This window comes from Ambystoma mexicanum, chromosome 14, assembly GCF_040938575.1.
Source record: "Ambystoma mexicanum isolate Mex_15411 chromosome 14, UKY_AmexF1_1, whole genome shotgun sequence".
NCBI classification, from domain to species: Eukaryota; Metazoa; Chordata; class Amphibia; order Caudata; family Ambystomatidae; genus Ambystoma; species Ambystoma mexicanum.
The window spans coordinates 605,253,424-605,541,781 of record NC_090940.1 but is presented as its reverse complement, the minus strand read 5'-3'; positions in this window follow the sequence as shown (position 1 = coordinate 605,541,781).

Sequence of the window (288,358 nt, the reverse complement as noted above, 5' to 3'; positions counted from 1 at the left end):
GGCCTTAAAATGCATCTTAGACGAGCAAAAATGTTGAAAACTTTGGAGGCCCAAAAAAGGGGTTTACAGGTATTGTAGACCCCCTAAAGTCCAGAAAATGTTGGTGGCCCAAAAACTGTGTCAGAGAGCTCTCAATGTCCCAAAAACATTTGCAGCCTGATACAGGCATTAACCCGCATTCTAGACTACTGAAATTCCCAAAAATATTTTGGGCATGAAAAAATACATCCTACACCCCTGAAAGTTCAGAATATGTTAGCAGCCCAAAAAAGGCCGTAAAATGCATCTTAGACCAGCAAAAATGTTGAAAACGTTGGAGGCCAAAAAAAGGGGTTTACAGGCATCGTAGACACCCTAAAGTCCAGAAAATGTTGGTGGCCCAAAAACTGTGTCAAAGAGCTCTGAATGTCCCAAAAACATTTGCAACCTGAAAAGGGCATTAACTCGCATCCTAGACCACTGAAATTCCCAAAAATATTTGGGCACGAAAAATGCATCCTACACCCCATAAGTTCAGAATATTTTAGCAGCCCAAAAAAGGCCTTAAAATGCATCTTAGGCCTGCAAAAATGTTGAAAACTTTGGAGGCCCACAAAAAGGGGTTTACAGGCATCCTAGACCCACTAAAGTCCAACAAATGATGGAGGCCAAAAACTGTGTCAGAGAGCTCTGAATGTCCCAAAAACATGTGTAGCCTGATAGGGGCATTAACCCCCATCCTAGTTCACTGAAATTCCCAAAAATATTTTGGCCACTAAAAATGCATCCTACACCCCATAAGTTCAGAATGTGTTAGCAGCCCAAAAAAGGCCTTAAAATGCATCTTAGACCAGCAAAAATGTTGAAAACTTTGGAGGCCCAAAAAAGGGGTCTACAGGCATCATAGACCCCCTAAAGTCCAGAAAATGTTGGTGGCCCAAAAACTGTGTCAGAGAGCTCTTAATGTCCCAAAAACATTTGCAGCCTGATACAGGCATTAACCCGCATTCTAGACCACTGAAATTCCCAAAAATATTTTGGGCATGAAAAAATGCATCCTACACCCCTGAAAGTTCAGAATATGTTAGCAGCCCTAAAAAGGCCTTAAAATGCATCTTACACCAGCAAAAATGTTGAAAACTTTGGAGGCCCAAAAAAGGGGTTTACAGGCATCGTAGACCCCCTAAAGTCCAGAAAATGTTGGTGGCCCAAAAACTGTGCCAGAGAGCTCTGAATGTCTCAAAAACATTTGCAGCCCGAAAGGGGCATTAACCCGCATCCTAGACCACTGAAATTCCCAAAAATATTTTGGGCACGAAAAATTCATCCTACATCCCTGACAGTTTAGAATATGTTATCAGCCCAAAAAAGGCCTTAGAATGCATCTTAGGCCTGCAAAAATGTTGAAAAATTTGGAGGCCAAAAAAAGGGGTTTACAGGCATCGTAGACCCCCTAAAGTCCAGAAAATGTCGGTGGCGCAAAAACTGTGTCAGAGGGCTCTGAATATCCCAAAATCATTTGCAACCTGAAAAGGGCATTAACGCGCATCCTAGACCACTGAAATTCCCAAAAATATTTTGGGCATGAAAAAATGCATCCTACACCCCTGAAAGTTCAGAATATGTTAGCAGCCCTAAAAAGGCCTTAAAATGCATCTTACACCAGCAAAAATGTTGAAAACTTTGGAGGCCCAAAAAAGGGGTTTACAGGCATCGTAGACCCCCTAAAGTTCAGAAAATGTTGGTGGCCCAAAAACTGTGCCAGAGAGCTCTGAATGTCTCAAAAACATTTGCAGCCCGAAAGGGGCATTAACCCGCATCCTAGACCACTGAAATTCCCAAAAATATTTTGGGCACGAAAAATTCATCCTACATCCCTGACAGTTTAGAATATGTTATCAGCCCAAAAAGGCCTTAGAATGCATCTTAGGCCTGCAAAAATGTTGAAAACTTTGGAGGCCCAAAAAAGGGCTTACACGCATCGTAGACCCCCTAAAGTCCAGAAAATGTTGGTGGCCCAAAAACTGTGCCAGAGGGCTCTGAATGTCCCAAAAACATTTGGAGCTTGAAGGGGCATTAACCCGCATCCTGGACCACTGAAATTCCCAAAAATATTTTGGGCATGAAAAAATGCATCCTACACCCCTGAAAGTTCAGAATATGTTAGCAGCCCAAAAAAGGCCTTAAAATGCATCTTAGACCAGCAAAAATGTTGAAAACTTTGGAGGCCAAAAAAAGGGGTTTACAGGCATCGTAGACCCCCTAAAGTCCAGAAAATGTTGGTGGCGCAAAAACTGTGCCAGAGGGCTCTGAATGTCCCAAAAACATTTGCAGCCCGAAAGGGGCATTAACCCGCATCCTAGACCACTGAAATTCCCAAAAATATTTTGGGCACGAAAAATGCATCCTACACCCCTGAAAGTTCAGAATATGTAGGCATCCCAAAAAAGGCCTTAAAATGCATCTTAGACCAGCGAAAATGTTGAAAACTTTGGAGGCCCAAAAAAGGGGTTTACAGGCATTGTAGACCCCCTAAAGTCCAGAAAATGTTGGTGCCCCAAAAACGGTGCCAGAGAGCTCTGAATGTCCCAAAAACATTTGCTGCCTGAAAGGGGCATTAACCCGCATCCCAGACCACTGAAATTCCCAAAAATATTTTGGGCATGAAAAAATGCATCCTAGACCCCTGAAAGTTCAGAATATGTTAGCAGCCCAAAAAAGGCCTTGAAATGCATCTTAGACCAGCAAAAATGTTGAAAACTTTGGAGGCCCAAAAAAGGGGTTTACAGGCATCGTAGACCCCCTAAAGTCCAGAAAATGTTGGTGGCCCAAAAACTGTGCCAGAGAGCTCTGAATTTCCCAAAAACATTTGCAGCCTGATACGGGCATTAAACCCGCATTCTAGACCACTGAAATTCCCAAAAATATTTTGGGCACGAAAAATGCATCCTACAGCCCTGAAAGTTCAGAATATGTTGGCATCCCAAAAAAGGCCTTAAAATGCATCTTAGCTCTGCAAAAATGTTGAAAACTTTGGAAGCCCAAAAAAGGTGTTTACAGGAATCCTAGACCCCCTAAAGTCCAGAAAATGTTGGTGGCCCAAAAACTGTGCCAGAGAGCTCTGAATATCCCAAAATCATTTGCAACCTGAAAAGGGCATTAACCCGCATCCTACACCACTGAAATTCCTAAAAATATTTTGGGCACGAAAAATGCATCTTACACCCCTGAAAGTTCAGAATATGTTAGCAGCCCAAAAAAGGCCTTAAAATGCATCTTAGACCAGCAAAAATGTTGAAAACTTAGGATGCCCAAAAAAGAGGTTTACAGGCATCGTAGACCCCCTAAAGTCCAGAAAATGTTGGTGGCCCAAAAACTGTGCCAGAGAGCTCTGAATGTCCCAAAAATATTTGCTGCCTGAAAGGGGCATTAACCCGCATCCCAGACCACTGAAATTCCCAAAAATATTTTGGGCATGAAAAAATGCATCCTAGACCCCTGAAAGTTCAGAATAGGTTAGCAGCCCAAAAAAGGCTTTGAAATGCATCTTAGACCAGCAAAAATGTTGAAAACTTTGGAGGCCCAAAAAAGGGGTTTACAGGCATCGTAGACCCCCTAAAGTCCAGAAAATGTTGGTGGCCCAAAAACTGTGCCAGAGAGCTCTGAATGTCCCAAAAACATTTGCAGCCTGATACGGGCATTAAACCCGCATTCTAGACCACTGAAATTCCCAAAAATATTTTGGGCATGAAAAAATGCATCCTACACCCCTGAAAGTTCAGAATATGTTAGCAGCCCAAAAAAGGCCTTAAAATGCATCTTAGACCAGCAAAAATGTTGAAAACTTTGGAAGCCCAAAAAAGGTTTTTACAGGCATCCTAGACCCCCTAAAGTCCAGAAAATGTTGGTGGCCCAAAAACTGTGCCAGAGGGCTCTGAATGTCCCAAAAACATGTGCAGCCCGAAAGGGGCATTAACCCGCATCCTAGACCACTGAAATTCCCAAAAATATTTTGGGCACGAAAAATGCATCCTACAGCCCTGAAAGTTCAGAATATGTTGGCATCCCAAAAAAGGCCTTAAAATGCATCTTAGCCCTGCAAAAATGTTGAAAACTTTGGAAGCCCAAAAAAGGTGTTTACAGGCATCCTAGACCCCCTAAAGTCCAGAAAATGTTGGTGGCCCAAAAACTGTGTCAGAGAGCTCTGAATGTCCCAAAAACATTTGCAACCTGAAAAGGGCATTAACCCGCATCCTAGACCACTGAAATTCCCAAAAATATTTTGGGCACGAAAAATGCATCCTACACCCCTGAAAGTTCAGAATATGTTGGCATCCCAAAAAAGGCCTTAAAATGCATCTTAGACCAGCAAAAATGTTGAAAACTTTCGAGGCCCAAAAAAGGGGTTTACAGGCATCGTAGACCCCCTAAAGTCCAGAAAATGTTGGTGGCCCAAAAACTGTGCCAGAGGGCTCTGAATGTCCCACAAACATTTACAGCCCGAAAAGGGCCTTAACCGGCATCCTAGACCACTGAAATTCCCAAAAATATTTTGGGCACGAAAAATGCATCCTACACCCCTGAAAGTTCAGAATATGTTGGCATCCCAAAAAAGGCCTTAAAATGCATCTTAGCCCTGCAAAAATGTTGAAAACTTTGGAAGCCCAAAAAAGGTGTTTACAGGCATCCTAGACCCCCTAAAGTCCAGAAAATGCTGGTGGCCCAAAAACTGTGTCAGAGAGCTCTGAATGTCCCAAAAACATTTGCAACCTGAAAAGGGCATTAACCCGCATCCTAGACCACTGAAATTCCCAAAAATATTTTGGGCACGAAAAATGCATCTTACACCCCTGAAAGTTTGGAATATGTTAGCAGCCCACAAAAGGCCTTAAAATGCATCTTAAGCCTGCAAAAATGTTGAAAACTTTGGAGGCCCAAAAAAGGGGTTTACAGGCATCCTAGACCCTCCTAAAGTCCAGAAAATGTTGGTGGCCCAAAACTGTGCCAGAGAGCTCTGAATGTCCCAAAAACATTTGCAGCCCGAAAGATGCATTAACCCGCATCCTAGACCACTGAAATTCCCAAAAATATTTTGGGCACGAGAAATGCATCCTACAGCCATGAAAGTTCAGAATATGTTGGCATCCCAAAAAAGGCCTTAAATGCATCTTAGCCCTGCAAAAATGTTGAAAACTTTGGAAGCCCAAAAAAGGTGTTTACAGGCATCCTAGACCCCCTAAAGTCCAGAAAATGTTGGTGGCCCAAAAACTGTGTCAGAGAGCTCTGAATATCCCAAAAACATTTGCAACCTGAAAAGGGCATTAACCCGCATCCTAGACCACTGAAATTCCCAAAAGTATTTTGGGCACGAAAAATGCATCCTACACCCCTGAAAGTTCAGAATATGTTGGCATCCCAAAAAAGGCCTCAAAATGCATCTTAGCCCTCCAAAAATGTTGAAAACTTTGGATGCCCAAAAAAGGAGTTTACAGGCATCCTAGACCCCCTTAAGTCCAGAAAATGTTGGTGGCCCAAAAACTGTGTCAGAGAGCTCTGAATGTCCCAAAAATATTTGTAACCTGAAAAGGGCATTAACCCGCATCCTAGACCACTGAAATTCCCAAAAATATTTTGGGCACTAAAAATGCATCCTACACCCCTGAAAGTTCAGAATGTGTTAGCAGCCCAAAAAAGGCCTTAAAATGCATCTTAGACGAGCAAAAATGTTGAAAACTTTGGAGGCCCAAAAAAGGGGTTTACAGGTATTGTAGACCCCCTAAAGTCCAGAAAATGTTGGTGGCCCAAAAACTGTGTCAGAGAGCTCTCAATGTCCCAAAAACATTTGCAGCCTGATACAGGCATTAACCCGCATTCTAGACTACTGAAATTCCCAAAAATATTTTGGGCATGAAAAAATGCATCCTACACCCCTGAAAGTTCAGAATATGTTAGCAGCCCAAAAAAGGCTGTAAAATGCATCTTAGACCAGCAAAAATGTTGAAAACGTTGGAGGCCAAAAAAAGGGGTTTACAGGCATCGTAGACACCCTAAAGTCCAGAAAATGTTGGTGGCCCAAAAACTGTGTCAAAGAGCTCTGAATGTCCCAAAAACATTTGCAACCTGAAAAGGGCATTAACTCGCATCCTAGACCACTGAAATTCCCAAAAATATTTGGGCACGAAAACTGCATCCTACACCCCATAAGTTCAGAATATGTTAGCAGCCCAAAAAAGGCCTTAAAATGCATCTTACACCAGCAAAAATGTTGAAAACTTTGGAGGCCCAAAAAAGGGGTTTACAGGCATCGTAGACCCCCTAAAGTCCAGAAAATGTTGGTGGCCCAAAAACTGTGCCAGAGAGCTCTGAATGTCTCAAAAACATTTGCAGCCCGAAAGGGGCATTAACCCGCATCCTAGACCACTGAAATTCCCAAAAATATTTTGGGCACGAAAAATTCATCCTACATCCCTGACAGTTTAGAATATGTTATCATCCCAAAAAAGGCCTTAGAATGCATCTTAGGCCTGCAAAAATGTTGAAAACTTTGGAGGCCCAAAAAAGGGCTTACACGCATCGTAGACCCCCTAAAGTCCAGAAAATGTTGGTGGCGCAAAAACTGTGCCAGAGGGATCTGAATGTCCCAAAAACATTTGCAGCCCGAAAGGGGCATTAACCCGCATCCTAGACCACTGAAATTCCCAAAAATATTTTGGGCACGAAAAATGCATCCTACACCCCTGAAAGTTCAGAATATGTAGGCATCCCAAAAAAGGCCTTAAAATGCATCTTAGACCAGCGAAAATGTTGAAAACTTTGGAGGCCCAAAAAAGGGGTTTACAGGCATTGTAGACCCCCTAAAGTCCAGAAAATGTTGGTGCCCCAAAAACGGTGCCAGAGAGCTCTGAATGTCCCAAAAACATTTGCTGCCTGAAAGGGGTCATTAACCCGCATCCCAGACCACTGAAATTCCCAAAAATATTTTGGGCATGAAAAAATGCATCCTAGACCCCTGAAAGTTCAGAATATGTTAGCAGCCCAAAAAAGGCCTTGAAATGCATCTTAGACCAGCAAAAATGTTGAAAACTTAGGAGGCCCAAAAAAGGGGTTTACAGGCATCGTAGACCCCCTAAAGTCCAGAAAATGTTGGTGGCCCAAAAACTGTGCCAGAGAGCTCTGAATTTCCCAAAAACATTTGCAGCCTGATACGGGCATTAAACCCGCATTCTAGACCACTGAAATTCCCAAAAATATTTTGGGCACGAAAAATGCATCCTACAGCCCTGAAAGTTCAGAATATGTTGGCATCCCAAAAAAGGCCTTAAAATGCATCTTAGCCCTGCAAAAATGTTGAAAACTTTGGAAGCCCAAAAAAGGTGTTTACAGGCATCCTAGACCCCCTAAAGTCCAGAAAATGTTGGTGGCCCAAAAACTGTGTCAGAGAGCTCTGAATATCCCAAAATCATTTGCAACCTGAAAAGGGCATTAACCCGCATCCTAGACCACTGAAATTCCCAAAAATATTTTGGGCATGAAAAAATGCATCCTACACCCCTGAAAGTTCAGAATATGTTAGCAGCCCTAAAAAGGCCTTAAAATGCATCTTACACCAGCAAAAATGTTGAAAACTTTGGAGGCCCAAAAAAGGGGTTTACAGGCATCGTGGACCCCCTAAAGTCCAGAAAATGTTGGTGGCCCAAAAACTGTGCCAGAGAGCTCTGAATGTCTCAAAAACATTTGCAGCCCGAAAGGGGCATTAACCCGCATCCTAGACCACTGAAATTCCCAAAAATATTTTGGGCACGAAAAATTCATCCTACATCCCTGACAGTTTAGAATATGTTATCAGCCCAAAAAAGGCCTTAGAATGCATCTTAGGCCTGCAAAAATGTTGAAAACTTTGGAGGCCCAAAAAAGGGCTTACACGCATCGTAGACCCCCTAAAGTCCAGAAAATGTTGGTGGCCCAAAAACTGTGCCAGAGGGCTCTGAATGTCCCAAAAACATTTGGAGCTTGAAGGGGCATTAACCCGCATCCTGGACCACTGAAATTCCCAAAAATATTTTGGGCATGAAAAAATGCATCCTACACCCCTGAAAGTTCAGAATATGTTAGCAGCCCAAAAAAGGCCTTAAAATGCATCTTAGACCAGCAAAAATGTTGAAAACTTTGGAGGCCAAAAAAAGGGGTTTACAGGCATCGTAGACCCCCTAAAGTCCAGAAAATGTTGGTGGCGCAAAAACTGTGCCAGAGGGCTCTGAATGTCCCAAAAACATTTGCAGCCCGAAAGGGGCATTAACCCGCATCCTAGACCACTGAAATTCCCAAAAATATTTTGGGCACGAAAAATGCATCCTACACCCCTGAAAGTTCAGAATATGTAGGCATCCCAAAAAAGGCCTTAAAATGCATCTTAGACCAGCGAAAATGTTGAAAACTTTGGAGGCCCAAAAAAGGGGTTTACAGGCATTGTAGACCCCCTAAAGTCCAGAAAATGTTGGTGCCCCAAAAACGGTGCCAGAGAGCTCTGAATGTCCCAAAAACATTTGCTGCCTGAAAGGGGCATTAACCCGCATCCCAGACCACTGAAATTCCCAAAAATATTTTGGGCATGAAAAAATGCATCCTAGACCCCTGAAAGTTCGGAATATGTTAGCAGCCCAAAAAAGGCCTTGAAATGCATCTTAGACCAGCGAAAATGTTGAAAACTTTGGAGGCCCAAAAAAGGGGTTTACAGGCATTGTAGACCCCCTAAAGTCCAGAAAATGTTGGTGCCCCAAAAACGGTGCCAGAGAGCTCTGAATGTCCCAAAAACATTTGCTGCCTGAAAGGGGCATTAACCCGCATCCCAGACCACTGAAATTCCCAAAAATATTTTGGGCATGAAAAAATGCATCCTAGACCCCTGAAAGTTCGGAATATGTTAGCAGCCCAAAAAAGGCCTTGAAATGCATCTTAGACCAGCAAAAATGTTGAAAACTTTGGAGGCCCAAAAAAGGGGTTTACAGGCATCGTAGACCCCCTAAAGTCCAGAAAATGTTGGTGGCCCAAAAACTGTGCCAGAGAGCTCTGAATTTCCCAAAAACATTTGCAGCCTGATACGGGCATTAAACCTGCATTCTAGACCACTGAAATTCCCAAAAATATTTTGGGCACGAAAAATGCATCCTACAGCCCTGAAAGTTCAGAATATGTTGGCATCCCAAAAAAGGCCTTAAAATGCATCTTAGCCCTGCAAAAATGTTGAAAACTTTGGAAGCCCAAAAAAGGTGTTTAGAGGCATCCTAGACCCCCTAAAGTCCAGAAAATGTTGGTGGCCCAAAAACTGTGTCAGAGAGCTCTGAATATCCCAAAATCATTTGCAACCTGAAAAGGGCATTAACCCGCATCCTAGACCACTGAAATTCCTAAAAATATTTTGGGCACGAAAAATGCATCTTACACCCCTGAAAGTTCAGAATATGTTAGCAGCCCAAAAAAGGCCTTAAAATGCATCTTAGACCAGCAAACATGTTGAAAACTTAGGATGCCCAAAAAAGAGGTTTACAGGCATCGTAGACCCCCTAAAGTCCAGAAAATGTTGGTGGCCCAAAAACTGTGCCAGAGAGCTCTGAATGTCCCAAAAATATTTGCTGCCTGAAAGGGGCATTAACCCGCATCCCAGACCACTGAAATTCCCAAAAATATTTTGGGCATGAAAAAATGCATCCTAGACCCCTGAAAGTTCAGAATATGTTAGCAGCCCAAAAAAGGCCTTAAAATGCATCTTAGACCAGCAAAAATGTTGAAAACTTTGGAGGCCCAAAAAAGGTGTTTACAGGCATCCTAGACCCCCTAAAGTCCAGAAAATGTTGGTGGCCCAAAAACTGTGTCAGAGAGCTCTGAATATCCCAAAATCATTTGCAACCTGAAAAGGGCATTAACCCGCATCCTAGACCACTGAAATTCCTAAAAATATTTTGGGCACGAAAAATGCATCTTACACCCCTGAAAGTTCAGAATAGGTTAGCAGCCCAAAAAAGGCTTTGAAATGCATCTTAGACCAGCAAAAATGTTGAAAACTTTGGAGGCCCAAAAAAGGGGTTTACAGGCATCGTAGACCCCCTAAAGTCCAGAAAATGTTGGTGGCCCAAAAACTGTGCCAGAGAGCTCTGAATGTCCCAAAAATATTTGCTGCCTGAAAGGGGCATTAACCCGCATCCCAGACCACTGAAATTCCCAAAAATATTTTGGGCATGAAAAAATGCATCCTAGACCCCTGAAAGTTCAGAATAGGTTAGCAGCCCAAAAAAGGCTTTGAAATGCATCTTAGACCAGCAAAAATGTTGAAAACTTTGGAGGCCCAAAAAAGGGGTTTACAGGCATCGTAGACCCCCTAAAGTCCAGAAAATGTTGGTGGCCCAAAAACTGTGCCAGAGAGCTCTGAATGTCCCAAAAACATTTGCAGCCTGATACGGGCATTAAACCCGCATTCTAGACCACTGAAATTCCCAAAAATATTTTGGGCATGAAAAAATGCATCCTACACCCCTGAAAGTTCAGAATATGTTAGCAGCCCAAAAAAGGCCTTAAAATGCATCTTAGACCAGCAAAAATGTTGAAAACTTTGGAAGCCCAAAAAAGGTTTTTACAGGCATCCTAGACCCCCTAAAGTCCAGAAAATGTTGGTGGCCCAAAAACTGTGCCAGAGGGCTCTGAATGTCCCAAAAACATGTGCAGCCCGAAAGGGGCATTAACCCGCATCCTAGACCACTGAAATTCCCAAAAATATTTTGGGCACGAAAAATGCATCCTACAGCCCTGAAAGTTCAGAATATGTTGGCATCCCAAAAAAGGCCTTAAAATGCATCTTAGCCCTGCAAAAATGTTGAAAACTTTGGAAGCCCAAAAAAGGTGTTTACAGGCATCCTAGACCCCCTAAAGTCCAACAAATGTTGGTGGCCCAAAAACTGTGTCAGAGAGCTCTGAATATCCCAAAAACATTTGCAAACTGAAAAGGGCATTAACCCGCATCCTAGACCACTGAAATTCCCAAAAATATTTTGGGCATGAAAAAATGCATCCTACACCCCTGAAAGTTCAGAATATGTTAGCAGCCCAAAAAAGGCCTTAAAATGCATCTTAAGCCTGCAAAAATGTTGAAAACTTTGGAGGCCCAAAAAAGGTGTTTACAGGCATCCTAGACCCCCTAAAGTCCAGAAAATGTTGGTGGCCCAAAAACTGTGTCAGAGAGCTCTGAATGTCCCACAAACATTTGCAGCCTGATAGGGGCATTAACCCGCATCCTAGACCACTGAAATTCCCAAAAATATTTTGGGCACTAAAAATGCATCCTACACCCCTGAAAGTTCAGAATGTGTTAGCAGCCCAAAAAAGGCCTTAAAATGCATCTTAGACCAGCAAAAATGTTGAACACTTTGGAGGCCAAAAAAAGGGGTTTACAGGTATTGTAGACCCCCTAAAGTCCAGAAAATGTTGGTGGCCCAAAAACTGTGTCAGAGAACTCTCAATGTCCCAAAAACATTTGCAGCCGGATACAGGCATTAACCCGCATTCTAGACTACTGAAATTCCCAAAAATATTTTGGGCACTAAAAATGCATCCTACACCCCTGAAAGTTCAGAATGTGTTAGCAGCCCAAAAAAGGCCTTAAAATGCATCTTAGACCAGCAAAAATGTTGAAAACTTTGGAGGCCAAAAAAAGGGGTTTACAGGCATTGTAGACCCCCTAAAGTCTAGAAAATGATGGTGGCCAAAAACTGTGTCAGAGAGCTCCGAATGTCCCAAAAACATTTGCAGCCTGATAGGGCATTAACCCGCATTCTAGACCACTGAAATTCCCAAAAATATTTTGGCCACGAAAAATGCATCCTACACCCCTGAAAGTTCAGAATATGTTGGCATCCCAAAAAAGGCCTTACAATGCATCTTAACCCTGCAAAAATGTTGAAAACTTTGTATGCCCAAAAAAGGGGTTTACTGGCATCCTAGAAACCCTAAAGTCCAGAAAATGTTGGTGGCCCAAAAACTGTGTCAAAGAGCTCTGAATGTCCCAAAAACATTTGCAACCTGAAAAGGGCATTAACTCGCATCCTAGACCACTGAAATTCCCAAAAATATTTGGGCACGAAAAATGCATCCTACACCCCATAAGTTCAGAATATTTTAGCAGCCCAAAAAAGGCCTTAAAATGCATCTTAGGCCTGCAAAAATGTTGAAAACTTTGGAGGCCCAAAAAAGGGGTTTACAGGCATCCTAGACCCCCTAAAGTCCAACAAATGATGGAGGCCAAAAACTGTGTCAGAGAACTCTGAATGTCCCAAAAACATTTGTAGCCTGATAGGGGCATTAACCCCCATCCTAGTCCACTGAAATTCCCAAAAATATTTTGGCCACAAAAAATGCATTCTACACCCCATAAGTTCAGAATATGTTGGCATCCCAAAAAAGGCCTTAAAATGCATCTTAGCCCAGCAAAAATGTTGAAAACTTTGGAGGCCCAAAAAAGGTGTTTACAGGCATCCTAGACCCCCTAAAGTCCAGAAAATGTTGGTGGCCCAAAAACTGTGCCAGAGGGCTCTGAATGTCCCAAAAACATTTGCAGCCCGAAAGGTGCATTAACCCGCATCCTAGACCATTGAAATTCCCAAAAATATTTTGGGCACGAAAAATGCATCCTACACCCCTGAAAGCTCAGAATATGTTGGCATCCCAAAAAAGGCCTTAAAATGTATCTTAGCTCTGCAAAAATGTTGAAAACTTTGGAGGCACAAAAAAGGGGTTTACAGGCATCCTAGACCCCCTAAAGTCCAACAAATGATGGAGGCCAAAAACTGTGTCAGAGAGCTCTGAATGTCCCAAAAACATTTGCAGCCTGATACGGGCATTAACCCGCATCCCAGACCACTGAAATTCCCAAAAATATTTTGGGCACTAAAAATGCATCCTACACCCCTGAAAGTTCAGAATGTGTTAGCAGCCAAAAAAGGCCTTAAAATGCATCTTAGACCAGCAAAAATGTTGAAAACTTTGGAGGCCCAAAAAAGGTGTTTACAGGCATTGTAGACCCCCTAAAGTCCAGAAAATGTTGGTGGCCCAAAAACTGTGCCAGAGGGCTCTGAATGTCCCAAAAACATTTGGAGCCCGAAAGGGGCATTAACCCGCATCCTAGACCACTGTAATTCCCAAAAATATTTTGGGCATGAAAAAATGCATCCTACACCCCTGAAAGTTCAGAATATGTTAGCAGCCCAAAAAAGGCCTTAAAATGCATCTTAGACCAGCAAAAAATGTTGAAAACTTTGGAAGCCCAAAAAAGGTGTTTACAGGCATCCTAGACCCCCTAAAGTCCAGAAAATGTTGGTGGCCCAAAAACTGTGCCAGAGGGCTCTGAATGTCCCAAAAACATTTGCAGCCCGAAAGGGGCATTAACCCGCATCCTAGACCACTGAAATTCCCAAAAATATTTTGGGCACGAAAAATGCATCCTACAGCCCTGAAAGTTCAGAATATGTTGGCATCCCAAAAAAGGCCTTAAAATGCATCTTAGCCCTGCAAAAATGTTGAAAACTTTGGAAGTCCAAAAAAGGTGTTTACAGGCATCCTAGACCCGCTAAAGTCCAGAAAATGTTGGTGGCCCAAAAACTGTGTCAGAGAGCTCTGAATATCCCAAAAACATTTGCAACCTGAAAGGGGCATTAACCCGCATCCTAGACCACTGAAATTCCTAAAAATATTTTGGGCACGAAAAATGCATCTTACACCCTTGAAAGTTTGGAATATGTTAGCAGCCCACAAAAGGCCTTAAAATGCATCTTAAGCCTGCAAAAATGTTGAAAACTTTGGAGGCCCAAAAAAGGTGTTTACAGGCATCCTAGACCCCCTAAAGTCCAGAAAATGTTGGTGGCCCAAAAACTGTGTCAGAGAGCTCTGAATGTCCCAAAAACATTTCCAGCCTGATAGGGGCATTAACCCGCATCCTAGACCACTGAAATTCCCAAAAATATTTTGGGCACTAAAAATGCATCCTACACCCCTGAAAGTTCAGAATGTGTTAGCAGCCCAATAAAGGCCTTAAAATGCATCTTAGACCAGCAAAAATGTTGAACACTTTGGAGGCCAAAAAAAGGGGTTTACAGGCATCCTAGACCCCCTAAAGTCCAGAAAATGCTGGTGGCCCAAAAACTGTGTCAGAGAGCTCTGAATGTCCCAAAAACATTTGCAACCTGAAAAGGGCATTAACCCGCATCCTAGACCACTGAAATTCCCAAAAATATTTTGGGCACGAAAAATGCATCTTACACCCCTGAAAGTTTGGAATATGTTAGCAGCCCAAAGAAGGCCTTAAAATGCATCTTAGACCAGCAAAAATGTTGAAAACTTTGGAGGCCAAAAAAAGGGGTTTACAGGCATCGTAGACACCCTAAAGTCTAGAAAATGATGGTGGCCAAAAACTGTGTCAGAGAACTCCGAATGTCCCAAAAACATTTGCAGCCTGATAGGGCATTAACCCGCATTCTAGACCACTGAAATTCCCAAAAATATTTTGGCCACGAAAAATGCATCCTACACCCCTGAAAGTTCAGAATATGTTGGCATCCCAAAAAAGGCCTTACAAAGCATTTTAGCCCTGCAAAAATGTTGCAAACCTTGGATGCCCAAAAAAGGGGTTTACAGGCATCCTAGACACCCTAAAGTCCAGAAAATGTTGGTGGCCCAAAAACTGTGTCAAAGAGCTCTGAATGTCCCAAAAACATTTGCAACCTGAAAAGGGCATTAACTCGCATCCTAGACCACTGAAATTCCCAAAAATATTTGGGCACGAAAAATGCATCCTACACCCCATAAGCTCAGAATATTTTAGCAGCCCAAAAAAGGCCTTAAAATGCATCTTAGGCCTGCAAAAATGTTGAAAACTTTGGAGGCCCAAAAAAGGGGTTTACAGGCATCCTAGACCCCCTAAAGTCCAACAAATGATGGAGGCCAAAAACTGTGTCAGAGAGCTCTGAATGTCCCAAAAACATGTGTAGCCTGATAGGGGCATTAACCCCCATCCTAGTCCACTGAAATTCCCAAAAATATTTTGGCCACTAAAAATGCATTCTACACCCCATAAGTTCAGAATGTGTTATCAGCCCAAAAAAGGCCTTAGAATGCATCTTAGGCCTGCAAAAATGTTGAAAACTTTGGAGGCCCAAAAAAGGGGCTTACACGCATCGTAGACCCCCTAAAGTCCAGAAAATGTTGGTGGCCCAAAAACTGTGCCAGAGGGCTCTGAATGTCCCAAAAACATTTGGAGCCCGAAAGGGGCATTAACCCGCATCCTAGACCACTGAAATTCCCAAAAATATTTTGGGCATGAAAAAATGCATCCTACACCCCTGAAAGTTCAAAATATGTTAGCAGCCCAAAAAAGGCCTTAAAATGCATCTTAGACCCGCAAAAATGTTGAAAACTTTGGAGGCCCAAAAAAGGGGTTTACAGGCATCGTAGACCCCCTAAAGTCCAGAAAATGTTGGCGACCCAAAAACTGTGCCAGAGAGCACTGAATGTCCCAAAAACATTTGCAGCCTGATACGGGCATTAAACCCGCATTCTAGACCACTGAAATTCCCAAAAATATTTTGGGCATGAAAAAATGCATCCTACACCCCTGAAAGTTCAGAATATGTTAGCAGCCCAAAAAAGGCCTTAAAATGCATCTTAGACCAGCAAAAATGTTGAAAACTTTGGAGGCCCAAAAAAGGGGTTTACAGGCATCGTAGACCCCCTAAAGTCCAGAAAATGTTGGTGGCCCAAAAACTGTGCCAGAGGGCTCTGAATGTCCCAAAACCATTTGCAGCCCGAAAGGGGCATTAACCCGCATCCTAGACCACTGAAATTCCCAAAAATATTTTGGGCACGAAAAATGCATCCTACACCCCTGAAAGTTCAGAATATGTAGGCATCCCAAAAAAGGCCTTAAAATGCATCTTAGCCCTGCAAAAATGTTGAAAACTTTGGAAGCCCAAAAAAGGTGTTTACAGGCATCCTAGACCCCCTAAAGTCCAGAAAATGTTGGTGGCCCAAAAACTGTGTCAGAGAGCTCTGAATATCCCAAAAAATGTGCAACCTGAAAATGGCATTAAACCGCATCCTAGACCACTGAAATTCCCAAAAATATTTTGGGCACGAAAAATGCATCCTACACCCCTGAAGGTTCAGAATATGTTGGCATCCCAAAAAAGGCCTTACAATGCATCTTAGCCCTGCAAAAATGTTGAAAACTTTGTATGCCCAAAAAAGGGGTTTACAGGCATCCTAGACACCCTAAAGTCCAGAAAATGTTGGTGGCCCTAAAACTGTGTCAGAGAGCTCTGAATATCCCAAAAAATGTGCAACCTGAAAAGGGCATTAAACCGCATCCTAGACCACTGAAATTCCCAAAAATATTTTGGGCACGAAAAATGCATCCTACACCCCTGAAAGTTCAGAATATGTTGGCATCCCAAAAAAGGCCTTAAAATGCATCTTAGCCCAGCAAAAATGTTGAAAACTTTGGAGGCCCAAAAAAGGTGTTTACAGGCATCCTAGACCCCTTAAAGTCCAACAAATGTTGGTGGCCCAAAAACTGTGTCAGAGAGCTCTGAATATCCCAAAAACATTTGCAAACTGAAAAGGTCATTAACCCGCATCCTAGACCACTGAAATTCCTTAAAATATTTTGGGCACGAAAAATGCATCTTACACCCCTGAAAGTTCAGAATATGTTAGCAGCCCAAAAAAGGCCTTAAAATGCATCTTAGACCAGCAAAAATGTTGAAAACTTTGGAGGCCCAAAAAAGGGGTTTACATGCATCGTAGACCCCCTAAAGTCCAGAAAATGTTGGTGGCCCAAAAACTGTGCCAGAGAGCTCTGAATGTCCCAAAAACATTTGCAGCCTGATACGGGCATTAAACCCGCATTCTAGACCACTGAAATTCCCAAAAATATTTTGGGCATGAAAAAATGCATCCTACACCCCTGAAAGTTCAGAATATGTTAGCAGCCCAAAAAGGCCTTAAAATGCATCTTAGACCAGCAAAAATGTTGAAAACTTTGGAAGCCCAAAAAAGGTATTTACAGGCATCCTAGACCCACTAAAGTCCAGAAAATGTTGGTGGACCAAAAACTGTGCCAGAGAGCTCTGAATGTCCCAAAAACATTTGCAGCCTGATAGGGGCATTAACCCGCATCCTAGACCACTGAAATTCCCAAAAATATTTTGGGCACTAAAAATGCATCCTACACCCCTGAAAGTTCAGAATGTGTTAGCAGCCCAAAAAAGGCCTTAAAATGCATCTTAGACCAGCAAAAATGTTGAACACTTTGGAGGCCAAAAAAAGGGGTTTACAGGTATTGTAGACCCCCTAAAGTCCAGAAAATGTTGGTGGCCCAAAAACTGTGTCAGAGAACTCTCAATGTCCCAAAAACATTTGCAGCCGGATACAGGCATTAACCCGCATTCTAGACTACTGAAATTCCCAAAAATATTTTGGGCACTAAAAATGCATCCTACACCCCTGAAAGTTCAGAATGTGTTAGCAGCCCAAAAAAGGCCTTAAAATGCATCTTAGACCAGCAAAAATGTTGAAAACTTTGGAGGCCAAAAAAAGGGGTTTACAGGCATTGTAGACCCCCTAAAGTCTAGAAAATGATGGTGGCCAAAAACTGTGTCAGAGAGCTCCGAATGTCCCAAAAACATTTGCAGCCTGATAGGGCATTAACCCGCATTCTAGACCACTGAAATTCCCAAAAATATTTTGGCCACGAAAAATGCATCCTACACCCCTGAAAGTTCAGAATATGTTGGCATCCCAAAAAAGGCCTTACAATGCATCTTAACCCTGCAAAAATGTTGAAAACTTTGTATGCCCAAAAAAGGGGTTTACTGGCATCCTAGACACCCTAAAGTCCAGAAAATGTTGGTGGCCCAAAAACTGTGTCAAAGAGCTCTGAATGTCCCAAAAACATTTGCAACCTGAAAAGGGCATTAACTCGCATCCTAGACCACTGAAATTCCCAAAAATATTTGGGCACGAAAAATGCATCCTACACCCCATAAGTTCAGAATATTTTAGCAGCCCAAAAAAGGCCTTAAAATGCATCTTAGGCCTGCAAAAATGTTGAAAACTTTGGAGGCCCAAAAAAGGGGTTTACAGGCATCCTAGACCCCCTAAAGTCCAACAAATGATGGAGGCCAAAAACTGTGTCAGAGAACTCTGAATGTCCCAAAAACATTTGCAGCCCGAAAGGGGCATTAACCCGCATCCTAGACCACTGAAATTCCCAAAAATATTTTGGCCACAAAAAATGCATTCTACACCCCATAAGTTCAGAATATGTTGGCATCCCAAAAAAGGCCTTAAAATGCATCTTAGCCCAGCAAAAATGTTGAAAACTTTGGAGGCCCAAAAAAGGTGTTTACAGGCATCCTAGACCCCTTAAAGTCCAACAAATGTTGGTGGCCCAAAAACTGTGTCAGAGAGCTCTGAATATCCCAAAAACATTTGCAAACTGAAAAGGGCATTAACCCGCATCCTAGACCACTGAAATTCCTAAAAATATTTTGGGCACGAAAAATGCATCTTACACCCCTGAAAGTTCAGAATATGTTAGCAGCCCAAAAAAGGCCTTAAAATGCATCTTAGACCAGCAAAAATGTTGAAAAGTTTGGAGGCCCAAAAAAGGGGTTTACAGGCATCGTAGACCCCCTAAAGTCCAGAAAATGTTGGTGGCCCAAAAACTGTGCCAGAGAGCTCTGAATGTCCCAAAAACATTTGCAGCCTGATACGGGCATTAAACCCGCATTCTAGACCACTGAAATTCCCAAAAATATTTTGGGCATGTAAAAATACATCCTACACCCCTGAAAGTTCAGAATATGTTAGCAGCCCAAAAAAGGCCTTAAAATGCATCTTAGACCAGCAAAAAATGTTGAAAACCTTGGAAGCCCAAAAAAGGTGTTTACAGGCATCCTAGACCCCCTAAAGTCCAGAAAATGTTGGTGGCCCAAAAACTGTGCCAGAGGGCTCTGAATGTCCCAAAAACATTTGCAGCCCGAAAGGGGCATTAACCCGCATCCTAGACCACTGAAATTCCCAAAAATATTTTGGGCACGAAAAATGCATCCTACAGCCCTGAAAGTTCAGAATATGTTGGCATCCCAAAAAAGGCCTTAAAATGCATCTTAGCCCTGCAAAAATGTTGAAAACTTTGGAAGTCCAAAAAAGGTGTTTACAGGCATCCTAGACCCGCTAAAGTCCAGAAAATGTTGGTGGCCCAAAAACTGTGTCAGAGAGCTCTGAATATCCCAAAAACATTTGCAACCTGAAAAGGGCATTAACCCGCATCCTAGACCACTGAAATTCCTAAAAATATTTTGGGCACGAAAAATGCATCTTACACCCTTGAAAGTTTGGAATATGTTAGCAGCCCACAAAAGGCCTTAAAATGCATCTTAGACCAGCAAAAATGTTGAAAAGTTTGGAGGCCCAAAAAGGGGTTTACAGGCATCGTAGACCCCCTAAAGTCCAGAAAATGTTGGTGGCCCAAAAACTGTGCCAGAGAGCTCTGAATGTCCCAAAATCATTTGCTGCCTGATACGGGCATTAAACCCGCATTCTAGACCACTGAAATTCCCAAAAATATTTTGGGCATGAAAAAATACATCCTACACCCCTGAAAGTTCAGAATATGTTAGCAGCCCAAAAAAGGCCTTAAAATGCATCTTAGACCAGCAAAAAATGTTGAAAACTTTGGAAGCCCAAAAAAGGTGTTTACAGGCATCCTAGACCCCCTAAAGTCCAGAAAATGTTGGTGGCCCAAAAACTGTGTAAGAGAGCTCTGAATGTCCCAAAAACATTTCCAGCCTGATAGGGGCATTAACCCGCATCCTAGACCACTGAAATTCCCAAAAATATTTTGGGCACTAAAAATGCATCCTACACCCCTGAAAGTTCAGAATGTGTTAGCAGCCCAATAAAGGCCTTAAAATGCATCTTAGACCAGCAAAAATGTTGAACACTTTGGAGGCCAAAAAAAGGGGTTTACAGGCATTGTAGACCCCCTAAAGTCCAGAAAATGTTGGTGGCCCAAAAACTGTGTCAGAGAACTCTCAATGTCCCAAAAACATTTGCAGCCGGATACAGGCATTAACCCGCATTCTAGACTACTGAAATTCCCAAAAATATTTTGGGCATGAAAAAATGCATCCTACACCTCTGAAATTTCAGAATATGTTAGCAGCCCAAAGAAGGCCTTAAAATGCATCTTAGACCAGCAAAAATGTTGAAAACTTTGGAGGCCAAAAAAAGGGGTTTACAGGCATCGTAGACCCCCTAAAGTCTAGAAAATGATGGTGGCCAAAAACTGTGTCAGAGAGCTCCGAATGTCCCAAAAACATTTGCAGCCTGATAGGGCATTAACCCGCATTCTAGACCACTGAAATTCCCAAAAATATTTTGGCCACGAAAAATGCATCCTACACCCCTGAAAGTTCAGAATATGTTGGCATCCCAAAAAAGGCCTTACAATGCATTTTAGCCCTGCAAAAATGTTGCAAACCTTGGATGCCCAAAAAAGGGGTTTACAGGCATCCTAGACACCCTAAAGTCCAGAAAATGTTGGTGGCCCAAAAACTGTGTCAAAGAGCTCTGAATGTCCCAAAAACATTTGCAACCTGAAAAGGGCATTAACTCGCATCCTAGACCACTGAAATTCCCAAAAATATTTGGGCACGAAAAATGCATCCTACACCCCATAAGTTCAGAATATTTTAGCAGCCCAAAAAAGGCCTTAAAATGCATCTTAGGCCTGCAAAAATGTTGAAAACTTTGGAGGCCCAAAAAAGGGGTTTACAGGCATCCTAGACCCCCTAAAGTCCAACAAATGATGGAGGCCAAAAACTGTGTCAGAGAGCTCTGAATGTCCCAAAAACATGTGTAGCCTGATAGGGGCATTAACCCCCATCCTAGTCCACTGAAATTCCCAAAAATATTTTGGCCACTAAAAATGCATTCTACACCCCATAAGTTCAGAATGTGTTATCAGCCCAAAAAAGGCCTTAGAATGCATCTTAGGCCTGCAAAAATGTTGAAAACTTTGGAGGCCCAAAAAAGGGGCTTACACGCATCGTAGACCCCCTAAAGTCCAGAAAATGTTGGTGGCCCAAAAACTGTGCCAGAGAGCTCTGAATGTCCCAAAAATATTTGCTGCCTGAAAGGGGCATTAACCCGCATCCCAGACCACTGAAATTCCCAAAAATATTTTGGGCATGAAAAAATGCATCCTAGACCCCTGAAAGTTCAGAATAGGTTAGCAGCCCAAAAAAGGCTTTGAAATGCATCTTAGACCAGCAAAAATGTTGAAAACTTTGGAGGCCCAAAAAAGGGGTTTACAGGCATCGTAGACCCCCTAAAGTCCAGAAAATTTTGGTGGCCCAAAAACTGTGCCAGAGAGCTCTGAATGTCCCAAAAACATTTGCAGCCTGATACGGGCATTAAACCCGCATTCTAGACCACTGAAATTCCCAAAAATATTTTGGGCATGAAAAAATGCATCCTACACCCCTGAAAGTTCAGAATATGTTAGCAGCCCAAAAAAGGCCTTAAAATGCATCTTAGACCAGCAAAAATGTTGAAAACTTTGGAAGCCCAAAAAAGGTTTTTACAGGCATCCTAGACCCCCTAAAGTCCAGAAAATGTTGGTGGCCCAAAAACTGTGCCAGAGGGCTCTGAATGTCCCAAAAACATGTGCAGCCCGAAAGGGGCATTAACCCGCATCCTAGACCACTGAAATTCCCAAAAATATTTTGGGCACGAAAAATGCATCCTACAGCCCTGAAAGTTCAGAATATGTTGGCATCCCAAAAAAGGCCTTAAAATGCATCTTAGCCCTGCAAAAATGTTGAAAACTTTGGAAGCCCAAAAAAGGTGTTTACAGGCATCCTAGACCCCCTAAAGTCCAACAAATGTTGGTGGCCCAAAAACTGTGTCAGAGAGCTCTGAATATCCCAAAAACATTTGCAAACTGAAAAGGGCATTAACCCGCATCCTAGACCACTGAAATTCCCAAAAATATTTTGGGCATGAAAAAATGCATCCTACACCCCTGAAAGTTCAGAATATGTTAGCAGCCCAAAAAAGGCCTTAAAATGCATCTTAAGCCTGCAAAAATGTTGAAAACTTTGGAGGCCCAAAAAAGGTGTTTACAGGCATCCTAGACCCCCTAAAGTCCAGAAAATGTTGGTGGCCCAAAAACTGTGTCAGAGAGCTCTGAATGTCCCACAAACATTTGCAGCCTGATAGGGGCATTAACCCGCATCCTAGACCACTGAAATTCCCAAAAATATTTTGGGCACTAAAAATGCATCCTACACCCCTGAAAGTTCAGAATGTGTTAGCAGCCCAAAAAAGGCCTTAAAATGCATCTTAGACCAGCAAAAATGTTGAACACTTTGGAGGCCAAAAAAAGGGGTTTACAGGTATTGTAGACCCCCTAAAGTCCAGAAAATGTTGGTGGCCCAAAAACTGTGTCAGAGAACTCTCAATGTCCCAAAAACATTTGCAGCCGGATACAGGCATTAACCCGCATTCTAGACTACTGAAATTCCCAAAAATATTTTGGGCACTAAAAATGCATCCTACACCCCTGAAAGTTCAGAATGTGTTAGCAGCCCAAAAAAGCCCTTAAAATGCATCTTAGACCAGCAAAAATGTTGAAAACTTTGGAGGCCAAAAAAAGGGGTTTACAGGCATTGTAGACCCCCTAAAGTCTAGAAAATGATGGTGGCCAAAAACTGTGTCAGAGAGCTCCGAATGTCCCAAAAACATTTGCAGCCTGATAGGGCATTAACCCGCATTCTAGACCACTGAAATTCCCAAAAATATTTTGGCCACGAAAAATGCATCCTACACCCCTGAAAGTTCAGAATATGTTGGCATCCCAAAAAAGGCCTTACAATGCATCTTAACCCTGCAAAAATGTTGAAAACTTTGTATGCCCAAAAAAGGGGTTTACTGGCATCCTAGACACCCTAAAGTCCAGAAAATGTTGGTGGCCCAAAAACTGTGTCAAAGAGCTCTGAATGTCCCAAAAACATTTGCAACCTGAAAAGGGCATTAACTCGCATCCTAGACCACTGAAATTCCCAAAAATATTTGGGCACGAAAAATGCATCCTACACCCCATAAGTTCAGAATATTTTAGCAGCCCAAAAAAGGCCTTAAAATGCATCTTAGGCCTGCAAAAATGTTGAAAACTTTGGAGGCCCAAAAAAGGGGTTTACAGGCATCCTAGACCCCCTAAAGTCCAACAAATGATGGAGGCCAAAAACTGTGTCAGAGAACTCTGAATGTCCCAAAAACATTTGTAGCCTGATAGGGGCATTAACCCCCATCCTAGTCCACTGAAATTCCCAAAAATATTTTGGCCACAAAAAATGCATTCTACACCCCATAAGTTCAGAATATGTTGGCATCCCAAAAAAGGCCTTAAAATGCATCTTAGCCCAGCAAAAATGTTGAAAACTTTGGAGGCCCAAAAAAGGTGTTTACAGGCATCCTAGACCCCTTAAAGTCCAACAAATGTTGGTGGCCCAAAAACTGTGACAGAGAGCTCTGAATATCCCAAAAACATTTGCAAACTGAAAAGGGCATTAACCCGCATCCTAGACCACTGAAATTCCTAAAAATATTTTGGGCACGAAAAATGCATCTTACACCCCTGAAAGTTCAGAATATGTTAGCAGCCCAAAAAAGGCCTTAAAATGCATCTTAGACCAGCAAAAATGTTGAAAAGTTTGGAGGCCCAAAAAAGGGGTTTACAGGCATCGTAGACCCCCTAAAGTCCAGAAAATGTTGGTGGCCCAAAAACTGTGCCAGAGAGCTCTGAATGTCCCAAAAACATTTGCAGCCTGATACGGGCATTAAACCCGCATTCTAGACCACTGAAATTCCCAAAAATATTTTGGGCATGAAAAAATACATCCTACACCCCTGAAAGTTCAGAATATGTTAGCAGCCCAAAAAAGGCCTTAAAATGCATCTTAGACCAGCAAAAATGTTGAAAAGTTTGGAGGCCCAAAAAAGGGGTTTACAGGCATCGTAGACCCCCTAAAGTCCAGAAAATGTTGGTGGCCCAAAAACTGTGCCAGAGAGCTCTGAATGTCCCAAAAACATTTGCAGCCTCATACGGGCATTAAACCCGCATTCTAGACCACTGAAATTCCCAAAAATATTTTGGGCATGAAAAAATACATCCTACACCCCTGAAAGTTCAGAATATGTTAGCAGCCCAAAAAAGGCCTTAAAATGCATCTTAGACCAGCAAAAAATGTTGAAAACTTTGGAAGCCCAAAAAAGGTGTTTACAGGCATCCTAGACCCCCTAAAGTCCAGAAAATGTTGGTGGCCCAAAAACTGTGCCAGAGGGCTCTGAATGTCCCAAAAACATTTGCAGCCCGAAAGGGGCATTAACCCGCATCCTAGACCACTGAAATTCCCAAAAATATTTTGGGCACGAAAAATGCATCCTACAGCCCTGAAAGTTCAGAATATGTTGGCATCCCAAAAAAGGCCTTAAAATGCATCTTAGCCCTGCAAAAATGTTGAAAACTTTGGAAGTCCAAAAAAGGTGTTTACAGGCATCCTAGACCCGCTAAAGTCCAGAAAATGTTGGTGGCCCAAAAACTGTGTCAGAGAGCTCTGAATATCCCAAAAACATTTGCAACCTGAAAAGGGCATTAACCCGCATCCTAGACCACTGAAATTCCTAAAAATATTTTGGGCACGAAAAATGCATCTTACACCCTTGAAAGTTTGGAATATGTTAGCAGCCCACAAAAGGCCTTAAAATGCATCTTAGACCAGCAAAAATGTTGAAAAGTTTGGAGGCCCAAAAAAGGGGTTTACAGGCATCGTAGACCCCCTAAAGTCCAGAAAATGTTGGTGGCCCAAAAACTGTGCCAGAGAGCTCTGAATGTCCCAAAAACATTTGCAGCCTGATACGGGCATTAAACCCGCATTCTAGACCACTGAAATTCCCAAAAATATTTTGGGCATGAAAAAATACATCCTACACCCCTGAAAGTTCAGAATATGTTAGCAGCCCAAAAAAGGCCTTAAAATGCATCTTAGACCAGCAAAAAATGTTGAAAACTTTGGAAGCCCAAAAAAGGTGTTTACAGGCATCCTAGACCCCCTAAAGTCCAGAAAATGTTGGTGGCCCAAAAACTGTGCCAGAGGTCTCTGAATGTCCCAAAAACATTTGCAGCCCGAAAGGGGCATTAACCCGCATCCTAGACCACTGAAATTCCCAAAAATATTTTGGGCACGAAAAATGCATCCTACAGCCCTGAAAGTTCAGAATATGTTGGCATCCCAAAAAAGGCCTTAAAATGCATCTTAGCCCTGCAAAAATGTTGAAAACTTTGGAAGTCCAAAAAAGGTGTTTACAGGCATCCTAGACCCGCTAAAGTCCAGAAAATGTTGGTGGCCCAAAAACTGTGTCAGAGAGCTCTGAATATCCCAAAAACATTTGCAACCTGAAAGGGGCATTAACCCGCATCCTAGACCACTGAAATTCCTAAAAATATTTTGGGCACGAAAAATGCATCTTACACCCTTGAAAGTTTGGAATATGTTAGCAGCCCACAAAAGGCCTTAAAATGCATCTTAAGCCTGCAAAAATGTTGAAAACTTTGGAGGCCCAAAAAAGGTGTTTACAGGCATCCTAGACCCCCTAAAGTCCAGAAAATGTTGGTGGCCCAAAAACTGTGTCAGAGAGCTCTGAATGTCCCAAAAACATTTCCAGCCTGATAGGGGCATTAACCCGCATCCTAGACCACTGAAATTCCCAAAAATATTTTGGGCACTAAAAATGCATCCTACACCCCTGAAAGTTCAGAATGTGTTAGCAGCCCAATAAAGGCCTTAAAATGCATCTTAGACCAGCAAAAATGTTGAACACTTTGGAGGCCAAAAAAAGGGGTTTACAGGCATTGTAGACCCCCTAAAGTCCAGAAAATGTTGGTGGCCCAAAAACTGTGTCAGAGAACTCTCAATGTCCCAAAAACATTTGCAGCCGGATACAGGCATTAACCCGCATTCTAGACTACTGAAATTCCCAAAAATATTTTGGGCATGAAAAAATGCATCCTACACCCCTGAAATTTCAGAATATGTTAGCAGCCCAAAGAAGGCCTTAAAATGCATCTTAGACCAGCAAAAATGTTGAAAACTTTGGAGGCCAAAAAAAGGGGTTTACAGGCATCGTAGACACCCTAAAGTCTAGAAAATGATGGTGGCCAAAAACTGTGTCAGAGAACTCCGAATGTCCCAAAAACATTTGCAGCCTGATAGGGCATTAACCCGCATTCTAGACCACTGAAATTCCCAAAAATATTTTGGCCACGAAAAATGCATCCTACACCCCTGAAAGTTCAGAATATGTTGGCATCCCAAAAAAGGCCTTACAAAGCATTTTAGCCCTGCAAAAATGTTGCAAACCTTGGATGCCCAAAAAAGGGGTTTACAGGCATCCTAGACACCCTAAAGTCCAGAAAATGTTGGTGGCCCAAAAACTGTGTCAAAGAGCTCTGAATGTCCCAAAAACATTTGCAACCTGAAAAGGGCATTAACTCGCATCCTAGACCACTGAAATTCCCAAAAATATTTGGGCACGAAAAATGCATCCTACACCCCATAAGTTCAGAATATTTTAGCAGCCCAAAAAAGGCCTTAAAATGCATCTTAGGCCTGCAAAAATGTTGAAAACTTTGGAGGCCCAAAAAAGGGGTTTACAGGCATCCTAGACCCCCTAAAGTCCAACAAATGATGGAGGCCAAAAACTGTGTCAGAGAACTCTGAATGTCCCAAAAACATTTGCAGCCCGAAAGGGGCATTAACCCGCATCCTAGACCACTGAAATTCCCAAAAATATTTTGGCCACAAAAAATGCATTCTACACCCCATAAGTTCAGAATATGTTGGCATCCCAAAAAAGGCCTTAAAATGCATCTTAGCCCAGCAAAAATGTTGAAAACTTTGGAGGCCCAAAAAAGGTGTTTACAGGCATCCTAGACCCCTTAAAGTCCAACAAATGTTGGTGGCCCAAAAACTGTGTCAGAGAGCTCTGAATATCCCAAAAACATTTGCAAACTGAAAAGGGCATTAACCCGCATCCTAGACCACTGAAATTCCTAAAAATATTTTGGGCACGAAAAATGCATCTTACACCCCTGAAAGTTCAGAATATGTTAGCAGCCCAAAAAAGGCCTTAAAATGCATCTTAGACCAGCAAAAATGTTGAAAAGTTTGGAGGCCCAAAAAAGGGGTTTACAGGCATCGTAGACCCCCTAAAGTCCAGAAAATGTTGGTGGCTCAAAAACTGTGCCAGAGAGCTCTGAATGTCCCAAAAACATTTGCAGCCTGATACGGGCATTAAACCCGCATTCTAGACCACTGAAATTCCCAAAAATATTTTGGGCATGAAAAAATACATCCTACACCCCTGAAAGTTCAGAATATGTTAGCAGCCCAAAAAAGGCCTTAAAATGCATCTTAGACCAGCAAAAAATGTTGAAAACCTTGGAAGCCCAAAAAAGGTGTTTACAGGCATCCTAGACCCCCTAAAGTCCAGAAAATGTTGGTGGCCCAAAAACTGTGCCAGAGGGCTCTGAATGTCCCAAAAACATTTGCAGCCCGAAAGGGGCATTAACCCGCATCCTAGACCACTGAAATTCCCAAAAATATTTTGGGCACGAAAAATGCATCCTACAGCCCTGAAAGTTCAGAATATGTTGGCATCCCAAAAAAGGCCTTAAAATGCATCTTAGCCCTGCAAAAATGTTGAAAACTTTGGAAGTCCAAAAAAGGTGTTTACAGGCATCCTAGACCCGCTAAAGTCCAGAAAATGTTGGTGGCCCAAAAACTGTGTCAGAGAGCTCTGAATATCCCAAAAACATTTGCAACCTGAAAAGGGCATTAACCCGCATCCTAGACCACTGAAATTCCTAAAAATATTTTGGGCACGAAAAATGCATCTTACACCCTTGAAAGTTTGGAATATGTTAGCAGCCCACAAAAGGCCTTAAAATGCATCTTAGACCAGCAAAAATGTTGAAAAGTTTGGAGGCCCAAAAAAGGGGTTTACAGGCATCCTAGACCCCCTAAAGTCCAGAAAATGTTGGTGGCCCAAAAACTGTGTAAGAGAGCTCTGAATGTCCCAAAAACATTTCCAGCCTGATAGGGGCATTAACCCGCATCCTAGACCACTGAAATTCCCAAAAATATTTTGGGCACTAAAAATGCATCCTACACCCCTGAAAGTTCAGAATGTGTTAGCAGCCCAATAAAGGCCTTAAAATGCATCTTAGACCAGCAAAAATGTTGAACACTTTGGAGGCCAAAAAAAGGGGTTTACAGGCATTGTAGACCCCCTAAAGTCCAGAAAATGTTGGTGGCCCAAAAACTGTGTCAGAGAACTCTCAATGTCCCAAAAACATTTGCAGCCGGATACAGGCATTAACCCGCATTCTAGACTACTGAAATTCCCAAAAATATTTTGGGCATGAAAAAATGCATCCTACACCTCTGAAATTTCAGAATATGTTAGCAGCCCAAAGAAGGCCTTAAAATGCATCTTAGACCAGCAAAAATGTTGAAAACTTTGGAGGCCAAAAAAAGGGGTTTACAGGCATCGTAGACCCCCTAAAGTCTAGAAAATGATGGTGGCCAAAAACTGTGTCAGAGAGCTCCGAATGTCCCAAAAACATTTGCAGCCTGATAGGGCATTAACCCGCATTCTAGACCACTGAAATTCCCAAAAATATTTTGGCCACGAAAAATGCATCCTACACCCCTGAAAGTTCAGAATATGTTGGCATCCCAAAAAAGGCCTTACAATGCATTTTAGCCCTGCAAAAATGTTGCAAACCTTGGATGCCCAAAAAAGGGGTTTACAGGCATCCTAGACACCCTAAAGTCCAGAAAATGTTGGTGGCCCAAAAACTGTGTCAAAGAGCTCTGAATGTCCCAAAAACATTTGCAACCTGAAAAGGGCATTAACTCGCATCCTAGACCACTGAAATTCCCAAAAATATTTGGGCACGAAAAATGCATCCTACACCCCATAAGTTCAGAATATTTTAGCAGCCCAAAAAAGGCCTTAAAATGCATCTTAGGCCTGCAAAAATGTTGAAAACTTTGGAGGCCCAAAAAAGGGGTTTACAGGCATCCTAGACCCCCTAAAGTCCAACAAATGATGGAGGCCAAAAACTGTGTCAGAGAGCTCTGAATGTCCCAAAAACATGTGTAGCCTGATAGGGGCATTAACCCCCATCCTAGTCCACTGAAATTCCCAAAAATATTTTGGCCACTAAAAATGCATTCTACACCCCATAAATTCAGAATGTGTTATCAGCCCAAAAAAGGCCTTAGAATGCATCTTAGGCCTGCAAAAATGTTGAAAACTTTGGAGGCCCAAAAAAGGGGCTTACACGCATCGTAGACCCCCTAAAGTCCAGAAAATGTTGGTGGCCCAAAAACTGTGCCAGAGGGCTCTGAATGTCCCAAAAACATTTGGAGCCCGAAAGGGGCATTAACCCGCATCCTAGACCACTGAAATTCCCAAAAATATTTTGGGCATGAAAAAATGCATCCTACACCCCTGAAAGTTCAGAATATGTTAGCAGCCCAAAAAAGGCCTTAAAATGCATCTTAGACCCGCAAAAATGTTGAAAACTTTGGAGGCCCAAAAAAGGGGTTTACAGGCATCGTAGACCCCCTAAAGTCCAGAAAATGTTGGTGACCCAAAAACTGTGCCAGAGAGCACTGAATGTCCCAAAAACATTTGCAGCCTGATACGGGCATTAAACCCGCATTCTAGACCACTGAAATTCCCAAAAATATTTTGGGCATGAAAAAATGCATCCTACACCCCTGAAAGTTCAGAATATGTTAGCAGCCCAAAAAAGGCCTTAAAATGCATCTTAGACCAGCAAAAATGTTGAAAACTTTGGAGGCCCAAAAAAGGGGTTTACAGGCATCGTAGACCCCCTAAAGTCCAGAAAATGTTGGTGGCCCAAAAACTGTGCCAGAGGGCTCTGAATGTCCCAAAACCATTTGCAGCCCGAAAGGGGCATTAACCCGCATCCTAGACCACTGAAATTCCCAAAAATATTTTGGGCACGAAAAATGCATCCTACACCCCTGAAAGTTCAGAATATGTAGGCATCCCAAAAAAGGCCTTAAAATGCATCTTAGCCCTGCAAAAATGTTGAAAACTTTGGAAGCCCAAAAAAGGTGTTTACAGGCATCCTAGACCCCCTAAAGTCCAGAAAATGTTGGTGGCCCAAAAACTGTGTCAGAGAGCTCTGAATATCCCAAAAAATGTGCAACCTGAAAATGGCATTAAACCGCATCCTAGACCACTGAAATTCCCAAAAATATTTTGGGCACGAAAAATGCATCCTACACCCCTGAAAGTTCAGAATATGTTGGCATCCCAAAAAAGGCCTTACAATGCATCTTAGCCCTGCAAAAATGTTGAAAACTTTGTATGCCCAAAAAAGGGGTTTACAGGCATCCTAGACACCCTAAAGTCCAGAAAATGTTGGTGGCCCTAAAACTGTGTCAGAGAGCTCTGAATATCCCAAAAAATGTGCAACCTGAAAAGGGCATTAAACCGCATCCTAGACCACTGAAATTCCCAAAAATATTTTGGGCACGAAAAATGCATCCTACACCCCTGAAAGTTCAGAATATGTTGGCATCCCAAAAAAGGCCTTAAAATGCATCTTAGCCCAGCAAAAATGTTGAAAACTTTGGAGGCCCAAAAAAGGTGTTTACAGGCATCCTAGACCCCTTAAAGTCCAACAAATGTTGGTGGCCCAAAAACTGTGTCAGAGAGCTCTGAATATCCCAAAAACATTTGCAAACTGAAAAGGTCATTAACCCGCATCCTAGACCACTGAAATTCCTTAAAATATTTTGGGCACGAAAAATGCATCTTACACCCCTGAAAGTTCAGAATATGTTAGCAGCCCAAAAAAGGCCTTAAAATGCATCTTAGACCAGCAAAAATGTTGAAAACTTTGGAGGCCCAAAAAAGGGGTTTACATGCATCGTAGACCCCCTAAAGTCCAGAAAATGTTGGTGGCCCAAAAACTGTGCCAGAGAGCTCTGAATGTCCCAAAAACATTTGCAGCCTGATACGGGCATTAAACCCGCATTCTAGACCACTGAAATTCCCAAAAATATTTTGGGCATGAAAAAATGCATCCTACACCCCTGAAAGTTCAGAATATGTTAGCAGCCCAAAAAGGCCTTAAAATGCATCTTAGAACAGCAAAAATGTTGAAAACTTTGGAGGCCCAAAAAAGGGGTTTACAGGCATCGTAGACCCCCTAAAGTCCAGAAAATGTTGTTGGCCCAAAAACTGTGCCAGAGGGCTCTGAATGCCCAAAAACATTTGCAACCTGAAAGGGGCATTAACCCGCATCCTAGACCAATGAAATTCCCAAAAATATTTTGTGCACGAAAAATGCATCCTACACCCCTGACAGTTTAGAATATGTTATCAGCTCAAAAAAGGCCTTAGAATGCATCTTAGGCCTGTAAAAAAACGTTGAAAACTTTGGAGGCCCAAAAAAGGGGTTTACAGGCATCATAGACCCCCTAAAGTCCAGAAAATGTTGGTGCCCAAAAACTGTGCCAGAGGGCTCTGAATGTCTCAAAAACATTTGCAGCCCGAAAGGGGCATTAACCCGCATCCTAGACCACTGAAATTCCCAAAAATATTTTGGGCACGAAAAATGCATCCTACATCCCTGACAGTTTAGAATATGTTATCAGCCCAAAAAAGGCCTTAGAATGCATCTTAGGCCTGCAAAAATGTTGAAAACTTTGGAGGCCCAAAAAAGGGGCTTGCACGCATCGTAGACCCCCTAAAGTCCAGAAAATGTTGGTGGCCCAAAAACTGTGCCAGAGGGCTCTGAATGTCCCAAAAACATTTGCAGCCTGATACGGGCATTAAACCCGCATTCTAGACCCCTGAAATTCCCAAAAATATTTTGGGCATGAAAAAATGCATCCTACACCCCTGAAAGTTCAGAATATGTTAGCAGCCCAAAAAAGGCCTTAAAATGCATCTTAGACCAGCAAAAATGTTGAAAACTTTGGAGGCCCAAAAAAGGGGTTTACAGGCATCGTAGACCCCCTAAAGTCCAGAAAATGTTGGTGGCCCAAAAACTGTGCCAGAGGGCTCTGAATGTCCCAAAAACATTTGCAGCCCAAAAGGGGCATTAACCCGCATGCTAGACCACTGAAATTCCCAAAAATATTTTGGGCACGAAAAATGCATCCTACACCCCTGAAAGTTCAGAATATGTTGGCATCCCAAAAAAGGCCTTAAAATGCATCTTAGACCAGCAAAAATGTTGAAAACTTTGGAGGCCCAAAAAAGGGGTTTACAGGCATCGTAGACCCCCTAAAGTCCAGAAAATGTTGGTGGCCCAAAAACTGTGCCAGAAGGCTCTGAATGTCCCACAAACATTTGCAGCCCGAAAGGGGCATTAACCCGCATCCTAGACCACTGAAATTCCCAAAAATATTTTGGGCACGAAAAATGCATCCTACACCCCTGAAAGTTCAGAATATGTTGGCATCCCAAAAAAGGCCTTAAAAAGCATCTTAGCCCTGCAAAAATGTTGAAAACTTTTTAAGCCCAAAAAAGGTGTTTACAGGCATCCTAGACCCCCTAAAGTCCAGAAAATGTTGGTGGCCCAAAAACTGTGTCAGAGAGCTCTGAATGTCCCAAAAAAATTTGCAACCTGAAAAGGGCATTAACCCGCATCCTAGACCACTGAAATTCCCAAAAATATTTTGGGCACGAAAAATGCATCTTACACCCCTGAAAGTTTGGAATATGTTAGCAGCCCACAAAAGGCCTTAAAATGCATCTTAAGCCTGCAAAATAGTTGAAAACTTTGGAGGCCCAAAAAAGGGGTTTACAGGCATCCTAGACCCTCCTAAAGTCCAGAAAATGTTGGTGGCCCAAAACTGTGCCAGAGAGCTCTGAATGTCCCAAAAACATTTGCAGCCCGAAAGATGCATTAACCCGCATCCTAGACCACTGAAATTCCCAAAAATATTCTGGGCATGAAAAAATGCATCCTACACCCCTGAAAGTTCAGAATATGTTAGCAGCCCAAAAAAGGCCTTAAAATGCATCTTAGACCAGCAAAAATGTTGAAAATTTTGGAGGCCCAAAAAAGGGGTTTACAGGCATCGGAGACCCCCTAAAGTCCAGAAAATGTTGGTGCCCAAAAACTGTGAGAGAGGGCTTTGAATGTCTCAAAAACATTTGCAGCCCGAAAGGGGCATTAACCCGCATCCTAGACCACTGAAATTCCCAAAAATATTTTGGGCACGAAAAATGCATCCTACATCCCTGACAGTTTAGAATATGTTATCAGCCCAAAAAAGGCCTTAGAATGCATCTTAGGCCTGCAAAAATGTTGAAAACTTTGGAGGCCCAAAAAAGGGGCTTGCACGCATCGTAGACCCCCTAAAGTCCAGAAAATGTTGGTGGCCCAAAAAATTTGCCAGAGGGCTCTGAATGTCCCAAAAACATTTGGAGCCCGAAAGGGGCATTAACCCGCATCCTAGACCACTGTAATTCCCAAAAATATTTTGGGCATGAAAAAATGCATCCGACACCCCTGAAAGTTCAGAATATGTTAGCAGCCCAAAAAAGGCCTTAAAATGCATCTTAGACCAGCAAAAATGTTGAAAATTTTGGAGGCCCAAAAAAGGTGTTTACAGGCATCCTAGACCCCCTAAAGTCCAGAAAATGTTGGTGGCCCAAAAACTGTGTCAGAGAGCTCTGAATATCCCAAAAACATTTGCAACCTGAAAAGGGCATTAACCCGCATCCTAGACCACTGAAATTCCTAAAAATATTTTGGGCACGAAAAATGCATCTTACACCCTTGAAAGTTTGGAATATGTTAGCAGCCCACAAAAGGCCTTAAAATGCATCTTAAGCCTGCAAAAATGTTGAAAACTTTGGAGGCCCAAAAAAGGTGTTTACAGGCATCCTAGACCCCCTAAAGTCCAGAAAATGTTGGTGGCCCAAAAACTGTGTCAGAGAGCTCTGAATGTCCCAAAAACATTTGCAGCCTGATAGGGGCATTAACCCGCATCCTAGACCACTGAAATTCCCAAAAATATTTTGGGCACTAAAAATGCATCCTACACCCCTGAAAGTTCAGAATGTGTTAGCAGCCCAAAAAAGGCCTTAAAATGCATCTTAGACCAGCAAAAATGTTGAACACTTTGGAGGCCAAAAAAAGGGGTTTACAGGCATTGTAGACCCCCTAAAGTCCAGAAAATGTTGGTGGCCCAAAAACTGTGTCAGAGAACTCTCAATGTCCCAAAAACATTTGCAGCCGGATACAGGCATTAACCCGCATTCTAGACTACTGAAATTCCCAAAAATATTTTGGGCATGAAAAAATGCATCCTACGCCCCTGAAAGTTCAGAATATGTTAGCAGCCCAAAAAAGGCCTTAAAATGCATCTTAGACCAGCAAAAATGTTGAAAACTTTGGAGGCCAAAAAAAGGGATTTACAGGCATCCTAGACCCCCTAAAGTCCAGAAAATGTTGGTGGCCCAAAAACTGTGTCAGAGAGCTCTGAATGTCCCAAAAACATTTGCAGCCTGATAGGGGCATTAACCCGCATCCTAGACCACTGAAATTCCCAAAAATATTTTGGGCACTAAAAATGCATCCTACACCCCTGAAAGTTCAGAATGTGTTAGCAGCCCAAAAAAGGCCTTAAAATGCATCTTAGACCAGCAAAAATGTTGAACACTTTGGAGGCCAAAAAAAGGGGTTTACAGGCATTGTAGACCCACTAAAGTCCAGAAAATGTTGGTGGCCCAAAAACTGTGTCAGAGAACTCTCAATGTCCCAAAAACATTTGCAGCCGGATACAGGCATTAACCCGCATTCTAGACTACTGAAATTCCCAAAAATATTTTGGGCATGAAAAAATGCATCCTACACCCCTGAAAGTTCAGAATATGTTGGCATCCCAAAAAAGGCCTTACAATGCATCTTAGCCCTGCACAAATGTTGAAAACTTTGGATGCCCAAAAAAGGGGTTTACAGGCATCCTAGACACCCTAAAGTCCAGAAAATGTTGGTGGCCCAAAAACTGTGTCAAAGAGCTCTGAATGTCCCAAAAACATTTGCAACCTGAAAAGGGCATTAACTCGCATCCTAGACCACTGAAATTCCCAAAAATATTTGGGCACGAAAAATGCATCCTACACCCCATAAGTTCAGAATATTTTAGCAGCCCAAAAAAGGCCTTAAAATGCATCTTAGGCCTTGAAAAATGTTGAAAACTTTGGAGGCCCAAAAAAGGGGTTTACAGGCATCCTAGACCCCCTAAAGTCCAGAAAATGTTGGTGGCCCAAAAACTGTGTCAGAGAGCTCTCAATGTCCCAAAAACATGTGCAGCCTGATACGGGCATTAACCCGCATTCTAGACCACTGAAATTCCCAAAAATATTTTGGGCATGAAAAAATGCATCCTACACCCCTGAACGTTCAGAATATGTTAGCAGCCCTAAAAAGGCCTTAAAATGCATCTTACACCAGCAAAAATGTTGAAAACTTTGGAGGCCCAAAAAAGGGCTTTACAGGCATCGCAGACCCCCTAAAGTCCAGAAAATGTTGGTGGCCCAAAAACTGTGCCAGAGAGCTCTGAATGTCCCAAAAACATTTGCAGCCTGATACGGGCATTAAACCCGCATCCTAGACCACTGAAATTCCCAAAAATATTTTGGGCACGAAAAATGCATCCTACACCCCTGAAAGTTCAGAATATGTAGGCATCCCAAAAAAGGCCTTAAAATGCATCTTAGCCCTGCAAAAATGTTGAAAACTTTGGAAGCCCAAAAAAGGTGTTTACAGGCATCCTAGACCCCCTAAAGTCCAGAAAATGTTGGTGGCCCAAAAACTGTGTCAGAGAGCTCTGAATATCCCAAAAAATGTGCAACCTGAAAAGGGCATTAAACCGCATCCTAGACCACTGAAATTCCCAAAAATATTTTGGGCACGAAAAATGCATCCTACACCCCTGAAAGTTCAGAATATGTTGGCATCCCAAAAAAGGCCTCAAAATGCATCTTAGCCCTGCAAAAATGTTGAAAACTTTGGATGCCCAAAAAAGGGGTTTACAGGCATCCTAGACCCCCTAAAGTCCAGAAAATGTTGGTGGCCCAAAAACTGTGTCAGAGAGCTCTGAATGTCCCAAAAACATTTGTAACCTGAAAAGGGCATTAACCCGCATCCTAGAACACTGAAATTCCCAAAAATATTTTGGGCACGAAAAATGCATCCTACAACCCATAAGTTCAGAATATGTTAGCAGCCCAAAAAAGGCCTTAAAATGCATCTTAGGCCTGCAAAAATGTTGAAAACTTTGGAGGCCCAAAAAAGGGGTTCACAGGCATCCTAGACCCCATAAAGTCCAACAAATGATGGAGGCCAAAAACTGTGTCAGAGAGCTCTGAATGTCCCAAAAACATTTGCAGCGTGATAGGGGCATTAACCCGCATCCTAGACCACTGAAATTCCCAAAAATATTTTGGGCATGAAAAAATGCATCCTACACCCCTGAAAGTTCAGAATATGTTAGCAGCCCAAAAAAGGCCTTAAAATGCATCTTAGACCAGCAAAAATGTTGAAAACTTTGGAGGCCCAAAAAAGGGGTTTACAGGCATCGTAGACCCCCTAAAGTCCAGAAAATGATGGTGGCCAAAAACTGTGTCAGAGAGCTCCGAATGTCCCAAAAACATTTGCAGCCTGATAGGGCATTAACCCGCATTCTAGACCACTGAAATTCCAAAATATTTTGGGCACGAAAAATGCATCCTACACCCCTGAAAGTTCAGAATATGTTGGCATCCCATAAAAGGCCTTAAAATGCATCTTAGCCCTGCAAAAATGTTGAAAACTTTGGATGCCCAAAAAAGGGGTTTACAGGCATCCTAGACACCCTAAAGTCCAGAAAATGTTGGTGGCCCAAAAACTGTGTCAAAGAGCTCTGAATGTCCCAAAAACATTTGCAACCTGAAAAGGGCATTAACTCGCATCCTAGACCACTGAAATTCCCAAAAATATTTGGGCACGAAAAATGCATCTTACACCCCATAAATTCAGAATATTTTAGCAGCCCAAAAAAGGCCTTAAAATGCATCTTAGGCCTGCAAAAATGTTGAAAACTTTGGAGGCCCAAAAAAGGGGTTTACAGGCATCCTAGACCCCCTAAAGTCCAGAAAATGTTGGTGGCCCAAAAACTGTGTCAGAGAGCTCTCAATGTCCCAAAAACATTTGCAGCCCGATACGGGCATTAACCCGCATTCTAGACCACTGAAATTCCCAAAAATATTTTGGGCATGAAAAAATGCATCCTACACGCCTGAAAGTTCAGAATATGTTAGCAGCCCAAAAAAGGCCTTAAAATGCATCTTAGACCAGCAAAAATGTTGAAAACTTTGGAGGCCCAAAAAAGGGGTTTACAGGCATCGTAGACCCCCTAAAGTCCAGAAAATGTTGGTGGCCCAAAAACTGTGCCAGAGGGCTCTGAATGTCCCAAAAACATTTGCAACCTGAAAGGGGCATTAACCCGCATCCTAGACCAATGAAATTCCCAAAAATATTTTGTGCACGAAAAATGCATCCTACACCCCTGACAGTTTAGAATATGTTATCAGCTCAAAAAAGGCCTTAGAATGCATCTTAGGCCTGCAAAAAACGTTGAAAACTTTGGAGGCCCAAAAAAGGGGTTTACGGGCATCATAGACCCCCTAAAGTCCAGAAAATGTTGGTGCCCAAAAACTGTGCCAGAGGGCTCTGAATGTCTCAAAAACATTTGCAGCCCGAAAGGGGCATTAACCCGCATCCTAGACCACTGAAATTCCCAAAAATATTTTGGGCACGAAAAATGCATCCTACATCCCTGACAGTTTAGAATATGTTATCAGCCCAAAAAAGGCCTTAAAATGCATCTTAGGCCTGCAAAAATGTTGAAAACTTTGGAGGCCCAAAAAAGGGGCTTGCACGCATCGTAGACCCCCTAAAGTCCAGAAAATGTTGGTGGCCCAAAAACTGTGCCAGAGGGCTCTGAATGTCCCAAAAACATTTGGAGCCCGAAAGGGGCATTAACCCGCATCCTAGACCACTGTAATTCCCAAAAATATTTTGGGCATGAAAAAATGCATCCTACACCCCTGAAAGTTCAGAATATGTTAGCAGCCCAAAAAAGGCCTTAAAATGCATCTTAGACCAGCAAAAATGTTGAAAACTTTGGAGGCCCAAAAAAGGGGTTTACAGGCATCGTAGACCCCCTAAAGTCCAGAAAATGTTGGTGGCCCAAAAACTGTGCCAGAGAGCTCTGAATGTCCCAAAAACATTTGCAGCCTGATATGGGCATTAAACCCGCATTCTAGACCCCTGAAATTCCCAAAAATATTTGGGCACGAAAAATGCATCCTACACCCCATAAGTTCAGAATATTTTAGCAGCCCAAAAAAGGCCTTAAAATGCATCTTAGACCAGCAAAAATGTTGAAAACTTTGGAGGCCCAAAAAAGGGGTCTACATGCATCGTAGACCCCCTAAAGTCCAGAAAATGTTGGTGGCCCAAAAACTGTGCCAGAGAGCTCTGAATGTCCCAAAAACATTTGCAGCCTGATACGGGCATTAAACCCGCATTCTAGACCACTGAAATTCCCAAAAATATTTTGGGCATGAAAAAATGCATCCTACACCCCTGAAAGTTCAGAATATGTTAGCAGCCCAAAAAGGCCTTAAAATGCATCTTAGACCAGCAAAAATGTTGAAAACTTTGGAGGCCCAAAAAAGGGGTTTACAGGCATCGTAGACCCCCTAAAGTCCAGAAAATGTTGTTGGCCCAAAAACTGTGCCAGAGGGCTCTGAATGCCCAAAAACATTTGCAACCTGAAAGGGGCATTAACCCGCATCCTAGACCAATGAAATTCCCAAAAATATTTTGTGCACGAAAAATGCATCCTACACCCCTGACAGTTTAGAATATGTTATCAGCTCAAAAAAGGCCTTAGAATGCATCTTAGGCCTGTAAAAAAACGTTGAAAACTTTGGAGGCCCAAAAAAGGGGTTTACAGGCATCATAGACCCCCTAAAGTCCAGAAAATGTTGGTGCCCAAAAACTGTGCCAGAGGGCTCTGAATGTCTCAAAAACATTTGCAGCCCGAAAGGGGCATTAACCCGCATCCTAGACCACTGAAATTCCCAAAAATATTTTGGGCACGAAAAATGCATCCTACATCCCTGACAGTTTAGAATATGTTATCAGCCCAAAAAAGGCCTTAGAATGCATCTTAGGCCTGCAAAAATGTTGAAAACTTTGGAGGCCCAAAAAAGGGGCTTGCACGCATCGTAGACCCCCTAAAGTCCAGAAAATGTTGGTGGCCCAAAAACTGTGCCAGAGGGCTCTGAATGTCCCAAAAACATTTGCAGCCTGATACGGGCATTAAACCCGCATTCTAGACCCCTGAAATTCCCAAAAATATTTTGGGCATGAAAAAATGCATCCTACACCCCTGAAAGTTCAGAATATGTTAGCAGCCCAAAAAAGGCCTTAAAATGCATCTTAGACCAGCAAAAATGTTGAAAACTTTGGAGGCCCAAAAAAGGGGTTTACAGGCATCGTAGACCCCCTAAAGTCCAGAAAATGTTGGTGGCCCAAAAACTGTGCCAGAGGGCTCTGAATGTCCCAAAAACATTTGCAGCCCAAAAGGGGCATTAACCCGCATGCTAGACCACTGAAATTCCCAAAAATATTTTGGGCACGAAAAATGCATCCTACACCCCTGAAAGTTCAGAATATGTTGGCATCCCAAAAAAGGCCTTAAAATGCATCTTAGACCAGCAAAAATGTTGAAAACTTTGGAGGCCCAAAAAAGGGGTTTACAGGCATCGTAGACCCCCTAAAGTCCAGAAAATGTTGGTGGCCCAAAAACTGTGCCAGAAGGCTCTGAATGTCCCACAAACATTTGCAGCCCGAAAGGGGCATTAACCCGCATCCTAGACCACTGAAATTCCCAAAAATATTTTGGGCACGAAAAATGCATCCTACACCCCTGAAAGTTCAGAATATGTTGGCATCCCAAAAAAGGCCTTAAAAAGCATCTTAGCCCTGCAAAAATGTTGAAAACTTTTTAAGCCCAAAAAAGGTGTTTACAGGCATCCTAGACCCCCTAAAGTCCAGAAAATGTTGGTGGCCCAAAAACTGTGTCAGAGAGCTCTGAATGTCCCAAAAAAATTTGCAACCTGAAAAGGGCATTAACCCGCATCCTAGACCACTGAAATTCCCAAAAATATTTTGGGCACGAAAAATGCATCTTACACCCCTGAAAGTTTGGAATATGTTAGCAGCCCACAAAAGGCCTTAAAATGCATCTTAAGCCTGCAAAATAGTTGAAAACTTTGGAGGCCCAAAAAAGGGGTTTACAGGCATCCTAGACCCTCCTAAAGTCCAGAAAATGTTGGTGGCCCAAAACTGTGCCAGAGAGCTCTGAATGTCCCAAAAACATTTGCAGCCCGAAAGATGCATTAACCCGCATCCTAGACCACTGAAATTCCCAAAAATATTCTGGGCATGAAAAAATGCATCCTACACCCCTGAAAGTTCAGAATATGTTAGCAGCCCAAAAAAGGCCTTAAAATGCATCTTAGACCAGCAAAAATGTTGAAAATTTTGGAGGCCCAAAAAAGGGGTTTACAGGCATCGGAGACCCCCTAAAGTCCAGAAAATGTTGGTGCCCAAAAACTGTGCCAGAGGGCTTTGAATGTCTCAAAAACATTTGCAGCCCGAAAGGGGCATTAACCCGCATCCTAGACCACTGAAATTCCCAAAAATATTTTGGGCACGAAAAATGCATCCTACATCCCTGACAGTTTAGAATATGTTATCAGCCCAAAAAAGGCCTTAGAATGCATCTTAGGCCTGCAAAAATGTTGAAAACTTTGGAGGCCCAAAAAAGGGGCTTGCACGCATCGTAGACCCCCTAAAGTCCAGAAAATGTTGGTGGCCCAAAAAATTTGCCAGAGGGCTCTGAATGTCCCAAAAACATTTGGAGCCCGAAAGGGGCATTAACCCGCATCCTAGACCACTGTAATTCCCAAAAATATTTTGGGCATGAAAAAATGCATCCGACACCCCTGAAAGTTCAGAATATGTTAGCAGCCCAAAAAAGGCCTTAAAATGCATCTTAGACCAGCAAAAATGTTGAAAATTTTGGAGGCCCAAAAAAGGTGTTTACAGGCATCCTAGACCCCCTAAAGTCCAGAAAATGTTGGTGGCCCAAAAACTGTGTCAGAGAGCTCTGAATATCCCAAAAACATTTGCAACCTGAAAAGGGCATTAACCCGCATCCTAGACCACTGAAATTCCTAAAAATATTTTGGGCACGAAAAATGCATCTTACACCCTTGAAAGTTTGGAATATGTTAGCAGCCCACAAAAGGCCTTAAAATGCATCTTAAGCCTGCAAAAATGTTGAAAACTTTGGAGGCCCAAAAAAGGTGTTTACAGGCATCCTAGACCCCCTAAAGTCCAGAAAATGTTGGTGGCCCAAAAACTGTGTCAGAGAGCTCTGAATGTCCCAAAAACATTTGCAGCCTGATAGGGGCATTAACCCGCATCCTAGACCACTGAAATTCCCAAAAATATTTTGGGCACTAAAAATGCATCCTACACCCCTGAAAGTTCAGAATGTGTTAGCAGCCCAAAAAAGGCCTTAAAATGCATCTTAGACCAGCAAAAATGTTGAACACTTTGGAGGCCAAAAAAAGGGGTTTACAGGCATTGTAGACCCCCTAAAGTCCAGAAAATGTTGGTGGCCCAAAAACTGTGTCAGAGAACTCTCAATGTCCCAAAAACATTTGCAGCCGGATACAGGCATTAACCCGCATTCTAGACTACTGAAATTCCCAAAAATATTTTGGGCATGAAAAAATGCATCCTACGCCCCTGAAAGTTCAGAATATGTTAGCAGCCCAAAAAAGGCCTTAAAATGCATCTTAGACCAGCAAAAATGTTGAAAACTTTGGAGGCCAAAAAAAGGGATTTACAGGCATCCTAGACCCCCTAAAGTCCAGAAAATGTTGGTGGCCCAAAAACTGTGTCAGAGAGCTCTGAATGTCCCAAAAACATTTGCAGCCTGATAGGGGCATTAACCCGCATCCTAGACCACTGAAATTCCCAAAAATATTTTGGGCACTAAAAATGCATCCTACACCCCTGAAAGTTCAGAATGTGTTAGCAGCCCAAAAAAGGCCTTAAAATGCATCTTAGACCAGCAAAAATGTTGAACACTTTGGAGGCCAAAAAAAGGGGTTTACAGGCATTGTAGACCCACTAAAGTCCAGAAAATGTTGGTGGCCCAAAAACTGTGTCAGAGAACTCTCAATGTCCCAAAAACATTTGCAGCCGGATACAGGCATTAACCCGCATTCTAGACTACTGAAATTCCCAAAAATATTTTGGGCATGAAAAAATGCATCCTACACCCCTGAAAGTTCAGAATATGTTGGCATCCCAAAAAAGGCCTTACAATGCATCTTAGCCCTGCACAAATGTTGAAAACTTTGGATGCCCAAAAAAGGGGTTTACAGGCATCCTAGACACCCTAAAGTCCAGAAAATGTTGGTGGCCCAAAAACTGTGTCAAAGAGCTCTGAATGTCCCAAAAACATTTGCAACCTGAAAAGGGCATTAACTCGCATCCTAGACCACTGAAATTCCCAAAAATATTTGGGCACGAAAAATGCATCCTACACCCCATAAGTTCAGAATATTTTAGCAGCCCAAAAAAGGCCTTAAAATGCATCTTAGGCCTTGAAAAATGTTGAAAACTTTGGAGGCCCAAAAAAGGGGTTTACAGGCATCCTAGACCCCCTAAAGTCCAGAAAATGTTGGTGGCCCAAAAACTGTGTCAGAGAGCTCTCAATGTCCCAAAAACATGTGCAGCCTGATACGGGCATTAACCCGCATTCTAGACCACTGAAATTCCCAAAAATATTTTGGGCATGAAAAAATGCATCCTACACCCCTGAACGTTCAGAATATGTTAGCAGCCCTAAAAAGGCCTTAAAATGCATCTTACACCAGCAAAAATGTTGAAAACTTTGGAGGCCCAAAAAAGGGCTTTACAGGCATCGCAGACCCCCTAAAGTCCAGAAAATGTTGGTGGCCCAAAAACTGTGCCAGAGAGCTCTGAATGTCCCAAAAACATTTGCAGCCTGATACGGGCATTAAACCCGCATCCTAGACCACTGAAATTCCCAAAAATATTTTGGGCACGAAAAATGCATCCTACACCCCTGAAAGTTCAGAATATGTAGGCATCCCAAAAAAGGCCTTAAAATGCATCTTAGCCCTGCAAAAATGTTGAAAACTTTGGAAGCCCAAAAAAGGTGTTTACAGGCATCCTAGACCCCCTAAAGTCCAGAAAATGTTGGTGGCCCAAAAACTGTGTCAGAGAGCTCTGAATATCCCAAAAAATGTGCAACCTGAAAAGGGCATTAAACCGCATCCTAGACCACTGAAATTCCCAAAAATATTTTGGGCACGAAAAATGCATCCTACACCCCTGAAAGTTCAGAATATGTTGGCATCCCAAAAAAGGCCTCAAAATGCATCTTAGCCCTGCAAAAATGTTGAAAACTTTGGATGCCCAAAAAAGGGGTTTACAGGCATCCTAGACCCCCTAAAGTCCAGAAAATGTTGGTGGCCCAAAAACTGTGTCAGAGAGCTCTGAATGTCCCAAAAACATTTGTAACCTGAAAAGGGCATTAACCCGCATCCTAGAACACTGAAATTCCCAAAAATATTTTGGGCACGAAAAATGCATCCTACAACCCATAAGTTCAGAATATGTTAGCAGCCCAAAAAAGGCCTTAAAATGCATCTTAGGCCTGCAAAAATGTTGAAAACTTTGGAGGCCCAAAAAAGGGGTTCACAGGCATCCTAGACCCCATAAAGTCCAACAAATGATGGAGGCCAAAAACTGTGTCAGAGAGCTCTGAATGTCCCAAAAACATTTGCAGCGTGATAGGGGCATTAACCCGCATCCTAGACCACTGAAATTCCCAAAAATATTTTGGGCATGAAAAAATGCATCCTACACCCCTGAAAGTTCAGAATATGTTAGCAGCCCAAAAAAGGCCTTAAAATGCATCTTAGACCAGCAAAAATGTTGAAAACTTTGGAGGCCCAAAAAAGGGGTTTACAGGCATCGTAGACCCCCTAAAGTCCAGAAAATGATGGTGGCCAAAAACTGTGTCAGAGAGCTCCGAATGTCCCAAAAACATTTGCAGCCTGATAGGGCATTAACCCGCATTCTAGACCACTGAAATTCCAAAATATTTTGGGCACGAAAAATGCATCCTACACCCCTGAAAGTTCAGAATATGTTGGCATCCCAAAAAAGGCCTTAAAATGCATCTTAGCCCTGCAAAAATGTTGAAAACTTTGGATGCCCAAAAAAGGGGTTTACAGGCATCCTAGACACCCTAAAGTCCAGAAAATGTTGGTGGCCCAAAAACTGTGTCAAAGAGCTCTGAATGTCCCAAAAACATTTGCAACCTGAAAAGGGCATTAACTCGCATCCTAGACCACTGAAATTCCCAAAAATATTTGGGCACGAAAAATGCATCTTACACCCCATAAATTCAGAATATTTTAGCAGCCCAAAAAAGGCCTTAAAATGCATCTTAGGCCTGCAAAAATGTTGAAAACTTTGGAGGCCCAAAAAAGGGGTTTACAGGCATCCTAGACCCCCTAAAGTCCAGAAAATGTTGGTGGCCCAAAAACTGTGTCAGAGAGCTCTCAATGTCCCAAAAACATTTGCAGCCCGATACGGGCATTAACCCGCATTCTAGACCACTGAAATTCCCAAAAATATTTTGGGCATGAAAAAATGCATCCTACACGCCTGAAAGTTCAGAATATGTTAGCAGCCCAAAAAAGGCCTTAAAATGCATCTTAGACCAGCAAAAATGTTGAAAACTTTGGAGGCCCAAAAAAGGGGTTTACAGGCATCGTAGACCCCCTAAAGTCCAGAAAATGTTGGTGGCCCAAAAACTGTGCCAGAGGGCTCTGAATGTCCCAAAAACATTTGCAACCTGAAAGGGGCATTAACCCGCATCCTAGACCAATGAAATTCCCAAAAATATTTTGTGCACGAAAAATGCATCCTACACCCCTGACAGTTTAGAATATGTTATCAGCTCAAAAAAGGCCTTAGAATGCATCTTAGGCCTGCAAAAAACGTTGAAAACTTTGGAGGCCCAAAAAAGGGGTTTACGGGCATCATAGACCCCCTAAAGTCCAGAAAATGTTGGTGCCCAAAAACTGTGCCAGAGGGCTCTGAATGTCTCAAAAACATTTGCAGCCCGAAAGGGGCATTAACCCGCATCCTAGACCACTGAAATTCCCAAAAATATTTTGGGCACGAAAAATGCATCCTACATCCCTGACAGTTTAGAATATGTTATCAGCCCAAAAAAGGCCTTAAAATGCATCTTAGGCCTGCAAAAATGTTGAAAACTTTGGAGGCCCAAAAAAGGGGCTTGCACGCATCGTAGACCCCCTAAAGTCCAGAAAATGTTGGTGGCCCAAAAACTGTGCCAGAGGGCTCTGAATGTCCCAAAAACATTTGGAGCCCGAAAGGGGCATTAACCCGCATCCTAGACCACTGTAATTCCCAAAAATATTTTGGGCATGAAAAAATGCATCCTACACCCCTGAAAGTTCAGAATATGTTAGCAGCCCAAAAAAGGCCTTAAAATGCATCTTAGACCAGCAAAAATGTTGAAAACTTTGGAGGCCCAAAAAAGGGGTTTACAGGCATCGTAGACCCCCTAAAGTCCAGAAAATGTTGGTGGCCCAAAAACTGTGCCAGAGAGCTCTGAATGTCCCAAAAACATTTGCAGCCTGATATGGGCATTAAACCCGCATTCTAGACCCCTGAAATTCCCAAAAATATTTGGGCACGAAAAATGCATCCTACACCCCATAAGTTCAGAATATTTTAGCAGCCCAAAAAAGGCCTTAAAATGCATCTTAGACCAGCAAAAATGTTGAAAACTTTGGAGGCCAAAAAAAGGGGTCTACAGGCATCATAGACCCCCTAAAGTCCAGAAAATGTTGGTGGCCCAAAAACTGTGTCAGAGAGCTCTCAATGTCCCAAAAACATTTGCAGCCTGATACGGGCATTAACCCGCATTCTAGACCACTGAAATTCCCAAAAATATTTTGGGCATGAAAAAATGCATCCTACACCCCTGAAAGTTCAGAATATGTTAGCAGCCCAAAAAAGGCCTTAAAATGCATCTTAGACCAGCAAAAATGTTGAAAACTTTGGAGGCCCAAAAAAGGGGTTTACAGGCATCGTAGACCCCCTAAAGTCCAGAAAATGTTGGTGGCCCAAAAACTGTGCCAGAGGGCTCTGAATGTCCCAAAAACATTTGCAACCTGAAAGGGGCATTAACCCGCATCCTAGACCAATGAAATTCCCAAAAATATTTTGTGCACGAAAAATGCATCCTACACCCCTGACAGTTTAGAATATGTTATCAGCTCAAAAAAGGCCTTAGAATGCATCTTAGGCCTGCAAAAAACGTTGAAAACTTTGGAGGCCCAAAAAAGGGGTTTACGGGCATCATAGACCCCCTAAAGTCCAGAAAATGTTGGTGCCCAAAAACTGTGCCAGAGGGCTCTGAATGTCTCAAAAACATTTGCAGCCCGAAAGGGGCATTAACCCGCATCCTAGACCACTGAAATTCCCAAAAATATTTTGGGCACGAAAAATGCATCCTACATCCCTGACAGTTTAGAATATGTTATCAGCCCAAAAAAGGCCTTAAAATGCATCTTAGGCCTGCAAAAATGTTGAAAACTTTGGAGGCCCAAAAAAGGGGCTTGCACGCATCGTAGACCCCCTAAAGTCCAGAAAATGTTGGTGGCCCAAAAACTGTGCCAGAGGGCTCTGAATGTCCCAAAAACATTTGGAGCCCGAAAGGGGCATTAACCCGCATCCTAGACCACTGTAATTCCCAAAAATATTTTGGGCATGAAAAAATGCATCCTACACCCCTGAAAGTTCAGAATATGTTAGCAGCCCAAAAAAGGCCTTAAAATGCATCTTAGACCAGCAAAAATGTTGAAAACTTTGGAGGCCCAAAAAAGGGGTTTACAGGCATCGTAGACCCCCTAAAGTCCAGAAAATGTTGGTGGCCCAAAAACTGTGCCAGAGAGCTCTGAATGTCCCAAAAACATTTGCAGCCTGATATGGGCATTAAACCCGCATTCTAGACCCCTGAAATTCCCAAAAATATTTGGGCACGAAAAATGCATCCTACACCCCATAAGTTCAGAATATTTTAGCAGCCCAAAAAAGGCCTTAAAATGCATCTTAGACCAGCAAAAATGTTGAAAACTTTGGAGGCCAAAAAAAGGGGTCTACAGGCATCATAGACCCCCTAAAGTCCAGAAAATGTTGGTGGCCCAAAAACTGTGTCAGAGAGCTCTCAATGTCCCAAAAACATTTGCAGCCTGATACGGGCATTAGCCCGCATTCTAGACCACTGAAATTCCCAAAAATATTTTGGGCATGAAAAAATGCATCCTACACCCCTGAAAGTTCAGAATATGTTAGCAGCCCAAAAAAGGCCTTAAAATGCATCTTAGACCAGCAAAAATGTTGAAAACTTTGGAGGCCCAAAAAAGGGGTTTACAGGCATCGTAGACCCCCTAAAGTCCAGAAAATGTTGGTGGCCCAAAAACTGTGCCAGAGGGCTCTGAATGTCCCAAAAACATTTGCAACCTGAAAGGGGCATTAACCCGCATCCTAGACCAATGAAATTCCCAAAAATATTTTGTGCACGAAAAATGCATCCTACACCCCTGACAGTTTAGAATATGTTATCAGCTCAAAAAAGGCCTTGGAATGCATCTTAGGCCTGCAAAAAACGTTGAAAACTTTGGAGGCCCAAAAAAGGGGTTTACAGGCATCATAGACCCCCTAAAGTCCAGAAAATGTTGGTGCCCAAAAACTGTGCCAGAGGGCTCTGAATGTCTCAAAAACATTTGCAGCCCGAAAGGGGCATTAACCCGCATCCTAGACCACTGAAATTCCCAAAAATATTTTGGGCACAAAAAATGCATCCTACACCCCTGAAAGTTCAGAATATGTAGGCATCCCAAAAAGGCCTTAAAATGCATCTTAGCCCTGCAAAAATGTTGAAAACTTTGGAAGCCCAAAAAAGGTGTTTACAGGCATCCTAGACCCCCTAAAGTCCAGAAAATGTTGGTGGCCCAAAAACTGTGTCAGAGAGCTCTGAATATCCCAAAAAATGTGCAACCTGAAAAGGGCATTAAACCGCATCCTAGACCACTGAAATTCCCAAAAATATTTTGGGCACGAAAAATGCATCCTACACCCCTGAAAGTTCAGAATATGTTGGCATCCCAAAAAAGGCCTCAAAATGCATCTTAGACCAGCAAAAATGTTGAAAACTTTGGAGGCCCAAAAAAGGGGTTTACAGGCATCGTAGACCCCCTAAAGTCCAGAAAATGATGGTGGCCAAAAACTGTGTCAGAGAGCTCCGAATGTCCCAAAAACATTTGCAGCCTGATAGGGCATTAACCCGCATTCTAGACCACTGAAATTCCAAAATATTTTGGGCATGAAAAATGCATCCTACACCCCTGAAAGTTCAGAATATGTTGGCATCCCAAAAAAGGCCTTAAAATGCATCTTAGCCCTGCAAAAATGTTGAAAACTTTGGATGCCCAAAAAAGGGGTTTACAGGCATCCTAGACACCCTAAAGTCCAGAAAATGTTGGTGGCCCAAAAACTGTGTCAAAGAGCTCTGAATGTCCCAAAAACATTTGCAGCCTGATACAGGCATTAACCCGCATTCTAGACTACTGAAATTCCCAAAAATATTTTGGGCATGAAAAAATGCATCCTACACCCCTGAAAGTTCAGAATATGTTAGCAGCCCAAAAAAGGCCTTAAAATGCATCTTAGACCAGCAAAAATGTTGAAAACTTTGGAGGCCCAAAAAAGGGGTTTACAGGCATCGTAGACCCCCTAAAGTCCAGAAAATGATGGTGGCCAAAAACTGTGTCAGAGAGCTCCGAATGTCCCAAAAACATTTGCAGCCTGATAGGGCATTAACCCGCATTCTAGACCACTGAAATTCCAAAATATTTTGGGCATGAAAAATGCATCCTACACCCCTGAAAGTTCAGAATATGTTGGCATCCCAAAAAAGGCCTTAAAATGCATCTTAGCCCTGCAAAAATGTTGAAAACTTTGGATGCCCAAAAAAGGGGTTTACAGGCATCCTAGACACCCTAAAGTCCAGAAAATGTTGGTGGCCCAAAAACTGTGTCAAAGAGCTCTGAATGTCCCAAAAACATTTGCAACCTGAAAAGGGCATTAACTCGCATCCTAGACCACTGAAATTCCCAAAAATATTTGGGCACGAAAAATGCATCCTACACCCCATAAGTTCAGAATATGTTAGCAGCCCAAAAAAGGCCTTAAAATGCATCTTAGGCCTGCAAAAATGTTGAAAACTTTGGAGGCCCAAAAAAGGGGTTTACAGGCATCCTAGACCCCATAAAGTCCAACAAATGATGGAGGCCAAAAACTGTGTCAGAGAGCTCTGAATGTCCCAAAAACATTTGCAGCGTGATAGGGGCATTAACCCGCATCCTAGACCACTGAAATTCCCAAAAATATTTTGGGCACTAAAAATGCATCCTAAACCCCTGAAAGTTCAGAATGTGTTAGCAGCCCAGAAAAGGCCTTAAAATGCATCTTAGACCAGCAAAAATGTTGAAAACTTTGGAGGCCCAAAAAAGGGGTTTACAGGCATCGTAGACCCCCTAAAGTCCAGAAAATGTTGGTGGCCCAAAAACTGTGTCAGAGAGCTCTCAATGTCCCAAAAACATTTGCAGCCTGATACAGGCATTAACCCGCATTCTAGACTACTGAAATTCCCAAAAATATTTTGGGCATGAAAAAATGCATCCTACACCCCTGAAAGTTCAGAATATGTTAGCAGCCCAAAAAAGGCCTTAAAATGCATCTTAGACCAGCAAAAATGTCTAAAACTTTGGAGGCCCAAAAAAGGGGTTTACAGGCATCGTAGACCCCCTAAAGTCCAGAAAATGATGGTGGCCAAAAACTGTGTCAGAGAGCTCCGAATGTCCCAAAAACATTTGCAGCCTGATAGGGCATTAACCCGCATTCTAGACCACTGAAATTCCAAAATATTTTGGGCACGAAAAATGCATCCTACACCCCATAAGTTCAGAATATTTTAGTAGCCCAAAAAAGGCCTTAAAATGCATCTTAGGCCTGCAAAAATGTTGAAAACTTTGGAGGCCCAAAAAAGGGGTTTACAGGCATCCTAGACCCCCTAAAGTCCAACAAATGATGGAGGCCAAAAACTGTGTCAGAGAGCTCTGAATGTCCCAAAAACATTTGCAGCCTGAAAGGGGCATTAACCAGCATCCTAGACCACTGAAATTCCCAAAAATATTGTGGGCACTAAAAATGCATCCTACACCCCATAAGTTCAGAATGTGTTATCAGCCCAAAAAAGGCCTTAGAATGCATCTTAGGCCTGCAAAAATGTTGAAAACTTTGGAGGCCCAAAAAAGGGGTTTACAGGCATCCTAGACCCCCTAAAGTCCAACAAATGATGGAGGCCAAAAACTGTGTCAGAGAGCTCTGAATGTCCCAAAAACATGTGTAGCCTGATAGGGGCATTAACCCCCATCCTAGTCCACTGAAATTCCCAAAAATATTTTGGCCACTAAAAATGCATTCTACACCCCATAAGTTCAGAATGTGTTATCAGCCCAAAAAAGGCCTTAGAATGCATCTTAGGCCTGCAAAAATGTTGAAAACTTTGGAGGCCCAAAAAAGGGGCTTACACGCATCGTAGACCCCCTAAAGTCCAGAAAATGTTGGTGGCCCAAAAACTGTGCCAGAGGGCTCTGAATGTCCCAAAAACATTTGGAGCCCGAAAGGGGCATTAACCCGCATCCTAGACCACTGAAATTCCCAAAAATATTTTGGGCATGAAAAAATGCATCCTACACCCCTGAAAGTTCAGAATATGTTAGCAGCCCAAAAAAGGCCTTAAAATGCATCTTAGACCCGCAAAAATGTTGAAAACTTTGGAGGCCCAAAAAAGGGGTTTACAGGCATCGTAGACCCCCTAAAGTCCAGAAAATGTTGGTGACCCAAAAACTGTGCCAGAGAGCACTGAATGTCCCAAAAACATTTGCAGCCTGATACGGGCATTAAACCCGCATTCTAGACCACTGAAATTCCCAAAAATATTTTGGGCATGAAAAAATGCATCCTACACCCCTGAAAGTTCAGAATATGTTAGCAGCCCAAAAAAGGCCTTAAAATGCATCTTAGACCAGCAAAAATGTTGAAAACTTTGGAGGCCCAAAAAAGGGGTTTACAGGCATCGTAGACCCCCTAAAGTCCAGAAAATGTTGGTGGCCCAAAAACTGTGCCAGAGGGCTCTGAATGTCCCAAAACCATTTGCAGCCCGAAAGGGGCATTAACCCGCATCCTAGACCACTGAAATTCCCAAAAATATTTTGGGCACGAAAAATGCATCCTACACCCCTGAAAGTTCAGAATATGTAGGCATCCCAAAAAAGGCCTTAAAATGCATCTTAGCCCTGCAAAAATGTTGAAAACTTTGGAAGCCCAAAAAAGGTGTTTACAGGCATCCTAGACCCCCTAAAGTCCAGAAAATGTTGGTGGCCCAAAAACTGTGTCAGAGAGCTCTGAATATCCCAAAAAATGTGCAACCTGAAAATGGCATTAAACCGCATCCTAGACCACTGAAATTCCCAAAAATATTTTGGGCACGAAAAATGCATCCTACACCCCTGAAAGTTCAGAATATGTTGGCATCCCAAAAAAGGCCTTACAATGCATCTTAGCCCTGCAAAAATGTTGAAAACTTTGTATGCCCAAAAAAGGGGTTTACAGGCATCCTAGACACCCTAAAGTCCAGAAAATGTTGGTGGCCCTAAAACTGTGTCAGAGAGCTCTGAATATCCCAAAAAATGTGCAACCTGAAAAGGGCATTAAACCGCATCCTAGACCACTGAAATTCCCAAAAATATTTTGGGCACGAAAAATGCATCCTACACCCCTGAAAGTTCAGAATATGTTGGCATCCCAAAAAAGGCCTTAAAATGCATCTTAGCCCAGCAAAAATGTTGAAAACTTTGGAGGCCCAAAAAAGGTGTTTACAGGCATCCTAGACCCCTTAAAGTCCAACAAATGTTGGTGGCCCAAAAACTGTGTCAGAGAGCTCTGAATATCCCAAAAACATTTGCAAACTGAAAAGGTCATTAACCCGCATCCTAGACCACTGAAATTCCTTAAAATATTTTGGGCACGAAAAATGCATCTTACACCCCTGAAAGTTCAGAATATGTTAGCAGCCCAAAAAAGGCCTTAAAATGCATCTTAGACCAGCAAAAATGTTGAAAACTTTGGAGGCCCAAAAAAGGGGTTTACATGCATCGTAGACCCCCTAAAGTCCAGAAAATGTTGGTGGCCCAAAAACTGTGCCAGAGAGCTCTGAATGTCCCAAAAACATTTGCAGCCTGATACGGGCATTAAACCCGCATTCTAGACCACTGAAATTCCCAAAAATATTTTGGGCATGAAAAAATGCATCCTACACCCCTGAAAGTTCAGAATATGTTAGCAGCCCAAAAAGGCCTTAAAATGCATCTTAGACCAGCAAAAATGTTGAAAACTTTGGAAGCCCAAAAAAGGTATTTACAGGCATCCTAGACCCACTAAAGTCCAGAAAATGTTGGTGGACCAAAAACTGTGCCAGAGGGCTCTGAATGTCCGAAAAACATTTGCAGCCCGAAAGGGGCATTAACCCGCATCCTAGACCACTGAAATTCCCAAAAATATTTTGGGAACGAAAAATGCATCCTACAGCCCTGAAAGTTCAGAATATGTTGGCATCCCAAAAAAGGCCTTAAAATGCATCGTAGCCCTGCAAAAATGTTGAAAACTTTGGAAGCCCAAAAAAGGTGTTTACAGGCATCCTAGACCCCCTAAAGTCCAGAAAATGTTGGTGGCCCAAAAACTGTGTCAGAGAGCTCTGAATGTCCCAAAAACATTTGCAACCTGAAAAGGGCATTAACTCGCATCCTAGACCACTGAAATTCCCAAAAATATTTGGGCACGAAAAATGCATCCTACACCCCATAAGTTCAGAATATTTTAGCAGCCCAAAAAAGGCCTTAAAATGCATCTTAGACCAGCAAAAATGTTGAAAACTTTGGAGGCCCAAAAAAGGGGTTTACAGGCATCGTAGACCCCCTAAAGTCCAGAAAATGTTGGTGGCCCAAAAACTGTGCCAGAGGGCTCTGAATGTCCCAAAAACATTTGCAACCTGAAAGGGGCATTAACCCGCATCCTAGACCAATGAAATTCCCAAAAATATTTTGTGCACGAAAAATGCATCCTACACCCCTGACAGTTTAGAATATGTTATCAGCTCAAAAAAGGCCTTAGAATGCATCTTAGGCCTGTAAAAAACGTTGAAAACTTTGGAGGCCCAAAAAAGGGGTTTACAGGCATCATAGACCCCCTAAAGTCCAGAAAATGTTGGTGCCCAAAAACTGTGCCAGAGGGCTCTGAATGTCTCAAAAACATTTGCAGCCCGAAAGGGGCATTAACCCGCATCCTAGACCACTGAAATTCCCAAAAATATTTTGGGCACGAAAAATGCATCCTACATCCCTGACAGTTTAGAATATGTTATCAGCCCAAAAAAGGCCTTAGAATGCATCTTAGGCCTGCAAAAATGTTGAAAACTTTGGAGGCCCAAAAAAGGGGCTTGCACGCATCGTAGACCCCCTAAAGTCCAGAAAATGTTGGTGGCCCAAAAACTGTGCCAGAGGGCTCTGAATGTCCCAAAAACATTTGCAGCCTGATACGGGCATTAAACCCGCATTCTAGACCCCTGAAATTCCCAAAAATAATTTGGGCATGAAAAAATGCATCCTACACCCCTGAAAGTTCAGAATATGTTAGCAGCCCAAAAAAGGCCTTAAAATGCATCTTAGACCAGCAAAAATGTTGAAAACTTTGGAGGCCCAAAAAAGGGGTTTACAGGCATCGTAGACCCCCTAAAGTCCAGAAAATGTTGGTGGCCCAAAAACTGTGCCAGAGGGCTCTGAATGTCCCAAAAACATTTGCAGCCCAAAAGGGGCATTAACCCGCATGCTAGACCACTGAAATTCCCAAAAATATTTTGGGCACGAAAAATGCATCCTACACCCCTGAAAGTTCAGAATATGTTGGCATCCCAAAAAAGGCCTTAAAATGCATCTTAGACCAGCAAAAATGTTGAAAACTTTGGAGGCCCAAAAAAGGGGTTTACAGGCATCGTAGACCCCCTAAAGTCCAGAAAATGTTGGTGGCCCAAAAACTGTGCCAGAAGGCTCTGAATGTCCCACAAACATTTGCAGCCCGAAAGGGGCATTAACCCGCATCCTAGACCACTGAAATTCCCAAAAATAGTTTGGGCACGAAAAATGCATCCTACACCCCTGAAAGTTCAGAATATGTTGGCATCCCAAAAAAGGCCTTAAAATGCATCTTAGCCCTGCAAAAATGTTGAAAACTTTTTAAGCCCAAAAAAGGTGTTTACAGGCATCCTAGACCCCCTAAAGTCCAGAAAATGTTGGTGGCCCAAAAACTGTGTCAGAGAGCTCTGAATGTCCCAAAAAAATTTGCAACCTGAAAAGGGCATTAACCCGCATCCTAGACCACTGAAATTCCCAAAAATATTTTGGGCACGAAAAATGCATCTTACACCCCTGAAAGTTTGGAATATGTTAGCAGCCCACAAAAGGCCTTAAAATGCATCTTAAGCCTGCAAAATAGTTGAAAACTTTGGAGGCCCAAAAAAGGGGTTTACAGGCATCCTAGACCCTCCTAAAGTCCAGAAAATGTTGGTGGCCCAAAACTGTGCCAGAGAGCTCTGAATGTCCCAAAAACATTTGCAGCCCGAAAGATGCATTAACCCGCATCCTAGACCACTGAAATTCCCAAAAATATTCTGGGCATGAAAAAATGCATCCTACACCCCTGAAAGTTCAGAATATGTTAGCAGCCCAAAAAAGGCCTTAAAATGCATCTTAGACCAGCAAAAATGTTGAAAATTTTGGAGGCCCAAAAAAGGGGTTTACAGGCATCGGAGACCCCCTAAAGTCCAGAAAATGTTGGTGCCCAAAAACTGTGCCAGAGGGCTTTGAATGTCTCAAAAACATTTGCAGCCCGAAAGGGGCATTAACCCGCATCCTAGACCACTGAAATTCCCAAAAATATTTTGGGCACGAAAAATGCATCCTACATCCCTGACAGTTTAGAATATGTTATCAGCCCAAAAAAGGCCTTAGAATGCATCTTAGGCCTGCAAAAATGTTGAAAACTTTGGAGGCCCAAAAAAGGGGCTTGCACGCATCGTAGACCCCCTAAAGTCCAGAAAATGTTGGTGGCCCAAAAAATTTGCCAGAGGGCTCTGAATGTCCCAAAAACATTTGGAGCCCGAAAGGGGCATTAACCCGCATCCTAGACCACTGTAATTCCCAAAAATATTTTGGGCATGAAAAAATGCATCCGACACCCCTGAAAGTTCAGAATATGTTAGCAGCCCAAAAAAGGCCTTAAAATGCATCTTAGACCAGCAAAAATGTTGAAAATTTTGGAGGCCCAAAAAAGGTGTTTACAGGCATCCTAGACCCCCTAAAGTCCAGAAAATGTTGGTGGCCCAAAAACTGTGTCAGAGAGCACTGAATATCCCAAAAACATTTGCAACCTGAAAAGGGCATTAACCCGCATCCTAGACCACTGAAATTCCTAAAAATATTTTGGGCACGAAAAATGCATCTTACACCCTTGAAAGTTTGGAATATGTTAGCAGCCCACAAAAGGCCTTAAAATGCATCTTAAGCCTGCAAAAATGTTGAAAACTTTGGAGGCCCAAAAAAGGTGTTTACAGGCATCCTAGACCCCCTAAAGTCCAGAAAATGTTGGTGGCCCAAAAACTGTGTCAGAGAGCTCTGAATGTCCCAAAAACATTTGCAGCCTGATAGGGGCATTAACCCGCATCCTAGACCACTGAAATTCCCAAAAATATTTTGGGCACTAAAAATGCATCCTACACCCCTGAAAGTTCAGAATGTGTTAGCAGCCCAAAAAAGGCCTTAAAATGCATCTTAGACCAGCAAAAATGTTGAACACTTTGGAGGCCAAAAAAAGGGGTTTACAGGCATTGTAGACCCCCTAAAGTCCAGAAAATGTTGGTGGCCCAAAAACTGTGTCAGAGAACTCTCAATGTCCCAAAAACATTTGCAGCCGGATACAGGCATTAACCCGCATTCTAGACTACTGAAATTCCCAAAAATATTTTGGGCATGAAAAAATGCATCCTACACCCCTGAAAGTTCAGAATATGTTAGCAGCCCAAAAAAGGCCTTAAAATGCATCTTAGACCAGCAAAAATGTTGAAAACTTTGGAGGCCAAAAAAAGGGATTTACAGGCATCCTAGACCCCCTAAAGTCCAGAAAATGTTGGTGGCCCAAAAACTGTGTCAGAGAGCTCTGAATGTCCCAAAAACATTTGCAGCCTGATAGGGGCATTAACCCGCATCCTAGACCACTGAAATTCCCAAAAATATTTTGGGCACTAAAAATGCATCCTACACCCCTGAAAGTTCAGAATGTGTTAGCAGCCCAAAAAAGGCCTTAAAATGCATCTTAGACCAGCAAAAATGTTGAACACTTTGGAGGCCAAAAAAAGGGGTTTACAGGCATTGTAGACCCCCTAAAGTCCAGAAAATGTTGGTGGCCCAAAAACTGTGTCAGAGAACTCTCAATGTCCCAAAAACATTTGCAGCCGGATACAGGCATTAACCCGCATTCTAGACTACTGAAATTCCCAAAAATATTTTGGGCATGAAAAAATGCATCCTACACCCCTGAAAGTTCAGAATATGTTGGCATCCCAAAAAAGGCCTTACAATGCATCTTAGCCCTGCACAAATGTTGAAAACTTTGGATGCCCAAAAAAGGGGTTTACAGGCATCCTAGACACCCTAAAGTCCAGAAAATGTTGGTGGCCCAAAAACTGTGTCAAAGAGCTCTGAATGTCCCAAAAACATTTGCAACCTGAAAAGGGCATTAACTCGCATCCTAGACCACTGAAATTCCCAAAAATATTTGGGCACGAAAAATGCATCCTACACCCCATAAGTTCAGAATATTTTAGCAGCCCAAAAAAGGCCTTAAAATGCATCTTAGGCCTGCAAAAATGTTGAAAACTTTGGAGGCCCAAAAAAGGGGTTTACAGGCATCCTAGACCCCCTAAAGTCCAGAAAATGTTGGTGGCCCAAAAACTGTGTCAGAGAGCTCTCAATGTCCCAAAAACATGTGCAGCCTGATACGGGCATTAACCCGCATTCTAGACCACTGAAATTCCCAAAAATATTTTGGGCATGAAAAAATGCATCCTACACCCCTGAACGTTCAGAATATGTTAGCAGCCCTAAAAAGGCCTTAAAATGCATCTTACACCAGCAAAAATGTTGAAAACTTTGGAGGCCCAAAAAAGGGCTTTACAGGCATCGCAGACCCCCTAAAGTCCAGAAAATGTTGGTGGCCCAAAAACTGTGCCAGAGAGCTCTGAATGTCCCAAAAACATTTGCAGCCTGATACGGGCATTAAACCCGCATCCTAGACCACTGAAATTCCCAAAAATATTTTGGGCACGAAAAATGCATCCTACACCCCTGAAAGTTCAGAATATGTAGGCATCCCAAAAAAGGCCTTAAAATGCATCTTAGCCCTGCAAAAATGTTGAAAACTTTGGAAGCCCAAAAAAGGTGTTTACAGGCATCCTAGACCCCCTAAAGTCCAGAAAATGTTGGTGGCCCAAAAACTGTGTCAGAGAGCTCTGAATATCCCAAAAAATGTGCAACCTGAAAAGGGCATTAAACCGCATCCTAGACCACTGAAATTCCCAAAAATATTTTGGGCACGAAAAATGCATCCTACACCCCTGAAAGTTCAGAATATGTTGGCATCCCAAAAAAGGCCTCAAAATGCATCTTAGCCCTGCAAAAATGTTGAAAACTTTGGATGCCCAAAAAAGGGGTTTACAGGCATCCTAGACCCCCTAAAGTCCAGAAAATGTTGGTGCCCCAAAAACTGTGTCAGAGAGCTCTGAATGTCCCAAAAACATTTGTAACCTGAAAAGGGCATTAACCCGCATCCTAGAACACTGAAATTCCCAAAAATATTTTGGGCACGAAAAATGCATCCTACACCCCATAAGTTCAGAATATGTTAGCAGCCCAAAAAAGGCCTTAAAATGCATCTTAGGCCTGCAAAAATGTTGAAAACTTTGGAGGCCCAAAAAAGGGGTTCACAGGCATCCTAGACCCCATGAAGTCCAACAAATGATGGAGGCCAAAAACTGTGTCAGAGAGCTCTGAATGTCCCAAAAACATTTGCAGCGTGATAGGGGCATTAACCCGCATCCTAGACCACTGAAATTCCCAAAAATATTTTGGGCATGAAAAAATGCATCCTACACCCCTGAAAGTTCAGAATATGTTAGCAGCCCAAAAAAGGCCTTAAAATGCATCTTAGACCAGCAAAAATGTTGAAAACTTTGGAGGCCCAAAAAAGGGGTTTACAGGCATCGTAGACCCCCTAAAGTCCAGAAAATGATGGTGGCCAAAAACTGTGTCAGAGAGCTCCGAATGTCCCAAAAACATTTGCAGCCTGATAGGGCATTAACCCGCATTCTAGACCACTGAAATTCCAAAATATTTTGGGCACGAAAAATGCATCCTACACCCCTGAAAGTTCAGAATATGTTGGCATCCCAAAAAAGGCCTTAAAATGCATCTTAGCCCTGCAAAAATGTTGAAAACTTTGGATGCCCAAAAAAGGGGTTTACAGGCATCCTAGACACCCTAAAGTCCAGAAAATGTTGGTGGCCCAAAAACTGTGTCAAAGAGCTCTGAATGTCCCAAAAACATTTGCAACCTGAAAAGGGCATTAACTCGCATCCTAGACCACTGAAATTCCCAAAAATATTTGGGCACGAAAAATGCATCTTACACCCCATAAATTCAGAATATTTTAGCAGCCCAAAAAAGGCCTTAAAATGCATCTTAGGCCTGCAAAAATGTTGAAAACTTTGGAGGCCCAAAAAAGGGGTTTACAGGCATCCTAGACCCCCTAAAGTCCAGAAAATGTTGGTGGCCCAAAAACTGTGTCAGAGAGCTCTCAATGTCCCAAAAACATTTGCAGCCCGATACGGGCATTAACCCGCATTCTAGACCACTGAAATTCCCAAAAATATTTTGGGCATGAAAAAATGCATCCTACACGCCTGAAAGTTCAGAATATGTTAGCAGCCCAAAAAAGGCCTTAAAATGCATCTTAGACCAGCAAAAATGTTGAAAACTTTGGAGGCCCAAAAAAGGGGTTTACAGGCATCGTAGACCCCCTAAAGTCCAGAAAATGTTGGTGGCCCAAAAACTGTGCCAGAGGGCTCTGAATGTCCCAAAAACATTTGCAACCTGAAAGGGGCATTAACCCGCATCCTAGACCAATGAAATTCCCAAAAATATTTTGTGCACGAAAAATGCATCCTACACCCCTGACAGTTTAGAATATGTTATCAGCTCAAAAAAGGCCTTTGAATGCATCTTAGGCCTGTAAAAAACGTTGAAAACTTTGGAGGCCCAAAAAAGGGGTTTACAGGCATCATAGACCCCCTAAAGTCCAGAAAATGTTGGTGCCCAAAAACTGTGCCAGAGGGCTCTGAATGTCTCAAAAACATTTGCAGCCCGAAAGGGGCATTAACCCGCATCCTAGACCACTGAAATTCCCAAAAATATTTTGGGCACGAAAAATGCATCCTACATCCCTGACAGTTTAGAATATGTTATCAGCCCAAAAAAGGCCTTAGAATGCATCTTAGGCCTGCAAAAATGTTGAAAACTTTGGAGGCCCAAAAAAGGGGCTTGCACGCATCGTAGACCCCCTAAAGTCCAGAAAATGTTGGTGGCCCAAAAACTGTGCCAGAGGGCTCTGAATGTCCCAAAAACATTTGCAGCCTGATACGGGCATTAAACCCGCATTCTAGACCCCTGAAATTCCCAAAAATAATTTGGGCATGAAAAAATGCATCCTACACCCCTGAAAGTTCAGAATATGTTAGCAGCCCAAAAAAGGCCTTAAAATGCATCTTAGACCAGCAAAAATGTTGAAAACTTTGGAGGCCCAAAAAAGGGGTTTACAGGCATCGTAGACCCCCTAAAGTCCAGAAAATGTTGGTGGCCCAAAAACTGTGCCAGAGAGCTCTGAATGTCCCAAAAACATTTGCAGCCTGATATGGGCATTAAACCCGCATTCTAGACCCCTGAAATTCCCAAAAATATTTGGGCACGAAAAATGCATCCTACACCCCATAAGTTCAGAATATTTTAGCAGCCCAAAAAAGGCCTTAAAATGCATCTTAGACCAGCAAAAATGTTGAAAACTTTGGAGGCCAAAAAAAGGGGTCTACAGGCATCATAGACCCCCTAAAGTCCAGAAAATGTTGGTGGCCCAAAAACTGTGTCAGAGAGCTCTCAATGTCCCAAAAACATTTGCAGCCTGATACGGGCATTAACCCGCATTCTAGACCACTGAAATTCCCAAAAATATTTTGGGCATGAAAAAATGCATCCTACACCCCTGAAAGTTCAGAATATGTTAGCAGCCCAAAAAAGGCCTTAAAATGCATCTTAGACCAGCAAAAATGTTGAAAACTTTGGAGGCCCAAAAAAGGGGTTTACAGGCATCGTAGACCCCCTAAAGTCCAGAAAATGTTGGTGGCCCAAAAACTGTGCCAGAGGGCTCTGAATGTCCCAAAAACATTTGCAACCTGAAAGGGGCATTAACCCGCATCCTAGACCAATGAAATTCCCAAAAATATTTTGTGCACGAAAAATGCATCCTACACCCCTGACAGTTTAGAATATGTTATCAGCTCAAAAAAGGCCTTGGAATGCATCTTAGGCCTGCAAAAAACGTTGAAAACTTTGGAGGCCCAAAAAAGGGGTTTACAGGCATCATAGACCCCCTAAAGTCCAGAAAATGTTGGTGCCCAAAAACTGTGCCAGAGGGCTCTGAATGTCTCAAAAACATTTGCAGCCCGAAAGGGGCATTAACCCGCATCCTAGACCACTGAAATTCCCAAAAATATTTTGGGCACGAAAAATGCATCCTACACCCCTGAAAGTTCAGAATATGTTAGCAGCCCAAAAAAGGCCTTAAAATGCATCTTAGACCAGCAAAAATGTTGAAAACTTTGGAGGCCCAAAAAAGGGGTTTACAGGCATCGTAGACCCCCTAAAGTCCAGAAAATGTTGGTGGCCCAAAAACTGTGCCAGAGAGCTCTGAATGTCCCAAAAACATTTGCAGCCTGATACGGGCATTAAACCCGCATCCTAGACCACTGAAATTCCCAAAAATATTTTGGGCATGAAAAATGCATCCTACACCCCTGAAAGTTCAGAATATGTAGGCATCCCAAAAAAGGCCTTAAAATGCATCTTAGCCCTGCAAAAATGTTGAAAACTTTGGAAGCCCAAAAAAGGTGTTTACAGGCATCCTAGACCCCCTAAAGTCCAGAAAATGTTGGTGGCCCAAAAACTGTGTCAGAGAGCTCTGAATATCCCAAAAAATGTGCAACCTGAAAAGGGCATTAAACCGCATCCTAGACCACTGAAATTCCCAAAAATATTTTGGGCACGAAAAATGCATCCTACACCCCTGAAAGTTCAGAATATGTTGGCATCCCAAAAAAGGCCTCAAAATGCATCTTAGACCAGCAAAAATGTTGAAAACTTTGGAGGCCCAAAAAAGGGGTTTACAGGCATCGTAGACCCCCTAAAGTCCAGAAAATGATGGTGGCCAAAAACTGTGTCAGAGAGCTCCGAATGTCCCAAAAACATTTGCAGCCTGAAAGGGCATTAACCCGCATTCTAGACCACTGAAATTCCAAAATATTTTGGGCATGAAAAATGCATCCTACACCCCTGAAAGTTCAGAATATGTTGGCATCCCAAAAAAGGCCTTAAAATGCATTTTAGCCCTGCAAAAATGTTGAAAACTTTGGATGCCCAAAAAAGGGGTTTACAGGCATCCTAGACACCCTAAAGTCCAGAAAATGTTGGTGGCCCAAAAACTGTGTCAAAGAGCTCTGAATGTCCCAAAAACATTTGCAGCCTGATACAGGCATTAACCCGCATTCTAGACTACTGAAATTCCCAAAAATATTTTGGGCATGAAAAAATGCATCCTACACCCCTGAAAGTTCAGAATATGTTAGCAGCCCAAAAAAGGCCTTAAAATGCATCTTAGACCAGCAAAAATGTTGAAAACTTTGGAGGCCCAAAAAAGGGGTTTACAGGCATCGTAGACCCCCTAAAGTCCAGAAAATGTTGGTGGCCCAAAAACTGTGCCAGAGGGCTCTGAATGTCCCAAAAACATTTGCAACCTGAAAGGGGCATTAACCCGCATCCTAGACCAATGAAATTCCCAAAAATATTTTGTGCACGAAAAATGCATCCTACACCCCTGACAGTTTAGAATATGTTATCAGCTCAAAAAAGGCCTTGGAATGCATCTTAGGCCTGCAAAAAACGTTGAAAACTTTGGAGGCCCAAAAAAGGGGTTTACAGGCATCATAGACCCCCTAAAGTCCAGAAAATGTTGGTGCCCAAAAACTGTGCCAGAGGGCTCTGAATGTCTCAAAAACATTTGCAGCCCGAAAGGGGCATTAACCCGCATCCTAGACCACTGAAATTCCCAAAAATATTTTGGGCACGAAAAATGCATCCTACACCCCTGAAAGTTCAGAATATGTTAGCAGCCCAAAAAAGGCCTTAAAATGCATCTTAGACCAGCAAAAATGTTGAAAACTTTGGAGGCCCAAAAAAGGGGTTTACAGGCATCGTAGACCCCCTAAAGTCCAGAAAATGTTGGTGGCCCAAAAACTGTGCCAGAGAGCTCTGAATGTCCCAAAAACATTTGCAGCCTGATACGGGCATTAAACCCGCATCCTAGACCACTGAAATTCCCAAAAATATTTTGGGCATGAAAAATGCATCCTACACCCCTGAAAGTTCAGAATATGTAGGCATCCCAAAAAAGGCCTTAAAATGCATCTTAGCCCTGCAAAAATGTTGAAAACTTTGGAAGCCCAAAAAAGGTGTTTACAGGCATCCTAGACCCCCTAAAGTCCAGAAAATGTTGGTGGCCCAAAAACTGTGTCAGAGAGCTCTGAATATCCCAAAAAATGTGCAACCTGAAAAGGGCATTAAACCGCATCCTAGACCACTGAAATTCCCAAAAATATTTTGGGCACGAAAAATGCATCCTACACCCCTGAAAGTTCAGAATATGTTGGCATCCCAAAAAAGGCCTCAAAATGCATCTTAGACCAGCAAAAATGTTGAAAACTTTGGAGGCCCAAAAAAGGGGTTTACAGGCATCGTAGACCCCCTAAAGTCCAGAAAATGATGGTGGCCAAAAACTGTGTCAGAGAGCTCCGAATGTCCCAAAAACATTTGCAGCCTGATAGGGCATTAACCCGCATTCTAGACCACTGAAATTCCAAAATATTTTGGGCATGAAAAATGCATCCTACACCCCTGAAAGTTCAGAATATGTTGGCATCCCAAAAAAGGCCTTAAAATGCATCTTAGCCCTGCAAAAATGTTGAAAACTTTGGATGCCCAAAAAAGGGGTTTACAGGCATCCTAGACACCCTAAAGTCCAGAAAATGTTGGTGGCCCAAAAACTGTGTCAAAGAGCTCTGAATGTCCCAAAAACATTTGCAGCCTGATACAGGCATTAACCCGCATTCTAGACTACTGAAATTCCCAAAAATATTTTGGGCATGAAAAAATGCATCCTACACCCCTGAAAGTTCAGAATATGTTAGCAGCCCAAAAAAGGCCTTAAAATGCATCTTAGACCAGCAAAAATGTTGAAAACTTTGGAGGCCCAAAAAAGGGGTTTACAGGCATCGTAGACCCCCTAAAGTCCAGAAAATGATGGTGGCCAAAAACTGTGTCAGAGAGCTCCGAATGTCCCAAAAACATTTGCAGCCTGATAGGGCATTAACCCGCATTCTAGACCACTGAAATTCCAAAATATTTTGGGCATGAAAAATGCATCCTACACCCCTGAAAGTTCAGAATATGTTGGCATCCCAAAAAAGGCCTTAAAATGCATCTTAGCCCTGCAAAAATGTTGAAAACTTTGGATGCCCAAAAAAGGGGTTTACAGGCATCCTAGACACCCTAAAGTCCAGAAAATGTTGGTGGCCCAAAAACTGTGTCAAAGAGCTCTGAATGTCCCAAAAACATTTGCAACCTGAAAAGGGCATTAACTCGCATCCTAGACCACTGAAATTCCCAAAAATATTTGGGCACGAAAAATGCATCCTACACCCCATAAGTTCAGAATATGTTAGCAGCCCAAAAAAGGCCTTAAAATGCATCTTAGGCCTGCAAAAATGTTGAAAACTTTGGAGGCCCAAAAAAGGGGTTTACAGGCATCCTAGACCCCATAAAGTCCAACAAATGATGGAGGCCAAAAACTGTGTCAGAGAGCTCTGAATGTCCCAAAAACATTTGCAGCGTGATAGGGGCATTAACCCGCATCCTAGACCACTGAAATTCCCAAAAATATTTTGGGCACTAAAAATGCATCCTAAACCCCTGAAAGTTCAGAATGTGTTAGCAGCCCAGAAAAGGCCTTAAAATGCATCTTAGACCAGCAAAAATGTTGAAAACTTTGGAGGCCCAAAAAAGGGGTTTACAGGCATCGTAGACCCCCTAAAGTCCAGAAAATGTTGGTGGCCCAAAAACTGTGTCAGAGAGCTCTCAATGTCCCAAAAACATTTGCAGCCTGATAGGGCATTAACCCGCATTCTAGACCACTGAAATTCCAAAATATTTTGGGCACGAAAAATGCATCCTACACCCCATAAGTTCAGAATATTTTAGCAGCCCAAAAAAGGCCTTAAAATGCATCTTAGGCCTGCAAAAATGTTGAAAACTTTGGAGGCCCAAAAAAGGGGTTTACAGGCATCCTAGACCCCCTAAAGTCCAACAAATGATGGAGGCCAAAAACTATGTCAGAGAGCTCTGAATGTCCCAAAAACATTTGTAGCCTGATAGGGGCATTAACCCCCATCCTAGTCCACTGAAATTCCCAAAAATATTTTGGCCACTAAAAATGCATCCTACACCCCATAAGTTCAGAATGTGTTAGCAGCCCAAAAAAGGCCTTAAAATGCATCTTAGACCAGCAAAAATGTTGAAAACTTTGGAGGCCCAAAAAAGGGGTCTACAGGCATCATAGACCCCCTAAAGTCCAGAAAATGTTGGTGGCCCAAAAACTGTGTCAGAGAGCTCTCAATGTCCCAAAAACATTTGCAGCCTGATACGGGCATTAACCCGCATTCTAGACCACTGAAATTCCCAAAAATATTTTGGGCATGAAAAAATGCGTCCTACACGCCTGAAAGTTCAGAATATGTTAGCAGCCCAAAAAAGGCCTTAAAATGCATCTTAGACCAGCAAAAATGTTGAAAACTTTGGAGGCCCAAAAAAGGGGTTTACAGGCATCGTAGACCCCCTAAAGTCCAGAAAATGTGGGTGGCCCAAAAACTGTGCCAGAGGGCTCTGAATGTCCCAAAAACATTTGGAGCCCGAAAGGGGCATTAACCCGCATCCTAGACCACTGTAATTCCCAAAAATATTTTGGGCATGAAAAAATGCATCATACACCCCTGAAAGTTCAGAATATGTTAGCAGCCCAAAAAAGGCCTTAAAATGCATCTTAGACCAGCAAAAATGTTGAAAACTTTGGAGGCCCAAAAAAGGGGTTTACAGGCATCGTAGACCCCCTAAAGTCCAGAAAATGTTGGTGGCCCAAAAACTGTGCCAGAGAGCTCTGAATGTCCCAAAAACATTTGCAGCCTGATACGGGCATTAAACCCGCATTCTAGACCCCTGAAATTCCCAAAAATATTTGGGCACGAAAAATGCATCGTACACCCCTGAAAGTTCAGAATGTGTTAGCAGCCCAAAAAAGGCCTTAGAATGCATCTTAGGCCTGCAAAAAACGTTGAAAACTTTGGAGGCCCAAAAAAGGGGTTTACAGGCATCATAGACCCCCTAAAGTCCAGAAAATGTTGGTGCCCAAAAACTGTGCCAGAGGGCTCTGAATGTCTCAAAAACATTTGCAGCCCGAAAGGGGCATTAACCCGCATCCTAGACCACTGTAATTCCCAAAAATATTTTGGGCATGAAAAAATGCATCCTACACCCCTGAAAGTTCAGAATATGTTAGCAGCCCAAAAAAGGCCTTAAAATGCATCTTAGACCAGCAAAAATGTTGAAAACTTTGGAGGCCCAAAAAAGGGGTTTACAGGCATCGTAGACCCCCTAAAGTCCAGAAAATGTTGGTGGCCCAAAAACTGTGCCAGAGAGCTCTGAATGTCCCAAAAACATTTGCAACCTGAAAAGGGCATTAACTCGCATCCTAGACCACTGAAATTCCCAAAAATATTTGGGCACGAAAAATGCATCCTACACCCCATAAGTTCAGAATATTTTAGCAGCCCAAAAAAGGCCTTAAAATGCATCTTAGGCCTGCAAAAATGTTGAAAACTTTGGAGGCCCAAAAAAGGGGTTTACAGGCATCCTAGACCCCCTAAAGTCCAACAAATGATGGAGGCCAAAAACTGTGTCAGAGAGCTCTGAAAGTCCCAAAAACATGTGTAGCCTGATAGGGGCATTAACCCCCATCCTAGTCCACTGAAATTCCCAAAAATATTTTGGCCACTAAAAATGCATCCTACACCCCATAAGTTCAGAATGTGTTAGCCCAAAAAAGGCCTTAAAATGCATCTTAGACCAGCAAAAATGTTGAAAACTTTGGAGGCCCAAAAAAGGGGTCTACAGGCATCATAGACCCCCTAAAGTCCAGAAAATGTTGGTGGCCCAGAAACTGTGTCAGAGAGCTCTCAATGTCCCAAAAACATTTGCAGCCTGATACGGGCATTAACCCGCATTCTAGACCACTGAAATTCCCAAAAATATTTTGGGCATGAAAAAATGCATCCTACACCCCTGAAAGTTCAGAATATGTTAGCAGCCCAAAAAAGGCCTTAAAATGCATCTTACACCAGCAAAAATGTTGAAAACTTTGGAGGCCCAAAACAGGGGTTTACAGGCATCGTAGACCCCCTAAAGTCCAGAAAATGTTGGTGGCCCAAAAACTGTGCCAGAGAGCTCTGAATGTCCCAAAAACATTTGAAACCTGAAAGGGGCATTAACCCGCATCCTAGACCAATGAAATTCTCAAAAATATTTTGTGCACGAAAAATGCATCCTACACCCCTGACAGTTTAGAATATGTTATCAGCTCAATAAAGGCCTTAGAATGCATCTTAGGCCTGCAAAAATGTTGAAAACTTTGGAGGCCCAAAAAAGGGGTTTACAGGCATCGTAGACCCCCTAAAGTCCAGAAAATGTTGGTGGCCCAAAAACTGTGCCAGAGGGCTCTGAATGTCTCAAAAACATTTGCAGCCCGAAAGGGGCATTAACCCGCATCCTAGACCACTGAAATTCCCAAAAATATTTTGGGCACGAAAAATGCATCCTACACCCCTGAAAGTTCAGAATATGTTAGCAGCCCAAAAAAGGCCTTAAAATGCATCTTAGCCCTGCAAAAATGTTGAAAACTTTGGAAGCCCAAAAAAGGGGTTTACAGGCATCCTAGACCCCCTAAAGTCCAGAAAATGTTGGTGGCCCAAAAACTGTGCCAGAGAGCTCGGAATGTCCCAAAAACATTTGCAGCCTGATATGGGCATTAAACCCGCATTCTAGACCACTGAAATTCCCAAAAATATTTTGGGCATGAAAAAATGCATCCTACACCCCTGAAAGTTCAGAATATGTTAGCAGCCCAAAAAAGGCCTTAAAATGCATCTTAGACCAGCAAAAATGTTGAAAACTTTGGAGGCCCAAAAAAGGGGTCTACAGGCATCATAGACCCCCTAAAGTCCAGAAAATGTTGGTGGCCCAAAAACTGTGTCAGAGAGCTCTCAATGTCCCAAAAACATTTGCAGCCTGATACGGGCATTAACCCGCATTCTAGACCACTGAAATTCCCAAAAATATTTTGGGCATGAAAAAATGCATCCTACACGCCTGAAAGTTCAGAATATGTTAGCAGCCCAAAAAAGGCCTTAAAATGCATCTTAGACCAGCAAAAATGTTGAAAACTTTGGAGGCCCAAAAAAGGGGTTTACAGGCATCGTAGACCACCTAAAGTCCAGAAAATGTTGGTGGCCCAAAAACTGTGCCAGAGGGCTCTGAATGTCTCAAAAACATTTGCAGCCCGAAAGGGGCATTAACCCGAATCCTAGACCACTGAAATTCCCAAAAATATTTTGGGCACGAAAAATGCATCCTACATCCCTGACAGTTTAGAATATGTTATCAGCCCAAAAAAGGCCTTAGAATGCATCTTAGGCCTGCAAAAATGTTGAAAACTTTGGAGGCCCAAAAAAGGGGCTTGCACGCATCGTAGACCCCCTAAAGTCCAGAAAATGTTGGTGGCCCAAAAACTGTGCCAGAGGGCTCTGAATGTCCCAAAAACATTTGGAGCCCGAAAGGGGCATTAACCCGCATCCTAGACCACTGTAATTCCCAAAAATATTTTGGGCATGAAAAAATGCATCCTACACCCCTGAAAGTTCAGAATATGTTAGCAGCCCAAAAAAGGCCTTAAAATGCATCTTAGACCAGCAAAAATGTTGAAAACTTTGGAGGCCCAAAAAAGGGGTTTACAGGCATCGTAGACCCACTAAAGTCCAGAAAATGTTGGTGGCACAAAAACGGTGCCAGAGAGCTCTGAATGTCCCAAAAACATTTGCAGCCTGATACGGGCATTAAACCCGCATTCTAGACCCCTGAAATTCCCAAAAATATTTGGGCACGAAAAATGCATCCTACACCCCATAAATTCAGAATATTTTAGCAGCCCAAAAAAGGCCTTAAAATGCATCTTAGGCCTGCAAAAATGTTGAAAACTTTGGAGGCCCAAAAAAGGGGTTTACAGGCATCCTAGACCCCCTAAATTCCAACAAATGATGGAGGCCAAAAACTGTGTCAGAGAGCTCTGAATGTCCCAAAAACATTTGTAGCCTGATAGGGGCATTAACACCCATCCTAGTCCACTGAAATTCCCAAAAATATTTTGGGCACGAAAAAAGCATCCTACACCCCTGAAAGTTCAGAATATGTTAGCAGCCCAAAAAAGGCCTTAAAATGCATCTTAGACCAGCAAAAATGTTGAAAACATTGGAGGCCCAAAAAAGGGGTTTACAGGCATCGTAGACCCCCTAAAGTCCAGAAAATGTTGGTGGCCCAAAAACTGTGCCAGAGGGCTCTGAATGTCCCAAAAACATTTGCAGCCCGAAAGGGGCATTAACCTGCATCCTAGACCACTGAAATTCCCAAAAATATTTTGGGTACGAAAAATGCATCCTACACCCCTGAAAGTTCAGAATATGTTGGGATCCCAAAAAAGGCCTTAAAATGCATCTTAGCCCTGCAAAAATGTTGAAAACTTTGGAAGCCCAAAAAAGGGGTTTACAGGCATCCTAGACCCCCTAAAGTCCAGAAAATGTTGGTGGCCCAAAAACTGTGCCAGAGAGCTCGGAATGTCCCAAAAACATTTGCAGCCTGATATGGGCATTAAACCCGCATTCTAGACCACTGAAATTCCCAAAAATATTTTGGGCATGAAAAAATGCATCCTACACCCCTGAAAGTTCAGAATATGTTAGCAGCCCAAAAAAGGCCTTAAAATGCATCTTAGACCAGCAAAAATGATGAAAACTTTAGAAGCCCAAAAAAGGTGTTTACAGGCATCCTAGACCCCCTAAAGTCCAGAAAATGTTGGTGGCCCAAAAACTGTGCCAGAGGGCTCTGAATGTCCCAAAAACATTTGCAACCTGAAAAGGGCATTAACTCGCATCCTAGACCACTGAAATTCCCAAAAATATTTGGGCACGAAAAATGCATCCTACACCCCATAAGTTCAGAATATTTTAGCAGCCCAAAAAAGGCCTTAAAATGCATCTTAGGCCTGCAAAAATGTTGAAGACTTTGGAGGCCCAAAAAAGGGGTTTACAGGCATCCTAGACCCCCTAAAGTCCAACAAATGATGGAGGCCAAAATCTGTGTCAGAGAGCTATGAATGTCCCAAAAACATTTGTAGCCTGATAGGGGCATTAACCCCCATCCTAGTCCACCGAAATTCCCAAAAATATTTTGGCCACTAAAAATGCATCCTACACCCCATAAATTCAGAATGTGTTAGCAGCCCAAAAAAGGCCTTAAAATGCATCTTAGACCAGCAAAAATGTTGAAAACTTTGGAGGCCCAAAAAAGGGGTCTACAGGCATCATAGACCCCCTAAAGTCCAGAAAATGTTGGTGCCCAAAAACTGTGCCAGAGGGGTCTGAATGTCTCAAAAACATTTGCAGCCCGAAAGGGGCATTAACCCGCATCCTAGACCACTGAAATTCCCAAAAATATTTTGGGCATGAAAAATGCATCCTACATCCCTGACAGTTTAGAATATGATATCAGCCCAAAAAAGGCCTTAGAATGCATCTTAGGCCTGCAAAAATGTTGAAAACTTTGTATGCCCAAAAAAGGGGTTTACAGGCATCCTGGACACCCTAAAGTCCAGAAAATGTTGGTGGCCCAAAAACTGTGTCAGAGAGCTCTGAATATCCCAAGAAATGTGCAACCTGAAAAGGGCATTAAACCGCATCCTAGACCACTGAAATTCCCAAAAATATTTTGGGCACGAAAAATGCATCCTACACCCCTGAAAGTTCAGAATATGTTGGCATCCCAAAAAAGGCCTTAAAATGCATCTTAGCCCAGCAAAAATGTTGAAAACTTTGGAGGCCCAAAAAAGGTGTTACAGGCATCCTAGACCCCTTAAAGTCCAACAAATGTTGGTGGCCCAAAAACTGTGTCAGAGAGCTCTGAATATCCCAAAAACATTTGCAAACTGAAAAGGGCATTAACCCGCATCCTAGACCACTGAAATTCCTAAAAATATTTTGGGCACGAAAAATGCATCTTACACCCCTGAAAGTTCAGAATATGTTAGCAGCCCAAAAAAGGCCTTAAAATGCATCTTAGACCAGCAAAAATGTTGAAAACTTTGGAGGCCCAAAAAAGGGGTTTACAGGCATCGTAGACCCCCTAAAGTCCAGAAAATGTTGGTGGCCCAAAAACTGTGCCAGAGAGCTCTGAATGTCCCAAAAACATTTGCAGCCTGATACGGGCATTAAACCCGCATTCTAGACCACTGAAATTCCCAAAAATATTTTGGGCATGAAAAAATGCATCCTACACCCCTGAAAGTTCAGAATATGTTAGCAGCCCAAAAAAGGCCTTAAAATGCATCTTAGACCAGCAAAAATGTTGAAAACTTTGGAAGCCCAAAAAAGGTGTTTACAGGCATCCTAGACCCCCTAAAGTCCAGAAAATGTTGGTGGCCCAAAAACTGTGCCAGAGGGCTCTGAATGTCCCAAAAACATTTGCAGCCCGAAAGGGGCATTAACCCGCATCCTAGACCACTGAAATTCCCAAAAATATTTTGGGCATGAAAAATGCATCCTACACCCCTGAAAGTTCAGAATATGTTGGCATCCCAAAAAAGGCCTTAAAATGCATCTTAGCCCTGCAAAAATGTTGAAAACTTTGGAAGCCCAAAAAAGGTGTTTACAGGCATCCTAGACCCCCTAAAGTCCAGAAAATGTTGGTGGCCCAAAAACTGTGTCAGAGAGCTCTGAATATCCCAAAAACATTTGCAACCTGAAAAGGGCATTAACCCGCATCCTAGACCACTGAAATTCCTAAAAATATTTTGGGCACGAAAAATGCATCTTACACCCTTGAAAGTTTGGAATATGTTAGCAGCCCACAAAAGGCCTTAAAATGCATCTTAAGACTGCAAAAATGTCGAAAACTTTTGAGGCCCAAAAAAGGTGTTTACAGGCATCCTAGACCCCCTAAAGTCCAGAAAATGTTGGTGGCCCAAAAACTGTGTCAGAGAGCTCTGAATGTCCCAAAAACATTTGCAGCCTGATAGGGGCATTAACCCGCATCCTAGACCACTGAAATTCCCAAAAATATTTTGGGCACTAAAAATGCATCCTACACCCCTGAAAGTTCAGAATGTGTTAGCAGCCCAAAAAAGGCCTTAAAATGCATCTTAGACCAGCAAAAATGTTGAACACTTTGGAGGCCAAAAAAGGGGTTTACAGGCATTGTAGACCCCCTAAAGTCCAGAAAATGTTGGTGGCCCAAAAACTGTGTCAGAGAACTCTCAATGTCCCAAAAACATTTGCAGCCGGATACAGGCATTAACCCGCATTCTAGACTACTGAAATTCCCAAAAATATTTTGGCCACGAAAAATGCATCCTACACCCCTGAAAGTTCAGAATATGTTGGCATCCCAAAAAAGGCCTTACAATGCATTTTAGCCCTGCAAAAATGTTGAAAACTTTGGATGCCCAAAAAAGGGGTTTACAGGCATCCTAGACACCCTAAAGTCCAGAAAATGTTGGTGGCCCAAAAACTGTGTCAAAGAGCTCTGAATGTCCCAAAAACATTTGCAACCTGAAAAGGGCATTAACTCGCATCCTAGACCACTGAAATTCCCACAAATATTTGGGCACGAAAAATACATCCTACACCCCATAACTTCAGAATATTTTAGCAGCCCAAAAAAGGCCTTAAAATGCATCTTAGGCCTGCAAAAATGTTGAAAACTTTGGAGGCCCAAAAAAGGGGTTTACAGGCATCCTAGACCCCCTAAAGTCCAACAAATGATGGAGGCCAAAAACTGTGTCAGAGAGCTCTGAATGTCCCAAAAACATGTGTAGCCTGATAGGGGCATTAACCCCCATCCTAGTCCACTGAAATTCCCAAAAATATTTTGGCCACTAAAAATGCATTCTACACCCCATAAGTTCAGAATGTGTTAGCAGCCCAAAAAAGGCCTTAAAATGCATCTTAGACCAGCAAAAATGTTGAAAACTTTGGAGGCCCAAAAAAGGGGTCTACAGGCATCATAGACCCCCTAAAGTCCAGAAAATGTTGGTGGCCCAAAAACTGTGTCAGAGAGCTCTCAATGTCCCAAAAACATTTGCAGCCTGATACGGGCATTAACCCGCATTCTAGACCACTGAAATTCCCAAAAATATTTTGGGCATGAAAAAATGCATCCTACACCCCTGAAAGTTCAGAATATGTTAGCAGCCCTAAAAAGGCCTTAAAATGCATCTTACACCAGCAAAAATGTTGAAAACTTTGGAGGCCCAAAAAAGGGGTTTACAGGCATCGTAGACCCCCTAAAGTCCAGAAAATGTTGGTGGCCCAAAAACTGTGCCAGAGGGCTCTGAATGTCCCAAAAACATTTGCAGCCCGAAAGGGGCATTAACCTGCATCCTAGACCACTGAAATTCCCAAAAATATTTTGGGTACGAAAAATGCATCCTACACCCCTGAAAGTTCAGAATATGTTGGGATCCCAAAAAAGGCCTTAAAATGCATCTTAGCCCTGCAAAAATGTTGAAAACTTTGGAAGCCCAAAAAAGGGGTTTACAGGCATCCTAGACCCCCTAAAGTCCAGAAAATGTTGGTGGCCCAAAAACTGTGCCAGAGAGCTCGGAATGTCCCAAAAACATTTGCAGCCTGATATGGGCATTAAACCCGCATTCTAGACCACTGAAATTCCCAAAAATATTTTGGGCATGAAAAAATGCATCCTACACCCCTGAAAGTTCAGAATATGTTAGCAGCCCAAAAAAGGCCTTAAAATGCATCTTAGACCAGCAAAAATGATGAAAACTTTAGAAGCCCAAAAAAGGTGTTTACAGGCATCCTAGACCCCCTAAAGTCCAGAAAATGTTGGTGGCCCAAAAACTGTGCCAGAGGGCTCTGAATGTCCCAAAAACATTTGCAACCTGAAAAGGGCATTAACTCGCATCCTAGACCACTGAAATTCCCAAAAATATTTGGGCACGAAAAATGCATCCTACACCCCATAAGTTCAGAATATTTTAGCAGCCCAAAAAAGGCCTTAAAATGCATCTTAGGCCTGCGAAAATGTTGAAGACTTTGGAGGCCCAAAAAAGGGGTTTACAGGCATCCTAGACCCCCTAAAGTCCAACAAATGATGGAGGCCAAAATCTGTGTCAGAGAGCTATGAATGTCCCAAAAACATTTGTAGCCTGATAGGGGCATTAACCCCCATCCTAGTCCACCGAAATTCCCAAAAATATTTTGGCCACTAAAAATGCATCCTACACCCCATAAATTCAGAATGTGTTAGCAGCCCAAAAAAGGCCTTAAAATGCATCTTAGACCAGCAAAAATGTTGAAAACTTTGGAGGCCCAAAAAAGGGGTCTACAGGCATCATAGACCCCCTAAAGCCCAGAAAATGTTGGTGGCCCAAAAACTGTGTCAGAGAGCTCTCAATGTCCCAAAAACATTTGCAGCCTGATACGGGCATTAACCCGCATTCTAGACCACTGAAATTCCCAAAAATATTTTGGGCATGAAAAAATGCATCCTACACCCCTGACAGTTTAGAATATGTTATCAGCTCAAAAAAGGCCTTAGAATGCATCTTAGGCCTGCAAAAAACGTTGAAAACTTTGGAGGCCCAAAAAAGGGGTTTACAGGCATCATAGACCCCCTAAAGTCCAGAAAATGTTGGTGCCCAAAAACTGTGCCAGAGGGCTCTGAATGTCTCAAAAACATTTGCAGCCCGAAAGGGGCATTAACCCGCATCCTAGACCACTGAAATTCCCAAAAATATTTTGGGCATGAAAAATGCATCCTACATCCCTGACAGTTTAGAATATGTTATCAGCCCAAAAAAGGCCTTAGAATGCATCTTAGGCCTGCAAAAATGTTGAAAACTTTGTATGCCCAAAAAAGGGGTTTACAGGCATCCTGGACACCCTAAAGTCCAGAAAATGTTGGTGGCCCAAAAACTGTGTCAGAGAGCTCTGAATATCCCAAGAAATGTGCAACCTGAAAAGGGCATTAAACCGCATCCTAGACCACTGAAATTCCCAAAAATATTTTGGGCACGAAAAATGCATCCTACACCCCTGAAAGTTCAGAATATGTTGGCATCCCAAAAAAGGCCTTAAAATGCATCTTAGCCCAGCAAAAATGTTGAAAACTTTGGAGGCCCAAAAAAGGTGTTACAGGCATCCTAGACCCCTTAAAGTCCAACAAATGTTGGTGGCCCAAAAACTGTGTCAGAGAGCTCTGAATATCCCAAAAACATTTGCAAACTGAAAAGGGCATTAACCCGCATCCTAGACCACTGAAATTCCTAAAAATATTTTGGGCACGAAAAATGCATCTTACACCCCTGAAAGTTCAGAATATGTTAGCAGCCCAAAAAAGGCCTTAAAATGCATCTTAGACCAGCAAAAATGTTGAAAACTTTGGAGGCCCAAAAAAGGGGTTTACAGGCATCGTAGACCCCCTAAAGTCCAGAAAATGTTGGTGGCCCAAAAACTGTGCCAGAGAGCTCTGAATGTCCCAAAAACATTTGCAGCCTGATACGGGCATTAAACCCGCATTCTAGACCACTGAAATTCCCAAAAATATTTTGGGCATGAAAAAATGCATCCTACACCCCTGAAAGTTCAGAATATGTTAGCAGCCCAAAAAAGGCCTTAAAATGCATCTTAGACCAGCAAAAATGTTGAAAACTTTGGAAGCCCAAAAAAGGTGTTTACAGGCATCCTAGACCCCCTAAAGTCCAGAAAATGTTGGTGGCCCAAAAACTGTGCCAGAGGGCTCTGAATGTCCCAAAAACATTTGCAGCCCGAAAGGGGCATTAACCCGCATCCTAGACCACTGAAATTCCCAAAAATATTTTGGGCATGAAAAATGCATCCTACACCCCTGAAAGTTCAGAATATGTTGGCATCCCAAAAAAGGCCTTAAAATGCATCTTAGCCCTGCAAAAATGTTGAAAACTTTGGAAGCCCAAAAAAGGTGTTTACAGGCATCCTAGACCCCCTAAAGTCCAGAAAATGTTGGTGGCCCAAAAACTGTGTCAGAGAGCTCTGAATATCCCAAAAACATTTGCAACCTGAAAAGGGCATTAACCCGCATCCTAGACCACTGAAATTCCTAAAAATATTTTGGGCACGAAAAATGCATCTTACACCCTTGAAAGTTTGGAATATGTTAGCAGCCCACAAAAGGCCTTAAAATGCATCTTAAGACTGCAAAAATGTCGAAAACTTTGGAGGCCCAAAAAAGGTGTTTACAGGCATCCTAGACCCCCTAAAGTCCAGAAAATGTTGGTGGCCCAAAAACTGTGTCAGAGAGCTCTGAATGTCCCAAAAACATTTGCAGCCTGATAGGGGCATTAACCCGCATCCTAGACCACTGAAATTCCCAAAAATATTTTGGGCACTAAAAATGCATCCTACACCCCTGAAAGTTCAGAATGTGTTAGCAGCCCAAAAAAGGCCTTAAAATGCATCTTAGACCAGCAAAAATGTTGAACACTTTGGAGGCCAAAAAAAGGGGTTTACAGGCATTGTAGACCCCCTAAAGTCCAGAAAATGTTGGTGGCCCAAAAACTGTGTCAGAGAACTCTCAATGTCCCAAAAACATTTGCAGCCGGATACAGGCATTAACCCGCATTCTAGACTACTGAAATTCCCAAAAATATTTTGGGCACGAAAAATGCATCCTACACCCCTGAAAGTTCAGAATATGTTGGCATCCCAAAAAAGGCCTTAAAATGCATCTTAGCCCAGCAAAAATGTTGAAAACTTTGGAGGCCCAAAAAAGGTGTTACAGGCATCCTAGACCCCCTAAAGTCCAGAAAATGTTGGTGGCCCAAAAACTGTGCCAGAGGGCTCTGAATGTCCCAAAAACATTTGCAGCCCGAAAGGGGCATTAACCCGCATCCTAGACCACTGAAATTCCCAAAAATATTTTGGGCATGAAAAATGCATCCTACACCCCTGAAAGTTCAGAATATGTTGGCATCCCAAAAAAGGCCTTAAAATGCATCTTAGCCCTGCAAAAATGTTGAAAACTTTGGAAGCCCAAAAAAGGTGTTTACAGGCATCCTAGACCCCCTAAAGTCCAGAAAATGTTGGTGGCCCAAAAACTGTGTCAGAGAGCTCTGAATATCCCAAAAACATTTGCAACCTGAAAAGGGCATTAACCCGCATCCTAGACCACTGAAATTCCTAAAAATATTTTGGGCACGAAAAATGCATCTTACACCCTTGAAAGTTTGGAATATGTTAGCAGCCCACAAAAGGCCTTAAAATGCATCTTAAGACTGCAAAAATGTTGAAAACTTTGGAGGCCCAAAAAAGGTGTTTACAGGCATCCTAGACCCCCTAAAGTCCAGAAAATGTTGGTACCCAAAAACTGTGTCAGAGAGCTCTGAATGTCCCAAAAACATTTGCAGCCTGATAGGGGCATTAACCCGCATCCTAGACCACTGAAATTCCCAAAAATATTTTGGGCACTAAAAATGCATCCTACACCCCTGAAAGTTCAGAATGTGTTAGCAGCCCAAAAAAGGCCTTAAAATGCATCTTAGACCAGCAAAAATGTTGAACACTTTGGAGGCCAAAAAAAGGGGTTTACAGGCATTGTAGACCCCCTAAAGTCCAGAAAATGTTGGTGGCCCAAAAACTGTGTCAGAGAACTCTCAATGTCCCAAAAACATTTGCAGCCGGATACAGGCATTAACCCGCATTCTAGACTACTGAAATTCCCAAAAATATTTTGGGCATGAAAAAATGCATCCTACACCCCTGAAAGTTCAGAATATGTTAGCAGCCCAAAAAAGGCCTTAAAATCCATCTTAGACCAGCAAAAATGTTGAAAACTTTGGAGGCCAAAAAAAGGGGTTTACAGGCATCGTAGACCCCCTAAAGTCTAGAAAATGATGGTGGCCAAAAACTGTGTCAGAGAGCTCCGAATGTCCCAAAAACATTTGCAGCCTGATAGGGCATTAACCCGCATTCTAGACCACTGAAATTCCCAAAAATATTTTGGCCACGAAAAATGCATCCTACACCCCTGAAAGTTCAGAATATGTTGGCATCCCAAAAAAGGCCTTACAATGCATCTTAGCCCTGCAAAAATGTTGAAAACTTTGGATGCCCAAAAAAGCGGTTTACAGGCATCCTAGACACCCTAAAGTCCAGAAAATGTTGGTGGCCCAAAAACTGTGTCAGAGAGTTCTGAATATCCCAAAAACATTTGCAAACTGAAAAGGGCATTAACCCGCATCCTAGACCACTGAAATTCCTAAAAATATTTTGGGCACGAAAAATGCATCTTACACCCCTGAAAGTTCAGAATATGTTAGCAGCCCAAAAAAGGCCTTAAAATGCATCTTAGACCAGCAAAAATGTTGAAAACTTTGGAGGCCCAAAAAAGGGGTTTACAGGCATCGTAGACCCCCTAAAGTCCAGAAAATGTTGGTGGCCCAAAAACTGTGCCAGAGAGCTCTGAATGTCCCAAAAACATTTGCAGCCTGATACGGGCATTAAACCCGCATTCTAGACCACTGAAATTCCCAAAAATATTTTGGGCATGAAAAAATGCATCCTACACCCCTGAAAGTTCAGAATATGTTAGCAGCCCAATAAAGGCCTTAAAATGCATCTTAGACCAGCAAAAATGTTGAAAACTTTGGAAGCCCAAAAAAGGTGTTTACAGGCATCCTAGACCCCCTAAAGTCCAGAAAATGTTGGTGGCCCAAAAACTGTGCCAGAGGGCTCTGAATGTCCCAAAAACATTTGCAGCCCGAAAGGGGCATTAACCCGCATCCTAGACCACTGAAATTCCCAAAAATATTTTGGGCACGAAAAATGCATCCTACACCCCTGAAAGTTCAGAATATGTTGGCATCCCAAAAAAGGCCTAAAATGCATCTTAGCCCTGCAAAAATGTTGAAAACTTTGGAAGCCCAAAAAAGGTGTTTACAGGCATCCTAGACCCCCTAAAGTCCAGAAAATGTTGGTGGCCCAAAAACTGTGTCAGAGAGCTCTGAATATCCCAAAAACATTTGCAACCTGAAAAGGGCATTAACCCGCATCCTAGACCACTGAAATTCCTAAAAATATTTTGGGCACGAAAAATGCATCTTACACCCTTGAAAGTTTGGAATATGTTAGCAGCCCACAAAAGGCCTTAAAATGCATTTTAAGACTGCAAAAATGTCGAAAACTTTGGAGGCCCAAAAAAGGTGTTTACAGGCATCCTAGACCCCCTAAAGTCCAGAAAATGTTGGTGGCCCAAAAACTGTGTCAGAGAGCTCTGAATGTCCCAAAAACATTTGCAGCCTGATAGGGGCATTAACCCGCATCCTAGACCACTGAAATTCCCAAAAATATTTTGGGCACTAAAAATGCATCCTACACCCCTGAAAGTTCAGAATGTGTTAGCAGCCCAAAAAAGGCCTTAAAATGCATCTTAGACCAGCAAAAATGTTGAACACTTTGGAGGCCAAAAAAAGGGGTTTACAGGCATTGTAGACCCCCTAAAGTCCAGAAAATGTTGGTGGGCCAAAAACTGTGTCAGAGAACTCTCAATGTCCCAAAAACATTTGCAGCCGGATACAGGCATTAACCCGCATTCTAGACTACTGAAATTCCCAAAAATATTTTGGCCACGAAAAATGCATCCTACACCCCTGAAAGTTCAGAATATGTTGGCATCCCAAAAAAGGCCTTACAATGCATTTTAGCCCTGCAAAAATGTTGAAAACTTTGGATGCCCAAAAAAGGGGTTTACAGGCATCCTAGACACCCTAAAGTCCAGAAAATGTTGGTGGCCCAAAAACTGTGTCAAAGAGCTCTGAATGTCCCAAAAACATTTGCAACCTGAAAAGGGCATTAACTCGCATCCTAGACCACTGAAATTCCCACAAATATTTGGGCACGAAAAATACATCCTACACCCCATAACTTCAGAATATTTTAGCAGCCCAAAAAAGGCCTTAAAATGCATCTTAGGCCTGCAAAAATGTTGAAAACTTTGGAGGCCCAAAAAAGGGGTTTACAGGCATCCTAGACCCCCTAAAGTCCAACAAATGATGGAGGCCAAAAACTGTGTCAGAGAGCTCTGAATGTCCCAAAAACATTTGTAGCCTGATAGGGGCATTAACCCCCATCCTAGTCCACTGAAATTCCCAAAAATATTTTGGCCACTAAAAATGCATTCTACACCCCATAAGTTCAGAATGTGTTAGCAGCCCAAAAAAGGCCTTAAAATGCATCTTAGACCAGCAAAAATGTTGAAAACTTTGGAGGCCCAAAAAAGGGGTCTACAGGCATCATAGACCCCCTAAAGTCCAGAAAATGTTGGTGGCCCAAAAACTGTGTCAGAGAGCTCTCAATGTCCCAAAAACATTTGCAGCCTGATACGGGCATTAACCCGCATTCTAGACCACTGAAATTCCCAAAAATATTTTGGGCATGAAAAAATGCATCCTACACGCCTGAAAGTTCAGAATATGTTAGCAGCCCAAAAAAGGCCTTAAAATGCATCTTAGACCAGCAAAAATGTTGAAAACTTTGGAGGCCCAAAAAAGGGGTTTACAGGCATCGTAGACCCCCTAAAGTCCAGAAAATGTTGGTGGTCCAAAAACTGTGCCAGAGGGCTCTGAATGTCCCAAAAACATTTGCAACCTGAAAGGGGCATTAACCCGCATCCTAGACCACTGTAATTCCCAAAAATATTTTGGGCATGAAAAAATGCATCCTACACCCCTGAAAGTTCAGAATATGTTAGCAGCCCAAAAAAGGCCTTAAAATGCATCTTAGACCAGCAAAAATGTTGAAAACTTTGGAGGCCCAAAAAAGGGGTTTACAGGCATCCTAGACACCCTAAAGTCCAGAAAATGTTGGTGGCCCAAAAACTGTGTAAAAGAGCTCTGAATGTCCCAAAAACATTTGCAACCTGAAAAGGGCATTAACTCGCATCCTAGACCACTGAAATTCCCAAAAATATTTGGGCACGAAAAATGCATCCTACACCCCATAAGTTCAGAATATTTTAGCAGCCCAAAAAAGGCCTTAAAATGCATCTTAGGCCTGCAAAAATGTTGAAAACTTTGGAGGCCCAAAAAAGGGGTTTACAGGCATCCTAGACCCCCTAAAGTCCAACAAATAATGGAGGCCAAAAACTGTGTCAGAGAGCTCTGAATGTCCCAAAAACATGTGTAGCCTGATAGGGGCATTAACCCCCATCCTAGTCCACTGAAATTCCCAAAAATATTTTGGCCACTAAAAATGCATCCTACACCCCATAAGTTCAGAATGTGTTAGCAGCCCAAAAAAGGCCTTAAAATGCATCTTAGACCAGCAAAAATGTTGAAAACTTTGGAGGCCCAAAAAAGGGGTCTACAGGCATCATAGACCCCCTAAAGTCCAGAAAATGTTGGTGGCCCAAAAACTGTGTCAGAGAGCTCTCAATGTCCCAAAAACATTTGCAGCCTGATACGGGCATTAACCCGCATTCTAGACCACTGAAATTCCCAAAAATATTTTGGGCATGAAAAAATGCATCCTACACCCCTGAAAGTTCAGAATATGTTAGCAGCCCAAAAAAGGCCTTAAAATGCATCTTACACCAGCAAAAATGTTGAAAACTTTGGAGGCCTAAAAAAGGGGTTTACAGGCATCGTAGACCCCCTAAAGTCCAGAAAATGTTGGTGGCCCAAAAACTGTGCCAGAGAGCTCTGAATGTCCCAAAAACATTTGAAACCTGAAAGGGGCATTAACCCGCATCCTAGACCAATGAAATTCCCAAAAATATTTTGTGCACGAAAAATGCATCCTACACCCCTGACAGTTTAGAATATGTTATCAGCTCAATAAAGGCCTTAGAATGCATCTTAGGCCTGCAAAAATGTTGAAAACTTTGGAGGCCCAAAAAAGGGGTTTACAGGCATCGTAGACCCCCTAAAGTCCAGAAAATGTTGGTGGCCCAAAAACTGTGCCAGAGGGCTCTGAATGTCTCAAAAACATTTGCAGCCCGAAAGGGGCATTAACCCGCATCCTAGACCACTGAAATTCCCAAAAATATTTTGGGCACGAAAAAAGCATCCTACACCCCTGAAAGTTCAGAATATGTTAGCAGCCCAAAAAAGGCCTTAAAATGCATCTTAGACCAGCAAAAATGTTGAAAACATTGGAGGCCCAAAAAAGGGGTTTACAGGCATCGTAGACCCCCTAAAGTCCAGAAAATGTTGGTGGCCCAAAAACTGTGCCAGAGGGCTCTGAATGTCCCAAAAACATTTGCAGCCCGAAAGGGGCATTAACCTGCATCCTAGACCACTGAAATTCCCAAAAATATTTTGGGTACGAAAAATGCATCCTACACCCCTGAAAGTTCAGAATATGTTGGGATCCCAAAAAAGGCCTTAAAATGCATCTTAGCCCTGCAAAAATGTTGAAAACTTTGGAAGCCCAAAAAAGGGGTTTACAGGCATCCTAGACCCCCTAAAGTCCAGAAAATGTTGGTGGCCCAAAAACTGTGCCAGAGAGCTCCGAATGTCCCAAAAACATTTGCAGCCTGATATGGGCATTAAACCCGCATTCTAGACCACTGAAATTCCCAAAAATATTTTGGGCATGAAAAAATGCATCCTACACCCCTGAAAGTTCAGAATATGTTAGCAGCCCAAAAAATGCCTTAAAATGCATCTTAGACCAGCAAAAATGATGAAAACTTTAGAAGCCCAAAAAAGGTGTTTACAGGCATCCTAGACCCCCTAAAGTCCAGAAAATGTTGGTGGCCCAAAAACTGTGCCAGAGGGCTCTGAATGTCCCAAAAACATTTGCAACCTGAAAAGGGCATTAACTCGCATCCTAGACCACTGAAATTCCCAAAAATATTTGGGCACGAAAAATGCATCCTACACCCCATAAGTTCAGAATATTTTAGCAGCCCAAAAAAGGCCTTAAAATGCATCTTAGGCCTGTAAAAATGTTGAAAACTTTGTATGCCCAAAAAAGGGGTTTACAGGCATCCTGGACACCCTAAAGTCCAGAAAATGTTGGTGGCCCAAAAACTGTGTCAGAGAGCTCTGAATATCCCAAGAAATGTGCAACCTGAAAAGGGCATTAAACCGCATCCTAGACCACTGAAATTCCCAAAAATATTTTGGGCACGAAAAATGCATCCTACACCCCTGAAAGTTCAGAATATCTTAGCAGCCCAAAAAAGGCCTTAAAATGCATCTTAGACCAGCAAAAATGTTGAAAACTTTGGAGGCCCAAAAAAGGGGTTTACAGGCATCGTAGACCCCCTAAAGTCCAGAAAATGTTGGTGGCCCAAAAACTGTGCCAGAGAGCTCTGAATGTCCCAAAAACATTTGCAGCCTGATACGGGCATTAAACCCGCATTCTAGACCACTGAAATTCCCAAAAATATTTTGGGCATGAAAAAATGCATCCTACACCCCTGAAAGTTCAGAATATGTTAGCAGCCCAAAAAAGGCCTTAAAATGCATCTTAGACCAGCAAAAATGTTGAAAACTTTGGAAGCCCAAAAAAGGTGTTTACAGGCATCCTAGACCCCCTAAAGTCCAGAAAATGTTGGTGGCCCACAAACTGTGCCAGAGGGCTCTGAATGTCCCAAAAACATTTGCAGCCCGAAAGGGGCATTAACCCGCATCCTAGACCACTGAAATTCCCAAAAATATTTTGGGCATGAAAAATGCATCCTACACCCCTGAAAGTTCAGAATATGTTGGCATCCCAAAAAAGGCCTTAAAATGCATCTTAGCCCTGCAAAAATGTTGAAAACTTTGGAAGCCCAAAAAAGGTGTTTACAGGCATCCTAGACCCCCTAAAGTCCAGAAAATGTTGGTGGCCCAAAAACTGTGTCAGAGAGCTCTGAATATCCCAAAAACATTTGCAACCTGAAAAGGGCATTAACCCGCATCCTAGACCACTGAAATTCCTAAAAATATTTTGGGCACGAAAAATGCATCTTACACCCTTGAAAGTTTGGAATATGTTAGCAGCCCACAAAAGGCCTTAAAATGCATCTTAAGACTGCAAAAATGTCGAAAACTTTGGAGGCCCAAAAAAGGTGTTTACAGGCATCCTAGACCCCCTAAAGTCCAGAAAATGTTGGTGGCCCAAAAACTGTGTCAGAGAGCTCTGAATGTCCCAAAAACATTTGCAGCCTGATAGGGGCATTAACCCGCATCCTAGACCACTGAAATTCCCAAAAATATTTTGGGCACTAAAAATGCATCCTACACCCCTGAAAGTTCAGAATGTGTTAGCAGCCCAAAAAAGGCCTTAAAATGCATCTTAGACCAGCAAAAATGTTGAACACTTTGGAGGCCAAAAAAAGGGGTTTACAGGCATTGTAGACCCCCTAAAGTCCAGAAAATGTTGGTGGCCCAAAAACTGTGTCAGAGAACTCTCAATGTCCCAAAAACATTTGCAGCCGGATACAGGCATTAACCCGCATTCTAGACTACTGAAATTCCCAAAAATATTTTGGGCATGAAAAAATGCATCCTACACCCCTGAAAGTTCAGAATATGTTAGCAGCCCAAAAAAGGCCTTAAAATCCATCTTAGACCAGCAAAAATGTTGAAAACTTTGGAGGCCAAAAAAAGGGGTTTACAGGCATCGTAGACCCCCTAAAGTCTAGAAAATGATGGTGGCCAAAAACTGTGTCAGAGAGCTCCGAATGTCCCAAAAACATTTGCAGCCTGATAGGGCATTAACCCGCATTCTAGACCACTGAAATTCCCAAAAATATTTTGGCCACGAAAAATGCATCCTACACCCCTGAAAGTTCAGAATATGTTGGCATCCCAAAAAAGGCCTTACAATGCATCTTAGCCCTGCAAAAATGTTGAAAACTTTGGATGCCCAAAAAAGCGGTTTACAGGCATCCTAGACACCCTAAAGTCCAGAAAATGTTGGTGGCCCAAAAACTGTGTCAGAGAGCTCTGAATATCCCAAAAACATTTGCAAACTGAAAAGGGCATTAACCCGCATCCTAGACCACTGAAATTCCTAAAAATATTTTGGGCACGAAAAATGCATCTTACACCCCTGAAAGTTCAGAATATGTTAGCAGCCCAAAAAAGGCCTTAAAATGCATCTTAGACCAGCAAAAATGTTGAAAACTTTGGAGGCCCAAAAAAGGGGTTTACAGGCATCGTAGACCCCCTAAAGTCCAGAAAATGTTGGTGGCCCAAAAACTGTGCCAGAGAGCTCTGAATGTCCCAAAAACATTTGCAGCCTGATACGGGCATTAAACCCGCATTCTAGACCACTGAAATTCCCAAAAATATTTTGGGCATGAAAAAATGCATCCTACACCCCTGAAAGTTCAGAATATGTTAGCAGCCCAATAAAGGCCTTAAAATGCATCTTAGACCAGCAAAAATGTTGAAAACTTTGGAAGCCCAAAAAAGGTGTTTACAGGCATCCTAGACCCCCTAAAGTCCAGAAAATGTTGGTGGCCCAAAAACTGTGCCAGAGGGCTCTGAATGTCCCAAAAACATTTGCAGCCCGAAAGGGGCATTAACCCGCATCCTAGACCACTGAAATTCCCAAAAATATTTTGGGCACGAAAAATGCATCCTACACCCCTGAAAGTTCAGAATATGTTGGCATCCCAAAAAAGGCCTAAAATGCATCTTAGCCCTGCAAAAATGTTGAAAACTTTGGAAGCCCAAAAAAGGTGTTTACAGGCATCCTAGACCCCCTAAAGTCCAGAAAATGTTGGTGGCCCAAAAACTGTGTCAGAGAGCTCTGAATATCCCAAAAACATTTGCAACCTGAAAAGGGCATTAACCCGCATCCTAGACCACTGAAATTCCTAAAAATATTTTGGGCACGAAAAATGCATCTTACACCCTTGAAAGTTTGGAATATGTTAGCAGCCCACAAAAGGCCTTAAAATGCATTTTAAGACTGCAAAAATGTCGAAAAACTTTGGAGGCCCAAAAAAGGTGTTTACAGGCATCCTAGACCCCCTAAAGTCCAGAAAATGTTGGTGGCCCAAAAACTGTGTCAGAGAGCTCTGAATGTCCCAAAAACATTTGCAGCCTGATAGGGGCATTAACCCGCATCCTAGACCACTGAAATTCCCAAAAATATTTTGGGCACTAAAAATGCATCCTACACCCCTGAAAGTTCAGAATGTGTTAGCAGCCCAAAAAAGGCCTTAAAATGCATCTTAGACCAGCAAAAATGTTGAACACTTTGGAGGCCAAAAAAAGGGGTTTACAGGCATTGTAGACCCCCTAAAGTCCAGAAAATGTTGGTGGCCCAAAAACTGTGTCAGAGAACTCTCAATGTCCCAAAAACATTTGCAGCCGGATACAGGCATTAACCCGCATTCTAGACTACTGAAATTCCCAAAAATATTTTGGCCACGAAAAATGCATCTTACACCCTTGAAAGTTTGGAATATGTTAGCAGCCCACAAAAGGCCTTAAAATGCATCTTAAGACTGCATAAATGTCGAAAACTTTGGAGGCCCAAAAAAGGTGTTTACAGGCATCCTAGACCCCCTAAAGTCCAGAAAATGTTGGTGGCCCAAAAACTGTGTCAGAGAGCTCTGAATGTCCCAAAAACATTTGCAGCCTGATAGGGGCATTAACCCGCATCCTAGACCACTGAAATTCCCAAAAATATGTTGGGCACTAAAAATGCATCCTACACCCCTGAAAGTTCAGAATGTGTTAGCAGCCCAAAAAAGGCCTTAAAATGCATCTTAGACCAGCAAAAATGTTGAACACTTTGGAGGCCAAAAAAAGGGGTTTACAGGCATTGTAGACCCCCTAAAGTCCAGAAAATGTTGGTGGCCCAAAAACTGTGTCAGAGAACTCTCAATGTCCCAAAAACATTTGCAGCCGGATACAGGCATTAACCCGCATTCTAGACTACTGAAATTCCCAAAAATATTTTGGCCACGAAAAATGCATCCTACACCCCTGAAAGTTCAGAATATGTTGGCATCCCAAAAAAGGCCTTACAATGCATTTTAGCCCTGCAAAAATGTTGAAAACTTTGGATGCCCAAAAAAGGGGTTTACAGGCATCCTAGACACCCTAAAGTCCAGAAAATGTTGGTGGCCCAAAAACTGTGTCAAAGAGCTCTGAATGTCCCAAAAACATTTGCAACCTGAAAAGGGCATTAACTCGCATCCTAGACCACTGAAATTCCCACAAATATTTGGGCACGAAAAATACATCCTACACCCCATAACTTCAGAATATTTTAGCAGCCCAAAAAAGGCCTTAAAATGCATCTTAGGCCTGCAAAAATGTTGAAAACTTTGGAGGCCCAAAAAAGGGGTTTACAGGCATCCTAGACCCCCTAAAGTCCAACAAATGATGGAGGCCAAAAACTGTGTCAGAGAGCTCTGAATGTCCCAAAAACATGTGTAGCCTGATAGGGGCATTAACCCCCATCCTAGTCCACTGAAATTCCCAAAAATATTTTGGCCACTAAAAATGCATTCTACACCCCATAAGTTCAGAATGTGTTAGCAGCCCAAAAAAGGCCTTAAAATGCATCTTAGACCAGCAAAAATGTTGAAAACTTTGGAGGCCCAAAAAAGGGGTCTACAGGCATCATAGACCCCCTAAAGTCCAGAAAATGTTGGTGGCCCAAAAACTGTGTCAGAGAGCTCTCAATGTCCCAAAAACATTTGCAGCCTGATACGGGCATTAACCCGCATTCTAGACCACTGAAATTCCCAAAAATATTTTGGGCATGAAAAAATGCATCCTACACCCCTGAAAGTTCAGAATATGTTAGCAGCCCTAAAAAGGCCTTAAAATGCATCTTACACCAGCAAAAATGTTGAAAACTTTGGAGGCCCAAAAAAGGGGTTTACAGGCATCGTAGACCCCCTAAAGTCCAGAAAATGTTGGTGGCCCAAAAACTGTGCCAGAGGGCTCTGAATGTCCCAAAAACATTTGCAGCCCGAAAGGGGCATTAACCTGCATCCTAGACCACTGAAATTCCCAAAAATATTTTGGGTACGAAAAATGCATCCTACACCCCTGAAAGTTCAGAATATGTTGGGATCCCAAAAAAGGCCTTAAAATGCATCTTAGCCCTGCAAAAATGTTGAAAACTTTGGAAGCCCAAAAAAGGGGTTTACAGGCATCCTAGACCCCCTAAAGTCCAGAAAATGTTGGTGGCCCAAAAACTGTGCCAGAGAGCTCGGAATGTCCCAAAAACATTTGCAGCCTGATATGGGCATTAAACCCGCATTCTAGACCACTGAAATTCCCAAAAATATTTTGGGCATGAAAAAATGCATCCTACACCCCTGAAAGTTCAGAATATGTTAGCAGCCCAAAAAAGGCCTTAAAATGCATCTTAGACCAGCAAAAATGATGAAAACTTTAGAAGCCCAAAAAAGGTGTTTACAGGCATCCTAGACCCCCTAAAGTCCAGAAAATGTTGGTGGCCCAAAAACTGTGCCAGAGGGCTCTGAATGTCCCAAAAACATTTGCAACCTGAAAAGGGCATTAACTCGCATCCTAGACCACTGAAATTCCCAAAAATATTTGGGCACGAAAAATGCATCCTACACCCCATAAGTTCAGAATATTTTAGCAGCCCAAAAAAGGCCTTAAAATGCATCTTAGGCCTGCAAAAATGTTGAAGACTTTGGAGGCCCAAAAAAGGGGTTTACAGGCATCCTAGACCCCCTAAAGTCCAACAAATGATGGAGGCCAAAATCTGTGTCAGAGAGCTATGAATGTCCCAAAAACATTTGTAGCCTGATAGGGGCATTAACCCCCATCCTAGTCCACCGAAATTCCCAAAAATATTTTGGCCACTAAAAATGCATCCTACACCCCATAAATTCAGAATGTGTTAGCAGCCCAAAAAAGGCCTTAAAATGCATCTTAGACCAGCAAAAATGTTGAAAACTTTGGAGGCCCAAAAAAGGGGTCTACAGGCATCATAGACCCCCTAAAGTCCAGAAAATGTTGGTGGCCCAAAAACTGTGTCAGAGAGCTCTCAATGTCCCAAAAACATTTGCAGCCTGATACGGGCATTAACCCGCATTCTAGACCACTGAAATTCCCAAAAATATTTTGGGCATGAAAAAATGCATCCTACACCCCTGACAGTTTAGAATATGTTATCAGCTCAAAAAAGGCCTTAGAATGCATCTTAGGCCTGCAAAAAACGTTGAAAACTTTGGAGGCCCAAAAAAGGGGTTTACAGGCATCATAGACCCCCTAAAGTCCAGAAAATGTTGGTGCCCAAAAACTGTGCCACAGGGCTCTGAATGTCTCAAAAACATTTGCAGCCCGAAAGGGGCATTAACCCGCATCCTAGACCACTGAAATTCCCAAAAATATTTTGGGCATGAAAAATGCATCCTACATCCCTGACAGTTTAGAATATGTTATCAGCCCAAAAAAGGCCTTAGAATGCATCTTAGGCCTGCAAAAATGTTGAAAACTTTGTATGCCCAAAAAAGGGGTTTACAGGCATCCTGGACACCCTAAAGTCCAGAAAATGTTGGTGGCCCAAAAACTGTGTCAGAGAGCTCTGAATATCCCAAGAAATGTGCAACCTGAAAAGGGCATTAAACCGCATCCTAGACCACTGAAATTCCCAAAAATATTTTGGGCACGAAAAATGCATCCTACACCCCTGAAAGTTCAGAATATGTTGGCATCCCAAAAAAGGCCTTAAAATGCATCTTAGCCCAGCAAAAATGTTGAAAACTTTGGAGGCCCAAAAAAGGTGTTACAGGCATCCTAGACCCCTTAAAGTCCAACAAATGTTGGTGGCCCAAAAACTGTGTCAGAGAGCTCTGAATATCCCAAAAACATTTGCAAACTGAAAAGGGCATTAACCCGCATCCTAGACCACTGAAATTCCTAAAAATATTTTGGGCACGAAAAATGCATCTTACACCCCTGAAAGTTCAGAATATGTTAGCAGCCCAAAAAAGGCCTTAAAATGCATCTTAGACCAGCAAAAATGTTGAAAACTTTGGAGGCCCAAAAAAGGGGTTTACAGGCATCGTAGACCCCCTAAAGTCCAGAAAATGTTGGTGGCCCAAAAACTGTGCCAGAGAGCTCTGAATGTCCCAAAAACATTTGCAGCCTGATACGGGCATTAAACCCGCATTCTAGACCACTGAAATTCCCAAAAATATTTTGGGCATGAAAAAATGCATCCTACACCCCTGAAAGTTCAGAATATGTTAGCAGCCCAAAAAAGGCCTTAAAATGCATCTTAGACCAGCAAAAATGTTGAAAACTTTGGAAGCCCAAAAAAGGTGTTTACAGGCATCCTAGACCCCCTAAAGTCCAGAAAATGTTGGTGGCCCAAAAACTGTGCCAGAGGGCTCTGAATGTCCCAAAAACATTTGCAGCCCGAAAGGGGCATTAACCCGCATCCTAGACCACTGAAATTCCCAAAAATATTTTGGGCATGTAAAATGCATCCTACACCCCTGAAAGTTCAGAATATGTTGGCATCCCAAAAAAGGCCTTAAAATGCATCTTAGCCCTGCAAAAATGTTGAAAACTTTGGAAGCCCAAAAAAGGTGTTTACAGGCATCCTAGACCCCCTAAAGTCCAGAAAATGTTGGTGGCCCAAAAACTGTGTCAGAGAGCTCTGAATATCCCAAAAACATTTGCAACCTGAAAAGGGCATTAACCCGCATCCTAGACCACTGAAATTCCTAAAAATATTTTGGGCACGAAAAATGCATCTTACACCCTTGAAAGTTTGGAATATGTTAGCAGCCCACAAAAGGCCTTAAAATGCATCTTAAGACTGCAAAAATGTTGAAAACTTTGGAGGCCCAAAAAAGGTGTTTACAGGCATCCTAGACCCCCTAAAGTCCAGAAAATGTTGGTACCCAAAAACTGTGTCAGAGAGCTCTGAATGTCCCAAAAACATTTGCAGCCTGATAGGGGCATTAACCCGCATCCTAGACCACTGAAATTCCCAAAAATATTTTGGGCACTAAAAATGCATCCTACACCCCTGAAAGTTCAGAATGTGTTAGCAGCCCAAAAAAGGCCTTAAAATGCATCTTAGACCAGCAAAAATGTTGAACACTTTGGAGGCCAAAAAAAGGGGTTTACAGGCATTGTAGACCCCCTAAAGTCCAGAAAATGTTGGTGGCCCAAAAACTGTGTCAGAGAACTCTCAATGTCCCAAAAACATTTGCAGCCGGATACAGGCATTAACCCGCATTCTAGACTACTGAAATTCCCAAAAATATTTTGGGCATGAAAAAATGCATCCTACACCCCTGAAAGTTCAGAATATGTTAGCAGCCCAAAAAAGGCCTTAAAATCCATCTTAGACCAGCAAAAATGTTGAAAACTTTGGAGGCCAAAAAAAGGGGTTTACAGGCATCGTAGACCCCCTAAAGTCTAGAAAATGATGGTGGCCAAAAACTGTGTCAGAGAGCTCCGAATGTCCCAAAAACATTTGCAGCCTGATAGGGCATTAACCCGCATTCTAGACCACTGAAATTCCCAAAAATATTTTGGCCACGAAAAATGCATCCTACACCCCTGAAAGTTCAGAATATGTTGGCATCCCAAAAAAGGCCTTACAATGCATCTTAGCCCTGCAAAAATGTTGAAAACTTTGGATGCCCAAAAAAGCGGTTTACAGGCATCCTAGACACCCTAAAGTCCAGAAAATGTTGGTGGCCCAAAAACTGTGTCAGAGAGCTCTGAATATCCCAAAAACATTTGCAAACTGAAAAGGGCATTAACCCGCATCCTAGACCACTGAAATTCCTAAAAATATTTTGGGCATGAAAAATGCATCTTACACCCCTGAAAGTTCAGAATATGTTAGCAGCCCAAAAAAGGCCTTAAAATGCATCTTAGACCAGCAAAAATGTTGAAAACTTTGGAGGCCCAAAAAAGGGGTTTACAGGCATCGTAGACCCCCTAAAGTCCAGAAAATGTTGGTGGCCCAAAAACTGTGCCAGAGAGCTCTGAATGTCCCAAAAACATTTGCAGCCTGATACGGGCATTAAACCCGCATTCTAGACCACTGAAATTCCCAAAAATATTTTGGGCATGAAAAAATGCATCCTACACCCCTGAAAGTTCAGAATATGTTAGCAGCCCAATAAAGGCCTTAAAATGCATCTTAGACCAGCAAAAATGTTGAAAACTTTGGAAGCCCAAAAAAGGTGTTTACAGGCATCCTAGACCCCCTAAAGTCCAGAAAATGTTGGTGGCCCAAAAACTGTGCCAGAGGGCTCTGAATGTCCCAAAAACATTTGCAGCCCGAAAGGGGCATTAACCCGCATCCTAGACCACTGAAATTCCCAAAAATATTTTGGGCACGAAAAATGCATCCTACACCCCTGAAAGTTCAGAATATGTTGGCATCCCAAAAAAGGCCTAAAATGCATCTTAGCCCTGCAAAAATGTTGAAAACTTTGGAAGCCCAAAAAAGGTGTTTACAGGCATCCTAGACCCCCTAAAGTCCAGAAAATGTTGGTGGCCCAAAAACTGTGTCAGAGAGCTCTGAATATCCCAAAAACATTTGCAACCTGAAAAGGGCATTAACCCGCATCCTAGACCACTGAAATTCCTAAAAATATTTTGGGCACGAAAAATGCATCTTACACCCTTGAAAGTTTGGAATATGTTAGCAGCCCACAAAAGGCCTTAAAATGCATTTTAAGACTGCAAAAATGTCGAAAACTTTGGAGGCCCAAAAAAGGTGTTTACAGGCATCCTAGACCCCCTAAAGTCCAGAAAATGTTGGTGGCCCAAAAACTGTGTCAGAGAGCTCTGAATGTCCCAAAAACATTTGCAGCCTGATAGGGGCATTAACCCGCATCCTAGACCACTGAAATTCCCAAAAATATTTTGGGCACTAAAAATGCATCCTACACCCCTGAAAGTTCAGAATGTGTTAGCAGCCCAAAAAAGGCCTTAAAATGCATCTTAGACCAGCAAAAATGTTGAACACTTTGGAGGCCAAAAAAAGGGGTTTACAGGCATTGTAGACCCTTCTAAAGTCCAGAAAATGTTGGTGGCCCAAAAACTGTGTCAGAGAACTCTCAATGTCCCAAAAACATTTGCAGCCGGATACAGGCATTAACCCGCATTCTAGACTACTGAAATTCCCAAAAATATTTTGGCCACGAAAAATGCATCCTACACCCCTGAAAGTTCAGAATATGTTGGCATCCCAAAAAAGGCCTTACAATGCATTTTAGCCCTGCAAAAATGTTGAAAACTTTGGATGCCCAAAAAAGGGGTTTACAGGCATCCTAGACACCCTAAAGTCCAGAAAATGTTGGTGGCCCAAAAACTGTGTCAAAGAGCTCTGAATGTCCCAAAAACATTTGCAACCTGAAAAGGGCATTAACTCGCATCCTAGACCACTGAAATTCCCACAAATATTTGGGCACGAAAAATACATCCTACACCCCATAACTTCAGAATATTTTAGCAGCCCAAAAAAGGCCTTAAAATGCATCTTAGGCCTGCAAAAATGTTGAAAACTTTGGAGGCCCAAAAAAGGGGTTTACAGGCATCCTAGACCCCCTAAAGTCCAACAAATGATGGAGGCCAAAAACTGTGTCAGAGAGCTCTGAATGTCCCAAAAACATTTGTAGCCTGATAGGGGCATTAACCCCCATCCTAGTCCACTGAAATTCCCAAAAATATTTTGGCCACTAAAAATGCATTCTACACCCCATAAGTTCAGAATGTGTTAGCAGCCCAAAAAAGGCCTTAAAATGCATCTTAGACCAGCAAAAATGTTGAAAACTTTGGAGGCCCAAAAAAGGGGTCTACAGGCATCATAGACCCCCTAAAGTCCAGAAAATGTTGGTGGCCCAAAAACTGTGTCAGAGAGCTCTCAATGTCCCAAAAACATTTGCAGCCTGATACGGGCATTAACCCGCATTCTAGACCACTGAAATTCCCAAAAATATTTTGGGCATGAAAAAATGCATCCTACACCCCTGAAAGTTCAGAATATGTTAGCAGCCCTAAAAAGGCCTTAAAATGCATCTTACACCAGCAAAAATGTTGAAAACTTTGGAGGCCCAAAAAAGGGGTTTACAGGCATTGTAGACCCCCTAAAGTCCAGAAAATGTTGGTGGCCCAAAAACTGTGCCAGAGGGCTCTGAATGTCTCAAAAACATTTGCAGCCCGAAAGGGGCATTAACCCGCATCTTAGACCACTGAAATTCCCAAAAATATTTTGGGCACGAAAAATGCATCCTACATCCCTGACAGTTTAGAATATGTTATCAGCCCAAAAAAGGCCTTAGAATGCATCTTAGGCCTGCAAAAATGTTGAAAACTTTGGAGGCCCAAAAAAGGGGCTTACACGCATCGTAGACCCCCTAAAGTCCAGAAAATGTTGGTGGCACAAAAACTGTGCCAGAGGGCTCTGAATGTCCCAAAAACATTTGGAGCCCGAAAGGGGCATTAACCCGCATCCTAGACCACTGAAATTCCCAAAAATATTTTGGGCATGAAAAAATGCATCCTACACCCCTGAAAGTTCAGAATATGTTAGCAGCCCAAAAAAGGCCTTAAAATGCATCTTAGACCAGCAAAAATGTTGAAAACTTTGGAGGCCCAAAAAAGGGGTTTACAGGCATCGTAGACCCCCTAAAGTCCAGAAAATGTTGGTGGCCCAAAAACTGTGCCAGAGAGCTCTGAATGTCCCAAAAACATTTGCAGCCTGATACTGGCATTAAACCCGCATCCTAGACCACTGAAATTCCCAAAAATATTTTGGGCACGAAAAATGCATCCTACACCCCTGAAAGTTCAGAATATGTAGGCATCCCAAAAAAGGCCTTAAAATGCATCTTAGCCCTGCAAAAATGTTGAAAACTTTGGAAGCCCAAAAAAGGTGTTTACAGGCATCCTAGACCCCCTAAAGTCCAGAAAATGTTGGTGGCCCAAAAACTGTGTCAGAGAGCTCTGAATATCCCAAAAAATGTGCAACCTGAAAAGGGCATTAAACCGCATCCTAGACCACTGAAATTCCCAAAAATATTTTGGGCACGAAAAATGCATCCTACACCCCTGAAAGTTCAGAATATGTTGGCATCCCAAAAAAGGCCTCAAAATGCATCTTAGACCAGCAAAAATGTTGAAAACTTTGGAGGCCCAAAAAAGGGGTTTACAGGCATCGTAGACCCCCTAAAGTCCAGAAAATGATGGTGGCCAAAAACTGTGTCAGAGAGCTCCGAATGTCCCAAAAACATTTGCAGCCTGATAGGGCATTAACCCGCATTCTAGACCACTGAAATTCCAAAATATTTTGGGCACGAAAAATGCATCCTACACCCCTGAAAGTTCAGAATATGTTGGCATCCCAAAAAAGGCCTTAAAATGCATCTTAGCCCTGCAAAAATGTTGAAAACTTTGGATGCCCAGAAAAGGGGTTTACAGGCATCCTAGACACCCTAAAGTCCAGAAAATGTTGGTGGCCCAAAAACTGTGTCAAAGAGCTCTGAATGTCCCAAAAACATTTGCAACCTGAAAAGGGCATTAACTCGCATCCTAGACCACTGAAATTCCCAAAAATATTTGGGCACGAAAAATGCATCCTACACCCCATAAGTTCAGAATATTTTAGCAACCCAAAAAAGGCCTTAAAATGCATCTTACACCAGCAAAAATGTTGAAAACTTTGGAAGCCCAAAAAAGGGGTTTACAGGCATCCTAGACCCCCTAAAGTCCAGAAAATGTTGGTGGCCCAAAAACTGTGTCAGAGAGCTCTCAATGTCCCAAAAACATTTGCAGCCTGATACGGGCATTAACCCGCATTCTAGACCACTGAAATTCCCAAAAATATTTTGGGCATGAAAAAATGCATCCTACACGCCTGAAAGTTCAGAATATGTTAGCAGCCCAAAAAAGGCCTTAAAATGCATCTTAGACCAGCAAAAATGTTGAAAACTTTGGAGGCCCAAAAAAGGGGTTTACAGGCATCGTAGACCCCCTAAAGTCCAGAAAATGTTGGTGGCCCAAAAACTGTGCCAGAGGGCTCTGAATGTCCCAAAAACATTTGCAACCTGAAAGGGGCATTAACCCGCATCCTAGACCAATGAAATTCCCAAAAATATTTTGTGCACGAAAAATGCATCCTACACCCCTGACAGTTTAGAATATGTTACCAGCTCAAAAAAGGCCTTAGAATGCATCTTAGGCCTGCAAAACACGTTGAAAACTTTGGAGGCCCAAAAAAGGGGTTTACAGGCATCATAGACCCCCTAAAGTCCAGAAAATGTTGGTGGCCCAAAAATTGTGCCAGAGGGCTCTGAATGTCTCAAAAACATTTGCAGCCCGAAAGGGGCATTAACCGGCATCCTAGACCACTGTAATTCCCAAAAATATTTTGGGCATGAAAAAATGCATCCTACACCCCTGAAAGTTCAGAATATGTTAGCCCAAAAAAGGCCTTAAAATGCATCTTAGACCAGCAAAAATGTTGAAAACTTTGGAGGCCCAAAAAAGGGGTTTACAGGCATCGTAGACCCCCTAAAGTCCAGAAAATGTTGGTGGCCCAAAAACTGTGCCAGAGAGCTCTGAATGTCCCAAAAACATTTGCAGCCTGATACGGATATTAAACCCGCATTCTAGACCCCTGAAATTCCCAAAAATATTTGGGCACGAAAAATGCATCCTACACCCCATAAGTTCAGAATATTTTAGCAGCCCAAAAAAGGCCTTAAAATGCATCTTAGGCCCGCAAAAATGTTGAAAACTTTGGAGGCCCAAAAAAGGGGTTTACAGGCATCCTAGACCCCCTAAAGTCCAACAAATGATGGAGGCCAAAAACTGTGTCAGAGAGCTCTGAATGTCCCAAAAACATTTGTAGCCTAATAGGGGCATTAACCCCCATCCTAGTCCACTGAAATTCCCAAAAATATTTTGGGCATGAAAAAATGCATCCTACACCCCTGAAAGTTTAGAATATGTTAGCAGCCCAAAAAAGGCCTTAAAATGCATCTTAGACCAGCAAAAATGTTGAAAACTTTGGAGGCCCAAAAAAGGGGTTTTCAGGCATCGTAGACCCCCTAAAGTCCAGAAAATGATGGTGGCCAAAAACTGTGTCAGAGAGCTCTGAATGTCCCAAAAACATTTGCAGCCTGATAGGGCATTAACCCGCATCCTAGACCAATGAAATTCCCAAAAATATTTTGTGCATGAAAAATGCATCCTACACCCCTGACAGTTTAGAATATGTTATCAGCTCAAAAAAGGCCTTAGAATGCATCTTAGGCCTGCAAAAAACGTTGAAAACTTTGGAGGCCCAAAAAAGGGGTTTACAGGCATCATAGACCCCCTAATGTCCAGAAAATGTTGGTGCCAAAAAACTGTGCCAGAGGGCTCTGAATGTCTCAAAAACATTTGCAGCCCGAAAGGGGCATTAACCCGCATCCTAGACCACTGAAATTCCCAAAAATATTTTGGGCATGAAAAATGCATCCTACATCCCTGACAGTTTAGAATATGTTATCAGCCCAAAAAAGGCCTTAGAATGCATCTTAGGCCTGCAAAAATGTTGAAAACTTTGGAGGCCCAAAAAAGGGGCTTGCACGCATCGTAGACCCCCTAAAGTCCAGAAAATGTTGGTGGCCCAGAAACTGTGCCAGAGGGCTCTGAATGTCCCAAAAACATTTGGAGCCCGAAAGGGGCATTAACCCGCATCCTAGACCACTGTAATTCCCAAAAATATTTTGGGCATGAAAAAATGCATCCTACACCCCTGAAAGTTCAGAATATGTTAGCAGCCCAAAAAAGGCCTTAAAATGCATCTTAGACCAGCAAAAATGTTGAAAACTTTGGAGGCCCAAAAAAGGGGTTTACAGGCATCCTAGACACCCTAAAGTCCAGAAAATGTTGGTGGCCCAGAAACTGTGTAAAAGAGCTCTGAATGTCCCAAAAACATTTGCAACCTGAAAAGGGCATTAACCCGCATCCTAGACCACTGAAATTCCCAAAAATATTTGGGCACGAAAAATGCATCCTACACCCCATAAGTTCAGAATATTTTAGCAGCCCAAAAAAGGCCTTAAAATGCATCTTAGGCCTGCAAAAATGTTGAAAACTTTGGAGGCCCAAAAAAGGGGTTTACAGGCATCCTAGACCCCATAAAGTCCAACAAATGATGGAGGCCAAAAACTGTGTCAGAGAGCTCTGAATGTCCCAAAAACATTTGTAGCCCGATAGGGGCATTAACCCCCATCCTAGTCCACTGAAATTCCCAAAAATATTTTGGCCACTAAAAATGCATCCTACACCCCATAAGTTCAGAATGTGTTAGCAGCCCAAAAAAGGCCTTAAAATGCATCTTAGACCAGCAAAAATGTTGAAAACTTTGGAGGCCCAAAAAAGGGGTCTACAAGCATCATAGACCCCCTAAAGTCCAGAAAATGTTGGTGGCCCAAAAACTGTGTCAGAGAGCTCTCAATGTCCCAAAAACATTTGCAGCCTGATACGGGCATTAACCCGCATCCTAGACCACTGAAATTCCCAAAAATATTTGGGCACGAAAAATGCATCCTACACCCCATAAGTTCAGAATATTTTAGCAGCCCTAAAAAGGCCTTAAAATGCATCTTAGGCCTGCAAAAATGTTGAAAACTTTGGAGGCCCAAAAAAGGGGGTTACAGGCATCCTAGACCCCCTAAAGTCCAACAAATGATGGAGGCCAAAAACTGTGTCAGAGAGCTCTGAATGTCCCAAAAACATTTGTAGCCTGATAGGGGCATTAACCCCCATCCTAGTCCACTGAAATTCCCAAAAATATTTTGGCCACTAAAAATGCATCCTACACCCCATAAGTTCAGAATGTGTTAGCAGCCCAAAAAAGGCCTTAAAATGCATCTTACACCAGCAAAAATGTTGAAAACTTTGGAGGCCCAAAAAAGGGGTTTACAGGCATCGTAGACCCCCTAAAGTCCAGAAAATGTTGGTGGCCCAAAAACTGTGCCAGAGGGCTCTGAATGTCCCAAAAGCATTTGAAACCTGAAAGGGGCATTAACCCGCATCCTAGACCAATGAAATTCCCAAAAATATTTTGTGCACGAAAAATGCATCCTACACCCCTGACAGTTTAGAATATGTTATCAGCTCAATAAAGGCCTTAGAATGCATCTTAGGCCTGCAAAAATGTTGAAAACTTTGGAGTCCCAAAAAAGGGGTTTACAGGCATCGTAGACCCCCTAAAGTCCAGAAAATGTTGGTGGCCCAAAAACTGTGCCAGAGGGCTCTGAATGTCTCAAAAACATTTGCAGCCCGAAAGGGGCATTAACCCGCATCCTAGACCACTGAAATTCCCAAAAATATTTTGGGCACGAAAAATGCATCCTACACCCCTGAAAGTTCAGAATATGTTAGCAGCCCAAAAAAGGCCTTAAAATGCATCTTAGACCAGCAAAAATGTTGAAAACTTTGGAGTCCCAAAAAAGGGGTTTACAGGCATCGTAGACCCCCTAAAGTCCAGAAAATGTTGGTGGCCCAAAAACTGTGCCAGAGGGCTCTGAATGTCTCAAAAACATTTGCAGCCCGAAAGGGGCATTAACCCGCATCCTAGACCACTGAAATTCCCAAAAATATTTTGGGCACGAAAAATGCATCCTACACCCCTGAAAGTTCAGAATATGTTAGCAGCCCAAAAAAGGCCTTAAAATGCATCTTAGACCAGCAAAAATGTTGAAAACTTTGGAGGACCAAAAAAGGGGTTTACAGGCATCGTAGACCCCCTAAAGTCCAGAAAATGTTGGTGGCCCAAAAACTGTGCCAGAGGGCTCTGAATGTCCCAAAAACATTTGCAGCCCGAAAGGGGCATTAACCCGCATCCTAGACCACTGAAATTCCCAAAAATATTTTGGGCACGAAAAATGCATCCTACACCCCTGAAAGTTCAGAATATGTTGGGATCCCAAAAAAGGGCTTAAAATGCATCTTAGCCCTGCAAAAATGTTGAAAACTTTGGAAGCCCAAAAAAGGGGTTTACAGGCATCCTAGACCCCCTAAAGTCCAGAAAATGTTGGTGGCCCAAAAACTGTGCCAGAGAGCTCGGAATGTCCCAAAAACATTTGCAGCCTGATATGGGCATTAAACCCGCATTCTAGACCACTGAAATTCCCAAAAATATTTTGGGCATGAAAAAATGCATCCTACACCCCTGAAAGTTCAGAATATGTTAGCAGCCCAAAAAAGGCCTTAAAATGCATCTTAGACCAGCAAAAATGTTGAAAACTTTAGAAGCCCAAAAAAGGTGTTTACAGGCATCCTAGACCCCCTAAAGTCCAGAAAATGTTGGTGTCCCAAAAACTGTGCCAGAGGGCTCTGAATGTCCCAAAAACATTTGCAGCCCGAAAGGTGCATTAACCCGCATCCTAGACCATTGAAATTCCCAAAAATATTTTGGGCACGAAAAATGCATCCTACACCCCTGAAAGCTCAGAATATGTTGGCATCCCAAAAAAGGCCTTAAAATGTATTTTAGCTCTGCAAAAATGTTGAAAACTTTGGAGGCACAAAAAAGGGGTTTACAGGCATCCTAGACCCCCTAAAGTCCAACAAATGATGGAGGCCAAAAACTGTGTCAGAGAGCTCTGAATGTCCCAAAAACATTTGCAGCCTGATACGGGCATTAACCCGCATCCTAGACCACTGAAATTCCCAAAAATATTTTGGGCACTAAAAATGCATCCTACACCCCTGAAAGTTCAGAATGTGTTAGCAGCCAAAAAAAGGCCTTAAAATGCATCTTAGACCAGCAAAAATGTTGAAAACTTTGGAGGCCCAAAAAAGGTTTTTACAGGCATTGTAGACCCCCTAAAGTCCAGAAAATGTTGGTGGCCCAAAAACTGTGCCAGAGAGCTCGGAATGTCCCAAAAACATTTGCAGCCTGATATGGGCATTAAACCCGCATTCTAGACCACTGAAATTCCCAAAAATATTTTGGGCATGAAAAAATGCATCCTACACCCCTGAAAGTTCAGAATATGTTAGCAGCCCAAAAAAGGCCTTAAAATGCATCTTAGACCAGCAAAAATGTTGAAAACTTTAGAAGCCCAAAAAAGGTGTTTACAGGCATCCTAGACCCCCTAAAGTCCAGAAAATGTTGGTGTCCCAAAAACTGTGCCAGAGGGCTCTGAATGTCCCAAAAACATTTGCAGCCCGAAAGGTGCATTAACCCGCATCCTAGACCATTGAAATTCCCAAAAATATTTTGGGCACGAAAAATGCATCCTACACCCCTGAAAGCTCAGAATATGTTGGCATCCCAAAAAAGGCCTTAAAATGTATTTTAGCTCTGCAAAAATGTTGAAAACTTTGGAGGCACAAAAAAGGGGTTTACAGGCATCCTAGACCCCCTAAAGTCCAACAAATGATGGAGGCCAAAAACTGTGTCAGAGAGCTCTGAATGTCCCAAAAACATTTGCAGCCTGATACGGGCATTAACCCGCATCCTAGACCACTGAAATTCCCAAAAATATTTTGGGCACTAAAAATGCATCCTACACCCCTGAAAGTTCAGAATGTGTTAGCAGCCAAAAAAAGGCCTTAAAATGCATCTTAGACCAGCAAAAATGTTGAAAACTTTGGAGGCCCAAAAAAGGTTTTTACAGGCATTGTAGACCCCCTAAAGTCCAGAAAATGTTGGTTGCCCAAAAACTGTGTCAGAGAGCTCTCAATTTCCCAAAAACATTTGCAGCCTGATACGGGCAGTAACCAGCATTCTAGACCACTGAAATTCCCAAATATATTTTGGGCATGAAAAAATGCATCCTACACCCCTGGAAGTTCAGAATATGTTAGTAGCCCAAAAAAGGCCTTAAAATGCATCTTAGACCAGCAAAAATGTTGAAAACTTTGGAGACCCAAAAAAGGGGTTTACAGGCATCGTAGACCCCCTAAAGTCCAGAAAATGTTGGTGGCCCAGAAACTGTGCCAGAGGGCTCTGAATGTCCCAAAAACATTTGCAGGCCGAAAGGGGCATTAACCTGCATCATAGACCACTGAAATTCCAAAATATTTTGGGCACGAAAAATGCATCCTACACCCCTGAAAGTTCAGAATATGTTGGCATCCCAAAAAAGGCCTTAAAATGCATCTTAGCCCTGCAAAAATGTTGAAAATATTGGATGCCCAAAAAAGGGGTTTACAGGCATCCTAGATCACCTAAAGTCCAGAAAATGTTGGTGGCCCAAAAACTGTGTCAAAGCTCTGAATGTCCCAAAAACATTTGCAACCTGAAAAGGCCATTAACTCGCATCCTAGACCACTGAAATTCCCAAAAATATTTGGGCACGAAAAATGCATCCTACACCCCATAACTTCAGAATATTTTAGCAGCCCAAAAAAGGCCTTAAAATGCATCTTAGGCCTGCAAAAATGTTGAAAACTTTGGAGGCCCAAAAAAGGGGTTTACAGGCATCCTAGACCCCCTAAAGTCCAACAAATGGTGGAGGCCAAAAACTGTGTCAGAGAGCTCTGAATGTCCCAAAAACATTTGTAGCCTGATAGGGGCATTAACCCCCATCCTAGTCCACTGAAATTCCCAAAAATATTTTGGCCACTAAAAATGCATCCTACACCCCATAAGTTCAGAATGTGTTAGCAGCCCAAAAAAGGCCTTAAAATGCATCTTAGACCAGCAAAAATGTTGAAAACTTTGGAGGCCCAAAAAAGGGGTCTACAGGCATCATAGACCCCCTAAAGTCCAGAAAATGTTGGTGGCCCAAAAACTGTGTCAGAGAGCTCTCAATGTCCCAAAAACATTTGCAGCCTGATACGGGCATTAACCCGCATTCTAGACCACTGAAATTCCCAAAAATATTTTGGGCATGAAAAAATGCATCCTACACGCCTGAAAGTTCAGAATATGTTAGCAGCCCAAAAAAGGCCTTAAAATGCATCTTAGACCAGCAAAAATGTTGAAAACTTTGGAGGCCCAAAAAAGGGGTTTACAGGCATCGTAGACCCCCTAAAGTCCAGAAAATGTTGGTGGCCCAAAAACTGTGCCAGAGGGCTCTGAATGTCCCAAAAACATTTGCAACCTGAAAGGGGCATTAACCCGCATCCTAGACCAATGAAATTCCCAAAAATATTTTGTGCACGAAAAATGCATCCTACACCCCTGACAGTTTAGAATATGTTATCAGCTCAAAAAAGGCCTTAGAATGCATCTTAGGCCTGCAAAAAACGTTGAAAACTTTGGAGGCCCAAAAAAGGGGTTTACAGGCATCATAGAACCCCTAAAGTCCAGAAAATGTTGGTGCCCAAAAACTGTGCCAGAGGGCTCTGAATGTCTCAAAAACATTTGCAGCCCGAAAGGGGCATTAACCCGCATCCTAGACCACTGAAATTCCCAAAAATATTTTGGGCACGAAAAATGCATCCTAAATCCCTGACAGTTTAGAATATGTTATCAGCCCAAAAAAGGCCTTAGAATGCATTTTAGGCCTACAAAAATGTTGAAAACTTTGGAGGCCCAAAAAAGGGGCTTGCACGCATCGTAGACCCCCTAAAGTCCAGAAAATGTTGGTGGCCCAAAAACTGTGCCAGAGGGCTCTGAATGTCCCAAAAACATTTGGAGCCCGAAAGGGGCATTAACCCGCATCCTAGACCACTGTAATTCCCAAAAATATTTTGGGCATGAAAAAATGCATCCTACACCCCTGAAAGTTCAGAATATGTTAGCAGCCCAAAAAAGGCCTTAAAATGCATCTTAGACCAGCAAAAATGTTGAAAACTTTGGAGGCCCAAAAAAGGGGTTTACAGGCATCCTAGACACCCTAAAGTCCAGAAAATGTTGGTGGCCCAGAAACTGTGTAAAAGAGCTCTGAATGTCCCAAAAACATTTGCAACCTGAAAAGGGCATTAACCCGCATCCTAGACCACTGAAATTCCCAAAAATATTTGGGCACGAAAAATGCATCCTACACCCCATAAGTTCAGAATATTTTAGCAGCCCAAAAAAGGCTTTAAAATGCATTTTAGGCCTGCAAAAATGTTGAAAACTTTGGAGGCCCAAAAAAGGGGTTTACAGGCATCCTAGACCCCATAAAGTCCAACAAATGATGGAGGCCAAAAACTGTGTCAGAGAGCTCTGAATGTCCCAAAAACATTTGTAGCCCGATAGGGGCATTAACCCCCATCCTAGTCCACTGAAATTCCCAAAAATATTTTGGCCACTAAAAATGCATCCTACACCCCATAAGTTCAGAATGTGTTAGCAGCCCAAAAAAGGCCTTAAAATGCATCTTAGACCAGCAAAAATGTTGAAAACTTTGGAGGCCCAAAAAAGGGGTCTACAGGCATCATAGACCCCCTAAAGTCCAGAAAATGTTGGTGGCCCAAAAACTGTGTCAGAGAGCTCTCAATGTCCCAAAAACATTTGCAGCCTGATACGGGCATTAACCCGCATTCTAGACCACTGAAATTCCCAAAAATATTTTGGGCATGAAAAAATGCATCCTACACCCCTGAAAGTTCAGAATATGTTAGCAGCCCAAAAAAGGCCTTAAAATGCATCTTACACCAGCAAAAATGTTGAAAACTTTGGAGGCCCAAAAAAGGGGTTTACAGGCATCGTAGACCCCCTAAAGTCCAGAAAATGTTGGTGGCCCAAACACTGTGCCAGAGGGCTCTGAATGTCCCAAAAACATTTGAAACCTGAAAGGGGCATTAACCCGCATCCTAGACCAATGAAATTCCCAAAAATATTTTGTGCACGAAAAATGCATCCTACACCCCTGACAGCTTAGAATATGTTATCAGCTCAATAAAGGCCTTAGAATGCATCTTAGGCCTGCAAAAATGTTGAAAACTTTGGATGCCCAAAAAAGGGGTTTACAGGCATCGTAGACCCCCTAAAGTCCAGAAAATGTTGGTGGCCCAAAAACTGTGCCAGAGGGCTCTGAATGTCTCAAAAACATTTGCAGCCCGAAAGGGGCATTAACCCGCATCCTAGACCACTGAAATTCCCAAAAATATTTTGGGCACGAAAAATGCATCCTACACCCCTGAAAGTTCAGAATATGTTAGCAGCCCAAAAAAGGCCTTAAAATGCATCTTAGACCAGCAAAAATGTTGAAAACTTTAGAAGCCCAAAAAAGGTGTTTACAGGCATCCTAGACCCCCTAAAGTCCAGAAAATGTTGGTGTCCCAAAAACTGTGCCAGAGGGCTCTGAATGTCCCAAAAACATTTGCAGCCCGAAAGGTGCATTAACCCGCATCCTAGACCATTGAAATTCCCAAAAATATTTTGGGCACGAAAAATGCATCCTACACCCCTGAAAGCTCAGAATATGTTGGCATCCCAAAAAAGGCCTTAAAATGTATCTTAGCTCTGCAAAAATGTTGAAAACTTTGGAGGCACAAAAAAGGGGTTTACAGGCATCCTAGACCCCCTAAAGTCCAACAAATGATGGAGGCCAAAAACTGTGTCAGAGAGCTCTGAATGTCCCAAAAACATTTGCAGCCTGATACGGGCATTAACCCGCATCCTAGACCACTGAAATTCCCAAAAATATTTTGGGCACTAAAAATGCATCCTACACCCCTGAAAGTTCAGAATGTGTTAGCAGCCAAAAAAAGGCCTTAAAATGCATCTTAGACCAGCAAAAATGTTGAAAACTTTGGAGGCCCAAAAAAGGTTTTTACAGGCATTGTAGACCCCCTAAAGTCCAGAAAATGTTGGTTGCCCAAAAACTGTGTCAGAGAGCTCTCAATTTCCCAAAAACATTTGCAGCCTGATACGGGCAGTAACCAGCATTCTAGACCACTGAAATTCCCAAATATATTTTGGGCATGAAAAAATGCATCCTACACCCCTGGAAGTTCAGAATATGTTAGTAGCCCAAAAAAGGCCTTAAAATGCATCTTAGACCAGCAAAAATGTTGAAAACTTTGGAGACCCAAAAAAGGGGTTTACAGGCATCGTAGACCCCCTAAAGTCCAGAAAATGTTGGTGGCCCAGAAACTGTGCCAGAGGGCTCTGAATGTCCCAAAAACATTTGCAGGCCGAAAGGGGCATTAACCTGCATCATAGACCACTGAAATTCCAAAATATTTTGGGCACGAAAAATGCATCCTACACCCCTGAAAGTTCAGAATATGTTGGCATCCCAAAAAAGGCCTTAAAATGCATCTTAGCCCTGCAAAAAATGTTGAAAATATTGGATGCCCAAAAAAGGGGTTTACAGGCATCCTAGATCACCTAAAGTCCAGAAAATGTTGGTGGCCCAAAAACTGTGTCAAAGCTCTGAATGTCCCAAAAACATTTGCAACCTGAAAAGGCCATTAACTCGCATCCTAGACCACTGAAATTCCCAAAAATATTTGGGCACGAAAAATGCATCCTACACCCCATAACTTCAGAATATTTTAGCAGCCCAAAAAAGGCCTTAAAATGCATCTTAGGCCTGCAAAAATGTTGAAAACTTTGGAGGCCCAAAAAAGGGGTTTACAGGCATCCTAGACCCCCTAAAGTCCAACAAATGGTGGAGGCCAAAAACTGTGTCAGAGAGCTCTGAATGTCCCAAAAACATTTGTAGCCTGATAGGGGCATTAACCCCCATCCTAGTCCACTGAAATTCCCAAAAATATTTTGGCCACTAAAAATGCATCCTACACCCCATAAGTTCAGAATGTGTTAGCAGCCCAAAAAAGGCCTTAAAATGCATCTTAGACCAGCAAAAATGTTGAAAACTTTGGAGGCCCAAAAAAGGGGTCTACAGGCATCATAGACCCCCTAAAGTCCAGAAAATGTTGGTGGCCCAAAAACTGTGTCAGAGAGCTCTCAATGTCCCAAAAACATTTGCAGCCTGATACGGGCATTAACCCGCATTCTAGACCACTGAAATTCCCAAAAATATTTTGGGCATGAAAAAATGCATCCTACACGCCTGAAAGTTCAGAATATGTTAGCAGCCCAAAAAAGGCCTTAAAATGCATCTTAGACCAGCAAAAATGTTGAAAACTTTGGAGGCCCAAAAAAGGGGTTTACAGGCATCGTAGACCCCCTAAAGTCCAGAAAATGTTGGTGGCCCAAAAACTGTGCCAGAGGGCTCTGAATATCCCAAAAACATTTGCAACCTGAAAGGGGCATTAACCCGCATCCTAGACCAATGAAATTCCCAAAAATATTTTGTGCACGAAAAATGCATCCTACACCCCTGACAGTTTAGAATATGTTATCAGCTCAAAAAAGGCCTTAGAATGCATCTTAGGCCTGCAAAAAACGTTGAAAACTTTGGAGGCCCAAAAAAGGGGTTTACAGGCATCATAGAACCCCTAAAGTCCAGAAAATGTTGGTGCCCAAAAACTGTGCCATAGGGCTCTGAATGTCTCAAAAACATTTGCAGCCCGAAAGGGGCATTAACCCGCATCCTAGACCACTGAAATTCCCAAAAATATTTTGGGCACGAAAAATGCATCCTAAATCCCTGACAGTTTAGAATATGTTATCAGCCCAAAAAAGGCCTTAGAATGCATTTTAGGCCTACAAAAATGTTGAAAACTTTGGAGGCCCAAAAAAGGGGCTTGCACGCATCGTAGACCCCCTAAAGTCCAGAAAATGTTGGTGGCCCAAAAACTGTGCCAGAGAGCTCTGAATGTCCCAAAAACATTTGGAGCCCGAAAGGGGCATTAACCCGCATCCTAGACCACTGTAATTCCCAAAAATATTTTGGGCATGAAAAAATGCATCCTACACCCCTGAAAGTTCAGAATATGTTAGCAGCCCAAAAAAGGCCTTAAAATGCATCTTAGACCAGCAAAAATGTTGAAAACTTTGGAGGCCCAAAAAAGGGGTTTACAGGCATCCTAGACACCCTAAAGTCCAGAAAATGTTGGTGGCCCAGAAACTGTGTAAAAGAGCTCTGAATGTCCCAAAAACATTTGCAACCTGAAAAGGGCATTAACCCGCATCCTAGACCACTGAAATTCCCAAAAATATTTGGGCACGAAAAATGCATCCTACACCCCATAAGTTCAGAATATTTTAGCAGCCCAAAAAAGGCCTTAAAATGCATCTTAGGCCTGCAAAAATGTTGAAAACTTTGGAGGCCCAAAAAAGGGGTTTACAGGCATCCTAGACCCCATAAAGTCCAACAAATGATGGAGGCCAAAAACTGTGTCAGAGAGCTCTGAATGTCCCAAAAACATTTGTAGCCCGATAGGGGCATTAACCCCCATCCTAGTCCACTGAAATTCCCAAAAATATTTTGGCCACTAAAAATGCATCCTACACCCCATAAGTTCAGAATGTGTTAGCAGCCCAAAAAAGGCCTTAAAATGCATCTTAGACCAGCAAAAATGTTGAAAACTTTGGAGGCCCAAAAAAGGGGTCTACAGGCATCATAGACCCCCTAAAGTCCAGAAAATGTTGGTGGCCCAAAAACTGTGTCAGAGAGCTCTCAATGTCCCAAAAACATTTGCAGCCTGATACGGGCATTAACCCGCATTCTAGACCACTGAAATTCCCAAAAATATTTTGGGCATGAAAAAATGCATCCTACACCCCTGAAAGTTCAGAATATGTTAGCAGCCCAAAAAAGGCCTTAAAATGCATCTTACACCAGCAAAAATGTCAAAAACTTTGGAGGCCCAAAAAAGGGGTTTACAGGCATCGTAGACCCCCTAAAGTCCAGAAAATGTTGGTGGCCCAAAAACTGTGCCAGAGGGCTCTGAATGTCCCAAAAACATTTGAAACCTGAAAGGGGCATTAACCCGCATCCTAGACCAATGAAATTCCCAAAAATATTTTGTGCACGAAAAATGCATCCTACACCCCTGACAGCTTAGAATATGTTATCAGCTCAATAAAGGCCTTAGAATGCATCTTAGGCCTGCAAAAATGTTGAAAACTTTGGATGCCCAAAAAAGGGGTTTACAGGCATCGTAGACCCCCTAAAGTCCAGAAAATGTTGGTGGCCCAAAAACTGTGCCAGAGGGCTCTGAATGTCTCAAAAACATTTGCAGCCCGAAAGGGGCATTAACCCGCATCCTAGACCACTGAAATTCCCAAAAATATTTTGGGCACGAAAAATGCATCCTACACCCCTGAAAGTTCAGAATATGTTAGCAGCCCAAAAAAGGCCTTAAAATGCATCTTAGACCAGCAAAAATGTTGAAAACTTTGGAGGACCAAAAAAGGGGTTTACAGGCATCGTAGACCCCCTAAAGTCCAGAAAATGTTGGTGGCCCAAAAACTGTGCCAGAGGGCTCTGAATGTCCCAAAAATATTTGCAGCCCGAAAGGGGCATTAACCCGCATCCTAGACCACTGAAATTCCCAAAAATATTTTGGGCACGAAAAATGCATCCTACACCCCTGAAAGTTCAGAATATGTTGGGATCCCAAAAAAGGCCTTAAAATGCATCTTAGCCCTGCAAAAATGTTGAAAACTTTGGAGGCCCAAAAAAGGGGTTTACAGGCATCGTAGACCCCCTAAAGTCCAGAAAATGTTGGTGGCCCAAAAACTGTGCCAGAGAGCTCTGAATGTCCCAAAAACATTTGCAGCCTGATACGGGCATTAAACCCGCATTCTAGACCACTGAAATTCCCAAAAATATTTTGGGCATGAAAAAATGCATCCTACACCCCTGAAAGTTCAGAATATGTTAGCAGCCCAAAAAAGGCCTTAAAATGCATCTTAGACCAGCAAAAATGTTGAAAACTTTGAAAGCCCAAAAAAGGTGTTTACAGGCATCCTAGACCCCCTAAAGTCCAGAAAATGTTGGTGGCCCAAAAACTGTGCCAGAGGGCTCTGAATGTCCCAAAAACATTTGCAGCCCGAAAGGGGCATTAACCCGCATCCTAGACCACTGAAATTCCCAAAAATATTTTGGGCACGAAAAATGCATCCTACAGCCCTGAAAGTTCAGAATATGTTGGCATCCCAAAAAAGGCCTTAAAATGCATCTTAGCCCTGCAAAAATGTTGAAAACTTTGGAAGCCCAAAAAAGGTGTTTACAGGCATCCTAGACCCCCTAAAGTCCAGAAAATGTTGGTGGCCCAAAAACTGTGTCAGAGAGCTCTGAATATCCCAAAAACATTTGCAACCTGCAAAGGGCATTAACCCGCATCCTAGACCACTGAAATTCTTAAAAATATTTTGGGCACGAAAAATGCATCTTACACCCTTGAAAGTTTGGAATATGTTAGCAGCCCACAAAAGGCCTTAAAATGCATCTTAAGCCTGCAAAAATGTTGAAAACTTTGGAGGCCCAAAAAAGGGGTTTACAGGCATCCTAGACCCCCTAAAGTCCAACAAATGATGGAGGCCAAAAACTGTGTCAGAGAGCTCTGAATGTCCCAAAAGCATTTGTAGCCTGATAGGGGCATTAACCCCCATCCTAGTCCACTGAAATTCCCAAAAATATTTTGGCCACTAAAAATGCATTCTACACCCCATAAGTTCAGAATGTGTTAGCAGCCCAAAAAAGGCCTTAAAATGCATCTTAGACCAGCAAAAATGTTGAAAACTTTGGAGGCCCAAAAAAGGGGTCTACAGGCATCATAGACCCCCTAAAGTCCAGAAAATGTTGGTGGCCCAAAAACTGTGTCAGAGAGCTCTCAATGTCCCAAAAACATTTGCAGCCTGATACGGGCATTAACCCGCATTCTAGACCACTGAAATTCCCAAAAATATTTTGGGCACGAAAAATGCATCCTACAGCCCTGAAAGTTCAGAATATGTTGGCATCCCAAAAAAGGCCTTACAATGCATCTTAGCCCTGCAAAAATGTTGAAAAGTTTGGATGCCCAAAAAAGGGATTTACAGGCATCCTAGACACCCTAAAGTCCAGAAAATGTTGGTGGCCCAAAAACTGTGTCAAAGAGCTCTGAATGTCCCAAAAACATTTGCAACCTGAAAAGGGCATTAACTCGCATCCTAGACCACTGAAATTCCCAAAAATATTTGGGCACGAAAAATGCATCCTACACCCCATAAGTTCAGAATATTTTAGCAGCCCAAAAAAGGCCTTAAAATGCATCTTAGGCCTGTAAAAATGTTGAAAACTTTGGAGGCCCAAAAAAGGGGTTTACAGGCATCCTAGACCCCCTAAAGTCCAACAAATGATGGAGGCCAAAAACTGTGTCAGAGAGCTCTGAATGTCCCAAAAACATTTGTAGCCTGATAGGGGCATTAACCCCCATCCTAGTCCACTGAAATTCCCAAAAATATTTTGGCCACTAAAAATGCATTCTACACCCCATAAGTTCAGAATGTGTTAGCAGCCCAAAAAAGGCCTTAAAATGCATCTTAGACCAGCAAAAATGTTGAAAACTTTGGAGGCCCAAAAAAGGGGTCTACAGGCATCGTAGACCCCCTAAAGTCCAGAAAATGTTGGTGGCCCAAAAACTGTGCCAGAGGGCTCTGAATGTCCCAAAAACATTTGAAACCTGAAAGGGGCATTAACCCGCATCCTAGACCAATGAAATTCCCAAAAATATTTTGTGCACGAAAAATGCATCCTACACCCCTGACAGCTTAGAATATGTTATCAGCTCAATAAAGGCCTTAGAATGCATCTTAGGCCTGCAAAAATGTTGAAAACTTTGGAGGCCCAAAAAAGGTGTTTACAGGCATACTAGACCCCCTAAAGTCCAGAAAATGTTGGTGGCCCAAAAACTGTGTCAGAGAGCTCTGAATGTCCCAAAAACATTTGCAGCCTGATAGGGGCATTAACCCGCATCCTAGACCACTGAAATTCCCAAAAATATTTTGGGCACTAAAAATGCATCCTACACCCCTGAAAGTTCAGAATGTGTTAGCAGCCCAAAAAAGGCCTTAAAATGCATCTTAGACCAGCAAAAATGTTGAAAACTTTGGAGGCCAAAAAAAGGGGTTTACAGGCATTGTAGACCCCCTAAAGTCTAGAAAATGATGGTGGCCAAAAACTGTGTCAGAGAGCTCCGAATGTCCCAAAAACATTTGCAGCCTGATAGGGCATTAACCCGCATTCTAGACCACTGAAATTCCCAAAAATATTTTGGCCACGAAAAATGCATCCTACACCCCTGAAAGTTCAGAATATGTTGGCATCCCAAAAAAGGCCTTACAATGCATCTTAACCCTGCAAAAATGTTGAAAACTTTGTATGCCCAAAAAAGGGGTTTACTGGCATCCTAGAAACCCTAAAGTCCAGAAAATGTTGGTGGCCCAAAAACTGTGTCAAAGAGCTCTGAATGTCCCAAAAACATTTGCAACCTGAAAAGGGCATTAACTCGCATCCTAGACCACTGAAATTCCCAAAAATATTTGGGCACGAAAAATGCATCCTACACCCCATAAGTTCAGAATATTTTAGCAGCCCAAAAAAGGCCTTAAAATGCATCTTAGGCCTGCAAAAATGTTGAAAACTTTGGAGGCCCAAAAAAGGGGTTTACAGGCATCCTAGACCCCCTAAAGTCCAACAAATGATGGAGGCCAAAAACTGTGTCAGAGAACTCTGAATGTCCCAAAAACATTTGTAGCCTGATAGGGGCATTAACCCCCATCCTAGTCCACTGAAATTCCCAAAAATATTTTGGCCACAAAAAATGCATTCTACACCCCATAAGTTCAGAATATGTTGGCATCCCAAAAAAGGCCTTAAAATGCATCTTAGCCCAGCAAAAATGTTGAAAACTTTGGAGGCCCAAAAAAGGTGTTTACAGGCATCCTAGACCCCCTAAAGTCCAGAAAATGTTGGTGGCCCAAAAACTGTGCCAGAGGGCTCTGAATGTCCCAAAAACATTTGCAGCCCGAAAGGTGCATTAACCCGCATCCTAGACCATTGAAATTCCCAAAAATATTTTGGGCACGAAAAATGCATCCTACACCCCTGAAAGCTCAGAATATGTTGGCATCCCAAAAAAGGCCTTAAAATGTATCTTAGCTCTGCAAAAATGTTGAAAACTTTGGAGGCACAAAAAAGGGGTTTACAGGCATCCTAGACCCCCTAAAGTCCAACAAATGATGGAGGCCAAAAACTGTGTCAGAGAGCTCTGAATGTCCCAAAAACATTTGCAGCCTGATACGGGCATTAACCCGCATCCCAGACCACTGAAATTCCCAAAAATATTTTGGGCACTAAAAATGCATCCTACACCCCTGAAAGTTCAGAATGTGTTAGCAGCCAAAAAAGGCCTTAAAATGCATCTTAGACCAGCAAAAATGTTGAAAACTTTGGAGGCCCAAAAAAGGTGTTTACAGGCATTGTAGACCCCCTAAAGTCCAGAAAATGTTGGTGGCCCAAAAACTGTGCCAGAGGGCTCTGAATGTCCCAAAAACATTTGGAGCCCGAAAGGGGCATTAACCCGCATCCTAGACCACTGTAATTCCCAAAAATATTTTGGGCATGAAAAAATGCATCCTACACCCCTGAAAGTTCAGAATATGTTAGCAGCCCAAAAAAGGCCTTAAAATGCATCTTAGACCAGCAAAAAATGTTGAAAACTTTGGAAGCCCAAAAAAGGTGTTTACAGGCATCCTAGACCCCCTAAAGTCCAGAAAATGTTGGTGGCCCAAAAACTGTGCCAGAGGGCTCTGAATGTCCCAAAAACATTTGCAGCCCGAAAGGGGCATTAACCCGCATCCTAGACCACTGAAATTCCCAAAAATATTTTGGGCACGAAAAATGCATCCTACAGCCCTGAAAGTTCAGAATATGTTGGCATCCCAAAAAAGGCCTTAAAATGCATCTTAGCCCTGCAAAAATGTTGAAAACTTTGGAAGTCCAAAAAAGGTGTTTACAGGCATCCTAGACCCGCTAAAGTCCAGAAAATGTTGGTGGCCCAAAAACTGTGTCAGAGAGCTCTGAATATCCCAAAAACATTTGCAACCTGAAAGGGGCATTAACCCGCATCCTAGACCACTGAAATTCCTAAAAATATTTTGGGCACGAAAAATGCATCTTACACCCTTGAAAGTTTGGAATATGTTAGCAGCCCACAAAAGGCCTTAAAATGCATCTTAAGCCTGCAAAAATGTTGAAAACTTTGGAGGCCCAAAAAAGGTGTTTACAGGCATCCTAGACCCCCTAAAGTCCAGAAAATGTTGGTGGCCCAAAAACTGTGTCAGAGAGCTCTGAATGTCCCAAAAACATTTCCAGCCTGATAGGGGCATTAACCCGCATCCTAGACCACTGAAATTCCCAAAAATATTTTGGGCACTAAAAATGCATCCTACACCCCTGAAAGTTCAGAATGTGTTAGCAGCCCAATAAAGGCCTTAAAATGCATCTTAGACCAGCAAAAATGTTGAACACTTTGGAGGCCAAAAAAAGGGGTTTACAGGCATTGTAGACCCCCTAAAGTCCAGAAAATGTTGGTGGCCCAAAAACTGTGTCAGAGAACTCTCAATGTCCCAAAAACATTTGCAGCCGGATACAGGCATTAACCCGCATTCTAGACTACTGAAATTCCCAAAAATATTTTGGGCATGAAAAAATGCATCCTACACCCCTGAAATTTCAGAATATGTTAGCAGCCCAAAGAAGGCCTTAAAATGCATCTTAGACCAGCAAAAATGTTGAAAACTTTGGAGGCCAAAAAAAGGGGTTTACAGGCATCGTAGACACCCTAAAGTCTAGAAAATGATGGTGGCCAAAAACTGTGTCAGAGAACTCCGAATGTCCCAAAAACATTTGCAGCCTGATAGGGCATTAACCCGCATTCTAGACCACTGAAATTCCCAAAAATATTTTGGCCACGAAAAATGCATCCTACACCCCTGAAAGTTCAGAATATGTTGGCATCCCAAAAAAGGCCTTACAAAGCATTTTAGCCCTGCAAAAATGTTGCAAACCTTGGATGCCCAAAAAAGGGGTTTACAGGCATCCTAGACACCCTAAAGTCCAGAAAATGTTGGTGGCCCAAAAACTGTGTCAAAGAGCTCTGAATGTCCCAAAAACATTTGCAACCTGAAAAGGGCATTAACTCGCATCCTAGACCACTGAAATTCCCAAAAATATTTGGGCACGAAAAATGCATCCTACACCCCATAAGTTCAGAATATTTTAGCAGCCCAAAAAAGGCCTTAAAATGCATCTTAGGCCTGCAAAAATGTTGAAAACTTTGGAGGCCCAAAAAAGGGGTTTACAGGCATCCTAGACCCCCTAAAGTCCAACAAATGATGGAGGCCAAAAACTGTGTCAGAGAGCTCTGAATGTCCCAAAAACATTTGTAGCCTGATAGGGGCATTAACCCCCATCCTAGTCCACTGAAATTCCCAAAAATATTTTGGCCACTAAAAATGCATTCTACACCCCATAAGTTCAGAATGTGTTAGCAGCCCAAAAAAGGCCTTAAAATGCATCTTAGACCAGCAAAAATGTTGAAAACTTTGGAGGCCCAAAAAAGGGGTCTACAGGCATCGTAGACCCCCTAAAGTCCAGAAAATGTTGGTGGCCCAAAAACTGTGCCAGAGGGCTCTGAATGTCCCAAAAACATTTGAAACCTGAAAGGGGCATTAACCCGCATCCTAGACCAATGAAATTCCCAAAAATATTTTGTGCACGAAAAATGCATCCTACACCCCTGACAGCTTAGAATATGTTATCAGCTCAATAAAGGCCTTAGAATGCATCTTAGGCCTGCAAAAATGTTGAAAACTTTGGAGGCCCAAAAAAGGTGTTTACAGGCATACTAGACCCCCTAAAGTCCAGAAAATGTTGGTGGCCCAAAAACTGTGTCAGAGAGCTCTGAATGTCCCAAAAACATTTGCAGCCTGATAGGGGCATTAACCCGCATCCTAGACCACTGAAATTCCCAAAAATATTTTGGGCACTAAAAATGCATCCTACACCCCTGAAAGTTCAGAATATGTTAGCAGGCCTTAAAATGCATCTAACACCAGCAAAAATGTTGAAAACTTTGGAGGCCCAAAAAAGGGGTTTACAGGCATCGTAGACCCCCTAAAGTCCAGAAAATGTTGGTGGCCCAAAAACTGTGCCAGAGGGCTCTGAATGTCTCAAAAACATTTGCAGCCCGAAAGGGGCATTAACCCGCATCCTAGACCACTGAAATTCCCAAAAATATTTTGGGCACGAAAAATGCATCCTACACCCCTGAAAGTTCAGAATATGTTAGCAGCCCAAAAAAGGCCTTAAAATGCATCTTAGACCAGCAAAAATGTTGAAAACTTTGGAGGACCAAAAAAGGGGTTTACAGGCATCGTAGACCCCCTAAAGTCCAGAAAATGTTGGTGGCCCAAAAACTGTGCCAGAGGGCTCTGAATGTCCCAAAAATATTTGCAGCCCGAAAGGGGCATTAACCCGCATCCTAGACCACTGAAATTCCCAAAAATATTTTGTGCACGAAAAATGCATCCTACACCCCTGACAGCTTAGAATATGTTATCAGCTCAATAAAGGCCTTAGAATGCATCTTAGGCCTGCAAAAATGTTGAAAACTTTGGAGGCCCAAAAAAGGTGTTTACAGGCATACTAGACCCCCTAAAGTCCAGAAAATGTTGGTGGCCCAAAAACTGTGTCAGAGAGCTCTGAATGTCCCAAAAACATTTGCAGCCTGATAGGGGCATTAACCCGCATCCTAGACCACTGAAATTCCCAAAAATATTTTGGGCACTAAAAATGCATCCTACACCCCTGAAAGTTCAGAATGTGTTAGCAGCCAAAAAAAGGCCTTAAAATGCATCTTAGACCAGCAAAAATGTTGAAAGCTTTGGAGGCCCAAAAAAGGTGTTTACAGGCATTGTAGACCCCCTAAAGTCCAGAAAATGTTGGTTGCCCAAAAACTGTGTCAGAGAGCTCTCAATTTCCCAAAAACATTTGCAGCCTGATACGGGCAGTAACCCGCATTCTAGACCACTGAAATTCCCAAATATATTTTGGGCATGAAAAAATGCATCCTACACCCCTGGAAGTTCAGAATATGTTAGTAGCCCAAAAAAGGCCTTAAAATGCATCTTAGACCAGCAAAAATGTTGAAAACTTTGGAGACCCAAAAAAGGGGTTTACAGGCATCGTAGACCCCCTAAAGTCCAGAAAATGTTGGTGGCCCAGAAACTGTGCCAGAGGGCTCTGATTGTCCCAAAAACATTTGCAGGCCGAAAGGGGCATTAACCTGCATCATAGACCACTGAAATTCCAAAATATTTTGGGCACGAAAAATGCATCCTACACCCCTGAAAGTTCAGAATATGTTGGCATCCCAAAAAAGGCCTTAAAATGCATCTTAGCCCTGCAAAAATGTTGAAAACATTGGATGCCCAAAAAAGGGGTTTACAGGCATCCTAGATCACCTAAAGTCCAGAAAATGTTGGTGGCCCAAAAACTGTGTCAAAGAGCTCTGAATGTCCCAAAAACATTTGCAACCTGAAAAGGGCATTAACTCGCATCCTAGACCACTGAAATTCCCAAAAATATTTGGGCACGAAAAATGAATCCTACACCCCATAAGTTCAGAATATTTTAGCAGCCCAAAAAAGGCCTTAAAATGCATCTTAGGCCTGCAAAAATGTTGAAAACTTTGGAGGCCCAAAAACGGGGTTTACAGGCATCCTAGACCCCCTAAAGTCCAACAAATGATGGAGGCCAAAAACTGTGTCAGAGAGCTCTGAATGTCCCAAAAACATTTGTAGCCTGATAGGGGCATTAACCCCCATCCTAGTCCACTGAAATTCCCAAAAATATTTTGGCCACTAAAAATGCATCCTACACCCCATAAGTTCAGAATGTGTTAGCAGCCCAAAAAAGGCCTTAAAATGCATCTTAGACCAGCAAAAATGTTGAAAACTTTGGAGGCCCAAAAAAGGGGTCTACAGGCATCATAGACCCCCTAAAGTCCAGAAAATGTTGGTGGCCCAAAAACTGTGTCAGAGAGCTCTCAATGTCCCAAAAACATTTGCAGCCTGATACGGGCATTAAACCGCATTCTAGACCACTGAAATTCCCAAAAATATTTTGGGCATGAAAAAATGCATCCTACACGCCTGAAAGTTCAGAATATGTTAGCAGCCCAAAAAAGGCCTTAAAATGCATCTTAGACCTGCAAAAATGTTGAAAACTTTGGAGGCCCAAAAAAGGGGTTTACAGGCATCGTAGACCCCCTAAAGTCCAGAAAATGTTGGTGGCCCAAAAACTGTGCCAGAGGGCTCTGAATGTCCCAAAAACATTTGCAACCTGAAAGGGGCATTAACCCGCATCCTAGACCAATGAAATTCCCAAAAATATTTTGTGCACGAAAAATGCATCCTACACCCCTGACAGTTTAGAATATGTTATCAGCTCAAAAAGGCCATAGAATGCATCTTAGGCCTGCAAAAAACGTTGAAAACTTTGGAGGCCCAAAAAAGGGGTTTACAGGCATCATAGACCCCCTAAAGTCCAGAAAATGTTGGTGCCCAAAAACTGTGCCAGAGGGCTCTGAATGTCTCAAAAACATTTGCAGCCCGAAAGGGGCATTAACCCGCATCCTAGACCACTGAAATTCCCAAAAATATTTTGGGCACGAAAAATGCATCCTACATCCCTGACAGTTTAGAATTTGTTATCAGCCCAAAAAAGGCCTTAGAATGCATTTTAGGCCTACAAAAATGTTGAAAACTTTGGAGGCCCAAAAAAGGGGCTTGCACGCATCGTAGACCCCCTAAAGTCCAGAAAATGTTGGTGGCCCAAAAACTGTGCCAGAGGGCTCTGAATGTCCCAAAAACATTTGGAGCCCGAAAGGGGCATTAACCCGCATCCTAGACCACTGTAATTCCCAAAAATATTTTGGGCATGAAAAAATGCACCCTACACCCCTGAAAGTTCAGAATATGTTAGCAGCCCAAAAAAGGCCTTAAAATGCATCTTAGACCAGCAAAAATGTTGAAAACTTTGGAGGCCCAAAAAAGGGGTTTACAGGCATCCTAGACACCCTAAAGTCCAGAAAATGTTGGTGGCCCAAAAACTGTGTAAAAGAGCTCTGAATGTCCCAAAAACATTTGCAACCTGAAAAGGGCATTAACTCGCATCCTAGACCACTGAAATTCCCAAAAATATTTGGGCACGAAAAATGCATCTTACACCCCTGAAAGTTCAGAATATGCTGGCATCCCAAAAAAGGCCTTAAAATGCATCTTAGGCCTGCAAAAATGTTGAAAACTTTGGAGGCCCAAAAAAGGGGTTTACAGGCATCCTAGACCCCATAAAGTCCAACAAATGATGGAGGCCAAAAACTGTGTCAGAGAGCTCTGAATGTCCCAAAAACATTTGTAGCCTGATATGGGCATTAACCCCCATCCTAGTCCACTGAAATTCCCAAAAATATTTTGGCCACTAAAGATGCATCCTACACTCCATAAGTTCAGAATGTGTTAGCAGCCCAAAAAAGGCCTTAAAATGCATCTTACACCAGCAAAAATGTTGAAAACTTTGGAGGCCCAAAAAAGGGGTTTACAGGCATCGTAGACCCCCTAAAGTCCAGAAAATGTTGGTGGCCCAAGAACTGTGCCAGAGGGCTCTGAATGTCCCAAAAACATTTGAAACCTGAAAGGGGCATTAACCCGCATCCTAGACCAATGAAATTCCCAAAAATATTTTGGGCACTAAAAATGCATCCTACACCCCTGAAAGTTCAGAATATGTTAGCAGGCCTTAAAATGCATCTTACACCAGCAAAAATGTTGAAAACTTTGGAGGCCCAAAAAAGGGGTTTACAGGCATCGTAGACCCCCTAAAGTCCAGAAAATGTTGGTGGCCCAAAAACTGTGCCAGAGGGCTCTGAATGTCTCAAAAACATTTGCAGCCCGAAAGGGGCATTAACCCGCATCCTAGACCACTGAAATTCCCAAAAATATTTTGGGCACGAAAAATGCATCCTACATCCCTGACAGTTTAGAATATGTTATCAGCCCAAAAAAGGCCTTAGAATGCATCTTAGGCCTGCAAAAATGTTGAAAACTTTGGAGGCCCAAAAAAGGGGCTTACACGCATCGTAGACCCCCTAAAGTCCAGAAAATGTTGGTGACCCAAAAACTGTGCCAGAGGGCTCTGAATGTCCCAAAAACATTTGGAGCCCGAAAGGGGCATTAACCCGCATCCTAGACCACTGAAATTCCCAAAAATATTTTGGGCATGAAAAAATGCATCCTACACCCCTGAAAGTTCAGAATATGTTAGCAGCCCAAAAAAGGCCTTAAAATGCATCTTAGACCAGCAAAAATGTTGAAAACTTTGGAGGCCCAAAAAAGGGGTTTACAGGCATCGTAGACCCCCTAAAGTCCAGAAAATGTTGGTGGCCCAAAAACTGTGCCAGAGAGCTCTGAATGTCCCAAAAACATTTGCAGCCTGATACGGGCATTAAACCCGCATTCTAGAACACTGAAATTCCCAAAAATATTTTGGGCATGAAAAAATGCATCCTACACCCCTGAAAGTTCAGAATATGTTAGCAGCCCAAAAAAGGCCTTAAAATGCATCTTAGACCAGCAAAAATGTTGAAAACTTTGGAGGCCCAAAACAGGGGTTTACAGGCATCGTAGACCCCCTAAAGTCCAGAAAATGTTGGTGGCCCAAAAACTGTGCCAGAGGGCTCTGAATGTCCCAAAACCATTTGCAGCCCGAAAGGGGCATTAACCCGCATCCTAGACCACTGAAATTCCCAAAAATATTTTGGGCACGAAAAATGCATCCTACACCCCTGAAAGTTCAGAATATGTAGGCATCCCAAAAAAGGCCTTAAAATGCATTTTAGCCCTGCAAAAATGTTGAAAACTTTGGAAGCCCAAAAAAGGTGTTTACAGGCATCCTAGACCCCCTAAAGTCCAGAAAATGTTGGTGGCCCAAAAACTGTGTCAGAGAGCTCTGAATATCCCAAAAAATGTGCAACCTGAAAAGGGCATTAAACCGCATCCTAGACCACTGAAATTCCCAAAAATATTTTGGGCACGAAAAATGCATCCTACACCCCTGAAAGTTCAGAATATGTTGGCATCCCAAAAAAGGCCTTACAATGCATCTTAGCCCTGCAAAAATGTTGAAAACTTTGTATGCCCAAAAAAGGGGTTTACAGGCATCCTGGACACCCTAAAGTCCAGAAAATGTTGGTGGCCCAAAAACTGTGTCAGAGAGCTCTGAATATCCCAAAAAATGTGCAACCTGAAAAGGGCATTAAACCGCATCCTAGACCACTGAAATTCCCAAAAATATTTTGGGCACGAAAAATGCATCCTACACCCCTGAAAGTTCAGAATATGTTGGCATCCCAAAAAAGGCCTTAAAATGCATCTTAGCCCAGCAAAAATGTTGAAAACTTTGGAGGCCCAAAAAAGGTGTTTACAGGCATCCTAGACCCCTTAAAGTCCACCAAATGTTGGTGGCCCAAAAACTGTGTCAGAGAGCTCTGAATATCCCAAAAACATTTGCAAACTGAAAAGGGCATTAACCCGCATCCTAGACCACTGAAATTCCTAAAAATATTTTGGGCACGAAAAATGCATCTTACACCCCTGAAAGTTCAGAATATGTTAGCAGCCCAAAAAAGGCCTTAAAATGCATCTTAGACCAGCAAAAATGTTGAAAACTTTGGAGGCCCAAAAAAGGGGTTTACAGGCATCGTAGACCCCCTAAAGTCCAGAAAATGTTGGTGGCCCAAAAACTGTGCCAGAGAGCTCTGAATGTCCCAAAAACATTTGCAGCCTGATACGGGCATTAAACCCGCATTCTAGACCACTGAAATTCCCAAAAATATTTTGGGCATGAAAAAATGCATCCTACACCCCTGAAAGTTCAGAATATGTTAGCAGCCCAAAAAAGGCCTTAAAATGCATCTTAGACCAGCAAAAATGTTGAAAACTTTGAAAGCCCAAAAAAGGTGTTTACAGGCATCCTAGACCCCCTAAAGTCCAGAAAATGTTGGTGGCCCAAAAACTGTGCCAGAGGGCTCTGAATGTCCCAAAAACATTTGCAGCCCGAAAGGGGCATTAACCCGCATCCTAGACCACTGAAATTCCCAAAAATATTTTGGGCACGAAAAATGCATCCTACAGCCCTGAAAGTTCAGAATATGTTGGCATCCCAAAAAAGGCCTTAAAATGCATCTTAGCCCTGCAAAAATGTTGAAAACTTTGGAAGCCCAAAAAAGGTGTTTACAGGCATCCTAGACCCCCTAAAGTCCAGAAAATGTTGGTGGCCCAAAAACTGTGTCAGAGAGCTCTGAATATCCCAAAAACATTTGCAACCTGAAAAGGGCATTAACCCGCATCCTAGACCACTGAAATTCTTAAAAATATTTTGGGCACGAAAAATGCATCTTACACCCTTGAAAGTTTGGAATATGTTAGCAGCCCACAAAAGGCCTTAAAATGCATCTTAAGCCTGCAAAAATGTTGAAAACTTTGGAGGCCCAAAAAAGGGGTTTACAGGCATCCTAGACCCCCTAAAGTCCAACAAATGATGGAGGCCAAAAACTGTGTCAGAGAGCTCTGAATGTCCCAAAAGCATTTGTAGCCTGATAGGGGCATTAACCCCCATCCTAGTCCACTGAAATTCCCAAAAATATTTTGGCCACTAAAAATGCATTCTACACCCCATAAGTTCAGAATGTGTTAGCAGCCCAAAAAAGGCCTTAAAATGCATCTTAGACCAGCAAAAATGTTGAAAACTTTGGAGGCCCAAAAAAGGGGTCTACAGGCATCATAGACCCCCTAAAGTCCAGAAAATGTTGGTGGCCCAAAAACTGTGTCAGAGAGCTCTCAATGTCCCAAAAACATTTGCAGCCTGATACGGGCATTAACCCGCATTCTAGACCACTGAAATTCCCAAAAATATTTTGGGCACGAAAAATGCATCCTACAGCCCTGAAAGTTCAGAATATGTTGGCATCCCAAAAAAGGCCTTACAATGCATCTTAGCCCTGCAAAAATGTTGAAAAGTTTGGATGCCCAAAAAAGGGATTTACAGGCATCCTAGACACCCTAAAGTCCAGAAAATGTTGGTGGCCCAAAAACTGTGTCAAAGAGCTCTGAATGTCCCAAAAACATTTGCAACCTGAAAAGGGCATTAACTCGCATCCTAGACCACTGAAATTCCCAAAAATATTTGGGCACGAAAAATGCATCCTACACCCCATAAGTTCAGAATATTTTAGCAGCCCAAAAAAGGCCTTAAAATGCATCTTAGGCCTGCAAAAATGTTGAAAACTTTGGAGGCCCAAAAAAGGGGTTTACAGGCATCCTAGACCCCCTAAAGTCCAACAAATGATGGAGGCCAAAAACTGTGTCAGAGAGCTCTGAATGTCCCAAAAACATTTGTAGCCTGATAGGGGCATTAACCCCCATCCTAGTCCACTGAAATTCCCAAAAATATTTTGGCCACTAAAAATGCATTCTACACCCCATAAGTTCAGAATGTGTTAGCAGCCCAAAAAAGGCCTTAAAATGCATCTTAGACCAGCAAAAATGTTGAAAACTTTGGAGGCCCAAAAAAGGGGTCTACAGGCATCGTAGACCCCCTAAAGTCCAGAAAATGTTGGTGGCCCAAAAACTGTGCCAGAGGGCTCTGAATGTCCCAAAAACATTTGAAACCTGAAAGGGGCATTAACCCGCATCCTAGACCAATGAAATTCCCAAAAATATTTTGTGCACGAAAAATGCATCCTACACCCCTGACAGCTTAGAATATGTTATCAGCTCAATAAAGGCCTTAGAATGCATCTTAGGCCTGCAAAAATGTTGAAAACTTTGGAGGCCCAAAAAAGGTGTTTACAGGCATACTAGACCCCCTAAAGTCCAGAAAATGTTGGTGGCCCAAAAACTGTGTCAGAGAGCTCTGAATGTCCCAAAAACATTTGCAGCCTGATAGGGGCATTAACCCGCATCCTAGACCACTGAAATTCCCAAAAATATTTTGGGCACTAAAAATGCATCCTACACCCCTGAAAGTTCAGAATATGTTAGCAGGCCTTAAAATGCATCTAACACCAGCAAAAATGTTGAAAACTTTGGAGGCCCAAAAAAGGGGTTTACAGGCATCGTAGACCCCCTAAAGTCCAGAAAATGTTGGTGGCCCAAAAACTGTGCCAGAGGGCTCTGAATGTCTCAAAAACATTTGCAGCCCGAAAGGGGCATTAACCCGCATCCTAGACCACTGAAATTCCCAAAAATATTTTGGGCACGAAAAATGCATCCTACATCCCTGACAGTTTAGAATATGTTATCAGCCCAAAAAAGGCCTTAGAATGCATCTTAGGCCTGCAAAAATGTTGAAAACTTTGGAGGCCCAAAAAAAGGGGCTTACACGCATCGTAGACCCCCTAAAGTCCAGAAAATGTTGGTGACCCAAAAACTGTGCCAGAGGGCTCTGAATGTCCCAAAAACATTTGGAGCCCGAAAGGGGCATTAACCCGCATCCTAGACCACTGAAATTCCCAAAAATATTTTGGGCATGAAAAAATGCATCCTACACCCCTGAAAGTTCAGAATATGTTAGCAGCCCAAAAAAGGCCTTAAAATGCATCTTAGACCAGCAAAAATGTTGAAAACTTTGGAGGCCCAAAAAAGGGGTTTACAGGCATCGTAGACCCCCTAAAGTCCAGAAAATGTTGGTGGCCCAAAAACTGTGCCAGAGAGCTCTGAATGTCCCAAAAACATTTGCAGCCTGATACGGGCATTAAACCCGCATTCTAGACCACTGAAATTCCCAAAAATATTTTGGGCATGAAAAAATGCATCCTACACCCCTGAAAGTTCAGAATATGTTAGCAGCCCAAAAAAGGCCTTAAAATGCATCTTAGACCAGCAAAAATGTTGAAAACTTTGGAGGCCCAAAACAGGGGTTTACAGGCATCGTAGACCCCCTAAAGTCCAGAAAATGTTGGTGGCCCAAAAACTGTGCCAGAGGGCTCTGAATGTCCCAAAACCATTTGCAGCCCGAAAGGGGCATTAACCCGCATCCTAGACCACTGAAATTCCCAAAAATATTTTGGGCACGAAAAATGCATCCTACACCCCTGAAAGTTCAGAATATGTAGGCATCCCAAAAAAGGCCTTAAAATGCATCTTAGCCCTGCAAAAATGTTGAAAACTTTGGAAGCCCAAAAAAGGTGTTTACAGGCATCCTAGACCCCCTAAATTCCAGAAAATGTTGGTGGCCCAAAAACTGTGTCAGAGAGCTCTGAATATCCCAAAAAATGTGCAACCTGAAAAGGGCATTAAACCGCATCCTAGACCACTGAAATTCCCAAAAATATTTTGGGCACGAAAAATGCATCCTACACCCCTGAAAGTTCAGAATATGTTGGCATCCCAAAAAAGGCCTTACAATGCATCTTAGCCCTGCAAAAATGTTGAAAACTTTGTATGCCCAAAAAAGGGGTTTACAGGCATCCTGGACACCCTAAAGTCCAGAAAATGTTGGTGGCCCAAAAACTGTGTCAGAGAGCTCTGAATATCCCAAAAAATGTGCAACCTGAAAAGGGCATTAAACCGCATCCTAGACCACTGAAATTCCCAAAAATATTTTGGGCACGAAAAATGCATCCTACACCCCTGAAAGTTCAGAATATGTTGGCATCCCAAAAAAGGCCTTAAAATGCATCTTAGCCCAGCAAAAATGTTGAAAACTTTGGAGGCCCAAAAAAGGTGTTTACAGGCATCCTAGACCCCTTAAAGTCCAACAAATGTTGGTGGCCCAAAAACTGTGTCAGAGAGCTCTGAATATCCCAAAAACATTTGCAATCTGAAAAGGGCATTAACCCGCATCCTAGACCACTGAAATTCCTAAAAATATTTTGCGCACGAAAAATGCATCTTACACCCCTGAAAGTTCAGAATATGTTAGCAGCCCAAAAAAGGCCTTAAAAAGCATCTTAGACCAGCAAAAATGTTGAAAACTTTGGAGGCCCAAAAAAGGGGTTTACAGGCATCGTAGACCCCCTAAAGTCCAGAAAATGTTGGTGGCCCAAAAACTGTGCCAGAGAGCTCTGAATGTCCCAAAAACATTTGCAGCCTGATACGGGCATTAAACCCGCATTCTAGACCACTGAAATTCCCAAAAATATTTTGGGCATGAAAAAATGCATCCTACACCCCTGAAAGTTCAGAATATGTTAGCAGCCCAAAAAAGGCCTTAAAATGCATCTTAGACCAGCAAAAATGTTGAAAACTTTGAAAGCCCAAAAAAGGTGTTTACAGGCATCCTAGACCCCCTAAAGTCCAGAAAATGTTGGTGGCCCAAAAACTGTGCCAGAGGGCTCTGAATGTCCCAAAAACATTTGCAGCCCGAAAGGGGCATTAACCCGCATCCTAGACCACTGAAATTCCCAAAAATATTTTGGGCACGAAAAATGCATCCTACAGCCCTGAAAGTTCAGAATATGTTGGCATCCCAAAAAAGGCCTTAAAATGCATCATAGCCCTGCAAAAATGTTGAAAACTTTGGAAGCCCAAAAAAGGTGTTTACAGGCATCCTAGACCCCCTAAAGTCCAGAAAATGTTGGTGGCCCAAAAACTGTGTCAGAGAGCTCTGAATATCCCAAAAACATTTGCAACCTGAAATGGGCATTAACCCGCATCCTAGACCATTGAAATTCTTAAAAATATTTTTGGCACGAAAAATGCATCTAACACCCTTGAAAGTTTGGAATATGTTATCAGTCCACAATAGGCCTTAAAACGCATCTTAAGCCTCCAAAAATGTTGAAAACTTTGGAGGCCCAAAAAAGGTGTTTACAGGCATCCTAGACCCCCTAAAGTCCAGAAAATGTTGGTGGCCCAAAAACTGTGTCAGAGAGCTCTGAATGTCCCAAAAACATTTGCAGCCTGATAGGGGCATTAACCCGCATCCTAGACCACTGAAATTCCCAAAAATATTTTGGGCACTAAAAATGCATCCTACACCCCTGAAAGTTCAGAATGTGTTAGCAGCCCAAAAAAGGCCTTAAAATGCATCTTAGACCAGCAAAAATGTTGAACACTTTGGAGGCCAAAAAAAGGGGTTTACAGGCATTGTAGACCCCCTAAAGTCCAGAAAATGTTGGTGGCCCAAAAACTGTGTCAGAGAACTCTCAATGTCCCAAAAACATTTGCAGCCGGATACAGGCATTAACCCGCATTCTAGACTACTGAAATTCCCAAAAATATTTTGGGCATGAAAAAATGCATCCTACACCCCTGAAAGTTCAGAATATGTTAGCAGCCCAAAAAAGGCCTTAAAATGCATCTTAGACCAGCAAAAATGTTGAAAACTTTGGAGGCCAAAAAAAGGGGTTTACAGGCATCGTAGACCCCCTAAAGTCTAGAAAATGATGGTGGCCAAAAACTGTGTCAGAGAGCTCCGAATGTCCCAAAAACATTTGCAGCCTGATAGGGCATTAACCCGCATTCTAGACCACTGAAATTCCCAAAAATATTTTGGCCACGAAAAATGCATCCTACACCCCTGAAAGTTCAGAATATGTTGGCATCCCAAAAAAGGCCTTACAATGCATCTTAGCCCTGCAAAAATGTTGAAAACTTTGGATGCCCAAAAAAGGGATTTACAGGCATCCTAGACACCCTAAAGTCCAGAAAATGTTGGTGGCCCAAAAACTGTGTCAAAGAGCTCTGAATGTCCCAAAAACATTTGCAACCTGAAAAGGGCATTAACCCGCATCCTAGACCACTGAAATTCCCAAAAATATTTTGGGCACGAAAAATGCATCTTACACCCCTGAAAGTTCAGAATATGCTGGCATCCCAAAAAAGGCCTTAAAATGCATCTTAGGCCTGCAAAAATGTTGAAAACTTTGGAGGCCCAAAAAAGGGGTTTAAAGGCATCCTAGACCCCCTAAAGTCCAGCAAAAGTTGGTGGCCAAAAACTGTGTCAGAGAGCTCTGAATGTCCCAAAAACATTTGCAGCCTGATAGGGGCATTAACCCACATTCTAGACCACTGAAATTCCCAAAAATATTTTGGGCACGAAAAATGCATCCTACACCCCTGAAAGTTCAGAATATGTTGGCATCCCAAAAAAGGCCTTAAAATGCATCTTAGACCACCAAAAATGTTGAAAACTTTGGAGGCCCAAAAAAGGGGTCTACAGGCATCATAGACCCCCTAAAGTCCAGAAAATGTTGGTGGCCCAAAAACTGTGTCAGAGAGCTCTCAATGTCCCAAAAACATTTACCGCCTGATACGGGCATTAACCTGCATTCTAGACCACTGAAATTCCCAAAAATATTTTGGGCATGAAAAAATGCATCCTACACCCCTGAAAGTTCAGAATATGTTAGCAGCCCTAAAAAGGCCTTAAAATGCATCTTACACCAGAAAAAATGTTGAAAACTTTGGAGGCCCAAAAAAGGGGTTTACAGGCATCGTAGACCCCCTAAAGTCCAGAAAATGTTGGTGGCCCAAAAACTGTGCCAGAGGGCTCTGAATGTCTCAAAAACATTTGCAGCCCGAAAGGGGCATTAACCCGCATCCTAGACCACTGAAATTCCCAAAAATATTTTGGGCACGAAAAATGCATCCTACATCCCTGACAGTTTAGAATATGTTATCAGCCCAAAAAAGGCCTTAGAATGCATCTTAGGCCTGCAAAAATGTTGAAAACTTTGGAGGCCCAAAAAAGGGGCTTACACGCATCGTAGACCCCCTAAAGTCCAGAAAATGTTGGTGGCCCAAAAACTGTGCCAGAGAGCTCTGAATGTCCCAAAAACATTTGCAGCCTGATACGGGCATTAAACCCGCATCCTAGACCACTGAAATTCCCAAAAATATTTTGGGCACGAAAAATGCATCCTACACCCCTGAAAGTTCAGAATATGTTGGCAGCCCAAAAAAGGCCTTAAAATGCATCTTAGGCCTGCAAAAATGTTGAAAACTTTGGAGGCCCAAAAAAGGGGTTTACAGGCATCCTAGACCCCATAAAGTCCAACAAATGATGGAGGCCAAAAACTGTGTCAGAGAGCTCTGAATGTCCCAAAAACATTTGCAGCGTGATAGGGGCATTAACCCGCATCCTAGACCACTGAAATTCCCAAAAATATTTTGGGCACTAAAAATGCATCCTACACCCCTGAAAGTTCAGAATGTGTTAGCAGCCCAGAAAAGGCCTTAAAATGCATCTTAGCCCTGCAAAAATGTTGAAAACTTTGGAGGCCCAAAAAAGGGGTTTACAGGCATCGTAGACCCCCTAAAGTCCAGAAAATGTTGGTGGCCCAAAAACTGTGTCAGAGAGCTCTCAATGTCCCAAAAACATTTGCAACCTGATACAGGCATTAACCCGCATTCTAGACCACTGAAATTCCAAAATATTTTGGGCACGAAAAATGCATCCTACACCCCTGAAAGTTCAGAATATGTTGGCATCCCAAAAAAGGCCTTAAAATGCATCTTAGCCCTGCAAAATGTTGAAAACTTTGGATGCCCAAAAAAGGGGTTTACAGGCATCCTAGACACCCTAAAGTCCAGAAAATGTTGGTGGCCCAAAAACTGTGTCAAAGAGCTCTGAATGTCCCAAAAACATTTGCAACCTGAAAAGGGCATTAACTCGCATCCTAGACCACTGAAATTCCCAAAAATATTTGGGCACGAAAAATGCATCCTACACCCCATAAGTTCAGAATATTTTAGCAGCCCAAAAAAGGCCTTAAAATGCATCTTAGGCCTGCAAAAATGTTGAAAACTTTGGAGGCCCAAAAAAGGGGTTTACAGGCATCCTAGACCCCCTAAAGTCCAACAAATGATGGAGGCCAAAAACTGTGTCAGAGAGCTCTGAATGTCCCAATAACATTTGTAGCCTGATAGGGGCATTAACCCCCATCCTAGTCCACTGAAATTCCCAAAAATATTTTGGCCACTAAAAATGCATCCTACACCCCATAAGTTCAGAATGTGTTAGCAGCCCAAAAAAGGCCTTAAAATGCATCTTAGACCAGCAAAAATGTTGAAAACTTTGGAGGCCCAAAAAAGGGGTCTACAGGCATCATAGACCCCCTAAAGTCCAGAAAATGTTGGTGGACCAAAAACTGTGTCAGAGAGCTCTCAATGTCCCAAAAACATTTGCAGCCTGATACGGGCATTAACCCGCATTCTAGACCACTGAAATTCCCAAATATATTTTGGGCATGAAAAAATGCATCCTACACGCCTGAAAGTTCAGAATATGTTAGCAGCCCAAAAAAGGCCTTAAAATGCATCTTAGACCAGCAAAAATGTTGAAAACTTTGGAGGCCCAAAAAAGGGGTTTACAGGCATCGTAGACCCCCTAAAGTCCAGAAAATGTTGGTGGCCCAAAAACTGTGCCAGAGGGCTCTGAATGTCCCAAAAACATTTGCAACCTGAAAGGGGCATTAACCCGCATCCTAGACCAATGAAATTCCCAAAAATATTTTGTGCACGAAAAATGCATCCTACACCCCTGACAGTTTAGAATATGTTTTCAGCTCAAAAAAGGCCTTAGAATGCATCTTAGGCCTGCAAAAAACGTTGAAAACTTTGGAGGCCCAAAAAAGGGGTTTACAGGCATCATAGACCCCCTAAAGTCCAGAAAATGTTGGTGCCCAAAAACTGTGCCAGAGGGCTCTGAATGTCTCAAAAACATTTGCAGCCCGAAAGGGGCATTAACCCGCATCCTAGACCACTGAAATTCCCAAAAATATTTTGGGCATGAAAAATGCATCCTACATCCCTGACAGTTTAGAATATGTTATCAGCCCAAAAAAGGCCTTAGAATGCATCTTAGGCCTGCAAAAATGTTGAAAACTTTGGAGGCCCAAAAAAGGGGCTTGCACGCATCGTAGACCCCCTAAAGTCCAGAAAATGTTGGTGGCCCAAAAACTGTGCCAGAGGGCTCTGAATGTCCCAAAAACATTTGGAGCCCGAAAGGGGCATTAACCCGCATCCTAGACCACTGTAATTCCCAAAAATATTTTGGGCATAAAAAAATGCATCCTACACCCCTGAAAGTTCAGAATATGTTAGCAGCCCAAAAAAGGCCTTAAAATGCATCTTAGACCAGCAAAAATGTTGAAAACTTTGGAGGCCCATAAAAGGGGTTTACAGGCATCGTAGACCCCCTAAAGTCCAGAAAATGTTGGTGGCCCAAAAACTGTGCCAGAGAGCTCTGAATGTCTCAAAAACATTTGCAGCCTGATACGGGCATTAAACCCGCATTCTAGACCCCTGAAATTCCCAAAAATATTTTGGGCATGAAAAAATGCATCCTACACCCCTGAAAGTTCAGAATATGTTGGCATCCCAAAAAAGGCCTTAAAATGCATCTTAGACCAGCAAAAATGTTGAAAACTTTGGAGGCCCAAAAAAGGGGTTTACAGGCTAAAGTCCAGAAAATGTTGGTGGCCCAAAAACTGTGCCAGAGGGCTCTGAATGTCCCACAAACATTTGCAGCCCGAAAGGGGCATTAACCCGCATCCTAGACCACTGAAATTCCCAAAAATATTTTGGGCACGAAAAATGCATCCTACACCCCTGAAAGTTCTGAATATGTTGGCATCCCAAAAAAGGCCTTAAAATGCATCTTAGCCCTGCAAAAATGTTGAAAACTTTGGAAGCCCAAAAAAGGTGTTTACAGGCATCCTAGACCCCCTAAAGTCCAGAAAATGTTGGTGGCCCAAAAACTGTGTCAGAGAGCTCTGAATGTCCCAAAAACATTTGCAACCTCAAAAGGGCATTAACCCGCATCCTAGACCACTGAAATTCCCAAAAATATTTTGGGCACGAAAAATGCATCTTACACCCCTGAAAGTTTGGAATATGTTAGCAGCCCACAAAAGGCCTTAAAATGCATCTTAAGCCTGCAAAATAGTTGAAAACCTTGGAGGCCCAAAAAAGGGGTTTTCAGGCATCCTAGACCCTCCTAAAGTCCAGAAAATGTTGGTGGCCCAAAACTGTGCCAGAGCTCTGAATGTCCCAAAAACATTTGCAGCCCGAAAGATGCATTAACCCGCATCCTAGACCACTGAAATTCCCAAAAATATTTTGGGCACGAAAAATGCATCCTACATCCCTGACAGTTTAGAATATGTTATCAGCCCAAAAAAGGCCTTAGAATGCATCTTAGGCCTGCAAAAATGTTGAAAACTTTGGAGGCCCAAAAAAGGGGCTTGCACGCATCGTAGACCCCCTAAAGTCCAGAAAATGTTGGTGGCCCAAAAACTGTGCCAGAGGGCTCTGAATGTCCCAAAAACATTTGGAGCCCGAAAGGGGCATTAACCCGCATCCTAGACCACTGTAATTCCCAAAAATATTTTGGGCATGAAAAAATGCATCCTACACCCCTGAAAGTTCAGAATATGTTAGCAGCCCAAAAAAGGCCTTAAAATGCATCTTAGACCAGCAAAAATGTTGAAAACTTTGGAGGCCCAAAAAAGGTGTTTACAGGCATCCTAGACCCCCTAAAGTCCAGAAAATGTTGGTGGCCCAAAAACTGTGTCAGAGAGCTCTGAATATCCCAAAAACATTTGCAACCTGAAAAGGGCATTAACCCGCATCCTAGACCACTGAAATTCCTAAAAATATTTTGGGCACGAAAAATGCATCTTACACCCTTGAAAGTTTGGAATATGTTAGCAGCCCACAAAAGGCCTTAAAATGCATCTTAAGCCTGCAAAAATGTTGAAAACTTTGGAGGCCCAAAAAAGGTGTTTACAGGCATCCTAGACCCCCTAAAGTCCAGAAAATGTTGGTGCCCAAAAATTGTGCCAGAGGGCTCTGAATGTCTCAAAAACATTTGCAGCCCGAAAGGGGCATTAACCCGCATCCTAGACCACTGAAATTCCCAAAAATATTTTGGGCATGAAAAATGCATCCTACATCCCTGACAGTTTAGAATATGTTATCAGCCCAAAAAAGGCCTTAGAATGCATCTTAGGCCTGCAAAAATGTTGAAAACTTTGGAGGCCCAAAAAAGGGGCTTGCACGCATCGTAGACCCCCTAAAGTCCAGAAAATGTTGGTGGCCCAAAAACTGTGCCAGAGGGCTCTGAATGTCCCAAAAACATTTGGAGCCCGAAAGGGGCATTAACCCGCATCCTAGACCACTGTAATTCCCAAAAATATTTTGGGCATAAAAAAATGCATCCTACACCCCTGAAAGTTCAGAATATGTTAGCAGCCCAAAAAAGGCCTTAAAATGCATCTTAGACCAGCAAAAATGTTGAAAACTTTGGAGGCCCATAAAAGGGGTTTACAGGCATCGTAGACCCCCTAAAGTCCAGAAAATGTTGGTGGCCCAAAAACTGTGCCAGAGAGCTCTGAATGTCTCAAAAACATTTGCAGCCTGATACGGGCATTAAACCCGCATTCTAGACCCCTGAAATTCCCAAAAATATTTTGGGCATGAAAAAATGCATCCTACACCCCTGAAAGTTCAGAATATGTTAGCAGCCCAAAAAAGGCCTTAAAATGCATCTTAGACCAGCAAAAATGTTGAAAACTTTGGAGGCCCAAAAAAGGGGTTTACAGGCATCGTAGACCCCCTAAAGTCCAGAAAATGTTGGTGGCCCAAAAACTGTGCCAGAGGGCTCTGAATGTCCCAAAAACATTTGCAGCCCAAAAGGGGCATTAACCCGCATGCTAGACCACTGAAATTCCCAAAAATATTTTGGGCACGAAAAATGCATCCTACACCCCTGAAAGTTCAGAATATGTTGGCATCCCAAAAAAGGCCTTAAAATGCATCTTAGACCAGCAAAAATGTTGAAAACTTTGGAGGCCCAAAAAAGGGGTTTACAGGCTAAAGTCCAGAAAATGTTGGTGGCCCAAAAACTGTGCCAGAGGGCTCTGAATGTCCCACAAACATTTGCAGCCCGAAAGGGGCATTAACCCGCATCCTAGACCACTGAAATTCCCAAAAATATTTTGGGCACGAAAAATGCATCCTACACCCCTGAAAGTTCTGAATATGTTGGCATCCCAAAAAAGGCCTTAAAATGCATCTTAGCCCTGCAAAAATGTTGAAAACTTTGGAAGCCCAAAAAAGGTGTTTACAGGCATCCTAGACCCCCTAAAGTCCAGAAAATGTTGGTGGCCCAAAAACTGTGTCAGAGAGCTCTGAATGTCCCAAAAACATTTGCAACCTCAAAAGGGCATTAACCCGCATCCTAGACCACTGAAATTCCCAAAAATATTTTGGGCACGAAAAATGCATCTTACACCCCTGAAAGTTTGGAATATGTTAGCAGCCCACAAAAGGCCTTAAAATGCATCTTAAGCCTGCAAAATAGTTGAAAACCTTGGAGGCCCAAAAAAGGGGTTTTCAGGCATCCTAGACCCTCCTAAAGTCCAGAAAATGTTGGTGGCCCAAAACTGTGCCAGAGCTCTGAATGTCCCAAAAACATTTGCAGCCCGAAAGATGCATTAACCCGCATCCTAGACCACTGAAATTCCCAAAAATATTTTGGGCACGAAAAATGCATCCTACATCCCTGACAGTTTAGAATATGTTATCAGCCCAAAAAAGGCCTTAGAATGCATCTTAGGCCTGCAAAAATGTTGAAAACTTTGGAGGCCCAAAAAAGGGGCTTGCACGCATCGTAGACCCCCTAAAGTCCAGAAAATGTTGGTGGCCCAAAAACTGTGCCAGAGGGCTCTGAATGTCCCAAAAACATTTGGAGCCCGAAAGGGGCATTAACCCGCATCCTAGACCACTGTAATTCCCAAAAATATTTTGGGCATGAAAAAATGCATCCTACACCCCTGAAAGTTCAGAATATGTTAGCAGCCCAAAAAAGGCCTTAAAATGCATCTTAGACCAGCAAAAATGTTGAAAACTTTGGAGGCCCAAAAAAGGTGTTTACAGGCATCCTAGACCCCCTAAAGTCCAGAAAATGTTGGTGGCCCAAAAACTGTGTCAGAGAGCTCTGAATATCCCAAAAACATTTGCAACCTGAAAAGGGCATTAACCCGCATCCTAGACCACTGAAATTCCTAAAAATATTTTGGGCACGAAAAATGCATCTTACACCCTTGAAAGTTTGGAATATGTTAGCAGCCCACAAAAGGCCTTAAAATGCATCTTAAGCCTGCAAAAATGTTGAAAACTTTGGAGGCCCAAAAAAGGTGTTTACAGGCATCCTAGACCCCCTAAAGTCCAGAAAATGTTGGTGGCCCAAAAACTGTGTCAGAGAGCTCTGAATGTCCCAAAAACATTTGCAGCCTGATAGGGGCATTAACCCGCATCCTAGACCACTGAAATTCCCAAAAATATTTTGGGCACTAAAAATGCATACTACACCCCTGAAAGTTCAGAATATGTTAGCAGCCCAAAAAAGGCCTTAAAATGCATCTTAGACCAGCAAAAATGTTGAAAAATTTGGAGGTCAAAAAAAGGGGTTTACAGGCATGGTAGACCCCCTAAAGTCTAGAAAATTATGGTGGCCAAAAACTGTGTCAGAGAGCTCCGAATGTCCCAAAAACATTTGCAGCCTGATAGGGCATTAACCCGCATTCTAGACCACTGAAATTCCCAAAAATATTTTGGCCACGAAAAATGCATCCTACACCCCTGAAAGTTCAGAATATGTTGGCATCCCAAAAAAGGCCTTACAATGCATCTTAGCCCTGCAAAAATGTTGAAAACTTTGGATGCCCAAAAAAGGGGTTTACAGGCATCCTAGACACCCTAAAGTCCAGAAAATGTTGGTGGCCCAAAAACTGTGTCAAAGAGCTCTGAATGTCCAAAACACATTTGCAACCTGAAAAGGGCATTAACTCGCACCCTAGACCACTGAAATTCCCAAAAATATTTGGGCACGAAAAATGCATCCTACACCCCATAAATTCAGAATATTTTAGCAGCCCAAAAAAGGCCTTAAAATGCATCTTAGGCCTGCAAAAATGTTGAAAACTTTGGAGGCCCAAAAAAGGGGTTTACAGGCATCCTAGACCCCCTAAAGTCCAACAAATGATGGAGGCCAAAAACTGTGTCAGAGAGCTCTGAATGTCCCAAAAACATTTGTAGCCTGATAGGGGCATTAACCCCCATCCTAGTCCACTGAAATTCCCAAAATTATTTTGGCCACTAAAAATGCATTCTACACCCCATAAGTTCAGAATGTGTTAGCAGCCCAAAAAAGGCCTTAAAATGCATCTTAGACCAGCAAAAATGTTGAAAACTTTGGAGGCCCAAAAAAGGGGTCTACAGGCATCATAGACCCCCTAAAGTCCAGAAAATGTTGGTGGCCCAAAAACTGTGTCAGAGAGCTCTCAATGTCCCAAAAACATTTGCAGCCTGATACGGGCATTAACCCGCATTCTAGACCACTGAAATTCCCAAAAATATTTTGGGCATGAAAAAATGCATCCTACACCCCTGAAAGTTCAGAATATGTTAGCAGCCCTAAAAAGGCCTTAAAATGCATCTTACACCAGCAAAAATGTTGAAAACTTTGGAGGCCCAAAAAAGGGGTTTACAGGCATCGTAGACCCCCTAAAGTCCAGAAAATGTTGGTGGCCCAAAAACTGTGCCAGAGGGCTCTGAATGTCTCAAAAACATTTGCAGCCCGAAAGGGGCATTAACCCGCATCCTAGACCACTGAAATTCCCAAAAATATTTTGGGCACGAAAAATGCATCCTACATCCCTGACAGTTTAGAATATGTTATCAGCCCAAAAAAGGCCTTAGAATGCATCTTAGGCCTGCAAAAATGTTGAAAACTTTGGAGGCCCAAAAAAGGGGCTTACACGCATCGTAGACCCCGTAAAGTCCAGAAAATGTTGGTGGCACAAAAACTGTGTCAGAGGGCTCTGAATGTCCCAAAAACATTTGGAGCCCGAAAGGGGCATTAACCCGCATCCTAGACCACTGAAATTCCCAAAAATATTTTGGGCATGAAAAAATGCATCCTACACCCCTGAAAGTTCAGAATATGTTAGCAGCCCAAAAAAGGCCTTAAAATGCATCTTAGACCAGCAAAAATGTTGAAAACTTTGGAGGCCCAAAAAGGGGGTTTACAGGCATCGTAGACCCCCTAAAGTCCAGAAAATGTTGGTGGCCCAAAAACTGTGCCAGAGAGCTCTGAATGTCCCAAAAACATTTGCAGCCTGATACGGGCATTAAACCCGCATCTTAGACCACTGAAATTCCCAAAAATATTTTGGGCACGAAAAATGCATCCTACACCCCTGAAAGTTCAGAATATGTAGGCATCCCAAAAAAGGCCTTAAAATGCATCTTAGCCCTGCAAAAATGTTGAAAACTTTGGAAGCCCAAAAAAGGTGTTTACAGGCATCCTAGACCCCCTAAAGTCCAGAAAATGTTGGTGGCCCAAAAACTGTGTCAGAGAGCTCTGAATATCCCAAAAAATGTGCAACCTGAAAAGGGCATTAAACCGCATCCTAGACCACTGAAATTCCCAAAAATATTTTGGGCACGAAAAATGCATCCTACACCCCTGAAAGTTCAGAATATGTTGGCAGCCCAAAAAAGGCCTTAAAATGCATCTTAGGCCTGCAAAAATGTTGAAAACTTTGGAGGCCCAAAAAAGGGGTTTACAGGCATCCTAGACCCCATAAAGTCCAACAAATGATGGAGGCCAAAAACTGTGTCAGAGAGCTCTGAATGTCCCAAAAACATTTGCAGCGTGATAGGGGCATTAACCCGCATCCTAGACCACTGAAATTCCCAAAAATATTTTGGGCACTAAAAATGCATCCTACACCCCTGAAAGTTCAGAATGTGTTAGCAGCCCAGAAAAGGCCTTAAAATGTATCTTAGACCAGCAAAAATTTTGAAAACTTTGGAGGCCCAAAAAAGGGGTTTACAGGCATCGTAGACCCCCTAAAGTCCAGAAAATGTTGGTGGCCCAAAAACTGTGTCAGAGAGCTCTCAATGTCCCAAAAACATTTGCAGCCTGATACAGGCATTAACCCGCATTCTAGACCACTGAAATTCCAAAATATTTTGGGCACGAAAAATGCATCCTACACCCCTGAAAGTTCAGAATATGTTGGCATCCCAAAAAAGGCCTTAAAATGCATCTTAGCCCTGCAAAAATGTTGAAAACTTTGGATGCCCAAAAAAGGGGTTTACAGGCATCCTAGACACCCTAAAGTCCAGAAAATGTAGGTGGCCCAAAAACTGTGTCAAAGAGCTCTGAATGTCCCAAAAACATTTGCAACCTGAAAAGGGCATTAACTCGCATCCTAGACCACTGAAATTCCCAAAAATATTTGGGCACGAAAAATGCATCCTACACCCCATAAGTTCAGAATATTTTAGCAGCCCAAAAAAGGCCTTAAAATGCATCTTAGGCCTGCAAAAATGTTGAAAACTTTGGAGGCCCAAAAAAGGGGTTTACAGGCATCCTAGACCCCCTAAAGTCCAACAAATGATGGAGGCCAAAAACTGTGTCAGAGAGCTCTGAATGTCCCAATAACATTTGTAGCCTGATAGGGGCATTAACCCCCATCCTAGTCCACTGAAATTCCCAAAAATATTTTGGCCACTAAAAATGCATCCTACACCCCATAAGTTCAGAATGTGTTAGCAGCCCAAAAAAGGCCTTAAAATGCATCTTAGACCAGCAAAAATGTTGAAAACTTTGGAGGCCCAAAAAAGGGGTCTACAGGCATCATAGACCCCCTAAAGTCCAGAAAATGTTGGTGGACCAAAAACTGTGTCAGAGAGCTCTCAATGTCCCAAAAACATTTGCAGCCTGATACGGGCATTAACCCGCATTCTAGACCACTGAAATTCCCAAAAATATTTTGGGCATGAAAAAATGCATCCTACACGCCTGAAAGTTCAGAATATGTTAGCAGCCCAAAAAAGGCCTTAAAATGCATCTTAGACCAGCAAAAATGTTGAAAACTTTGGAGGCCCAAAAAAGGGGTTTACAGGCATCGTAGACCCCCTAAAGTCCAGAAAATGTTGGTGGCCCAAAAACTGTGCCAGAGGGCTCTGAATGTCCCAAAAACATTTGCAACCTGAAAGGGGCATTAACCCGCATCCTAGACCAATGAAATTCCCAAAAATATTTTGTGCACGAAAAATGCATCCTACACCCCTGACAGTTTAGAATATGTTTTCAGCTCAAAAAAGGCCTTAGAATGCATCTTAGGCCTGCAAAAAACGTTGAAAACTTTGGAGGCCCAAAAAAGGGGTTTACAGGCATCATAGACCCCCAAAGTCCAGAAAATGTTGGTGCCCAAAAACTGTGCCAGAGGGCTCTGAATGTCTCAAAAACATTTGCAGCCCGAAAGGGGCATTAACCCGCATCCTAGACCACTGAAATTCCCAAAAATATTTTGGGCATGAAAAATGCATCCTACATCCCTGACAGTTTAGAATATGTTATCAGCCCAAAAAAGGCCTTAGAATGCATCTTAGGCCTGCAAAAATGTTGAAAACTTTGGAGGCCCAAAAAAGGGGCTTGCACGCATCGTAGACCCCCTAAAGTCCAGAAAATGTTGGTGGCCCAAAAACTGTGCCAGAGGGCTCTGAATGTCCCAAAAACATTTGGAGCCCGAAAGGGGCATTAACCCGCATCCTAGACCACTGTAATTCCCAAAAATATTTTGGGCATAAAAAAATGCATCCTACACCCCTGAAAGTTCAGAATATGTTAGCAGCCCAAAAAAGGCCTTAAAATGCATCTTAGACCAGCAAAAATGTTGAAAACTTTGGAGGCCCAAAAAAGGGGTTTACAGGCATCGTAGACCCCCTAAAGTCCAGAAAATGTTGGTGGCCCAAAAACTGTGCCAGAGAGCTCTGAATGTCCCAAAAACATTTGCAGCCTGATACGGGCATTAAACCCGCATTCTAGACCCCTGAAATTCCCAAAAATATTTTGGGCATGAAAAAATGCATCCTACACCCCTGAAAGTTCAGAATATGTTAGCAGCCCAAAAAAGGCCTTAAAATGCATCTTAGACCAGCAAAAATGTTGAAAACTTTGGAGGCCCAAAAAAGGGGTTTACAGGCATCGTAGACCCCCTAAAGTCCAGAAAATGTTGGTGGCCCAAAAACTGTGCCAGAGGGCTCTGAATGTCCCAAAAACATTTGCAGCCCAAAAGGGGCATTAACCCGCATGCTAGACCACTGAAATTCCCAAAAATATTTTGGGCACGAAAAATGCATCCTACACCCCTGAAAGTTCAGAATATGTTGGCATCCCAAAAAAGGCCTTAAAATGCATCTTAGACCAGCAAAAATGTTGAAAACTTTGGAGGCCCAAAAAAGGGGTTTACAGGCTAAAGTCCAGAAAATGTTGGTGGCCCAAAAACTGTGCCAGAGGGCTCTGAATGTCCCACAAACATTTGCAGCCCGAAAGGGGCATTAACCCGCATCCTAGACCACTGAAATTCCCAAAAATATTTTGGGCACGAAAAATGCATCCTACACCCCTGAAAGTTCTGAATATGTTGGCATCCCAAAAAAGGCCTTAAAATGCATCTTAGCCCTGCAAAAATGTTGAAAACTTTGGAAGCCCAAAAAAGGTGTTTACAGGCATCCTAGACCCCCTAAAGTCCAGAAAATGTTGGTGGCCCAAAAACTGTGTCAGAGAGCTCTGAATGTCCCAAAAACATTTGCAACCTCAAAAGGGCATTAACCCGCATCCTAGACCACTGAAATTCCCAAAAATATTTTGGGCACGAAAAATGCATCTTACACCCCTGAAAGTTTGGAATATGTTAGCAGCCCACAAAAGGCCTTAAAATGCATCTTAAGCCTGCAAAATAGTTGAAAACCTTGGAGGCCCAAAAAAGGGGTTTTCAGGCATCCTAGACCCTCCTAAAGTCCAGAAAATGTTGGTGGCCCAAAACTGTGCCAGAGAGCTCTGAATGTCCCAAAAACATTTGCAGCCCGAAAGATGCATTAACCCGCATCCTAGACCACTGAAATTCCCAAAAATATTCTGGGCATGAAAAAATGCATCCTACACCCCTGAAAGTTCAGAATATGTTAGCAGCCCAAAAAAGGCCTTAAAATGCATCTTAGACCAGCAAAAATGTTGAAAATTTTGGAGGCCCAAAAAAGGGGTTTACAGGCATCGGAGACCCCCTAAAGTCCAGAAAATGTTGGTGCCCAAAAACTGTGCCAGAGGGCTCTGAATGTCTCAAAAACATTTGCAGTTCGAAAGGGGCATTAACCCGCATCCTAGACCACTGAAATTCCCAAAAATATTTTGGGCACGAAAAATGCATCCTACATCCCTGACAGTTTAGAATATGTTATCAGCCCAAAAAAGGCCTTAGAATGCATCTTAGGCCTGCAAAAATGTTGAAAACTTTGGAGGCCCAAAAAAGGGGCTTGCACGCATCGTAGACCCCCTAAAGTCCAGAAAATGTTGGTGGCCCAAAAACTGTGCCAGAGGGCTCTGAATGTCCCAAAAACATTTGGAGCCCGAAAGGGGCATTAACCCGCATCCTAGACCACTGTAATTCCCAAAAATATTTTGGGCATGAAAAAATGCATCCTACACCCCTGAAAGTTCAGAATATGTTAGCAGCCCAAAAAAGGCCTTAAAATGCATCTTAGACCAGCAAAAATGTTGAAAACTTTGGAGGCCCAAAAAAGGTGTTTACAGTCATCCTAGACCCCCTAAAGTCCAGAAAATGTTGGTGGCCCAAAAACTGTGTCAGAGAGCTCTGAATATCCCAAAAACATTTGCAACCTGAAAAGGGCATTAACCCGCATCCTAGACCACTGAAATTCCTAAAAATATTTTGGGCACGAAAAATGCATCTTACACCCTTGAAAGTTTGGAATATGTTAGCAGCCCACAAAAGGCCTTAAAATGCATCTTAAGCCTGCAAAAATGTTGAAAACTTTGGAGGCCCAAAAAAGGTGTTTACAGGCATCCTAGACCCCCTAAAGTCCAGAAAATGTTGGTGGCCCAAAAACTGTGTCAGAGAGCTCTGAATGTCCCAAAAACATTTGCAGCCTGATAGGGGCATTAACCCGCATCCTAGACCACTGTAATTCCCAAAAATATTTTGGGCATAAAAAAATGCATCCTACACCCCTGAAAGTTCAGAATATGTTAGCAGCCCAAAAAAGGCCTTAAAATGCATCTTAGACCAGCAAAAATGTTGAAAACTTTGGAGGCCCATAAAAGGGGTTTACAGGCATCGTAGACCCCCTAAAGTCCAGAAAATGTTGGTGGCCCAAAAACTGTGCCAGAGAGCTCTGAATGTCTCAAAAACATTTGCAGCCTGATACGGGCATTAAACCCGCATTCTAGACCCCTGAAATTCCCAAAAATATTTTGGGCATGAAAAAATGCATCCTACACCCCTGAAAGTTCAGAATATGTTGGCATCCCAAAAAAGGCCTTAAAATGCATCTTAGACCAGCAAAAATGTTGAAAACTTTGGAGGCCCAAAAAAGGGGTTTACAGGCTAAAGTCCAGAAAATGTTGGTGGCCCAAAAACTGTGCCAGAGGGCTCTGAATGTCCCACAAACATTTGCAGCCCGAAAGGGGCATTAACCCGCATCCTAGACCACTGAAATTCCCAAAAATATTTTGGGCACGAAAAATGCATCCTACACCCCTGAAAGTTCTGAATATGTTGGCATCCCAAAAAAGGCCTTAAAATGCATCTTAAGCCTGCAAAATAGTTGAAAACCTTGGAGGCCCAAAAAAGGGGTTTTCAGGCATCCTAGACCCTCCTAAAGTCCAGAAAATGTTGGTGGCCCAAAACTGTGCCAGAGCTCTGAATGTCCCAAAAACATTTGCAGCCCGAAAGATGCATTAACCCGCATCCTAGACCACTGAAATTCCCAAAAATATTTTGGGCACGAAAAATGCATCCTACATCCCTGACAGTTTAGAATATGTTATCAGCCCAAAAAAGGCCTTAGAATGCATCTTAGGCCTGCAAAAATGTTGAAAACTTTGGAGGCCCAAAAAAGGGGCTTGCACGCATCGTAGACCCCCTAAAGTCCAGAAAATGTTGGTGGCCCAAAAACTGTGCCAGAGGGCTCTGAATGTCCCAAAAACATTTGGAGCCCGAAAGGGGCATTAACCCGCATCCTAGACCACTGTAATTCCCAAAAATATTTTGGGCATGAAAAAATGCATCCTACACCCCTGAAAGTTCAGAATATGTTAGCAGCCCAAAAAAGGCCTTAAAATGCATCTTAGACCAGCAAAAATGTTGAAAACTTTGGAGGCCCAAAAAAGGTGTTTACAGGCATCCTAGACCCCCTAAAGTCCAGAAAATGTTGGTGGCCCAAAAACTGTGTCAGAGAGCTCTGAATATCCCAAAAACATTTGCAACCTGAAAAGGGCATTAACCCGCATCCTAGACCACTGAAATTCCTAAAAATATTTTGGGCACGAAAAATGCATCTTACACCCTTGAAAGTTTGGAATATGTTAGCAGCCCACAAAAGGCCTTAAAATGCATCTTAAGCCTGCAAAAATGTTGAAAACTTTGGAGGCCCAAAAAAGGTGTTTACAGGCATCCTAGACCCCCTAAAGTCCAGAAAATGTTGGTGCCCAAAAATTGTGCCAGAGGGCTCTGAATGTCTCAAAAACATTTGCAGCCCGAAAGGGGCATTAACCCGCATCCTAGACCACTGAAATTCCCAAAAATATTTTGGGCATGAAAAATGCATCCTACATCCCTGACAGTTTAGAATATGTTATCAGCCCAAAAAAGGCCTTAGAATGCATCTTAGGCCTGCAAAAATGTTGAAAACTTTGGAGGCCCAAAAAAGGGGCTTGCACGCATCGTAGACCCCCTAAAGTCCAGAAAATGTTGGTGGCCCAAAAACTGTGCCAGAGGGCTCTGAATGTCCCAAAAACATTTGGAGCCTGAAAGGGGCATTAACCCGCATCCTAGACCACTGTAATTCCCAAAAATATTTTGGGCATAAAAAAATGCATCCTACACCCCTGAAAGTTCAGAATATGTTAGCAGCCCAAAAAAGGCCTTAAAATGCATCTTAGACCAGCAAAAATGTTGAAAACTTTGGAGGCCCATAAAAGGGGTTTACAGGCATCGTAGACCCCCTAAAGTCCAGAAAATGTTGGTGGCCCAAAAACTGTGCCAGAGAGCTCTGAATGTCTCAAAAACATTTGCAGCCTGATACGGGCATTAAACCCGCATTCTAGACCCCTGAAATTCCCAAAAATATTTTGGGCATGAAAAAATGCATCCTACACCCCTGAAAGTTCAGAATATGTTAGCAGCCCAAAAAAGGCCTTAAAATGCATCTTAGACCAGCAAAAATGTTGAAAACTTTGGAGGCCCAAAAAAGGGGTTTACAGGCATCGTAGACCCCCTAAAGTCCAGAAAATGTTGGTGGCCCAAAAACTGTGCCAGAGGGCTCTGAATGTCCCAAAAACATTTGCAGCCCAAAAGGGGCATTAACCCGCATGCTAGACCACTGAAATTCCCAAAAATATTTTGGGCACGAAAAATGCATCCTACACCCCTGAAAGTTCAGAATATGTTGGCATCCCAAAAAAGGCCTTAAAATGCATCTTAGACCAGCAAAAATGTTGAAAACTTTGGAGGCCCAAAAAAGGGGTTTACAGGCTAAAGTCCAGAAAATGTTGGTGGCCCAAAAACTGTGCCAGAGGGCTCTGAATGTCCCACAAACATTTGCAGCCCGAAAGGGGCATTAACCCGCATCCTAGACCACTGAAATTCCCAAAAATATTTTGGGCACGAAAAATGCATCCTACACCCCTGAAAGTTCTGAATATGTTGGCATCCCAAAAAAGGCCTTAAAATGCATCTTAGCCCTGCAAAAATGTTGAAAACTTTGGAAGCCCAAAAAAGGTGTTTACAGGCATCCTAGACCCCCTAAAGTCCAGAAAATGTTGGTGGCCCAAAAACTGTGTCAGAGAGCTCTGAATGTCCCAAAAACATTTGCAACCTCAAAAGGGCATTAACCCGCATCCTAGACCACTGAAATTCCCAAAAATATTTTGGGCACGAAAAATGCATCTTACACCCCTGAAAGTTTGGAATATGTTAGCAGCCCACAAAAGGCCTTAAAATGCATCTTAAGCCTGCAAAATAGTTGAAAACCTTGGAGGCCCAAAAAAGGGGTTTTCAGGCATCCTAGACCCTCCTAAAGTCCAGAAAATGTTGGTGGCCCAAAACTGTGCCAGAGCTCTGAATGTCCCAAAAACATTTGCAGCCCGAAAGATGCATTAACCCGCATCCTAGACCACTGAAATTCCCAAAAATATTTTGGGCACGAAAAATGCATCCTACATCCCTGACAGTTTAGAATATGTTATCAGCCCAAAAAAGGCCTTAGAATGCATCTTAGGCCTGCAAAAATGTTGAAAACTTTGGAGGCCCAAAAAAGGGGCTTGCACGCATCGTAGACCCCCTAAAGTCCAGAAAATGTTGGTGGCCCAAAAACTGTGCCAGAGGGCTCTGAATGTCCCAAAAACATTTGGAGCCCGAAAGGGGCATTAACCCGCATCCTAGACCACTGTAATTCCCAAAAATATTTTGGGCATGAAAAAATGCATCCTACACCCCTGAAAGTTCAGAATATGTTAGCAGCCCAAAAAAGGCCTTAAAATGCATCTTAGACCAGCAAAAATGTTGAAAACTTTGGAGGCCCAAAAAAGGTGTTTACAGGCATCCTAGACCCCCTAAAGTCCAGAAAATGTTGGTGGCCCAAAAACTGTGTCAGAGAGCTCTGAATATCCCAAAAACATTTGCAACCTGAAAAGGGCATTAACCCGCATCCTAGACCACTGAAATTCCTAAAAATATTTTGGGCACGAAAAATGCATCTTACACCCTTGAAAGTTTGGAATATGTTAGCAGCCCACAAAAGGCCTTAAAATGCATCTTAAGCCTGCAAAAATGTTGAAAACTTTGGAGGCCCAAAAAAGGTGTTTACAGGCATCCTAGACCCCCTAAAGTCCAGAAAATGTTGGTGGCCCAAAAACTGTGTCAGAGAGCTCTGAATGTCCCAAAAACATTTGCAGCCTGATAGGGGCATTAACCCGCATCCTAGACCACTGAAATTCCCAAAAATATTTTGGGCACTAAAAATGCATACTACACCCCTGAAAGTTCAGAATATGTTAGCAGCCCAAAAAAGGCCTTAAAATGCATCTTAGACCAGCAAAAATGTTGAAAAATTTGGAGGCCAAAAAAAGGGGTTTACAGGCATGGTAGACCCCCTAAAGTCTAGAAAATTATGGTGGCCAAAAACTGTGTCAGAGAGCTCCGAATGTCCCAAAAACATTTGCAGCCTGATAGGGCATTAACCCGCATTCTAGACCACTGAAATTCCCAAAAATATTTTGGCCACGAAAAATGCATCCTACACCCCTGAAAGTTCAGAATATGTTGGCATCCCAAAAAAGGCCTTACAATGCATCTTAGCCCTGCAAAAATGTTGAAAACTTTGGATGCCCAAAAAAGGGGTTTACAGGCATCCTAGACACCCTAAAGTCCAGAAAATGTTGGTGGCCCAAAAACTGTGTCAAAGAGCTCTGAATGTCCAAAACACATTTGCAACCTGAAAAGGGCATTAACTCGCACCCTAGACCACTGAAATTCCCAAAAATATTTGGGCACGAAAAATGCATCCTACACCCCATAAATTCAGAATATTTTAGCAGCCCAAAAAAGGCCTTAAAATGCATCTTAGGCCTGCAAAAATGTTGAAAACTTTGGAGGCCCAAAAAAGGGGTTTACAGGCATCCTAGACCCCCTTAAGTCCAACAAATGATGGAGGCCAAAAACTGTGTCAGAGAGCTCTGAATGTCCCAAAAACATTTGTAGCCTGATAGGGGCATTAACCCCCATCCTAGTCCACTGAAATTCCCAAAATTATTTTGGCCACTAAAAATGCATTCTACACCCCATAAGTTCAGAATGTGTTAGCAGCCCAAAAAAGGCCTTAAAATGCATCTTAGACCAGCAAAAATGTTGAAAACTTTGGAGGCCCAAAAAAGGGGTCTACAGGCATCATAGACCCCCTAAAGTCCAGAAAATGTTGGTGGCCCAAAAACTGTGTCAGAGAGCTCTCAATGTCCCAAAAACATTTGCAGCCTGATACGGGCATTAACCCGCATTCTAGACCACTGAAATTCCCAAAAATATTTTGGGCATGAAAAAATGCATCCTACACCCCTGAAAGTTCAGAATATGTTAGCAGCCCTAAAAAGGCCTTAAAATGCATCTTACACCAGCAAAAATGTTGAAAACTTTGGAGGCCCAAAAAAGGGGTTTACAGGCATCGTAGACCCCCTAAAGTCCAGAAAATGTTGGTGGCCCAAAAACTGTGCCAGAGGGCTCTGAATGTCTCAAAAACATTTGCAGCCCGAAAGGGGCATTAACCCGCATCCTAGACCACTGAAATTCCCAAAAATATTTTGGGCACGAAAAATGCATCCTACATCCCTGACAGTTTAGAATATGTTATCAGCCCAAAAAAGGCCTTAGAATGCATCTTAGGCCTGCAAAAATGTTGAAAACTTTGGAGGCCCAAAAAAGGGGCTTACACGCATCGTAGACCCCGTAAAGTCCAGAAAATGTTGGTGGCACAAAAACTGTGTCAGAGGGCTCTGAATGTCCCAAAAACATTTGGAGCCCGAAAGGGGCATTAACCCGCATCCTAGACCACTGAAATTCCCAAAAATATTTTGGGCATGAAAAAATGCATCCTACACCCCTGAAAGTTCAGAATATGTTAGCAGCCCAAAAAAGGCCTTAAAATGCATCTTAGACCAGCAAAAATGTTGAAAACTTTGGAGGCCCAAAAAGGGGGTTTACAGGCATCGTAGACCCCCTAAAGTCCAGAAAATGTTGGTGGCCCAAAAACTGTGCCAGAGAGCTCTGAATGTCCCAAAAACATTTGCAGCCTGATACGGGCATTAAACCCGCATCTTAGACCACTGAAAATCCCAAAAATATTTTGGGCACGAAAAATGCATCCTACACCCCTGAAAGTTCAGAATATGTAGGCATCCCAAAAAAGGCCTTAAAATGCATCTTAGCCCTGCAAAAATGTTGAAAACTTTGGAAGCCCAAAAAAGGTGTTTACAGGCATCCTAGACCCCCTAAAGTCCAGAAAATGTTGGTGGCCCAAAAACTGTGTCAGAGAGCTCTGAATATCCCAAAAAATGTGCAACCTGAAAAGGGCATTAAACCGCATCCTAGACCACTGAAATTCCCAAAAATATTTTGGGCACGAAAAATGCATCCTACACCCCTGAAAGTTCAGAATATGTTGGCAGCCCAAAAAAGGCCTTAAAATGCATCTTAGGCCTGCAAAAATGTTGAAAACTTTGGAGGCCCAAAAAAGGGGTTTACAGGCATCCTAGACCCCATAAAGTCCAACAAATGATGGAGGCCAAAAACTGTGTCAGAGAGCTCTGAATGTCCCAAAAACATTTGCAGCGTGATAGGGGCATTAACCCGCATCCTAGACCACTGAAATTCCCAAAAATATTTTGGGCACTAAAAATGCATCCTACACCCCTGAAAGTTCAGAATGTGTTAGCAGCCCAGAAAAGGCCTTAAAATGTATCTTAGACCAGCAAAAATTTTGAAAACTTTGGAGGCCCAAAAAAGGGGTTTACAGGCATCGTAGACCCCCTAAAGTCCAGAAAATGTTGGTGGCCCAAAAACTGTGTCAGAGAGCTCTCAATGTCCCAAAAACATTTGCAGCCTGATACAGGCATTAACCCGCATTCTAGACCACTGAAATTCCAAAATATTTTGGGCACGAAAAATGCATCCTACACCCCTGAAAGTTCAGAATATGTTGGCATCCCAAAAAAGGCCTTAAAATGCATCTTAGCCCTGCAAAAATGTTGAAAACTTTGGATGCCCAAAAAAGGGGTTTACAGGCATCCTAGACACCCTAAAGTCCAGAAAATGTAGGTGGCCCAAAAACTGTGTCAAAGAGCTCTGAATGTCCCAAAAACATTTGCAACCTGAAAAGGGCATTAACTCGCATCCTAGACCACTGAAATTCCCAAAAATATTTGGGCACGAAAAATGCATCCTACACCCCATAAGTTCAGAATATTTTAGCAGCCCAAAAAAGGCCTTAAAATGCATCTTAGGCCTGCAAAAATGTTGAAAACTTTGGAGGCCCAAAAAAGGGGTTTACAGGCATCCTAGACCCCCTAAAGTCCAACAAATGATGGAGGCCAAAAACTGTGTCAGAGAGCTCTGAATGTCCCAATAACATTTGTAGCCTGATAGGGGCATTAACCCCCATCCTAGTCCACTGAAATTCCCAAAAATATTTTGGCCACTAAAAATGCATCCTACACCCCATAAGTTCAGAATGTGTTAGCAGCCCAAAAAAGGCCTTAAAATGCATCTTAGACCAGCAAAAATGTTGAAAACTTTGGAGGCCCAAAAAAGGGGTCTACAGGCATCATAGACCCCCTAAAGTCCAGAAAATGTTGGTGGACCAAAAACTGTGTCAGAGAGCTCTCAATGTCCCAAAAACATTTGCAGCCTGATACGGGCATTAACCCGCATTCTAGACCACTGAAATTCCCAAAAATATTTTGGGCATGAAAAAATGCATCCTACACGCCTGAAAGTTCAGAATATGTTAGCAGCCCAAAAAAGGCCTTAAAATGCATCTTAGACCAGCAAAAATGTTGAAAACTTTGGAGGCCCAAAAAAGGGGTTTACAGGCATCGTAGACCCCCTAAAGTCCAGAAAATGTTGGTGGCCCAAAAACTGTGCCAGAGGGCTCTGAATGTCCCAAAAACATTTGCAACCTGAAAGGGGCATTAACCCGCATCCTAGACCAATGAAATTCCCAAAAATATTTTGTGCACGAAAAATGCATCCTACACCCCTGACAGTTTAGAATATGTTTTCAGCTCAAAAAAGGCCTTAGAATGCATCTTAGGCCTGCAAAAAACGTTGAAAACTTTGGAGGCCCAAAAAAGGGGTTTACAGGCATCATAGACCCCCTAAAGTCCAGAAAATGTTGGTGCCCAAAAACTGTGCCAGAGGGCTCTGAATGTCTCAAAAACATTTGCAGCCCGAAAGGGGCATTAACCCGCATCCTAGACCACTGAAATTCCCAAAAATATTTTGGGCATGAAAAATGCATCCTACATCCCTGACAGTTTAGAATATGTTATCAGCCCAAAAAAGGCCTTAGAATGCATCTTAGGCCTGCAAAAATGTTGAAAACTTTGGAGGCCCAAAAAAGGGGCTTGCACGCATCGTAGACCCCCTAAAGTCCAGAAAATGTTGGTGGCCCAAAAACTGTGCCAGAGGGCTCTGAATGTCCCAAAAACATTTGGAGCCCGAAAGGGGCATTAACCCGCATCCTAGACCACTGTAATTCCCAAAAATATTTTGGGCATAAAAAAATGCATCCTACACCCCTGAAAGTTCAGAATATGTTAGCAGCCCAAAAAAGGCCTTAAAATGCATCTTAGACCAGCAAAAATGTTGAAAACTTTGGAGGCCCAAAAAAGGGGTTTACAGGCATCGTAGACCCCCTAAAGTCCAGAAAATGTTGGTGGCCCAAAAACTGTGCCAGAGAGCTCTGAATGTCCCAAAAACATTTGCAGCCTGATACGGGCATTAAACCCGCATTCTAGACCCCTGAAATTCCCAAAAATATTTTGGGCATGAAAAAATGCATCCTACACCCCTGAAAGTTCAGAATATGTTAGCAGCCCAAAAAAGGCCTTAAAATGCATCTTAGACCAGCAAAAATGTTGAAAACTTTGGAGGCCCAAAAAAGGGGTTTACAGGCATCGTAGACCCCCTAAAGTCCAGAAAATGTTGGTGGCCCAAAAACTGTGCCAGAGGGCTCTGAATGTCCCAAAAACATTTGCAGCCCAAAAGGGGCATTAACCCGCATGCTAGACCACTGAAATTCCCAAAAATATTTTGGGCACGAAAAATGCATCCTACACCCCTGAAAGTTCAGAATATGTTGGCATCCCAAAAAAGGCCTTAAAATGCATCTTAGACCAGCAAAAATGTTGAAAACTTTGGAGGCCCAAAAAAGGGGTTTACAGGCTAAAGTCCAGAAAATGTTGGTGGCCCAAAAACTGTGCCAGAGGGCTCTGAATGTCCCACAAACATTTGCAGCCCGAAAGGGGCATTAACCCGCATCCTAGACCACTGAAATTCCCAAAAATATTTTGGGCACGAAAAATGCATCCTACACCCCTGAAAGTTCTGAATATGTTGGCATCCCAAAAAAGGCCTTAAAATGCATCTTAGCCCTGCAAAAATGTTGAAAACTTTGGAAGCCCAAAAAAGGTGTTTACAGGCATCCTAGACCCCCTAAAGTCCAGAAAATGTTGGTGGCCCAAAAACTGTGTCAGAGAGCTCTGAATGTCCCAAAAACATTTGCAACCTCAAAAGGGCATTAACCCGCATCCTAGACCACTGAAATTCCCAAAAATATTTTGGGCACGAAAAATGCATCTTACACCCCTGAAAGTTTGGAATATGTTAGCAGCCCACAAAAGGCCTTAAAATGCATCTTAAGCCTGCAAAATAGTTGAAAACCTTGGAGGCCCAAAAAAGGGGTTTTCAGGCATCCTAGACCCTCCTAAAGTCCAGAAAATGTTGGTGGCCCAAAACTGTGCCAGAGAGCTCTGAATGTCCCAAAAACATTTGCAGCCCGAAAGATGCATTAACCCGCATCCTAGACCACTGAAATTCCCAAAAATATTCTGGGCATGAAAAAATGCATCCTACACCCCTGAAAGTTCAGAATATGTTAGCAGCCCAAAAAAGGCCTTAAAATGCATCTTAGACCAGCAAAAATGTTGAAAATTTTGGAGGCCCAAAAAAGGGGTTTACAGGCATCGGAGACCCCCTAAAGTCCAGAAAATGTTGGTGCCCAAAAACTGTGCCAGAGGGCTCTGAATGTCTCAAAAACATTTGCAGTTCGAAAGGGGCATTAACCCGCATCCTAGACCACTGAAATTCCCAAAAATATTTTGGGCACGAAAAATGCATCCTACATCCCTGACAGTTTAGAATATGTTATCAGCCCAAAAAAGGCCTTAGAATGCATCTTAGGCCTGCAAAAATGTTGAAAACTTTGGAGGCCCAAAAAAGGGGCTTGCACGCATCGTAGACCCCCTAAAGTCCAGAAAATGTTGGTGGCCCAAAAACTGTGCCAGAGGGCTCTGAATGTCCCAAAAACATTTGGAGCCCGAAAGGGGCATTAACCCGCATCCTAGACCACTGTAATTCCCAAAAATATTTTGGGCATGAAAAAATGCATCCTACACCCCTGAAAGTTCAGAATATGTTAGCAGCCCAAAAAAGGCCTTAAAATGCATCTTAGACCAGCAAAAATGTTGAAAACTTTGGAGGCCCAAAAAAGGTGTTTACAGTCATCCTAGACCCCCTAAAGTCCAGAAAATGTTGGTGGCCCAAAAACTGTGTCAGAGAGCTCTGAATATCCCAAAAACATTTGCAACCTGAAAAGGGCATTAACCCGCATCCTAGACCACTGAAATTCCTAAAAATATTTTGGGCACGAAAAATGCATCTTACACCCTTGAAAGTTTGGAATATGTTAGCAGCCCACAAAAGGCCTTAAAATGCATCTTAAGCCTGCAAAAATGTTGAAAACTTTGGAGGCCCAAAAAAGGTGTTTACAGGCATCCTAGACCCCCTAAAGTCCAGAAAATGTTGGTGGCCCAAAAACTGTGTCAGAGAGCTCTGAATGTCCCAAAAACATTTGCAGCCTGATAGGGGCATTAACCCGCATCCTAGACCACTGAAATTCCCAAAAATATTTTGGGCACTAAAAATGCATCCTACACCCCTGAAAGTTCAGAATATGTTAGCAGCCCAAAAAGGCCTTAAAATGCATCTTAGACCAGCAAAAATGTTGAAAACTTTGGAGGCCAAAAAAAGGGGTTTACAGGCATGGTAGACCCCCTAAAGTCTAGAAAATGATGGTGGCCAAAAACTGTGTCAGAGAGCTCCGAATGTCCCAAAAACATTTGCAGCCTGATAGGGCATTAACCCGCATTCTAGACCACTGAAATTCCCAAAAATATTTTGGCCACGAAAAATGCATCCTACACCCCTGAAAGTTCAGAATATGTTGGCATCCCAAAAAAGGCCTTACAATGCATCTTAGCCCTGCAAAAATGTTGAAAACTTTGGATGCCCAAAAAAGGGGTTTACAGGCATCCTAGACACCCTAAAGTCCAGAAAATGTTGGTGGCCCAAAAACTGTGTCAAAGAGCTCTGAATGTCCAAAAAACATTTGCAACCTGAAAAGGGCATTAACTCGCATCCTAGACCACTGAAATTCCCAAAAATATTTGGGCACGAAAAATGCATCCTACACCCCATAAGTTCAGAATATTTTAGCAGCCCAAAAAAGGCCTTAAAATGCATCTTAGGCCTGCAAAAATGTTGAAAACTTTGGAGGCCCAAAAAAGGGGTTTACAGGCATCCTAGACCCCCTAAAGTCCAACAAATGATGGAGGCCAAAAACTGTGTCAGAGAGCTCTGAATGTCCCAATAACATTTGTAGCCTGATAGGGGCATTAACCCCCATCCTAGTCCACTGAAATTCCCTAAAATATTTTGGCCACTAAAAATGCATCCTACACCCCATAAGTTCAGAATGTGTTAGCAGCCCAAAAAAGGCCTTAAAATGCATCTTAGACCAGCAAAAATGTTGAAAACTTTGGAGGCCCAAAAAAGGGGTCTACAGGCATCATAGACCCCCTAAAGTCCAGAAAATGTTGGTGGACCAAAAACTGTGTCAGAGAGCTCTCAATGTCCCAAAAACATTTGCAGCCTGATACGGGCATTAACCCGCATTCTAGACCACTGAAATTCCCAAAAATATTTTGGGCATGAAAAAATGCATCCTACACGCCTGAAAGTTCAGAATATGTTAGCAGCCCAAAAAAGGCCTTAAAATGCATCTTAGACCAGCAAAAATGTTGAAAACTTTGGAGGCCCAAAAAAGGGGTTTACAGGCATCGTAGACCCCCTAAAGTCCAGAAAATGTTGGTGGCCCAAAAACTGTGCCAGAGGGCTCTGAATGTCCCAAAAACATTTGCAACCTGAAAGGGGCATTAACCCGCATCCTAGACCAATGAAATTCCCAAAAATATTTTGTGCACGAAAAATGCATCCTACACCCCTGACAGTTTAGAATATGTTTTCAGCTCAAAAAAGGCCTTAGAATGCATCTTAGGCCTGCAAAAAACGTTGAAAACTTTGGAGGCCCAAAAAAGGGGTTTACAGGCATCATAGACCCCCTAAAGTCCAGAAAATGTTGGTGCCCAAAAACTGTGCCAGAGGGCTCTGAATGTCTCAAAAACATTTGCAGCCCGAAAGGGGCATTAACCCGCATCCTAGACCACTGAAATTCCCAAAAATATTTTGGGCATGAAAAATGCATCCTACATCCCTGACAGTTTAGAATATGTTATCAGCCCAAAAAAGGCCTTAGATCGCATCTTAGGCCTGCAAAAATGTTGAAAACTTTGGAGGCCCAAAAAAGGGGCTTGCATGCATCGTAGACCCCCTAAAGTCCAGAAAATGATGGAGGCCAAAAACTGTGTCAGAGAGCTCTGAATGTCCCAAAAACATTTGGAGCCCGAAAGGGGCATTAACCCGCATCCTAGACCACTGTAATTCCCAAAAATATTTTGGGCATAAAAAAATGCATCCTACACCCCTGAAAGTTCAGAATATGTTAGCAGCCCAAAAAAGGCCTTAAAATGCATCTTAGACCAGCAAAAATGTTGAAAACTTTGGAGGCCCAAAAAAGGGGTTTACAGGCATCGTAGACCCCCTAAAGTCCAGAAAATGTTGGTGGCCCAAAAACTGTGCCAGAGAGCTCTGAATGTCCCAAAAACAGTTGCAGCCTGATACGGGCATTAAACCCGCATTCTAGACCCCAGAAATTCCCAAAAATATTTTGGGCATGAAAAAATGCATCCTACACCCCTGAAAGTTCAGAATATGTTAGCAGCCCAAAAAAGGCCTTAAAATGCATCTTAGACCAGCAAAAATGTTGAAAACTTTGGAGGCCCAAAAAAGGGGTTTACAGGCATCGTAGACCCCCTAAAGTCCAGAAAATGTTGGTGGCCCAAAAACTGTGCCAGAGGGCTCTGAATGTCCCAAAAACATTTGCAGCCCAAAAGGGGCATTAACCCGCATGCTAGACCACTGAAATTCCCAAAAATATTTTGGGCACGAAAAATGCATCCTACACCCCTGAAAGTTCAGAATATGTTGGCATCCCAAAAAAGGCCTTAAAATGCATCTTAGACTGGCAAAAATGTTGAAAACTTTGGAGGCCCAAAAAAGGGGTTTACAGGCTAAAGTCCAGAAAATGTTGGTGGCCCAAAAACTGTGCCAGAGGGCTCTGAATGTCCCACAAACATTTGCAGCCCGAAAGGGGCATTAACCCGCATCCTAGACCACTGAAATTCCCAAAAATATTTTGGGCACGAAAAATGCATCCTACACCCCTGAAAGTTCTGAATATGTTGGCATCCCAAAAAAGGCCTTAAAATGCATCTTAGCCCTGCAAAAATGTTGAAAACTTTGGAAGCCCAAAAAAGGTGTTTACAGGCATCCTAGACCCCCTAAAGTCCAGAAAATGTTGGTGGCCCAAAAACTGTGTCAGAGAGCTCTGAATGTCCCAAAAACATTTGCAACCTCAAAAGGGCATTAACCCGCATCCTAGACCACTGAAATTCCCAAAAATATTTTGGGCACGAAAAATGCATCTTACACCCCTGAAAGTTTGGAATATGTTAGCAGCCCACAAAAGGCCTTAAAATGCATCTTAAGCCTGCAAAATAGTTGAAAACCTTGGAGGCCCAAAAAAGGGGTTTTCAGGCATCCTAGACCCTCCTAAAGTCCAGAAAATGTTGGTGGCCCAAAACTGTGCCAGAGAGCTCTGAATGTCCCAAAAACATTTGCAGCCCGAAAGATGCATTAACCCGCATCCTAGACCACTGAAATTCCCAAAAATATTCTGGGCATGAAAAAATGCATCCTACACCCCTGAAAGTTCAGAATATGTTAGCAGCCCAAAAAAGGCCTTAAAATGCATCTTAGACCAGCAAAAATGTTGAAAATTTTGGAGGCCCAAAAAAGGGGTTTACAGGCATCGGAGACCCCCTAAAGTCCAGAAAATGTTGGTGCCCAAAAACTGTGCCAGAGGGCTCTGAATGTCTCAAAAACATTTGCAGTTCGAAAGGGGCATTAACCCGCATCCTAGACCACTGAAATTCCCAAAAATATTTTGGGCACGAAAAATGCATCCTACATCCCTGACAGTTTAGAATATGTTATCAGCCCAAAAAAGGCCTTAGAATGCATCTTAGGCCTGCAAAAATGCTGAAAACTTTGGAGGCCCAAAAAAGGGGCTTGCACGCATCGTAGACCCCCTAAAGTCCAGAAAATGTTGGTGGCCCAAAAACTGTGCCAGAGGGCTCTGAATGTCCCAAAAACATTTGGAGCCCGAAAGGGGCATTAACCCGCATCCTAGACCACTGTAATTCCCAAAAATATTTTGGGCATGAAAAAATGCATCCTACACCCCTGAAAGTTCAGAATATGTCAGCAGCCCAAAAAAGGCCTTAAAATGCATCTTAGACCAGCAAAAATGTTGAAAACTTTGGAGGCCCAAAAAAGGTGTTTACAGGCATCCTAGACCCCCTAAAGTCCAGAAAATGTTGGTGGCCCAAAAACTGTGTCAGAGAGCTCTGAATATCCCAAAAACATTTGCAACCTGAAAAGGGCATTAACCCGCATCCTAGACCACTGAAATTCCTAAAAATATTTTGGGCACGAAAAATGCATCTTACACCCTTGAAAGTTTGGAATATGTTAGCAGCCCACAAAAGGCCTTAAAATGCATCTTAAGCCTGCAAAAATGTTGAAAACTTTGGAGGCCCAAAAAAGGTGTTTACAGGCATCCTAGACCCCCTAAAGTCCAGAAAATGTTGGTGGCCCAAAAACTGTGTCAGAGAGCTCTGAATGTCCCAAAAACATTTGCAGCCTGATAGGGGCATTAACCCGCATCCTAGACCACTGAAATTCCCAAAAATATTTTGGGCACTAAAAATGCATCCTACACCCCTGAAAGTTCAGAATGTGTTAGCAGCCCAGAAAAGGCCTTAAAATGCATCTTAGACCAGCAAAAATGTTGAAAACTTTGGAGGCCCAAAAAAGGGGTTTACAGGCATCATAGACCCCCTAAAGTCCAGAAAATGTTGGTGGCCCAAAAACTGTGTCAGAGAGCTCTGAATGTCCCAAAAACATTTGCAGCCTGATAGGGGCATTAACCCGCATCCTAGACCACTGAAATTCCCAAAAATATTTTGGGCACTAAAAATGCATCCTACACCCCTGAAAGTTCAGAATATGTTAGCAGCCCAAAAAAGGCCTTAAAATGCATCTTAGACCAGCAAAAATGTTGAAAACTTTGGAGGCCAAAAAAAGGGGTTTACAGGCATGGTAGACCCCCTAAAGTCTAGAAAATGATGGTGGCCAAAAACTGTGTCAGAGAGCTCCGAATGTCCCAAAAACATTTGCAGCCTGATAGGGCATTAACCCGCATTCTAGACCACTGAAATTCCCAAAAATATTTTGGCCACGAAAAATGCATCCTACACCCCTGAAAGTTCAGAATATGTTGGCATCCCAAAAAAGGCCTTACAATGCATCTTAGCCGTGCAAAAATGTTGAAAACTTTGGATGCCCAAAAAAGGGGTTTACAGGCATCCTAGACACCCTAAAGTCCAGAAAATGTTGGTGGCCCAAAAACTGTGTCAAAGAGCTCTGAATGTCCAAAAAACATTTGCAACCTGAAAAGGGCATTAACTCGCATCCTAGACCACTGAAATTCCCAAAAATATTTGGGCACGAAAAATGCATCCTACACCCCATAAGTTCAGAATATTTTAGCAGCCCAAAAAAGGCCTTAAAATGCATCTTAGGCCTGCAAAAATGTTGAAAACTTTGGAGGCCCAAAAAAGGGGTTTACAGGCATCCTAGACCCCCTAAAGTCCAACAAATGATGGAGGCCAAAAACTGTGTCAGAGAGCTCTGAATGTCCCAAAAACATTTGTAGCCTGATAGGGGCATTAACCCCCATCCTAGTCCACTGAAATTCCCAAAATTATTTTGGCCACTAAAAATGCATTCTACACCCCATAAGTTCAGAATGTGTTAGCAGCCCAAAAAAGGCCTTAAAATGCATCTTAGACCAGCAAAAATGTTGAAAACTTTGGAGGCCCAAAAAAGGGGTCTACAGGCATCATAGACCCCCCAAAGTCCAGAAAATGTTGGTGGCCCAAAAACTGTGTCAGAGAGCTCTCAATGTCCCAAAAACATTTGCAGCCTGATACGGGCATTAACCCGCATTCTAGACCACTGAAATTCCCAAAAATATTTTGGGCATGAAAAAATGCATCCTACACCCCTGAAAGTTCAGAATATGTTAGCAGCCCTAAAAAGGCCTTAAAATGCATCTTACACCAGCAAAAATGTTGAAAACTTTGGAGGCCCAAAAAAGGGGTTTACAGGCATCGTAGACCCCCTAAAGTCCAGAAAATGTTGGTGGCCCAAAAACTGTGCCAGAGGGCTCTGAATGTCTCAAAAACATTTGCAGCCCGAAAGGGGCATTAACCCGCATCCTAGACCACTGAAATTCCCAAAAATATTTTGGGCACGAAAAATGCATCCTACATCCCTGACAGTTTAGAATATGTTATCAGCCCAAAAAAGGCCTTAGAATGCATCTTAGGCCTGCAAAAATGTTGAAAACTTTGGAGGCCCAAAAAAGGGGCTTACACGCATCATAGACCCCCTAAAGTCCAGAAAATGTTGGTGGCACAAAAACTGTGCCAGAGGGCTCTGAATGTCCCAAAAACATTTGGAGCCCGAAAGGGGCATTAACCCGCATCATAGACCACTGAAATTCCCAAAAATATTTTGGGCATGAAAAAATGCATCCTACACCCCTGAAAGTTCAGAATATATTAGCAGCCCAAAAAAGGCCTTAAAATGCATCTTAGACCAGCAAAAATGTTGAAAACTTTGGAGGCCCAAAAAAGGGGTTTACAGGCATCATAGACCCCCTAAAGTCCAGAAAATGTTGGTGGCCCAAAAACTGTGCCAGAGAGCTCTGAATGTCCCAAAAACATTTGCAGCCTGATACGGGCATTAAACCCGCATCCTAGACCACTGAAATTCCCAAAAATATTTTGGGCACGAAAAATGCATCCTACACCCCTGAAAGTTCAGAATATGTAGGCATCCCAAAAAAGGCCTTAAAATGCATCTTAGCCCTGCAAAAATGTTGAAAACTTTGGAAGCCCAAAAAAGGTGTTTACAGGCATCCTAGACCCCCTAAAGTCCAGAAAATGTTGGTGGCCCAAAAACTGTGTCAGAGAGCTCTGAATATCCCAAAAAATGTGCAACCTGAAAAGGGCATTAAACCGCATCCTAGACCACTGAAATTCCCAAAAATATTTTGGGCACGAAAAATGCATCCTACACCCCTGAAAGTTCAGAATATGTTGGCATCCCAAAAAAGGCCTCAAAATGCATCTTAGCCCTGCAAAAATGTTGAAAACTTTGGATGCCCAAAAAAGGGGATTACAGGCATCCTAGACCCCCTAAAGTCCAGAAAATGTTGGTGGCCCAAAAACTGTGTCAGAGAGCTCTGAATGTCCCAAAAACATTTGCAACCTGAAAAGGGCATTAACCCGCATCCTAGAACACTGAAATTCCCAAAAATATTTTGGGCACTAAAAATGCATCCTACACCCCTGAAAGTTCAGAATGTGTTAGCAGCCCAGAAAAGGCCTTAAAATGCATCTTAGACCAGCAAAAATGTTGAAAACTTTGGAGGCCCAAAAAAGGGGTTTACAGGCATCGTAGACCCCCTAAAGTCCAGAAAATGTTGGTGGCCCAAAAACTGTGTCAGAGAGCTCTCAATGTCCCAAAAACATTTGCAGCCTGATACAGGCATTAACCCGCATTCTAGACTACTGAAATTCCCAAAAATATTTTGGGCATGAAAAAATGCATCCTACACCCCTGAAAGTTCAGAATATGTTAGCAGCCCAAAAAAGGCCTTAAAATGCATCTTAGACCAGCAAAAATGTTGAAAACTTTGGAGGCCCAAAAAAGGGGTTTACAGGCATCGTAGACCCCCTAAAGTCCAGAAAATGATGGTGGCCAAAAACTGTGTCAGAGAGCTCCGAATGTCCCAAAAACATTTGCAGCCTGATAGGGCATTAACCCGCATTCTAGACCACTGAAATTCCAAAATATTTTGGGCACGAAAAATGCATCCTACACCCCTGAAAGTTCAGAATATGTTGGCATCCCAAAAAAGGCCTTAAAATGCATCTTAGCCCTGCAAAAATGTTGAAAACTTTGGATGCCCAAAAAAGGGGTTTACAGGCATACTAGACACCCTAAAGTCCAGAAAATGTTGGTGGCCCAAAAACTGTGTCAAAGAGCTCTGAATGTCCCAAAAACATTTGCAACCTGAAAAGGGCATTAACTCGCATCCTAGACCACTGAAATTCCCAAAAATATTTGGGCACGAAAAATGCATCCTACACCCCATAAGTTCAGAATATTTTAGCAGCCCAAAAAAGGCCTTAAAATGCATCTTAGACCAGCAAAAATGTTGAAAACTTTGGAGGCCCAAAAAAGGGGTTTACAGGCATCGTAGACCCCCTAAAGTCCAGAAAATGTTGGTGGCCCAAAAACTGTGCCAGAGGGCTCTGAATGTCCCAAAAACATTTGCAACCTGAAAGGGGCATTAACCCGCATCCTAGACCAATGAAATTCCCAAAAATATTTTGTGCACGAAAAATGCATCCTACACCCCTGACAGTTTAGAATATGTTATCAGCTCAAAAAAGGCCTTAGAATGCATCTTAGGCCTGCAAAAAACGTTGAAAACTTTGGAGGCCCAAAAAAGGGGTTTACAGGCATCATAGACCCCCTAAAGTCCAGAAAATGTTGGTGCCCAAAAACTGTGCCAGAGGGCTCTGAATGTCTCAAAAACATTTGCAGCCCGAAAGGGGCATTAACCCGCATCATAGACCACTGAAATTCCCAAAAATATTTTGGGCACGAAAAATGCATCCTACATCCCTGACAGTTTAGAATATGTTATTAGCCCAAAAAAGGCCTTAGAATGCATCTTAGGCCTGCAAAAATGTTGAAAACTTTGGAGGCCCAAAAAAGGGGCTTGCACGCATCGTAGACCCCCTAAAGTCCAGAAAATGTTGGTGGCCCAAAAACTGTGCCAGAGGGCTCTGAATGTCCCAAAAACATTTGGAGCCCGAAAGGGGCATTAACCCGCATCCTAGACCACTGTAATTCCCAAAAATATTTTGGGCATGAAAAAATGCATCCTACACCCCTGAAAGTTCAGAATATGTTAGCAGCCCAAAAAAGGCCTTAAAATGCATCTTAGACCAGCAAAAATGTTGAAAACTTTGGAGGCCCAAAAAAGGGGTTTACAGGCATCGTAGACCCCCTAAAGTCCAGAAAATGTTGGTGGCCCAAAAACTGTGCCAGAGAGCTCTGAATGTCCCAAAAACATTTGCAGCCTGATACGGGCATTAAACCCGCATTCTAGACCCCTGAAATTCCCAAAAATATTTGGGCACGAAAAATGCATCCTACACCCCATAAGTTCAGAATATTTTAGCAGCCCAAAAAAGGCCTTAAAATGCATCTTAGGCCTGCAAAAATGTTGAAAACTTTGGAGGCCCAAAAAAGGGGTTTACAGGCATCCTAGACCCCCTAAAGTCCAACAAATGATGGAGGCCAAAAACTGTGTCAGAGAGCTCTGAATGTCCCAAAAACATTTGTAGCCTGATAGGGGCATTAACCCCCATCCTAGTCCACTGAAATTCCCAAAAATATTTTACCACTAAAAATGCATCCTACACCCCATAAGTTCAGAATGTGTTAGCAGCCCAAAAAAGGCCTTAAAATGCATCTTAGACCAGCAAAAATGTTGAAAACTTTGGAGGCCCAAAAAAGGGGTCTACAGGCATCATAGACCCCCTAAAGTCCAGAAAATGTTGGTGGCCCAAAAACTGTGTCAGAGAGCTCTCAATGTCCCAAAAACATTTGCAGCCTGATACGGGCATTAACCCGCATTCTAGACCACTGAAATTCCCAAAAATATTTTGGGCATGAAAAAATGCATCCTACACCCCTGAAAGTTCAGAATATGTTAGCAGCCCAAAAAAGGCCTTAAAATGCATCTTAGACCAGCAAAAATGTTGAAAACTTTGGAGGCCCAAAAAAGGGGTTTACAGGCATCATAGACCCCCTAAAGTCCAGAAAATGTTGGTGGCCCAAAAACTGTGCCAGAGGGCTCTGAATGTCCCAAAAACATTTGCAGCCCGAAAGGGGCATTAACCCGCATCCTAGACCACTGAAATTCCCAAAAATATTTTGGCCACTAAAAATGCATCCTACACCCCATAAGTTCAGAATGTGTTAGCAGCCCAAAAAAGGCCTTAAAATGCATCTTAGACCAGCAAAAATGTTGAAAACTTTGGAGGCCCAAAAAAGGGGTTTACAGGCATCGTAGACCCCCTAAAGTCCAGAAAATGTTGGTGGCCCAAAAACTGTGCCAGAGAGCTCGGAATGTCCCAAAAACATTTGAAACCTGAAAGGGGCATTAACCCGCATCCTAGACCAATGAAATTCCCAAAAATATTTTGGGCACGAAAAATGCATCCTACACCCCTGACAGTTTAGAATATGTTATCAGCTCAATAAAGGCCTTAGAATGCATCTTAGGCCTGCAAAAATGTTGAAAACTTTGGAGGCCCAAAAAAGGGGTTTACAGGCATCGTAGACCCCCTAAAGTCCAGAAAATGTTGGTGGCCCAAAAACTGTGCCAGAGGGCTCTGAATGTCCCAAAAACATTTGAAACCTGAAAGGGGCATTAACCCGCATCCTAGACCACTGAAATTCCCAAAAATATTTTGGGCACGAAAAATGCATCCTACACCCCTGAAAGTTCAGAATATGTTAGCAGCCCAAAAAAGGCCTTAAAATGCATCTTAGACCAGCAAAAATGTTGAAAACTTTGGAGGCCCAAAAAAGGGGTTTACAGGCATCGTAGACCCCCTAAAGTCCAGAAAATGTTGGTGGCCCAAAAACTGTGCCAGAGGGCTCTGAATGTCCCAAAAACATTTGCAGCCCGAAAGGGGCATTAACCTGCATCCTAGACCACTGAAATTCCCAAAAATATTTTGGGCACGAAAAATGCATCCTACACCCCTGAAAGTTCAGAATATGTTGGGATCCCAAAAAAGGCCTTAAAATGCATCTTAGCCCTGCAAAAATGTTGAAAACTGTGGAAGCCCAAAAAAGGGGTTTACAGGCATCCTAGACCCCCTAAAGTCCAGAAAATGTTGGTGGCCCAAAAACTGTGCCAGAGAGCTCGGAATGTCCCAAAAACATTTGCAGCCTGATATGGGCATTAAACCCGCATTCTAGACCACTGAAATTCCCAAAAATATTTTGGGCATGAAAAAATGCATCCTACACCCCTGAAAGTTCAGAATATGTTAGCAGCCCAAAAAAGGCCTTAAAATGCATCTTAGTTCAGCAAAAATGTTGAAAACTTTAGAAGCCCATAAAAGGTGTTTACAGGCATCCTAGACTCCCTAAAGTCCAGAAAATGTTGGTGGCCCAAAAACTGTGCCAGAGGGCTCTGAATGTCCCAAAAACATTTGCAGCCCGAAAGGTGCATTAACCCGCATCCTAGACCATTGAAATTCCCAAAAATATTTTGGGCACGAAAAATGCATCCTACACCCCTGAAAGCTCAGAATATGTTGGCATCCCAAAAAAGGCCTTAAAATGTATCTTAGCTCTGCAAAAATGTTGAAAACTTTGGAGGCACAAAAAAGGGGTTTACAGGCATCCTAGACCCCCTAAAGTCCAACAAATGATGGAGGCCAAAAACTGTGTCAGAGAGCTCTCAATTTCCCAAAAACATTTGCAGCCTGATACGGGCAGTAACCCGCATTCTAGACCACTGAAATTCCCAAATATATTTTGGGCATGAAAAAATGCATCCTACACCCCTGGAAGTTCAGAATATGTTAGTAGCCCAAAAAAGGCCTTAAAATGCATCTTAGCCCTGCAAAAATGTTGAAAACTTTGGAAGCCCAAAAAAGGTGTTTACAGGCATCCTAGACCCCCTAAAGTCCAGAAAATGTTGGTGGCCCAGAAACTGTGCCAGAGGGCTCTGAATGTCCCAAAAACATTTGCAGGCCGAAAGGGGCATTAACCCGCATCATAGACCACTGAAATTCCAAAATATTTTGGGCACGAAAAATGCATCCTACACCCCTGAAAGTTCAGAATATGTTGGCATCCCAAAAAAGGTCTTAAAATGCATCTTAGCCCTGCAAAAATGTTGAAAACTTTGGATGCCCAAAAAAGGGGTTTACAGGCATCCTAGACCCCCTAAAATCCAGAAAATGTTGGTGGCCCAAAAACTGTGTCAGAGAGCTCTGAATGTCCCAAAAACATTTGCAACCTGAAAAGGGCATTAACCCGCATCCTAGAACACTGAAATTCCCAAAAATATTTTGGGCACGAAAAATGCATCCTACACCCCATAAGTTCAGAATATGTTAGCTGCCCAAAAAAGGCCTTAAAATGCATCTTAGGCCTGCAAAAATGTTGAAAACTTTGGAGGCCCAAAAAAGGGGTTTACAGGCATCGTAGACCCCCTAAAGTCCAGAAAATTTTGGTGGCCCAAAAACTGTGTCAGAGAGCTCTCAATGTCCCAAAAACATTTGCAGCCTGATACAGGCATTAACCCGCATTCTAGACTACTGAAATTCCCAAAAATATTTTGGGCATGAAAAAATGCATCCTACACCCCTGAAAGTTCAGAATATGTTAGCAGCCCAAAAAAGGCCTTAAAATGCATCTTAGACCAGCAAAAATGTTGAAAACTTTGGAGGCCCAAAAAAGGGGTTTACAGGCATCGTAGACCCCCTAAAGTCCAGAAAATGATGGTGGCCAAAAACTGTGTCAGAGAGCTCCGAATGTCCCAAAAACATTTGCAGCCTGATAGGGCATTAACCCGCATTCTAGACCACTGAAATTCCAAAATATTTTGGGCACGAAAAATGCATCCTACACCCCTGAAAGTTCAGAATATGTTGGCATCCCAAAAAAGGCCTTAAAATGCATCTTAGCCCTGCAAAAATGTTGAAAACTTTGGATGCCCAAAAAAGGGGTTTACAGGCATCCTAGACCCCCTAAAGTCCAGAAAATGTTGGTGGCCCAAAAACTGTGTCAGAGAGCTCTGAATGTCCCAAAAACATTTGCAACCTGAAAAGGGCATTAACCCGCATCCTAGAACACTGAAATTCCCAAAAATATTTTGGGCACGAAAAATGCATCCTACACCCCATAAGTTCAGAATATGTTAGCTGCCCAAAAAAGGCCTTAAAATGCATCTTAGGCCTGCAAAAATGTTGAAAACTTTGGAGGCCCAAAAAAGTTGTTTACAGGCATCGTAGACCCCCTAAAGTCCAGAAAATGATGGTGGCCAAAAACTGTGTCAGAGAGCTCTGAATGTCCCAAAAACATTTGCAGCGTGATAGGGGCATTAACCCGCATCCTAGACCACTGAAATTCCCAAAAATATTTTGGGCACTAAAAATGCATCCTACACCCCTGAAAGTTCAGAATGTGTTAGCAGCCCAGAAAAGGCCTTAAAATGCATCTTAGACCAGCAAAAATGTTGAAAACTTTGGAGGCCCAAAAAAGGGGTTTACAGGCATCGTAGACCCCCTAAAGTCCAGAAAATGTTGGTGGTCCAAAAACTGTGTCAGAGAGCTCTCAATGTCCCAAAAACATTTGCAGCCTGATAGGGCATTAACCCGCATTCTAGACCACTGAAATTCCAAAATATTTTGGGCACGAAAAATGCATCCTACACCCCTGAAAGTTCAGAATATGTTGGCATCCCAAAAAAGGCCTTAAAATGCATCTTAGCCCTGCAAAAATGTTGAAAACTTTGGATGCCCAAAAAAGGGGTTTACAGGCATCCTAGACACCCTAAAGTCCAGAAAATGTTGGTGGCCCAAAAACTGTGTCAAAGAGCTCTGAATGTCCCAAAAACATTTGCAACCTGAAAAGGGCATTAACTCGCATCCTAGACCACTGAAATTCCCAACAATATTTGGGCACGAAAAATGCATCCTACACCCCATAAGTTCAGAATATTTTAGCAGCCCAAAAAAGGCCTTAAAATGCATCTTAGGCCTGCAAAAATGTTGAAAACTTTGGAGGCCCAAAAAAGGGGTTTACAGGCATCCTAGACCCCCTAAAGTCCAACAAATGATGGAGGCCAAAAACTGTGTCAGAGAGCTCTGAATGTCCCAAAAACATTTGTAGCCTGATAGGGGCATTAACCCCCATCCTAGTCCACTGAAATTCCCAAAAATATTTTGGCCACTAAAAATGCATCCTACACCCCATAAGTTCAGAATGTGTTAGCAGCCCAAAAAAGGCCTTAAAATGCATCTTAGACCAGCAAAAATGTTGAAAACTTTGGAGGCCCAAAAAAGGGGTCTACAGGCATCATAGACCCCCTAAAGTCCAGAAAATGTTGGTGGCCCAAAAACTGTGTCAGAGAGCTCTCAATGTCCCAAAAACATTTGCAGCCTGATACGGGCATTAACCCGCATTCTAGACCACTGAAATTCCCAAAAATATTTTGGGCATGAAAAAATGCATCCTACACGCCTGAAAGTTCAGAATATGTTAGCAGCCCAAAAAAGGCCTTAAAATGCATCTTAGACCAGCAAAAATGTTGAAAACTTTGGAGGACCAAAAAAGGGGTTTACAGGCATCCTAGACCCCCTAAAGTCCAGAAAATGTTGGTGGCCCAAAAACTGTGTCAGAGAGCTCTGAATATCCCAAAAACATTTGCAACCTGAAAAGGGCATTAACCCGCATCCTAGACCACTGAAATTCCTAAAAATATTTTGGGCACGAAAAATGCATCTTACACCCTTGAAAGTTTGGAATATGTTAGCAGCCCACAAAAGGCCTTAAAATGCATCTTAAGCCTGCAAACATGTTGAAAACTTTGGAGGCCCAAAAAAGGTGTTTACAGGCATCCTAGACCCCCTAAAGTCCAGAAAATGTTGGTGGCCCAAAAACTGTGTCAGAGAGCTCTGAATGTCCCAAAAACATTTGCAGCCTGATAGGGGCATTAACCCGCATCCTAGACCACTGAAATTCCCAAAAATATTTTGGGCACTAAAAATGCATCCTACACCCGTGAAAGTTCAGAATGTGTTAGCAGCCCAAAAAAGGCCTTAAAATGCATCTTAGACCAGCAAAAATGTTGAACACTTTGGAGGCCAAAAAAAGGGGTTTACAGGCATCATAGACCCCCTAAAGTCCAGAAAATGTTGGTGGCCCAAAAACTGTGTCAGAGAGCTCTGAATATCCCAAAAACATTTGCAACATGAAAAGGGCATTAACCCGCATCCTAGACCACTGAAATTCCTAAAAATATTTTGGGCACGAAAAATGCATCTTACACCCTTGAAAGTTTGGAATATGTTAGCAGCCCACAAAAGGCCTTAAAATGCATCTTAAGCCTGCAAAAATGTTGAACACTTTGGAGGCCCAAAAAAGGGGTCTACAGGCATCATAGACCCCCTAAAGTCCAGAAAATGTTGGTGGCCCAAAAACTGTGCCAGAGAGCTCTCAATGTCCCAAAAACATTTGCAGCCTGATACGGGCATTAACCCGCATTCTAGACCACTGAAATTCCCAAAAATATTTTGGGCATGAAAAAATGCATCCTACACCCCTGAACGTTCAGAATATGTTAGCAGCCCTAAAAAGGCCTTAAAATGCATCTTACACCAGCAAAAATGTTGAAAACTTTGGAGGCCCAAAAAAGGGGTTTACAGGCATCGCAGACCCCCTAAAGTCCAGAAAATGTTGGTGGCCCAAAAACTGTGCCAGAGGGCTCTGAATGTCTCAAAAACATTTGCAGCCCGAAAGGGGCATTAACCCGCATCCTAGACCACTGAAATTCCCAAAAATATTTTGGGCACGAAAAATGCATCCTACATCCCTGACAGTTTAGAATATGTTATCAGCCCAAAAAAGGCCTTAGAATGCATCTTAGGCCTGCAAAAATGTTGAAAACTTTGGAGGCCCAAAAAAGGGGCTTACACGCATCGTAGACTCCCTAAAGTCCAGAAAATGTTGGTGGCACAAAAACTGTGCCAGAGGGCTCTGAATGTCCCAAAAACATTTGGAGCCCGAAAGGGGCATTAACCCGCATCCTAGACCACTGAAATTCCCAAAAATATTTTGGGCATGAAAAAATGCATCCTACACCCCTGAAAGTTCAGAATATGTTAGCAGCCCAAAAAAGGCCTTAAAATGCATCTTAGACCAGCAAAAATGTTGAAAACTTTGGAGGCCCAAAAAAGGGGTTTACAGGCATCGTAGACCCCCTAAAGTCCAGAAAATGTTGGTGGCCCAAAAACTGTGCCAGAGAGCTCTGAATGTCCCAAAAACATTTGCAGCCTGATACGGGCATTAAACCCGCATCCTAGACCACTGAAATTCCCAAAAATATTTTGGGCACGAAAAATGCATCCTACACCCCTGAAAGTTCAGAATATGTAGGCATCCCAAAAAAGGCCTTAAAATGCATCTTAGACCAGCAAAAATGTTGAAAATTTTGGAGGCCCAAAAAAGGTGTTTACAGGCATCCTAGACCCCCTAAAGTCCAGAAAATGTTGGTGGCCCAAAAACTGTGTCAGAGAGCTCTGAATATCCCAAAAACATTTGCAACCTGAAAAGGGCATTAACCCGCATCCTAGACCACTGAAATTCCTAAAAATATTTTGGGCACGAAAAATGCATCTTACACCCTTGAAAGTTTGGAATATGTTAGCAGCCCACAAAAGGCCTTAAAATGCATCTTAAGCCTGCAAAAATGTTGAAAACTTTGGAGGCCCAAAAAAGGTGTTTACAGGCATCCTAGACCCCCTAAAGTCCAGAAAATGTTGGTGGCCCAAAAACTGTGTCAGAGAGCTCTGAATGTCCCAAAAACATTTGCAGCCTGATAGGGGCATTAACCCGCATCCTAGACCACTGAAATTCCCAAAAATATTTTGGGCACTAAAAATGCATCCTACACCCCTGAAAGTTCAGAATGTGTTAGCAGCCCAAAAAAGGCCTTAAAATGCATCTTAGACCAGCAAAAATGTTGAACACTTTGGAGGCCAAAAAAAGGGGTTTACAGGCATTGTAGACCCCCTAAAGTCCAGAAAATGTTGGTGGCCCAAAAACTGTGTCAGAGAACTCTCACTGTCCCAAAAACTTTTGCAGCCGGATACAGGCATTAACCCGCATTCTAGACTACTGAAATTCCCAAAAATATTTTGGGCATGAAAAAATGCATCCTACACCCCTGAAAGTTCAGAATATGTTAGCAGCCCAAAAAAGGCCTTAAAATGCATCTTAGACCAGCAAAAATGTTGAAAACTTTGGAGGCCAAAAAAAGGGGTTTACAGGCATCGTAGACCCCCTAAAGTCTAGAAAATGATGGTGGCCAAAAACTGTGTCAGAGAGCTCCGAATGTCCCAAAAACATTTGCAGCCTGATAGGGCATTAACCCGCATCCTAGACCACTGAAATTCCCAAAAATATTTGGGCACGAAAAATGCATCCTACACCCCATAAGTTCAGAATATTTTAGCAGCCCAAAAAAGGCCTTAAAATGCATCTTAGGCCTACAAAAATGTTCAAAACTTTGGAGGCCCAAAAAAGGGGTTTACAGGCATCCTAGACCCCCTAAAGTCCAACAAATGATGGAGGCCAAAAACTGTGTCAGAGAGCTCTGAATGTCCCAAAAACATTTGTAGCCTGATAGGGGCATTAACCCCCATCCTAGTCCACTGAAATTCCCCAAAATATTTTGGCCACTAAAAATGCATTCTACACCCCATAAGTTCAGAATGTGTTAGCAGCCCAAAAAAGGCCTTAAAATGCATCTTAGACCAGCAAAAATGTTGAAAACTTTGGAGGCCCAAAAAAGGGGTCTACAGGCATCATAGACCCCCTAAAGTCCAGAAAATGTTGGTGGCCCAAAAACTGTGTCAGAGAGCTCTCAATGTCCGAAAAACATTTGCAGCCTGATACGGGCATTAACCCGCATTCTAGACCACTGAAATTCCCAAAAATATTTTGGGCATGAAAAATGCATCCTACACCCCTGAAAGTTCAGAATATGTTGGCATCCCAAAAAAGGCCTTAAAATGCATCTTAGCCCTGCAAAAATGTTGAAAACTTTGGAAGCCCAAAAAAGGTGTTTACAGGCATTCTAGACCCCGTAAAGTCCAGAAAATGTTGGTGGCCCAAAAACTGTGTCAGAGAGCTCTGAATGTCCCAAAACCATTTGCAACCTGAAAAGGACATTAACCCACATCCTAGACCACTAAAAGTCCCAAAAATATTTTGGGCACAAAAAATGCATCCTACACCCCTGAAAGTTCAGAATATGTTGGCTTTCCAAAAAAGGCCTTAAAATGTATCTTAGCTCTGCAAAAATGTTGAAAACTTTGGAGGCCCAAAAAAGGGGTTTACAGGCATCCTAGACCCCTAAAGTCCAACAAATGATGGAGGCCAAAAACTGTGTCAGAGAGCTCTGAATGTCCCAAAAACATTTGCAGCCTGATACGGGCATTAACCCGCATCCTAGACCTCTGAAATTCCCAAAAATATTTTGGGCACTAAAAATGCATCCTACACCCCTGAAAGTTCAGAATGTGTTAGCAGCCAAAAAAAGGCCTTAAAATGCATCTTAGACCAGCAAAAATGTTGAAAACTTTGGAGGCCCAAAAAAGGGGTTTACAGGCATTGTAGACCCCCTAAAGTCCAGAAAATGTTGGTGGCCCAAAAACTGTGTCAGAGAGCTCTCAATGTCCCAAAAACATTTGCAGCCTGATACGGGCATTAACCCGCATTCTAGACCACTGAAATTCCCAAAAATATTTTGGGCATGAAAAAATGCATCCTACACCCTTGGAAGTTCAGAATATGTTGGTAGCCCAAAAAAGGCCTTAAAATGCATCTTAGACCAGCAAAAATGTTGAAAACTTTGGAGACCCAAAAAAGGGGTTTACAGGCACCGTAGACCCCCTAAAGTCCAGAAAATGTTGGTGGCCCAGAAACTGTGCCAGAGGGCTCTGAATGTCCCAAAAACATTTGCAGGCCGAAAGGGGCATTAACCCGCATCATAGACCACTGAAATTCCCAAAAATATTTTGGGCACGAAAAATGCATCCTACACCCCTGAAAATTCAGAATATGTTGGCATCCCAAAAAAGGCCTTAAAATGCATCTTAGCCCTGCAAAAATGTTGAAAACTTTGGAAGCCCAAAAAAGGTGTTTACAGGCATCTTAGACCCCGTAAAGTCCAGAAAATGTTGGTGGCCCAAAAACTGTGTCAGAGAGCTCTGAATGTCCCAAAACCATTTGCAACCTGAAAAGGACATTAACCCACATCCTAGACCACTAAAATTCCCAAAATTATTTTGGGCACGAAAAATGCATCCTACACCCCTGAAAGTTCAGAATATGTTGGCTTTCCAAAAAAGGCCTTAAAATGTATCTTAGCTCTGCAAAAATGTTGAAAACTTTGGAGGCCCAAAAAAGGGGTTTACAGGCATCCTAGACACCTAAAGTCCAACAAATGATGGAGGCCAAAAACTGTGTCAGAGAGCTCTGAATGTCCCAAAAACATTTGCAGCCTGATACGGGCATTAACCCGCATCCTAGACCACTGAAATTCCCAAAAATATTTTGGGCACTAAAAATGCATCCTACACCCCTGAAAGTTCAGAATGTGTTAGCAGCCAAAAAAAGGCCTTAAAATGCATCTTAGACCAGCAAAAATGTTGAAAACTTTGGAGACCCAAAAAAGGGGTTTACAGGCACCGTAGACCCCCTAAAGTCCAGAAAATGTTGGTGGCCCAGAAACTGTGCCAGAGGGCTCTGAATGTCCCAAAAACATTTGCAGGCCGAAAGGGGCATTAACCCGCATCATAGACCACTGAAATTCCCAAAAATATTTTGGGCACGAAAAATGCATCCTATACCCCTGAAAGTTCAGAATATGCTGGCATCCCAAAAAAGGCCTTAAAATGAATCTTAGACCAGCAAAAATGTTGAAAACTTTGGAGGCCCAAAAAGTGGTTTACAGGCATCCTAGACCCCGTAAAGTCCAGAAAATGTTGGTGGCCCAAAAACTGTGTCAGAGAGCTCTGAATGTCCCAAAACCATTTGCAACCTGAAAAGGACATTAACCCACATCCTAGACCACTGAAATTCCCAAAAATATTTTGGGCACGAAAAATGCATCCTACACCCCTGAAAGTTCAGAATATGTTGGCATCCCAAAAAAGGCCTTAAAATGTATCTTAGCTCTGCAAAAATGTTGAAAACTTTGGAGGCCCAAAAAAGGGGTTTACAGGCATCCTAGACCCCTAAAGTCCAACAAATGATGGAGGCCAAAAACTGTGTCAGAGAGCTCTGAATGTCCCAAAAACATTTGCAGCCTGATACATGCATTAAACCCGCATTCTAGACCACTGAAATTCCCAAAAATATTTTGGGCACTAAAAATGCATCCTACACCCCTGAAAGTTCAGAATGTGTTAGCAGCCAAAAAAAGGCCTTAAAATGCATCTTAGACCAGCAAAAATGTTGAAAACTTTGGAAGCCCAAAAAAGGTGTATAGGCATCCTAGACCCCCTAAAGTCCAGAAAATGTTGGTGGCCCAAAAACTGTGCCAGAGAGCTCTGAATGTCCCAAAAACATTTGGAAACTGAAAAGGGCATTAACCCGCATCCTAGACCACTGAAATTCCCAAAAATATTTTGGGCACGAAAAATGCATCCTACACCCCATAAGTTCAGAATATGTTAGCAGCCCAAAAAAGGCCTTAAAATGCATCTTAGGCCTGCAAAAATGTTGAAAACTTTGGAGGCCCAAAAAAGGGGTTTACAGGCATCCTAGACCCCCTAAAGTCCAACAAATGATGGAGGCCAAAAACTGTGTCAGAGAGCTCTGAATGTCCCAAAAACATTTGCAGCCTGATAGGGGCATTAACCCTCATCCTAGACCACTGAAATTCCCAAAAATATTTTGGGCACGAAAAATGCATCCTACATCCCTGACAGTTTAGAATATGTTATCAGCCCAAAAAAGGCCTTAGAATGCATCTTAGACCAGCGAAAATTTTGAAAACTTTGGAGGCCCAAAAAAGGGGTTTACAGGCATCGTAGACCCCCTAAAGTCCAGAAAATGTTGGTGCCCCAAAAACGGTGCCAGAGAGCTCTGAATGTCCCAAAAACATGTGCTGCCTGAAAGGGGCATTAACCCGCATCCCAGAACACTGAAATTCCCAAAAATATTTTGGGCATGAAAAAATGCATCCTAGACCCCTGAAAGTTCAGAATATGTAGGCATCCCAAAAAAGGCCTTAAAATGCATCTTAGACCAGCGAAAATGTTGAAAACTTTGGAGGCCCAAAAAAGGGGTTTACAGGCATCGTAGACCCCCTAAAGTCCAGAAAATGTTGGTGCCCCAAAAACGGTGCCAGAGAGCTCTGAATGTCCCAAAAACATGTGCTGCCTGAAAGGGGCATTAACCCGCATCCCAGAACACTGAAATTCCCAAAAATATTTTGGGCATGAAAAAATGCATCCTAGACCCCTGAAAGTTCAGAATATGTTAGCAGTCCAAAAAAGGCCTTAAAATGCATCTTAGACCAGCAAAAATGTTGAAAACTTTGGAGGCCCAAAAAAGGGGTTTACAGGCATCGTAGACCCCCTAAAGTCCAGAAAATGTTGGTGGCCCAAAAACTGTGCCAGAGAGCTCTGAATGTCCCAAAAACATTTGCAGCCTGATACGGGCATTAAACCCGCATTCTAGACCACTGAAATTCCCAAAAATATTTTGGGCATGAAAAAATGCATCCTACACCCCTGAAAGTTCAGAATATGTTAGCAGCCCAAAAAAGGCCTTAAATGCATCTTAGACCAGCAAAAATGTTGAAAACTTTGGATGCCCAAAAAAGGGGTTTACAGGCATCCTAGACACCCTAAAGTTCAGAAAATGTTGGTGGCCCAAAAACTGTGTCAAAGAGCTCTGAATGTCCCAAAAACATTTGCAACCTGAAAAGGGCATTAACTCGCATCCTAGACCACTGAAATTCCCAAAAATATTTGGGCACGAAAAATGCATCCTACACCCCATAAGTTCAGAATATTTTAGCAGCCCAAAAAAGGCCTTAAAATGCATCTTAGGCCTGCAAAAATGTTGAAAACATTGGAGGCCCAAAAAAGGGGTTTACAGGCATCCTAGACCCCCTAAAGTCCACCAAATGATGGAGGCCAAAAAATGTGTCAGAGAGCTCTGAATGTCCCAAAAACATTTGTAGCCTGATAGGGGCATTAACCCCCATCCTAGTCCACTGAAATTCCCAAAAATATTTTGGCCACTAAAAATGCATCCTACACCCCATAAGTTCAGAATGTGTTAGCAGCCCAAAAAAGGCCTTAAAATGCATCTTAGACCAGCAAAAACGTTGAAAACTTTGGAGGCCCAAAAAAGGGGTCTACAGGCATCATAGACCCCCTAAAGTCCAGAAAATGTTGGTGGCCCAAAAACTGTGTCAGAGAGCTCTCAATGTCCCAAAAACATTTGCAGCCTGATACGGGCATTAACCCGCATCCTAGACCACTGAAATTCCCAAAAATATTTTGGACACGAAAAATGCATCCTACACCCCTGAAAGTTCAGAATATGTTGGCATCCCAAAAAAGGCCTTAAAATGCATCTTAGCCCTGCAAAAATGTTGAAAACTTTGGAAGCCCAAAAAAGGTGTTTACAGGAATCCGGGACCCCCTAAAGTCCAGAAAATGTTGGTGGCCCAAAAACTGTGTCAGAGAGCTCTGAATGTCCCAAAAACATTTGCAGCCTGAAAGGGGCATTAACCCGCATCCTAGACCACTGAAATTCCCAAAAATATTTTGGGCACGAAAAATGCATCCTACATCCCTGACAGTTTAGAATATGTTATCAGCCCAAAAAAGCCCTTAGAATGCATCTTAGACCTGCAAAAATGTTGAAAACTTTGGAGGCCCAAAAAAGGGGCTTACACGCATCGTAGACCCCCTAAAGTCCAGAAAATGTTGGTGGCCCAAAAACTGTGCCAGAGGGCTCTGAATGTCCCAAAAACATTTGGAGCCCGAAAGGGGCATTAACCCACATCCTAGACCACTGAAATTCCCAAAAATATTTTGGGCATGAAAAAATGCATCCTACACCCCTGAAAGTTCAGAATATGTTAGCAGCCCAAAAAAGGCCTTAAAATGCATCTTACACCAGCAAAAATGTTGAAAACTTTAGAAGCCCAAAAAAGGGGTTTACAGGCATCGTAGACCCCCTAAAGTCCAGAAAATGTTGGTGGCCCAAAAACTGTGCCAGAGGGCTCTGAATGTCCCAAAAACATTTGCAACCTGAAAGGGGCATTAACCCGCATCCTAGACCAATGAAATTTCCAAAAATATTTTGTGCACGAAAAATGCATCCTACACCCCTGACAGTTTAGAATATGTTATCAGCTCAAAAAAGGCCTTAGAATGCATCTTAGGCCTGCAAAAATGTTGAAAACTTTGGAGGCCCAAAAAAGGGGTTTACAGGCATCGTAGACCCCCTAAAGTCCAGAAAATGTTGGTGGCCAAAAAACTGTGCCAGAGGGTTCTGAATGTCTCAAAAACATTTGCAGCCCGAAAGGGGCATTAACCCGCATCCTAGACCACTGAAATTCCAAAAAATATTTTGGGCACGAAAAATGCATCCTACATCCCTGACAGTTTAGAATATGTTAAATGCCCAAAAAGGCCTTAGAATGCATCTTAGGCCTGCAAAAATGTTGAAAACTTTGGAGGCCCAAAAAAGGGGCTTACCTGCATCGTAGACCCCCTAAAGTCCAGAAAATGTTGGTGGCCCAAAAACTGTGCCAGAGGGCTCTGAATGTCCCAAAAACATTTGGAGCCCGAAAGGGGCATTAACCCGCATCCTAGACCACTGAAATTCCCAAAAATATTTTGGGCATGAAAAAATGCATCCTACACCCCTGAAAGTTCAGAATATGTTAGCAGCCCAAAAAAGGCCTTAAAATGCATCTTAGACCAGCAAAAATGTAGAAAACTTTGGAGGCCCAAAAAAGGGGTTTAGAGGCATCGTAGACCCCCTAAAGTCCAGAAAATGTTGGTGGCCCAAAAACTGTGCCAGAGAGCTCTGAATGTCCCAAAAACTTTTGCAGCCTGATACGGGCATTAAACCCGCATTCTAGACCACTGAAATTCCCAAAAATATTTTGGGCATGAAAAAATGCATCCTACACCCCTGAAAGTTCAGAATATGTTAGAAGCCCAAAAAAGGCCTTAAAATGCATCTTAGACCAGCAAAAATGTTGAAAACATTGGAGGCCCAAAAAAGGGGTTTACAGGCATCGTAGACCCCCTAAAGTCCAGAAAATGTTGGTGGCCCAAAAACTGTGCCAGAGGGCTCTGAATGTCCCAAAAACATTTGCAGCCCGAAAGGGGCATTAACCCGCATCCTAGACCACTGAAATTCCCAAAAATATTTTGGGCACGAAAAATGCATCCTACACCCCTGAAAGTTCAGAATATGTAGGCATCCCAAAAAAGGCCTTAAAATGCATCTTAGACCAGCGAAAATGTTGAAAACTTTGGAGGCCCAAAAAAGGGGTTTACAGGCATCATAGACCCCCTAAAGTCCAGAAAATGTTGGTCCCCCAAAAACGGTGCCAGAGAGCTCTGAATGTCCCAAAAACATTTCCTGCCTGAAAGGGGCATTAACCCGCATCCCAGAACACTGAAATTCCCAAAAATATTTTGGGCATGAAAAAATGCATCCTAGATCCCTGAAAGTTCAGAATATGTTAGCAGCCCAAAAAAGGCCTTAAAATGCATCTTAGACCAGAAAAATGTTGAAAACTTTGGAGGCCCAAAAAAGGGGTTTACAGGCATCGTAGACCCCCTAAAGTCCAGAAAATGTTGGTGGCCCAAAAACTGTACCAGAGAGCTCTGAATGTCCCAAAAACATTTGCAGCCTGATACGGGCATTAAACCCGCATTCTAGACCACTGAAATTCCCAAAAATATTTTGGGCATGAAAAAATGCATCCTACACCCCTGAAAGTTCAGAATATGTTAGCAGCCCAAAAAAGGCCTTAAAATGCATCTTAGACCAGCAAAAATGTTGAAAACATTGGAGGCCCAAAAAAGGTGTTTACAGGCATCCTAGACCCCCTAAAGTCCACCAAATGATGGAGGCCAAAAACTGTGTCAGAGAGCTCTGAATGTCCCAAAAACATTTGTAGCCTAATAGGGGCATTAACCCCCATCCTAGTCCACTGAAATTCCCAAAAATATTTTGGCCACTAAAAATGCATCCTACACCCCATAAGTTCAGAATGTGTTAGCAGCCCAAAAAAGGCCTTAAAATGCATCTTAGACCAGCAAAAATGTTGAAAACTTTGGAGGCCCAAAAAAGGGGTCTACAGGTATCATAGACCCCCTAAAGTCCAGAAAATGTTGGTGGCCCAAAAACTCTGTCAGAGAGCTCTCAATGTCCCAAAAACATTTGCAGCCTGATACGGGCATTAACCCGCATCCTAGACCACTGAAATTCCCAAAAATATTTTGGGCACGAAAAATGCATCCTACACCCCTGAAAGTTAAGAATATGTTGGCATCCCAAAAAAGGCCTTAAAATGCATCATAGCCCTGCAAAAATGTTGAAAACTTTGGAAGCCCAAAAAAGGTGTTTACAGGCATCCTAGACCCCCTAAAGTCCAGAAAATGTTGGTGGCCCAAAAACTGTGTCAGAGAGCTCTCAATGTCCCAAAAACATTTGCAGCCTGATACAGGCATTAACCCGCATTCTAGACTACTGAAATTCCCAACAATATTTTGGGCATGAAAAAATGCATCCTACACCCCTGAAAGTTCAGAATATGTTAGCAGCCCAAAAAAGGCCTTAAAATGCATCTTAGACCAGCAAAAATGTTGAAAACTTTGGAGGCCCAAAAAAGGGGTTTACAGGCATCGTAGACCCCCTAAAGTCCAGAAAATGTTGGTGGCCCAAAAACTGTGTCAGAGAGCTCTCAATGTCTCAAAAACATTTGCAGCCTGATACGGGCATTAAACCCGCATTCTAGACCACTGAAATTCCCAAAAATATTTTGGGCATGAAAAAATGCATCCGACACCCCTGAAAGTTCAGAATATGTTAGCAGCCCAAAAAAGGCCTTAAAATGCATCTTAGACCAGCAAAAATGTTGAAAACTTTGGAGGCCCAAAAAAGGGGTTTACAGGCATCGTAGACCCCCTAAAGTCCAGAAAATGTTGGTGGCCCAAAAACTGTGCCAGAGAGCTCTGAATGTCCCAAAAACATTTGCATCCTGATAAGGGCATTAAACCCGCATTCTAGACCACTGAAATTCCCAAAAATATTTTGGGCATGAAAAAATGCATCCTACACCCCTGAAAGTTCAGAATATGTTAGCAGCCCAAAAAAGGCCTTAAAATGCATCTTAGACCAGCAAAAATGTTGAAAACTTTGGAGGCCCAAAAAAGGGGTTTACAGGCATCGTAGACCCCCTAAAGTCCAGAAAATGTTGGTGGCCAAAAACTGTGTCAGAGAGCTCCGAATGTCCCAAAAACATTTGCAGCCTGATAGGGCATTAACCCGCATTCTAGACCACTGAAATTCCCAAAAATATTTTGGCCACGAAAAATGCATCCTACACCCCTGAAAGTTCAGAATATGTTGGCATCCCAAAAAAGGCCTTACAATGCATCTTAGCCCTGCAAAAAAGTTGAAAACTTTGGATGCCCAAAAAAGGGGTTTACAGGCATCCTAGACACCCTAAAGTCCAGAAAATGTTGGTGGCCCAAAAACTGTGTCAAAGAGCTCTGAATGTCCCAAAAACATTTGCAACCTGAAAAGGGCATTAACTCGCATCCTAGACCACTGAAATTCCCAAAAATATTTGGGCACGAAAAATGCATCCTACACCCCATAAGTTCAGAATATTTTAGCAGCCCAAAAAAGGCCTTAAAATGCATCTTAGGCCTGCAAAAATGTTGAAAACTTTGGAGGCCCAAAAAAGGGGTTTACAGGCATCCTACACCCCCTAAAGTCCAACAAATGATGGAGGCCAAAAACTGTGTCAGAGAGCTCTGAATGTCCCAAAAACATTTGTAGCCTGATAGGGGCATTAACCCCCATCCTAGTCCACTGAAATTCCCAAAAATATTTTGGACACTAAAAATGCATTCTACACCCCATAAGTTCAGAATGTGTTAGCAGCCCAAAAAAGGCCTTAAAATGCATCTTAGACCAGCAAAAATGTTGAAAACTTTGGAGGCCCAAAAAAGGGGTCTACAGACATCATAGACCCCCTAAAGTCCAGAAAATGTTGGTGGCCCAAAAACTGTGTCAGAGAGCTCTCAATGTCCCAAAAACATTTGCAGCCTGATACGGGCATTAACCCGCATCCTAGACCACTGAAATTCCCAAAAATATTTTGGACACGAAAAATGCATCCTACACCCCTGAAAGTTCAGAATATGTTGGCATCCCAAAAAAGGCCTTAAAATGCATCTTAGCCCTGCAAAAATGTTGAAAACTTTGGAAGCCCAAAAAAGGTGTTTACAGGAATCCGGGACCCCCTAAAGTCCAGAAAATGTTGGTGGCCCAAAAACTGTGTCAGAGAGCTCTGAATGTCCCAAAAACATTTGCAGCCTGAAAGGGGCATTAACCCGCATCCTAGACCACTGAAATTCCCAAAAATATTTTGGGCACGAAAAATGCATCCTACATCCCTGACAGTTTAGAATATGTTATCAGCCCAAAAAAGCCCTTAGAATGCATCTTAGACCTGCAAAAATGTTGAAAACTTTGGAGGCCCAAAAAAGGGGCTTACACGCATCGTAGACCCCCTAAAGTCCAGAAAATGTTGGTGGCCCAAAAACTGTGCCAGAGGGCTCTGAATGTCCCAAAAACATTTGGAGCCCGAAAGGGGCATTAACCCACATCCTAGACCACTGAAATTCCCAAAAATATTTTGGGCATGAAAAAATGCATCCTACACCCCTGAAAGTTCAGAATATGTTAGCAGCCCAAAAAAGGCCTTAAAATGCATCTTACACCAGCAAAAATGTTGAAAACTTTAGAAGCCCAAAAAAGGGGTTTACAGGCATCGTAGACCCCCTAAAGTCCAGAAAATGTTGGTGGCCCAAAAACTGTGCCAGAGGGCTCTGAATGTCCCAAAAACATTTGCAACCTGAAAGGGGCATTAACCCGCATCCTAGACCAATGAAATTTCCAAAAATATTTTGTGCACGAAAAATGCATCCTACACCCCTGACAGTTTAGAATATGTTATCAGCTCAAAAAAGGCCTTAGAATGCATCTTAGGCCTGCAAAAATGTTGAAAACTTTGGAGGCCCAAAAAAGGGGTTTACAGGCATCGTAGACCCCCTAAAGTCCAGAAAATGTTGGTGGCCAAAAAACTGTGCCAGAGGGTTCTGAATGTCTCAAAAACATTTGCAGCCCGAAAGGGGCATTAACCCGCATCCTAGACCACTGAAATTCCAAAAAATATTTTGGGCACGAAAAATGCATCCTACATCCCTGACAGTTTAGAATATGTTAAATGCCCAAAAAGGCCTTAGAATGCATCTTAGGCCTGCAAAAATGTTGAAAACTTTGGAGGCCCAAAAAAGGGGCTTACACGCATCGTAGACCCCCTAAAGTCCAGAAAATGTTGGTGGCCCAAAAACTGTGCCAGAGGGCTCTGAATGTCCCAAAAACATTTGGAGCCCGAAAGGGGCATTAACCCGCATCCTAGACCACTGAAATTCCCAAAAATATTTTGGGCATGAAAAAATGCATCCTACACCCCTGAAAGTTCAGAATATGTTAGCAGCCCAAAAAAGGCCTTAAAATGCATCTTAGACCAGCAAAAATGTAGAAAACTTTGGAGGCCCAAAAAAGGGGTTTAGAGGCATCGTAGACCCCCTAAAGTCCAGAAAATGTTGGTGGCCCAAAAACTGTGCCAGAGAGCTCTGAATGTCCCAAAAACTTTTGCAGCCTGATACGGGCATTAAACCCGCATTCTAGACCACTGAAATTCCCAAAAATATTTTGGGCATGAAAAAATGCATCCTACACCCCTGAAAGTTCAGAATATGTTGGCATCCCAAAAAAGGCCTTAAAATGCATCTTAGCCCTGCAAAAATGTTGAAAACTTTGGAAGCCCAAAAAAGGTGTTTACAGGAATCCGGGACCCCCTAAAGTCCAGAAAATGTTGGTGGCCCAAAAACTGTGTCAGAGAGCTCTGAATGTCCCAAAAACATTTGCAGCCTGAAAGGGGCATTAACCCGCATCCTAGACCACTGAAATTCCCAAAAATATTTTGGGCACGAAAAATGCATCCTACATCCCTGACAGTTTAGAATATGTTATCAGCCCAAAAAAGCCCTTAGAATGCATCTTAGACCTGCAAAAATGTTGAAAACTTTGGAGGCCCAAAAAAGGGGCTTACACGCATCGTAGACCCCCTAAAGTCCAGAAAATGTTGGTGGCCCAAAAACTGTGCCAGAGGGCTCTGAATGTCCCAAAAACATTTGGAGCCCGAAAGGGGCATTAACCCACATCCTAGACCACTGAAATTCCCAAAAATATTTTGGGCATGAAAAAATGCATCCTACACCCCTGAAAGTTCAGAATATGTTAGCAGCCCAAAAAAGGCCTTAAAATGCATCTTACACCAGCAAAAATGTTGAAAACTTTAGAAGCCCAAAAAAGGGGTTTACAGGCATCGTAGACCCCCTAAAGTCCAGAAAATGTTGGTGGCCCAAAAACTGTGCCAGAGGGCTCTGAATGTCCCAAAAACATTTGCAACCTGAAAGGGGCATTAACCCGCATCCTAGACCAATGAAATTTCCAAAAATATTTTGTGCACGAAAAATGCATCCTACACCCCTGACAGTTTAGAATATGTTATCAGCTCAAAAAAGGCCTTAGAATGCATCTTAGGCCTGCAAAAATGTTGAAAACTTTGGAGGCCCAAAAAAGGGGTTTACAGGCATCGTAGACCCCCTAAAGTCCAGAAAATGTTGGTGGCCAAAAAACTGTGCCAGAGGGTTCTGAATGTCTCAAAAACATTTGCAGCCCGAAAGGGGCATTAACCCGCATCCTAGACCACTGAAATTCCAAAAAATATTTTGGGCACGAAAAATGCATCCTACATCCCTGACAGTTTAGAATATGTTAAATGCCCAAAAAGGCCTTAGAATGCATCTTAGGCCTGCAAAAATGTTGAAAACTTTGGAGGCCCAAAAAAGGGGCTTACACGCATCGTAGACCCCCTAAAGTCCAGAAAATGTTGGTGGCCCAAAAACTGTGCCAGAGGGCTCTGAATGTCCCAAAAACATTTGGAGCCCGAAAGGGGCATTAACCCGCATCCTAGACCACTGAAATTCCCAAAAATATTTTGGGCATGAAAAAATGCATCCTACACCCCTGAAAGTTCAGAATATGTTAGCAGCCCAAAAAAGGCCTTAAAATGCATCTTAGACCAGCAAAAATGTAGAAAACTTTGGAGGCCCAAAAAAGGGGTTTAGAGGCATCGTAGACCCCCTAAAGTCCAGAAAATGTTGGTGGCCCAAAAACTGTGCCAGAGAGCTCTGAATGTCCCAAAAACTTTTGCAGCCTGATACGGGCATTAAACCCGCATTCTAGACCACTGAAATTCCCAAAAATATTTTGGGCATGAAAAAATGCATCCTACACCCCTGAAAGTTCAGAATATGTTAGAAGCCCAAAAAAGGCCTTAAAATGCATCTTAGACCAGCAAAAATGTTGAAAACATTGGAGGCCCAAAAAAGGGGTTTACAGGCATCGTAGACCCCCTAAAGTCCAGAAAATGTTGGTGGCCCAAAAACTGTGCCAGAGGGCTCTGAATGTCCCAAAAACATTTGCAGCCCGAAAGGGGCATTAACCCGCATCCTAGACCACTGAAATTCCCAAAAATATTTTGGGCACGAAAAATGCATCCTACACCCCTGAAAGTTCAGAATATGTAGGCATCCCAAAAAAGGCCTTAAAATGCATCTTAGACCAGCGAAAATGTTGAAAACTTTGGAGGCCCAAAAAAGGGGTTTACAGGCATCATAGACCCCCTAAAGTCCAGAAAATGTTGGTCCCCCAAAAACGGTGCCAGAGAGCTCTGAATGTCCCAAAAACATTTCCTGCCTGAAAGGGGCATTAACCCGCATCCCAGAACACTGAAATTCCCAAAAATATTTTGGGCATGAAAAAATGCATCCTAGATCCCTGAAAGTTCAGAATATGTTAGCAGCCCAAAAAAGGCCTTAAAATGCATCTTAGACCAGAAAAATGTTGAAAACTTTGGAGGCCCAAAAAAGGGGTTTACAGGCATCGTAGACCCCCTAAAGTCCAGAAAATGTTGGTGGCCCAAAAACTGTACCAGAGAGCTCTGAATGTCCCAAAAACATTTGCAGCCTGATACGGGCATTAAACCCGCATTCTAGACCACTGAAATTCCCAAAAATATTTTGGGCATGAAAAAATGCATCCTACACCCCTGAAAGTTCAGAATATGTTAGCAGCCCAAAAAAGGCCTTAAAATGCATCTTAGACCAGCAAAAATGTTGAAAACATTGGAGGCCCAAAAAAGGTGTTTACAGGCATCCTAGACCCCCTAAAGTCCACCAAATGATGGAGGCCAAAAACTGTGTCAGAGAGCTCTGAATGTCCCAAAAACATTTGTAGCCTAATAGGGGCATTAACCCCCATCCTAGTCCACTGAAATTCCCAAAAATATTTTGGCCACTAAAAATGCATCCTACACCCCATAAGTTCAGAATGTGTTAGCAGCCCAAAAAAGGCCTTAAAATGCATCTTAGACCAGCAAAAATGTTGAAAACTTTGGAGGCCCAAAAAAGGGGTCTACAGGTATCATAGACCCCCTAAAGTCCAGAAAATGTTGGTGGCCCAAAAACTCTGTCAGAGAGCTCTCAATGTCCCAAAAACATTTGCAGCCTGATACGGGCATTAACCCGCATCCTAGACCACTGAAATTCCCAAAAATATTTTGGGCACGAAAAATGCATCCTACACCCCTGAAAGTTAAGAATATGTTGGCATCCCAAAAAAGGCCTTAAAATGCATCATAGCCCTGCAAAAATGTTGAAAACTTTGGAAGCCCAAAAAAGGTGTTTACAGGCATCCTAGACCCCCTAAAGTCCAGAAAATGTTGGTGGCCCAAAAACTGTGTCAGAGAGCTCTCAATGTCCCAAAAACATTTGCAGCCTGATACAGGCATTAACCCGCATTCTAGACTACTGAAATTCCCAACAATATTTTGGGCATGAAAAAATGCATCCTACACCCCTGAAAGTTCAGAATATGTTAGCAGCCCAAAAAAGGCCTTAAAATGCATCTTAGACCAGCAAAAATGTTGAAAACTTTGGAGGCCCAAAAAAGGGGTTTACAGGCATCGTAGACCCCCTAAAGTCCAGAAAATGTTGGTGGCCCAAAAACTGTGTCAGAGAGCTCTCAATGTCTCAAAAACATTTGCAGCCTGATACGGGCATTAAACCCGCATTCTAGACCACTGAAATTCCCAAAAATATTTTGGGCATGAAAAAATGCATCCGACACCCCTGAAAGTTCAGAATATGTTAGCAGCCCAAAAAAGGCCTTAAAATGCATCTTAGACCAGCAAAAATGTTGAAAACTTTGGAGGCCCAAAAAAGGGGTTTACAGGCATCGTAGACCCCCTAAAGTCCAGAAAATGTTGGTGGCCCAAAAACTGTGCCAGAGAGCTCTGAATGTCCCAAAAACATTTGCATCCTGATAAGGGCATTAAACCCGCATTCTAGACCACTGAAATTCCCAAAAATATTTTGGGCATGAAAAAATGCATCCTACACCCCTGAAAGTTCAGAATATGTTAGCAGCCCAAAAAAGGCCTTAAAATGCATCTTAGACCAGCAAAAATGTTGAAAACTTTGGAGGCCCAAAAAAGGGGTTTACAGGCATCGTAGACCCCCTAAAGTCCAGAAAATGTTGGTGGCCAAAAACTGTGTCAGAGAGCTCCGAATGTCCCAAAAACATTTGCAGCCTGATAGGGCATTAACCCGCATTCTAGACCACTGAAATTCCCAAAAATATTTTGGCCACGAAAAATGCATCCTACACCCCTGAAAGTTCAGAATATGTTGGCATCCCAAAAAAGGCCTTACAATGCATCTTAGCCCTGCAAAAAAGTTGAAAACTTTGGAGGCCCAAAAAAGGGGTTTACAGGCATCCTAGACACCCTAAAGTCCAGAAAATGTTGGTGGCCCAAAAACTGTGTCAAAGAGCTCTGAATGTCCCAAAAACATTTGCAACCTGAAAAGGGCATTAACTCGCATCCTAGACCACTGAAATTCCCAAAAATATTTTGGGCACGAAAAATGCATCCTACACCCCATAAGTTCAGAATATTTTAGCAGCCCAAAAAAGGCCTTAAAATGCATCTTAGGCCTGCAAAAATGTTGAAAACTTTGGAGGCCCAAAAAAGGGGTTTACAGGCATCCTACACCCCCTAAAGTCCAACAAATGATGGAGGCCAAAAACTGTGTCAGAGAGCTCTGAATGTCCCAAAAACATTTGTAGCCTGATAGGGGCATTAACCCCCATCCTAGTCCACTGAAATTCCCAAAAATATTTTGGACACTAAAAATGCATTCTACACCCCATAAGTTCAGAATGTGTTAGCAGCCCAAAAAAGGCCTTAAAATGCATCTTAGACCAGCAAAAATGTTGAAAACTTTGGAGGCCCAAAAAAGGGGTCTACAGACATCATAGACCCCCTAAAGTCCAGAAAATGTTGGTGGCCCAAAAACTGTGTCAGAGAGCTCTCAATGTCCCAAAAACATTTGCAGCCTGATACGGGCATTAACCCGCATCCTAGACCACTGAAATTCCCAAAAATATTTTGGACACGAAAAATGCATCCTACACCCCTGAAAGTTCAGAATATGTTGGCATCCCAAAAAAGGCCTTAAAATGCATCTTAGCCCTGCAAAAATGTTGAAAACTTTGGAAGCCCAAAAAAGGTGTTTACAGGAATCCGGGACCCCCTAAAGTCCAGAAAATGTTGGTGGCCCAAAAACTGTGTCAGAGAGCTCTGAATGTCCCAAAAACATTTGCAGCCTGAAAGGGGCATTAACCCGCATCCTAGACCACTGAAATTCCCAAAAATATTTTGGGCACGAAAAATGCATCCTACATCCCTGACAGTTTAGAATATGTTATCAGCCCAAAAAAGCCCTTAGAATGCATCTTAGACCTGCAAAAATGTTGAAAACTTTGGAGGCCCAAAAAAGGGGCTTACACGCATCGTAGACCCCCTAAAGTCCAGAAAATGTTGGTGGCCCAAAAACTGTGCCAGAGGGCTCTGAATGTCCCAAAAACATTTGGAGCCCGAAAGGGGCATTAACCCACATCCTAGACCACTGAAATTCCCAAAAATATTTTGGGCATGAAAAAATGCATCCTACACCCCTGAAAGTTCAGAATATGTTAGCAGCCCAAAAAAGGCCTTAAAATGCATCTTACACCAGCAAAAATGTTGAAAACTTTAGAAGCCCAAAAAAGGGGTTTACAGGCATCGTAGACCCCCTAAAGTCCAGAAAATGTTGGTGGCCCAAAAACTGTGCCAGAGGGCTCTGAATGTCCCAAAAACATTTGCAACCTGAAAGGGGCATTAACCCGCATCCTAGACCAATGAAATTTCCAAAAATATTTTGTGCACGAAAAATGCATCCTACACCCCTGACAGTTTAGAATATGTTATCAGCTCAAAAAAGGCCTTAGAATGCATCTTAGGCCTGCAAAAATGTTGAAAACTTTGGAGGCCCAAAAAAGGGGTTTACAGGCATCGTAGACCCCCTAAAGTCCAGAAAATGTTGGTGGCCAAAAAACTGTGCCAGAGGGTTCTGAATGTCTCAAAAACATTTGCAGCCCGAAAGGGGCATTAACCCGCATCCTAGACCACTGAAATTCCAAAAAATATTTTGGGCACGAAAAATGCATCCTACATCCCTGACAGTTTAGAATATGTTAAATGCCCAAAAAGGCCTTAGAATGCATCTTAGGCCTGCAAAAATGTTGAAAACTTTGGAGGCCCAAAAAAGGGGCTTACACGCATCGTAGACCCCCTAAAGTCCAGAAAATGTTGGTGGCCCAAAAACTGTGCCAGAGGGCTCTGAATGTCCCAAAAACATTTGGAGCCCGAAAGGGGCATTAACCCGCATCCTAGACCACTGAAATTCCCAAAAATATTTTGGGCATGAAAAAATGCATCCTACACCCCTGAAAGTTCAGAATATGTTAGCAGCCCAAAAAAGGCCTTAAAATGCATCTTAGACCAGCAAAAATGTAGAAAACTTTGGAGGCCCAAAAAAGGGGTTTAGAGGCATCGTAGACCCCCTAAAGTCCAGAAAATGTTGGTGGCCCAAAAACTGTGCCAGAGAGCTCTGAATGTCCCAAAAACTTTTGCAGCCTGATACGGGCATTAAACCCGCATTCTAGACCACTGAAATTCCCAAAAATATTTTGGGCATGAAAAAATGCATCCTACACCCCTGAAAGTTCAGAATATGTTGGCATCCCAAAAAAGGCCTTAAAATGCATCTTAGCCCTGCAAAAATGTTGAAAACTTTGGAAGCCCAAAAAAGGTGTTTACAGGAATCCGGGACCCCCTAAAGTCCAGAAAATGTTGGTGGCCCAAAAACTGTGTCAGAGAGCTCTGAATGTCCCAAAAACATTTGCAGCCTGAAAGGGGCATTAACCCGCATCCTAGACCACTGAAATTCCCAAAAATATTTTGGGCACGAAAAATGCATCCTACATCCCTGACAGTTTAGAATATGTTATCAGCCCAAAAAAGCCCTTAGAATGCATCTTAGACCTGCAAAAATGTTGAAAACTTTGGAGGCCCAAAAAAGGGGCTTACACGCATCGTAGACCCCCTAAAGTCCAGAAAATGTTGGTGGCCCAAAAACTGTGCCAGAGGGCTCTGAATGTCCCAAAAACATTTGGAGCCCGAAAGGGGCATTAACCCACATCCTAGACCACTGAAATTCCCAAAAATATTTTGGGCATGAAAAAATGCATCCTACACCCCTGAAAGTTCAGAATATGTTAGCAGCCCAAAAAAGGCCTTAAAATGCATCTTACACCAGCAAAAATGTTGAAAACTTTAGAAGCCCAAAAAAGGGGTTTACAGGCATCGTAGACCCCCTAAAGTCCAGAAAATGTTGGTGGCCCAAAAACTGTGCCAGAGGGCTCTGAATGTCCCAAAAACATTTGCAACCTGAAAGGGGCATTAACCCGCATCCTAGACCAATGAAATTTCCAAAAATATTTTGTGCACGAAAAATGCATCCTACACCCCTGACAGTTTAGAATATGTTATCAGCTCAAAAAAGGCCTTAGAATGCATCTTAGGCCTGCAAAAATGTTGAAAACTTTGGAGGCCCAAAAAAGGGGTTTACAGGCATCGTAGACCCCCTAAAGTCCAGAAAATGTTGGTGGCCAAAAAACTGTGCCAGAGGGTTCTGAATGTCTCAAAAACATTTGCAGCCCGAAAGGGGCATTAACCCGCATCCTAGACCACTGAAATTCCAAAAAATATTTTGGGCACGAAAAATGCATCCTACATCCCTGACAGTTTAGAATATGTTAAATGCCCAAAAAGGCCTTAGAATGCATCTTAGGCCTGCAAAAATGTTGAAAACTTTGGAGGCCCAAAAAAGGGGCTTACACGCATCGTAGACCCCCTAAAGTCCAGAAAATGTTGGTGGCCCAAAAACTGTGCCAGAGGGCTCTGAATGTCCCAAAAACATTTGGAGCCCGAAAGGGGCATTAACCCGCATCCTAGACCACTGAAATTCCCAAAAATATTTTGGGCATGAAAAAATGCATCCTACACCCCTGAAAGTTCAGAATATGTTAGCAGCCCAAAAAAGGCCTTAAAATGCATCTTAGACCAGCAAAAATGTAGAAAACTTTGGAGGCCCAAAAAAGGGGTTTAGAGGCATCGTAGACCCCCTAAAGTCCAGAAAATGTTGGTGGCCCAAAAACTGTGCCAGAGAGCTCTGAATGTCCCAAAAACTTTTGCAGCCTGATACGGGCATTAAACCCGCATTCTAGACCACTGAAATTCCCAAAAATATTTTGGGCATGAAAAAATGCATCCTACACCCCTGAAAGTTCAGAATATGTTAGAAGCCCAAAAAAGGCCTTAAAATGCATCTTAGACCAGCAAAAATGTTGAAAACATTGGAGGCCCAAAAAAGGGGTTTACAGGCATCGTAGACCCCCTAAAGTCCAGAAAATGTTGGTGGCCCAAAAACTGTGCCAGAGGGCTCTGAATGTCCCAAAAACATTTGCAGCCCGAAAGGGGCATTAACCCGCATCCTAGACCACTGAAATTCCCAAAAATATTTTGGGCACGAAAAATGCATCCTACACCCCTGAAAGTTCAGAATATGTAGGCATCCCAAAAAAGGCCTTAAAATGCATCTTAGACCAGCGAAAATGTTGAAAACTTTGGAGGCCCAAAAAAGGGGTTTACAGGCATCATAGACCCCCTAAAGTCCAGAAAATGTTGGTCCCCCAAAAACGGTGCCAGAGAGCTCTGAATGTCCCAAAAACATTTCCTGCCTGAAAGGGGCATTAACCCGCATCCCAGAACACTGAAATTCCCAAAAATATTTTGGGCATGAAAAAATGCATCCTAGATCCCTGAAAGTTCAGAATATGTTAGCAGCCCAAAAAAGGCCTTAAAATGCATCTTAGACCAGAAAAATGTTGAAAACTTTGGAGGCCCAAAAAAGGGGTTTACAGGCATCGTAGACCCCCTAAAGTCCAGAAAATGTTGGTGGCCCAAAAACTGTACCAGAGAGCTCTGAATGTCCCAAAAACATTTGCAGCCTGATACGGGCATTAAACCCGCATTCTAGACCACTGAAATTCCCAAAAATATTTTGGGCATGAAAAAATGCATCCTACACCCCTGAAAGTTCAGAATATGTTAGCAGCCCAAAAAAGGCCTTAAAATGCATCTTAGACCAGCAAAAATGTTGAAAACATTGGAGGCCCAAAAAAGGTGTTTACAGGCATCCTAGACCCCCTAAAGTCCACCAAATGATGGAGGCCAAAAACTGTGTCAGAGAGCTCTGAATGTCCCAAAAACATTTGTAGCCTAATAGGGGCATTAACCCCCATCCTAGTCCACTGAAATTCCCAAAAATATTTTGGCCACTAAAAATGCATCCTACACCCCATAAGTTCAGAATGTGTTAGCAGCCCAAAAAAGGCCTTAAAATGCATCTTAGACCAGCAAAAATGTTGAAAACTTTGGAGGCCCAAAAAAGGGGTCTACAGGTATCATAGACCCCCTAAAGTCCAGAAAATGTTGGTGGCCCAAAAACTCTGTCAGAGAGCTCTCAATGTCCCAAAAACATTTGCAGCCTGATACGGGCATTAACCCGCATCCTAGACCACTGAAATTCCCAAAAATATTTTGGGCACGAAAAATGCATCCTACACCCCTGAAAGTTAAGAATATGTTGGCATCCCAAAAAAGGCCTTAAAATGCATCATAGCCCTGCAAAAATGTTGAAAACTTTGGAAGCCCAAAAAAGGTGTTTACAGGCATCCTAGACCCCCTAAAGTCCAGAAAATGTTGGTGGCCCAAAAACTGTGTCAGAGAGCTCTCAATGTCTCAAAAACATTTGCAGCCTGATACGGGCATTAAACCCGCATTCTAGACCACTGAAATTCCCAAAAATATTTTGGGCATGAAAAAATGCATCCGACACCCCTGAAAGTTCAGAATATGTTAGCAGCCCAAAAAAGGCCTTAAAATGCATCTTAGACCAGCAAAAATGTTGAAAACTTTGGAGGCCCAAAAAAGGGGTTTACAGGCATCGTAGACCCCCTAAAGTCCAGAAAATGTTGGTGGCCCAAAAACTGTGCCAGAGAGCTCTGAATGTCCCAAAAACATTTGCATCCTGATAAGGGCATTAAACCCGCATTCTAGACCACTGAAATTCCCAAAAATATTTTGGGCATGAAAAAATGCATCCTACACCCCTGAAAGTTCAGAATATGTTAGCAGCCCAAAAAAGGCCTTAAAATGCATCTTAGACCAGCAAAAATGTTGAAAACTTTGGAGGCCCAAAAAAGGGGTTTACAGGCATCGTAGACCCCCTAAAGTCCAGAAAATGTTGGTGGCCAAAAACTGTGTCAGAGAGCTCCGAATGTCCCAAAAACATTTGCAGCCTGATAGGGCATTAACCCGCATTCTAGACCACTGAAATTCCCAAAAATATTTTGGCCACGAAAAATGCATCCTACACCCCTGAAAGTTCAGAATATGTTGGCATCCCAAAAAAGGCCTTACAATGCATCTTAGCCCTGCAAAAAAGTTGAAAACTTTGGAGGCCCAAAAAAGGGGTTTACAGGCATCCTAGACACCCTAAAGTCCAGAAAATGTTGGTGGCCCAAAAACTGTGTCAAAGAGCTCTGAATGTCCCAAAAACATTTGCAACCTGAAAAGGGCATTAACTCGCATCCTAGACCACTGAAATTCCCAAAAATATTTGGGCACGAAAAATGCATCCTACACCCCATAAGTTCAGAATATTTTAGCAGCCCAAAAAAGGCCTTAAAATGCATCTTAGGCCTGCAAAAATGTTGAAAACTTTGGAGGCCCAAAAAAGGGGTTTACAGGCATCCTACACCCCCTAAAGTCCAACAAATGATGGAGGCCAAAAACTGTGTCAGAGAGCTCTGAATGTCCCAAAAACATTTGTAGCCTGATAGGGGCATTAACCCCCATCCTAGTCCACTGAAATTCCCAAAAATATTTTGGACACTAAAAATGCATTCTACACCCCATAAGTTCAGAATGTGTTAGCAGCCCAAAAAAGGCCTTAAAATGCATCTTAGACCAGCAAAAATGTTGAAAACTTTGGAGGCCCAAAAAAGGGGTCTACAGACATCATAGACCCCCTAAAGTCCAGAAAATGTTGGTGGCCCAAAAACTGTGTCAGAGAGCTCTCAATGTCCCAAAAACATTTGCAGCCTGATACGGGCATTAACCCGCATCCTAGACCACTGAAATTCCCAAAAATATTTTGGACACGAAAAATGCATCCTACACCCCTGAAAGTTCAGAATATGTTGGCATCCCAAAAAAGGCCTTAAAATGCATCTTAGCCCTGCAAAAATGTTGAAAACTTTGGAAGCCCAAAAAAGGTGTTTACAGGAATCCGGGACCCCCTAAAGTCCAGAAAATGTTGGTGGCCCAAAAACTGTGTCAGAGAGCTCTGAATGTCCCAAAAACATTTGCAGCCTGAAAGGGGCATTAACCCGCATCCTAGACCACTGAAATTCCCAAAAATATTTTGGGCACGAAAAATGCATCCTACATCCCTGACAGTTTAGAATATGTTATCAGCCCAAAAAAGCCCTTAGAATGCATCTTAGACCTGCAAAAATGTTGAAAACTTTGGAGGCCCAAAAAAGGGGCTTACACGCATCGTAGACCCCCTAAAGTCCAGAAAATGTTGGTGGCCCAAAAACTGTGCCAGAGGGCTCTGAATGTCCCAAAAACATTTGGAGCCCGAAAGGGGCATTAACCCACATCCTAGACCACTGAAATTCCCAAAAATATTTTGGGCATGAAAAAATGCATCCTACACCCCTGAAAGTTCAGAATATGTTAGCAGCCCAAAAAAGGCCTTAAAATGCATCTTACACCAGCAAAAATGTTGAAAACTTTAGAAGCCCAAAAAAGGGGTTTACAGGCATCGTAGACCCCCTAAAGTCCAGAAAATGTTGGTGGCCCAAAAACTGTGCCAGAGGGCTCTGAATGTCCCAAAAACATTTGCAACCTGAAAGGGGCATTAACCCGCATCCTAGACCAATGAAATTTCCAAAAATATTTTGTGCACGAAAAATGCATCCTACACCCCTGACAGTTTAGAATATGTTATCAGCTCAAAAAAGGCCTTAGAATGCATCTTAGGCCTGCAAAAATGTTGAAAACTTTGGAGGCCCAAAAAAGGGGTTTACAGGCATCGTAGACCCCCTAAAGTCCAGAAAATGTTGGTGGCCAAAAAACTGTGCCAGAGGGTTCTGAATGTCTCAAAAACATTTGCAGCCCGAAAGGGGCATTAACCCGCATCCTAGACCACTGAAATTCCAAAAAATATTTTGGGCACGAAAAATGCATCCTACATCCCTGACAGTTTAGAATATGTTAAATGCCCAAAAAGGCCTTAGAATGCATCTTAGGCCTGCAAAAATGTTGAAAACTTTGGAGGCCCAAAAAAGGGGCTTACACGCATCGTAGACCCCCTAAAGTCCAGAAAATGTTGGTGGCCCAAAAACTGTGCCAGAGGGCTCTGAATGTCCCAAAAACATTTGGAGCCCGAAAGGGGCATTAACCCGCATCCTAGACCACTGAAATTCCCAAAAATATTTTGGGCATGAAAAAATGCATCCTACACCCCTGAAAGTTCAGAATATGTTAGCAGCCCAAAAAAGGCCTTAAAATGCATCTTAGACCAGCAAAAATGTAGAAAACTTTGGAGGCCCAAAAAAGGGGTTTAGAGGCATCGTAGACCCCCTAAAGTCCAGAAAATGTTGGTGGCCCAAAAACTGTGCCAGAGAGCTCTGAATGTCCCAAAAACTTTTGCAGCCTGATACGGGCATTAAACCCGCATTCTAGACCACTGAAATTCCCAAAAATATTTTGGGCATGAAAAAATGCATCCTACACCCCTGAAAGTTCAGAATATGTTGGCATCCCAAAAAAGGCCTTAAAATGCATCTTAGCCCTGCAAAAATGTTGAAAACTTTGGAAGCCCAAAAAAGGTGTTTACAGGAATCCGGGACCCCCTAAAGTCCAGAAAATGTTGGTGGCCCAAAAACTGTGTCAGAGAGCTCTGAATGTCCCAAAAACATTTGCAGCCTGAAAGGGGCATTAACCCGCATCCTAGACCACTGAAATTCCCAAAAATATTTTGGGCACGAAAAATGCATCCTACATCCCTGACAGTTTAGAATATGTTATCAGCCCAAAAAAGCCCTTAGAATGCATCTTAGACCTGCAAAAATGTTGAAAACTTTGGAGGCCCAAAAAAGGGGCTTACACGCATCGTAGACCCCCTAAAGTCCAGAAAATGTTGGTGGCCCAAAAACTGTGCCAGAGGGCTCTGAATGTCCCAAAAACATTTGGAGCCCGAAAGGGGCATTAACCCACATCCTAGACCACTGAAATTCCCAAAAATATTTTGGGCATGAAAAAATGCATCCTACACCCCTGAAAGTTCAGAATATGTTAGCAGCCCAAAAAAGGCCTTAAAATGCATCTTACACCAGCAAAAATGTTGAAAACTTTAGAAGCCCAAAAAAGGGGTTTACAGGCATCGTAGACCCCCTAAAGTCCAGAAAATGTTGGTGGCCCAAAAACTGTGCCAGAGGGCTCTGAATGTCCCAAAAACATTTGCAACCTGAAAGGGGCATTAACCCGCATCCTAGACCAATGAAATTTCCAAAAATATTTTGTGCACGAAAAATGCATCCTACACCCCTGACAGTTTAGAATATGTTATCAGCTCAAAAAAGGCCTTAGAATGCATCTTAGGCCTGCAAAAATGTTGAAAACTTTGGAGGCCCAAAAAAGGGGTTTACAGGCATCGTAGACCCCCTAAAGTCCAGAAAATGTTGGTGGCCAAAAAACTGTGCCAGAGGGTTCTGAATGTCTCAAAAACATTTGCAGCCCGAAAGGGGCATTAACCCGCATCCTAGACCACTGAAATTCCAAAAAATATTTTGGGCACGAAAAATGCATCCTACATCCCTGACAGTTTAGAATATGTTAAATGCCCAAAAAGGCCTTAGAATGCATCTTAGGCCTGCAAAAATGTTGAAAACTTTGGAGGCCCAAAAAAGGGGCTTACACGCATCGTAGACCCCCTAAAGTCCAGAAAATGTTGGTGGCCCAAAAACTGTGCCAGAGGGCTCTGAATGTCCCAAAAACATTTGGAGCCCGAAAGGGGCATTAACCCGCATCCTAGACCACTGAAATTCCCAAAAATATTTTGGGCATGAAAAAATGCATCCTACACCCCTGAAAGTTCAGAATATGTTAGCAGCCCAAAAAAGGCCTTAAAATGCATCTTAGACCAGCAAAAATGTAGAAAACTTTGGAGGCCCAAAAAAGGGGTTTAGAGGCATCGTAGACCCCCTAAAGTCCAGAAAATGTTGGTGGCCCAAAAACTGTGCCAGAGAGCTCTGAATGTCCCAAAAACTTTTGCAGCCTGATACGGGCATTAAACCCGCATTCTAGACCACTGAAATTCCCAAAAATATTTTGGGCATGAAAAAATGCATCCTACACCCCTGAAAGTTCAGAATATGTTAGAAGCCCAAAAAAGGCCTTAAAATGCATCTTAGACCAGCAAAAATGTTGAAAACATTGGAGGCCCAAAAAAGGGGTTTACAGGCATCGTAGACCCCCTAAAGTCCAGAAAATGTTGGTGGCCCAAAAACTGTGCCAGAGGGCTCTGAATGTCCCAAAAACATTTGCAGCCCGAAAGGGGCATTAACCCGCATCCTAGACCACTGAAATTCCCAAAAATATTTTGGGCACGAAAAATGCATCCTACACCCCTGAAAGTTCAGAATATGTAGGCATCCCAAAAAAGGCCTTAAAATGCATCTTAGACCAGCGAAAATGTTGAAAACTTTGGAGGCCCAAAAAAGGGGTTTACAGGCATCATAGACCCCCTAAAGTCCAGAAAATGTTGGTCCCCCAAAAACGGTGCCAGAGAGCTCTGAATGTCCCAAAAACATTTCCTGCCTGAAAGGGGCATTAACCCGCATCCCAGAACACTGAAATTCCCAAAAATATTTTGGGCATGAAAAAATGCATCCTAGATCCCTGAAAGTTCAGAATATGTTAGCAGCCCAAAAAAGGCCTTAAAATGCATCTTAGACCAGAAAAATGTTGAAAACTTTGGAGGCCCAAAAAAGGGGTTTACAGGCATCGTAGACCCCCTAAAGTCCAGAAAATGTTGGTGGCCCAAAAACTGTACCAGAGAGCTCTGAATGTCCCAAAAACATTTGCAGCCTGATACGGGCATTAAACCCGCATTCTAGACCACTGAAATTCCCAAAAATATTTTGGGCATGAAAAAATGCATCCTACACCCCTGAAAGTTCAGAATATGTTAGCAGCCCAAAAAAGGCCGTAAAATGCATCTTAGACCAGCAAAAATGTTGAAAACATTGGAGGCCCAAAAAAGGTGTTTACAGGCATCCTAGACCCCCTAAAGTCCACCAAATGATGGAGGCCAAAAACTGTGTCAGAGAGCTCTGAATGTCCCAAAAACATTTGTAGCCTAATAGGGGCATTAACCCCCATCCTAGTCCACTGAAATTCCCAAAAATATTTTGGCCACTAAAAATGCATCCTACACCCCATAAGTTCAGAATGTGTTAGCAGCCCAAAAAAGGCCTTAAAATGCATCTTAGACCAGCAAAAATGTTGAAAACTTTGGAGGCCCAAAAAAGGGGTCTACAGGCATCCTAGACCCCCTAAAGTCCAGAAAATGTTGGTGGCCCAAAAACTGTGTCAGAGAGCTCTCAATGTCCCAAAAACATTTGCAGCCTGATACAGGCATTAACCCGCATTCTAGACTACTGAAATTCCCAACAATATTTTGGGCATGAAAAAATGCATCCTACACCCCTGAAAGTTCAGAATATGTTAGCAGCCCAAAAAAGGCCTTAAAATGCATCTTAGACCAGCAAAAATGTTGAAAACTTTGGAGGCCCAAAAAAGGGGTTTACAGGCATCGTAGACCCCCTAAAGTCCAGAAAATGTTGGTGGCCCAAAAACTGTGTCAGAGAGCTCTCAATGTCTCAAAAACATTTGCAGCCTGATACGGGCATTAAACCCGCATTCTAGACCACTGAAATTCCCAAAAATATTTTGGGCATGAAAAAATGCATCCGACACCCCTGAAAGTTCAGAATATGTTAGCAGCCCAAAAAAGGCCTTAAAATGCATCTTAGACCAGCAAAAATGTTGAAAACTTTGGAGGCCCAAAAAAGGGGTTTACAGGCATCGTAGACCCCCTAAAGTCCAGAAAATGTTGGTGGCCCAAAAACTGTGCCAGAGAGCTCTGAATGTCCCAAAAACATTTGCATCCTGATAAGGGCATTAAACCCGCATTCTAGACCACTGAAATTCCCAAAAATATTTTGGGCATGAAAAAATGCATCCTACACCCCTGAAAGTTCAGAATATGTTAGCAGCCCAAAAAAGGCCTTAAAATGCATCTTAGACCAGCAAAAATGTTGAAAACTTTGGAGGCCCAAAAAAGGGGTTTACAGGCATCGTAGACCCCCTAAAGTCCAGAAAATGTTGGTGGCCAAAAACTGTGTCAGAGAGCTCCGAATGTCCCAAAAACATTTGCAGCCTGATAGGGCATTAACCCGCATTCTAGACCACTGAAATTCCCAAAAATATTTTGGCCACGAAAAATGCATCCTACACCCCTGAAAGTTCAGAATATGTTGGCATCCCAAAAAAGGCCTTACAATGCATCTTAGCCCTGCAAAAAAGTTGAAAACTTTGGATGCCCAAAAAAGGGGTTTACAGGTATCATAGACCCCCTAAAGTCCAGAAAATGTTGGTGGCCCAAAAACTCTGTCAGAGAGCTCTCAATGTCCCAAAAACATTTGCAGCCTGATACGGGCATTAACTCGCATCCTAGACCACTGAAATTCCCAAAAATATTTTGGGCACGAAAAATGCATCCTACACCCCTGAAAGTTAAGAATATGTTGGCATCCCAAAAAAGGCCTTAAAATGCATCATAGCCCTGCAAAAATGTTGAAAACTTTGGAAGCCCAAAAAAGGTGTTTACAGGCATCCTAGACCCCCTAAAGTCCAGAAAATGTTGGTGGCCCAAAAACTGTGTCAGAGAGCTCTCAATGTCCCAAAAACATTTGCAGCCTGATACAGGCATTAACCCGCATTCTAGACTACTGAAATTCCCAACAATATTTTGGGCATGAAAAAATGCATCCTACACCCCTGAAAGTTCAGAATATGTTAGCAGCCCAAAAAAGGCCTTAAAATGCATCTTAGACCAGCAAAAATGTTGAAAACTTTGGAGGCCCAAAAAAGGGGTTTACAGGCATCGTAGACCCCCTAAAGTCCAGAAAATGTTGGTGGCCCAAAAACTGTGTCAGAGAGCTCTCAATGTCTCAAAAACATTTGCAGCCTGATACGGGCATTAAACCCGCATTCTAGACCACTGAAATTCCCAAAAATATTTTGGGCATGAAAAAATGCATCCGACACCCCTGAAAGTTCAGAATATGTTAGCAGCCCAAAAAAGGCCTTAAAATGCATCTTAGACCAGCAAAAATGTTGAAAACTTTGGAGGCCCAAAAAAGGGGTTTACAGGCATCGTAGACCCCCTAAAGTCCAGAAAATGTTGGTGGCCCAAAAACTGTGCCAGAGAGCTCTGAATGTCCCAAAAACATTTGCATCCTGATAAGGGCATTAAACCCGCATTCTAGACCACTGAAATTCCCAAAAATATTTTGGGCATGAAAAAATGCATCCTACACCCCTGAAAGTTCAGAATATGTTAGCAGCCCAAAAAAGGCCTTAAAATGCATCTTAGACCAGCAAAAATGTTGAAAACTTTGGAGGCCCAAAAAAGGGGTTTACAGGCATCGTAGACCCCCTAAAGTCCAGAAAATGTTGGTGGCCAAAAACTGTGTCAGAGAGCTCCGAATGTCCCAAAAACATTTGCAGCCTGATAGGGCATTAACCCGCATTCTAGACCACTGAAATTCCCAAAAATATTTTGGCCACGAAAAATGCATCCTACACCCCTGAAAGTTCAGAATATGTTGGCATCCCAAAAAAGGCCTTACAATGCATCTTAGCCCTGTAAAAAAGTTGAAAACTTTGGATGCCCAAAAAAGGGGTTTACAGGCATCCTAGACACCCTAAAGTCCAGAAAATGTTGGTGGCCCAAAAACTGTGTCAAAGAGCTCTGAATGTCCCAAAAACATTTGCAACCTGAAAAGGGCATTAACTCGCATCCTAGACCACTGAAATTCCCAAAAATATTTGGGCACGAAAAATGCATCCTACACCCCATAAGTTCAGAATATTTTAGCAGCCCAAAAAAGGCCTTAAAATGCATCTTAGGCCTGCAAAAATGTTGAAAACTTTGGAGGCCCAAAAAAGGGGTTTACAGGCATCCTACACCCCCTAAAGTCCAACAAATGATGGAGGCCAAAAACTGTGTCAGAGAGCTCTGAATGTCCCAAAAACATTTGTAGCCTGATAGGGGCATTAACCCCCATCCTAGTCCACTGAAATTCCCAAAAATATTTTGGACACTAAAAATGCATTCTACACCCCATAAGTTCAGAATGTGTTAGCAGCCCAAAAAAGGCCTTAAAATGCATCTTAGACCAGCAAAAATGTTGAAAACTTTGGAGGCCCAAAAAAGGGGTCTACAGACATCATAGACCCCCTAAAGTCCAGAAAATGTTGGTGGCCCAAAAACTGTGTCAGAGAGCTCTCAATGTCCCAAAAACATTTGCAGCCTGATACGGGCATTAACCCGCATCCTAGACCACTGAAATTCCCAAAAATATTTTGGACACGAAAAATGCATCCTACACCCCTGAAAGTTCAGAATATGTTGGCATCCCAAAAAAGGCCTTAAAATGCATCTTAGCCCTGCAAAAATGTTGAAAACTTTGGAAGCCCAAAAAAGGTGTTTACAGGAATCCGGGACCCCCTAAAGTCCAGAAAATGTTGGTGGCCCAAAAACTGTGTCAGAGAGCTCTGAATGTCCCAAAAACATTTGCAGCCTGAAAGGGGCATTAACCCGCATCCTAGACCACTGAAATTCCCAAAAATATTTTGGGCACGAAAAATGCATCCTACATCCCTGACAGTTTAGAATATGTTATCAGCCCAAAAAAGCCCTTAGAATGCATCTTAGACCTGCAAAAATGTTGAAAACTTTGGAGGCCCAAAAAAGGGGCTTACACGCATCGTAGACCCCCTAAAGTCCAGAAAATGTTGGTGGCCCAAAAACTGTGCCAGAGGGCTCTGAATGTCCCAAAAACATTTGGAGCCCGAAAGGGGCATTAACCCACATCCTAGACCACTGAAATTCCCAAAAATATTTTGGGCATGAAAAAATGCATCCTACACCCCTGAAAGTTCAGAATATGTTAGCAGCCCAAAAAAGGCCTTAAAATGCATCTTACACCAGCAAAAATGTTGAAAACTTTAGAAGCCCAAAAAAGGGGTTTACAGGCATCGTAGACCCCCTAAAGTCCAGAAAATGTTGGTGGCCCAAAAACTGTGCCAGAGGGCTCTGAATGTCCCAAAAACATTTGCAACCTGAAAGGGGCATTAACCCGCATCCTAGACCAATGAAATTTCCAAAAATATTTTGTGCACGAAAAATGCATCCTACACCCCTGACAGTTTAGAATATGTTATCAGCTCAAAAAAGGCCTTAGAATGCATCTTAGGCCTGCAAAAATGTTGAAAACTTTGGAGGCCCAAAAAAGGGGTTTACAGGCATCGTAGACCCCCTAAAGTCCAGAAAATGTTGGTGGCCAAAAAACTGTGCCAGAGGGTTCTGAATGTCTCAAAAACATTTGCAGCCCGAAAGGGGCATTAACCCGCATCCTAGACCACTGAAATTCCAAAAAATATTTTGGGCACGAAAAATGCATCCTACATCCCTGACAGTTTAGAATATGTTAAATGCCCAAAAAGGCCTTAGAATGCATCTTAGGCCTGCAAAAATGTTGAAAACTTTGGAGGCCCAAAAAAGGGGCTTACACGCATCGTAGACCCCCTAAAGTCCAGAAAATGTTGGTGGCCCAAAAACTGTGCCAGAGGGCTCTGAATGTCCCAAAAACATTTGGAGCCCGAAAGGGGCATTAACCCGCATCCTAGACCACTGAAATTCCCAAAAATATTTTGGGCATGAAAAAATGCATCCTACACCCCTGAAAGTTCAGAATATGTTAGCAGCCCAAAAAAGGCCTTAAAATGCATCTTAGACCAGCAAAAATGTAGAAAACTTTGGAGGCCCAAAAAAGGGGTTTAGAGGCATCGTAGACCCCCTAAAGTCCAGAAAATGTTGGTGGCCCAAAAACTGTGCCAGAGAGCTCTGAATGTCCCAAAAACTTTTGCAGCCTGATACGGGCATTAAACCCGCATTCTAGACCACTGAAATTCCCAAAAATATTTTGGGCATGAAAAAATGCATCCTACACCCCTGAAAGTTCAGAATATGTTGGCATCCCAAAAAAGGCCTTAAAATGCATCTTAGCCCTGCAAAAATGTTGAAAACTTTGGAAGCCCAAAAAAGGTGTTTACAGGAATCCGGGACCCCCTAAAGTCCAGAAAATGTTGGTGGCCCAAAAACTGTGTCAGAGAGCTCTGAATGTCCCAAAAACATTTGCAGCCTGAAAGGGGCATTAACCCGCATCCTAGACCACTGAAATTCCCAAAAATATTTTGGGCACGAAAAATGCATCCTACATCCCTGACAGTTTAGAATATGTTATCAGCCCAAAAAAGCCCTTAGAATGCATCTTAGACCTGCAAAAATGTTGAAAACTTTGGAGGCCCAAAAAAGGGGCTTACACGCATCGTAGACCCCCTAAAGTCCAGAAAATGTTGGTGGCCCAAAAACTGTGCCAGAGGGCTCTGAATGTCCCAAAAACATTTGGAGCCCGAAAGGGGCATTAACCCACATCCTAGACCACTGAAATTCCCAAAAATATTTTGGGCATGAAAAAATGCATCCTACACCCCTGAAAGTTCAGAATATGTTAGCAGCCCAAAAAAGGCCTTAAAATGCATCTTACACCAGCAAAAATGTTGAAAACTTTAGAAGCCCAAAAAAGGGGTTTACAGGCATCGTAGACCCCCTAAAGTCCAGAAAATGTTGGTGGCCCAAAAACTGTGCCAGAGGGCTCTGAATGTCCCAAAAACATTTGCAACCTGAAAGGGGCATTAACCCGCATCCTCAATGAAATTTCCAAAAATATTTTGTGCACGAAAAATGCATCCTACACCCCTGACAGTTTAGAATATGTTATCAGCTCAAAAAAGGCCTTAGAATGCATCTTAGGCCTGCAAAAATGTTGAAAACTTTGGAGGCCCAAAAAAGGGGTTTACAGGCATCGTAGCCCCCCTAAAGTCCAGAAAATGTTGGTGGCCAAAAAACTGTGCCAGAGGGTTCTGAATGTCTCAAAAACATTTGCAGCCCGAAAGGGGCATTAACCCGCATCCTAGACCACTGAAATTCCAAAAAATATTTTGGGCACGAAAAATGCATCCTACATCCCTGACAGTTTAGAATATGTTAAATGCCCAAAAAGGCCTTAGAATGCATCTTAGGCCTGCAAAAATGTTGAAAACTTTGGAGGCCCAAAAAAGGGGCTTACACGCATCGTAGACCCCCTAAAGTCCAGAAAATGTTGGTGGCCCAAAAACTGTGCCAGAGGGCTCTGAATGTCCCAAAAACAGTTGGAGCCCGAAAGGGGCATTAACCCGCATCCTAGACCACTGAAATTCCCAAAAATATTTTGGGCATGAAAAAATGCATCCTACACCCCTGAAAGTTCAGAATATGTTAGCAGCCCAAAAAAGGCCTTAAAATGCATCTTAGACCAGCAAAAATGTAGAAAACTTTGGAGGCCCAAAAAAGGGGTTTAGAGGCATCGTAGACCCCCTAAAGTCCAGAAAATGTTGGTGGCCCAAAAACTGTGCCAGAGAGCTCTGAATGTCCCAAAAACTTTTGCAGCCTGATACGGGCATTAAACCCGCATTCTAGACCACTGAAATTCCCAAAAATATTTTGGGCATGAAAAAATGCATCCTACACCCCTGAAAGTTCAGAATATGTTAGAAGCCCAAAAAAGGCCTTAAAATGCATCTTAGACCAGCAAAAATGTTGAAAACATTGGAGGCCCAAAAAAGGGGTTTACAGGCATCGTAGACCCCCTAAAGTCCAGAAAATGTTGGTGGCCCAAAAACTGTGCCAGAGGGCTCTGAATGTCCCAAAAACATTTGCAGCCCGAAAGGGGCATTAAACCCGCATCCTAGACCACTGAAATTCCCAAAAATATTTTGGGCACGAAAAAATGCATCCTACACCCCTGAAAGTTCAGAATATGTAGGCATCCCAAAAAAGGCCTTAAAATGCATCTTAGACCAGCGAAAATGTTGAAAACTTTGGAGGCCCAAAAAAGGGGTTTACAGGCATCATAGACCCCCTAAAGTCCAGAAAATGTTGGTCCCCCAAAAACGGTGCCAGAGAGCTCTGAATGTCCCAAAAACATTTCCTGCCTGAAAGGGGCATTAACCCGCATCCCAGAACACTGAAATTCCCAAAAATATTTTGGGCATGAAAAAATGCATCCTAGATCCCTGAAAGTTCAGAATATGTTAGGCAGCCCAAAAAAGGCCTTAAAATGCATCTTAGACCAGCAAAAATGTTGAAAACTTTGGAGGCCCAAAAAAGGGGTTTACAGGCATCGTAGACCCCCTAAAGTCCAGAAAATGTTGGTGGCCCAAAAACTGTACCAGAGAGCTCTGAATGTCCCAAAAACATTTGCAGCCTGATACGGGCATTAAACCCGCATTCTAGACCACTGAAATTCCCAAAAATATTTTGGGCATGAAAAAATGCATCCTACACCCCTGAAAGTTCAGAATATGTTAGCAGCCCAAAAAAGGCCTTAAAATGCATCTTAGACCAGCAAAAATGTTGAAAACATTGGAGGCCCAAAAAAGGTGTTTACAGGCATCCTAGACCCCCTAAAGTCCACCAAATGATGGAGGCCAAAAACTGTGTCAGAGAGCTCTGAATGTCCCAAAAACATTTGTAGCCTAATAGGGGCATTAACCCCCATCCTAGTCCACTGAAATTCCCAAAAATATTTTGGCCACTAAAAATGCATCCTACACCCCATAAGTTCAGAATGTGTTAGCAGCCCAAAAAAGGCCTTAAAATGCATCTTAGACCAGCAAAAATGTTGAAAACTTTGGAGGCCCAAAAAAGGGGTCTACAGGTATCATAGACCCCCTAAAGTCCAGAAAATGTTGGTGGCCCAAAAACTCTGTCAGAGAGCTCTCAATGTCCCAAAAACATTTGCAGCCTGATACGGGCATTAACCCGCATCCTAGACCACTGAAATTCCCAAAAATATTTTGGGCACGAAAAATGCATCCTACACCCCTGAAAGTTAAGAATATGTTGGCATCCCAAAAAAGGCCTTAAAATGCATCATAGCCCTGCAAAAATGTTGAAAACTTTGGAAGCCCAAAAAAGGTGTTTACAGGCATCCTAGACCCCCTAAAGTCCAGAAAATGTTGGTGGCCCAAAAACTGTGTCAGAGAGCTCTCAATGTCCCAAAAACATTTGCAGCCTGATACAGGCATTAACCCGCATTCTAGACTACTGAAATTCCCAACAATATTTTGGGCATGAAAAAATGCATCCTACACCCCTGAAAGTTCAGAATATGTTAGCAGCCCAAAAAAGGCCTTAAAATGCATCTTAGACCAGCAAAAATGTTGAAAACTTTGGAGGCCCAAAAAAGGGGTTTACAGGCATCGTAGACCCCCTAAAGTCCAGAAAATGTTGGTGGCCCAAAAACTGTGTCAGAGAGCTCTCAATGTCTCAAAAACATTTGCAGCCTGATACGGGCATTAAACCCGCATTCTAGACCACTGAAATTCCCAAAAATATTTTGGGCATGAAAAAATGCATCCGACACCCCTGAAAGTTCAGAATATGTTAGCAGCCCAAAAAAGGCCTTAAAATGCATCTTAGACCAGCAAAAATGTTGAAAACTTTGGAGGCCCAAAAAAGGGGTTTACAGGCATCGTAGACCCCCTAAAGTCCAGAAAATGTTGGTGGCCCAAAAACTGTGCCAGAGAGCTCTGAATGTCCCAAAAACATTTGCATCCTGATAAGGGCATTAAACCCGCATTCTAGACCACTGAAATTCCCAAAAATATTTTGGGCATGAAAAAATGCATCCTACACCCCTGAAAGTTCAGAATATGTTAGCAGCCCAAAAAAGGCCTTAAAATGCATCTTAGACCAGCAAAAATGTTGAAAACTTTGGAGGCCCAAAAAAGGGGTTTACAGGCATCGTAGACCCCCTAAAGTCCAGAAAATGTTGGTGGCCAAAAACTGTGTCAGAGAGCTCCGAATGTCCCAAAAACATTTGCAGCCTGATAGGGCATTAACCCGCATTCTAGACCACTGAAATTCCCAAAAATATTTTGGCCACGAAAAATGCATCCTACACCCCTGAAAGTTCAGAATATGTTGGCATCCCAAAAAAGGCCTTACAATGCATCTTAGCCCTGCAAAAAAGTTGAAAACTTTGGATGCCCAAAAAAGGGGTTTACAGGCATCCTAGACACCCTAAAGTCCAGAAAATGTTGGTGGCCCAAAAACTGTGTCAAAGAGCTCTGAATGTCCCAAAAACATTTGCAACCTGAAAAGGGCATTAACTCGCATCCTAGACCACTGAAATTCCCAAAAATATTTGGGCACGAAAAATGCATCCTACACCCCATAAGTTCAGAATATTTTAGCAGCCCAAAAAAGGCCTTAAAATGCATCTTAGGCCTGCAAAAATGTTGAAAACTTTGGAGGCCCAAAAAAGGGGTTTACAGGCATCCTAGACCCCCTAAAGTCCAACAAATGATGGAGGCCAAAAACTGTGTCAGAGAGCTCTGAATGTCCCAAAAACATTTGTAGCCTGATAGGGGCATTAACCCCCATCCTAGTCCACTGAAATTCCCAAAAATATTTTGGACACTAAAAATGCATTCTACACCCCATAAGTTCAGAATGTGTTAGCAGCCCAAAAAAGGCCTTAAAATGCATCTTAGACCAGCAAAAATGTTGAAAACTTTGGAGGCCCAAAAAAGGGGTCTACAGACATCATAGACCCCCTAAAGTCCAGAAAATGTTGGTGGCCCAAAAACTGTGTCAGAGAGCTCTCAATGTCCCAAAAACATTTGCAGCCTGATACGGGCATTAACCCGCATCCTAGACCACTGAAATTCCCAAAAATATTTTGGACACGAAAAATGCATCCTACACCCCTGAAAGTTCAGAATATGTTGGCATCCCAAAAAAGGCCTTAAAATGCATCTTAGCCCTGCAAAAATGTTGAAAACTTTGGAAGCCCAAAAAAGGTGTTTACAGGAATCCGGGACCCCCTAAAGTCCAGAAAATGTTGGTGGCCCAAAAACTGTGTCAGAGAGCTCTGAATGTCCCAAAAACATTTGCAGCCTGAAAGGGGCATTAACCCGCATCCTAGACCACTGAAATTCCCAAAAATATTTTGGGCACGAAAAATGCATCCTACATCCCTGACAGTTTAGAATATGTTATCAGCCCAAAAAAGCCCTTAGAATGCATCTTAGACCTGCAAAAATGTTGAAAACTTTGGAGGCCCAAAAAAGGGGCTTACACGCATCGTAGACCCCCTAAAGTCCAGAAAATGTTGGTGGCCCAAAAACTGTGCCAGAGGGCTCTGAATGTCCCAAAAACATTTGGAGCCCGAAAGGGGCATTAACCCACATCCTAGACCACTGAAATTCCCAAAAATATTTTGGGCATGAAAAAATGCATCCTACACCCCTGAAAGTTCAGAATATGTTAGCAGCCCAAAAAAGGCCTTAAAATGCATCTTACACCAGCAAAAATGTTGAAAACTTTAGAAGCCCAAAAAAGGGGTTTACAGGCATCGTAGACCCCCTAAAGTCCAGAAAATGTTGGTGGCCCAAAAACTGTGCCAGAGGGCTCTGAATGTCCCAAAAACATTTGCAACCTGAAAGGGGCATTAACCCGCATCCTAGACCAATGAAATTTCCAAAAATATTTTGTGCACGAAAAATGCATCCTACACCCCTGACAGTTTAGAATATGTTATCAGCTCAAAAAAGGCCTTAGAATGCATCTTAGGCCTGCAAAAATGTTGAAAACTTTGGAGGCCCAAAAAAGGGGTTTACAGGCATCGTAGACCCCCTAAAGTCCAGAAAATGTTGGTGGCCAAAAAACTGTGCCAGAGGGTTCTGAATGTCTCAAAAACATTTGCAGCCCGAAAGGGGCATTAACCCGCATCCTAGACCACTGAAATTCCAAAAAATATTTTGGGCACGAAAAATGCATCCTACATCCCTGACAGTTTAGAATATGTTAAATGCCCAAAAAGGCCTTAGAATGCATCTTAGGCCTGCAAAAATGTTGAAAACTTTGGAGGCCCAAAAAAGGGGCTTACACGCATCGTAGACCCCCTAAAGTCCAGAAAATGTTGGTGGCCCAAAAACTGTGCCAGAGGGCTCTGAATGTCCCAAAAACATTTGGAGCCCGAAAGGGGCATTAACCCGCATCCTAGACCACTGAAATTCCCAAAAATATTTTGGGCATGAAAAAATGCATCCTACACCCCTGAAAGTTCAGAATATGTTAGCAGCCCAAAAAAGGCCTTAAAATGCATCTTAGACCAGCAAAAATGTAGAAAACTTTGGAGGCCCAAAAAAGGGGTTTAGAGGCATCGTAGACCCCCTAAAGTCCAGAAAATGTTGGTGGCCCAAAAACTGTGCCAGAGAGCTCTGAATGTCCCAAAAACTTTTGCAGCCTGATACGGGCATTAAACCCGTATTCTAGACCACTGAAATTCCCAAAAATATTTTGGGCATGAAAAAATGCATCCTACACCCCTGAAAGTTCAGAATATGTTGGCATCCCAAAAAAGGCCTTAAAATGCATCTTAGCCCTGCAAAAATGTTGAAAACTTTGGAAGCCCAAAAAAGGTGTTTACAGGAATCCGGGACCCCCTAAAGTCCAGAAAATGTTGGTGGCCCAAAAACTGTGTCAGAGAGCTCTGAATGTCCCAAAAACATTTGCAGCCTGAAAGGGGCATTAACCCGCATCCTAGACCACTGAAATTCCCAAAAATATTTTGGGCACGAAAAATGCATCCTACATCCCTGACAGTTTAGAATATGTTATCAGCCCAAAAAAGCCCTTAGAATGCATCTTAGACCTGCAAAAATGTTGAAAACTTTGGAGGCCCAAAAAAGGGGCTTACACGCATCGTAGACCCCCTAAAGTCCAGAAAATGTTGGTGGCCCAAAAACTGTGCCAGAGGGCTCTGAATGTCCCAAAAACATTTGGAGCCCGAAAGGGGCATTAACCCACATCCTAGACCACTGAAATTCCCAAAAATATTTTGGGCATGAAAAAATGCATCCTACACCCCTGAAAGTTCAGAATATGTTAGCAGCCCAAAAAAGGCCTTAAAATGCATCTTACACCAGCAAAAATGTTGAAAACTTTAGAAGCCCAAAAAAGGGGTTTACAGGCATCGTAGACCCCCTAAAGTCCAGAAAATGTTGGTGGCCCAAAAACTGTGCCAGAGGGCTCTGAATGTCCCAAAAACATTTGCAACCTGAAAGGGGCATTAACCCGCATCCTAGACCAATGAAATTTCCAAAAATATTTTGTGCACGAAAAATGCATCCTACACCCCTGACAGTTTAGAATATGTTATCAGCTCAAAAAAGGCCTTAGAATGCATCTTAGGCCTGCAAAAATGTTGAAAACTTTGGAGGCCCAAAAAAGGGGTTTACAGGCATCGTAGACCCCCTAAAGTCCAGAAAATGTTGGTGGCCAAAAAACTGTGCCAGAGGGTTCTGAATGTCTCAAAAACATTTGCAGCCCGAAAGGGGCATTAACCCGCATCCTAGACCACTGAAATTCCAAAAAATATTTTGGGCACGAAAAATGCATCCTACATCCCTGACAGTTTAGAATATGTTAAATGCCCAAAAAGGCCTTAGAATGCATCTTAGGCCTGCAAAAATGTTGAAAACTTTGGAGGCCCAAAAAAGGGGCTTACACGCATCGTAGACCCCCTAAAGTCCAGAAAATGTTGGTGGCCCAAAAACTGTGCCAGAGGGCTCTGAATGTCCCAAAAACATTTGGAGCCCGAAAGGGGCATTAACCCGCATCCTAGACCACTGAAATTCCCAAAAATATTTTGGGCATGAAAAAATGCATCCTACACCCCTGAAAGTTCAGAATATGTTAGCAGCCCAAAAAAGGCCTTAAAATGCATCTTAGACCAGCAAAAATGTAGAAAACTTTGGAGGCCCAAAAAAGGGGTTTAGAGGCATCGTAGACCCCCTAAAGTCCAGAAAATGTTGGTGGCCCAAAAACTGTGCCAGAGAGCTCTGAATGTCCCAAAAACTTTTGCAGCCTGATACGGGCATTAAACCCGCATTCTAGACCACTGAAATTCCCAAAAATATTTTGGGCATGAAAAAATGCATCCTACACCCCTGAAAGTTCAGAATATGTTGGCATCCCAAAAAAGGCCTTAAAATGCATCTTAGCCCTGCAAAAATGTTGAAAACTTTGGAAGCCCAAAAAAGGTGTTTACAGGAATCCGGGACCCCCTAAAGTCCAGAAAATGTTGGTGGCCCAAAAACTGTGTCAGAGAGCTCTGAATGTCCCAAAAACATTTGCAGCCTGAAAGGGGCATTAACCCGCATCCTAGACCACTGAAATTCCCAAAAATATTTTGGGCATGAAAAAATGCATCCTACACCCCTGAAAGTTCAGAATATGTTAGCAGCCCAAAAAAGGCCTTAAAATGCATCTTAGACCAGCAAAAATGTAGAAAACTTTGGAGGCCCAAAAAAGGGGTTTAGAGGCATCGTAGACCCCCTAAAGTCCAGAAAATGTTGGTGGCCCAAAAACTGTGCCAGAGAGCTCTGAATGTCCCAAAAACTTTTGCAGCCTGATACGGGCATTAAACCCGCATTCTAGACCACTGAAATTCCCAAAAATATTTTGGGCATGAAAAAATGCATCCTACACCCCTGAAAGTTCAGAATATGTTAGAAGCCCAAAAAAGGCCTTAAAATGCATCTTAGACCAGCAAAAATGTTGAAAACATTGGAGGCCCAAAAAAGGGGTTTACAGGCATCGTAGACCCCCTAAAGTCCAGAAAATGTTGGTGGCCCAAAAACTGTGCCAGAGGGCTCTGAATGTCCCAAAAACATTTGCAGCCCGAAAGGGGCATTAACCCGCATCCTAGACCACTGAAATTCCCAAAAATATTTTGGGCACGAAAAATGCATCCTACACCCCTGAAAGTTCAGAATATGTAGGCATCCCAAAAAAGGCCTTAAAATGCATCTTAGACCAGCGAAAATGTTGAAAACTTTGGAGGCCCAAAAAAGGGGTTTACAGGCATCATAGACCCCCTAAAGTCCAGAAAATGTTGGTCCCCCAAAAACGGTGCCAGAGAGCTCTGAATGTCCCAAAAACATTTCCTGCCTGAAAGGGGCATTAACCCGCATCCCAGAACACTGAAATTCCCAAAAATATTTTGGGCATGAAAAAATGCATCCTAGATCCCTGAAAGTTCAGAATATGTTAGCAGCCCAAAAAAGGCCTTAAAATGCATCTTAGACCAGAAAAATGTTGAAAACTTTGGAGGCCCAAAAAAGGGGTTTACAGGCATCGTAGACCCCCTAAAGTCCAGAAAATGTTGGTGGCCCAAAAACTGTACCAGAGAGCTCTGAATGTCCCAAAAACATTTGCAGCCTGATACGGGCATTAAACCCGCATTCTAGACCACTGAAATTCCCAAAAATATTTTGGGCATGAAAAAATGCATCCTACACCCCTGAAAGTTCAGAATATGTTAGCAGCCCAAAAAAGGCCGTAAAATGCATCTTAGACCAGCAAAAATGTTGAAAACATTGGAGGCCCAAAAAAGGTGTTTACAGGCATCCTAGACCCCCTAAAGTCCACCAAATGATGGAGGCCAAAAACTGTGTCAGAGAGCTCTGAATGTCCCAAAAACATTTGTAGCCTAATAGGGGCATTAACCCCCATCCTAGTCCACTGAAATTCCCAAAAATATTTTGGCCACTAAAAATGCATCCTACACCCCATAAGTTCAGAATGTGTTAGCAGCCCAAAAAAGGCCTTAAAATGCATCTTAGACCAGCAAAAATGTTGAAAACTTTGGAGGCCCAAAAAAGGGGTCTACAGGCATCCTAGACCCCCTAAAGTCCAGAAAATGTTGGTGGCCCAAAAACTGTGTCAGAGAGCTCTCAATGTCCCAAAAACATTTGCAGCCTGATACAGGCATTAACCCGCATTCTAGACTACTGAAATTCCCAACAATATTTTGGGCATGAAAAAATGCATCCTACACCCCTGAAAGTTCAGAATATGTTAGCAGCCCAAAAAAGGCCTTAAAATGCATCTTAGACCAGCAAAAATGTTGAAAACTTTGGAGGCCCAAAAAAGGGGTTTACAGGCATCGTAGACCCCCTAAAGTCCAGAAAATGTTGGTGGCCCAAAAACTGTGTCAGAGAGCTCTCAATGTCTCAAAAACATTTGCAGCCTGATACGGGCATTAAACCCGCATTCTAGACCACTGAAATTCCCAAAAATATTTTGGGCATGAAAAAATGCATCCGACACCCCTGAAAGTTCAGAATATGTTAGCAGCCCAAAAAAGGCCTTAAAATGCATCTTAGACCAGCAAAAATGTTGAAAACTTTGGAGGCCCAAAAAAGGGGTTTACAGGCATCGTAGACCCCCTAAAGTCCAGAAAATGTTGGTGGCCCAAAAACTGTGCCAGAGAGCTCTGAATGTCCCAAAAACATTTGCATCCTGATAAGGGCATTAAACCCGCATTCTAGACCACTGAAATTCCCAAAAATATTTTGGGCATGAAAAAATGCATCCTACACCCCTGAAAGTTCAGAATATGTTAGCAGCCCAAAAAAGGCCTTAAAATGCATCTTAGACCAGCAAAAATGTTGAAAACTTTGGAGGCCCAAAAAAGGGGTTTACAGGCATCGTAGACCCCCTAAAGTCCAGAAAATGTTGGTGGCCAAAAACTGTGTCAGAGAGCTCCGAATGTCCCAAAAACATTTGCAGCCTGATAGGGCATTAACCCGCATTCTAGACCACTGAAATTCCCAAAAATATTTTGGCCACGAAAAATGCATCCTACACCCCTGAAAGTTCAGAATATGTTGGCATCCCAAAAAAGGCCTTACAATGCATCTTAGCCCTGCAAAAAAGTTGAAAACTTTGGATGCCCAAAAAAGGGGTTTACAGGTATCATAGACCCCCTAAAGTCCAGAAAATGTTGGTGGCCCAAAAACTCTGTCAGAGAGCTCTCAATGTCCCAAAAACATTTGCAGCCTGATACGGGCATTAACTCGCATCCTAGACCACTGAAATTCCCAAAAATATTTTGGGCACGAAAAATGCATCCTACACCCCTGAAAGTTAAGAATATGTTGGCATCCCAAAAAAGGCCTTAAAATGCATCATAGCCCTGCAAAAATGTTGAAAACTTTGGAAGCCCAAAAAAGGTGTTTACAGGCATCCTAGACCCCCTAAAGTCCAGAAAATGTTGGTGGCCCAAAAACTGTGTCAGAGAGCTCTCAATGTCCCAAAAACATTTGCAGCCTGATACAGGCATTAACCCGCATTCTAGACTACTGAAATTCCCAACAATATTTTGGGCATGAAAAAATGCATCCTACACCCCTGAAAGTTCAGAATATGTTAGCAGCCCAAAAAAGGCCTTAAAATGCATCTTAGACCAGCAAAAATGTTGAAAACTTTGGAGGCCCAAAAAAGGGGTTTACAGGCATCGTAGACCCCCTAAAGTCCAGAAAATGTTGGTGGCCCAAAAACTGTGTCAGAGAGCTCTCAATGTCTCAAAAACATTTGCAGCCTGATACGGGCATTAAACCCGCATTCTAGACCACTGAAATTCCCAAAAATATTTTGGGCATGAAAAAATGCATCCGACACCCCTGAAAGTTCAGAATATGTTAGCAGCCCAAAAAAGGCCTTAAAATGCATCTTAGACCAGCAAAAATGTTGAAAACTTTGGAGGCCCAAAAAAGGGGTTTACAGGCATCGTAGACCCCCTAAAGTCCAGAAAATGTTGGTGGCCCAAAAACTGTGCCAGAGAGCTCTGAATGTCCCAAAAACATTTGCATCCTGATAAGGGCATTAAACCCGCATTCTAGACCACTGAAATTCCCAAAAATATTTTGGGCATGAAAAAATGCATCCTACACCCCTGAAAGTTCAGAATATGTTAGCAGCCCAAAAAAGGCCTTAAAATGCATCTTAGACCAGCAAAAATGTTGAAAACTTTGGAGGCCCAAAAAAGGGGTTTACAGGCATCGTAGACCCCCTAAAGTCCAGAAAATGTTGGTGGCCAAAAACTGTGTCAGAGAGCTCCGAATGTCCCAAAAACATTTGCAGCCTGATAGGGCATTAACCCGCATTCTAGACCACTGAAATTCCCAAAAATATTTTGGCCACGAAAAATGCATCCTACACCCCTGAAAGTTCAGAATATGTTGGCATCCCAAAAAAGGCCTTACAATGCATCTTAGCCCTGTAAAAAAGTTGAAAACTTTGGATGCCCAAAAAAGGGGTTTACAGGCATCCTAGACACCCTAAAGTCCAGAAAATGTTGGTGGCCCAAAAACTGTGTCAAAGAGCTCTGAATGTCCCAAAAACATTTGCAACCTGAAAAGGGCATTAACTCGCATCCTAGACCACTGAAATTCCCAAAAATATTTGGGCACGAAAAATGCATCCTACACCCCATAAGTTCAGAATATTTTAGCAGCCCAAAAAAGGCCTTAAAATGCATCTTAGGCCTGCAAAAATGTTGAAAACTTTGGAGGCCCAAAAAAGGGGTTTACAGGCATCCTACACCCCCTAAAGTCCAACAAATGATGGAGGCCAAAAACTGTGTCAGAGAGCTCTGAATGTCCCAAAAACATTTGTAGCCTGATAGGGGCATTAACCCCCATCCTAGTCCACTGAAATTCCCAAAAATATTTTGGACACTAAAAATGCATTCTACACCCCATAAGTTCAGAATGTGTTAGCAGCCCAAAAAAGGCCTTAAAATGCATCTTAGACCAGCAAAAATGTTGAAAACTTTGGAGGCCCAAAAAAGGGGTCTACAGACATCATAGACCCCCTAAAGTCCAGAAAATGTTGGTGGCCCAAAAACTGTGTCAGAGAGCTCTCAATGTCCCAAAAACATTTGCAGCCTGATACGGGCATTAACCCGCATCCTAGACCACTGAAATTCCCAAAAATATTTTGGACACGAAAAATGCATCCTACACCCCTGAAAGTTCAGAATATGTTGGCATCCCAAAAAAGGCCTTAAAATGCATCTTAGCCCTGCAAAAATGTTGAAAACTTTGGAAGCCCAAAAAAGGTGTTTACAGGAATCCGGGACCCCCTAAAGTCCAGAAAATGTTGGTGGCCCAAAAACTGTGTCAGAGAGCTCTGAATGTCCCAAAAACATTTGCAGCCTGAAAGGGGCATTAACCCGCATCCTAGACCACTGAAATTCCCAAAAATATTTTGGGCACGAAAAATGCATCCTACATCCCTGACAGTTTAGAATATGTTATCAGCCCAAAAAAGCCCTTAGAATGCATCTTAGACCTGCAAAAATGTTGAAAACTTTGGAGGCCCAAAAAAGGGGCTTACACGCATCGTAGACCCCCTAAAGTCCAGAAAATGTTGGTGGCCCAAAAACTGTGCCAGAGGGCTCTGAATGTCCCAAAAACATTTGGAGCCCGAAAGGGGCATTAACCCACATCCTAGACCACTGAAATTCCCAAAAATATTTTGGGCATGAAAAAATGCATCCTACACCCCTGAAAGTTCAGAATATGTTAGCAGCCCAAAAAAGGCCTTAAAATGCATCTTACACCAGCAAAAATGTTGAAAACTTTAGAAGCCCAAAAAAGGGGTTTACAGGCATCGTAGACCCCCTAAAGTCCAGAAAATGTTGGTGGCCCAAAAACTGTGCCAGAGGGCTCTGAATGTCCCAAAAACATTTGCAACCTGAAAGGGGCATTAACCCGCATCCTAGACCAATGAAATTTCCAAAAATATTTTGTGCACGAAAAATGCATCCTACACCCCTGACAGTTTAGAATATGTTATCAGCTCAAAAAAGGCCTTAGAATGCATCTTAGGCCTGCAAAAATGTTGAAAACTTTGGAGGCCCAAAAAAGGGGTTTACAGGCATCGTAGACCCCCTAAAGTCCAGAAAATGTTGGTGGCCAAAAAACTGTGCCAGAGGGTTCTGAATGTCTCAAAAACATTTGCAGCCCGAAAGGGGCATTAACCCGCATCCTAGACCACTGAAATTCCAAAAAATATTTTGGGCACGAAAAATGCATCCTACATCCCTGACAGTTTAGAATATGTTAAATGCCCAAAAAGGCCTTAGAATGCATCTTAGGCCTGCAAAAATGTTGAAAACTTTGGAGGCCCAAAAAAGGGGCTTACACGCATCGTAGACCCCCTAAAGTCCAGAAAATGTTGGTGGCCCAAAAACTGTGCCAGAGGGCTCTGAATGTCCCAAAAACATTTGGAGCCCGAAAGGGGCATTAACCCGCATCCTAGACCACTGAAATTCCCAAAAATATTTTGGGCATGAAAAAATGCATCCTACACCCCTGAAAGTTCAGAATATGTTAGCAGCCCAAAAAAGGCCTTAAAATGCATCTTAGACCAGCAAAAATGTAGAAAACTTTGGAGGCCCAAAAAAGGGGTTTAGAGGCATCGTAGACCCCCTAAAGTCCAGAAAATGTTGGTGGCCCAAAAACTGTGCCAGAGAGCTCTGAATGTCCCAAAAACTTTTGCAGCCTGATACGGGCATTAAACCCGCATTCTAGACCACTGAAATTCCCAAAAATATTTTGGGCATGAAAAAATGCATCCTACACCCCTGAAAGTTCAGAATATGTTGGCATCCCAAAAAAGGCCTTAAAATGCATCTTAGCCCTGCAAAAATGTTGAAAACTTTGGAAGCCCAAAAAAGGTGTTTACAGGAATCCGGGACCCCCTAAAGTCCAGAAAATGTTGGTGGCCCAAAAACTGTGTCAGAGAGCTCTGAATGTCCCAAAAACATTTGCAGCCTGAAAGGGGCATTAACCCGCATCCTAGACCACTGAAATTCCCAAAAATATTTTGGGCACGAAAAATGCATCCTACATCCCTGACAGTTTAGAATATGTTATCAGCCCAAAAAAGCCCTTAGAATGCATCTTAGACCTGCAAAAATGTTGAAAACTTTGGAGGCCCAAAAAAGGGGCTTACACGCATCGTAGACCCCCTAAAGTCCAGAAAATGTTGGTGGCCCAAAAACTGTGCCAGAGGGCTCTGAATGTCCCAAAAACATTTGGAGCCCGAAAGGGGCATTAACCCACATCCTAGACCACTGAAATTCCCAAAAATATTTTGGGCATGAAAAAATGCATCCTACACCCCTGAAAGTTCAGAATATGTTAGCAGCCCAAAAAAGGCCTTAAAATGCATCTTACACCAGCAAAAATGTTGAAAACTTTAGAAGCCCAAAAAAGGGGTTTACAGGCATCGTAGACCCCCTAAAGTCCAGAAAATGTTGGTGGCCCAAAAACTGTGCCAGAGGGCTCTGAATGTCCCAAAAACATTTGCAACCTGAAAGGGGCATTAACCCGCATCCTAGACCAATGAAATTTCCAAAAATATTTTGTGCACGAAAAATGCATCCTACACCCCTGACAGTTTAGAATATGTTATCAGCTCAAAAAAGGCCTTAGAATGCATCTTAGGCCTGCAAAAATGTTGAAAACTTTGGAGGCCCAAAAAAGGGGTTTACAGGCATCGTAGCCCCCCTAAAGTCCAGAAAATGTTGGTGGCCAAAAAACTGTGCCAGAGGGTTCTGAATGTCTCAAAAACATTTGCAGCCCGAAAGGGGCATTAACCCGCATCCTAGACCACTGAAATTCCAAAAAATATTTTGGGCACGAAAAATGCATCCTACATCCCTGACAGTTTAGAATATGTTAAATGCCCAAAAAGGCCTTAGAATGCATCTTAGGCCTGCAAAAATGTTGAAAACTTTGGAGGCCCAAAAAAGGGGCTTACACGCATCGTAGACCCCCTAAAGTCCAGAAAATGTTGGTGGCCCAAAAACTGTGCCAGAGGGCTCTGAATGTCCCAAAAACAGTTGGAGCCCGAAAGGGGCATTAACCCGCATCCTAGACCACTGAAATTCCCAAAAATATTTTGGGCATGAAAAAATGCATCCTACACCCCTGAAAGTTCAGAATATGTTAGCAGCCCAAAAAAGGCCTTAAAATGCATCTTAGACCAGCAAAAATGTAGAAAACTTTGGAGGCCCAAAAAAGGGGTTTAGAGGCATCGTAGACCCCCTAAAGTCCAGAAAATGTTGGTGGCCCAAAAACTGTGCCAGAGAGCTCTGAATGTCCCAAAAACTTTTGCAGCCTGATACGGGCATTAAACCCGCATTCTAGACCACTGAAATTCCCAAAAATATTTTGGGCATGAAAAAATGCATCCTACACCCCTGAAAGTTCAGAATATGTTAGAAGCCCAAAAAAGGCCTTAAAATGCATCTTAGACCAGCAAAAATGTTGAAAACATTGGAGGCCCAAAAAAGGGGTTTACAGGCATCGTAGACCCCCTAAAGTCCAGAAAATGTTGGTGGCCCAAAAACTGTGCCAGAGGGCTCTGAATGTCCCAAAAACATTTGCAGCCCGAAAGGGGCATTAACCCGCATCCTAGACCACTGAAATTCCCAAAAATATTTTGGGCACGAAAAATGCATCCTACACCCCTGAAAGTTCAGAATATGTAGGCATCCCAAAAAAGGCCTTAAAATGCATCTTAGACCAGCGAAAATGTTGAAAACTTTGGAGGCCCAAAAAAGGGGTTTACAGGCATCATAGACCCCCTAAAGTCCAGAAAATGTTGGTCCCCCAAAAACGGTGCCAGAGAGCTCTGAATGTCCCAAAAACATTTCCTGCCTGAAAGGGGCATTAACCCGCATCCCAGAACACTGAAATTCCCAAAAATATTTTGGGCATGAAAAAATGCATCCTAGATCCCTGAAAGTTCAGAATATGTTAGCAGCCCAAAAAAGGCCTTAAAATGCATCTTAGACCAGAAAAATGTTGAAAACTTTGGAGGCCCAAAAAAGGGGTTTACAGGCATCGTAGACCCCCTAAAGTCCAGAAAATGTTGGTGGCCCAAAAACTGTACCAGAGAGCTCTGAATGTCCCAAAAACATTTGCAGCCTGATACGGGCATTAAACCCGCATTCTAGACCACTGAAATTCCCAAAAATATTTTGGGCATGAAAAAATGCATCCTACACCCCTGAAAGTTCAGAATATGTTAGCAGCCCAAAAAAGGCCTTAAAATGCATCTTAGACCAGCAAAAATGTTGAAAACATTGGAGGCCCAAAAAAGGTGTTTACAGGCATCCTAGACCCCCTAAAGTCCACCAAATGATGGAGGCCAAAAACTGTGTCAGAGAGCTCTGAATGTCCCAAAAACATTTGTAGCCTAATAGGGGCATTAACCCCCATCCTAGTCCACTGAAATTCCCAAAAATATTTTGGCCACTAAAAATGCATCCTACACCCCATAAGTTCAGAATGTGTTAGCAGCCCAAAAAAGGCCTTAAAATGCATCTTAGACCAGCAAAAATGTTGAAAACTTTGGAGGCCCAAAAAAGGGGTCTACAGGTATCATAGACCCCCTAAAGTCCAGAAAATGTTGGTGGCCCAAAAACTCTGTCAGAGAGCTCTCAATGTCCCAAAAACATTTGCAGCCTGATACGGGCATTAACCCGCATCCTAGACCACTGAAATTCCCAAAAATATTTTGGGCACGAAAAATGCATCCTACACCCCTGAAAGTTAAGAATATGTTGGCATCCCAAAAAAGGCCTTAAAATGCATCATAGCCCTGCAAAAATGTTGAAAACTTTGGAAGCCCAAAAAAGGTGTTTACAGGCATCCTAGACCCCCTAAAGTCCAGAAAATGTTGGTGGCCCAAAAACTGTGTCAGAGAGCTCTCAATGTCCCAAAAACATTTGCAGCCTGATACAGGCATTAACCCGCATTCTAGACTACTGAAATTCCCAACAATATTTTGGGCATGAAAAAATGCATCCTACACCCCTGAAAGTTCAGAATATGTTAGCAGCCCAAAAAAGGCCTTAAAATGCATCTTAGACCAGCAAAAATGTTGAAAACTTTGGAGGCCCAAAAAAGGGGTTTACAGGCATCGTAGACCCCCTAAAGTCCAGAAAATGTTGGTGGCCCAAAAACTGTGTCAGAGAGCTCTCAATGTCTCAAAAACATTTGCAGCCTGATACGGGCATTAAACCCGCATTCTAGACCACTGAAATTCCCAAAAATATTTTGGGCATGAAAAAATGCATCCGACACCCCTGAAAGTTCAGAATATGTTAGCAGCCCAAAAAAGGCCTTAAAATGCATCTTAGACCAGCAAAAATGTTGAAAACTTTGGAGGCCCAAAAAAGGGGTTTACAGGCATCGTAGACCCCCTAAAGTCCAGAAAATGTTGGTGGCCCAAAAACTGTGCCAGAGAGCTCTGAATGTCCCAAAAACATTTGCATCCTGATAAGGGCATTAAACCCGCATTCTAGACCACTGAAATTCCCAAAAATATTTTGGGCATGAAAAAATGCATCCTACACCCCTGAAAGTTCAGAATATGTTAGCAGCCCAAAAAAGGCCTTAAAATGCATCTTAGACCAGCAAAAATGTTGAAAACTTTGGAGGCCCAAAAAAGGGGTTTACAGGCATCGTAGACCCCCTAAAGTCCAGAAAATGTTGGTGGCCAAAAACTGTGTCAGAGAGCTCCGAATGTCCCAAAAACATTTGCAGCCTGATAGGGCATTAACCCGCATTCTAGACCACTGAAATTCCCAAAAATATTTTGGCCACGAAAAATGCATCCTACACCCCTGAAAGTTCAGAATATGTTGGCATCCCAAAAAAGGCCTTACAATGCATCTTAGCCCTGCAAAAAAGTTGAAAACTTTGGATGCCCAAAAAAGGGGTTTACAGGCATCCTAGACACCCTAAAGTCCAGAAAATGTTGGTGGCCCAAAAACTGTGTCAAAGAGCTCTGAATGTCCCAAAAACATTTGCAACCTGAAAAGGGCATTAACTCGCATCCTAGACCACTGAAATTCCCAAAAATATTTGGGCACGAAAAATGCATCCTACACCCCATAAGTTCAGAATATTTTAGCAGCCCAAAAAAGGCCTTAAAATGCATCTTAGGCCTGCAAAAATGTTGAAAACTTTGGAGGCCCAAAAAAGGGGTTTACAGGCATCCTAGACCCCCTAAAGTCCAACAAATGATGGAGGCCAAAAACTGTGTCAGAGAGCTCTGAATGTCCCAAAAACATTTGTAGCCTGATAGGGGCATTAACCCCCATCCTAGTCCACTGAAATTCCCAAAAATATTTTGGACACTAAAAATGCATTCTACACCCCATAAGTTCAGAATGTGTTAGCAGCCCAAAAAAGGCCTTAAAATGCATCTTAGACCAGCAAAAATGTTGAAAACTTTGGAGGCCCAAAAAAGGGGTCTACAGACATCATAGACCCCCTAAAGTCCAGAAAATGTTGGTGGCCCAAAAACTGTGTCAGAGAGCTCTCAATGTCCCAAAAACATTTGCAGCCTGATACGGGCATTAACCCGCATCCTAGACCACTGAAATTCCCAAAAATATTTTGGACACGAAAAATGCATCCTACACCCCTGAAAGTTCAGAATATGTTGGCATCCCAAAAAAGGCCTTAAAATGCATCTTAGCCCTGCAAAAATGTTGAAAACTTTGGAAGCCCAAAAAAGGTGTTTACAGGAATCCGGGACCCCCTAAAGTCCAGAAAATGTTGGTGGCCCAAAAACTGTGTCAGAGAGCTCTGAATGTCCCAAAAACATTTGCAGCCTGAAAGGGGCATTAACCCGCATCCTAGACCACTGAAATTCCCAAAAATATTTTGGGCACGAAAAATGCATCCTACATCCCTGACAGTTTAGAATATGTTATCAGCCCAAAAAAGCCCTTAGAATGCATCTTAGACCTGCAAAAATGTTGAAAACTTTGGAGGCCCAAAAAAGGGGCTTACACGCATCGTAGACCCCCTAAAGTCCAGAAAATGTTGGTGGCCCAAAAACTGTGCCAGAGGGCTCTGAATGTCCCAAAAACATTTGGAGCCCGAAAGGGGCATTAACCCACATCCTAGACCACTGAAATTCCCAAAAATATTTTGGGCATGAAAAAATGCATCCTACACCCCTGAAAGTTCAGAATATGTTAGCAGCCCAAAAAAGGCCTTAAAATGCATCTTACACCAGCAAAAATGTTGAAAACTTTAGAAGCCCAAAAAAGGGGTTTACAGGCATCGTAGACCCCCTAAAGTCCAGAAAATGTTGGTGGCCCAAAAACTGTGCCAGAGGGCTCTGAATGTCCCAAAAACATTTGCAACCTGAAAGGGGCATTAACCCGCATCCTAGACCAATGAAATTTCCAAAAATATTTTGTGCACGAAAAATGCATCCTACACCCCTGACAGTTTAGAATATGTTATCAGCTCAAAAAAGGCCTTAGAATGCATCTTAGGCCTGCAAAAATGTTGAAAACTTTGGAGGCCCAAAAAAGGGGTTTACAGGCATCGTAGACCCCCTAAAGTCCAGAAAATGTTGGTGGCCAAAAAACTGTGCCAGAGGGTTCTGAATGTCTCAAAAACATTTGCAGCCCGAAAGGGGCATTAACCCGCATCCTAGACCACTGAAATTCCAAAAAATATTTTGGGCACGAAAAATGCATCCTACATCCCTGACAGTTTAGAATATGTTAAATGCCCAAAAAGGCCTTAGAATGCATCTTAGGCCTGCAAAAATGTTGAAAACTTTGGAGGCCCAAAAAAGGGGCTTACACGCATCGTAGACCCCCTAAAGTCCAGAAAATGTTGGTGGCCCAAAAACTGTGCCAGAGGGCTCTGAATGTCCCAAAAACATTTGGAGCCCGAAAGGGGCATTAACCCGCATCCTAGACCACTGAAATTCCCAAAAATATTTTGGGCATGAAAAAATGCATCCTACACCCCTGAAAGTTCAGAATATGTTAGCAGCCCAAAAAAGGCCTTAAAATGCATCTTAGACCAGCAAAAATGTAGAAAACTTTGGAGGCCCAAAAAAGGGGTTTAGAGGCATCGTAGACCCCCTAAAGTCCAGAAAATGTTGGTGGCCCAAAAACTGTGCCAGAGAGCTCTGAATGTCCCAAAAACTTTTGCAGCCTGATACGGGCATTAAACCCGTATTCTAGACCACTGAAATTCCCAAAAATATTTTGGGCATGAAAAAATGCATCCTACACCCCTGAAAGTTCAGAATATGTTGGCATCCCAAAAAAGGCCTTAAAATGCATCTTAGCCCTGCAAAAATGTTGAAAACTTTGGAAGCCCAAAAAAGGTGTTTACAGGAATCCGGGACCCCCTAAAGTCCAGAAAATGTTGGTGGCCCAAAAACTGTGTCAGAGAGCTCTGAATGTCCCAAAAACATTTGCAGCCTGAAAGGGGCATTAACCCGCATCCTAGACCACTGAAATTCCCAAAAATATTTTGGGCACGAAAAATGCATCCTACATCCCTGACAGTTTAGAATATGTTATCAGCCCAAAAAAGCCCTTAGAATGCATCTTAGACCTGCAAAAATGTTGAAAACTTTGGAGGCCCAAAAAAGGGGCTTACACGCATCGTAGACCCCCTAAAGTCCAGAAAATGTTGGTGGCCCAAAAACTGTGCCAGAGGGCTCTGAATGTCCCAAAAACATTTGGAGCCCGAAAGGGGCATTAACCCACATCCTAGACCACTGAAATTCCCAAAAATATTTTGGGCATGAAAAAATGCATCCTACACCCCTGAAAGTTCAGAATATGTTAGCAGCCCAAAAAAGGCCTTAAAATGCATCTTACACCAGCAAAAATGTTGAAAACTTTAGAAGCCCAAAAAAGGGGTTTACAGGCATCGTAGACCCCCTAAAGTCCAGAAAATGTTGGTGGCCCAAAAACTGTGCCAGAGGGCTCTGAATGTCCCAAAAACATTTGCAACCTGAAAGGGGCATTAACCCGCATCCTAGACCAATGAAATTTCCAAAAATATTTTGTGCACGAAAAATGCATCCTACACCCCTGACAGTTTAGAATATGTTATCAGCTCAAAAAAGGCCTTAGAATGCATCTTAGGCCTGCAAAAATGTTGAAAACTTTGGAGGCCCAAAAAAGGGGTTTACAGGCATCGTAGACCCCCTAAAGTCCAGAAAATGTTGGTGGCCAAAAAACTGTGCCAGAGGGTTCTGAATGTCTCAAAAACATTTGCAGCCCGAAAGGGGCATTAACCCGCATCCTAGACCACTGAAATTCCAAAAAATATTTTGGGCACGAAAAATGCATCCTACATCCCTGACAGTTTAGAATATGTTAAATGCCCAAAAAGGCCTTAGAATGCATCTTAGGCCTGCAAAAATGTTGAAAACTTTGGAGGCCCAAAAAAGGGGCTTACACGCATCGTAGACCCCCTAAAGTCCAGAAAATGTTGGTGGCCCAAAAACTGTGCCAGAGGGCTCTGAATGTCCCAAAAACATTTGGAGCCCGAAAGGGGCATTAACCCGCATCCTAGACCACTGAAATTCCCAAAAATATTTTGGGCATGAAAAAATGCATCCTACACCCCTGAAAGTTCAGAATATGTTAGCAGCCCAAAAAAGGCCTTAAAATGCATCTTAGACCAGCAAAAATGTAGAAAACTTTGGAGGCCCAAAAAAGGGGTTTAGAGGCATCGTAGACCCCCTAAAGTCCAGAAAATGTTGGTGGCCCAAAAACTGTGCCAGAGAGCTCTGAATGTCCCAAAAACTTTTGCAGCCTGATACGGGCATTAAACCCGCATTCTAGACCACTGAAATTCCCAAAAATATTTTGGGCATGAAAAAATGCATCCTACACCCCTGAAAGTTCAGAATATGTTGGCATCCCAAAAAAGGCCTTAAAATGCATCTTAGCCCTGCAAAAATGTTGAAAACTTTGGAAGCCCAAAAAAGGTGTTTACAGGAATCCGGGACCCCCTAAAGTCCAGAAAATGTTGGTGGCCCAAAAACTGTGTCAGAGAGCTCTGAATGTCCCAAAAACATTTGCAGCCTGAAAGGGGCATTAACCCGCATCCTAGACCACTGAAATTCCCAAAAATATTTTGGGCACGAAAAATGCATCCTACATCCCTGACAGTTTAGAATATGTTATCAGCCCAAAAAAGCCCTTAGAATGCATCTTAGACCTGCAAAAATGTTGAAAACTTTGGAGGCCCAAAAAAGGGGCTTACACGCATCGTAGACCCCCTAAAGTCCAGAAAATGTTGGTGGCCCAAAAACTGTGCCAGAGGGCTCTGAATGTCCCAAAAACATTTGGAGCCCGAAAGGGGCATTAACCCACATCCTAGACCACTGAAATTCCCAAAAATATTTTGGGCATGAAAAAATGCATCCTACACCCCTGAAAGTTCAGAATATGTTAGCAGCCCAAAAAAGGCCTTAAAATGCATCTTACACCAGCAAAAATGTTGAAAACTTTAGAAGCCCAAAAAAGGGGTTTACAGGCATCGTAGACCCCCTAAAGTCCAGAAAATGTTGGTGGCCCAAAAACTGTGCCAGAGGGCTCTGAATGTCCCAAAAACATTTGCAACCTGAAAGGGGCATTAACCCGCATCCTAGACCAATGAAATTTCCAAAAATATTTTGTGCACGAAAAATGCATCCTACACCCCTGACAGTTTAGAATATGTTATCAGCTCAAAAAAGGCCTTAGAATGCATCTTAGGCCTGCAAAAATGTTGAAAACTTTGGAGGCCCAAAAAAGGGGTTTACAGGCATCGTAGACCCCCTAAAGTCCAGAAAATGTTGGTGGCCAAAAAACTGTGCCAGAGGGTTCTGAATGTCTCAAAAACATTTGCAGCCCGAAAGGGGCATTAACCCGCATCCTAGACCACTGAAATTCCAAAAAATATTTTGGGCACGAAAAATGCATCCTACATCCCTGACAGTTTAGAATATGTTAAATGCCCAAAAAGGCCTTAGAATGCATCTTAGGCCTGCAAAAATGTTGAAAACTTTGGAGGCCCAAAAAAGGGGCTTACACGCATCGTAGACCCCCTAAAGTCCAGAAAATGTTGGTGGCCCAAAAACTGTGCCAGAGGGCTCTGAATGTCCCAAAAACATTTGGAGCCCGAAAGGGGCATTAACCCGCATCCTAGACCACTGAAATTCCCAAAAATATTTTGGGCATGAAAAAATGCATCCTACACCCCTGAAAGTTCAGAATATGTTAGCAGCCCAAAAAAGGCCTTAAAATGCATCTTAGACCAGCAAAAATGTAGAAAACTTTGGAGGCCCAAAAAAGGGGTTTAGAGGCATCGTAGACCCCCTAAAGTCCAGAAAATGTTGGTGGCCCAAAAACTGTGCCAGAGAGCTCTGAATGTCCCAAAAACTTTTGCAGCCTGATACGGGCATTAAACCCGCATTCTAGACCACTGAAATTCCCAAAAATATTTTGGGCATGAAAAAATGCATCCTACACCCCTGAAAGTTCAGAATATGTTAGAAGCCCAAAAAAGGCCTTAAAATGCATCTTAGACCAGCAAAAATGTTGAAAACATTGGAGGCCCAAAAAAGGGGTTTACAGGCATCGTAGACCCCCTAAAGTCCAGAAAATGTTGGTGGCCCAAAAACTGTGCCAGAGGGCTCTGAATGTCCCAAAAACATTTGCAGCCCGAAAGGGGCATTAACCCGCATCCTAGACCACTGAAATTCCCAAAAATATTTTGGGCACGAAAAATGCATCCTACACCCCTGAAAGTTCAGAATATGTAGGCATCCCAAAAAAGGCCTTAAAATGCATCTTAGACCAGCGAAAATGTTGAAAACTTTGGAGGCCCAAAAAAGGGGTTTACAGGCATCATAGACCCCCTAAAGTCCAGAAAATGTTGGTCCCCCAAAAACGGTGCCAGAGAGCTCTGAATGTCCCAAAAACATTTGCAGCCTGATACGGGCATTAAACCCGCATTCTAGACCACTGAAATTCCCAAAAATATTTTGGGCATGAAAAAATGCATCCTACACCCCTGAAAGTTCAGAATATGTTAGCAGCCCAAAAAAGGCCTTAAAATGCATCTTAGACCAGCAAAAATGTTGAAAACATTGGAGGCCCAAAAAAGGTGTTTACAGGCATCCTAGACCCCCTAAAGTCCACCAAATGATGGAGGCCAAAAACTGTGTCAGAGAGCTCTGAATGTCCCAAAAACATTTGTAGCCTAATAGGGGCATTAACCCCCATCCTAGTCCACTGAAATTCCCAAAAATATTTTGGCCACTAAAAATGCATCCTACACCCCATAAGTTCAGAATGTGTTAGCAGCCCAAAAAAGGCCTTAAAATGCATCTTAGACCAGCAAAAATGTTGAAAACTTTGGAGGCCCAAAAAAGGGGTCTACAGGTATCATAGACCCCCTAAAGTCCAGAAAATGTTGGTGGCCCAAAAACTCTGTCAGAGAGCTCTCAATGTCCCAAAAACATTTGCAGCCTGATACGGGCATTAACCCGCATCCTAGACCACTGAAATTCCCAAAAATATTTTGGGCACGAAAAATGCATCCTACACCCCTGAAAGTTAAGAATATGTTGGCATCCCAAAAAAGGCCTTAAAATGCATCATAGCCCTGCAAAAATGTTGAAAACTTTGGAAGCCCAAAAAAGGTGTTTACAGGCATCCTAGACCCCCTAAAGTCCAGAAAATGTTGGTGGCCCAAAAACTGTGTCAGAGAGCTCTCAATGTCCCAAAAACATTTGCAGCCTGATACAGGCATTAACCCGCATTCTAGACTACTGAAATTCCCAACAATATTTTGGGCATGAAAAAATGCATCCTACACCCCTGAAAGTTCAGAATATGTTAGCAGCCCAAAAAAGGCCTTAAAATGCATCTTAGACCAGCAAAAATGTTGAAAACTTTGGAGGCCCAAAAAAGGGGTTTACAGGCATCGTAGACCCCCTAAAGTCCAGAAAATGTTGGTGGCCCAAAAACTGTGTCAGAGAGCTCTCAATGTCTCAAAAACATTTGCAGCCTGATACGGGCATTAAACCCGCATTCTAGACCACTGAAATTCCCAAAAATATTTTGGGCATGAAAAAATGCATCCGACACCCCTGAAAGTTCAGAATATGTTAGCAGCCCAAAAAAGGCCTTAAAATGCATCTTAGACCAGCAAAAATGTTGAAAACTTTGGAGGCCCAAAAAAGGGGTTTACAGGCATCGTAGACCCCCTAAAGTCCAGAAAATGTTGGTGGCCCAAAAACTGTGCCAGAGAGCTCTGAATGTCCCAAAAACATTTGCATCCTGATAAGGGCATTAAACCCGCATTCTAGACCACTGAAATTCCCAAAAATATTTTGGGCATGAAAAAATGCATCCTACACCCCTGAAAGTTCAGAATATGTTAGCAGCCCAAAAAAGGCCTTAAAATGCATCTTAGACCAGCAAAAATGTTGAAAACTTTGGAGGCCCAAAAAAGGGGTTTACAGGCATCGTAGACCCCCTAAAGTCCAGAAAATGTTGGTGGCCAAAAACTGTGTCAGAGAGCTCCGAATGTCCCAAAAACATTTGCAGCCTGATAGGGCATTAACCCGCATTCTAGACCACTGAAATTCCCAAAAATATTTTGGCCACGAAAAATGCATCCTACACCCCTGAAAGTTCAGAATATGTTGGCATCCCAAAAAAGGCCTTACAATGCATCTTAGCCCTGCAAAAAAGTTGAAAACTTTGGATGCCCAAAAAAGGGGTTTACAGGCATCCTAGACACCCTAAAGTCCAGAAAATGTTGGTGGCCCAAAAACTGTGTCAAAGAGCTCTGAATGTCCCAAAAACATTTGCAACCTGAAAAGGGCATTAACTCGCATCCTAGACCACTGAAATTCCCAAAAATATTTGGGCACGAAAAATGCATCCTACACCCCATAAGTTCAGAATATTTTAGCAGCCCAAAAAAGGCCTTAAAATGCATCTTAGGCCTGCAAAAATGTTGAAAACTTTGGAGGCCCAAAAAAGGGGTTTACAGGCATCCTACACCCCCTAAAGTCCAACAAATGATGGAGGCCAAAAACTGTGTCAGAGAGCTCTGAATGTCCCAAAAACATTTGTAGCCTGATAGGGGCATTAACCCCCATCCTAGTCCACTGAAATTCCCAAAAATATTTTGGACACTAAAAATGCATTCTACACCCCATAAGTTCAGAATGTGTTAGCAGCCCAAAAAAGGCCTTAAAATGCATCTTAGACCAGCAAAAATGTTGAAAACTTTGGAGGCCCAAAAAAGGGGTCTACAGACATCATAGACCCCCTAAAGTCCAGAAAATGTTGGTGGCCCAAAAACTGTGTCAGAGAGCTCTCAATGTCCCAAAAACATTTGCAGCCTGATATGGGCATTAACCCGCATCCTAGACCACTGAAATTCCCAAAAATATTTTGGACACGAAAAATGCATCCTACACCCCTGAAAGTTCAGAATATGTTGGCATCCCAAAAAAGGCCTTAAAATGCATCTTAGCCCTGCAAAAATGTTGAAAACTTTGGAAGCCCAAAAAAGGTGTTTACAGGAATCCGGGACCCCCTAAAATCCAGAAAATGTTGGTGGCCCAAAAACTGTGTCAGAGAGCTCTGAATGTCCCAAAAACATTTGCAGCCTGAAAGGGGCATTAACCCGCATCCTAGACCACTGAAATTCCCAAAAATATTTTGGGCACGAAAAATGCATCCTACATCCCTGACAGTTTAGAATATGTTATCAGCCCAAAAAAGCCCTTAGAATGCATCTTAGACCTGCAAAAATGTTGAAAACTTTGGAGGCCCAAAAAAGGGGCTTACACGCATCGTAGACCCCCTAAAGTCCAGAAAATGTTGGTGGCCCAAAAACTGTGCCAGAGGGCTCTGAATGTCCCAAAAACATTTGGAGCCCGAAAGGGGCATTAACCCACATCCTAGACCACTGAAATTCCCAAAAATATTTTGGGCATGAAAAAATGCATCCTACACCCCTGAAAGTTCAGAATATGTTAGCAGCCCAAAAAAGGCCTTAAAATGCATCTTACACCAGCAAAAATGTTGAAAACTTTAGAAGCCCAAAAAAGGGGTTTACAGGCATCGTAGACCCCCTAAAGTCCAGAAAATGTTGGTGGCCCAAAAACTGTGCCAGAGGGCTCTGAATGTCCCAAAAACATTTGCAACCTGAAAGGGGCATTAACCCGCATCCTAGACCAATGAAATTTCCAAAAATATTTTGTGCACGAAAAATGCATCCTACACCCCTGACAGTTTAGAATATGTTATCAGCTCAAAAAAGGCCTTAGAATGCATCTTAGGCCTGCAAAAATGTTGAAAACTTTGGAGGCCCAAAAAAGGGGTTTACAGGCATCGTAGACCCCCTAAAGTCCAGAAAATGTTGGTGGCCAAAAAACTGTGCCAGAGGGTTCTGAATGTCTCAAAAACATTTGCAGCCCGAAAGGGGCATTAACCCGCATCCTAGACCACTGAAATTCCAAAAAATATTTTGGGCACGAAAAATGCATCCTACATCCCTGACAGTTTAGAATATGTTAAATGCCCAAAAAGGCCTTAGAATGCATCTTAGGCCTGCAAAAATGTTGAAAACTTTGGAGGCCCAAAAAAGGGGCTTACACGCATCGTAGACCCCCTAAAGTCCAGAAAATGTTGGTGGCCCAAAAACTGTGCCAGAGGGCTCTGAATGTCCCAAAAACATTTGGAGCCCGAAAGGGGCATTAACCCGCATCCTAGACCACTGAAATTCCCAAAAATATTTTGGGCATGAAAAAATGCATCCTACACCCCTGAAAGTTCAGAATATGTTAGCAGCCCAAAAAAGGCCTTAAAATGCATCTTAGACCAGCAAAAATGTAGAAAACTTTGGAGGCCCAAAAAAGGGGTTTAGAGGCATCGTAGACCCCCTAAAGTCCAGAAAATGTTGGTGGCCCAAAAACTGTGCCAGAGAGCTCTGAATGTCCCAAAAACTTTTGCAGCCTGATACGGGCATTAAACCCGCATTCTAGACCACTGAAATTCCCAAAAATATTTTGGGCATGAAAAAATGCATCCTACACCCCTGAAAGTTCAGAATATGTTGGCATCCCAAAAAAGGCCTTAAAATGCATCTTAGCCCTGCAAAAATGTTGAAAACTTTGGAAGCCCAAAAAAGGTGTTTACAGGAATCCGGGACCCCCTAAAGTCCAGAAAATGTTGGTGGCCCAAAAACTGTGTCAGAGAGCTCTGAATGTCCCAAAAACATTTGCAGCCTGAAAGGGGCATTAACCCGCATCCTAGACCACTGAAATTCCCAAAAATATTTTGGGCACGAAAAATGCATCCTACATCCCTGACAGTTTAGAATATGTTATCAGCCCAAAAAAGCCCTTAGAATGCATCTTAGACCTGCAAAAATGTTGAAAACTTTGGAGGCCCAAAAAAGGGGCTTACACGCATCGTAGACCCCCTAAAGTCCAGAAAATGTTGGTGGCCCAAAAACTGTGCCAGAGGGCTCTGAATGTCCCAAAAACATTTGGAGCCCGAAAGGGGCATTAACCCACATCCTAGACCACTGAAATTCCCAAAAATATTTTGGGCATGAAAAAATGCATCCTACACCCCTGAAAGTTCAGAATATGTTAGCAGCCCAAAAAAGGCCTTAAAATGCATCTTACACCAGCAAAAATGTTGAAAACTTTAGAAGCCCAAAAAAGGGGTTTACAGGCATCGTAGACCCCCTAAAGTCCAGAAAATGTTGGTGGCCCAAAAACTGTGCCAGAGGGCTCTGAATGTCCCAAAAACATTTGCAACCTGAAAGGGGCATTAACCCGCATCCTAGACCAATGAAATTTCCAAAAATATTTTGTGCACGAAAAATGCATCCTACACCCCTGACAGTTTAGAATATGTTATCAGCTCAAAAAAGGCCTTAGAATGCATCTTAGGCCTGCAAAAATGTTGAAAACTTTGGAGGCCCAAAAAAGGGGTTTACAGGCATCGTAGACCCCCTAAAGTCCAGAAAATGTTGGTGGCCAAAAAACTGTGCCAGAGGGTTCTGAATGTCTCAAAAACATTTGCAGCCCGAAAGGGGCATTAACCCGCATCCTAGACCACTGAAATTCCAAAAAATATTTTGGGCACGAAAAATGCATCCTACATCCCTGACAGTTTAGAATATGTTAAATGCCCAAAAAGGCCTTAGAATGCATCTTAGGCCTGCAAAAATGTTGAAAACTTTGGAGGCCCAAAAAAGGGGCTTACACGCATCGTAGACCCCCTAAAGTCCAGAAAATGTTGGTGGCCCAAAAACTGTGCCAGAGGGCTCTGAATGTCCCAAAAACATTTGGAGCCCGAAAGGGGCATTAACCCGCATCCTAGACCACTGAAATTCCCAAAAATATTTTGGGCATGAAAAAATGCATCCTACACCCCTGAAAGTTCAGAATATGTTAGCAGCCCAAAAAAGGCCTTAAAATGCATCTTAGACCAGCAAAAATGTAGAAAACTTTGGAGGCCCAAAAAAGGGGTTTAGAGGCATCGTAGACCCCCTAAAGTCCAGAAAATGTTGGTGGCCCAAAAACTGTGCCAGAGAGCTCTGAATGTCCCAAAAACTTTTGCAGCCTGATACGGGCATTAAACCCGCATTCTAGACCACTGAAATTCCCAAAAATATTTTGGGCATGAAAAAATGCATCCTACACCCCTGAAAGTTCAGAATATGTTGGCATCCCAAAAAAGGCCTTAAAATGCATCTTAGCCCTGCAAAAATGTTGAAAACTTTGGAAGCCCAAAAAAGGTGTTTACAGGAATCCGGGACCCCCTAAAGTCCAGAAAATGTTGGTGGCCCAAAAACTGTGTCAGAGAGCTCTGAATGTCCCAAAAACATTTGCAGCCTGAAAGGGGCATTAACCCGCATCCTAGACCACTGAAATTCCCAAAAATATTTTGGGCACGAAAAATGCATCCTACATCCCTGACAGTTTAGAATATGTTATCAGCCCAAAAAAGCCCTTAGAATGCATCTTAGACCTGCAAAAATGTTGAAAACTTTGGAGGCCCAAAAAAGGGGCTTACACGCATCGTAGACCCCCTAAAGTCCAGAAAATGTTGGTGGCCCAAAAACTGTGCCAGAGGGCTCTGAATGTCCCAAAAACATTTGGAGCCCGAAAGGGGCATTAACCCACATCCTAGACCACTGAAATTCCCAAAAATATTTTGGGCATGAAAAAATGCATCCTACACCCCTGAAAGTTCAGAATATGTTAGCAGCCCAAAAAAGGCCTTAAAATGCATCTTACACCAGCAAAAATGTTGAAAACTTTAGAAGCCCAAAAAAGGGGTTTACAGGCATCGTAGACCCCCTAAAGTCCAGAAAATGTTGGTGGCCCAAAAACTGTGCCAGAGGGCTCTGAATGTCCCAAAAACATTTGCAACCTGAAAGGGGCATTAACCCGCATCCTAGACCAATGAAATTTCCAAAAATATTTTGTGCACGAAAAATGCATCCTACACCCCTGACAGTTTAGAATATGTTATCAGCTCAAAAAAGGCCTTAGAATGCATCTTAGGCCTGCAAAAATGTTGAAAACTTTGGAGGCCCAAAAAAGGGGTTTACAGGCATCGTAGACCCCCTAAAGTCCAGAAAATGTTGGTGGCCAAAAAACTGTGCCAGAGGGTTCTGAATGTCTCAAAAACATTTGCAGCCCGAAAGGGGCATTAACCCGCATCCTAGACCACTGAAATTCCAAAAAATATTTTGGGCACGAAAAATGCATCCTACATCCCTGACAGTTTAGAATATGTTAAATGCCCAAAAAGGCCTTAGAATGCATCTTAGGCCTGCAAAAATGTTGAAAACTTTGGAGGCCCAAAAAAGGGGCTTACACGCATCGTAGACCCCCTAAAGTCCAGAAAATGTTGGTGGCCCAAAAACTGTGCCAGAGGGCTCTGAATGTCCCAAAAACATTTGGAGCCCGAAAGGGGCATTAACCCGCATCCTAGACCACTGAAATTCCCAAAAATATTTTGGGCATGAAAAAATGCATCCTACACCCCTGAAAGTTCAGAATATGTTAGCAGCCCAAAAAAGGCCTTAAAATGCATCTTAGACCAGCAAAAATGTAGAAAACTTTGGAGGCCCAAAAAAGGGGTTTAGAGGCATCGTAGACCCCCTAAAGTCCAGAAAATGTTGGTGGCCCAAAAACTGTGCCAGAGAGCTCTGAATGTCCCAAAAACTTTTGCAGCCTGATACGGGCATTAAACCCGCATTCTAGACCACTGAAATTCCCAAAAATATTTTGGGCATGAAAAAATGCATCCTACACCCCTGAAAGTTCAGAATATGTTGGCATCCCAAAAAAGGCCTTAAAATGCATCTTAGCCCTGCAAAAATGTTGAAAACTTTGGAAGCCCAAAAAAGGTGTTTACAGGAATCCGGGACCCCCTAAAGTCCAGAAAATGTTGGTGGCCCAAAAACTGTGTCAGAGAGCTCTGAATGTCCCAAAAACATTTGCAGCCTGAAAGGGGCATTAACCCGCATCCTAGACCACTGAAATTCCCAAAAATATTTTGGGCACGAAAAATGCATCCTACATCCCTGACAGTTTAGAATATGTTATCAGCCCAAAAAAGCCCTTAGAATGCATCTTAGACCTGCAAAAATGTTGAAAACTTTGGAGGCCCAAAAAAGGGGCTTACACGCATCGTAGACCCCCTAAAGTCCAGAAAATGTTGGTGGCCCAAAAACTGTGCCAGAGGGCTCTGAATGTCCCAAAAACATTTGGAGCCCGAAAGGGGCATTAACCCACATCCTAGACCACTGAAATTCCCAAAAATATTTTGGGCATGAAAAAATGCATCCTACACCCCTGAAAGTTCAGAATATGTTAGCAGCCCAAAAAAGGCCTTAAAATGCATCTTACACCAGCAAAAATGTTGAAAACTTTAGAAGCCCAAAAAAGGGGTTTACAGGCATCGTAGACCCCCTAAAGTCCAGAAAATGTTGGTGGCCCAAAAACTGTGCCAGAGGGCTCTGAATGTCCCAAAAACATTTGCAACCTGAAAGGGGCATTAACCCGCATCCTAGACCAATGAAATTTCCAAAAATATTTTGTGCACGAAAAATGCATCCTACACCCCTGACAGTTTAGAATATGTTATCAGCTCAAAAAAGGCCTTAGAATGCATCTTAGGCCTGCAAAAATGTTGAAAACTTTGGAGGCCCAAAAAAGGGGTTTACAGGCATCGTAGACCCCCTAAAGTCCAGAAAATGTTGGTGGCCAAAAAACTGTGCCAGAGGGTTCTGAATGTCTCAAAAACATTTGCAGCCCGAAAGGGGCATTAACCCGCATCCTAGACCACTGAAATTCCAAAAAATATTTTGGGCACGAAAAATGCATCCTACATCCCTGACAGTTTAGAATATGTTAAATGCCCAAAAAGGCCTTAGAATGCATCTTAGGCCTGCAAAAATGTTGAAAACTTTGGAGGCCCAAAAAAGGGGCTTACACGCATCGTAGACCCCCTAAAGTCCAGAAAATGTTGGTGGCCAAAAAACTGTGCCAGAGGGTTCTGAATGTCTCAAAAACATTTGCAGCCCGAAAGGGGCATTAACCCGCATCCTAGACCACTGAAATTCCCAAAAATATTTTGGGCATGAAAAAATGCATCCTACACCCCTGAAAGTTCAGAATATGTTAGCAGCCCAAAAAAGGCCTTAAAATGCATCTTAGACCAGCAAAAATGTAGAAAACTTTGGAGGCCCAAAAAAGGGGTTTAGAGGCATCGTAGACCCCCTAAAGTCCAGAAAATGTTGGTGGCCCAAAAACTGTGCCAGAGAGCTCTGAATGTCCCAAAAACTTTTGCAGCCTGATACGGGCATTAAACCCGCATTCTAGACCACTGAAATTCCCAAAAATATTTTGGGCATGAAAAAATGCATCCTACACCCCTGAAAGTTCAGAATATGTTAGAAGCCCAAAAAAGGCCTTAAAATGCATCTTAGACCAGCAAAAATGTTGAAAACATTGGAGGCCCAAAAAAGGGGTTTACAGGCATCGTAGACCCCCTAAAGTCCAGAAAATGTTGGTGGCCCAAAAACTGTGCCAGAGGGCTCTGAATGTCCCAAAAACATTTGCAGCCCGAAAGGGGCATTAACCCGCATCCTAGACCACTGAAATTCCCAAAAATATTTTGGGCACGAAAAATGCATCCTACACCCCTGAAAGTTCAGAATATGTAGGCATCCCAAAAAAGGCCTTAAAATGCATCTTAGACCAGCGAAAATGTTGAAAACTTTGGAGGCCCAAAAAAGGGGTTTACAGGCATCATAGACCCCCTAAAGTCCAGAAAATGTTGGTCCCCCAAAAACGGTGCCAGAGAGCTCTGAATGTCCCAAAAACATTTCCTGCCTGAAAGGGGCATTAACCCGCATCCCAGAACACTGAAATTCCCAAAAATATTTTGGGCATGAAAAAATGCATCCTAGATCCCTGAAAGTTCAGAATATGTTAGCAGCCCAAAAAAGGCCTTAAAATGCATCTTAGACCAGAAAAATGTTGAAAACTTTGGAGGCCCAAAAAAGGGGTTTACAGGCATCGTAGACCCCCTAAAGTCCAGAAAATGTTGGTGGCACAAAAACTGTACCAGAGAGCTCTGAATGTCCCAAAAACATTTGCAGCCTGATACGGGCATTAAACCCGCATTCTAGACCACTGAAATTCCCAAAAATATTTTGGGCATGAAAAAATGCATCCTACACCCCTGAAAGTTCAGAATATGTTAGCAGCCCAAAAAAGGCCTTAAAATGCATCTTAGACCAGCAAAAATGTTGAAAACATTGGAGGCCCAAAAAAGGTGTTTACAGGCATCCTAGACCCCCTAAAGTCCACCAAATGATGGAGGCCAAAAACTGTGTCAGAGAGCTCTGAATGTCCCAAAAACATTTGTAGCCTAATAGGGGCATTAACCCCCATCCTAGTCCACTGAAATTCCCAAAAATATTTTGGCCACTAAAAATGCATCCTACACCCCATAAGTTCAGAATGTGTTAGCAGCCCAAAAAAGGCCTTAAAATGCATCTTAGACCAGCAAAAATGTTGAAAACTTTGGAGGCCCAAAAAAGGGGTCTACAGGTATCATAGACCCCCTAAAGTCCAGAAAATGTTGGTGGCCCAAAAACTCTGTCAGAGAGCTCTCAATGTCCCAAAAACATTTGCAGCCTGATACGGGCATTAACCCGCATCCTAGACCACTGAAATTCCCAAAAATATTTTGGGCACGAAAAATGCATCCTACACCCCTGAAAGTTAAGAATATGTTGGCATCCCAAAAAAGGCCTTAAAATGCATCATAGCCCTGCAAAAATGTTGAAAACTTTGGAAGCCCAAAAAAGGTGTTTACAGGCATCCTAGACCCCCTAAAGTCCAGAAAATGTTGGTGGCCCAAAAACTGTGTCAGAGAGCTCTCAATGTCCCAAAAACATTTGCAGCCTGATACAGGCATTAACCCGCATTCTAGACTACTGAAATTCCCAACAATATTTTGGGCATGAAAAAATGCATCCTACACCCCTGAAAGTTCAGAATATGTTAGCAGCCCAAAAAAGGCCTTAAAATGCATCTTAGACCAGCAAAAATGTTGAAAACTTTGGAGGCCCAAAAAAGGGGTTTACAGGCATCGTAGACCCCCTAAAGTCCAGAAAATGTTGGTGGCCCAAAAACTGTGTCAGAGAGCTCTCAATGTCTCAAAAACATTTGCAGCCTGATACGGGCATTAAACCCGCATTCTAGACCACTGAAATTCCCAAAAATATTTTGGGCATGAAAAAATGCATCCGACACCCCTGAAAGTTCAGAATATGTTAGCAGCCCAAAAAAGGCCTTAAAATGCATCTTAGACCAGCAAAAATGTTGAAAACTTTGGAGGCCCAAAAAAGGGGTTTACAGGCATCGTAGACCCCCTAAAGTCCAGAAAATGTTGGTGGCCCAAAAACTGTGCCAGAGAGCTCTGAATGTCCCAAAAACATTTGCATCCTGATAAGGGCATTAAACCCGCATTCTAGACCACTGAAATTCCCAAAAATATTTTGGGCATGAAAAAATGCATCCTACACCCCTGAAAGTTCAGAATATGTTAGCAGCCCAAAAAAGGCCTTAAAATGCATCTTAGACCAGCAAAAATGTTGAAAACTTTGGAGGCCCAAAAAAGGGGTTTACAGGCATCGTAGACCCCCTAAAGTCCAGAAAATGTTGGTGGCCAAAAACTGTGTCAGAGAGCTCCGAATGTCCCAAAAACATTTGCAGCCTGATAGGGCATTAACCCGCATTCTAGACCACTGAAATTCCCAAAAATATTTTGGCCACGAAAAATGCATCCTACACCCCTGAAAGTTCAGAATATGTTGGCATCCCAAAAAAGGCCTTACAATGCATCTTAGCCCTGCAAAAAAGTTGAAAACTTTGGATGCCCAAAAAAGGGGTTTACAGGCATCCTAGACACCCTAAAGTCCAGAAAATGTTGGTGGCCCAAAAACTGTGTCAAAGAGCTCTGAATGTCCCAAAAACATTTGCAACCTGAAAAGGGCATTAACTCGCATCCTAGACCACTGAAATTCCCAAAAATATTTGGGCACGAAAAATGCATCCTACACCCCATAAGTTCAGAATATTTTAGCAGCCCAAAAAAGGCCTTAAAATGCATCTTAGGCCTGCAAAAATGTTGAAAACTTTGGAGGCCCAAAAAAGGGGTTTACAGGCATCCTACACCCCCTAAAGTCCAACAAATGATGGAGGCCAAAAACTGTGTCAGAGAGCTCTGAATGTCCCAAAAACATTTGTAGCCTGATAGGGGCATTAACCCCCATCCTAGTCCACTGAAATTCCCAAAAATATTTTGGACACTAAAAATGCATTCTACACCCCATAAGTTCAGAATGTGTTAGCAGCCCAAAAAAGGCCTTAAAATGCATCTTAGACCAGCAAAAATGTTGAAAACTTTGGAGGCCCAAAAAAGGGGTCTACAGACATCATAGACCCCCTAAAGTCCAGAAAATGTTGGTGGCCCAAAAACTGTGTCAGAGAGCTCTCAATGTCCCAAAAACATTTGCAGCCTGATACGGGCATTAACCCGCATCCTAGACCACTGAAATTCCCAAAAATATTTTGGACACGAAAAATGCATCCTACACCCCTGAAAGTTCAGAATATGTTGGCATCCCAAAAAAGGCCTTAAAATGCATCTTAGCCCTGCAAAAATGTTGAAAACTTTGGAAGCCCAAAAAAGGTGTTTACAGGAATCCGGGACCCCCTAAAGTCCAGAAAATGTTGGTGGCCCAAAAACTGTGTCAGAGAGCTCTGAATGTCCCAAAAACATTTGCAGCCTGAAAGGGGCATTAACCCGCATCCTAGACCACTGAAATTCCAAAAATATTTTGGGCACGAAAAATGCATCCTACATCCCTGACAGTTTAGAATATGTTATCAGCCCAAAAAAGCCCTTAGAATGCATCTTAGACCTGCAAAAATGTTGAAAACTTTGGAGGCCCAAAAAAGGGGCTTACACGCATCGTAGACCCCCTAAAGTCCAGAAAATGTTGGTGGCCCAAAAACTGTGCCAGAGGGCTCTGAATGTCCCAAAAACATTTGGAGCCCGAAAGGGGCATTAACCCACATCCTAGACCACTGAAATTCCCAAAAATATTTTGGGCATGAAAAAATGCATCCTACACCCCTGAAAGTTCAGAATATGTTAGCAGCCCAAAAAAGGCCTTAAAATGCATCTTACACCAGCAAAAATGTTGAAAACTTTAGAAGCCCAAAAAAGGGGTTTACAGGCATCGTAGACCCCCTAAAGTCCAGAAAATGTTGGTGGCCCAAAAACTGTGCCAGAGGGCTCTGAATGTCCCAAAAACATTTGCAACCTGAAAGGGGCATTAACCCGCATCCTAGACCAATGAAATTTCCAAAAATATTTTGTGCACGAAAAATGCATCCTACACCCCTGACAGTTTAGAATATGTTATCAGCTCAAAAAAGGCCTTAGAATGCATCTTAGGCCTGCAAAAATGTTGAAAACTTTGGAGGCCCAAAAAAGGGGTTTACAGGCATCGTAGACCCCCTAAAGTCCAGAAAATGTTGGTGGCCAAAAAACTGTGCCAGAGGGTTCTGAATGTCTCAAAAACATTTGCAGCCCGAAAGGGGCATTAACCCGCATCCTAGACCACTGAAATTCCAAAAAATATTTTGGGCACGAAAAATGCATCCTACATCCCTGACAGTTTAGAATATGTTAAATGCCCAAAAAGGCCTTAGAATGCATCTTAGGCCTGCAAAAATGTTGAAAACTTTGGAGGCCCAAAAAAGGGGCTTACACGCATCGTAGACCCCCTAAAGTCCAGAAAATGTTGGTGGCCCAAAAACTGTGCCAGAGGGCTCTGAATGTCCCAAAAACATTTGGAGCCCGAAAGGGGCATTAACCCGCATCCTAGACCACTGAAATTCCCAAAAATATTTTGGGCATGAAAAAATGCATCCTACACCCCTGAAAGTTCAGAATATGTTAGCAGCCCAAAAAAGGCCTTAAAATGCATCTTAGACCAGCAAAAATGTAGAAAACTTTGGAGGCCCAAAAAAGGGGTTTAGAGGCATCGTAGACCCCCTAAAGTCCAGAAAATGTTGGTGGCCCAAAAACTGTGCCAGAGAGCTCTGAATGTCCCAAAAACTTTTGCAGCCTGATACGGGCATTAAACCCGCATTCTAGACCACTGAAATTCCCAAAAATATTTTGGGCATGAAAAAATGCATCCTACACCCCTGAAAGTTCAGAATATGTTGGCATCCCAAAAAAGGCCTTAAAATGCATCTTAGCCCTGCAAAAATGTTGAAAACTTTGGAAGCCCAAAAAAGGTGTTTACAGGAATCCGGGACCCCCTAAAGTCCAGAAAATGTTGGTGGCCCAAAAACTGTGTCAGAGAGCTCTGAATGTCCCAAAAACATTTGCAGCCTGAAAGGGGCATTAACCCGCATCCTAGACCACTGAAATTCCCAAAAATATTTTGGGCACGAAAAATGCATCCTACATCCCTGACAGTTTAGAATATGTTATCAGCCCAAAAAAGCCCTTAGAATGCATCTTAGACCTGCAAAAATGTTGAAAACTTTGGAGGCCCAAAAAAGGGGCTTACACGCATCGTAGACCCCCTAAAGTCCAGAAAATGTTGGTGGCCCAAAAACTGTGCCAGAGGGCTCTGAATGTCCCAAAAACATTTGGAGCCCGAAAGGGGCATTAACCCACATCCTAGACCACTGAAATTCCCAAAAATATTTTGGGCATGAAAAAATGCATCCTACACCCCTGAAAGTTCAGAATATGTTAGCAGCCCAAAAAAGGCCTTAAAATGCATCTTACACCAGCAAAAATGTTGAAAACTTTAGAAGCCCAAAAAAGGGGTTTACAGGCATCGTAGACACCCTAAAGTCCAGAAAATGTTGGTGGCCCAAAAACTGTGCCAGAGGGCTCTGAATGTCCCAAAAACATTTGCAACCTGAAAGGGGCATTAACCCGCATCCTAGACCAATGAAATTTCCAAAAATATTTTGTGCACGAAAAATGCATCCTACACCCCTGACAGTTTAGAATATGTTATCAGCTCAAAAAAGGCCTTAGAATGCATCTTAGGCCTGCAAAAATGTTGAAAACTTTGGAGGCCCAAAAAAGGGGTTTACAGGCATCGTAGACCCCCTAAAGTCCAGAAAATGTTGGTGGCCAAAAAACTGTGCCAGAGGGTTCTGAATGTCTCAAAAACATTTGCAGCCCGAAAGGGGCATTAACCCGCATCCTAGACCACTGAAATTCCAAAAAATATTTTGGGCACGAAAAATGCATCCTACATCCCTGACAGTTTAGAATATGTTAAATGCCCAAAAAGGCCTTAGAATGCATCTTAGGCCTGCAAAAATGTTGAAAACTTTGGAGGCCCAAAAAAGGGGCTTACACGCATCGTAGACCCCCTAAAGTCCAGAAAATGTTGGTGGCCCAAAAACTGTGCCAGAGGGCTCTGAATGTCCCAAAAACATTTGGAGCCCGAAAGGGGCATTAACCCGCATCCTAGACCACTGAAATTCCCAAAAATATTTTGGGCATGAAAAAATGCATCCTACACCCCTGAAAGTTCAGAATATGTTAGCAGCCCAAAAAAGGCCTTAAAATGCATCTTAGACCAGCAAAAATGTAGAAAACTTTGGAGGCCCAAAAAAGGGGTTTAGAGGCATCGTAGACCCCCTAAAGTCCAGAAAATGTTGGTGGCCCAAAAACTGTGCCAGAGAGCTCTGAATGTCCCAAAAACTTTTGCAGCCTGATACGGGCATTAAACCCGCATTCTAGACCACTGAAATTCCCAAAAATATTTTGGGCATGAAAAAATGCATCCTACACCCCTGAAAGTTCAGAATATGTTAGAAGCCCAAAAAAGGCCTTAAAATGCATCTTAGACCAGCAAAAATGTTGAAAACATTGGAGGCCCAAAAAAGGGGTTTACAGGCATCGTAGACCCCCTAAAGTCCAGAAAATGTTGGTGGCCCAAAAACTGTGCCAGAGGGCTCTGAATGTCCCAAAAACATTTGCAGCCCGAAAGGGGCATTAACCCGCATCCTAGACCACTGAAATTCCCAAAAATATTTTGGGCACGAAAAATGCATCCTACACCCCTGAAAGTTCAGAATATGTAGGCATCCCAAAAAAGGCCTTAAAATGCATCTTAGACCAGCGAAAATGTTGAAAACTTTGGAGGCCCAAAAAAGGGGTTTACAGGCATCGTAGACCCCCTAAAGTCCAGAAAATGTTGGTGGCCCAAAAACTGTACCAGAGAGCTCTGAATGTCCCAAAAACATTTGCAGCCTGATACGGGCATTAAACCCGCATTCTAGACCACTGAAATTCCCAAAAATATTTTGGGCATGAAAAAATGCATCCTACACCCCTGAAAGTTCAGAATATGTTAGCAGCCCAAAAAAGGCCTTAAAATGCATCTTAGACCAGCAAAAATGTTGAAAACATTGGAGGCCCAAAAAAGGTGTTTACAGGCATCCTAGACCCCCTAAAGTCCACCAAATGATGGAGGCCAAAAACTGTGTCAGAGAGCTCTGAATGTCCCAAAAACATTTGTAGCCTAATAGGGGCATTAACCCCCATCCTAGTCCACTGAAATTCCCAAAAATATTTTGGCCACTAAAAATGCATCCTACACCCCATAAGTTCAGAATGTGTTAGCAGCCCAAAAAAGGCCTTAAAATGCATCTTAGACCAGCAAAAATGTTGAAAACTTTGGAGGCCCAAAAAAGGGGTCTACAGGTATCATAGACCCCCTAAAGTCCAGAAAATGTTGGTGGCCCAAAAACTCTGTCAGAGAGCTCTCAATGTCCCAAAAACATTTGCAGCCTGATACGGGCATTAACCCGCATCCTAGACCACTGAAATTCCCAAAAATATTTTGGGCACGAAAAATGCATCCTACACCCCTGAAAGTTAAGAATATGTTGGCATCCCAAAAAAGGCCTTAAAATGCATCATAGCCCTGCAAAAATGTTGAAAACTTTGGAAGCCCAAAAAGGTGTTTACAGGCATCCTAGACCCCCTAAAGTCCAGAAAATGTTGGTGGCCCAAAAACTGTGTCAGAGAGCTCTCAATGTCCCAAAAACATTTGCAGCCTGATACAGGCATTAACCCGCATTCTAGACTACTGAAATTCCCAACAATATTTTGGGCATGAAAAAATGCATCCTACACCCCTGAAAGTTCAGAATATGTTAGCAGCCCAAAAAAGGCCTTAAAATGCATCTTAGACCAGCAAAAATGTTGAAAACTTTGGAGGCCCAAAAAAGGGGTTTACAGGCATCGTAGACCCCCTAAAGTCCAGTAAATGTTGGTGGCCCAAAAACTGTGCCAGAGGGCTCTGAATGTCTCAAAAACATTTGCAGCCCGAAAGGGGCATTAACCCGCATCCTAGACCACTGAAATTCCCAAAAATATTTTGGGCACGAAAAATGCATCCTACATCCCTGACAGTTTAGAATATGTTATCAGCCCAAAAAAGGCCTTAGAATGCATCTTAGGCCTGCAAAAATGTTGAAAACTTTGGAGGCCCAAAAAAGGGGCTTACACGCATCGTAGACCCCCTAAAGTCCAGAAAATGTTGGTGGCACAAAAACTGTGCCAGAGGGCTCTGAATGTCCCAAAAACTTTTGCAACCTGAAAGGGGCATTAACCCGCATCCTAGACCAATGAAATTTCCAAAAATATTTTGTGCACGAAAAATGCATCCTACACCCCTGACAGTTTAGAATATGTTATCAGCTCAAAAAAGGCCTTAAAATGCATCTTACACCAGCAAAAATGTTGAAAACTTTGGAGGCCCAAAAAAGGGGTTTACAGGCATCGTAGACCCCCTAAAGTCCAGAAAATGTTGGTGGCCCAAAAACTGTGCCAGAGGGCTCTGAATGTCTCAAAAACATTTGCAGCCCGAAAGGGGCATTAACCCGCATCCTAGACCACTGAAATTCCCAAAAATATTTTGGGCACGAAAAATGCATCCTACATCCCTGACAGTTTAGAATATGTTATCAGCCCAAAAAAGGCCTTAGAATGCATCTTAGGCCTGCAAAAATGTTGAAAACTTTGGAGGCCCAAAAAAGGGGCTTACACGCATCGTAGACCCCCTAAAGTCCAGAAAATGTTGGTGGCACAAAAACTGTGCCAGAGGGCTCTGAATGTCCCAAAAACATTTGGAGCCCGAAAGGGGCATTAACCCGCATCCTAGACCACTGAAATTCCCAAAAATATTTTGGGCATGAAAAAATGCATCCTACACCCCTGAAAGTTCAGAATATGTTAGCAGCCCAAAAAAGGCCTTAAAATGCATCTTAGACCAGCAAAAACGTTGAAAACTTTGGAGGCCCAAAAAAGGGGTCTACAGGCATCATAGACCCCCTAAAGTCCAGAAAATGTTGGTGGCCCAAAAACTGTGTCAGAGAGCTCTCAATGTCCCAAAAACATTTGCAGCCTGATACGGGCATTAACCCGCATCCTAGACCACTGAAATTCCCAAAAATATTTTGGACACGAAAAATGCATCCTACACCCCTGAAAGTTCAGAATATGTTGGCATCCCAAAAAAGGCCTTAAAATGCATCTTAGCCCTGCAAAAATGTTGAAAACTTTGGAAGCCCAAAAAAGGTGTTTACAGGAATCCGGGACCCCCTAAAGTCCAGAAAATGTTGGTGGCCCAAAAACTGTGTCAGAGAGCTCTGAATGTCCCAAAAACATTTGCAGCCTGAAAGGGGCATTAACCCGCATCCTAGACCACTGAAATTCCCAAAAATATTTTGGGCACGAAAAATGCATCCTACATCCCTGACAGTTTAGAATATGTTATCAGCCCAACAAAGCCCTTAGAATGCATCTTAGACCTGCAAAAATGTTGAAAACTTTGGAGGCCCAAAAAAGGGGCTTACACGCATCGTAGACCCCCTAAAGTCCAGAAAATGTTGGTGGCCCAAAAACTGTGTCAGAGAGCTCTGAATGTCCCAAAAACATTTGCAGCCTGAAAGGGGCATTAACCCGCATCCTAGACCACTGAAATTCCCAAAAATATTTTGGGCACGAAAAATGCATCCTACATCCCTGACAGTTTAGAATATGTTATCAGCCCAAAAAAGCCCTTAGAATGCATCTTAGACCTGCAAAAATGTTGAAAACTTTGGAGGCCCAAAAAAGGGGCTTACACGCATCGTAGACCCCCTAAAGTCCAGAAAATGTTGGTGGCCCAAAAACTGTGCCAGAGGGCTCTGAATGTCCCAAAAACATTTGGAGCCCGAAAGGGGCATTAACCCACATCCTAGACCACTGATATTCCCAAAAATATTTTGGGCATGAAAAAATGCATCCTACACCCCTGAAAGTTCAGAATATGTTAGCAGCCCAAAAAAGGCCTTAAAATGCATCTTACACCAGCAAAAATGTTGAAAACTTTAGAAGCCCAAAAAAGGGGTTTACAGGCATCGTAGACCCCCTAAAGTCCAGAAAATGTTGGTGGCCCAAAAACTGTGCCAGAGGGCTCTGAATGTCCCAAAAACATTTGCAACCTGAAAGGGGCATTAACCCGCATCCTAGACCAATGAAATTTCCAAAAATATTTTGTGCACGAAAAATGCATCCTACACCCCTGACAGTTTAGAATATGTTATCAGCTCAAAAAAGGCCTTAGAATGCATCTTAGGCCTGCAAAAATGTTGAAAACTTTGGAGGCCCAAAAAAGGGGTTTACAGGCATCGTAGACCCCCTAAAGTCCAGAAAATGTTGGTGGCCCAAAAACTGTGTCAGAGAGCTCTGAATGTCCCAAAAACATTTGCAGCCTGAAAGGGGCATTAACCCGCATCCTAGACCACTGAAATTCCCAAAAATATTTTGGGCACGAAAAATGCATCCTACATCCCTGACAGTTTAGAATATGTTATCAGCCCAAAAAAGCCCTTAGAATGCATCTTAGACCTGCAAAAATGTTGAAAACTTTGGAGGCCCAAAAAAGGGGCTTACACGCATCGTAGACCCCCTAAAGTCCAGAAAATGTTGGTGGCACAAAAACTGTGCCAGAGGGCTCTGAATGTCCCAAAAACATTTGGAGCCCGAAAGGGGCATTAACCCGCATCCTAGACCACTGAAATTCCCAAAAATATTTTGGGCATGAAAAAATGCATCCTACACCCCTGAAAGTTCAGAATATGTTAGCAGCCCAAAAAAGGCCTTAAAATGCATCTTAGACCAGCAAAAACGTTGAAAACTTTGGAGGCCCAAAAAAGGGGTCTACAGGCATCATAGACCCCCTAAAGTCCAGAAAATGTTGGTGGCCCAAAAACTGTGTCAGAGAGCTCTCAATGTCCCAAAAACATTTGCAGCCTGATACGGGCATTAACCCGCATCCTAGACCACTGAAATTCCCAAAAATATTTTGGACACGAAAAATGCATCCTACACCCCTGAAAGTTCAGAATATGTTGGCATCCCAAAAAAGGCCTTAAAATGCATCTTAGCCCTGCAAAAATGTTGAAAACTTTGGAAGCCCAAAAAAGGTGTTTACAGGAATCCGGGACCCCCTAAAGTCCAGAAAATGTTGGTGGCCCAAAAACTGTGTCAGAGAGCTCTGAATGTCCCAAAAACATTTGCAGCCTGAAAGGGGCATTAACCCGCATCCTAGACCACTGAAATTCCCAAAAATATTTTGGGCACGAAAAATGCATCCTACATCCCTGACAGTTTAGAATATGTTATCAGCCCAACAAAGCCCTTAGAATGCATCTTAGACCTGCAAAAATGTTGAAAACTTTGGAAGCCCAAAAAAGGTGTTTACAGGAATCCGGGACCCCCTAAAGTCCAGAAAATGTTGGTGGCCCAAAAACTGTGTCAGAGAGCTCTGAATGTCCCAAAAACATTTGCAGCCTGAAAGGGGCATTAACCCGCATCCTAGACCACTGAAATTCCCAAAAATATTTTGGGCACGAAAAATGCATCCTACATCCCTGACAGTTTAGAATATGTTATCAGCCCAACAAAGCCCTTAGAATGCATCTTAGACCTGCAAAAATGTTGAAAACTTTGGAGGCCCAAAAAAGGGGCTTACACGCATCGTAGACCCCCTAAAGTCCAGAAAATGTTGGTGGCCCAAAAACTGTGTCAGAGAGCTCTGAATGTCCCAAAAACATTTGCAGCCTGAAAGGGGCATTAACCCGCATCCTAGACCACTGAAATTCCCAAAAATATTTTGGGCACGAAAAATGCATCCTACATCCCTGACAGTTTAGAATATGTTATCAGCCCAAAAAAGCCCTTAGAATGCATCTTAGACCTGCAAAAATGTTGAAAACTTTGGAGGCCCAAAAAAGGGGCTTACACGCATCGTAGACCCCCTAAAGTCCAGAAAATGTTGGTGGCCCAAAAACTGTGCCAGAGGGCTCTGAATGTCCCAAAAACATTTGGAGCCCGAAAGGGGCATTAACCCACATCCTAGACCACTGAAATTCCCAAAAATATTTTGGGCATGAAAAAATGCATCCTACACCCCTGAAAGTTCAGAATATGTTAGCAGCCCAAAAAAGGCCTTAAAATGCATCTTACACCAGCAAAAATGTTGAAAACTTTAGAAGCCCAAAAAAGGGGTTTACAGGCATCGTAGACCCCCTAAAGTCCAGAAAATGTTGGTGGCCCAAAAACTGTGCCAGAGGGCTCTGAATGTCCCAAAAACATTTGCAACCTGAAAGGGGCATTAACCCGCATCCTAGACCAATGAAATTTCCAAAAATATTTTGTGCACGAAAAATGCATCCTACACCCCTGACAGTTTAGAATATGTTATCAGCTCAAAAAAGGCCTTAGAATGCATCTTAGGCCTGCAAAAATGTTGAAAACTTTGGAGGCCCAAAAAAGGGGTTTACAGGCATCGTAGACCCCCTAAAGTCCAGAAAATGTTGGTGGCCAAAAAACTGTGCCAGAGGGTTCTGAATGTCTCAAAAACATTTGCAGCCCGAAAGGGGCATTAACCCGCATCCTAGACCACTGAAATTCCAAAAAATATTTTGGGCACGAAAAATGCATCCTACATCCCTGACAGTTTAGAATATGTTAACAGCCCAAAAAGGCCTTAGAATGCATCTTAGGCCTGCAAAAATGTTGAAAACTTTGGAGGCCCAAAAAAGGGGCTTACACGCATCGTAGACCCCCTAAAGTCCAGAAAATGTTGGTGGCCCAAAAACTGTGCCAGAGGGCTCTGAATGTCCCAAAAACATTTGGAGCCCGAAAGGGGCATTAACCCGCATCCTAGACCACTGAAATTCCCAAAAATATTTTGGGCATGAAAAAATGCATCCTACACCCCTGAAAGTTCAGAATATGTTAGCAGCCCAAAAAAGGCCTTAAAATGCATCTTAGACCAGCAAAAATGTAGAAAACTTTGGAGGCCCAAAAAAGGGGTTTAGAGGCATCGTAGACCCCCTAAAGTCCAGAAAATGTTGGTGGCCCAAAAACTGTGCCAGAGAGCTCTGAATGTCCCAAAAACTTTTGCAGCCTGATACGGGCATTAAACCCGCATTCTAGACCACTGAAATTCCCAAAAATATTTTGGGCATGAAAAAATGCATCCTACACCCCTGAAAGTTCAGAATATGTTAGAAGCCCAAAAAAGGCCTTAAAATGCATCTTAGACCAGCAAAAATGTTGAAAACATTGGAGGCCCAAAAAAGGGGTTTACAGGCATCGTAGACCCCCTAAAGTCCAGAAAATGTTGGTGGCCCAAAAACTGTGCCAGAGGGCTCTGAATGTCCCAAAAACATTTGCAGCCCGAAAGGGGCATTAACCCGCATCCTAGACCACTGAAATTCCCAAAAATATTTTGGGCACGAAAAATGCATCCTACACCCCTGAAAGTTCAGAATATGTAGGCATCCCAAAAAAGGCCTTAAAATGCATCTTAGACCAGCGAAAATGTTGAAAACTTTGGAGGCCCAAAAAAGGGGTTTACAGGCATCATAGACCCCCTAAAGTCCAGAAAATGTTGGTCCCCCAAAAACGGTGCCAGAGAGCTCTGAATGTCCCAAAAACATTTCCTGCCTGAAAGGGGCATTAACCCGCATCCCAGAACACTGAAATTCCCAAAAATGTTTTGGGCATGAAAAAATGCATCCTAGATCCTTGAAAGTTCAGAATATGTTAGCAGCCCAAAAAAGGCCTTAAAATGCATCTTAGACCAGAAAAATGTTGAAAACTTTGGAGGCCCAAAAAAGGGGTTTACAGGCATCGTAGACCCCCTAAAGTCCAGAAAATGTTGGTGGCCCAAAAACTGTACCAGAGAGCTCTGAATGTCCCAAAAACATTTGCAGCCTGATACGGGCATTAAACCCGCATTCTAGACCACTGAAATTCCCAAAAATATTTTGGGCATGAAAAAATGCATCCTACACCCCTGAAAGTTCAGAATATGTTAGCAGCCCAAAAAAGGCCTTAAAATGCATCTTAGACCAGCAAAAATGTTGAAAACATTGGAGGCCCAAAAAAGGTGTTTACAGGCATCCTAGACCCCCTAAAGTCCACCAAATGATGGAGGCCAAAAACTGTGTCAGAGAGCTCTGAATGTCCCAAAAACATTTGTAGCCTAATAGGGGCATTAACCCCCATCCTAGTCCACTGAAATTCCCAAAAATATTTTGGCCACTAAAAATGCATCCTACACCCCATAAGTTCAGAATGTGTTAGCAGCCCAAAAAAGGCCTTAAAATGCATCTTAGACCAGCAAAAATGTTGAAAACTTTGGAGGCCCAAAAAAGGGGTCTACAGGTATCATAGACCCCCTAAAGTCCAGAAAATGTTGGTGGCCCAAAAACTCTGTCAGAGAGCTCTCAATGTCCCAAAAACATTTGCAGCCTGATACGGGCATTAACCCGCATCCTAGACCACTGAAATTCCCAAAAATATTTTGGGCACGAAAAATGCATCCTACACCCCTGAAAGTTAAGAATATGTTGGCATCCCAAAAAAGGCCTTAAAATGCATCATAGCCCTGCAAAAATGTTGAAAACTTTGGAAGCCCAAAAAAGGTGTTTACAGGCATCCAAGACCCCCTAAAGTCCAGAAAATGTTGGTGGCCCAAAAACTGTGTCAGAGAGCTCTCAATGTCCCAAAAACATTTGCAGCCTGATACAGGCATTAACCCGCATTCTAGACTACTGAAATTCCCAACAATATTTTGGGCATGAAAAAATGCATCCTACACCCCTGAAAGTTCAGAATATGTTAGCAGCCCAAAAAAGGCCTTAAAATGCATCTTAGACCAGCAAAAATGTTGAAAACTTTGGAGGCCCAAAAAAGGGGTTTACAGGCATCGTAGACCCCCTAAAGTCCAGAAAATGTTGGTGGCCCAAAAACTGTGTCAGAGAGCTCTCAATGTCTCAAAAACATTTGCAGCCTGATACGGGCATTAAACCCGCATTCTAGACCACTGAAATTCCCAAAAATATTTTGGGCATGAAAAAATGCATCCGACACCCCTGAAAGTTCAGAATATGTTAGCAGCCCAAAAAAGGCCTTAAAATGCATCTTAGACCAGCAAAAATGTTGAAAACTTTGGAGGCCCAAAAAAGGGGTTTACAGGCATCGTAGACCCCCTAAAGTCCAGAAAATGTTGGTGGCCCAAAAACTGTGCCAGAGAGCTCTGAATGTCCCAAAAACATTTGCATCCTGATAAGGGCATTAAACCCGCATTCTAGACCACTGAAATTCCCAAAAATATTTTGGGCATGAAAAAATGCATCCTACACCCCTGAAAGTTCAGAATATGTTAGCAGCCCAAAAAAGGCCTTAAAATGCATCTTAGACCAGCAAAAATGTTGAAAACTTTGGAGGCCCAAAAAAGGGGTTTACAGGCATCGTAGACCCCCTAAAGTCCAGAAAATGTTGGTGGCCAAAAACTGTGTCAGAGAGCTCCGAATGTCCCAAAAACATTTGCAGCCTGATAGGGCATTAACCCGCATTCTAGACCACTGAAATTCCCAAAAATATTTTGGCCACGAAAAATGCATCCTACACCCCTGAAAGTTCAGAATATGTTGGCATCCCAAAAAAGGCCTTACAATGCATCTTAGCCCTGCAAAAAAGTTGAAAACTTTGGATGGCCAAAAAAGGGGTTTACAGGCATCCTAGACACCCTAAAGTCCAGAAAATGTTGGTGGCCCAAAAACTGTGTCAAAGAGCTCTGAATGTCCCAAAAACATTTGCAACCTGAAAAGGGCATTAACTCGCATCCTAGACCACTGAAATTCCCAAAAATATTTGGGCACGAAAAATGCATCCTACACCCCATAAGTTCAGAATATTTTAGCAGCCCAAAAAAGGCCTTAAAATGCATCTTAGGCCTGCAAAAATGTTGAAAACTTTGGAGGCCCAAAAAAGGGGTTTACAGGCATCCTACACCCCCTAAAGTCCAACAAATGATGGAGGCCAAAAACTGTGTCAGAGAGCTCTGAATGTCCCAAAAACATGTGTAGCCTGATAGGGGCATTAACCCCCATCCTAGTCCACTGAAATTCCCAAAAATATTTTGGACACTAAAAATGCATTCTACACCCCATAAGTTCAGAATGTGTTAGCAGCCCAAAAAAGGCCTTAAAATGCATCTTAGACCAGCAAAAATGTTGAAAACTTTGGAGGCCCAAAAAAGGGGTCTACAGACATCATAGACCCCCTAAAGTCCAGAAAATGTTGGTGGCCCAAAAACTGTGTCAGAGAGCTCTCAATGTCCCAAAAACATTTGCAGCCTGATACGGGCATTAACCCGCATTCTAGACCACTGAAATTCCCAAAAATATTTTGGGCATGAAAAAATGCATCCTACACCCCTGAAAGTTCAGAATATGTTAGCAGCCCTAAAAAGGCCTTAAAATGCATCTTACACCAGCAAAAATGTTGAAAACTTTGGAGGCCCAAAAAAGGGGTTTACAGGCATCGTAGACCCCCTAAAGTCCAGTAAATGTTGGTGGCCCAAAAACTGTGCCAGAGGGCTCTGAATGTCTCAAAAACATTTGCAGCCCGAAAGGGGCATTAACCCGCATCCTAGACCACTGAAATTCCAAAAAATATTTTGGGCACGAAAAATGCATCCTACATCCCTGACAGTTTAGAATATGTTATCAGCCCAAAAAAGGCCTTAGAATGCATCTTAGGCCTGCAAAAATGTTGAAAACTTTGGAGGCCCAAAAAAGGGGCTTACACGCATCGTAGACCCCCTAAAGTCCAGAAAATGTTGGTGGCACAAAAACTGTGCCAGAGGGCTCTGAATGTCCCAAAAACATTTGCAACCTGAAAGGGGCATTAACCCGCATCCTAGACCAATGAAATTTCCAAAAATATTTTGTGCACGAAAAATGCATCCTACACCCCTGACAGTTTAGAATATGTTATCAGCTCAAAAAAGGCCTTAAAATGCATCTTACACCAGCAAAAATGTTGAAAACTTTGGAGGCCCAAAAAAGGGGTTTACAGGCATCGTAGACCCCCTAAAGTCCAGAAAATGTTGGTGGCCCAAAAACTGTGCCAGAGGGCTCTGAATGTCTCAAAAACATTTGCAGCCCGAAAGGGGCATTAACCCGCATCCTAGACCACTGAAATTCCCAAAAATATTTTGGGCACGAAAAATGCATCCTACATCCCTGACAGTTTAGAATATGTTATCAGCCCAAAAAAGGCCTTAGAATGCATCTTAGGCCTGCAAAAATGTTGAAAACTTTGGAGGCCCAAAAAAGGGGCTTACACGCATCGTAGACCCCCTAAAGTCCAGAAAATGTTGGTGGCACAAAAACTGTGCCAGAGGGCTCTGAATGTCCCAAAAACATTTGGAGCCCGAAAGGGGCATTAACCCGCATCCTAGACCACTGAAATTCCCAAAAATATTTTGGGCATGAAAAAATGCATCCTACACCCCTGAAAGTTCAGAATATGTTAGCAGCCCAAAAAAGGCCTTAAAATGCATCTTAGACCAGCAAAAATGTTGAAAACTTTGGAGGCCCAAAAAAGGGGTTTACAGGCATCGTAGACCCCCTAAAGTCCAGAAAATGTTGGTGGCCCAAAAACTGTGCCAGAGAGCTCTGAATTGTCCAAAAACATTTGCAGCCTGATACGGGCATTAAACCCACATCCTAGACCACTGAAATTCCCAAAAATATTTTGGGCACGAAAAATGCATCCTACACCCCTGAAGGTTCAGAATATGTAGGCATCCCAAAAAAGGCCTTAAAATGCATCTTAGCCCTGCAAAAATGTTGAAAACTTTGGAAGCCCAAAAAAGGTGTTTACAGGCATCCTAGACCCCCTAAAGTCCAGAAAATGTTGGTGGCCCAAAAACTGTGTCAGAGAGCTCTGAATATCCCAAAAAATGTGCAACCTGAAAAGGGCATTAAACCGCATCCTAGACCACTGAAATTCCCAAAAATATTTTGGGCACGAAAAATGCATCCTACACCCCATAAGTTCAGAATATGTTAGCAGCCCAAAAAAGGCCTTAAAATGCATCTTAGGCCTGCAAAAATGTTGAAAACTTTGGAGGCCCAAAAAAGGGGTTTACAGGCATCCTAGACCCCATAAAGTCCAACAAATGATGGAGGCCAAAAACTGTGTCAGAGAGCTCTGAATGTCCCAAAAACATTTGCAGCGTAATAGGGGCATTAACCCGCATCCTAGACCACTGAAATTCCCAAAAATATTTTGGGCACTAAAAATGCATCCTACACCCCTGAAAGTTCAGAATGTGTTAGCAGCCCAAAAAAAGCCTTAAAATGCATCTTAGACCAGCAAAAATGTTGAAAACTTTGGAGGCCCAAAAAAGGGGTTTACAGGCATCGTAGACCCCCTAAAGTCCAGAAAATGTTGGTGGCCCAAAAACTGTGTCAGAGAGCTCTCAATGTCCCAAAAATATTTGCAGCCTGATACAGGCATTAACCCGCATTCTAGACTACTGAAATTCCCAAAAATATTTTGGGCATGAAAAAATGCATCCTACACCCCTGAAAGTTCAGAATATGTTAGCAGCCCAAAAAAGGCCTTAAAATGCATCTTAGACCAGCAAAAATGTTGAAAACTTTGGAGGCCCAAAAAAGGGGTTTACAGGCATTGTAGACCCCCTAAAGTCCAGAAAATGATGGTGGCCAAAAACTGTGTCAGAGAGCTCCGAATGTCCCAAAAACATTTGCAGCCTGATAGGGCATTAACCCGCATTCTAGACCACTGAAATTCCAAAATATTTTGGGCACGAAAAATGCATCCTACACCCCTGAAAGTTCAGAATATGTTGGCATCCCAAAAAAGGCCTTAAAATGCATCTTAGCCCTGCAAAAATGTTGAAAACCTTGGATGCCCAAAAAAGGGGTTTACAGGCATCCTAGACACCCTAAAGTCCAGAAAATGTTGGTGGCCCAAAAACTGTGTCAAAGAGCTCTGAATGACCCAAAAACATTTGCAACCTGAAAAGGGCATTAACTCGCATCCTAGACCACTGAAATTCCCAAAAATATTTGGGCACGAAAAATGCATCCTACACCCCATAAGTTCAGAATATTTTAGCAGCCCAAAAAAGGCCTTAAAATGCATCTTAGGCCTGCAAAAATGTTGAAAACTTTGGAAGCCCAAAAAAGGTGTTTACAGGCATCCTAGACCCCCTAAAGTCCAGAAAATGTTGGTGGCCCAAAAACTGTGTCAGAGAGCTCTGAATATCCCAAAAAATGTGCAACCTGAAAAGGGCATTAAACCGCATCCTAGACCACTGAAATTCCCAAAAATATTTTGGGCACGAAAAATGCATCCTACACCCCTGAAAGTTCAGAATATGTTGGCATCCCAAAAAAGGCCTCAAAATGCATCTTAGCCCTGCAAAAATGTTGAAAACTTTGGATGCCCAAAAAAGGGGTTTACAGCCATCCTAGACCCCCTAAAGTCCAGAAAATGTTGGTGGCCCAAAAACTGTGTCAGAGAGCTCTGAATGTCCCAAAAACATTTGCAACCTGAAAAGGGCACTAACCCGCATCCTAGAACACTGAAATTCCCAAAAATATTTTGGGCACGAAAAATGCATCCTACACCCCATAAGTTCAGAATATGTTAGCAGCCCAAAAAAGGCCTTAAAATGCATCTTAGGCCTGCAAAAATGTTGAAAACTTTGGAGGCCCAAAAAAGGGGTTTACAGGCATCCTAGACCCCATAAAGTCCAACAAATGATGGAGGCCAAAAACTGTGTCAGAGAGCTCTGAATGTCCCAAAAACATTTGCAGCGTAATAGGGGCATTAACCCGCATCCTAGACCACTGAAATTCCCAAAAATATTTTGGGCACTAAAAATGCATCCTACACCCCTGAAAGTTCAGAATGTGTTAGCAGCCCAGAAAAGGCCTTAAAATGCATCTTAGACCAGCAAAAATGTTGAAAACTTTGGAGGCCCAAAAAAGGGGTTTACAGGCATCGTAGACCCCCTAAAGTCCAGAAAATGTTGGTGGCCCAAAAACTGTGTCAGAGAGCTCTCAATGTCCCAAAAATATTTGCAGCCTGATACAGGCATTAACCCGCATTCTAGACTACTGAAATTCCCAAAAATATTTTGGGCATGAAAAAATGCATCCTACACCCCTGAAAGTTCAGAATATGTTAGCAGCCCAAAAAAGGCCTTAAAATGCATCTTAGACCAGCAAAAATGTTGAAAACTTTGGAGGCCCAAAAAAGGGGTTTACAGGCATTGTAGACCCCCTAAAGTCCAGAAAATGATGGTGGCCAAAAACTGTGTCAGAGAGCTCCGAATGTCCCAAAAACATTTGCAGCCTGATAGGGCATTAACCCGCATTCTAGACCACTGAAATTCCAAAATATTTTGGGCACGAAAAATGCATCCTACACCCCTGAAAGTTCAGAATATGTTGGCATCCCAAAAAAGGCCTTAAAATGCATCTTAGCCCTGCAAAAATGTTGAAAACCTTGGATGCCCAAAAAAGGGGTTTACAGGCATCCTATACACCCTAAAGTCCAGAAAATGTTGGTGGCCCAAAAACTGTGTCAAAGAGCTCTGAATGTCCCAAAAACATTTGCAACCTGAAAAGGGCATTAACTCGCATCCTAGACCACTGAAATTCCCAAAAATATTTGGGCACGAAAAATGCATCCTACACCCCATAAGTTCAGAATATTTTAGCAGCCCAAAAAAGGCCTTAAAATGCATCTTAGGCCTGCAAAAATGTTGAAAACTTTGGAGGCCCAAAAAAGGGGTTTACAGGCATCCTAGACCCCCTAAAGTCCAACAAATGATGGAGGCCAAAAACTGTGTCAGAGAGCTCTGAATGTCCCAAAAACATTTGTAGCCTGATAGGGGCATTAACCCCCATCCTAGTCCACTGAAATTCCCAAAAATATTTTGGCCACTAAAAATGCATCCTACACCCCATAAGTTCAGAATGTGTTAGCAGCCCAAAAAAGGCCTTAAAATGCATCTTAGACCAGCAAAAATGTTGAAAACTTTGGAGGCCCAAAAAAGGGGTTTACAGGCATCGTAGACCCCCTAAAGTCCAGAAAATGTTGGTGGCCCAAAAACTGTGCCAGAGGGCTCTGAATGTTCCAAAAACATTTGCAACCTGAAAGGGGCATTAACCCGCATCCTAGACCACTGAAATTCCCAAAAATATTTTGGGCACGAAAAATGCATCCTACATCCCTGACAGTTTAGAATATGTTATCAGCCCAAAAAAGGCCTTAGAATGCATCTTAGGACTGCAAAAATGTTGAAAATTTTGGAGGCCCAAAAAAGGGGCTTGCACGCATCGTAGACCCCCTAAAGTCCAGAAAATGTTGGTGGCCCAAAAACTGTGCCAGAGGGCTCTGAATGTCCCAAAAACATTTGGAGCCCGAAAGGGGCATTAACCCGCATCATAGACCACTGAAATTCCCAAAAATATTTTGGGCACGAAAAATGCATCCTACACCCCTGAAAGTTCAGAATATGTTGGCATCCCAAAAAAGGCCTTAAAATGCATCTTAGCCCTGCAAAAATGTTGAAAACTTTGGAAGCCCAAAAAAGGTGTTTACAGGCATCCTAGACCCCCTAAAGTCCAGAAAATGTTGGTGGCCCAAAAACTGTGTCAGAGAGCTCTGAATGTCCCAAAACCATTTGCAACCTGAAAAGGACATTAACCCGCATCCTAGACCACTGAAATTCCCAAAAATATTTTGGGCACGAAAAATGCATCCTACACCCCATAAGTTCAGAATATGTTAGCAGCCCAAAAAAGGCCTTAAAATGCATCTTAGGCCTGCAAAAATGTTGAAAACTTTGGAGGCCCAAAAAAGGGGTTTACAGGCATCCTAGACCCCATAAAGTCCAACAAATGATGGAGGCCAAAAACTGTGTCAGAGAGCTCTGAATGTCCCAAAAACATTTGCAGCGTGATAGGGGCATTAACCCGCATCCTAGACCACTGAAATTCCCAAAAATATTTTGGGCACTAAAAATGCATCCTACACCCCTGAAAGTTCAGAATGTGTTAGCAGCCCAGAAAAGGCCTTAAAATGCATCTTAGACCAGCAAAAATGTTGAAAACTTTGGAGGCCCAAAAAAGGGGTTTACAGGCATCATAGACCCCCTAAAGTCCAGAAAATAATAGTGGCCCAAAAACTGTTTCAGAGAGCTCTCAATGTCCCAAAAATATTTGCAGCCTGATACAGGCATTAACCCGCATTCTAGACTACTGAAATTCCCAAAAATATATTGGGCATGAAAAAATGCATCCTACACCCCTGAAAGTTCAGAATATGTTAGCAGCCCAAAAAAGGCCTTAAAATGCATCTTAGACCAGCAAAAATGTTGAAAACTTTGGAGGCCCAAAAAAGGGGTTTACAGGCATCGTAGACCCCCTAAAGTCCAGAAAATGATGGTGGCCAAAAACTGTGTCAGAGAGCTCCGAATGTCCCAAAAACATTTGCAGCCTGATAGGGCATTAACCCGCATTCTAGACCACTGAAATTCCAAAATATTTTGGGCACGAAAAATGCATCCTACACCCCTGAAAGTTCAGAATATGTAGGCATCCCAAAAAAGGCCTTAAAATGCATCTTAGCCCTGCAAAAATGTTGAAAACTTTGGATGCCCAAAAAAGGGGTTTACAGGCATCCTAGACACCCTAAAGTCCAGAAAATGTTGGTGGCCCAAAAACTGTGTCAAAGAGCTCTGAATGTCCCAAAAACATTTGCAACCTGAAAAGGGCATTAACTCGCATCCTAGACCACTGAAATTCCCAAAAATATTTGGGCACGAAAAATGCATCCTACACCCCATAAGTTCAGAATATTTTAGCAGCCCAAAAAAGGCCTTAAAATGCATCTTAGGCCTGCAAAAATGTTGAAAACTTTGGAGGCCCAAAAAAAGGGGCTTGCACGCATCGTAGACCCCCTAAAGTCCAGAAAATGTTGGTGGCCCAAAAACTGTGCCAGAGGGCTCTGAATGTCCCAAAAACATTTGCAACCTGAAAAGGACATTAACCCGCATCCTAGACCACTGAAATTCCCAAAAATATTTTGGGCACGAAAAATGCATCCTACACCCCATAAGTTCAGAATATGTTAGCAGCCCAAAAAAGGCCTTAAAATGCATCTTAGGCCTGCAAAAATGTTTAAAACTTTGGAGGCCCAAAAAAGGGGTTTACAGGCATCCTAGACCCCATAAAGTCCAACAAATGATGGAGGCCAAAAACTGTGTCGGAGAGCTCTGAATGTCCCAAAAACATTTGCAGCGTGATAGGGGCATTAACCCGCATCCTAGACCACTGAAATTCCCAAAAATATTTTGGGCACTAAAAATGCATCCTACACCCCTGAAAGTTCAGAATGTGTTAGCAGCCCAGAAAAGGCCTTAAAATGCATCTTAGACCAGCAAAAATGTTGAAAACTTTGGAGGCCCAAAAAAGGGGTTTACAGGCATCGTAGACCCCCTAAAGTCCAGAAAATGTTGGTGGCCCAAAAACTGTGTCAGAGAGCTCTCAATGTCCCAAAAATATTTGCAGCCTGATACAGGCATTAACCCGCATTCTAGACTACTGAAATTCCCAAAAATATTTTGGGCATGAAAAAATGCATCCTACACCCCTGAAAGTTCAGAATATGTTAGCAGCCCAAAAAAGGCCTTAAAATGCATCTTAGACCAGCAAAAATGTTGAAAACTTTGGAGGCCCAAAAAAGGGGTTTACAGGCATCGTAGACCCCCTAAAGTCCAGAAAATGATGGTGGCCAAAAACTGTGTCAGAGAGCTCCGAAAGTCCCAAAAACATTTGCAGCCTGATAGGGCATTAACCCGCATTCTAGACCACTGAAATTCCAAAATATTTTGGGCACGAAAAATGCATCCTACACCCCTGAAAGTTCAGAATATGTAGGCATCCCAAAAAAGGCCTTAAAATGCATCTTAGCCCTGCAAAAATGTTGAAAACTTTGGATGCCCAAAAAAGGGGTTTACAGGCATCCTAGACACCCTAAAGTCCAGAAAATGTTGGTGGCCCAAAAACTGTGTCAAAGAGCTCTGAATGTCCCAAAAACATTTGCAACCTGAAAAGGGCATTAACTCGCATCCTAGACCACTGAAATTCCCAAAAATATTTGGGCACGAAAAATGCATCCTACACCCCATAAATTCAGAATATTTTAGCAGCCCAAAAAAGACCTTAAAATGCATCTTAGGCCTGCAAAAATGTTGAAAACTTTGGAGGCCCAAAAAAAGGGGCTTGCACGCATCGTAGACCCCCTAAAGTCCAGAAAATGTTGGTGGCCCAAAAACTGTGCCAGAGGGCTCTGAATGTCCCAAAAACATTTGCAACCTGAAAAGGACATTAACCCGCATCCTAGACCACTGAAATTCCCAAAAATATTTTGGGCACGAAAAATGCATCCTACACCCCATAAGTTCAGAATATGTTAGCAGCCCAAAAAAGGCCTTAAAATGCATCTTAGGCCTGCAAAAATGTTGAAAACTTTGGAGGCCCAAAAAAGGGGTTTACAGGCATCCTAGACCCCATAAAGTCCAACAAATGATGGAGGCCAAAAACTGTGTCGGAGAGCTCTGAATGTCCCAAAAACATTTGCAGCGTGATAGGGGCATTAACCCGCATCCTAGACCACTGAAATTCCCAAAAATATTTTGGGCACTAAAAATGCATCCTACACCCCTGAAAGTTCAGAATGTGTTAGCAGCCCAGAAAAGGCCTTAAAATGCATCTTAGACCAGCAAAAATGTTGAAAACTTTGGAGGCCCAAAAAAGGGGTTTACAGGCATCGTAGACCCCCTAAAGTCCAGAAAATGTTGGTGGCCCAAAAACTGTGTCAGAGAGCTCTCAATGTCCCAAAAATATTTGCAGCCTGATACAGGCATTAACCCGCATTCTAGACTACTGAAATTCCCAAAAATATTTTGGGCATGAAAAAATGCATCCTACACCCCTGAAAGTTCAGAATATGTTAGCAGCCCAAAAAAGGCCTTAAAATGCATCTTAGACCAGCAAAAATGTTGAAAACTTTGGAGGCCCAAAAAAGGGGTTTACAGGCATCGTAGACCCCCTAAAGTCCAGAAAATGATGGTGGCCAAAAACTGTGTCAGAGAGCTCCGAATGTCCCAAAAACATTTGCAGCCTGATAGGGCATTAACCCGCATTCTAGACCACTGAAATTCCAAAATATTTTGGGCACGAAAAATGCATCCTACACCCCTGAAAGTTCAGAATATGTTGGCATCCCAAAAAAGACCTTAAAATGCATCTTAGCCCTGCAAAAATGTTGAAAACTTTGGATGCCCAAAAAAGGGGTTTACAGGCATCCTAGACACCCTAAAGTCCAGAAAATGTTGGTGGCCCAAAAACTGTGTCAAAGAGCTCTGAATGTCCCAAAAACATTTGCAACCTGAAAAGGGCATTAACTCGCATCCTAGACCACTGAAATTCCCAAAAATATTTGGGCACGAAAAATGCATCCTACACCCCATAAGTTCAGAATATTTTAGCAGCCCAAAAAAGGCCTTAAAATGCATCTTAGGCCTGCAAAAATGTTGAAAACTTTGGAGGCCCAAAAAGGGGTTTACAGGCATCGTAGACCCCCAAAAGTCCAGAAAATGTTGGTGCCCAAAAACTGTGCCAGAGGGCTCTGAATGTCCCAAAAACATTTGCAGCCCGAAAGGGGCATTAACCCGCATCCTAGACCACTGAAATTCCCAAAAATATTTTGGGCACGAAAAATGCATCCTACACCCCTGAAAGTTCAGAATATGTTGGCATCCCAAAAAAGGCCTTAAAATGCATCTTAGCCCTGCAAAAATGTTGAAAACTTTGGAAGCCCAAAAAAGGTGTTTACAGGCATCCTAGACCCCCTAAAGTCCAGAAAATGTTGGTGGCCCAAAAACTGTGTCAGAGAGCTCTGAATGTCCCAAAACCATTTGCAACCTGAAAAGGACATTAACCCGCATCCTAGACCACTGAAATTCCCAAAAATATTTTGGGCACGAAAAATACATCCTACACCCCTGAAAGTTCAGAATATGTTGGCATCCCAAAAAAGGCCTTAAAATGTATCTTAGCTTTGCAAAAATGTTGAAAACTTTGGAGGCACAAAAAAGGGGTTGACAGGCATCCTAGACCCCCTAAAGTCCAACAAATGATGGAGGCCAAAAACTGTGTCAGAGAGCTCTGAATGTCCCAAAAACATTTGCAGCCTGATACGGGCATTAACCCGCATCCTAGACCACTGAAATTCCCAAAAATATTTTGGGCACTAAAAATGCATCCTACACCCCTGAAAGTTCAGAATGTGTTAGCAGCCAAAAAAAGGCCTTAAAATGCATCTTAGACCAGCAAAAATGTTGAAAACTTTGGAGGCCCAAAAAAGGGGTTTACAGGCATTGTAGACCCCCTAAAGTCCAGAAAATGTTGGTTGCCCAAAAACTGTGTCAGAGAGCTCTCAATGTCCCAAAAACATTTGCAGCCTGATACGGGCAGTAACCCGCATTCTAGACCACTGAAATTCCCAAATATATTTTGGGCATGAAAAAATGCATCCTACACCCCTGGAAGTTCAGAATATGTTAGTAGCCCAAAAAAGGCCTTAAAATGCATCTTAGACCAGCAAAAATGTTGAAAACTTTGGAGACCCAAAAAAGGGGTTTACAGGCATCGTAGACCCCCTAAAGTCCAGAAAATGTTGGTGGCCCAGAAACTGTGCCAGAGGGCTCTGAATGTCCCAAAAACATTTGCAGGCCGAAAGGGGCATTAACCCGCATCCTAGACCACTGAAATTCCCAAAAATATTTTGGGCACGAAAAATACATCCTACACCCCTGAAAGTTCAGAATATGTTGGCATCCCAAAAAAGGCCTTAAAATGTATCTTAGCTTTGCAAAAATGTTGAAAACTTTGGAGGCACAAAAAAGGGGTTGACAGGCATCCTAGACCCCCTAAAGTCCAACAAATGATGGAGGCCAAAAACTGTGTCAGAGAGCTCTGAATGTCCCAAAAACATTTGCAGCCTGATACGGGCATTAACCCGCATCCTAGACCACTGAAATTCCCAAAAATATTTTGGGCACTAAAAATGCATCCTACACCCCTGAAAGTTCAGAATGTGTTAGCAGCCAAAAAAAGGCCTTAAAATGCATCTTAGACCAGCAAAAATGTTGAAAACTTTGGAGGCCCAAAAAAGGGGTTTACAGGCATTGTAGACCCCCTAAAGTCCAGAAAATGTTGGTTGCCCAAAAACTGTGTCAGAGAGCTCTCAATGTCCCAAAAACATTTGCAGCCTGATACGGGCAGTAACCCGCATTCTAGACCACTGAAATTCCCAAATATATTTTGGGCATGAAAAAATGCATCCTACACCCCTGGAAGTTCAGAATATGTTAGTAGCCCAAAAAAGGCCTTAAAATGCATCTTAGACCAGCAAAAATGTTGAAAACTTTGGAGACCCAAAAAAGGGGTTTACAGGCATCGTAGACCCCCTAAAGTCCAGAAAATGTTGGTGGCCCAGAAACTGTGCCAGAGGGCTCTGAATGTCCCAAAAACATTTGCAGGCCGAAAGGGGCATTAACCCGCATCCTAGACCACTGAAATTCCCAAAAATATTTTGGGCACGAAAAATGCATCCTACATCCCTGACAGTTTAGAATATGTTATCAGCCCAAAAAAGGCCTTAGAATGCATCTTAGGCCTGCAAAAATGTTGAAAACTTTGGAGGCCCAAAAAAGGGGCTTGCACGCATCGTAGACCCCCTAAAGTCCAGAAAATGTTGGTGGCCCAAAAACTGTGCCAGAGGGCTCTGAATGTCCCAAAAACATTTGGAGCCCGAAAGGGGCATTAACCCGCATCATAGACCACTGAAATTCCCAAAAATATTTTGGGCACGAAAAATGCATCCTACACCCCTGAAAGTTCAGAATATGTTGGCATCCCAAAAAAGGCCTTAAAATGCATCTTAGCCCTGCAAAAATGTTGAAACCTTTGGAAGCCCAAAAAAGGTGTTTACAGGCATCCTAGACCCCCTAAAGTCCAGAAAATGTTGGTGGCCCAAAAACTGTGTCAGAGAGCTCTGAATGTCCCAAAACCATTTGCAACCTGAAAAGGACATTAACCCGCATCCTAGACCACTGAAATTCCCAAAAATATTTTGGGCACGAAAAATGCATCCTACACCCCATAAGTTCAGAATATGTTAGCAGCCCAAAAAAGGCCTTAAAATGCATCTTAGGCCTGCAAAAATGTTGAAAACTTTGGAGGCCCAAAAAAGGGGTTTACAGGCATCCTAGACCCCATAAAGTCCAACAAATGATGGAGGCCAAAAACTGTGTCAGAGAGCTCTGAATGTCCCAAAAACATTTGCAGCGTGATAGGGGTATTAACCCGCATCCTAGACCACTGAAATTCCCTAAAATATTTTGGGCACTAAAAATGCATCCTATACCCCTGAAAGTTCAGAATATGTTGGCATCCCAAAAAAGGCCTTAAAATGCATCTTAGCCCTGCAAAAATGTTGAAAACTTTGGAAGCCCAAAAAAGGTGTTTACAGGCATCCTAGACCCCCTAAAGTCCAGAAAATGTTGGTGGCCCAAAAACTGTGTCAGATAGCTCTGAATGTCCCAAAACCATTTGCAACCTGAAAAGGACATTAACCCGCATCCTAGACCACTGAAATTCCCAAAAATATTTTGGGCACGAAAAATACATCCTACACCCCTGAAAGTTCAGAATATGTTGGCATCCCAAAAAAGGCCTTAAAATGTATCTTAGCTTTGCAAAAATGTTGAAAACTTTGGAGGCACAAAAAAGGGGTTGACAGGCATCCTAGACCCCCTAAAGTCCAACAAATGATGGAGGCCAAAAACTGTGTCAGAGAGCTCTGAATGTCCCAAAAACATTTGCAGCCTGATACGGGCATTAACCCGCATCCTAGACCACTGAAATTCCCAAAAATATTTTGGGCACTAAAAATGCATCCTACACCCTGAAAGTTCAGAATGTGTTAGCAGCCAAAAAAAGGCCTAAAAATGCATCTTAGACCAGCAAAAATGTTGAAAACTTTGGAGGCCCAAAAAAGGGGTTTACAGGCATTGTAGACCCCCTAAAGTCCAGAAAATGTTGGTTGCCCAAAAACTGTGTCAGAGAGCTCTCAATGTCCCAAAAACATTTGCAGCCTGATACGGGCAGTAACCCGCATTCTAGACCACTGAAATTCCCAAATATATTTTGGGCATGAAAAAATGCATCCTACACCCCTGGAAGTTCAGAATATGTTAGTAGCCCAAAAAAGGCCTTAAAATGCATCTTAGACCAGCAAAAATGTTGAAAACTTTGGAGACCCAAAAAAGGGGTTTACAGGCATCGTAGACCCCCTAAAGTCCAGAAAATGTTGGTGGCCCAGAAACTGTGCCAGAGGGCTCTGAATGTCCCAAAAACATTTGCAGGCCGAAAGGGGCATTAACCCGCATCATAGACCACTGAAATTCCCAAAAATATTTTGGTCACGAAAAATGCATCCTACACCCCTGAAAGTTCAGAATATGTTGGCATCCCAAAAAAGGCCTTAAAATGAATCTTAGACCAGCAAAAATGTTGAAAACTTTGGAGGCCCAAAAAGGGGTTTACAGGCATCGTAGACCCCCAAAAGTCCAGAAAATGTTGGTGGCCCAAAAACTGTGCCAGAGGGCTCTAAATGTCACAAAAACATTTGCAGCCCGAAAGGGGCATTAACCCGCATCCTAGACCACTGAAATTCCCAAAAATATTTTGGGCACGAAAAATGCACCCTACACCCCTGAAAGTTCGGAATATGTTGGCATCCCAAAAAAGGCCTTAAAATGCATCTTAGCCCTGCAAAAATGTTGAAAACTTTGGAAGCCCAAAAAAGGGGTTTACAGGCATCCTAGACCCCCTAAAGTCCAGAAAATGTTGGTGGCCCAAAAACTGTGCCAGAGAGCTCGGAATGTCCCAAAAACATTTGCAGCCTGATACGGGCATTAAACCCGCATTCTAGACCACTGAAATTCCCAAAAATATTTTGGGCATGAAAAAATGCATCCTACACCCCTGAAAGTTCAGAATATGTTAGCAGCCCAAAAAAGGCCTTAAAATGCATCTTAGACCAGCAAAAATGTTGAAAACTTTGGAAGCCCAAAAAAGGTGTTTACAGGCATCCCAGACCCCCTAAAGTCCAGAAAATGTTGGTGGCCCAAAAACTGTGCCAGAGGGCTCTGAATGTCCCAAAAACATTTGCAGCCCGAAAGGTGCATTAACCCGCATCCTAGACCACTGAAATTCCCAAAAATATTTTGGGCACGAAAAATGCATCCTACACCCCTGAAAGTTCAGAATATGTTGGCATCCCAAAAAAGGCCTCAAAATGCATCTTAGCCCTGCAAAAATGTTGAAAACTTTGGAAGCCCAAAAAAGGTGTTTACAGGCATCCTAGACCCCCTAAAGTCAAGAAATTGTTGGTGGCCCAAAAACTGTGTCAGAGAGCTCTGAATGTCCCAAAACCATTTGCAACCTGAAGAGGACATTAACCCGCATCCTAGACCACTGAAATTCCCAAAAATATTTTGGGCACGAAAAATGCATCCTACACCCCTGAAAGTTCAGAATATGTTGGCATCCCAAAAAAGGCCTTAAAATGTATCTTAGCTCTGCAAAAATGTTGAAAACTTTGGAGGCACAAAAAAGGGGTTTACAGGCATCCTAGACCCCCTAAAGTCCAACAAATGATGGAGGCCAAAAACTGTGTCAGAGAGCCCTGAATGTCCCAAAAACATTTGCAGCCTGATAGGGGCATTAACCCGCATCCTAGACCACTGAAATTCCCAAAAATATTTTGGGCACTAAAAATGCATCCTACACCCCTGAAAGTTCAGAATGTGTTAGCAGCCAAAAAAAGGCCTTAAAATGCATCTTAGACCAGCAAAAATGTTGAAAACTTTGGAGGCCCAAAACAGGGGTTTACAGGCATTGTAGACCTCCTAAAGTCCAGAAAATGTTGGTGGCCCAAAAACTGTGTCAGAGAGCTCTCAATGTCCCAAAAACATTTGCAGCCTGATACAGGCATTAACCCGCATTCTAGACCACTGAAATTCCCAAAAATATTTTGGGCATGAAAAAATGCATCCTACACCCCTGGAAGTTCAGAATATGTTAGCAGCCCAAAAAAGGCCTTAAAATGCATCTTAGACCAGCAAAAATGTTGAAAACTTTGGAGACCCAAAAAAGGGGTTTACAGGCATCGTAGACCCCCTAAAGTTCAGAAAATGTTGGTGGCCCATAAACTGTGCCAGAGGGCTCCGAATGTCCCAAAAACATTTGCAGGCCGAAAGGGGCATTAACCCGCATCTTAGACCACTGAAATTCCCAAAAATATTTTGGGCACGAAAAATGCATCCTACACCCCTGAAAGTTCAGAATATGTTGGCATCCCAAAAAAGGACTTAAAATGCATCTTAGCCCTGCAAAAATGTTGAAAACTTTGGAAGCCCAAGAAAGGTGTTTACAGGCATCCTAGACCCCCTAAAGTCCAGAAAATGTTGGTGGCCCAAAAACTGTGTCAGAGAGCTCTGAATGTCCCAAAACCATTTGCAACCTGAAAAGGACATTAACCCGCATCCTAGACCACTGAAATTCCCAAAAATATTTTGGGCACGAAAAATACATCCTACACCCCTGAAAGTTCAGGATATGTTGGCATCCCAAAAAAGGCCTTAAAATGTATCTTAGCTCTGCAAAAATGTTGAAAACTTTGGAGGCCCAAAAAAGGGGTTTCCAGGCATCCTAGACCCCCTAAAGTCCAACAAATGATGGAGGCCAAAAACTGTGTCAGAGAGCTCTGACTGTCCCAAAAACATTTGCAGCCTGATACGGGCATTAACCCGCATCCTAAACCACTGAAATTCCCAAAAATATTTTGGGCACTAAAAATGCATCCTACACCCCTGAAAGTTCAGAATGTGTTAGCAGCCAAAAAAAGGCCTTAAAAGGCATCTTAGACCAGCAAAAATGTTGAAAACTTTGGAGGCCAAAAAAAGGGGTTTACAGGCATCGTAGACCCCCTAAAGTCTAGAAAATGATGGTGGCCAAAAACTGTGTCAGAGAACTCCGAATGTCCCAAAAACATTTGCAGCCTGATAGGGCATTAACCCGCATTCTAGACCACTGAAATTCCCAAAAATATTTTGGCCACGAAAAATGCATCCTACACCCCTGAAAGTTCAGAATATGTTGGCATCCCAAAAAAGGCCTTACAATGCATCTTAGCCCTGCAAAAATGTTGAAAACTTTGGATGCCCAAAAAAGGGGTTTACAGGCATCCTAGACACCCTAAAGTCCAGAAAATGTTGGTGGCCCAAAAACTGTGTCAAAGAGCTCTGAATGTCCCAAAAACATTTGCAACCTGAAAGGGGCATTAACTCGCATCCTAGACCACTGAAATTCCCAAAAATATTTGGGCACGAAAAATGCATCCTACACCCCATAAGTTCAGAATATTTTAGCAGCCCAAAAAAGGCCTTAAAATGCATCTTAGGCCTGCAAAAATGTTGAAAACTTTGGAGGCCCAAAAAAGGGGTTTACAGGCATCCTAGACCCCCTAAAGTCCAACAAATGATGGAGGCCAAAAACTGTGTCAGAGAGCTCTGAATGTCCCAAAAACATTTGTAGCCTGATAGGGGCATTAACCCCCATCCTAGTCCACTGAAATTCCCAAAAATATTTTGGCCACTAAAAATGCATTCTACACCCCATAAGTTCAGAATGTGTTAGCAGCCCAAAAAAGGCCTTAAAATGCATCTTAGACCAGCAAAAATGTTGAAAACTTTGGAGGCCCAAAAAAGGGGTCTACAGGCATCATAGACCCCCTAAAGTCCAGAAAATGTTGGTGGCCCAAAAACTGTGCCAGAGAGCTCTCAATGTCCCAAAAACATTTGCAGCCTGATACGGGCATTAACCCGCATTCCAGACCACTGAAATTCCCAAAAATATTTTGGGCATGAAAAAATGCATCCTACACCCCTGAACGTTCAGAATATGTTAGCAGCCCTAAAAAGGCCTTAAAATGCATCTTACACCAGCAAAAATGTTGAAAACTTTGGAGGCCCAAAAAAGGGGTTTACAGGCATCGCAGACCCCCTAAAGTCCAGAAAATGTTGGTGGCCCAAAAACTGTGCCAGAGGGCTCTGAATGTCTCAAAAACATTTGCAGCCCGAAAGGGGCATTAACCCGCATCCTAGACCACTGAAATTCCCAAAAATATTTTGGGCACGAAAAATGCATCCTACATCCCTGACAGTTTAGAATATGTTATCAGCCCAAAAAAGGCCTTAGAATGCATCTTAGGCCTGCAAAAATGTTGAAAACTTTGGAGGCCCAAAAAAGGGGCTTACACGCATCGTAGACTCGCTAAAGTCCAGAAAATGTTGGTGGCACAAAAACTGTGCCAGAGGGCTCTGAATGTCCCAAAAACATTTGGAGCCCGAAAGGGGCATTAACCCGCATCCTAGACCACTGAAATTCCCAAAAAATATTTTGGGCATGAAAAAATGCATCCTACACCCCTGAAAGTTCAGAATATGTTAGCAGCCCAAAAAAGGCCTTAAAATGCATCTTAGACCAGCAAAAATGTTGAAAACTTTGGAGGCCCAAAAAAGGGGTTTACAGGCATCGTAGACCCCCTAAAGTCCAGAAAATGTTGGTGGCCCAAAAACTGTGCCAGAGAGCTCTGAATGTCCCAAAAACATTTGCAGCCTGATACGGGCATTAAACCCGCATCCTAGACCACTGAAATTCCCAAAAATATTTTGGGCACGAAAAATGCATCCTACACCCCTGAAAGTTCAGAATATGTAGGCATCCCAAAAAAGGCCTTAAAATGCATCTTAGACCAGCAAAAATGTTGAAAATTTTGGAGGCCCAAAAAAGGTGTTTACAGGCATCCTAGACCCCCTAAAGTCCAGAAAATGTTGGTGGCCCAAAAACTGTGTCAGAGAGCTCTGAATATCCCAAAAACATTTGCAACCTGAAAAGGGCATTAACCCGCATCCTAGACCACTGAAATTCCTAAAAATATTTTGGGCACGAAAAATGCATCTTACACCCTTGAAAGTTTGGAATATGTTAGCAGCCCACAAAAGGCCTTAAAATGCATCTTAAGCCTGCAAAAATGTTGAAAACTTTGGAGGCCCAAAAAAGGTGTTTACAGGCATCCTAGACCCCCTAAAGTCCAGAAAATGTTGGTGGCCCAAAAACTGTGTCAGAGAGCTCTGAATGTCCCAAAAACATTTGCAGCCTGATAGGGGCATTAACCCGCATCCTAGACCACTGAAATTCCCAAAAATATTTTGGGCACTAAAAATGCATCCTACACCCCTGAAAGTTCAGAATGTGTTAGCAGCCCAAAAAAGGCCTTAAAATGCATCTTAGACCAGCAAAAATGTTGAACACTTTGGAGGCCAAAAAAAGGGGTTTACAGGCATTGTAGACCCCCTAAAGTCCAGAAAATGTTGGTGGCCCAAAAACTGTGTCAGAGAACTCTCAATGTCCCAAAAACATTTGCAGCCGGATACAGGCATTAACCCGCATTCTAGACTACTGAAATTCCCAAAAATATTTTGGGCATGAAAAAATGCATCCTACACCCCTGAAAGTTCAGAATATGTTAGCAGCCCAAAAAAGGCCTTAAAATGCATCTTAGACCAGCAAAAATGTTGAAAACTTTGGAGGCCAAAAAAAGGGGTTTACAGGCATCGTAGACCCCCTAAAGTCTAGAAAATGATGGTGGCCAAAAACTGTGTCAGAGAGCTCCGAATGTCCCAAAAACATTTGCAGCCTGATAGGGCATTAACCCGCATTCTAGACCACTGAAATTCCCAAAAATATTTTGGCCACGAAAAATGCATCCTACACCCCTGAAAGTTCAGAATATGTTGGCATCCCAAAAAAGGCCTTAAAATGCATCTTAGCCCTGCAAAAATGTTGAAAACTTTGGAAGCCCAAAAAAGGTGTTTACAGGCATTCTAGACCCCGTAAAGTCCAGAAAATGTTGGTGGCCCAAAAACTGTGTCAGAGAGCTCTGAATGTCCCAAAACCATTTGCAACCTGAAAAGGACATTAACCCACATCCTAGACCACTAAAAGTCCCAAAAATATTTTGGGCACGAAAAATGCATCCTACACCCCTGAAAGTTCAGAATATGTTGGCTTTCCAAAAAAGGCCTTAAAATGTATCTTAGCTCTGCAAAAATGTTGAAAACTTTGGAGGCCCAAAAAAGGGGTTTACAGGCATCCTAGACCCCTAAAGTCCAACAAATGATGGAGGCCAAAAACTGTGTCAGAGAGCTCTGAATGTCCCAAAAACATTTGCAGCCTGATACGGGCATTAACCCGCATCCTAGACCTCTGAAATTCCCAAAAATATTTTGGGCACTAAAAATGCATCCTACACCCCTGAAAGTTCAGAATGTGTTAGCAGCCAAAAAAAGGCCTTAAAATGCATCTTAGACCAGCAAAAATGTTGAAAACTTTGGAGGCCCAAAAAAGGGGTTTACAGGCATTGTAGACCCCCTAAAGTCCAGAAAATGTTGGTGGCCCAAAAACTGTGTCAGAGAGCTCTCAATGTCCCAAAAACATTTGCAGCCTGATACGGGCATTAACCCGCATTCTAGACCACTGAAATTCCCAAAAATATTTTGGGCATGAAAAAATGCATCCTACACCCTTGGAAGTTCAGAATATGTTGGTAGCCCAAAAAAGGCCTTAAAATGCATCTTAGACCAGCAAAAATGTTGAAAACTTTGGAGGCCCAAAAAAGGGGTCTACAGGCATCATAGACCCCCTAAAGTCCAGAAAATGTTGGTGGCCCAAAAACTGTGCCAGAGAGCTCTCAATGTCCCAAAAACATTTGCAGCCTGATACGGGCATTAACCCGCATTCTAGACCACTGAAATTCCCAAAAATATTTTGGGCATGAAAAAATGCATCCTACACCCCTGAACGTTCAGAATATGTTAGCAGCCCTAAAAAGGCCTTAAAATGCATCTTACACCAGCAAAAATGTTGAAAACTTTGGAGGCCCAAAAAAGGGGTTTACAGGCATCGCAGACCCCCTAAAGTCCAGAAAATGTTGGTGGCCCAAAAACTGTGCCAGAGGGCTCTGAATGTCTCAAAAACATTTGCAGCCCGAAAGGGGCATTAACCCGCATCCTAGACCACTGAAATTCCCAAAAATATTTTGGGCACGAAAAATGCATCCTACATCCCTGACAGTTTAGAATATGTTATCAGCCCAAAAAAGGCCTTAGAATGCATCTTAGGCCTGCAAAATTGTTGAAAACTTTGGAGGCCCAAAAAAGGGGCTTACACGCATCGTAGACTCCCTAAAGTCCAGAAAATGTTGGTGGCACAAAAACTGTGCCAGAGGGCTCTGAATGTCCCAAAAACATTTGGAGCCCGAAAGGGGCATTAACCCGCATCCTAGACCACTGAAATTCCCAAAAATATTTTGGGCATGAAAAAATGCATCCTACACCCCTGAAAGTTCAGAATATGTTAGCAGCCCAAAAAAGGCCTTAAAATGCATCTTAGACCAGCAAAAATGTTGAAAACTTTGGAGGCCCAAAAAAGGGGTTTACAGGCATCGTAGACCCCCTAAAGTCCAGAAAATGTTGGTGGCCCAAAAACTGTGCCAGAGAGCTCTGAATGTCCCAAAAACATTTGCAGCCTGATACGGGCATTAAACCCGCATCCTAGACCACTGAAATTCCCAAAAATATTTTGGGCACGAAAAATGCATCCTACACCCCTGAAAGTTCAGAATATGTAGGCATCCCAAAAAAGGCCTTAAAATGCATCTTAGACCAGCAAAAATGTTGAAAATTTTGGAGGCCCAAAAAAGGTGTTTACAGGCATCCTAGACCCCCTAAAGTCCATAAAATGTTGGTGGCCCAAAAACTGTGTCAGAGAGCTCTGAATATCCCAAAAACATTTGCAACCTGAAAAGGGCATTAACCCGCATCCTAGACCACTGAAATTCCTAAAAATATTTTGGGCACGAAAAATGCATCTTACACCCTTGAAAGTTTGGAATATGTTAGCAGCCCACAAAAGGCCTTAAAATGCATCTTAAGCCTGCAAAAATGTTGAAAACTTTGGAGGCCCAAAAAAGGTGTTTACAGGCATCCTAGACCCCCTAAAGTCCAGAAAATGTTGGTGGCCCAAAAACTGTGTCAGAGAGCTCTGAATGTCCCAAAAACATTTGCAGCCTGATAGGGGCATTAACCCGCATCCTAGACCACTGAAATTCCCAAAAATATTTTGGGCACTAAAAATGCATCCTACACCCCTGAAAGTTCAGAATGTGTTAGCAGCCCAAAAAAGGCCTTAAAATGCATCTTAGACCAGCAAAAATGTTGAACACTTTGGAGGCCAAAAAAAGGGGTTTACAGGCATTGTAGACCCCCTAAAGTCCAGAAAATGTTGGTGGCCCAAAAACTGTGTCAGAGAACTCTCAATGTCCCAAAAACATTTGCAGCCGGATACAGGCATTAACCCGCATTCTAGACTACTGAAATTCCCAAAAATATTTTGGGCATGAAAAAATGCATCCTACACCCCTGAAAGTTCAGAATATGTTAGCAGCCCAAAAAAGGCCTTAAAATGCATCTTAGACCAGCAAAAATGTTGAAAACTTTGGAGGCCAAAAAAAGGGGTTTACAGGCATCGTAGACCCCCTAAAGTCTAGAAAATGATGGTGGCCAAAAACTGTGTCAGAGAGCTCCGAATGTCCCAAAAACATTTGCAGCCTGATAGGGCATTAACCCGCATTCTAGACCACTGAAATTCCCAAAAATATTTTGGCCACGAAAAATGCATCCTACACCCCTGAAAGTTCAGAATATGTTGGCATCCCAAAAAAGGCCTTAAAATGCATCTTAGCCCTGCAAAAATGTTGAAAACTTTGAAAGCCCAAAAAAGGTGTTTACAGGCATCCTAGATCCCGTAAAGTCCAGAAAATGTTGGTGGCCCAAAAACTGTGTCAGAGAGCTCTGAATGTCCCAAAACCATTTGCAGCCTGATACGGGCATTAACCCGCATCCTAGACCTCTGAAATTCCCAAAAATATTTTGGGCACTAAAAATGCATCCTACACCCCTGAAAGTTCAGAATGTGTTAGCAGCCAAAAAAAGGCCTTAAAATGCATCTTAGACCAGCAAAAAATGTTGAAAACTTTGGAGGCCCAAAAGGTTTACAGGCATTGTAGACCCCCTAAAGTCCAGAAAATGTTGGTGGCCCAAAAACTGTGTCAGAGAGCTCTCAATGTCCCAAAAACATTTGCAGCCTGATACGGGCATTAACCCGCATTCTAGACCACTGAAATTACCAAAAATATTTTGGGCATGAAAAAATGCATCCTACACCCTTGGAAGTTCAGAATATGTTGGTAGCCCAAAAAAGGCCTTAAAATGCATCTTAGACCAGCAAAAATGTTGAAAACTTTGGAGACCCAAAAAAGGGGTTTACAGGCACCGTAGACCCCCTAAAGTCCAGAAAATGTTGGTGGCCCAGAAACTGTGCCAGAGGGCTCTGAATGTCCCAAAAGCATTTGCAGGCCGAAAGGGGCATTAACCCGCATCATAGACCACTGAAATTCCCAAAAATATTTTGGGCACGAAAAATGCATCCTACACCCCTGAAAGTTCAGAATATGTTGGCATCCCAAAAAAGGCCTTAAAATGCATCTTAGCCCTGCAAAAATGTTGAAAACTTTGGAAGCCCAAAAAAGGTGTTTACAGGCATCCTAGACCCCGTAAAGTCCAGAAAATGTTGGTGGCCCAAAAACTGTGTCAGAGAGCTCTGAATGTCCCAAAACCATTTGCAACCTGAAAAGGACATTAACCCACATCCTAGACCACTAAAATTCCCAAAATTATTTTGGGCACGAAAAATGCATCCTACACCCCTGAAAGTTCAGAATATGTTGGCTTTCCAAAAAAGGCCTTAAAATGTATCTTAGCTCTGCAAAAATGTTGAAAACTTTGGAGGCCCAAAAAAGGGGTTTACAGGCATCCTAGACACCTAAAGTCCAACAAATGATGGAGGCCAAAAACTGTGTCAGAGAGCTCTGAATGTCCCAAAAACATTTGCAGCCTGATACGGGCATTAACCCGCATCCTAGACCACTGAAATTCCCAAAAATATTTTGGGCACTAAAAATGCATCCTACACCCCTGAAAGTTCAGAATGTGTTAGCAGCCAAAAAAAGGCCTTAAAATGCATCTTAGACCAGCAAAAATTTTGAAAACTTTGGAGACCCAAAAAAGGGGTTTACAGGCACCGTAGACCCCCTAAAGTCCAGAAAATGTTGGTGGCCCAGAAACTGTGCCAGAGGGCTCTGAATGTCCCAAAAACATTTGCAGGCCGAAAGGGGCATTAACCCGCATCATAGACCACTGAAATTCCCAAAAATATTTTGGGCACGAAAAATGCATCCTATACCCCTGAAAGTTCAGAATATGCTGGCATCCCAAAAAAGGCCTTAAAATGAATCTTAGACCAGCAAAAATGTTGAAAACTTTGGAGGCCCAAAAAGTGGTTTACAGGCATCATAGACCCCGTAAAGTCCAGAAAATGTTGGTGGCCCAAAAACTGTGTCAGAGAGCTCTGAATGTCCCAAAAACATTTGCAGCCTGATACATGCATTAAACCCGCATTCTAGACCACTGAAATTCCCAAAAATATTTTGGGCACTAAAAATGCATCCTACACCCCTGAAAGTTCAGAATGTGTTAGCAGCCAAAAAAAGGCCTTAAAATGCATCTTAGACCAGCAAAAATGTTGAAAACTTTGGAAGCCCAAAAAAGGTGTATAGGCATCCTAGACCCCCTAAAGTCCAGAAAATGTTGGTGGCCCAAAAACTGTGTCAGAGAGCTCTGAATATCCCAAAAACATTTGCAACCTGAAAAGGGCATTAACCCGCATCCTAGACCACTGAAATTCCTAAAAATATTTTGGGCACGAAAAATGCATCTTACACCCTTGAAAGTTTGGAATATGTTAGCAGCCCACAAAAGGCCTTAAAATGCATCTTAAGCCTGCAAAAATGTTGAAAACTTTGGAGGCCCAAAAAAGGTGTTTACAGGCATCCTAGACCCCCTAAAGTCCAGAAAATGTTGGTGGCCCAAAAACTGTGTCAGAGAGCTCTGAATGTCCCAAAAACATTTGCAGCCTGATAGGGGCATTAACCCGCATCCTAGACCACTAAAATTCCCAAAAATATTTTGGGCACTAAAAATGCATCCTACACCCCTGAACGTTCAGAATATGTTAGCAGCCCAAAAAAGGCCTTAAAATGCATCTTAGACCAGCAAAAATGTTGAAAACTTTGGAGGCCAAAAAAAGGGGTTTACAGGCATGGTAGACCCCCTAAAGTCTAGAAAATGATGGTGGCCAAAAACTGTGTCAGAGAGCTCCGAATGTCCCAAAAACATTTGCAGCCTGATAGGGCATTAATCCGCATTCTAGACCACTGAAATTCCCAAAAATATTTTGGCCACGAAAAATGCATCCTACACCCCTGAAAGTTCAGAATATGTTGGCATCCCAAAAAAGGCCTTACAATGCATCTTAGCCCTGCAAAAATGTTGAAAACTTTGGATGCCCAAAAAAGGGGTTTACAGGCATCCTAGACACCCTAAAGTCCAGAAAATGTTGGTGGCCCAAAAACTGTGTCAAAGAGCTCTGAATGTCCAAAAAACATTTGCAACCTGAAAAGGGCATTAACTCGCATCCTAGACCACTGAAATTCCCAAAAATATTTGGGCACGAAAAATGCATCCTACACCCCATAAGTTCAGAATATTTTAGCAGCCCAAAAAAGGCCTTAAAATGCATCTTAGGCCTGCAAAAATGTTGAAAACTTTGGAGGCCCAAAAAAGGGGTTTACAGGCATCCTAGACCCCCTAAAGTCCAACAAATGATGGAGGCCAAAAACTGTGTCAGAGAGCTCTGAATGTCCCAAAAACATTTGTAGCCTGATAGGGGCATTAACCCCCATCCTAGTCCACTGAAATTCCCAAAATTATTTTGGCCACTAAAAATGCATTCTACACCCCATAAGTTCAGAATGTGTTAGCAGCCCAAAAAAGGCCTTAAAATGCATCTTAGACCAGCAAAAATGTTGAAAACTTTGGAGGCCCAAAAAAGGGGTCTACAGGCATCATAGACCCCCTAAAGTCCAGAAAATGTTGGTGGCCCAAAAACTGTGTCAGAGAGCTCTCAATGTCCCAAAAACATTTGCAGCCTGATACGGGCATTAACCCGCATTCTAGACCACTGAAATTCCCAAAAATATTTTGGGCATGAAAAAATGCATCCTACACCCCTGAAAGTTCAGAATATGTTAGCAGCCCTAAAAAGGCCTTAAAATGCATCTTACACCAGCAAAAATGTTGAAAACTTTGGAGGCCCAAAAAAGGGGTTTACAGGCATCGTAGACCCCCTAAAGTCCAGAAAATGTTGGTGGCCCAAAAACTGTGCCAGAGGTCTCTGAATGTCTCAAAAACATTTGCAGCCCGAAAGGGGCATTAACCCGCATCCTAGACCACTGAAATTCCCAAAAATATTTTGGGCACGAAAAATGCATCCTACATCCCTGACAGTTTAGAATATGTTATCAGCCCAAAAAAGGCCATAGAATGCATCTTAGGCCTGCAAAAATGTTGAAAACTTTGGAGGCCCAAAAAGTGGTTTACAGGCATCATAGACCCCGTAAAGTCCAGAAAATGTTGGTGGCCCAAAAACTGTGTCAGAGAGCTCTGAATGTCCCAAAAACATTTGCAGCCTGATACATGCATTAAACCCGCATTCTAGACCACTGAAATTCCCAAAAATATTTTGGGCACTAAAAATGCATCCTACACCCCTGAAAGTTCAGAATGTGTTAGCAGCCAAAAAAAGGCCTTAAAATGCATCTTAGACCAGCAAAAATGTTGAAAACTTTGGAAGCCCAAAAAAGGTGTATAGGCATCCTAGACCCCCTAAAGTCCAGAAAATGTTGGTGGCCCAAAAACTGTGTCAGAGAGCTCTGAATATCCCAAAAACATTTGCAACCTGAAAAGGGCATTAACCCGCATCCTAGACCACTGAAATTCCTAAAAATATTTTGGGCACGAAAAATGCATCTTACACCCTTGAAAGTTTGGAATATGTTAGCAGCCCACAAAAGGCCTTAAAATGCATCTTAAGCCTGCAAAAATGTTGAAAACTTTGGAGGCCCAAAAAAGGTGTTTACAGGCATCCTAGACCCCCTAAAGTCCAGAAAATGTTGGTGGCCCAAAAACTGTGTCAGAGAGCTCTGAATGTCCCAAAAACATTTGCAGCCTGATAGGGGCATTAACCCGCATCCTAGACCACTAAAATTCCCAAAAATATTTTGGGCACTAAAAATGCATCCTACACCCCTGAACGTTCAGAATATGTTAGCAGCCCAAAAAAGGCCTTAAAATGCATCTTAGACCAGCAAAAATGTTGAAAACTTTGGAGGCCAAAAAAAGGGGTTTACAGGCATGGTAGACCCCCTAAAGTCTAGAAAATGATGGTGGCCAAAAACTGTGTCAGAGAGCTCCGAATGTCCCAAAAACATTTGCAGCCTGATAGGGCATTAATCCGCATTCTAGACCACTGAAATTCCCAAAAATATTTTGGCCACGAAAAATGCATCCTACACCCCTGAAAGTTCAGAATATGTTGGCATCCCAAAAAAGGCCTTACAATGCATCTTAGCCCTGCAAAAATGTTGAAAACTTTGGATGCCCAAAAAAGGGGTTTACAGGCATCCTAGACACCCTAAAGTCCAGAAAATGTTGGTGGCCCAAAAACTGTGTCAAAGAGCTCTGAATGTCCAAAAAACATTTGCAACCTGAAAAGGGCATTAACTCGCATCCTAGACCACTGAAATTCCCAAAAATATTTGGGCACGAAAAATGCATCCTACACCCCATAAGTTCAGAATATTTTAGCAGCCCAAAAAAGGCCTTAAAATGCATCTTAGGCCTGCAAAAATGTTGAAAACTTTGGAGGCCCAAAAAAGGGGTTTACAGGCATCCTAGACCCCCTAAAGTCCAACAAATGATGGAGGCCAAAAACTGTGTCAGAGAGCTCTGAATGTCCCAAAAACATTTGTAGCCTGATAGGGGCATTAACCCCCATCCTAGTCCACTGAAATTCCCAAAATTATTTTGGCCACTAAAAATGCATTCTACACCCCATAAGTTCAGAATGTGTTAGCAGCCCAAAAAAGGCCTTAAAATGCATCTTAGACCAGCAAAAATGTTGAAAACTTTGGAGGCCCAAAAAAGGGGTCTACAGGCATCATAGACCCCCTAAAGTCCAGAAAATGTTGGTGGCCCAAAAACTGTGTCAGAGAGCTCTCAATGTCCCAAAAACATTTGCAGCCTGATACGGGCATTAACCCGCATTCTAGACCACTGAAATTCCCAAAAATATTTTGGGCATGAAAAAATGCATCCTACACCCCTGAAAGTTCAGAATATGTTAGCAGCCCTAAAAAGGCCTTAAAATGCATCTTACACCAGCAAAAATGTTGAAAACTTTGGAGGCCCAAAAAAGGGGTTTACAGGCATCGTAGACCCCCTAAAGTCCAGAAAATGTTGGTGGCCCAAAAACTGTGCCAGAGGTCTCTGAATGTCTCAAAAACATTTGCAGCCCGAAAGGGGCATTAACCCGCATCCTAGACCACTGAAATTCCCAAAAATATTTTGGGCACGAAAAATGCATCCTACATCCCTGACAGTTTAGAATATGTTATCAGCCCAAAAAAGGCCATAGAATGCATCTTAGGCCTGCAAAAATGTTGAAAACTTTGGATGCCCAAAAAAGGGGCTTACACGCATCGTAGACCCCCTAAAGTCCAGAAAATGTTGGTGGCACAAAAACTGTGCCAGAGGGCTCTGAATGTCCCAAAAACATTTGGAGCCCGAAAGGGGCATTAACCCGCATCCTATACCACTGAAATTCCCAAAAATATTTTGGGCATGAAAAAATGCATCCTACACCCCTGAAAGTTCAGAATATGTTAGCAGCCCAAAAAAGGCCTTAAAATGCATCTTAGACCAGCAAAAATGTTGAAAACTTTGGAGGCCCAAAAAAGGGGTTTACAGGCATCGTAGACCCCCTAAAGTCCAGAAAATGTTGGTGGCCCAAAAACTGTGCCAGAGAGCTCTGAATGTCCCAAAAACATTTGCAGCCTGATACGGGCATTAAACCCGCATCTTAGACCACTGAAATTCCCAAAAATATTTTGGGCACGAAAAATGCATCCTACACCCCTGAAAGTTCAGAATGTGTTAGCAGCCCAGAAAAGGCCTTAAAATGCATCTTAGACCAGCAAAAATGTTGAAAACTTTGGAGGCCCAAAAAAGGGGTTTACAGGCATCGTAGACCCCCTAAAGTCCAGAAAATGTTGGTGGCCCAAAAACTGTGTCAGAGAGCTCTCAATGTCCCAAAAACATTTGCAGCCTGATACAGGCATTAACCCGCATTCTAGACCACTGAAATTCCAAAATATTTTGGGCAGGAAAAATGCATCCTACACCCCTGAAAGTTCAGAATATGTTGGCATCCCAAAAAAGGCCTTAAAATGCATCTTAGCCCTGCAAAAATGTTGAAAACTTTGGATGCCCAAAAAAGGGGTTTACAGGCATCCTAGACACCCTAAAGTCCAGAAAATGTTGGTGGCCCAAAAACTGTGTCAAAGAGCTCTGAATGTCCCAAAAACATTTGCAACCTGAAAAGGGCATTAACTCGCATCCTAGACCACTGAAATTCCCAAAAATATTTGGGCACGAAAAATGCATCCTACACCCCATAAGTTCAGAATATTTTAGCAGCCCAAAAAAGGCCTTAAAATGCATCTTAGGCCTGCAAAAATGTTGAAAACTTTGGAGGCCCAAAAAAGGGGTTTACAGGCATCCTAGACCCCCTAAAGTCCAACAAATGATGGAGGCCAAAAACTGTGTCAGAGAGCTCTGAATGTCCCAATAACATTTGTAGCCTGATAGGGGCATTAACCCCCATCCTAGTCCACTGAAATTCCCAAAAATATTTTGGCCACTAAAAATGCATCCTACACCCCATAAGTTCAGAATGTGTTAGCAGCCCAAAAAAGGCCTTAAAATGCATCTTAGACCAGCAAAAATGTTGAAAACTTTGGAGGCCCAAAAAAGGGGTCTACAGGCATCATAGACCCCCTAAAGTCCAGAAAATGTTGGTGGACCAAAAACTGTGTCAGATAGCTCTCAATGTCCCAAAAACATTTGCAGCCTGATACGGGCATTAACCCACATTCTAGACCACTGAAATTCCCAAAAATATTTTGGGCATGAAAAAATGCATCCTACACGCCTTAAAGTTCAGAATATGTTAGCAGCCCAAAAAAGGCCTTAAAATGCATCTTAGACCAGCAAAAATGTTGAAAACTTTGGAGGCCCAAAAAAGGGGTTTACAGGCATCGTAGACCCCCTAAAGTCCAGAAAATGTTGGTGGCCCAAAAACTGTGCCAGAGGGCTCTGAATGTCCCAAAAACATTTGCAACCTGAAAGGGGCATTAACCCGCATCCTAGACCAATGAAATTCCCAAAAATATTTTGTGCACGAAAAATGCATCCTACACCCCTGACAGTTTAGAATATGTTTTCAGCTCAAAAAAGGCCTTAGAATGCATCTTAGGCCTGCAAAAAACGTTGAAAACTTTGGAGGCCCAAAAAAGGGGTTTACAGGCATCATAGACCCCCTAAAGTCCAGAAAATGTTGGTGCCCAAAAACTGTGCCAGAGGGCTCTGAATGTCCCAAAAACATTTGCAGCCCAAAAGGGGCATTAACCCGCATGCTAGACCACTGAAATTCCCAAAAATATTTTGGGCACGAAAAATGCATCCTACACCCCTGAAAGTTCAGAATATGTTGGCATCCCAAAAAAGGCCTTAAAATGCATCTTAGACCAGCAAAAATGTTGAAAACTTTGGAGGCCCAAAAAAGGGGTTTACAGGCTAAAGTCCAGAAAATGTTGGTGGCCCAAAAACTGTGCCAGAGGGCTCTGAATGTCCCACAAACATTTGCAGCCCGAAAGGGGCATTAACCCGCATCCTAGACCACTGAAATTCCCAAAAATATTTTGGGCACGAAAAATGCATCCTACACCCCTGAAAGTTCTGAATATGTTGGCATCCCAAAAAAGGCCTTAAAATGCATCTTAGCCCTGCAAAAATGTTGAAAACTTTGGAAGCCCAAAAAAGGTGTTTACAGGCATCCTAGACCCCCTAAAGTCCAGAAAATGTTGGTGGCCCAAAAACTGTGTCAGAGAGCTCAGAATGTCCCAAAAACATTTGCAACCTCAAAAGGGCATTAACCCGCATCCTAGACCACTGAAATTCCCAAAAATATTTTGGGCACGAAAAATGCATCTTACACCCCTGAAAGTTTGGAATATGTTAGCAGCCCACAAAAGGCCTTAAAATGCATCTTAAGCCTGCAAAATAGTTGAAAACCTTGGAGGCCCAAAAAAGGGGTTTTCAGGCATCCTAGACCCTCCTAAAGTCCAGAAAATGTTGGTGGCCCAAAACTGTGCCAGAGAGCTCTGAATGTCCCAAAAACATTTGCAGCCCGAAAGATGCATTAACCCGCATCCTAGACCACTGAAATTCCCAAAAATATTCTGGGCATGAAAAAATGCATCCTACACCCCTGAAAGTTCAGAATATGTTAGCAGCCCAAAAAAGGCCTTAAAATGCATCTTAGACCAGCAAAAATGTTGAAAATTTTGGAGGCCCAAAAAAGGGGTTTACAGGCATCGAAGACCCCCTAAAGTCCAGAAAATGTTGGTGCCCAAAAACTGTGCCAGAGGGCTCTGAATGTCTCAAAAACATTTGCAGTTCGAAAGGGGCATTAACCCGCATCCTAGACCACTGAAATTCCCAAAAATATTTTGGGCACGAAAAATGCATCCTACATCCCTGACAGTTTAGAATATGTTATCAGCCCAAAAAAGGCCTTAGAATGCATCTTAGGCCTGCAAAAATGTTGAAAACTTTGGAGGCCCAAAAAAGGGGCTTGCACGCATCGTAGACCCCCTAAAGTCCAGAAAATGTTGGTGGCCCAAAAACTGTGCCAGAGGGCTCTGAATGTCCCAAAAACATTTGGAGCCCGAAAGGGGCATTAACCCGCATCCTAGACCACTGTAATTCCCAAAAAATTTTTGGGCATGAAAAAATGCATCCTACACCCCTGAAAGTTCAGAATATGTTAGCAGCCCAAAAAAGGCCTTAAAATGCATCTTAAGCCTGCAAAAATGTTGAAAACTTTGGAGGCCCAAAAAAGGTGTTTACAGGCATCCTAGACCCCCTAAAGTCCAGAAAATGTTGGTGGCCCAAAAACTGTGTCAGAGAGCTCTGAATATTCCAAAAACATTTGCAACCTGAAAAGGGCATTAACCCGCATCCTAGACCACTGAAATTCCTAAAAATATTTTGGGCACGAAAAATGCATCTTACACCCTTGAAAGTTTGGAATATGTTAGCAGCCCACAAAAGGCCTTAAAATGCATCTTAAGCCTGCAAAAATGTTGAAAACTTTGGAGGCCCAAAAAAGGTGTTTACAGGCATCCTAGACCCCCCTAAAGTCCAGAAAATGTTGGTGGCCCAAAAACTGTGTCAGAGAGCTCTGAATATCCCAAAAACATTTGCAACCTGAAAAGGGCATTAACCCGCATCCTAGACCACTGAAATTCCTAAAAATATTTTGGGCACTAAAAATGCATCCTACACCCCTGAAAGTTCAGAATATGTTAGCAGCCCAAAAAAGGCCTTAAAATGCATCTTAGACCAGCAAAAATGTTGAAAACTTTGGAGGCCAAAAAAAGGGGTTTACAGGCATGGTAGACCCCCTAAAGTCTAGAAAATGATGGTGGCCAAAAACTGTGTCAGAGAGCTCCGAATGTCCCAAAAACATTTGCAGCCTGATAGGGCATTAACCCGCATTCTAGACCACTGAAATTCCCAAAAATATTTTGGCCACGAAAAATGCATCCTACACCCCTGAAAGTTCAGAATATGTTGGCATCCCAAAAAAGGCCTTACAATGCATCTTAGCCCTGCAAAAATGTTGAAAACTTTGGATGCCCAAAAAAGGGGTTTACAGGCATCCTAGACACCCTAAAGTCCAGAAAATGTTGGTGGCCCAAAAACTGTGTCAAAGAGCTCTGAATGTCCAAAAAACATTTGGAACCTGAAAAGGGCATTAACTCGCATCCTAGACCACTGAAATTCCCAAAAATATTTGGGCATGAAAAATGCATCCTACACCCCATAAGTTCAGAATATTTTAGCAGCCCAAAAAAGGCCTTAAAATGCATCTTAGGCCTGCAAAAATGTTGAAAACTTTGGAGGCCCAAAAAAGGGGTTTACAGGCATCCTAGACCCCCTAAAGTCCAACAAATGATGGAGGCCAAAAACTGTGTCAGAGAGCTCTGAATGTCCCAAAAACATTTGTAGCCTGATAGGGGCATTAACCCCAATCCTAGTCCACTGAAATTCCCAAAAATATTTTGGCCACTAAAAATGCATTCTACACCCCATAAGTTCAGAATGTGTTAGCAGCCCAAAAAAGGCCTTAAAATGCATCTTAGACCAGCAAAAATGTTGAAAACTTTGGAGGCCCAAAAAAGGGGTCTACAGGCATCATAGACCCCCTAAAGTCCAGAAAATGTTGGTGGCCCAAAAACTGTGTCAGAGAGCTCTCAATGTCCCAAAAACATTTGCAGCCTGATACGGGCATTAACCCGCATTCTAGACCACTGAAATTCCCAAAAATATTTTGGGCATGAAAAAATGCATCCTACACCCCTGAAAGTTCAGAATATGTTAGCAGCCCTAAAAAGGCCTTAAAATGCATCTTACACCAGCAAAAATGTTGAAAACTTTGGAGGCCCAAAAAAGGGGTTTACAGGCATCGTAGACCCCCTAAAGTCCAGAAAATGTTGGTGGCCCAAAAACTGTGCCAGAGGGCTCTGAATGTCTCAAAAACATTTGCAGCCCGAAAGGGGCATTAACCCGCATCCTAGACCACTGAAATTCCCAAAAATATTTTGGGCAAGAAAAATGCATCCTACATCCCTGACATTTTAGAATATGTTATCAGCCCAAAAAAGGCCTTAGAATGCATCTTAGGCCTGCAAAAATGTTGAAAACTTTGGAGGCCCAAAAAAGGGGCTTACACGCATCATAGACCCCCTAAAGTCCAGAAAATGTTGGTGGCACAAAAACTGTGCCAGAGGGCTCTGAATGTCCCAAAAACATTTGGAGCCCGAAAGGGGCATTAACCCGCATCCTAGACCACTGAAATTCCCAAAAATATTTTGGGCATGAAAAAATGCATCCTACACCCCTGAAAGTTCAGAATATATTAGCAGCCCAAAAAAGGCCTTAAAATGCATCTTAGACCAGCAAAAATGTTGAAAACTTTGGAGGCCCAAAAAAGGGGTTTACAGGCATCGTAGACCCCCTAAAGTCCAGAAAATGTTGGTGGCCCAAAAACTGTGCCAGAGAGCTCTGAATGTCCCAAAAACATTTGCAGCCTGATACGGGCATTAAACCCGCATCCTAGACCACTGAAATTCCCAAAAATATTTTGGGCACGAAAAATGCATCCTACACCCCTGAAATTTCAGAATATGTAGGCATCCCAAAAAAGGCCTTAAAATGCATCTTAGCCCTGCAAAAATGTTGAAAACTTTGGAAGCCCAAAAAAGGTGTTTACAGGCATCCTAGACCCCCTAAAGTCCAGAAAATGTTGGTGGCCCAAAAACTGTGTCAGAGAGCTCTGAATATCCCAAAAAATGTGCAACCTGAAAAGGGCATTAAACCGCATCCTAGACCACTGAAATTCCCAAAAATATTTTGGGCACGAAAAATGCATCCTACACCCCTGAAAGTTCAGAATATGTTGGCATCCCAAAAAAGGCCTCAAAATGCATCTTAGCCCTGCAAAAATGTTGAAAACTTTGGATGCCCAAAAAAGGGGTTTACAGGCATCCTAGACCCCCTAAAGTCCAGAAAATGTTGGTGGCCCAAAAACTGTGTCAGAGAGCTCTGAATGTCCCAAAAACATTTGCAACCTGAAAAGGGCATTAACCCGCATCCTAGAACACTGAAATTCCCAAAAATATTTTGGGCACTAAAAATGCATCCTACACCCCTGAAAGTTCAGAATGTGTTAGCAGCCCAGAAAAGGCCTTAAAATGCATCTTAGACCAGCAAAAATGTTGAAAACTTTGGAGGCCCAAAAAAGGGGTTTACAGGCATCGTAGACCCCCTAAAGTCCAGAAAATGTTGGTGGCCCAAAAACTGTGTCAGAGAGCTCTCAATGTCCCAAAAACATTTGCAGCCTGATACAGGCATTAACCCGCATTCTAGACTACTGAAATTCCCAAAAATATTTTGGGCATGAAAAAATGCATCCTACACCCCTGAAAGTTCAGAATATGTTAGCAGCCCAAAAAAGGCCTTAAAATGCATCTTAGACCAGCAAAAATGTTGAAAACTTTGGAGGCCCAAAAAAGGGGTTTACAGGCATCGTAGACCCCCTAAAGTCCAGAAAATGATGGTGGCCAAAAACTGTGTCAGAGAGCTCCGAATGTCCCAAAAACATTTGCAGCCTGATAGGGCATTAACCCGCATTCTAGACCACTGAAATTCCAAAATATTTTGGGCACGAAAAATGCATCCTACACCCCTGAAAGTTCAGAATATGTTGGCATCCCAAAAAAGGCCTTAAAATGCATCTTAGCCCTGCAAAAATGTTGAAAACTGTGGATGCCCAAAAAAGGGGTTTACAGGCATCCTAGACACCCTAAAGTCCAGAAAATGTTGGTGGCCCAAAAACTGTGTCAAAGAGCTCTGAATGTCCCAAAAACATTTGCAACCTGAAAAGGGCATTAACTCGCATCCTAGACCACTGAAATTCCCAAAAATATTTGGGCACAAAAAATGCATCCTACACCCCATAAGTTCAGAATATTTTAGCAGCCCAAAAACGGCCTTAAAATGCATCTTAGGCCTGCAAAAATGTTGAAAACTTTGGAGGCCCAAAAAAGGGGTTTACAGGCATCCTAGACCCCCTAAAGTCCAACAAATGATGGAGGCCAAAAACAATGTCAGAGAGCTCTGAATGTCCCAAAAACATTTGTAGCCTGATAGGGGCATTAACCCCCATCCTAGTCCACTGAAATTCCCAAAAATATTTTGGCCACTAAAAATGCATCCTACACCCCATAAGTTCAGAATGTGTTAGCAGCCCAAAAAAGGCCTTAAAATGCATCTTAGACCAGCAAAAATGTTGAAAACTTTGGAGGCCCAAAAAAGGAGTCTACAGGCATCATAGACCCCCTAAAGTGCAGAAAATGTTGGTGGTCCAAAAACTGTGTCAGAGAGCTCTCAATGTCCCAAAAACATTTGTAGCCTGATACGGGCATTAACCCGCATTCTAGACCACTGAAATTCCCAAAAATATTTTGGGCATGAAAAAATGCATCCTACACGCCTGAAAGTTCAGAATATGTTAGCAGCCCAAAAAAGGCCTTAAAATGCATCTTAGACCAGCAAAAATGTTGAAAACTTTGGAGGCCCAAAAAAGGGGTTTACAGGCATCGTAGACCCCCTAAAGTCCAGAAAATGTTGGTGGCCCAAAAACTGTGCCAGAGGGCTCTGAATGTCCCAAAAACATTTGCAACCTGAAAGGGGCATTAACCCGCATCCTAGACCAATGAAATTCCCAAAAATATTTTGTGCACGAAAAATGCATCCTACACCCCTGACAGTTTAGAATATGTTATCAGCTCAAAAAAGGCCTTAGAATGCATCTTAGGCCTGCAAAAAACGTTGAAAACTTTGGAGGCCCAAAAAAGGGTTTTACAGGCATCATAGACCCCCTAAAGTCCAGAAAATGTTGGTGCCCAAAAACTGTGCCAGAGGGCTCTGAATGTCTCAAAAACATTTGCAGCCCGAAAGGGGCATTAACCCGCATCCTAGACCACTGAAATTCCCAAAAATATTTTGGGCACGAAAAATGCATCCTACATCCCTGACAGTTTAGAATATGTTATTAGCCCAAAAAAGGCCTTAGAATGCATCTTAGGCCTGCAAAAATGTTGAAAACTTTGGAGGCCCAAAAAAGGGGCTTGCACGCATCGTAGACCCCCTAAAGTCCAGAAAATGTTGGTGGCCCAAAAACTGTGCCAGAGGGCTCTGAATGTCCCAAAAACATTTGGAGCCCGAAAGGGGCATTAACCCGCATCCTAGACCACTGTAATTCCCAAAAATATTTTGGGCATGAAAAAATGCATCCTACACCCCTGAAAGTTCAGAATATGTTAGCAGCCCAAAAAAGGCCTTAAAATGCATCTTAGACCAGCAAA